Source organism: Thunnus thynnus, chromosome 14 (assembly GCF_963924715.1).
Source record: "Thunnus thynnus chromosome 14, fThuThy2.1, whole genome shotgun sequence".
Taxonomy (NCBI): Eukaryota; Metazoa; Chordata; class Actinopteri; order Scombriformes; family Scombridae; genus Thunnus; species Thunnus thynnus.
In genome coordinates, this window is record NC_089530.1 from 17,244,410 (window position 1) to 17,472,765 (window position 228,356).

The 228,356-nt window shown below is 39.4% G+C and overlaps 1 protein-coding gene and 1 pseudogene across 1 annotated transcript; one reads left to right on the top strand and one right to left on the bottom strand.

Moving 5' to 3' along the window:
- The first annotated feature begins 14,878 nt into the window (after window positions 1-14,878).
- On the top strand, window positions 14,879-192,552 carry LOC137197123 (protocadherin-15-like). Its single transcript, XM_067610286.1, has 33 exons — window positions 14,879-15,188; window positions 43,299-43,417; window positions 60,690-60,755; window positions 92,906-93,066; window positions 94,969-95,124; window positions 96,287-96,406; window positions 96,535-96,645; window positions 98,818-98,988; window positions 102,798-102,906; window positions 103,067-103,179; window positions 106,046-106,252; window positions 108,735-108,869; window positions 111,052-111,201; window positions 115,055-115,248; window positions 115,891-116,023; window positions 117,299-117,378; window positions 124,349-124,442; window positions 130,213-130,341; window positions 136,780-137,085; window positions 138,286-138,516; window positions 142,048-142,164; window positions 145,900-146,040; window positions 147,900-148,012; window positions 162,984-163,093; window positions 164,243-164,383; window positions 168,587-168,714; window positions 175,476-175,691; window positions 178,241-178,329; window positions 179,484-179,660; window positions 181,634-181,852; window positions 183,312-183,320; window positions 184,844-184,963; window positions 187,116-192,552. Exons 2-33 carry the CDS (start codon window positions 43,327-43,329, stop codon window positions 188,611-188,613), a joined length of 5,835 nt encoding a protein of 1,944 aa, XP_067466387.1. The 5' UTR covers window positions 14,879-15,188; window positions 43,299-43,326; the 3' UTR covers window positions 188,614-192,552.
- Window positions 80,457-83,638, bottom strand: LOC137197548 (piggyBac transposable element-derived protein 4-like; annotated as a pseudogene).
- Window positions 192,553-228,356: the final 35,804 nt, after the last annotated feature.

Consider the following 228,356-nt stretch of genomic DNA (forward strand, 5'->3'; position numbering starts at 1 on the left):
GATCTTGGAGACAATAAGCTCCAAAATAAATAAATAAAAATTCCTCCCCTTGTGTTTATTGAGAAATGGTGATGATATGCATGTCAGACATGTATGCATTCTAATATACTGATAAACACACTCAAGTAGGTGTTTACCAGTGCCATTCATCTTCATAACAACAAAATTGAAGGTGCATAACTCAGTTGTTTAAAACTGAATCCAATTCAAATCTTATGATGCACAATGCTGCAAAATGTAATCTGATCAAGCACCTTCAGGAACCTTCACACTCACTGTACACAACAGAGTGAAATTTCACACAGTGAAGTTCTTACAGTGTCCACTGTATTGAGTCTCTAAAACAAAATGCCTGCAAAACTGAGCTTCAGAGTGATCTATAGTATATTGTTAGAATATTATAGGATAAACATAAAAGATTGCCTTGGTCCATAAAATCAGACAAATCAACCAGACCGATTATGTCTATTTTCCAGCTAAGCTAATAATTATGATAAAGGTGACAGAAATATATGTAGCTCATTCAGAGTCCACCATAATTCAAGATCTCATCCAGTATAAGACTTTGCATTAGACAAACTGAGATTTTTGTAGGGTAGTTACCATATGCATCACTGCACAGAAGTGTGGGAGATCGAAAGAAGATTATTTGGGAAAGGTATTATGAATTACACTCATTCACAAAATAGTGATTAGATAATTTTTGCATTTGTTCTCTCACCCATTGTGTGCTTCTGTATTTGTTTCTATCAAAGATGTAATGAAGTGACAAACATGATGTACATCGGAAGGCTTACGGTTTATCTCTTTTTGCTTTATAGGTGTGTGTGAATTTGACTAAAGAGAGAGATGTGGTGTGATCACAGGAACTTCAATCAGGTATTTCTCTCTTGTATTTGAATCTTTTGGTAATCTGTAAAGGATTCTATCTGTGTGTTCTTCTGCGTACATGCATGTGTGCATGAGTGTCCTCTGTGTGTTCTACTCAGCCAGTCAATTACGCTGTGATTTTGCTCTGGTGGACCAGAGTGGGACATCACCACAGATATACTGAGTCAGACAGGATGGACCGTAGAGGTTTTTAAAGCACTGCTTTGCTATGTTTTATTGATGATTAGATGATTCACCCTGACATCTGCTGATGCTCTCTGTCTGAAGCAAATCTCTTGCCATCATAAAACTGCTTGTCGAGAGTCCACCTGGTAAATATTTAAAGGGTCCCCACATCAGGGTTGACCATTCCTTCGATAGTCAGCGGCCCAGATTGTGTTGCCTTCAGAGTAAGAATTTTACTGTTATTCAGGGTTACTAAGGTATTACTTTAAAGCTAAATCAATTTATTTCTTCTACAAAACAAACTCACAGCAACAAACATTTGAGCTGTTTTGACTCAACCATACAGCCTGACACACCAAAAATGAGCTGAAAGTGGCTAAGAGCCGCATAGAGCTGCAATCTGTAGAGTTAATTTCCTGTGGGATTCACAATTCTAGTAACTGTTTCACATTACAGGGAATCATTAAGTGCGTCTCCATCCATCTGTTTTTATGCACAGTTTCAATTTGGGGAAAAAAACCCTTTAAAAAAGTGTGTATTGAAAGGTGTATTGATAAAAACAAAATGTGAAAAAGTGCAATGGAAACAGACTTAGCGAATTAATCATGACATAAATGAAGCATATGACTTAAACATCACTCAAGTTTCCACTCCATTGAAAAGACAAAAGATGAATACATCAGATCTGTGTTAACCGATAAGGAGACTGTAAAGTTCCTCAAATTAACACATGAAACAAACATAAAGGCCATATTTCCATCATGTTTTCCACATGGTTTGCCACATCCATGATTTGCCATTGTTTGAGGTGTTGTAGTGGCGCTCTTCCTCTGCAATGGTTTAATGGCACCAGATGGGAAAATGAGTACTAACAACTGTTTATCTTAATGTGTCTAACTCCTAATATTCACATAGTAGTGGGTACATTAATTAGCATTTTCTTTTGCAGATTTCCTGGAAATTTGGTTAAAATTTGCACTACATTTGGATGGAAACTTGAAATTGGAAATATTACTTGTTAATGGAGCTGTACCAATGTACTCAGGTGTGACTGAAAAAGGAATGGCGTTTAAGAGATGAGTCAAAGCTTATGAAATATTTGGCCTTGACATTAAAGACTCTTAACATTTTGCTGTGCAGTGGTTTCTAAGACACTTTAAGCTCCACACTTACAATATTCCTCATGTTCATTATTGTCTCAACAGAATCTCTGTTCACCATGATGATTATGTCTTTTTTTGTTGCTCAAAGGGCGAATCCGGCAGCACATCTTGATAGTCAATATCTGTATCCCGGTGAGGGAGGCATTTAGAAGACAAAGCAGTCAATTCAGCAGGAACTGCTGCCTGTGCAGAAGTCATGAGGAAACATTGTTTTTTGCTAATAGATTAATTAAAAAGAAATTTTGGACTGTTGAAACACTTACTGTTAAACATTCATTAAAAAAACACATTAATGCAACTGACATACAACTCAGTGTTACCCATGCTAGACAGAAACAGAAACGACACACCACAAATCGACTGACTTGACTGTCTTCTGCTTAGTAAGAGCAGCTCAGTAAAGCACAGCTTTGTGCCTATACTGGAGGGTGCCACACTCAATCTGAGATTGATGTAATTATTGCCAGAATTATTATAAGAATGGCTTTTCACGCCAGGTTCTAGATGATCTTTGTCTGGTGTAAAATCCTTGTCCCACCATAATTAATGGAGGTTTTAATTTTTTTCTCCTGGTAAGAAAGAAATCATAGAAGCCAGATGTGAGTACTTAGATTTTTTTCTAATGCAAATGAGCAGTTACATGTTGATAGGTTGAATTTCTGTGTGTGTGTGTGTGTGTCTCACTTTCTGTTCTGTTTTTAACTGTCTCTTTCACTCTCTCACGGATTTCTGCTGTGTCTTTGTTGTGTAAATAGGAAAAGTCTTTTGGTCCACCACTTCTGAAAATAACAGGCCCAGTAACACACACACACACACACACACACACACACACACACAGATAGACTATGCACACAGATTTGCAGTGCACATACTGAGTGACAGGTTCAGAGTTTGTATTTGAACTGAAGAACAAGGAGGAGAGAGAGAGAGAGAGGTGGGATAAATAAAGAGGCAGCAGTGCAGGAAGTAGGGCATGTACCACAGAACAGGGATATACGCTGAGCTAGGGGTTGGAGCATAAAGGTAACGTTATACTCATAGATTGCATGTGCGGTCAAGCACAGTTGCAGATGGTGCCAAGGTGGGGATTGTGATCAGAGTTTGGACATGCAGGGCGACCTTAAGTGAAATCACAGTTGAGGTCACACCAGTGGCTTCAGCTCAGTGGTCTTAATCGAAGGACCACTGTATGCCTGTACATACAAACGAGTTTGTGGAGGTACTATTTGTTCAGGGCATAAAGCCTAACCAGAATCATTGGCCTCATCCCACTCATCTCATGATTAATGACTTTAGTCTTTAAAAACATTGGAATAGAGGAGAGAATCCAGTCCAGTGCTTTTCTAAAGCTTTACTGTAGCACTAACACCTGAGTATTTTTAATCTGCTACAGTTCAACCACTTCTCAAAAAGCCATCTCTTGGGTTAGGGTTAGGGTTAGGGTTAGGGTCCATCCATCTCTTTTAAATAACTTCCACCCAATATCTGAACTTCCCCTCCTGGCTAAGGTCTTGGAAAAAATAGTTGCTGGGCAGCTCATCGATCATATGAATGGCAACGCAATCTGATAAATTTCAGTCAGGTTTTATGGCAGGTCATAGCACTGAGACTGCACCTCTTAGAGTTCTTAATGGTATTCTTTTGGCAGCTGACAATGGCCAAACATCTTTATTGCTTTTAGATCTTATTGCAGCTTTTGATACAGTTGACCATGTCATTTTAATTGAATATCTTAAGCATTGGGTTGGCATTTCAAGTACAGTTTTAGATTGGTTTTTATTCCTATCTTTCTAATAATAAATGTGTGTGGCCATTGGTTACTTTAAATCCTTCACCTTCCATCTCTCCTACAGAGTGCCTCGAGGCTCAGTCCTTTTCCCTTTATTATTCTCCATTTACTGTATTTGTTACCTCTAGGTCAAATATTTCATAAGTATAACATCTGTTTCCATTTTTATGCAGACGATTCCCAAATCTATTTCTTGTCTGACTCCAACAACACAATACAACTGGTCAAAATACAGTCCTGTTTTACAGATGTTAAAAACTGGTTCTCTCAAAACTTTCTTCAGTTAAGCTCAGATAAATCAGAAGCCATTGTCATGGGTCCAGACCCCTCCAGCAACCACTTCTCACTTACATTCTCTGTCCTGTTGCATCAAAATTCAGTGCAGATATCTGGATGTTATCTTTGATAACAAACTTTGACCAACAGGTGAAGTCAGTCATTCAATGTTGTTTTCTGCAACTTTGTAATATCTTGAAAAATTGGATCATTTTTATCCACTAAGAATCTGGAAACTGTCATCCACGCTTTCACAACATCCCACTTAAACTACTGTAACTCGCTGTATTACTGTCTCACTCAATACAACCTGTCAAAACTTCAACTAGCTCAAAATGCTGCATCAAGACTACTCACAAAATCCAATAGAAGAGTACACATAACGCCTATTTTAGCATGTCTACACTGGTTACTTGTATGTTTTAGAATTGTTTTTAAAATTTTAATGATGACCTTTAAGGTACATTTTGGGTTGGCCCCTGATTATATCACTGACTTACTAACCCTATATGAGCCTGAATGCAGCTTGAGATCCTCTGGCAGATGTCTGTTAGTAATTCCTAGGTCAAGGCTAAAAACCAGAGGAGACCAAGCCTTTGGAGTCAGCGCCCCACGACTCTGGAACGACCTGCCGGAGGAGATAAGGCAGGCTAGCTCTGTTTCTTCTTTTAAATCTCTCTTAAAAACGCACTTTTTCAGAATTGCCTCGGTTATTCTTCCGTTTTTACATTACTTGTTTTTACTGTGTTTCAGTAATTGATACCTCACTTGTCATTATTACTGTATCAATTCTACTTTTATTTATTATTTATCTGGTAATTTCTCTTGTTTTTATGTCTTTGTAAAGCACTTTGTAATTTGCTTTCGAAAAGTGCTGTATAAATAAAGTTATTATTATTAGTAGTAGTTGTAGTGGTAGTAGTAGCAGTAGTAGTAGTATTAATATAATCTCCTCCTCAATCAACCCCAAATGCATCTCCCTGACAAAAGAGTAATCAGTGTGCAGTTTCCTCGGCCTCACAACACTTGATGGGATGATGGGATTGATAAAAACTGCGGCATGTTTATGACTGTTGTGTCACTCATCTTCAATTTAATGTGGATGTTTCCAGTAGACAGAATGTAAAGAGTTCACCTGGAAGTCAGTTTTAACAGATTCAGGAAACATACAACACAAGGGATGTGTGGGTGCAGAGCACACAGCAGGATTAAATCATGTGGAATAATGTCTTTGTGTTTCCTGTTTGCAGTGAAGGTCGTTTCTGTGTATTCAGAAAATGTCTGTGTTTAGGATATTTCAATTCAGTTTTATTCTGTATTTCTTGTACATGTGAAGCAGCACTGTAGCATCGGTTTAAATCATTCTGAAGTTATGGTGGCATGTGGAAAGGAAGTGAGAATCTTTGAATGTGGGAATAGTCCATCAACACTTCACACAGATTATCGTACGAAACTAAGCAGGTTGTTATACTTGTGTTTCCACTGCGTCTAACACGCAAGAGATGTTCAAGTTCCAGGGTTATGCTGTTTCTTCTAACATTTGCATCTGACCAGTGAACTCGGGGGCGCAAGGCAACAGAATGAGTGTGTCATCATTTGTCAACCTACCACATCTTACATTGTGAATTGTGAACACCCATAAGAACAAAAGATGACAGATATAGGTGAATGAATGAATGAATGTGCAGTCAGGTTTTTGTTTTCAGTTTGTCACAAGTTAACCAAACATGTTTCATACCCATGCACTAAAGAATTCAATATATTTGCATTCACAGGTGTTTTAAATAAATATATTTTCAAGTATCAAGAAATCTTGTCCGCTCTCTGCATGTCTACTCATAAATAAGTCAGTCTGTCTGTGGTGAAAGGGCATATTCAGGAGACACAGTATCTGACAAGTAATAAAATGGAGTCCTTGCTGCTAAGCCCAAAGCTATGATTAGGGCCAAATTCTAATGCACTTTCATTTGCTGTTCGTCTGTCAGCTGTCTGTCTCTCATCCTGTTCTGCCTCCAGTGTATTCTGGATGTAGCGCCTATGGAGTTCTCGAAAATGGGCCCACTCCACCACCTTCAATTCCAATCTGTCACGTCACCTCTGTTTGATCGCCTGTGTGAAAAGCATTTATAAATGTCTGAAATTGTGTATTATTCATCAGACATGTGCGTGCACGCACACACACGCCTACACTCAGGAAACAGGAAAGAAAGTGTGCATGGAAATGAACTTGCAGCTGCCACTTGGTGTGTTTGCAGGTGGAAATCGCAGAATTATTTTATATTAGCTATTATGCTGGTGGAAATGAAAGGTCTAGATAGAGAACAGTAGAAGCTAAGCACATTTGGCTAAATTTAAATTAATCTGGAGTTTCTTTTTGATTTTTTAGGGGCTATTTGACTGCACAGTCTTTTTGTCTTATATAAACACAGTCAATATTTAGTGCTGCAGATGCTGGGCACACATGTCAAGGGCATTTTTCAGTGAGGGGAAGTTTTATAGTGTTTATTCTCTCCCCCATTCTCTGTATAGCAGTTACTTCTTTATCTTAGCTCCATCTCAGTCTTATCTCCCAATAGCATCTCCGTCCTTTATCTCCTGCATCTTATCTGTAGTGCCAGACACAAGGACTGGCAATCCAAAAGAGAGAGATAAAGGGAGAGCAGGACTAACAGAATTAGGGAGAGGAGGAGAGATGGTGGATAAAGAGAGTGAGAGAAAGAAAGATTCAAAGTTGTAGGTGTATGTATGTTGGTGCCATTAAGCTCACACAAAATGATTTTTGTCTGTTTGTGTGCATCAGTCTCCCTCTACTCTGCAGAACAGCAATAATGTAATTTCAATAATTATTTTTTTTTTTTTAATTTCACAATGAAGAAGTCATTTTACAATCATGAATTCAGGCAAGACAAAAAGAAAAAATCCATTGAACGCCCTTGTTTTGCAAAGGGTTCAGGCCAGGCCTTTATCTTCTTTATTCTTTTGGGAAAAATACAATGCATCTTCGCTGTCTTGTTTTGGGTATTGATTTGCACTGAGTGACAAAAGATACAATCCTGACTCAGCGCGCAAGCTCTGACACCAATCAGTGCCCTTACAAAGCACTCACTTTGGCACTTAATTGATCCTAGATTGCACCAACTGTCAAGTTTTGATGGATAATAACGAGTTGATTCGATTCCATCCAGTTGAAAGTTTTAAGTCTCTGCTAGCTTGTTGGAGAAGTCAACTGCTCTTCTAGGTGCTAATAGACTCTCTAGAGGTCTAGTTGCCCCTGGACGTAAAAGTAATAACCTGTGGTAGCTGTCAAAAGAGCTCTCTCCCCAAGGTTGCCAAGATATACTCTGAAGAGGAGAACAAAAGGCAGGAAGGGGTTAAAAAACAGTAAGAGGGAACATTTTCATTACAGCCCTCAGTGTTGGTTTCTATAGCCTCTGGGATTCCTCGTAACAGATCTGGTGCTAGTGCTCTGGTCCCCATGTGTTCCAATTATCAAACCCCTTTAGTTTCTATGCCCATGTGAGCAGCCCAAAAACATCATGTCTTACCAGTATTGGCTGTCACACTGCTGTAGGACGACTGAGAGAAAGAATTAAAACACATTTTAAAGAAATGACAATGCAATTGTTTTCATTTCAGATGCAACCAGTGTTCTTATTACTATTACATACTATTACATTATGACATTACTTAACGCAGATACAATTGATATTTTTTAGATTATCAATGGATCACATCTACTACTTGTTAGTGGAAGGAGTCACTCATAGTGACAAACTCACAGAGAATTATCTCCCAGCTGCAGTTACCCTCAGCTATTCGGAGTGTTTCAGTGTCTTGCAGCTCATTGGTTTGGTTTTCTGTTTTGGTTCACTCTGACAGAGATATACCCACTGTATGCTACCTGTCCATCAGTTTGGTGGAGACCAAAACAGAGCCAAAAATAGTGAATATTGGACTTAAATTTGCCAGATGGACACAAACATGACTCCAAATGAATGCTAATGTTGCTCTGTGTCTGCTGGATGTGTAAATAGGTAAATGTTTGCTAACAAGTTGAGTGATTAGACTTAAAAGATGATAATATGTAGCCAAATAAGCTGTTATTTCAGGTTTAAAATCTTAAGACATACAAACATACATGGTATGGATGGCTGAACTTCCTGCTTGAACTGAGTAGTTTTGCTCATGTTTCTTGCTTTGATTGTGAAGATGGACCTGATGTACCTGTGCATGACTATCCATACAGTAGCATCACTCAAGGATTTACCGCACTAAGCCTTTTCACACCGAGAATGATTTCTCATGCAGAAAAACTCAGACAGCAATAAAATATAAATTGACTCCAGGTCTGCACTATAAATACTTGCACAGTGACTCAAATCAGTAAGCAGTTACATATTTTGCATAATTATGCACTTTCGACTCAATTGAATAGGACATTGTCAGATTAGCTCTTGGATTCTCACATGCTGCTTAGAATATTTTCTTCCTCAGTGAGGAGCAGGGAAACACCACAACATGGCGTTTTGAACAAACTAGTCACAGTTATTTTTAAATCCAACCCCTGTGCAGGCTTAAGCCCATGGATATTCTGTGCTAAACTGGTGAGTCAGCTGCGTTGCACTGGCCTTTAAACCCCCCTTTTTATTTTGATTAGAATAACAGTTTAAGTAGATTAAATGTAAACTCTGGGAACTCTGTGCTGTTTAAAATTTTCAGATTATTGACACTGGTTTACTTCAGGTAGCAGTATCAGTTCTCTCTTCAACTCATTTTCAAAAATCTGACTGTTTATTAGAATTGGCAGGTTACAATAGGACAGAATTGTCTGTATTGATGCTTTTGTGCTCCTGTTATCCCTGAAAGTAATATGTTTATTTGTAAGGCTCACCTGCTCTCCATGTCTCTTTATTTCTTACTCTATATCTTGTTCATTTGTTTTCTTTGACCTCTCTTGCTCACTTTTTTCCTCTGGCCTCTCTCTCTCTCTCTCTCTCTTAAACACACACACAAACCCTGTCTCATTGGCTTTCTGTGACCTCCCTCCCTCTCGCTCTCTCCCTCTTGCTTGCTAGCTGTCTCAGTTGCTCTGACCTCTCAATATCACACAAGCTGTCAGTGCCAAACTATGAATGTCCCTTGACACTTATTCAACTCAGACTCCCTTCGGCATTTCCATTTGCGCAGAGCCAATTTCAATTTTCATAGTGGGTCGGGTGGGGGCTAGTGTAAGGCCAGCAGTCAGAATAAGCCAAAGTTGAAGACAGAGAAACAAGGGCCCTAAGCAGAGTTATGCGTGTGTTCCTCCATTTGTTTCCTTGAAAGGGTGACTTACTCAACTGTGGAGGCTATCTTAATGCACCATCTGAACCTAACTACCTGCCATCCTTTAAGCAGTAATAGTATATCCTTTATTTAACCAGTTAAAAGTCTCATTGAGTTTAAAATCTGTTTTTCAAGAGTGACCTGGCCAAGAGAGAGGCATAAACATTGTTACAACAATAAACACAGACAATATAAACAGACAAATACATCTGTCATACACTACAAATGAGTGAACAAAATATCCGGTTGATATGCAATACAAGGTGAAGGACAAAAATCCAGTTATGACGCATAGACAGGTTCAATTTTCAAAAATGATTTCAGTGAAAATGTAGGAGCAATCACATTGACCAAGAGGACTATTTTAAGAGTGACTTAAATTCCCCCATAGTAATCAACTCTGACAAATTCCAGGTCCTTCTGTATGTATAAATGTATAAATGGTGTGGCAAGAATAAATACCAACCTGTCAAGAGCATTCCATGGATATTTTTCTTACTTCACTTAAAGAAACTATCCTACTTCATAAAAATAAACATTTAAAAAGAGATAATTAACTTGCTAATGAAGACTCATGGCAGACAGCTCACCAGTAGGAGTGCATGTGGTGCTCTTGTGCTACTGGACACAGCAGGCTGTCTTTCAGCACCATGGACAGTACCAAATACTTTCACTCTGTGTGGGAGGCTGCTTGCTGCCCACATTAGTGTAACCATGGATAGCTAACGACCCCACACACAAACTCACCATTCAAGTATCACCGAAGTAATTTTTGTGAAAATATTGGTTGGAGCTCTGATATTGCTTTGTTCTCTATTGCATGCAAAGTTCTAAACTCATAGCTACAAAGTAATGTAGAAAACTGGCTTTATTTTCTATCCACTAAATTATGTGGGTGCTTTCTCAGTGAATGCAGGCGTGTTGCTCTTTTGTGGACTGCATTATAAAGTCCAGTTCACATGTCTCCAGAAATTTACTGGGGAACGGATGAGAGAGAATGTGTCATGGCACTGTGCTGTGCTGTGCTGAAAAAGAAAGGCCTCCCGATCATACTCTGGATTTTCTTCAGACATGGTGTTACACATCAGCACGTCTGGAGGCTGTCCTCTCATCTTTCAACTTGTGGTACTTGGCACAGGACTTCATGTGCAAAGAGAGAGACAGAGAGAGAAGATTTTGGCATTTTCCTGATTTTTGTGTTATTATTCTGGCAACCTCAACTTCTAAAAACAGGATAAGTGATACATTAATTGCTGTTCAATTGCAGGGCTAAGATTGTGCCTCTCAGCCGTTTTGCAGCTTTAGATCTGTTTGTCTGTGTATGTAGGCGGATGCGCACTTCTGTGTGCGTGACACACTCCCATGGTATTGCCTACAGGGAGCTCGCAGGCAGAGGATTTTGAGACTGAACAGCTGAGTGCATACACACAGTCCAGGGAAATGACGCTTCAACAAGAAGAATTGTTCAATTTATCCCAAGTGAAAAACAATATTCAAGATGAAGCATGCGTTTGTGTAGTGTCCGTATCTTCTTGCTCTTCATTTTTTTCTTTCTCACAAGGCTTGTGGCATCACTGGCACTGGTTTGATGAGTTTGTTGACAATACGCTTTAAGATTTCACCTTAAAGAAGGGAAGCAATATCAAAGAGATTTCAGAAGGAAGGCATCCAAGGAATTGTGTTCATTTTCTGCTCATCCAAGTATGACCACGATCTCCTAGAAATGGGCCTCTGAATGATTTATTGTGCCATTGATTCAAAGAGCTCAGAAAGAACCACAAACTACTAGTTGATTCATTCTCAAATGAGAGGGAAGCATCAGCTCACTTGCACTTCTTTCCCAGTTCTTTGTTGACTGGGTGGTTGTTGGAGTCACATTGGTGGAATAAATTGACATTGTTAAATAATGTTGCAGATAGTGTTTAAGCAATTACCCAAACAGTGTCTATCCAAGTCTGAAAACATCCAGTCTCTCTTTGAAAACTAGTCATTTTGAAACATTTTAATAACCCTAAACCAATTTAATGGGTTGGTGAAATTCAATAGTTAAATAATGCACCTTCCACCTAGAAAAGAGTGAATAAACACTTGCTGCAGCCCCCAAATGTGAGAAAAGAATGCATTCATTGAGAATAATTAAGCCATTTCTATCTTTCACTGCAGGAAGTTTACATCTGCTTGGCAAAATCTGTTTCCTGAGGTTTAAAGAAGTGACTGAAAGTGCTGTATTAATGCAACATCACTAATAGGAATTATTTTCCCTGAAGATGACTTGCCTGCTTAGTGATTGAACCCTCACCTGAATACAAATAAGCAGTGTGCATCTTTTATGGGACCCTCAGGCTTCCCTGGTTGTAGAGGGGGGAAAAAAGGCACAAACATTGATACATCTCTGAGCATTCTCAGAAGAATACATGGCACCTCAAAGTTAACTTAAATACTCCTGGTTAAAAGTATTTTGAATCTGCATAATTAGTTTTAAAAAGAGAAAGCTTTGGAAGTTTTAGTTAAATTATGTATTACTCAAGCCACAGAAACCAATTCTTTCTAATAAAAAAAGATTGTTTTCGTATATATAAACATTATTAGGATGGGTACATGTACAGTTATGTGAACAATGATATGAATAATCGAATAATGAAGAGTGAAAGATCTGTTGATTGCTAGTTATGAAATATTATGAGACAAGTGCCTGCAGTTATTGTTATGCTTTCTTCTCATTCATTCCTTTCTCATTTTTACTGATTAACAGATGCTAGTACAGACACATACATTCACACATAACCCTTTAATACACACAAACCCACATACACACAAACCTGGATATGTATTTTGCCGGTTTGGTGATTTCTCACTAAGAGGACTTCATTGCCGCGCTGAGACGAGACTTTTTCCCCAAGAGTAGCATATCCCTTAATCACCCTCCTATGTGGAGTGTCTTCACTCCTGCCTGAACCCTGGCCCCTCGTTTTCTCTGCAGCAACAGAGACAGGATGAGAGGGGAGAATTAGCACTGTGGCAGGGGCTGATTATTAGAGAGCTTTTGCTCAAAGCCTTTCTCGTACCAAAAACAAGCTAGGCCAAGTGGAGGTAGTGATGACTTAACCCGGATTAGCTCCTCATTCTCATCCAGGTCCCATGCATGCCAGTTAGAGGGCTATTTTTATACAAATTTTAGTTTGGTATTTCCACAAGTGATGGATAGCCTAATATGCACTTCTCCTGTCTTGTGTCCTACTAATGGGTCTAATGTATCATTTAAAAATGTGATCCAAGTCTTTGAAGTTGCAAATCACAACAATGATGAAATAAACAAAATGTGACTACATTCTTTTGAGAAGATAGTCAATACCTCCGCCAGTCTCAAACACAAATTGACATGATGTTGAAGAGAATCTGAGCACATTCATTCAATAAAGATTGTTAGACATGGTTTAAAGCTCCAAATGCTAGTAAGCAGACCTCTGTTTATAGATTCTTCCTGTTCCCAAAGGTCAAGAATGGAAATCTATTCCACTCTGAATTATACATGTCAGTAGAATTATTTAGAGAATGGGTTCAACAACCTTTTTGATCTATGGTGCCCTAACAGCCCTATCAGAGGTGCTCAAGTACCCCTTCTGGGACACTTGTCACGTTCCAAATGACTTAATTTGAACTGATTTTAAACTATTATATAAAGTCAGATATTCTTATGATACTTTTTTCATACAGGAAGTGATCTTGGAATTGTGAATGTTCAGTTTTGGTCTCTCTTCTTTTTCCTTTTTGCAGCTAACAGCTTAATTCAATGGATGGCAGTGACAGTCTGACAGTTGGTTGATCAGTTCACCACTTTGATCCAGACTGGAATAATTCAACAACTATTGGATGGATTATTGAATTAATTATTATTGAATATATATATAATATATTATTGAATTTGGTGTATGAAAAATATGATACAATTCATTCAGCTCATGATAATATAATGAAAACCGGGTGCTGGATCCTTATAATAGTCAATAATGAAAAAGAATGGCTAGGACAGCACTCCAAATTTTCTTTTTTTTTTTTTGCCACACAGACGTTTTGGGCAAGACGCCTTTCTTCTTCCTTTGAAATTTGGTATACACATTTATGTCCCCCTCAGAGTGTTTTTTTAATGACTTTGGTGATCCCTGACTCCCCTAGTGCCATCATCAGGTCCCAATACTTTCATTTATGACCAAATACCTGCAAAACTAATGACATTCCCATCAGCCTCAGCTTTACTTTGTCTTTAGTGCTAATAAGGTAATGTTAGCATGCTAACACGGGTTAGTGTAAGGGGGTAAGGGCTAACCCTAAACTAAGAAGGAGAACATGGTAAACATTATACCCTCTAAACATCAGCATGTTAGAGTCGTTAGTGGGAGCACATTAGCTTTAAGCACCACAACCAATTTTTATCTTGTCTGTTCAGCTCTGTTCAGAACATATATGCTGATTTGGATGAAGCATGGATTCAAGAATGTAAATTTATTTCAATGAATTGGATGGATGTGATATTTCCTTTATGCATGTAAGTTGAGGTTAATGTGTGTGTGTATAAATAGATACTGGCAAGTTGTTCATACCTCACCAAATTACCTCAGCTGTTTGAGAAAGGTAATTTTATAATGTCACAAGAACTGACTGAAATTTTACTGCTGTTGACATTTCTAGTGTGAACAAGACCCCCAGCTGTGTCTCTTGTGTCGAAGTTGTTTTTATTGAATATTCCCTGCAACCTTTACTGTGGACTTATTCAGCACGGCAGCTAATTAGAGTATATTGATGGGAGGCTTTTTGTTGTTGGTTAAGCCAGAGGGAAGAAAAGGCCAGTGATTGTTGCAAAGTGACAGGTGAATCATAGCTAACTGCCTCTGGTGGTATTATTTCTCAGCTCCACACCAATCGGTGTTGACAGACCACACTAATGGATTTAACTCTGAAATAATTGACAGTAAATAGCTTTTGTTGACCTTCAGTCAGAAACTACTGGTTCACTGTGGTGAGAGAGTGACATTGCAGTCCACACACTGTAATAAGTTATGGATTAGTTTGACTTTCATGAGTGGGTTTGGTGACTTTTTTCCCCCTTCTTGTTTATCTCACAGGAAAGATACCCTGTTGAATATAATCTATATCCGCCTCAGGTGGTACATAGTCAGGTGCATATCTAGCAGATATGTGGTGGTGGGGGAGGGGCCACGGAGCTTTAGCCAGGCTCACCTTTACTGACCGGTGTAATAAGATTACCTGCTTTACACGTCATGACCACAGAGAGATAGAGAGAGATAGAGAGAGAGAGGAGAGAGAGAGAGAGAGAGAGAGAGAGAGAGAGAGAGAGAGAGAGAGGGGGCTACTCCATGCATTTTGCTCCTCACATTAGACTAACAGTACAGCCCTCCGGTGAAGTGTTGCTGTCTCTTGCTGTGTCGGACTAAAGCCACTGGGGTAGCCGAGAGCTGATGCGCCCATGTGAGGAGGCTGTAGCTGCCCCGCCAGCCGGTATTTGTGGCTCCCGTGCACGTCCGAAAGGGATTTTTGTTGAGTACTTCTGGAGCCAAAACATGGTAAGACGTTTTCTTTTGCGTTTGGGACGGCTGTAGTTATGTTCCAGGGGCGTTAATTGCCACATGGTCGTTTCGATACGCACGCGTAGCAGCTCAATTAATGTTCTCATTGCGTAAATTGTCTTTCTGGCCACCGCATAGGAGCTCTTTTTAGGACGCTTGCATTGCCAATATTTTCACCCTATCATGTAGATTCCCTGCCGTGAAATGAGTAATCCATTGGCAAGGCGTAGTCGTCCACCTCAACTCTAGCCTGATCTGCACCGCTAATCTCTAGAGGGTGAAGTTTTCAAACACTGAGTGCATCAGCGTTCGCTTTGGATTATCCATGGGTGATATCCCATTAATGACTGTGGTTGACTGTAAATGCAGTTGTCGGCTTGGCAGACCACTCAGAGACAGCCGCTGACTGTGGCTGTTTATTTAATATTTCAATGAGCAGTTCGTTTGTATGCGAGTACCGGGTATGGTCTTTTTCTAAATGAGGAAACTTGGATGAGAGTGTCATTTCTCGGGTCAATTCACAGGCTGAGTGTTAACAGCTGCATTTCGTATTAGTTGACTTTCCTATCTTGCCTCATATGCATATCAATAAGAACTTTATCGAGGACAGGATTGGCATGCGATAACTTCCCATTGTGAGTGTGAGCTGTATCGCGCAGCAGGAGGTAATGTATGCCTCTCCAAAACTTCACTCACTCAGTCTATTCACAGGCTCATAGTAGTGTGCACTAAAAGAAATGTGACATGGTTTATTTGGTCCTGGAGTCTACTTTTTTTTTGTTTTTTTAGATTTTAGAGAGCTTTTTTAAAAAAGGATAAAATGATTGCTGGATTTGTCCACTTTTAAAGTGGATGTTTACTGATAGAAGTAGGTTATAATGGATGTTTCAACAAAAGTCTGTGTGTATTTGTTTGGTTGAAAATTAAAGAGTCTACACTGTCATACATTTTTTTCCAACATGCCACAAACATCAGTTGAACCCTTGTAAAGCAATCACATACAAAGCAATCTAACTTTACATTACTGTGACTGTAATAGTTCAGTTTCTCATGTTCCCATTGACAAAACAGAAAAATCATATTCATATTTATCATATTTATCAGCTCAAAGATTGTTAAGACTGTTGCAGTTCAGCCATCCTGAATATAAATGATAAATTATGGCCTCTTGTTTGTCAAAATATAGCTAAATTCATGTTGCATGTGATCTTATTAGTGCTTTTTCAACAGACATTTGACATGTAAAAGCAGCAAAGCACAGGTGTAATTAATAACACTGACAGCTGCTGTCCATTTATGAGTGCCGGTTTCAGAGTGTGACACTTAAATCAAGTGGACCTCATTAATGTTATTAGCTACACTTGTGGTTTTCCTGCTATGACAAATCAAAATGTTTGCTGTGGCTATGCAGTATTTCTAGTGCTTTTTTGCTACTTTAAGGTAAAAGGTACAGTATAAAACCTCCAGAAAAAAGACGTTGAGAAGTTAAGATGTTTCTGTACTTTAATGCTTTCTAAATGGCCACATTGTACCATTGTACCATTGTAGAAAAAAAAAGTAAAAGCTTGTTTGAAAGCCACAGATTTATTTGAGACAAACGTGGCAAAGGTTGGAGAAGCGTGGTGCAGCATACAGTTTGTGCTTCTAGAGTTTAAGTGTTGTGCGCTAGAGTGAAAAAAAATCATGATTTTACAGGCGAAAGTGTCCATAGGGATTCAAATTTTATACCAAGATGGAACAAAAATATGAAAAATAAAGGTTGTGACGAATGACTGTGTCTGTTTTGTAGGGCTGGGAGGATATGCTTATCTGCTGATTCGACATGATACCACGATATCACGATACTCGGCTGCCGATTCGATCAATTCAAAGCTGATTCTCGATTGAATGACTAGAAAAGGAGGCATTATTTTCAGTCTCTTGCTCCAGTATTACTGTGTGCCAAACCATTCACTGGTGTCCTTACTCCACTGAAATACAATATGAAACATAACTGGCACATAAGTTAAATGGTCGGCAGCCTTTCTATTTTAAAAAGTTAACTGCATTAATTAATGAATGAATTAATTTGAAAGCATCTTACAGTCTCTTGCCTGTATGAGAATAACAAACTGAGGGGGAGGAGGAGTGCTCAGCTGTGTTGTTATTAACGTTATGTCTTCAGCAGTGGAGAGCAGCCTCTCTTCTGCACCTTTGGCTCTGGGGAAAGCCATCGTTGTACAAGACGCTGAGTGGGCGCAGGGTTTTTGAGGTGAAACAGACTGAGCACCGATTTAATTTCTTCACGTCAGAGTTGGTTTAAGTTATTTAATGCTGCAGTGTTTGTTGGTCAGCTGTTCTCGTTTGTAACTGCTGGAGTTCACGGCTCCGCTTCACTAACTTTAGTCTCTGGGTGATGGTGTAAAAAGTTCACAATATATTTCATGTTTGTCTCGCAAAGGTAATTATTTAGTCATTAAATCAAAAAATGCCTTCCACCACTGCCTTTTTTGAAGATGAACTACAAGATAACTCTAGTGTGTGTGCGCTGTAGACTGTCCAAGTGCTGCACTGCTCTCACGGTTGAGTTCTGCTTTTTTCGTTCCATCAGCATCACATCACAAAGGCGACAGCCAGTAATACAAAGGCGGCCTGCTTGTTGAGTTAGATAGGTCAAGAAAACCTGTACATTTGTAGTATGTTCCACAGGTAATTTAGAGGCTTCATGGGCATCCTAATTAACAGGCATTGCAACTCCAAAAGTGCGTAATTAGACATCTGCCCCTGTATGTTAGGCAATCAACACTTCAAATGGCCTCTGTACCATATGTTCACGCAGTTTGCGTGTGTGCCATTGTTTTTCTGTACATCCTGGCATTTAGTGTGTAACTGTAGAAAGTTTTTCTGTCCCTTTTTTTTAAATAATGATGTCTGACTCACAACATGTGAGAAGAAAGCTCTGTTCAGAAATAAAGCCTGAGATGGGCACACATAGAAACACTTGTATGAAATGTTACAGTATTGTCTATAGGCAGTGCCTATTGGGAATCACATTATACATTCTAGGTAGCTCAGAGCCCTGGATATGAGGGAAAATGTTGTTCACATGTACACTGGATAGAGGGATCCAGGGCCCTGCTTACTGTCCTGGATATTCAACAAACCAGAGAACACAGTGTACCTGTAATTTAAAAGAAATTATAATAAATTATGTATAACTGTATGTGGTATATTGTGAAAATGTCTGAAAGGTTATGTGATGTAATATGTATTGCATGATATATTGAATATTGAATTTACTGGATTTTTGCATCAATGTGATGACGTAGCTTGATTTGTCAGGTAATAAGAGACATTGTTATCTCATATTTTACGTATAAACAGCTTATCAGTCGAATTTCCAGAAAATATAACATATATAATTGTACAGGCCTGGCAGGCCACCAGGCCAATGAGAATAAAAATAATTCATTTGGAAATCAATAATCATTTGCATTTGGGAGCCTCTATGCAGTGCTGTTCCAAAATGTGAGTCAACATCTGTGTCATTGTCTGGGAAATTCTTGGTAGCATAGCTCCTTTAAGGAACAGGGCAGTGCGTAATGTGTCTGAGCAGCTAGTATGTGGTTGATTAAGAATGAGAGAGAGAGCGGGCTGCAGAAAAATGACGGTGAATGTGAGTGGAGCAGAGAAAAAGGTTAGCAGTAAGTTGTCAATTTGGCAGTACTACAGGCTACAGTGTGCCACTAATAAATGCTGCAGCTTCTCAAAACAAAGACAAGTCTCATATGGTGTTTCCCCAACTGTTGGAAAAGTGGAAGTTTAGGAATATGATATTCCTAAGTATGTTTTAATTAGTGTACACCTGAAAACAAGAATTGTTGTTTTTGTTACCTTAGATTAATCGATTATCAAAATAGTTTGTCATAATATCTAATATAACTTTTCCTATCACCGTTGTAGACACGATCAACTGTATAGGAATATGGATTTAGTATCTGTGACATCTGAAGGTTTGTGAAGGGAGGTTTTAAAACTTGGAAATGGGTTTTCAGTTTCAGTTTGGTTCAAAATGGCCACCAAGATCATATGCATTAGAAGGTGTGAGGTTATCATTAAGATCCTAACTTGGGGGATATCTTTGGGGTGTTTTTTACTGGCCATAAGAGGAACTGCTTATTAAGGCACTGCTGCACTGCAGCTTTGGTAGTTTTTTTCTTGATTGATATGAGGTTTTTACTGCTGGTATGAGCTTCAAGACTGGTTAAAAGTATTAACCATTTTTATAGTCATGATGCAGGGCAGGAGGCTCAAGGCTTCTTCTCTTTAAGTATTAATAGGGTGAACTAAAAGGGTTATAAAGTACTCTGGTAACTGAAGTGAACCAGAGGGGATAAATTAGACAGTGGTGAACTGTAGTAGAAGTAATGAAGAGGGATGCCTGCAAGGTGTGGCGGATACAGGTGGAGGATCATTCAACTGGGCGGTCAGCCTTAACTAGATGTAGCAGGCTGCTTGTTAGAGAACTAGATGGATTTCTGTGTTATCTCACCATAGCATTATCTTTCAATATTGAAATACAACACTCAGCAGTCACGGTTACTCACCTCAAGGCACCTCATGCTTGGATTGCTTCGGGTGAGCAGTTTGCATTCATTTAGTCTTCACCTCTTCACATGTGCTCACACCAGGCAGAATGTGGATGTTTGAGTGTGCGTTTGTGTGTGATAAAACTGTAATTAACAAGGGCTGCAACACTCCCTTGACTGACTAATGATCTCATCATGTCTGTTGCATCAGCGTTTCACACAAAATTCATTTCAGGGCTGTAACAAATAAGTCTGCACTAATTTTGCAGCCCTTGAGCAATGAAAGCAGAAAATAATCTTGGGAGTTTAAAAATTGGTCTAATTTTAGGCGCATGCTAAAATGTGTGACATAAACCACTGCCAGTTAAGGGGTAAGGCAGGTGAGATTGTATGTTTTCCCATAAAAAGACCAAAATGATGACTAATGATGTCAGTCTCTTAATATGTTCCAACTTTCCTACCCTCTCTGTGACTCTCAGCCCTAAGCCCATTTGTTCATACTGAGTATGTAAATCTTTAAAAACACATCATGAATGTGTACATGAATGTACAAGAATGTCATTTTTAAAAATGCTGAGTAATTTCCTGTAACAGCTTGGCAATGTAGTTTTTAGCAAACACTGCTCAAACAGGAGTAAACAGTGCATTTGTTGAAGACCATTTCCGGCCTTGGATTTGGTGCACTGCTGAGTATTTGTGGCAGTATGGTCATGTATGTAGGATAGACTGTAATGAAGGACCATGTCACCCAGTGCAACAGTGGGCTTCACTGAAGTTTTTTTTAACAACAGTGGAAGCAGAGGAAGTTGCTTTTCCTCTATTTTTGAGAGGCAAGAGTGAGATCAAAATACAAAAAGATTGGGGATTGGCTCCTGCTGTCCTCTTTAGGGTGGGATCTCTTATATCAATTTAATGTACTTCATTTTTGTCATGCTAATCATTTTTGGCCAAAACACATAAAATGATGCTCCAGCAGAGGATGATCTCCCTAACCAGTCAACCAGAATACAATATTGACATCATGTTGGTCTAGTGACAATTAACAAATTTCATACTCAATTCTCTACGTGTATGCGGTAAAGCGATAGATTCATACAGTAGCATATTTGAAAAGAAATTATAATGTGCAAATTGCAATCTACTTTTAAACACATCACTAAAAAAAAATTTCATGTAGGCAACAAAGTCCAATTTTTTTTTCAGAATTACGTCTCCTTTTTTTTTAATTGAGCAGTAGATAGCTACTTCCGTTAGCCAATGCAACAGCTAGCTTGTTCTAGAAGCCCTGAAGGACTGTTAAGCTAACGGCGAGATAAACCTGGCCTGAAGGGCGCAGCAGCGGCAGAACGCCCCTGGGGAGTGGATGGAGAGCTCTGCTGTTGTGTGAATTTATCTCCTTAACAAGACTGCAGCGAAGACATCACATAATGTGCTGTAGGTAGTTTGCCTGAACATTGAAGCTGTTGAAGAGTTACAGTGAGCTGTCTGGACTCACATGGAAAGAGCCTGATTCATTTTGAGTTTATCCAGTTTTTAATTGAGTGGTTGTTCAGTCACCAGTTGATGATGTGTGGTTTGTGAATGAGTGTGCAGGTGGTCTGGCTGCTTGCTAATGAGAATTTCTTCATTCTGGTTTGTTTTTAAGCTGAGTTGTATATTGAGTAATAAGCTTTAAGTAACTAGAATTAAGACTTTTTAAATACTAAAAGTAAGCAGCATAACAACAGTGTTAACACTGTTTTGTGGCCTGTTTTCTGTATGTTGTGCATATAGATAAGAGTGTGTAAGTCATGTATTTGATACACGCATCAATACTTTTTGATGTGAACCTACACTTTTAGATCTGTGAATGTTTTTAGTGTTCAGTCTTTCTAGTATTCAGCACTGATCTGTGACTGTATCAGATTATAAGCTTTGTGGTACTTTATATATTTCTGTATACTACGAAAATACATAAGAAACACGTGTAAATCATGTGATATGTTGTCTGTTTTTGATGAAAGCATAAATCTGTTGTCACAATAGAACAATACTATAAATTTTAAGTTGACTTTGTTGGTAAAATGACACACCTGAACGTCTCCAAGACTAAAATGAGTGCTTCTTTGTTTAGAAACAACATCTATAAATGTCTTTTAAAGGAGCAGCCTTTTCACCACTCAGGGTTGTTTTTTTTGTTTTTGAAAGCACATTGTTTTATATGCCATTCAGTGTATGTAGAGGTTGCCAATCGGAAACAAAAGAGTTATATTATCAGCGGAAAAATAACGGTGAATGTGAGCACAGCAGAGGAAAAGGTTAGCAGTAAGTTTTCTCTCTGGCAGTAAATGTACAGTACAAACTACAGTGTGTCAGTTAATAAAGGCTGCAGCTTGTCAAGACCATGAAAAGTCACGTCTGTTGTTTCCCCAACTGCTGGAAAAGTGAAGGGATTAGCTCTTAAGTTAGCAATAATGGGTTAGTCTAACCTGATGACACTAAACAGATTAATAGAAAACGGAGAAATGTGTAGCTGCCTGCTAATTGCATTTGCTACATCATTATTTATTTGACAAGTGCGTTTAGCTTGTGCATAAACTCTTTTTTGACATTTCCAAAATCCACCTCAAGCAAGCGTAAAAACTTTTTTGGTGAAATTGAGGAAGTTTTTTTGAATTTTGGCGTTTCCATTAAGCTTTTCTAATGCAATACTTCAAAATGCACATAAAATAGGTTAATGGAAACATGGTTAATGAGGTAAATGAAGAAATTAGGTGAATAGTTACAGGTTAGGATTGTAGAGCAGTATGTGTTTTGGAATTGTAAATTTTTGCCTTCAGGCTCCAGGAGTGAAGAAACAAGATGAGGCATAAAAATGGGATTTCATCATGGGATAAAGAATATTTTCCCCACAGTGCACTGCTACCATACATACTTATCATTCAGCAAATATGACTTTATTCATATGCACAATGGACACCTCAGGGTAACCATTTCAATATTATTCGATAAGAGACTTGTGGGTAGCGATGCCTGAAATGATTTGGGCCCAAGTGCATAGTGAGAGGAAGAGGAAACAGGGGCAATTGTGAAATACTTTTTATTACTTTTCACCTTTCTCCTGGTGTTTCAATTTCCAATGACGTTCTTTTGCAGATTGAGAGGAGAAGCTGTGGGGTTGCAAGTCTGTTATGATTTACCACTGTCTGCCTCCCTGTTTCCATGTGAGGAAGGGCAGGTACTGCACAGCAAGAGCACCATTATCAGATCAGCAGCTCAGTGTCAGATATGAGATAGTAAACTCTCTGTTTCATCTCTGCCACCTGTAGTGGAATGAAATGAGCGAATGGGAACCATTAGTACTGAACCAGTACAACAGTCTGCAGTGAACATGGAAATGAGGAAGACACAAGTGTGGTACTGTACAGGAGATTGACAGATGAACCAGGCGGATGGTGTCTATGTAGTGTGATGACATCTTTTTCTTGAGTTGTGGATCTTTTCTGTCTCACCCTTCAGTTATCTCTGCCCTCGTATCATTCTTTCTCATCTTTTACCCTGCTGCAGCTGCACTCATTTCTGTCAATTATGCATTTATCACAAGATTTGCATGTCAATCCACTATCTTTTTACATGAGAAAACTAATCGAGAATTTAAATATAAACTGCAATGTGATCTTTCTGTGCACAGTGCATCAGTATCAGTGTCAGTGTGCTGGATATAAAGTATGGATTCTCTTATAAAAAAAAAAAAGAGAAAACAAACGGTAATCAGCATAAGATGTGTTTGGAAAATAAGTCACAGTTAATAGGCTTACAGGAGATAGAGGTATTATACAGAAGCCAGGCAGTAAAACCAATGAAGCATGCAATTTCATATTTTTCTTTAATTAACTGTAGATCACATATCACAAATTGTAACTAGCTACTCAACATCTGTTTAGATGTTTTTTTCTCCCTTGAAAGGCATTTAGTGACAATGCAAATGAGATGCTGTGAGCTATTGTTGTTGTCGTCGGCCTTTGACCAATTATTAGTTTTCTTTGTAATGAGAAGTTTTTTGAAAAAGAAAAGTTTGATTTGTGTTTCTCTCCATTCTACACCGAAGCAATAAAAAACTCTATTTGAAAGTTCAATTTAGAACATTTGCATTATTTATTTGTTTATTGTGACTGGGTGTATTCCAGCTGTGAGTGTGTTGACTAGAGGGTGGCTGGCATTACATCTGTGGTGCCTGTCACCACTGCAGAAATTTCCTTGAGCAGTGCTTTAAAACCTTTGGTATTCTGCAGTGTAGACAACAGTGTTTGCTGAACTTTCTGAAAGTTATACTTAGTCATATTTCTCAATATTAAAGTTACACAGACATGTGTAATTGACACCAAATCATAATTATTTTAGGTTATTTGTTTCTTAAGACAAAGACATGCTATATATGAAAAATGTAAATTAGCAGCAAACTTCTTTTCCAGTCACCGTTCACCTTGCTGTGGTGAAGTATTGGATGATGGCAAGTCAAAGATACAATCCCTGACTTTGATATTAGATGGGACAGGCACACACGCACCCATGCATAAAGTACATGTGTCAACCTTTTATTGGTGTTAATTGTTACATACAGAGCGGTTTAACAGAGGAGTATCAGATCAGAGTCTCCACAGATGACATACGACAACACGAATGAGGAAAAAAAGCAACTGAGCCAAGGCCTTTTTGAATTTCAGACTCAGCTCCAAGCAAAAATTACACAGCCTTGTCAGAGTCAAGATGTTAGTTGTTAACCGCCCCCACAGATGCTTGCCCTGGCTTTAACCCCACTAAGCCCCTGCCGAAACATAACTAAATACCGAAACATGATCACATTATCATTACTTACATTTTACCAAAACATATCCATCCCCTCCCTAATACCCAACACCACATACCCTTTACACTACCCCTACCCAATACACCTTCACTTGATGGTAATGATTTCTGCATAAAAACTGCTCTTCCTATTTTGGAAATGAAATCTATTTGTCTATTTTTATCTGTCCAGTATCTTTTTAAACATTGATGCACTAAACAACAAAAAAACAAACCATTTTTCTGACCTTTTGATAGCTTGTAGGGCTTTTCCACTAGCCCATCATTTGTATCAGTTAACGTTGTTTACACACACACACACACACACACACACACACACACCATCAACAACATAGTCCTTACCATAAGCCAAAATAAGTACAAATCATCTCAATCATCAAATCCTGTAATCCCATCAAACATTTAACTCAATACAATAAATCCCTCATACTTGGTCCAACCCATGACATCACTGGTGATATCAGCGAGGGCTTAAAAGCAAGAAGTGGTTGGGTGACTCAACCTTTTATCTCCTGGAAAGCATGGTAGGTATGGTAAATAACACTACAAGCTATTATATAATGCAAGAAATCAGTTAAATCAATAAATAATAATTGCACTTAAGCAATACTTGTCTGTCTTCATTAAACCACAAATGCAGATGTACATGTAAAGAAAAAACAATGCTAAACACAAACAAATCTGTGATAATATGCGAAGGCAATAGATGTTATACTAGCTAAAAACAAATGACAAGTATGGAAAAAATACATCCAAGTGTAATGGGGGCAAATGGTTTGGTCTCACCCACTTTGTCACACTGGGTTGGTCCACTTTAGCCGTACTGTGCCAAGCCAGCCCGTGATGAAATGCTTTTCCACTATAGTCAGGAGATAGCCACCACTTTCACATAATTCAAGAACTTTCAGAAATCTGCCTAATTTTACTGCTTTCTGATCGCTTTCAGCCATATTGGAGACGTTACTGCTAATGAAAACCCAACATTTCGTGCTGCTGCGTCATATTAAAAGTTTTCCACTGACAAACTAACATTGTGAGGAAGTTATGGGAAATGTGTTTATCACAGAAATAGTGGAGCTTCATTAAGGTTGCTATTCTTCAATAAACACTACACAACAAGCTGTGGAGATATTTGAAGCTATTTGGTCTGTGGATCAGTTATAAATACTGCGTATAGACAACAGGCTTTCACTGCATTTTATGCAAACCAGCACACCTCCAACATGTCATCAAGGCAAACAACTTGCAACGTGCCAGCACGGCTTAACTACCCCAAAAACCACGGGAAAAGCCCTTTTACTTACTAGACTGTATAGTGGTTGGGTTATGTTATTCAAATCCCTTGGATTCTGATGTAGTCCTTTCTATCTGGATATTCAGTGTATCTTAAAGTTATGAGACTAGGTTCAGCGGTACACTTTAAGCTTCCAGGTAGTGCCTTACTGTGCTCTCATTGCACTTTTAAAGAATTACTATTCACCTGAATGTAACTCACAGGGTATACAGATACATAAAAGACCAATCTCAATACAAATAAGTGCACTCTGTCATTTATGCCAGCCATTACTGAACCTTTGAAGCATTTGAAGCAGTCAAAGGAAGTTACAGACATGAATGGATTGCATTGTGTGGTGGCTGACATGCCACTTAAGCAGGCTTATAAAAGGGGAGAGGTAGGCTTTACTTTACATATCTTGGAAGAGCCCATGTGAATCATCTTTACAAATGCAGGCAATAATAAGAGTAAGTGAGATGTCAAATCTTAGAGGCTACCTGACAAATCCATACGGCATAATGAAGATGCCAGATATAGATTTTCGAAATGGATTGAGCAGCTGTCTTGACCTTGAAAGACCAGATAGAACAATGAAATATTTTCATCAGGTTATTGAGATTTTTATTGCTGGCGACTCACCAGTTATTGTGTCGGGCAGCATGGTGGCTTAGTGGTTAGCACTGTCGCCTCACAGCAAGAAGGTCCTGAGTTTGAATCCCGGCTGATGCACGGCCTTTGAGTGGATTTTGCATGTTCTGGTGGTGGTCCCCCAACACCAAAAAGTTGTATATTAGGTTAATTTTCCTGTCAGTGCCCCTGACCAACGCACTGGCTTAGAGCTGGAGTAGGTCCCCGATCGCCACACTGCTCCTCAGGGATGGGTTAAAAGCAGAGATCAAATTTCACTACGTTGTTTGTTGATTGTATGTGACAATAAAAACCTCATTTACATTTATTGTAGCAACTCGTCTGACCTCTTTCCCTGTCATTTTATGCATTTACAAGGTTTTTGCAACACTCACACAACAGAATGACCACATGCTTCATTTTGGATTTTATTTTTCTGTGGAGGGATTAGCCTTTCCATTATGTGTTGAAGCTTTGAGACAAACCCTGTGACGATCACAACCTTGCTGAGATTAGCAGGGGTAAAAGTCACCCACTGAGGTGAAAGATTTTCAAAAAGTCAAAATGCTCTTTTGTCTGGTGTCAGCTGCATGTGTTTAAGACCATGTGGCTAAGTGGTTCCCATTGTGTCGAACAGTGTGCCTTGTGACATGGATACTACATTGTTGATGCTAAGCAGGAAGCGCGACAGAGTGGTCATGGCACCCGCATGGACTGAGCTCAGCAAGGGTTTAGAGATTTAGAATGTGGTCATGAGATGACTAAGGCTCAGGGATTAGAACCTCTGAGATCTGTGCCTCACTCACAGTGAATTAGAGAAAATGAGAGATTTAGTGGACCACTGGGTCTTGTTGACATTAGATGCAGCTGAATATGTTATCTGCTTACTGCACTGCGTATACGTTTACTTTTCAGTTTCCTATTAAAGCTTATTCAATAGTAAATGAGAGCAGAAATCACTGTCATTTGGAATTATACTTTTTAACTTTGTAATATATGTCAGTTTTTAATTTGTATATTTTATAGACACTTTAAATGTACAATACAGAAATAACAATATGTTCTTGACTTCACCAGAAGATGGAAGTGCACCCCACTGCTCTTCATCCATATCATGCTGACTTTTCAGTCCTTTCCTGCCCGCTTCCCAGCTGCTCCTTCATGTCCTGCAGCCATGACTTTATCCTGACACTAGATAATACAGTGGCACAAAAGCCAACAGCCCATTACTGCTTATCATATGTTATCCTGCTTTACTTTATAATATGTAATAGCCTGTATCAAAATGTGAGATTGTTGCCCATTTCTGATGTAGCTTTAACATAACCCCACATCATTAAACAAAGTAGTGCAGAATCAGTCATCTCTTCTTCTGTGATCACAGTAGAACATTTCCCAATTGGCTACACCTGCTTGTTTTGGCTGTTTTTGCAAGGCTGGTGTATCCTGCCATAGTGGGCATTCAGACAGAAAACAGCCCTGTTCTAAAAAAAATAAATAAATTCAAGGAGCCACATTGATGGGGGAGTGTTGCTCTAGGTGCCAGTAAGATGATAAAATACGATCCAGCAAGTCCGGTCTGAGTAACCAATTAGTGTGTTTGGAGGCTTATCAGATGCCAAAACACTGCACAGAGGTTTATTATACTACAAGACAGTGTTTTATAACTCTGGAAAGTTGTCACAGCAGCAATCACTTTTTCTCTCTCAACAGTCAGGAGTTAAATACTGTCAGAAATACTGTCTTCATATTAAAAAGTAATCTACCAGGAATATGCAACATATATGACTGGCAAAAAGCAGATGTTGCCTTGCAATGTGGCAAATGTTGGGTTTTTGCTGGACAACCCTTCGCTTTATTGTCGGAGCCGTCTGTGTCCGCACCCCCCTGAATCAGCAGACTTGTTCCATTCAAATGAATGAAGGAGATGCATTTTTTGTCATGCAGTGCTGTTCTCTTCCTACGTGTATGAGTCAAGCCATGAGTCATGCGTTTCCAATGCAGCCACACACCTTGCTGACCTGCGCAATTGTGGTCCTGTTTGTCAGCCATTATGGGCAAACTTGGGAAAGTTCTCTCCTTCAAATCTGAGTTGTGTCTTGCGCTAAAGTAGTTCAACAAATGTGAATACAGAGTCTCTCTGTATTTTTCTCTGCTTCACATGAAAAGCTTTCCACTGGAAAGCAGCAGGAGGCTTTCATTGTGAAGCAGTTATAAGAAGTGCAATGTATTGTGCACCAAGTTAACAGAGCTTTGTTAGGGGTGCTGTTATTCAATAAATAATGCCTACCCAACAAGGTATGGACATATTCAACCAATCAATTTAAAATATTGCAGGGAGGAATAGTTGATGCCACAGCTCGATGGTTAGATGATTTGTCTGAACCACAATCTTCTGATGTATTCTTGGATACTATTCATCATCATCACATCTTTACTTATTTATGAAGTAAGTCATCATTGCTATTAATCTAGGATATCGCCTTATCATGTGTGCAGATATACAGCAGTTATGGCAAACACTAGAGTCCTCATTTTTACTGTAATTCTGCTACTTAGAACAAGTATATTTTTGTCTGTTAAAGTACATTGCATAAACAGGTGCAGGGGGTTTATCATGTTCAACCCATCCCAGCCCATCACAATAATCATGAGAGCACTTGAGGCCCACATTAAATCTTTCATTTGCTGCTAGTAGCACTGCAAAAGCACATAATGGTGTTTATACATTTTCCCATTAGGGTCAGTCTTTCCAGCAGAAATACCCAGGCTAAATATCCAAACCTCTTGGTCTATGTGTTGGTGCACCAGTCAGCTCAGCACTCTTCCTTATAGGGAATATGAAAAAATAAACCTTGTGACACAGGTGGGATTAAAAAAAAAAGTTACATAATTAGGGAACTGCATAATAGCTTTTCATTTCTGTGTCAAGTGCACATTGAGATCATTGCTCACACTGAGGGCTACTCTGTCCCACAGCCACATGCATACAATGAGCACACTCTTGGGAATCACTCATTTGATAATAGTGGTTACATTGTCCTACAGCAGGCAACACAGCAAACAAATTAAATTAAATTTTAGAGCAATGCAATGGGTTTTACTTCAACCCATCCCCAATACAAATGCTGTCCATATGGATAATTTGAATACTGATTATCTTGGGTGTTTACAGAAGATAGAAGTTATTTACATGTCATCACTAAAAAGTATATTGAAAAAACTTATTTCGATTTAAAGATATGCACAGTTTTAAGGATTTACAAGGATGTACAACAGGGGCAGTTTTAGTACAATGTGACAATAGATTAAACAATACCAAAGAAAGATGAATAAATGTGGTATGATAATAATAATTTCAGCCATAGTTTTGCAGCCCTGTATGATATGCTATTATGTTGATATATCACCTAACTCTAGTGCAGCTTCAGGTTGTGTTTCTCTCTGTGCTCAAGAAACAATAATTTAAAACTTAAATTGTCAGTAAACTGCATTTTTAGAACATCTTGCTTTCCTAAATTGTCATACTGAAATGAACGATCAGGGCAGAGAGTGATCACTCAAAAGCCTAAACCAATCTGATATCTGTTAGGGAGAAAATTTAATGAGGTAGTCAGAGTTGAATTTGCCAAAAGCCATTATTGATTGAAGTCTTTCTTTAGGCCTACTGTTGTAGCACAAGATGAATTATTAAAGATGCACTGTTACCTAGGAAGTAAAACAGAGGTTTAGATAGGAAAATGTATAAAACATTTCATTATTATCATTATTTTTTGGCATTTATTGTTAAATAGGTGTGTATCATGGCATGGGAAATGGGAAAACTAATGAGGTGAGAAAGTCATTTTTATTTCACGGTGACTTTTAAAGCAAATTAAAAAGCTGTTTCCTAAACACAGTGAGTGAGTGTTCCATCCAGGGGGAACTGCATCTGGATCTTTTTTATGTCTGTTATCCCTTTAGTCTCCTGTTCTTTGGTTCAAACATCACTGACCAGCTGGATTAGTAAACATAAGCATGATGTGTGCAGTCTACTGATGTCACGTCCAGGATAAACAATTAGCTCTCACAGCAAACATACAAGGTTGCCTGGTGCAGCTGAAATTGTGGGGGAGTGTGAAGGGAAGCAGTGTGGCCCAGCAGTGCATACCGTGAGCTACAGTGTCCTCTCAAGTCTTCTTGTCTCTGTGATCATGGTGAATACCCTACAGTAATCAGTTAATGAATTTTTATGGTTTCTATGAACTGGTGTAGGTGTGTTGTATAGATAAACACAGAGTGGGAGAGAGATAAGGCTTTAGCACCAGCTGCCTGTCTCGATGTTTAGCCTGATCTCTTTCTGTTTGGTATTCGAAAGCGATCTCTAGCTGGGTGTGAGCCATGTGAAGGCCAGCCCGTTAGCCGGGGCTAATCACTCCCGTCATTAGAGCACCAGGGGCTCCCTTGGTACAACTGATTACATCTCGCAGTAGGTAATGAATAGCTCTGCACAGGTCTAGCACACCTAACCAAGACATTGACTCAACATTTGGCTCATTTATTTATCATTTTGTTTGCTTTTGGTGGATTCTGTGAACATGCATGCACGTGTATGTCTTTGTGCAACCTTGCTTAAAGGGGTGCCAGGTTCGGTTACACTCACTAGTTTTGAGTTGCACTCTAGGGTTGAGCAATTAGTGTTACGTTACTGTGACAGGTTTATTCTGTGCTTGATTCTGAGGCTGTTGCCAAGTTAAGATCAACTTTCAGCCCCAGGTAAGACATTACGTACCTGTGATGTGCCCTATTGTGACTTTTCGGTCTATAATGACTGGTGGACTGTGTGGCTTTATTCTATGAGGCCATATCACCCCATTTCAGATTTGTTAACTCACCACTTTGTGTTTAGATGCTATGAATTTAAGTCCTAATCATACATAGGTTTAAAGGTTAAAGCTGCACTGTGTAATTTTGTTTGTTACTATATGAGATTTTCTCTATATATTAACAACTATAATGAAAAGATGGTTGTAATGTTTAGAATCATTGGTATTAAACATGACATGTAAGACACATAACTAATCGTATGTAAAGAAACTGAAAACAACCTCGGATACCACACTCAAGAAGACAAGACAGAGAAAAATTTGTCCAATATATCATAGTGCAGAATGTTAGAGAGGAGAGATTTGTTTAAATTTGATGAATTTGTGATTTTAAAGGTGACAGAAAAACTTGAAAAACTGCCCAGAATTTATATGATGTCACATTAGAAAACTGCACAAAAAACACATGGTTAACAACCTTGCTGTGATCTTGTAGGATTAAGCAACCTTTTTTCTTGCATTCTCATGGTGATTTTTACATATATACCAACAAAATGAAAATGGAGATATTTGTGTTTAGCAACTAACATTGCAATCATCAGTCTGCATGCGTTGGTGTCTGTGTATACCCGCCAGAACCTCTGTGAGAAATTGACTTTTAGCTAATTTCTAACCACATTTTACAATACACACTTTAACTTTTGGTTGCTTTTAACTATGTCTTTTGACCAGATACAGGATTTTAGTCATCGCACATGGATTTTTTATCAAATTTGAAGAACAACATTTCTCGTCTAGTGGTTGAACTCAGAAGCTCAGATAAGCTTGTCCTTGAGTTCTCGGCTGTCACTATTGCTCAGGCTAAACAACTTGCTGTCCCAAGCTCCTCTGGCTGTGATGTCCAGGACAGGACCAGAACAACCTGCTACCTGCCTACCAGATAACAACACTACTCCATGGTCCTGCTCCGTCACCACCAGAGCTCCAGAGGCTGCCCCTGGCCAGCCTGTGGATCCCTGGATCGTCCTGGGAGCTAATCCCAAAGTCCTGGCCAGCTTTGGGCCTGCCCATTCCAGGGGCAATTATGCCCCTGGAATGGGGTGTTTCAGCAAGCTGATTAGCTTGAATACCTAGCTGTCCTCTGCTTGTGATGCTCTCGGTGTAGATTTATCTATAATTTTAACGTCTTCTGGGAAAGGGGGGAAGATTTGGCCCATATGATCTCCACCCAAACAAAGCTATTTGCCAATTTAGCATATGGAATCCTCCGTTCAGGTGCTCCATGCCAGAAACCAACCATTCCACCCCACAACTTTTGTGTCCGGAAATGACCGATCTGTCAAAGACTGATGTTCTTCGGGGCCTGGTCCGTATCTGTTTGGTTCCACATCTAACACCGGTAACTTTTCTATCGCACTCAGACCAGACATTTTCAACATCTCTTTGATAATCACTTATAGATTCCTTATGAGATTTGCAGTCAAACAATCTGGTGCATGTCCCAGGAACCTCATTACTGTTAATGCACAACCTCAAAATCACCTGAAGCAGGTTAACAAAAACAATCTTCATTACATAAACTGTACCATTGTCCCACGAACAGCCACTGCTTCTCCATCAATTACGGCTCCCAGCTCAATTGCACTTAAAATGGCTTTTTTTGATGTGAGATCTCTGACCAGTAAAACTTTAATTTCAAATGATTTTATTTTATCTGCCAACTTAGATGTTATGTTTTTAACTGGGAGTTCCCACTGTGGAATCAATTGACATAAGTGTATCTGACTATAAATACATAGTTTTTACCTGTGAAATAGATAGTATTAACATTGTCCGACCCCAATCTACATGCTCTCGCATTTTTAATGTGTAAAGTGTCTCAAGGTTCTTCACCCTTTTTAATTATACATAGCCCACTCCTGTCTGAGCACTATCATACTAACAGATTGACGAACTGCTTCAACTCTGTGTGTCCATATTGAATAATATTGCCCCTCTTAAAGTCAGGTCAAAGCCTATACAAAGAAAGTAGCTTTGGATGTGTCATAGGATTCATAGCTGTAATAGTAAGTCGGAGCGTAGGAGAGCAGAGCGGAGATGAAATAAATAGGTCTCCAAGGACATTATAAGGCTATGATGAAGTTATTACTCCACTACAATAATATGGTAAAAGATACAAGAGCACAATACTTCTCTGAACTTACCTCTACCCATCAGCATAACCCCAGATTTTAATTCAAGACTGTTAATCAGTAGGTAAATCCGATTATTATATTATATAATTTTAATCTTACTTCATTGATAAAGTAGAGTCCATCAGAACTTGTTACCCCAAATGGCACATACTGTAATGTCCACCCACCATAGAACAATTTTAATCAAACATTTTAGAAAAATATGTGTCCAAGCAACAGCAGAAAACAGTAACATTTTTGAAAAATTTCAGTCTGGTTTCCACAAGCATCATAGCACCAAGACCGCCCTTTTCAGGGTGACTAAAGTCCTTTTAATGGCTGCCAATGACGAGATGTGCTCAGTCCTTGTTCTTCTGGACCTTAGTGCTTCCTTTGACACTGACGATCAAATCATTCTGTTAGAGAGGCTGAGGTACTGGGTAGGAATATCTGGTACAGCTTTAAAATGGTTCTTTTCATACCTGTCAAACAGGAGGTTCTGTGTTTCCATTAATAACCGCATGTCATCTTTTGCTCCTGTTAAGGATGGTGTCCCTCAGGGGTCAATTTTGGAACCAATTTTATTTTCTCTGTACATGCTTCCCTTGGGACATATTATCCATGGATCCATGGTGTTTCTTTTCATGTTTTAGAGCCAGTGATCCTGGCTTGCTGAGTTCACTACATGACTGTCTATGTGATGTCAAAAACTGAATGTCATAAAATTTTCTGAAACTTAAGTCAAGCAAACTAGAGATTGTCGTAATTTGCACAAAGCAAAACAAATCCAGCCATCTTCTGGTTCCCTGTTGGAACACTGAGCCTGTTGCAAAGAAACTTAGCATTTGGTTTGATAGTAACCTAAGCTTTGAGCAGCACACAACAAAAACGTGTGCAACTTGTTTTTATCGCCTTAGAAGTATTTTGGAAATATTTCTATTTTATCTTTCAAAGACACAGAGACCATTTTACACGCCTTCATCTCCTCATGCCTCGACTATTGTAATAACCTCTTCACCTGCCTCAACCAAAAATCTATTAATCAGCTCCAGACTGTACAGAGCTCAGCCGCCAGACTTTTAACAAGATCCAAAAAGTGAGCACATCACGCCTTTTTTAGTCTCCTTGCACTGGCTCCCTGTATGTTTTAGAAATAATTTCAAGATCTTGCTGTTGACTTTTAAGGCTCTTTATGGCCTGTCTCCATGCTACATATCTGACCTCTTAGTCGCATACAAGCCGGTACATAGTCTGAGATCCTCAGGCAGAGGTCTTTTATCTGTTCCTGAGACATTGCTTAAAACTAGAGGTGACAGAACATTCACAGTCAGAGCCCTGAAGCTATGGGACGAGCTGCCTGAGGAAATCAGGTCAGCTGAATCAGTGACCTCTTTTAATCCCTTCTTAAAAATACTTTTGTTGGAGAGCTTTTATTTGTTTTATTTGCATATTTTACTTTTATGATCTGCTTGTTTTGAAGTTGTTGCCTTGTATGCAAAACTTCAAAACAAGCACTTTGTAAAGTGAGTTTAGAAAAGTGTTCTATAGTTAAAGATTATTATTATTATTATTATTATTATTATTATTATTATTATTATTATTATTATTATTATTATTATTATTATTATCATCATCATTATTATCATTATTATTATTATTATTTTCTACTGCTTTAGTCCTGCCTACTGCACAAAGCTTGTCAAAGTACTATTTTATATAATGACTCAAACCCACATGCTGATCAGAATAGTCACAACATATATGCTACAAAACACAACATGTAAGCAAATTATTCAGAAAGAGAAACATCAAGGAAATTTGTCTTTCCAGGATGTCTGGAATTATTCTCTCTTTGGCTCTCCATCACCTCAGTCAGTCTAAACAGGTGAGAGTCTACACAAGCAGTGCAACAGTGTGACTGTGGATACATGAACTGTGTGTATGTAATTTTTCAAACATATAAATTAAGGCATTTGTTAATGGGAGAGATAGGTTAGAAGTGAAACAGGGGAAGACAATGGATGAAGGTAGTGAAAGCTGAGAGTCTCATGGGAATGCCAGGAGGGTTGACAAGCATGTTGATAGACATATTTTTACTTAAGATGTTACTTAGCATTTATCGTCAATTAGCCATATTAGTATTGCCCAGCTGATGCATGTGTTCTGCAAAAGTCAGGACTACTGCAGAGCTAGCACATATACATTCACATTTTCACATACACTACCTAATCAAATGTTCTTAATATCATGAAATAATCTGCAAAGCACCCATTTTCGTACCTGCCTCTGTCCCTATTCATTTTACATTCTCTAGCTTTGTTCCAAGCTGTAATTATGGTGTCTGCTGATGTATTCAAAGTAGTTTTTAAATTGATTGATATTGGCTTAATAAGACACAAGCCATCTCCATTCTATTGTTTATTGTAACTTATTGTGTACCTGTAAAAGGGCAAAGCATGTTGCCTCTTTAATTTCGAGTATGACAGGATATTCTGCTGCCATTATTATTCTAACTGGGATGTAACAACATTGTAAACCCGGTGATTAAATAAATAGTCCTTGTTACGCAGTTTGTTTGAGCACTCTAGCATTATTGTGTAAAATAGCACTGATATCTAATTTATGAGACCACATACCACTGGCGTCTCTAAGGTTTTATGACTTAGATATTTGCATAATTTATAGCATATTGTTTTTCATTTGATCACTTGATCAATCAGATGACATGTCTTGGTACAGTAAATGGAGATGGGGAGGAGCCACTCAAGATGTAATCTGGTGCTTTTGTTAGACTGATGAGTCTGCAATTTTCATTACCTGCACTAAGGGGAGGAGGATGGTATGAGATTGATGAGGACGTCAAATCTCTTGAGAAATGTTCTCTCCAGTAAGCATATGAGGCACTTTGTTGCTAAATGGTTGTGCAACTCATTTGGGGATGCCAACAAAGTCTGTGTCACCAACTGCTTTACAACAAATGGGATAAACTTAGTGTACCATAACCAAGGGCATAGGTTTGGTTATAACTTTGGTAGGGACAATTTTTTAATTGGACGGCCAAAATAATTGTGTATGTGTACTTGCTATCACTCTTTCCTCTTTCATACACACATGTGCGCACACACATACACACAGAAAGAGCCTGACTCTGCAGAATGTTTACTTTACTGAATAAGCATTTGCTGACTTACCTGAAACCAGACTTGTATCATGAATTTTTTTTCTCTGATTTTTACATTTTATTTTATTGATAGACTACTTAACTAATCTGAGACCAAAATTAATATCTAAAACTAACATCATGGTAATGTGCTGCTCTGTAACTAGTTGCTGTAAGGTTTCAAACCTCACCTGAGATACTATCCTCATTTCAGTTTGTGGATTTGGGCGACACAACTCAAGAGTGTCATGACTGAGCTGCAGTGATGCTCAAACCTATCTTCAAATCATCTCAAAAACTTCTATTTGTATTATTTTATGGCTAGATCTTTCACTATGACATCAGAGATCACCTGAGAGGTTGCAGATTTAATGTGTGCTTCAGATTCTTCACCTCACTACTACCCCACTACTGCTGCCGCTGCCTGGCTGTTGCTAGTCAACAATGCGTAGTTGAGGGTTGCCAGATCATCAGGTCGAGTATCCCCCATATCCTGCTCTTTCACTGTTTATCATGTTTAGCATAGTTTTGCAGCAAACACACAAACCTGGCAACTATGCAAAGATCTTACCCTTAACATTACATGGAGGTAGAGCAGCTAGATTGTTTGAGATCATTAAAAATATTGGAAGGGACAATCCAGCAACACCTTGATATTTACACCTGTGACCATATCTATGAATCTCAGTTTCATACATCACACAAGAGAAAAAAGTCAAAGCATAGTTCAATGTTCAAAGAAGTGGAATAAGTGTTCTCATTTCTTAAAATCAGCAGCAAAAGCCCAGTAGACCTAAACTTTGCCAGCTGATAAATGTTTCATGTTTTGCAATGTGTGATTCAAATAACGGCTCTTATCATATTTGCTGTTGTTGAACATTATTTTAAATACTTGTAGTTGCTGGTAAGGATGATACCATCTGTCCAACCCTCTCAGCATAGATTATGCTGTATGTATATGACTTTAATAGCAGCAAATGTTTCATTATTTTCAGTATTTAGTAAAACTGGGTGATAATTTAAGTTTATTAACTTTTAGCCAAATTATATTGTGATTATATGATCTTAACATGCTCTTGTTCTACAAATTCCCAACGTCCAAAGTAATGATTTAGAGCAAACTGTGATTTAAAAACTACCAAAATTGGTTTGAACAGAGTTTTCTGTTCTTTCTCAGTTCTTTGGTCTTAAAAAAAATCTTTATTATTATGGTGTTAATGATTTCAAGCATATAGCCCAGCCTGAGTATTTAGACTGTAGTTTTAGAAGTCAAGAAAGAGATAGGCTAACTCTTGTGGATACATCAGTCAGATCATATCAGTGAATCTTGGCTTTTTTCTTTCTATTCCATTTTATTCTGCTTCAGCAGTTACCTGTGCTGTTACATATTTAACAGACATTGGTGTCAGACTGGCTGTTATGACCTGGCTCAAGTGGCCACAACAAAAGGGAGACGCACCAACGCAGAGGTTTTAACAAAAGATAATTTATTAAATCAAATTGAACGAATTAAAGACTTAACTAAATATTTAACAAGGCATGGGATGTGGATGTCAGTAGAGTCAGTGTAAGGTGTGGATGAATAAAAGATGTATGTACATGTTGTAAGGGGCAGAAAAAGAAACTAAGGCTACATAATCCAAATCAATACGGGTGTCTATAGCGAGGAGCAGAGAGAGAGCTGTTAGTTGCAGCCAGAACTTTAGAACCTGGGACCAGCAGGCCCCAGGTGTTCCCAGTTGCGCTGATGACCCACCTGTGAACAAAACAGACCACAGCAAACAGCGGGGTCATCACACTGACCCACTCAGAAATCCTCTGTCAGTTATCAAAGAGAAGCAGCATCTACACCTCCACTTAACAGCTGGAAAACAACAGCGAGGTGTCATTACTTCACTGCTTGAGTGGTCACTATCACAGATCCACACTCTCTGTCTGGCAATTTCAGCTCTTTTGTAGAACTGCACAGACATATTGTGACATAAAACAGGCAAAACAATTCACAGAGACAAAGCAGCACTCCACAGTTTCATTCAGTCCACACACAAAAGGAGCATTTTTCTGCTGATTATGAGGATGTTCTGTCTTTGCGGATGGACCTTTTTAGTCCATTAGTATTTACTGCCTCAGAAAATGTCTGTATCCTGTGTGCAAGTTATTGTTTTATTTTTCAGCACAAATCAATTGGAGGACATATGGATTCAAAAACCCCAAAAGCTTTATAAACTGAAACGAACTCTTTAAAATTAGAAACCATCCTAACAAAAACAAAGTTTTAAAGGCACAAACATCATTATTTCTTACTTTCTTCATTAATCATGCTGAGTCAAAGGCAGCATTTTCACCTGAGAGACTAATAGCACTGCTGTTAGCAGGGAAACAGGTATAGGAATGAAACCCTTCTAGTCACGTTGCTTTGTTCTTCAGATGGCATCCTCCGGTGCAATGATGCAAATGGTGGAGCACTTCAACAACACCTAAACTGTAATGAAGTTCCTTTTTATTAGTCTACTGAGTCTTGTGAATTGGATGAGTAGTATTCTCACCTTTTCCCTCTCTGCTCTAAACTCTAAATTATGATAATGAGCAAAAATGCAAAAACTTAACAATTAAACTTTACAGTTTGAACTTTTGTGCTGTTTTGTAGCTTGTTACAATCTGCTACAAATTATCAATTGATTTGTCACTTTTCACCCAACTCATGACCAAACCTCCAGTGATAATATCTGTGTCTGTTTGGTGTACTGATGCAACTGTGCCATTACTTTAATTAATTGACTGGATCTGCACATTTAAGTGGTTATCTCTACTAGGGCGGTATCTATTTTTTCACTGGGGTATATAGTATGTAATGGTATTTGTGTTAAAAAATAAAAACAAAGAAAACCCCCCAAAAAGTAAAAGCTGAGCTGCTGGTGTTAGAAGTCATTGTAGCATGTCTAGTGGTGATGCACAAGTCAGGATTTTTTACCTGCACCCACCCAACCCGTTATGAGACCCACAAAAATATGTGTCAATCAACCACCTGAACTCGACCCAACCCGCAAACCGCCAACTGCACACAAAATATGCTATGAATATGAGTGCTTACGTGGAAGTAGAAGGCAAAAATTCAGAGATAAAACAATTACCACTGTCTCTTACCGTTCATCCGGTATCACAGTGGAGCAATCCTGGTATACCGCAGTACGGTGATACCGCCCAAGCTCTCTACTCATTTCCATCAGCTAGGAAATAAATTATTAGGAACATTCCTGCTGTTGGTGCATGTCCAGCCTTAAAGGGTTAATAAAAATATATGATATCTGTTGTTGAGACATCTCTGACAATCTGTCAACAATAAAGCACATGAACAGGAAGAGGTGGAACGAGAACTCAATGCCGGATTGGAGGCGATCGAAGGAACACAGACAGAGGAAGAAAGAGGGATTCAAGCTGTTTTTCTTTTCTTTTTTCTACCAGGGAGTGCAAAGCCTTTGCACTTAGGGGATAAAGAACTGCATCTTCACTCTCTGTGTAATCCATAACTATGATTGCTTCATTCACCTCTCCCCACCTGGATTTAAACACTGGTCTGCTCTTGCTTATTCTCCCGCTGCATTGTAAGTTTGATCACTTTTCCCTTGCTGCCAAAGAGATCTCATGGCAGTTTAAATAAGTAACGGAAGCTACTTTAACTGAACCACTTAACTCGGAGGGAGTTGTAGTTGGATTGTGGTAACACAATATGTATTAACATAGAGCAGAGTGGAAATGAACTATCGCCTTTTGAGTTTTATCAAAGCATTGTATTGTTCATGATGTGACTCATGGGCCACTATGAGAAGACTGCTTTAGAAACAGATTGTCTGTGCCATTTTTCTTTCAGTACTCGGTCAGTAATCTCCGCAGTTCCTCTTGTCATTAAGTTTGAAGGAACATCGTTGTTAGCCTATGTAAATGAGATACAGCATTCCCATGTCAACCAGGAGGAGATTTGGAAGAAGCTGTGGAAAGAAATGACTTCTCTCTTCAGGGCGGCTGGTTGTGCAGGTCTGAGTTTTCTCATGTGAAAGGGATCAAAGCAATCTCACTCAGCCCTCTTAAGAAAGATAGATGTATGAATGTGGGAAATCAAATCTGCTTCAAAAGGGAACACCACTGGGAGCCGGAGAGATGAGAAGGCAGTGAGAGAATAGGAAACCAGTGTGAAATCACTCTTGTTGTTGTACTGTAAGAGAAGAGAACACAGCTGTCTCCTGCTGTCCACAGAGTGTTCATGCAAGATGTCTGTTTGTTTGGGTGTGCCGATTTCAGTGTTTGTAAAATTTGTTTGATTGTCTGCAAAAGAAAGTGATTAAGTAAATACATATGGCACAATGTGTCTGGAGGGGAAAATGGGTGAAAAAGAGAGGGAAATCACCCTCGCAAAAGAAGTGTTGATAGTGTGAGTTAGATTTTGATTTTTGTCAAACATGCTTTGATATGATAGTGTTGATGCTTGTGAGTCCCCTCCCGTCCCCCCAGCATATGCTATGAAAGCTAATTTCACAGCTTATCGCCTGCTCTGAGAATAAGCCTTGTGAGGAAGGTGTGACATCAAATAGCTTAGACAGATAGAAGCTAAAACCTCCTCTATTCCTCGTACTGACACCTTACCTTCCACTGGTTCTGAGTGGAGGCTGTACCGTGGATTTGTGGAGTGCAAGGCTCAACATACAATCTGTATGTGCCGCTTTGCTTGTAATTTTCACTAGAGCCTGAATAGGTGCTCTTACAATAAACCCTGCCTGTCAGTTTGGTTCAGTCACAATCATAAAGTATGGAGTGGATACACTGTTCCACTCTCAGGTGCTGCCAGATTGGGATTTTGATGATGTCTGTTTGTGAGATGTTGTGCCATTAAATTCCACCTGAAATCTCTCTCTACTTGTGTGTATAAAATATTTACCCCCTGGAGACTTGATAAGCATTTTAAAAAAAAATTGGTAGTTTGCATTTATATTGAGAACGAAAACTGGGGTCAGCTTGAATTGATTACAGTTAAAGTGGACTCCATTAGCCATAAGTAGTCAAGGCTGGAAAAAAGTATCAAAGAATCTTCATAGAAATTTGTCAAACATCACTTGCAGCATAATCCATTATTCTGAGTATGTTCGAGCATGTTTGTATTAAAGGTATACTATGCAGGATTTTCCTAAAAAACAATGTATAGACTCATACATAAATAATCCCTCTCAATCATGACTTGTGACCCGCTAGAAGTGTGTAGCGGTGTATGTATCTGCAGAGACCCTGCCCTCTGTCTGTATTCTCTTACTTTCTTATTATTTTGCTGTGTTCGGGACACTTCTGGGCATCAGCCTTTGGACAGTGGGTGTGTAGCCCCCAGCCATTAACTGCACATAGGATGTGAGGTTGGGTTTCGTAGTGTAGTGACCAAGTTACATCGCTGTCTTCATCTCTCCTCTGCTCCGCTCTGCTCTCTGTCTCTGTGTCATGGATGTATAAAGAGCTGCAGGTCTGTGTGTCTGCTTGACTGAGGGTGGGGCTGAGCTACACATACGCAGAGCAGAGAGGCCACAGCAGACAGGATGAAACTCTGCATTCACACAATATTTGGCAATGCGGCACCTTCCTGCAGAGCTGTGTGGAGCTGTGGGCGTGTTTATTTGTGCTTTAGAATGTAACCACCGTAAAACAATCAGAGAATAATGTTTTATTTATCTGATTCATGACTTTGCTCTCGCCAGCGCCGCTGGCTCTCTTCATTCAGTCTCTAGCTTGCCCGACCACCGCTGCTATCTCTCTCTCTCTCGCTAATTGAGCTGGGGAGAAGGGGCAAACTTTGAATGCTGTGTTTACAAACACCAACTGACAAATTCTGCATAGTACCTTTTAACCATATTGCAACCAAAATTAGGTTCTGTACACTGCTTTCTTCTCAGTTTTCATGCATGACCCAGTAAACCTCTCTAGCAGATGTATGTGTTAGCTGATTTATTATTTAGCTAGCTATCTTGAGTCACAACACAAGTCTGCCGTGTGGATACATGTCTGTAGTGGGTACCAAGACATATAGATTGGGCAAAGGGTGCTCAGTGTTCACCTGAGTGCACCACTTAAGATTGATCATACTCTCATTGATGGCAATTCCAATTCTTGCATTGTCTGTTAGGGGAGGGGAAATGAGTTCTACTTGCTATGAACCCTTCAAGGAAAAGTTGGGATAGGTGTCACCTAAAATAAAGTTGAAGGCAAATTAGAACAGTGAGAGCCTTTACACATTGCTAGCTGGGATTTTTTGATATACTGCATAGCCCAATGTAAATTGAATAATAACCATAACCCTATCAAATCTGCATGTATTGTAAATCAAAATATTGCTGCAGTATTCAGTGAACATTGGAGTAACCCAGAAGTAACTGCATAAACTCAGATTATCCATTGGATTATGTTATTTACTGTAAACAAAAATCGGATTGTGAGATTAATGTGTTTTTCAAAAATGATGACCTAATGGTAATGCTGTAGGTAGATGTGCATTTATATGTGTTTTTTTATTTATTTAAAGTGTGTGTGTGTTTGTTGGTTACAGCTGTGCATACGTGAGGGCCAGCTGAGACATGACTGAAAAATCCACTCTGTTTTTTGTTTTTTTTTCTTTGTCCAGGTGGGCAGGCAATAAGGCTTGACAGAAGATGCGACGGGGTTGGTGGCTCGTCAGATGGCTGGGGACAGGAATGGCAATCCTCTCTTTGCTAACTCACAGCTGGGGCCAGGACACAGAAGGTATGAGCAGCCAACACTGAGGCGATGACCCTCAGGCCTCACCTTCTTCAGTTAACTTTAGCTGCACTGCCAAGAGAAACCTTGTAATGCCATGAAGACTGTGTGGTGCAAATGCTGTCTGTGACATGTTATATACTCCTACCAATCAATTAGCTGTATTAATCTGTTATTTAAAATAACGCAATGTTGTGTTTATGGATAATAAGGATGATATATTCTGTTTAGAACTTTCATGAGAGTTCAAGAAAAGTTTGATTGAATTTAGTTGGGGCGGTACTGTTGAGACGTTGTGATCTCTCAAATGCTACAGTGCAAATAACTTTGTTTTCCCAGTATTCTCTCTATCATCTTTTTTCAAATTTAAATTATATTGTTCAAAAGACATTACTTAAAAGAGAGGGCATAAATCCAGCTTTCTTCCTACACAGTTCACTGATCGTGCTAAGAGGATTCTCCTTGTAGTTTTATGTTTAGGTTCCCACATTACAGAGGGAATCTTGGTATTTATAGTCTCAGCTCACTGACTTTGTAGCAGATGCCAGTTAAAAGTTAATTTCAGCTGTGTAAGATTGGCATGTCTTTAAAGATAGAGGGCTGAGGGGAAGCTGCACATGCACAGAGACATGCTTCAATTCCCCGCTGTGTGACAATATTTGAACGTGATTCAGGTCAATTTTAAGATGCCTTACTCCCTATATCCCATCCCTGTTGCCTTCTTTCTTTTCATCCCTTTCCTGCTTCCCTGCCCCCTTTAACAAGCTCACTAATGTAAAAGCATTTTCAGATAAGAGCATAATCTCTGTAATTTAAATTAAGATTTTATTTTGAGAGCATTGCTTTATAGGTTTGTATGATATCATTTAGATAGAGAAATTTCTTGCTTTATGACTGATAGAGACTTTGAAGGTGAATGAGCACCTTGTGGTTTGCTTTTTGGATGAAGTCACTCTGAGTCTCTGACCTCATTAATTGATAAGTGTTGGTGTGTGGTGTGTGGAAACCACTGACCCCATAAATAACAGCCATGGAACTCAGAACAGCTGTATGGTTTATGTATTTGTGGATAATTTCTTTTACATCTTCTGCAACAAGCCATCAAACTCTTTTTTTTCATTTTAAGTGTCTATTTATCAGAGCTTCACATGGTGTTAGTTGACATACAGGATAAATTATCCATATTAATTTAGGTTCAGTTACCTAGAGCTAAAATTAATCTGCTCCAAGAAACTTGTGTTTGCTTGAGCTAAACTGCACTAATATGTCATACTCTCCTCTCAAGACCCAAATGCACTGAAAGCAATAATTGATGTGCCTCATTTGACACGCGTCAATTGATGCTCCTATGGTGCACTGCAGGCATCAGATTTGAAATGCCAACACCACAGAACCAACACTGATTTGTCTTGTTTTTTGTATTTACTGCTGCATTAGTCTTTATTGAATGAAAAGGACAAATACAGAGGAGGAAAATGAAACTATCTAAACATCTGTTGAGTGGTTGGTTATTTATTTGTGCTGTAGAATGTAACCGCTGTGAAATAATCAGAATATAACGTATTATTTCCCTCATTCACTGCCTTGTCCTACCGCTCACTCCTCACTCGACCACCGCCACACTGTCTGTCTCTCCCTTTCGCTGGCTGGTGCTCAGCTCACTTGCACTATCTCTCTTTTTCAGCTGCAGAAAAAACTCATTTGACACTCCAAAATCGAAACAAGGTTAGAGTATGGGCGTTAAGGCAGTTTGACATGCCTCTTTACGCTTTTGATGCTTTTGTTTGGCTATTTAAAGCAATAGGTGTACTTCAAAACGCTCACGTCAGACACTTAACCTTTCTTCAGTTTGCTTAATGTTGTCTTCGCTATCACAATATTCACTGGCATCAGAAACTTGTTGGATAAAACATAAGCAGCCAATCGCTGTTTTTGCGCTCACCAATACTATTTCTGGAGCCACTTTCGTGCCAACGTTTAGTTACATTTTTGAGGAGATGCACGTTAGCTACAGTGTAACCTACAGCTAAATCTCAGAGTATAAATTAAGCTTCACATGAGACAGTGTAATGCTTTCTCAATAACGTCACATTTACTTTCTGCCTCATGGAATATCACCGATCTACAGCATGAAATGTCTACTTTACTCATATGACTCTGATGCTGCATTTTTCTTCAAATCTGACATTGTCCTGTGACTGTGTCATCATGTGTGTGTGTGTCATCATTCTGCTTATTATGGATCTGGCTGCAACCTGTAATTTGACTTGTTGGGAGGCAGAGATAAATTACCAATGGGGGTAGGTAGGAATTAGTGATAGTTGCCCTGCCTGCAAATGAGCACTGATTGGATCAGAGTCTGCTGGAAAATGATCCACGGTGTCATAGTTGTAATAAGGGGGCAGAGGGCGAGACAGAATATATCAAGAGTGAGGGGACATATGAGTGCTGTCGTTGCTTCCATTTGCCACCCAGTGTCACCCAGGGGTGATCTTAAGGCCCTTTTACACAGACCGTTCAAGGCGGGAATACTGCGCCTTTAATCTGCCTCGCTGTTCTGTATAAAAGGTATGGACACGGAGTGGAGGGGCAGAGTCCCTCCTCCAATACGGAGGTAGTCACAGAGCTGGATCGACTGTGTGTGTAGAAGGGACAGCCAGCAGGGTGGGATAGGGAACTGAAGCTGTTGTGTTAGCCAAAACAGGTGGTGTGGTGTAAAGCTGCAGGGTTGAGCAGAGGTGTTTGGGGGTGTGGGCGTGTTTATGCTTTAGAATGTAACCGCTGTGAAACAATCAGAAAATAACTTTTTATTGATCTGATTCACCAGCTTCTTCACTACCAGCGCTCCCTCTCTTCATTCACCTTCCAGCTCACTCTATCACAGCTGATCTCTCTCTCTCTTTTTCTCTTTTCTTTTTTAAAATGAGTCGGAAGTCGACAGAAAAGTCTAACTTTACTTTTAACGTTATCAAGTAAAGAGAAATGTCCTCCCCTCATCCTAGTAAGATCTTTGTCCTCCCTCATGGCAGAGTTTACAGCTCTGATCAGTTTGATCTCCGTCACACCTCTGAATCCAGAACACCGGCATGCAATGTAAAAACACACACAGAGGCGGCTTTATGGCGGCTTTGTGTGGTTCAGTGTAAAAAAGGCAGCTCAAAGGCGGATCCTCTTTACAGCTATAATGCAGTTTCTCTGTATAAAAGAGGCTTTAGTTTTAGTAGGGATTTTTACCTCCCTCAGCACTACTCCCTCATCTTCTTGCTCACAGCTCTGGCCATGATGGTGGTTAAGCAATCATACACCAGACTGAACTGAAACTGTCTCCCCTGCCAATGCCTGATCTTTCCTCTATTGAATGTCTTTCTCTAAAATGTAAACCTTCATACTCCATGATGGTGCTTCACATCTACTGCCCCTCCCCCCCAGACCAAACTCATCTTTCCTGCCCAAGATACACAACCTCCTCACCTCACTGTGCTTCATGTCAACCAACATTGTTATTGTTGGTGATATGAGCATACATGTTTACAACCCTTCCAGTAATTTTGCAGTGGAGTTCCTGAGTCTGATTCAGTGTCTTGGCCTGAAGCAATATGTTGATGTCCCTACGCACAAATTTGACCTGGTTATCACCGACTCCGCCCCCATCAATAACCCACAGGTCTATGATCTGGGTGTGTCCGACCGAGGTGGTCTCAATGGATTTGACCTTCCTATCACCCTCTACTAAACTGAAGCATCAAATGCTTTTTCGGAACTGGAAAAGCATTGACCCAGCCATCATGACTATGGATCCCCAGTACATCACCTGCCCAGCTTCTGCATCTGTGATGAACTAGTTGCACTCTACAATACATCTCTGAGCAGTGTCTTTGATCTTCATGGCCCTGTCAAGATGCATAAGGTCAATTTTTCATGCTCTGCCCCCTGGTTCACTCATGACCTGCTGAAAAGAAAAACAACTGGACGTGTCCTGGAATAATGCTTCAGATACTCTGGACTGGTGATCCAGGGTCCCCTTCTCTCCTGATTCTCCTTGAACTGAGTGCTGCATTTGACACTGTGGATCACACTATCCTCTAAGAGCACCTCCACATCACCATTAGACAGTCAGACTTAACTGGTTTCAGTCCTACCAGAAAGGTAGGACTGAGTATGTCTCACTAGGAGGATGCAGGTCTAGATCACTCCCTGTCACCTGTGGTGTTCCATAAGGATCAGTTCTTGGCCCCATCCTGTTTACTCTCTACACGCTCCCCATTGGACGTGTCATCAGCAGACATGGGATGTCTTGCTATGCTGATGATACCCAGCTGTACATCAAAACTGCCTCAAGCCCTTCTGCTACCATGTCATGTCTAAGCGCTGTCTTAAGGAGATCGAGGCCTAGATGAGCACAAATTTCCTCCAGTTAAAAAGGAGCAAAACTGAAGATTTCCTTATTGGCATTCCACACTAGATTCTGTTATTCCCCATACCTTATCTCACTTTGACAGCCAGGACATCCCCCTTTCTTCCTCAGTCACTAATCTGGGTGTTAGGTTTGACCCTCAGCTGACTTTTGATAGCCATATAAGACATCTGTGCAAAACCTCTTTCTACCATCGCAAAAACATCTCTAAACTCCGCCCCTCTCTAACCCTGTCAGATGCAGAGAAACTTGTCCATGCCTTTATCTCATCAAGACTTGACTACTGCAGTGTGCTCTTCACAGGGATCCCTGGCAGGAGCATCCAGACGCTCCAGTGCATTCAGAACAGGGCTGCCAGGTTCCTGAAAGTGCAAAAACACAAACATATAACACCAAGTCTGTTTCATTGCACTGGCTCCCTGTCTCCTTCAGGATTGACTACAAAGTTCTGCTACTCACATACAATTCCATCAACGGACATGCACCTCCCTACCTACAGGCACTGATCATACCACAAACCTCCACCTGCACCCTCAGATCTGCCAGCAGCTTGCACCTCTGGGCCCTCAGTACTGAGCTCTGCACCATGGGGGATTGACCCTTCTGCTCTGCTGCTCTGCTGCACCAGGCTTGTTGAACAGCCTTCCTAACCATCTGGGGGCAGCACAGACCCTAGACTCTTTTTAAAAAAGGCCTAAAAACCTTTCTATTCACGAAGGCTTTTTCATCTTAACTCTTATTACTATTTTCTTTATGCTGTATGTTTAATGTTATTAATACTGTAGTACTTTGAGTTTTACTATGAATGAAAAGTGCAGTACAAATTAAATGTAATATTATTATCATTATTTATTATAAATTTCCCTGCTCTGCCCACTTCAAGGAGCCCTTGGCTTTTGGCTCTGTCAACGTGTTTTTTGTCCATCAAATGAAAATACCAACCAAAAATTTTTAGATGGCATTGAGCGTTGGAGTTATGCATGCAGCGCATTTCCAGTGGATGTCACAGTGTCTTTCAAGTCTTTATTTAATAATCAGGGAGAGACTATGAATCAAAGACTTCGAACTAATGTGCAGTAAGTGTGTGAGAAACCGTGTGAGAAAGAAGAGCTGCCTTTGACAAACATTAAGATTTCTACAAAAAATCAATTAATCGATTTAACTGAAAAAGTGCCAAATGGTTCATGCGGAGGGATCTCTTAAAATGTAATGTTTATTAAAGATGAAAGTGTGTTTGTGAATACTGTGTGTCAGTTTCCAGAAATGACTGATTAATAGTTAATTTCCCGTGAAAAAGAACATAAAAAAACTTCAACCAAAAATATCAAGACAATAATTACTGATTAGTTTCCACTGATAGGGGCAGCCATTAAGAAAAATCATGGACCTTTCTTTATGTTTCGCTATTATATTTCTCCTTCTCCTGCATTTCCTCTGTGACCCTTGTCCCTTAATTCCTTTCTTTTCATGTTATCCTCTTTACTTCATATCATCTGACTCCCCTGTACTGTAGGCTCAGATGGTCTCTCTCAACAGAGATTCATTTTGGATTACACATGTGCATGTAAACCCTGCAGTGTACCTCATGTATGTCCATCGATCCTTGCGTCAGTGGGGACTAGCAAGCCCAGCAGTTTTACAAGTGGTAATGAAAGGTCAGACTTCAATCCATAGCACAGTGGACAGATGCACACTGTCCATACCTCCGAATCCCTCTGTCACGAAATCCAGATGTCTGACAAATGCATGTGCGCACACCCCCACACAAACACATTCAGTAGTATTTATATATATGTGTGTGTGTGTGTGTGTGTGTGTGTGTGTGTGTGTGTTGTGAGGTGTGGATTAGTTAATATGCCTGTGGACACTTCTGCCATGTGGCATCAGCTTGCCTTCCTCTTTCACACTATTTCCATCTCTGCTCTTCTCTCTCTTTCTCTCTGTCGCTCTCTTCCCATCTGCACATCCATTCTGACCCACAATTGTTTGTCTATTTTTGGGATTGTCTGATTAGGGGCCAGATGTGCAGACTGTGTCTGGCTGCAGCAGAAGCCTGTGGAGTGGGGGAGCAGTGGAGTGACAGGGGGAAGGGGTTTTAATCTGCCCACCAGTAGGCTGTAATCAGGCTGTAGGCAGCACAAGAAGGGAGGGGGGCGCTCTTGGTAAGACTAGGACCAACAAGCCCATCCTGGAGCTCAGTACATGAGTGTGTATGTGCTGAATTGTTCACTGAGAGTGTGATTGCAACCTTTGCCCTCCTGCCGGTGTGGTTAACCTCACAGAGAGACAACGATAGGCAGCAATGAGGGGTAAATCTGAAGAAGAGTAGGAGGGGGAGCTTCTGCAAGGGATTACACATCAGTAAAGTAATCTCCTTCTCTCTCTTCCATTATCAGCCATTAATGATTTACATGATGCTGCAGGAATTCATTTCCACCTCTATCTCACTGACATTCCTCATCACTGTTACAATCACTATTGCTGTTCTTTTTTTCCCTCCCTTTCTCTTTCTCCACTGCCTGTCTCCCATTAGCTTTACATTTTGTTCCGACACATCCTCAACTTGTGACCCTTAAAAATGAGCACATACACACAATTATAGCGAAGCCCCGCAGAGAAACCCACACTTCTAATGATTTGTAAGGAGAGGAGGAGAGACAGAGGAGGAGGAGAAGAGGAGGGAGACAGAAAAAGATAGAGAGAGATAGAGACGGAAGCAGTGATTGCATTCCTTGTGCCAAACATAGACATGCTGTAAGAAGAAGCATGCATCACTGTCTGTCTCCACATCGATTTAGATGCTCTTTCCTCTCAAGTAAGGGAATGGTGAATGGTTTGATGTCTACATGTAAAAGGGGGTGTGAGCTGTAAGAATGTTGGTTGTTCACAAAACAGAATGACTCACAGAATTCCAGGTATTTTTGTTTTGAGTTTGAGTTCATGAGTTTGAATTCTTGGATTGTTAACCACTGTGATCAGCTGTGATCCTTATCGTTTTGTAATTGCATCAGTTCTGTTGAGCATGAGCTCAAACCTGCAACAATCCTTTTACCGTAAAGAAAACAAATTATTCTTAGATTCAGATACTTGGCTTCCATTGCTTTGCACATTTGGAAATTTGCATTTCTGTTCAAGTGTGTAAGGAACAGAGGTCTTGGCAAGACTGAGCTTAATCGTACATAAACCCATAAACTTGAATAAATCCACTGTTATTCTCAGAAACCAATATTGTTTGTGACAATCTTAGCCTGTGTGAAATTACTCTACTTAACATGATTTGAAATTGTCAGTCATCATTTCTGCTCGGTGGTTTGATAAGACAAATAGATTGAGCCCTCACCTAGTTAACATTCAATCATAATGTTTCCAGGTGTAAATTATTAGTCCACCAAATGGAATACTAATATTACAATGAATAAAACAATGAAAAACATATTAAAAAAGTAAACTGAGAGAATTTTAAAATGGGTAGAAAAAACACCTTATCAAGTACACAAGGCAGTATGCATTGAAAAACTCAGCATTAACTCTAAAAAGATATGATTACATCATATTTGTTTCTGAGACTATACTATACATTTGGATGACATTTTATGTGAATTTAATGTGTTTTCTATATTTTCTGCGCAACAAAGGAACATGATCAATGCCTATGACTTATGGTTAAGGCCGATGGATCGCCATTATGACATTCTTGAAAATGTTAAGCAACTACAGTAAATAATCAGTTCTACCTTGCAACATGTTTGAGCTGCAACAGCACTCGCTGAACACATCTGCTGTAGGGACATTGTAACCAGTAAATCACAAAAGATGCAACTAATAAACGGCATGAAACATATGAGGATAACTGTAATGACTTGATGGAGTAGAATATACAGTATGTGTACTGTAACTGCAAACAGATCAATGCCAAGAGTACTGGCATTCAAAGCAACTAATTCAGCTGTAAAAACAACTGCATTTTTGACCACTGAGTGCTTTTTGGTGGAGTTCATGGTTGTTAATAAGGAACTGTATTGAACTGTAGTGATTGACTAATTGAACTGCAAGGCAGGGCTATGTGTGGAAGCATGACATTGAAACATACCTGTATGCTCAGTGCTCAAGTAGCACAAAGTAGAGATAAAAATGTAGAACTTTTTTTTGTCATGTGTGTACATAATTGACGCTTGGTTATATTTGGGTTCTCTTATTACGCTCCAGAGCTTTGGATAATCAGTGTTAAAGGAGAGCACAGCAAATAATTTGAAACAAAACAATAACAGAATTTAGAGCTTTCATGCTTCCTCCCTGAAAGCTCTGCCTCACTTTCCCAATCAAGTCCAGTGATAGAGCAGTCTATTTTTCTTTTGAAATGTCTTTACACGTTTCCACCTATAAAAGAATAGAAACTGATTGCTGCAAAGCTGTGACGAGGTTGGTTGTCACAGCAACAGTCAATCTCATCTGACCTGTTGACCCAACACTGTGGTTACTGAAGGCTTTCTGTGGCTAAATCTACCACTCAGAACTGAGGTCAAGGCTGGTATTCATCATGTTTTGAATTGCATACCTGCCATCATTTAGGTTTCAAGATACAGGAGTTTTTTTTGGTGGCGGGGGCAGTGGGATGAAGTAAAAGATAACGTTTTACTCGAGCTGACGAAAACTTTGCTCATTACTGTAAGTGCAACGAAACCGTCCTGGGTAAAAAGCCAGTGATTACTTTGTCAATCCACCAGTTCAACAAGCATAAACATGTAGAAAAGTGGTATTCAAGTGCTTTGACCACAGTGTCCCATCCACTACCGATATGTTTAACACAACCACAGCACGCTAGTTAAGCTAATAACACAAAAACTGTTTGTATGTAGTCTAACTGTTTATTTGAGTTTGCCATGTATCTTAAAATTTGACAAATTCTTGTAAACTTGCTGGCTGAGACACCCCAGCCTCTCCTCCCATTTTCAGGACTTCAGCGAGCACAGTGACAAGTTACTTACATCAGGCAGGGGTGTTTGCGCATGCTTACCTCTGCCTTTAGGTTGGGTTGCCAGGTACAACAACACATATCCCAAACAGAAACTGAGAAACAACAGTTTGATTTTTTATCACTATGAAATCAGGAGATTAACAGGAGAAATTACCAATCAGGAGGACAGTGGGAAAAAGAGTTCAAAATAGGGAGACTCTTGCGAAAATCGGGAGTGTTGGCGGGTACTGTTAAATATTGCAATACATGCAATGTGGTACTTTTAGCGTGGTTGAAGACATTCTTCGACCAGCAAGCAATATAGATCTGCTCTTGTGGTTACTTGAGAGTGCCAGTAAAGTCCATTCAAAACAGAATTGCCTTTCATTTCCATCAAAATGACTGCAGTTGGAGTGTGTTATTTTGAATTTTTTCAGTAACTCATTCCTGGCTGTGATAACTATAATCTTTGGTTACTGATAAAACATGTAGTGTATGCTACACTACAGCTGCTTTTCATATGTGCAGGCAGCCAGGAGAGTCTTTTCTTTGTAAAAATCATTTATGTAATGAAATTATTGTTACGATATCTATATTTGGTAACAGTGTCATTAAAGCCATGCCTATTGTGACATATTACTTAAATGAAGGGAAACATCAGGTAGCTGTCTCACCTCTGTACCCATAGTTAAAGGGGTGGACAGAAGAAAAGCAATGCCTGTAACGCAATCTTATGCAATGAAGGTGCAATGAATTTTATCTTTCCTAACCTTATAATGTTTGTTTTTGTTGGGAGTGCGTCTTGGATGGCATCACTTTGTAGGGTAGTTATTTTGTCCTCCCAGTATCATTGAATTTACATATTCAAATACATGTCTATTAAGGAAAAACTTGAGAGTAAAAACAACAAAAAAAACCCCCTCCAATCTACAATATGAACTATATAAAAATCACTCATCTAAACATCTAAAGGCTTTGAGACTTAAAGAAATGACTAATGGAGCCTACTCAGAACAAGAAGGGACCTTTTACTGTATGATGTGAACTGTAATACACAGTTTTGACAGCCAACCCCTGTGGACAACTGGCCCAACCCCCCTCACTATAACACAAACTGCTCATCTGCTCTGACCTGCTGTCTGCCCATGAGCAGCCATTACCTGGCAGTGTCTGTCACTGGACAGCTTCCCTTTGTCTGTCTCACTGTCCTTTGCCAGGCCCTGCTGGACCTATCTCAGAATGCCCCTCTGCCCCACTGGACATTGATCCATTCAAAATAAACCATATCAATCCAACTGGGAAATTAAGAGTGTCCCCGTTTGCTCCGTTTCTACTCATCTCTGTCCTGGGCTGCCTGCCACCCCAGGGATTAGTCATAACACTAACCTCCAACCTCAAAGTTTTTTAAGTAGACACTTGTCAGACCAGAGATCAGCAGAGTATGCTCCCTCAGGTGGTTCAACGGTGCTGCGGCTGAAGGAAGAGAAAATACCTCATCTGGATTCCCTGTCCTAGCCAGACCAACTTTCCATGCACTCTGTTAAACATTTCCTTATCATCACCTAAGGCCTGATATTTATATGAAAGGGCAGACGCATTTATGATTGTATATGGATGTACAGTACGAGACGTTTTATGATAAGAGGAACCTTGTGTTGAGTTGGCAGTTTGCCATCCATCTAAAGGATGAGAAATGAGTTCCTACTTTCCTCTTCGTTGCCTCTGCCCTTTCTGAATCTTCCTCTCTTTTTTCACTCCCTCTCTGTCTTTGACAATTTTTAATGACCGGCTGCACACATCTAGGGAGGTCAAGCATGTTTTGCTACAGTTTGTAAATATGAAATAATTTGCATTTCTTAGTTATATAAATAAATAAGATACCCCTGATCCTTTTGTAGGTTTGTTGTAAAGTTGTGCAAGATTGATTGAGACAGTGCAGCCTCCTGGACCACATTGCTTGTTAGGTTAGTTGTCCTTTAAAATCAGTTTTTTTAAGATCTCTACTCCAAGGGAGCAGCAGTTTGATTTATTGGTTGCTAAAAAGGTGCTTTTGCAGATGAAGCCACAGGAAAGAGCAGGCTATTGAATCGAGTGGCAGGTAAAAATGCCTTTTGAAACTAAATGTCAGTGAGCAGAATTCATCTCACCACCGCCTTGTTGCTCCAGTAATGTAGCGGTCGATGAGCTGCCTTGTAAAAACTTGAATTGTTTAGGAGGTTGTCTGCATCTCAGATGGTCTCATTTGAAAAGTGTGATGAAAGATCTATGTATAGAAGAAATAACACATACAGTGGTGGTGCATTTCAAAGCTTTAATTTTCTCCAATATTTGAAGCACACAGACACTCTTTGCATTCGCCTAAACACCCTGCAGTTGACTATAAATGTAAACCTCAAACACCGGGAAGAAACATGATACCACTGCATATGCCAAAATTAACTTGGAAATGATTAAAGGTATTAAAATGTTTACAAGTCATAAGCGGTCAGACAAAATTAAACAAGCATTTCATGGGGTTATTTGCATTGTCAGATAAAACATTCTCAGTTCTCTATCCTTTGTAATATGTTATGGTTTTTGCAGGGCAACAAAATTGTTTTCTTCAATCTCAAGTATTCTTCAAATTGATTGAGACTTGCTCGCATCCATTTTTTTCCGCCTGACTCCCGTGTGACACAAGCGGTAATCATTTTGTAATTGAAGTATTACAGCTTCAAGTCAACATTGTTAGGTTGATTAGTGAGAAGATCTCTTTAGGTTAGAGCAAATTACCCTGAGGTCAAAATTTGATTGTCTGTGGTTTAGGCCTCTGAAATATACAGTGCCCTGATTACCTATTAGTACCTATTAGTATTAGATTGAATGCTGCTTGTTGCATCCCATCACCACCCAATGCTCATTTCATTTGGAACAGAGAGATCAGGTCGTTAAAAGCAATGCGTCCTGAGATTTAGGGAACAAAAGCTCGTTGAGCATCTGTTGGACTGGGATAGACGCCACTACAGTCAAAAAAGCTACTGAAATACACAAAGGGGAAAAATTTTAATAATGAGGCTGCCTTCTTGATTAGCCTTTTTATGAACATCAGTGTGCAATCTAGCCAGCTATATTGATTGGACTTAAGTGTTTGGGCTCTATAATGTACTTCTGTCTCCTTAACCTTCCTCATTTTGACTTGTGGATGCACTGAAAACCTGATGTTATCTTATATTTGTAGATGCCTAAATATTCCAAATGCATCAGATCATAGGATTATACCCAGTGCTCGCCAATAATAAGCCAGTTTTCTAGTCAGTGGGAGTTTCGATCTCCAAGAACTGCAAGATCCAATCCAGTTTGTTTTCCTGTTGGCACCACTTATTTCCTTCTTGACAAGCTGAATCTCACAAATATCCTCAGACCTACCAACTCTCAACCAGTGACAGAATCCAACCAAATGATGACAAACAAATGATTGGAAATTTGCCGGATAGAATTTTTTACCAGTTGACCTTACATCTTATGGTTTGATCTAATGTTGCCCCCCAGTTGGCATTATCTCCAGCAACATTGTCTTTTATTTGTTCTTGATCAGGCTAAATAGTACCTATTGAGTGGCTGTTGACCACTATGCATTTTTTCATGACCTATTGACCACAAGCTGATATATTGACCCTAAACTCTTACAACTGAAGACAGAGATGAAGTCGTATAAATTAATAGTAGTATTTCCCTCATCCATTGGCACATCATGTTCCATGATTTGCTTTCTCTTTTCAAATGATTTGTATCAAGGCCTCACTAAAATAATCCTTAGGTGTATGTGCTGCTTTAATATCTACACAATACCTGAAACAATTGCCAGCCCTTTTACATTGTATGGATTTACCCAAGAAATAAAGTTGATAATAGGCACATACTTTCTATTCTTAAATCTAATTACTATTAAAAAAACAATCAGCTATGTGATTAATTGTGTCTTTCATCTAGCTCCCATTCTTATACTCTGTGGTGTTTTTGAATGGTTTCCATTTGAAATAAACATAAAAATTTGAAATCACCTGTGCACACTGAGAAGGGCACAACTCACTGAGTATTTGTACTTTGTTCTTCATCCAGTTTTTATTACTCAATATGCCAGAGATGTGTACTCCACAGCATATAGCTACTGTGAACATACTCCTTATTTTTGTAGCATTTTATGAAAAGCTTGACTCTCCTCTACAAACAACATCTTTCTGCTGTACCACATATCTCTGGCTGTGCTACCATTCTCTCTTTTGAAACAATTTAACCTTTTTTTTTACTTCCTAAATCAAGAATGTAGCCTTTTAGGATCGACCTTGATGGAGATTGTCATTAGAAAATATCACCCACTGCTAAAAGGTGTAAAAATGTAGCAACAGATTGAGATCATTTCAGTTTTGTTGTGAACACAACTGTGAGCAAGCGTTGCTTGAAGTGAGTTTGTGTATGTGCTTGTATTCACATGCATGTGTATGCGTGTGCCTTACTTCCCCAGTGTGACATATGTTTGTGCTCTGATCGCAATACAGGACCTCTAGCATTGCAAATGGAGGCAATATTCTTTATCTCTGCTTGGTTCTGCCTTTTGTCTTCAAAGCAGACTCTTTACATCTTTCTCTCCTCCTGCCACAACGACCACTTAAAGCTACACACACACGTGTACCCGCACAAACACACATATTCGTGCCTGAACACACATATGCAAAACTAACAAAACAGACCGTCTGTGATCCTTTAAAAAGCCTCTAAAAATGAGTGTAAGTAACTTTTATTCCACACACTCTCACACACACACATGTGCACACTCTCTCTACTTCACACAGAGTATATTCTCTCGGAGCAGATTTGCATACTTATTTTGATGCTGCTTGTTGTTTATGTCTCAGATTGCGAGGTGTGACCCACTTGCTCTGTTCATTTTGTCGCTATTACAGGAAACCCTCATCCTGCTTCAGCAGATGGGTACTGGTTTTCTAATTATAATAAAATCATGGAACCCTGAAAAGGAACAGGGAGTACACCTTAGGAATTAGCAGTGTTGATAATAATTCCTCAATGATTTAAAGTAGTGTATGCTTCTCATCATCTTTAACGGAGAATGGATTTCCACACGGCCAGTCATATATAGAACAAAGATGAGATTCCTTACATGGATGTAAATCTTTATTCCGGATAAAATCTAGAAAACAATGTGGCCAGGGTTGTGACACTAACCTTAATTAGAAGGAATTTAAAAAATGAATGTAATTAATGATTTGCAATGAAATATTACATGTTTTAGCCCCAGGCTTTCATTGCCATTTAATTGCTAATGTGTGTATCTGCACTTTGGAAAAGCCATGATTAAAAATGCAGCAACATCACATCCTAAGGTTTTTATCTCTGGTTATTATGCATTTTAAACCATTACATTAGTGAAGGCCCATGCATATTTAAACTATACACTGTTTTGCACCTGGCAACAGGTGCACAGTTGCACAACTGAAGTCATGCAACAGAAGGTGGGTGTGAAACCCTAGAATGCCGACTGTTGATGTGGTGTCAATGACCATGTGTCTTTTTTTCTGTTCCTCTCTGATTACATGTAATGTAAGAGGAAACCGCCTGACAGCAAGCTGCTTGAGATTCAATATCTTACAAGATGGAGCCAGAGCGATTTAAAGGAGAGGGATAGGATGCTGAAGAACTTGCACACGGCTTCCAGTGCTCTTTCATACTGATTTTTTCCTCTTCCAGAACACACACTACTACTTAATGTACCAAGAGGGAGTGTTTTAGTTTTTAAATTGATTCATATTTGTGACGCACCCCCACCCCCACCTCTCTTGTGGAGTAACATCAGCTGTCAGCAAGAAGAGATGTCGTGGCCATAAAAACAGTGTGTGGTTTACTAACATTTCAGCATTTCTCCAGTGGATACTTCCAATGTATTTCCTCCCTGAAACTACCTCTCTTTTCCCTTATGTTCTAATATCTGTTCTTCTTTATAATGATCTTTTTTCTTCTTTCCTAACACCAGAGCTGTACCTCAACCAACTGTTTCATGCTTTTCTTTTCTTTCATGCTTCTGCTCTGCTTTCCTCTGGCTCCACTAACCTCTGACCTCTTCAGACTGGCAGTATGAGGGTAAGAGGGCAAACATCCACTGTCTGTGTTCCTTTTGTTTCATTACATGCCTGTATTCTCTTTCCCTCTACCTGTATCTCGCTCTCTACTCTTCTCTCTCTTCCCCCATTGAAAGACATTTAATGCTGAACTTTCCTCACATCAGCTGCAGAACGCGTTTCCTTGCAGCACCCATTCCTCTACACTAGACGCCTCCCTTCCCCCTGTCTCCCCTTCTCCACCTCTCCTGCTGCCCCATCTGGTGCTGTCTGTCAAGCTGCCATTACCTGTGTCCCATGTGCTCTTACCATCTAGCTGCTGTGGCCTCCATCTGTGAAGCTGCTCTCGTCAGTGCTCTGCTTATGATGTTGCCACATGCTTTGACCACCCTGTTTGTCTGGTGTCAGTATCGTACAGTCCATTCATGTTGATGTTTGTGCAGTAGCAGTCATTGATGCCACCTGCTATAAAAAGATGTGTCAACGTGACAGCTTATGGCATGACAGAAACACACTAAAACAACATTTTGCGGTTTATTTCATCAGACCAATGAAATATTTACAATTCCAGGTTTTTGCAGTGTTCTGGCGTTGCTGTCGGCTGTATTCAGACAATACTGTATATCAAAAGAAGACAGTTGTATCAGCAGAGGCAAATGTACTCAAAAGTATCAAAAGTAAAAGTGCTCATTCTGCTTAAAAATGGCCCCTGTGACTGATGTATTATTATATATTTCATTAATGAGGTAGGAATGAAGAAAAATGAAAAACTTTGAAACATTTTGGAATATTTTTTCTCTGATCTTTGCTTTTTTGAAATATTGGATTGTTTTACCTCTTTGGGCCTCAAACAGTCATTGAAATGAAACCATATGAGAAGTTTAATGGGAAATATCCCTTTGGTGAAACTGCTAAAAACTCATAGACATCTGAAACGTGCTTAGGGGCCCCAGGTAGACAATGCTTTTTTTTGTGATCATAAGGCAAAAAGATTGAGAACTACTGTTTTAATCTTAAACAGTGCATTGTATTTTATAAAAATCTGATAAGCTTTTTATAAGATGTAAAATATAAAAGTCAAACTATTTTTGTCAAATAAATGTAGTGTTGCAAGTTTCTCCCTCTGAAATGTAGTGAAGTATAAAGTATTCTATATTCTATATCACTCATATAATAACTCGCAATAACTGTATCTAGATACAATAGTTGAGTAAATGTACTGAGTTACTTTCCACCACTGCTGTATATCAACACATTTTAGCTTTAATACTAAATCAATTTGTAATTTTTGTATCTGACTTAAAGATCCCCTCCAAACATGTTTTAAGATGTATATAAAACACTCTACTTTGATAATATTTTGTGTCTGATATGGTTTTTCCACAAAAAAAGTTCAATTATCTTGTTGAAATCCTTAAAATGATATCTTCTCCTTCTACCTCATTAAAAATTCCAGAATCTGTGGGTATGCAAATTATTTTTAGTTTCACTGCTGGACACAAGATGTCTCCTACTTCACTGAAAAGTCCATTCTCAGTGTTTGTGCACTAGAGGCTTTCCACATCACACCTGTTGTGTCAAACTCTGCACATACATCACTCTGCACAGTGAAGCTCACACTTTAAACTGAATTAACATCAAGAAAAACACATTTTTGGATGTAGAGGGACCCTAAGTCATTTTCATAAGCTGCCATGAAGCACAATATACTTTTTGTATTGCAAAATAAATCATTTAAATTTAGCAATCAGGAATTTAGCTTCTTTTATATCAATTACGTTTTTCTCTTTGTACATACAGAGTGTAAGCTGTCCCGGCCAGGCCCCCCCGCAACTATAGTGACCATTGACGAGGAGAGCCCCAACGGTATGTACAAACACAGTAGCCCACCTACACTTCTCACATATTCCTACTCCACTTCATTCTGTATTCCAGTATGGTAAATGCACTCAAGTGGCATGTATTACACTGTTAAGATTGTTTCTGTACTACAGTGAGTGTTGCTTTGGTAATGCAATACATATTAATACTTACCCTATTGGGACTGTTCAGTGTTGTAGTGTAGTTGCAGTAGCTACAGTTGCTCCGCTGATGGCTCTTGGGCCAGATTGATAGTAGGAGATGTTTTTGACACTGGGTTGTCATTTTGATTGTGTTTTAAATTAAATATAAATAAATTCCTGTTGTTCTGGTGTGTATATTTGTTCTGCTCTCCCAGGGTAAAGCAGAGGGGGGTGTGTATGTGTGTGTCTGAGTGAGTGAATACAGATGGTGTTTGGCATACAGAGGTGACATGGGGCTCCATTAATGAGTAGTCTGCTCCAAGTGCAGGTTGACTTTACTGTGGTGTACCTGTGCTACTGCAGCACAGAAATTACTGATGCTTGGAGCAGACACGCAACACTTGAGTGGGTCAAAATATACTGCTGCTCCGTTTCTCTTCCTCCTTCATGTTCTTCTGGCCTCTCCCATCACCTGCACCCACTTCTCAGCTCTCTCTAGATTTCTTCTCTTTTCCTCCCTCACCTTCATGGCTCTTTACTATGAATTGTGAGCGTTTGTCATCTGCATTTTGTTGGTGAGTATGTGTGTATGTGTGTGTTTGTGTGACAGGGAGTGCTGACTGCTGCTTTGGGAGGAGCTATATATTCATTGAGGGAGAGAGAAATGTATTTCCCTGAATGGAGCAGGTGTGTGTTTGTCTCATTCGGCTTTCCCTGCAGATATTAGTACTGCAGGTTAACAGAGTTTAATGAGCAAGCTCACACTGAAGATAAGATCCAGAGCTTGTTTATAACATCAGAATACAATTTCACAGATGCTCCACTTCCCTGCTATATAGTATCCGCTCCGGGGCACTGCTTTGTGGGTGGATGTGTGAGTGCCTCAGAAAGAGAGACTGTGTGTGCGCACATATGCATACACCTTATGTGCATATTTGTTTCCCAAGAGTATGATTGGGTGGCTCTGTGTCAAATGAGGCCACCATTCATCAATGCAATAGCCTCCAATTCAGGCTGTCATACTGTCTCACCAACTCCCTACTCTGTGTATATGTGTGTGTGTGTGTGTGTGGAGCTGTGAGTTGGGGGCTTTGATCGATTGCCGGGGGAATGTATGAGATGGAGGTGGCCAAGCCTGCATCCGAAAGCCTCCCTCACCACACATGTGCCGTTGCTCTGTGTGTGAGGGATTTGCACTAATCTTCCTCATAAAGCACTCATTTACCTGGGATATGGGTCTCTTCTGGCTCCACCGTCCTTTTATTTATCTCCGTGTGATGAAACGGCCCAGAGCCCGTCCTCCCGGTAATGGAATGTAAAACAGGCAACCCACCGTTATTGACCAAAGCAATTATCCCTCTAAATGTTTTTCGTCTCTTCTCTTCTGTCACACAGAAACCATACAAATGGCATATAATAAGATTCCATCTTTTCTGAGCAGTCGCCTTTATATTCATTCATGTCTTTGAATGGGAAACCAAACAACATAATCACCCGTCTGTCTGGCTTTTTTTGGTCAGGGTCAAAAAGGTAGGCATACAAATAAATATATAATCTTGTTTCCATTGCCTCCTCTGAGGAACAAATTTAACATCAGTCAGAAGAGCCAAGAAAGTGTAAGGTTCCCCGTGGGCATTTCTCAGAAACGTGATAACATTTGCAGCTGCCAAGGCACTATATTTTATCAACTGTTGTTCATTCATTGATTGTCTGGGGTGGAATCATATTTGAATCGGTGAAAACAATAGACTTTGTCACAGACATTCAGAAATAAGCCCGTTCTCTTCGAACTTTTTTTCATTTAAGCTTGCTGTGTTTTATTCTAGGAGGTTTTCACTTTAGAGAAATGGATAGTCACAAGAGGATAGCAACCCACTTGCTCAAATGAAGCGTAACATGTTTAATTTATCCAAGCTGCTGCTCCTGCAGACCCAGTGACAGGTGCCAGACACAACACATAAAGTCTCACTTGCAGAGTAGATCTCTATTGGGAAGACAAAGCTTGTTTTCTATAGGTTCCTTTGCTTATTCAGCCCATGAGCTAAATTCAAAGCCAGTTAAAGCATTAGATTGAGGATATTTTTACCTCATTGGATAGGGGTAGCTGGATATGAGCAGAGAGGAAAAAAAGAGAGAGATTTTTTCTCATTGACAGAAAGCTTTCTACAACTGCAGTGGGAAATCAGTGTGTCCATAAATGAAGATGCTCCTAGCTTTTATCTTGTCTCTGCAAATTCATGATTTGTATCAACTGTTGCCTGAAGCTAAGCTTGTGAGGATGCTCTCAACCCTCCGTATATATTGAGGAACAGCTTATAGGAAACCAGAAACAAGTGTTGCTGAAGGGCTTTATTAAAAAGAAGTCAATTTAGCATTCTTTTATGTAGTGTATCTGCCAAGGTAGATTCACTCTAAATGCTGATAAATCATTGCATCCTGAGGAAGGCTGACAGCCATTTGAACAAGGCAATCAAAGTAAAATCCTCCATCGGCTGATGATGCAAGTAATTGTATCAATCACTGAAATGCATGCTTGACCTTAACCATGACCCCCTGGATACACTGAAAGTTCAAAACAAGTGGTTTCATCGCTAATCGAACCGATTCATCAGTAGTAGAAGAATGTAATGCTGCGATCTGTGGAGGGGTTTGTTTGGTTGTTGCACCTTTTTCTTTAGCACAGTAACTCTTAGAGCAGGAGTTAGCAATTAGGTGCAGCCATCGGCCAAATTTTTCAGTTCAGTGGAGACAAAGGCTCCACAGAGGAGCCTGGATGTTTTTGCTTAATTTTTTTTTCATTCATTCATGTGTTTAATAGTGTTTTGAATTTTTCTTGTCAGTGAAACATGAGTCAATTGCAAGTACTGGCCTATGCAGTGGTCCAGATTCAACATATAATTCTACTTACATGCTCTTTGATTGATTCATTATAATCCTGTCATTAAGGCTACAGTCATCTTCAATCGCAAACCATGCAAAAGGAAGGCTGATGATAACTTCAACTAACTTCATGTTGGCACATCAAGCATTTAATGTTATAACCTATTAAAAAGTGTGGTGCAGATGAATGAGACATAGTGTCATTGTGCACTTCTGTCTTGACATTAATAGGTATTGACTATTTGTGTATTATTGACTATTATAGTTCAAGTCCAGTTTCATTACAACTTGCATGGATTTTGTATTTTTATTGTGACATCTACAGTGAATTCATAAAACAATCAATGCAGCTCTTTATCTGAATAGGATAGTGATGAAAATTGAGACTGTATCTGAGCAGTATTGTCAGTAGGCACTCCAACACAGAACACTCCTTACCTGTCCATCACGTTATGCTCTTTTGTTGCTATAAGTACTCGGACCAATTATTCATGTGATGGAAAATACACTTTTTTGGAAGAAATAGAGACCTTGTCTCACCTCTGTCTCTTCAGGCTTGTCTCTAAACTTGCATCTAAGTCAACCACTCAGATAGATAGACAGAAAATGAAGTGACACCTGCACCAGAGTCTGTGTGAAGATGAACAAAATGAGCCACTTGACACTTCTGTAGTGTTTCAGCTATTTTTTTCTGGTTTATTATCAATTCTTTGTGTTAAGTTGTAAAACTTGTGTGAAGGCTGAAGTGACTGTGAGAGACCAATGACAGAAAGATGAGGCAAACTCCCAAGATGCTATGAGTGTAATGCAGAGCACTTTCATTTTCCTTTTAAGGTTCATGTATATGTATGTGTGGTTTAAGCTCTGCAAAGAGAGAACAAAGTTATTAACATCAAATCTCAACAGCAATTGTGTGCAATAAAGGTATATCAAATATTAAATAACGAAAACCACTTACAGGACGCACACAACATGACTGAGGTCAAAAAGAAAGAACAAAAGGAGGAAGGCGGTGTACATAGCCTCTCATCAAGGTGAAGTGGTTGTACCTAAGTGGGGTGGGGGGTTCCTTTCTTGGCAGGAGTGCTTGTGTTATCCTCCCTGACTCAGGTGCTATTGTGTGATTCCTGGATGGGGACTTCTTTAACACCTTGCTTTCACAGTGTTATTGGTATCTTGTGTTTAGACTGCTTCTCTTTTTAGACCCAAGACAACTGACCACGGGACAGCCTTCTCACAGCAATAAACCACAGATTTGACAGAGCTGAAATGATGGCAAACAGAGAACATTTAGTCCTGATGCTAAATACATGCAGTCTTTTTAAAGGTCTTTCATCTCATCTAGGATGACTACCTCTCATAGAATGTTGCAGGCTTTCCTTCTGAGCAACATACTAGGTCTTGTTTCAAAAGGTTTGCCTGTAGACACAGGACCAAGCCTCGAGGCAGCTCTAGAAAGTGTTAAATACAGTCTTAAACAATTAATGAGATGAGCCAGCCTACGTGAGTGTTTTTCTCAGCCACCACGGGCTCATTAGCTTCTCTCCTCAGAGTTAATTCAATCCCCCACACTGTTTCTCTCCATCAAGCTTGTCATTAGTTCGACCATACTCTCTGTTGCCTCGTTCCTTTACATTAACACATTGTGTAGTCTGTTTCAAGCCTTTCCCTTTCTTTCTGTCTCTTTATTTTTTTCATTCATTTGCTACCAAACTCAGCATCTAGCCTGTTTTAGGATCTTGTTGTAGCCTGTTTCACCTACATAAATAACACAACATGATATAAATATAAAATATACAATCTAAAAATATGGAAAGAGATCCACGAGAGACTGTCTTTGAATTTGCTTGTTTTTGGATTTCAAAGAAATTCAACTTGTAAGGCAATGCACAGGCTTAAAATTAAATCTATACTTCAAATTTAAGGTCAGTTTCTCTAGTTAAAACTGAACTTCCTCAGACGTACCTGAGAAATCTGTAAATTTTTATTCCATTAGGTGCACCCAGAAGGCAGTAACATTTTCTTCAAAGTTAGCCCAACAGTGGGCTAATACTCAAGTTAGGCACCCACAAGCATGTAGTGCTATGCCTCGCTATGATGAATCTTCAAACAACTGTAGTCCTGAATTCAACTGGTTTCAAGCAATAGTAGTCATCAGCAGGGGGGCAAATTTATGTATAGGTCTTTCAGTGTAGCCCTGTACAAATAGCAAAGGCATAATTTATAACTCTTTTACCATGTGGGATGAAAAGTCTTGATCCCTGGCTGAAGAGAAAAAACAAGGCATTGTGCTTCATTATTTACCACAAGCGAACAGGGTTAACTAACTGTTGGCTGCCTAACTGTCTTTTACTTGATGCCTCGGAGATATACTTTGCAATTGCCATGTGAAGATGTGCATCTTAGGCAAATGAACCTGAATTAAGAAAATTCTGTCAACATCCAATCAGCTGAATATGAAAATGACAAATTCTATTCATATACAATCAATCATCTCACAGCAAAACATTTAGGTTTTGATTATTAATATCTCACTCTAAAATCATTAATACACAACAAAACAAACAAATATAGTTACTGATGTCACTCATAGTAGCGTGTCAAGTCAATTTTCTGCACTCTTACAAATATTTAAGTCTCACTTTTAACTGCATGTATAGTGCATTTAGTTGGGCAGAAAGTGCAAAGAGCCTAATACTGATTCACTGGATAAATGTGATTTTGCTGATATTACTAGTACATCTTGTATGGGATAGTTCAGAAGCATGAGAAATTCTGTTCACATCGGACTGTTTTGCAGTACATGATATCAGCATGTCTTGTGCCAATGTTCAGTGCTAGTGTGCTGCAGTGGTCTTTTCCCAATTATAACCAAATATTTTGTTGCCTAACTATACTGGTTAGCAGGAATAATTTGGAATAATTGTTAGGAAAAATAAATAACTAAATCATTGGTATAGGATGTTAAAAAAAGTCATACTTTTTAGCAGAATCATCTAACATCTTATCAAATGCATTTGGTTTAGTGAGCAGGTTGATTTTAACAGCTTGAATTTTTAAGCTTTCAAGCTTATCTTTAATTTTGCTGATCAGAACTTTGGACATTCCTGTTCTGCTTAATAATAGCAATTTAGCAGGAGAGGAAACATCTGAGCAGACTGGGCTAGAGTTACCCAAGTGACCAATTTGATTTTTGTGGAGCTGTGATTTTGTTACTCAAACAAAACGAGCACTGCTGTTTTGTGTGCGCACACGCATTGGAGCATTTGCAAAGCGCGTGGGTTTCTTTTTGATTGGAGAGCAGTTATGATGTGTGTATGTGTGCGAGTGAGTGATACGTGAGAGCGGACATGTTGCACTTGTTTGCTTTTTTATAATATTATGCAGATGTCTAATTAGGGATTAAACATGTTCTCTCTGTTCCCTATTCTGTGTTTCTCACACGCACGCACATACACACACACACACACACACACACACACGCACATACACACACACACACACACACACACACACACACACACACACACACACACACAGGTCTCTGTTAAATTCTATGATCACGTCCAGTGGTGATGATTGCTGGGTCATCAATATATAATTAGAGTGTAGCTGAAAGGCCAGGATTAGTGTGCAACACCTGCTCCTTGTGGATTAGAGAGCAAAACAGGAGGGCGTGACATTCAGTGAGGCTCAATTATAGACTAAAGTGCATTGTGACCACCCCAGCTCAACATCTATATTTTTGTATGGTTTATATGCATAACAAGCCATTATTTATGGTAAACGTCCTAGTTTCCAGATGCTGAATGTGTTTATCAGAAGTAAAGTGGCCTACGACAGTGTGTACCTCTCTGTTTGACCGTAATTGGACTACTAGTCGTGTTAAGGCTATTGTTTTTGCTACTCATTTTAGTGTTTGATGTGCAAATAAAGACAGCAATTACAGTATATTGTGGAGATAAACGGTCAGCACCATTACTTCCATTCCTATTGTAAATCACTGTGTGCTTATCCTCATTAAGCTATAGAAACAAGCCTTTCATGTGTTGTGTTGCACTGTATCATTATTTGCATGAACATAGTGGGTCTTCTGTGAGGTTTTAATTATCAATGTAAAATGCATGCTCAGATACAAATCGTGTCTGAGGCAAATTGCAAAATCTAACTTAATGTGTTTACCTCATGCTTGATCAGAGAAAACATGTTAAGTAAATGTTCTGCGCTAAATTTTTGGTTTTCTCTTTACAGATTTTTTTTTGGGGTGGGAGTGATAGAAAAAAAATGTCTTTAAAACAAGTGCTGGTGCTAGCGTGAGCATACAACCCGCATTATTCAGCTAGTTTTCCCCTGAATATGGTGGGATTGTCAACTTAGATTAATAGTGTCCTCATAGAATATGTGTTTTTTTATTCACATCTCTCCAAGGGAATCCCAGTGTTCTTTCACTGCGGCATCTCACCATATATACGTGAAGAGACTATAAAGCAGAATTATAGTTCCTAGTTTTTCCAAACTGTACTGTGGCCCAGAAGACTGAGGATATCACTGCAATGCTTATTTGCTTGTGAGTAACAACACAATCTGTTCCACAAATACACAAAACTGTGAAAAACCACTTACAGATTCTGTTATGAGTGAGGTTTTCAAACACATCGTTCATATTGCAGCTCACTTGACATTCGAGGAGTTTTTCTCCCATAAAGCTGCAGAGCCAACACTGTATTGATGGCTTCATCAGTAGATAAATCCCAGAGCTGCTCTGCTGAAACAATGCCAAGTTTGTGGACAGCATAGTGACGCTTCGGGCGATTTTTAATGATGCCGACATTTTCTGGCCCATAATTGTTATCACTGCAATTGAATTAAAGGTACCTTTCTGGAGTTCTTGACCCCATAGCGCTATGGAGCAGGTTGGTATGAGTGTGGTCCCTGTTGTGTTTGACTCATGCATGTACATCAGGACGCATATATATGCACACACACACAGTTCTGCCAGTGGTTTCACACTATTCTAATGATCTACAGGAGGCAGTAATGGGTGTCATGGGGTCATATTGCCTGATCAACAATCCATTGATCCACCTCAAACAGCATGTCAAACGACAACCGATCTAGTAGAGATTTGTCTCAATTCTAAGATTTGAGAGTTAAAATCAGGCTAAATCTGTACAGTGACTGCCTATGTTAAGGTTAATCAATACCTCGTTGAGTCTTTGGAGTTGCACTGCAGCTCATTGTCAACAGAGACAACCAAGGTTTTCGTTTCTGTGATGACCATCATTGTGAAATATTGATTTTATATTGTACATTATACCACAACTTGAGGACCTCTTGGTGTTTTTTTTGTGTTTCTAATACAGTATATTGACGACAGATAAAGATTGTAATTTTCATTGTCAAGAAACACATAAACTGCATAATGTACTGTTTGTGTGTGTGCTTACAAGTATTTTTTTTTAACCTTAGTGAAACCTGCTCATTAGGCTTATTTGTTTTCTTTAAGATACCAACATTCTGCATATACCTGCATCAGTTTTATAAGAAAAATGCCTGAACACTGTCTGTATTGTTGCATTTATTTGTCTTTTTCAGTCAGTATTTCAGCATTCCAAGTGCATTCCACATTTAAAAAGATACAGAGCATTCATCAATTAATTTCCAGCACTATGTAATGAGATCCTGGATTAGTTTAATCCTCACATTAGTCTGAACAGACATTAACATGATTGGTCATTCATATTTTATATTTACAGTAGATCTGATTTTTAAGCAATACAAATTTGCAGAATACAATAGCAGAATACAATATGTATGTATAGCTTTACAGTTTACCTCTGATTCACCCATTCATACACACTCACACAGCAGGAGCACCCCCCTTTACTGACTAGAAGCAGCTCTAATTATAGCAATGTCCGTCTGCTGGTCAGTCAACCACTTTGGTCCACACTGAAATACTGTATCTCAACTACCATTGGATAGATTGCCTTGAAAATGTATGCAGACATTTGAATTCCCAAGAGGATGAAGCCTATTGACTTTGGTGATCCCCTGACTTTTCATCCAGCGTAACCAGCATGTCAAGATATTTCACTAGATATGTAAAAACTTTAACATCTACTTAATGGATTGGCAGAAAATCCTGTACAGACATAAATGATTTCCAAATGATGAATCCATTGTATGCCTTTATTATTTAGGGCATTGTATGCCTTTATTGTAGGGACAGTGGAGAGGTGACAGGAATTGGCGGGGAGAGATTGATGGGGTGTGACATGCAACAAAGGTCTGCAGCTGGATTTGAGCCACAGATGTTGCAGTTATATGGCATGCACCTTAACCATTAGACTACCGGTGCACGCCACACCATGAGGTTAACATTTGTAGTTTTGAGTAAAATATCTAGCACTATCATGAGGTCAAAATTTCACTTTGTCCAATACTTTTGTCTATGACCAAACACCATCACACCACCAACACCATAAACTATGGCAAACTTGGTAAACATTACCAGTGAGCATTCTCACTGTTAGCGTGTTGGCCTGCTGAGTTGGCTGAAAGCACTGCTTGTGTGAAGTACAGGTTAAGTGCTGTAGACTCATAGTCTAGAGCATGTTTAACAGCGTCATACTAGGAAACAGAGTTGGCAGAAATCCTGAGTATGTGTGTTACAGAGATGAGAAAAATCGCCTCAATTGCCCTTGGTTCTGTATTGAGACAGTACAAATTAGAATAATAAGGTATGCTGCTGGGACATTAACGTGTTTATTGCTATTGACAACACATCTATATGCCAAGGCTGAGCCACTCCTTAACCACTATTCTTGATCTCCCTAGCTGTTAATAAGGCATAGTTACTTACAAATGAATCAGGCTGGGATATAATATCTGTCAAAGACAGCAGTGAGAGGGAGATGTAGGCAGGTGTAGACACAGTAATACCTTCTCTTTTTACAAATGACCATGTTTACATGCACACACACACACACACACACACACACACACACACAAAATAGTTTACTGGGTGAAATCAGGTTAAGGCCATGAAAACAGAAATCTAACTGTATTTTCCAGATTTCTCTCAATGCCTTACCCCAATCAAGGAAACCTTGTTTCTCAGTAACTAAATTAATTTAATTTATGTCAATTAATTTAGTTAGTTAATTTACGAACAAAGGCTGTGATGGGACTTTAAACTCTGAAGACAGTGAGTGAAAATGTATTAAGCAACTGCAAAATATTCAGTCATTAAAGTATCATGTTGACAAGAAAATCCCATTCTTGGTTTTGAATGTGGTTTAGACTGCATGCTCTTGTAAAATGTGTCACACATGGCTAGTTTTGTCTACTCTTAGAAAGTGACACATTTTTCAGATAGAATTTAAACATATGTGGAGTATAAATGATTGAATTTCAGAAGGCGCCTTTTTTTCCACAAGTACAGATATGCGTCATTTAATATGATCAACAAATGTTGCTTGGGTTAAATTTAGCTATCAGCATTAAAGATAAATGTCATTCCTATGTATTCGTGAATATTCATCACTTGCTCCTAAAGCTAGAAACAAGAAAGATTAATTTTCCCATCTCTGATGTTATACCAATGTACAGATACATAGAGAATTACTTAAAAATCATGGGTGAAGGAGTCAGTTCCAATACTCAGGGCATCTTTCAAACTAACTTTCTAAGAATTCACAAAGTCAGTCTCCCATTCATTATCAATGGAGCAGCTCTAGGCTGTAAATCAGGATGACATCACAGATGTAAAGCTCAGTTCTTAAAATTTTAGCTTCGGAGGGACGACATTTATGTGTGATTCAGATACTAACTGAGCCTGTTTCAGACACTTCAGTGTCATGCAGCAGCGGTTAATTTGGTTTTTACAATGATGGCCAAAGTTTCTAATTTTACATACAGAGATAAGCAGCCTCTGTATACTGGGGAAGAATTCATGATTCAAGCCTTGTCCAGTTTCACATTAGGATTACTGTAATGCATGCTTTGAACTTAAGTCAAATCCAAATCTCTAAAATACTGTATGTATCCTGCTTACCTTTACTCTTTAGTATTGCATGCCTGTCTGTCCTCGAAGAGGGATCCTTCCTCTGTTACTCTCCCTGAGGTTTCTTCCATGTTTTTCCTGTTAAAGGCTTTTTTGGGCGGGGGGGAGTTTTTCCTTATCCCAATTGAGGGTCTAAGGATAGACGGTGTTGTAAGCTGTACAGATTGTAGAGCCCCATGGGGTAAATTTGTGATATTGTGCTATATAAATACAATTACCTTTACTCTTAATGTACATCAGTACAGTCCCACATGGTTATAAACAGCCACGTCAAGCTCCTGATTTTGAACAACCAGACTGTTATTTCAAAGCCTTTGAGCAACCGCTTTCACTGAGCTGTTAAAGATGTGCCCTGCTATTCATGTGCTCAAAATGTGTTCATGTAATCGAAGATGGATCACCATGGTAGTGTAGACAGATGCAAAGCTATCTGGTATTTAAGCATTGATAGGACTTGAGTCATGGATCCACAATGTCCATTCTGTTTTCAACAGAGCGAGGTCTCGCATATCATTGAATTTGCCACAGTTCTTCTATGGATTTAGGCTGTCTCAATAGCTTCTGTCTCTTCATGTAATCCCACACTGGCTTGAAGATCGGAGCTCTGTGGGGGCTGTACCATTTGTTGCAGGACTCTTGGTTCTTATTGTCACTAAAGACAGTTCTTTATGACTCAAGCTATGTTTGGGGTCATTGTCATGCTGCAGAATGAATTTAGGACCAATCAGACGCCTCCGTGATGGTATTGGATATGAATCTAAGCATATAAAGTGCCTCAAACCTCTGCACAGTACTGTATGTGCTTACTCTCAGCTTAGAAATGTCAGTTCCACTGGTAGTACAATGCTTTTAATAGTGGTAACAACATGTTCATGAAGCATGTACTCTCCTCCATGCAATCCAGTACCTTGATTGAATGTAGCAAACGAACGGCACAATGATTGCTATTATGGTGACAAGGACACGGTTGTGGCCTCTGGTGTAGATGACATACAGTAGTAAATGGTATACAATGAATGTTATTGCACTGATATGCCTACATCTCCAACATAGGTTATAATATTTACCTTGGTTGTGACTAAATGTGTTGTAAAGTTAATGCATCTTGGAATTAGAGGCTACATAAGGATATTTCTATATACTCAACAGCAGCTTTCATTAATCCAGTGGACTACAAGGCAGAGGAATAACCTGTGAAAATAGGCTGCACTTTTCATGACTTTTCGTTATATTGATGCTATCTATTTTAATGCTGTCTTTGCACTAACAGTGCTGATGGCTTAATGTACTTTTCAGCAGCATCAATATACTCTGTATTGTTCATCTTTTCTTTCATCACACAATCTCCGGCAACTAAGCAGCCATGTTTCTTCCTTGGAAAGCCTAAGACATCACTTGATTTTTATGCGGATAACATATCACCTACAGTGACTGTTGCAGTGTTAACACAATGTTTTAATTTTATTACAGTGGGACATCTGTTGACAAAGTAAAAGTTCTATTTTGAAATTCATGAAAAAAATGAGGCAGAGAGTTCAAATTGAAGTTTGAAATGTAAATTAATCTTTGACATTTTCAAATGTGTGAATTTTTAAAATCTTTTATCTGTCTTCAACTCCAATAGTTAATGTAGCCATTATTAAAAGTAAAAAAGTAAAAGTAAATTATTAAAGTTATAAACCACACACTTGTACATACAGTTCATAGAGAGTAGAGCAAATAAAATCAATCTTATAGGCTTGTTTATTGCTGTACCTGACTTTGTGTCATCTTCATTTCTAACAGGTGGTGCTAATGAACTTGGACTCTGGTTTTATTGAAACAAGTATTTTCAATCAGCCTAAACAACAGGAACAAAATATCTTCATAGAGAACTGGAGATACAAATCTGTGTGGGAATAGGTAGCAGTAGCTGCAACTTGGCAACCAGCCCAAGAGGTTCCTTTCGAATATGTTAATCATTTGCAAACTAGCCTGGAGGCGTCAGGAGCTGCTTTGGAAACTGTGCACAAATAATACCTTAAATAAGATTGTGCAGCAATATGTGAGGATGAACATGGACAGTAAAGTTCCTTATGCTGGCTACAGTCAAAGAAATTACCGTGCTTTAGTGTGTGTGCGTGTGTGCGCATTAGTTATTTTGGATTGGACAGGTATCTGTCATCTAGGTTCCACTCTTTACTCTTTACTTCAGCTTATGTGAATTACCCATCACAAGGTTCCCAGTTTATAGAAAATGTTGCAGCTACAAAACTTAAGAAGACTAGAAAGTGTTTTTCATTTTTCTCACATTCAGTTAGTTGTGGCCTTCCTGCACCCACAGTGGATACAGGCTAGAGTTCTTCTCCAAACTTACACTGCCCTGAATGGTGTGGCTGCATCATTTCTATCTCATATCATTCAGGTGTATTCACTGAGCTGTACTCTGCACTGACTTGATGCAGGTCATCTGGTTATCCTCAGAATAAATTGAAGTTTTGTTGGTAGCATTGACCAACCGTGTTTCCTACCTTTTGGTACACAAAGTGCTGTCAGTATGTAAAAGATTAAAAACTCAGCCTAGAAATATATATGGAGTGATATACCAAACTTTTTCTCGTAGGAATACTGCAGTGTATGTTCTGTGTATACAGTACATGTCTGCTTGTGTGTGCACTCAGTGGGCTAGGAAGACTTAGAGTATTTTCTGTTTAATGTAATATAGACTATTTGTACCAGTGGAGGCTGGTCCATAGAGGCAGAGGAGGTTGATCCTCCTCTATTTTTTGAGAGGCAAAAGGGAGATCAAAATATAAAAAAGAATATTTGGTTGAAATAAACCATTACCAAATCTCAGTATTATTTATTAAGTATTTTTTCTCTCCTCTTTGGAAAAAATCCATTACTGAAATTCTGTTTAAAATGCTTCAACAGCGACACCTGCAGGGAGGAGAAAGGGCAGTGTGTGAAGTGGTGGTGGGGGGGCGCAATTGGTGGAGGTGGAGTGGGGGACAGAGGAGGACGGGTGCCTGCTGACCTCCGCAGGGCGGGATCTCTTACACTGGACTTAATGTATTTCTTTTTTTTTCATGCTAATCTGTGATTGGCCATGACACGTAAAATGACACTCCAAGGGAGGCCGTCCTCCCTCACCAATCAACAACCAGAATGCAATATTGACATTGAGTTGGTCCAATGATAGTTTCCAGATTTCATCTTCAATTCTCTCCACTGTAAGGCAGAGTAGCAGCAGTAGATAGTTCCTTCCGTTAGCCAATGCAACAGCTGGCTTGTTGTAGCAGCCTGAAGGACTCTTTATACATCCATGGAAGGACTGTTAAGGACTGTTGTTAAACTAATGGGAGAAATTATCTGGATTGTGCAGCGCAGCAGCAGCAGGACGCTGTTGGGGAGGCTGGAGAGAGAAGCAACCAGAGAAACAACCAGGAGAGTTAGCTTGTTTGTCATTGTTGCTAATGATATCAGACTGGTTAAGCAGCAGCCATAAAGTTCACAAACAAGATGACCAACAGTCACAAATGGATGTTATAACATGGATACTTCATCTCCATGATAGAAAGAAGAAGACGTCAGATAACGAGTGTCAGATACAGCTTCTCTCTCTCTGTCTCTTTGGTCGCTAATTTCATCTCTGATGGTTAAATGTCTCTGTGTGGCTTTTTTGTGTTTTTTATCTCCTTAACAAGAATGCAGCAGAGATCATATAATGTGTTGTGGGTAGTTTGCTTTTTGAAGTTACAGTGAGCTGTCTTTTTAATTGAGTGGTTGTTCAGTGACCTGTTGATGTTGTGTGGTTAGTGTGCAGGAGGTGTGGCTGCTTGCTTCTGACAGTTTCTTTAGTTCGTTTTTAAGCTGAGCTGAGTAATAAGCTTAAAGTAACTAGAATAACAAGTGTTAACTAGTGGTGTAACGGATTGTAGTTGATCCGTGATCTGTATGGATCGCCCCCCATGGTTCGGCAGGCATATGCGGATTAATTACAAAATTTAATGTCTCAGTTAAGACAAAGTAAACAAAAAGCTGTAAGTACAAGTCATGGGCAGACAGCATGTCGCTAACGTTAGCAGGGATTTTGAAGAGCAACGATCAAACCAGCATCTAACGGGTCCGATGTGACATTTGAGTTATGTTTACCTGCTGTTTAATGTGCTGCAGCTGAGCAGCTAATTAGCATCTAGCTGCTAACTGACGTTAGCGCTGAATGTTTGGTATCATCAAGTTTTGATGATGTGGACAGAGGCTGTTTCATTCACTGTTTAAAAGAGGAAGGTTTCATGTATCACATTGCAATAACTGAGCATTAAATATTTTATATATTTTATTTTATTTAAACATTGGACATCTTAAATGTTGTTTTCATTTAAGACCATGGGCAAAAGTTCCTTGCTGTTTCTTGCTGTAAGTGTGTTATAGAATAAATGGAAAACAAAGTTTTATTTGTCTCCCCCTTTTTTTCCCGCTGATCCTAATAATGATCTGACCCATGACTCAAATCAGTGATACGATCCGAACCGTGAGTTTTGTGTTCATGTTAACACCCCTAGTGTTAACATGTCAGCTTTGTAGACTATATTTTGTATGTGGTGCATATAGATAAGAGTGTGTGAGTCATGTATTTGATACATGCATTCATACTTTCTGATGTGAACCTACACTTTTAGATTTGTGAATGTTTTTAGTGTTCAATCTTTCTTGTATTCAGCACTGATCTGTATCACATTATAAGCTTTGTGCTACTTTATATATTTCTGTATACTAAGAAAATACATAGGAAACACGTTTAAATCATGTGATATGTTGTCTGTTTTTGATGAGAACATAAATTTGTTGTCACAATAGAACAATACTATAAATTTGAATTTCACTTTGTTGGTAAAATGACACATTTGAACCACTCCATGGCTAAAATGAGCACTTCTTTGTTTAGAGACATTATGTATGCTAAATGTCTTTAAAGAAGCAGCCTTTTCACCACTCAAGCAAATTGTTTTATTGGCATATAAAATTGCCCCCCACCCCTCCAATTTCATCAGGTGGGACAATGATATAGTTTGATGCGGTTTGTTGTAAGATTCCATGTTGGTTTTCCTCCTGTCCTCCCCAATTTTTTGAGTCACCAGCCGCCACTGATTTGTACGTCAGTCAGTCCACCACTTGGGTCAGACTGAAATATCTCAATAACTATTGGATGGATTGCCATGACATTTTGTACTGACATCCATGGTTGCAAGAGGATGATTCTTCATCTAGTGCCATTATCAAGTCAAGTATTTAATTTGTCCAATACTTTGGTTTATGACTAAATACCTGCAAAACGATTGATATTCCCATCAGCCTCAACTGTCTTTTGTGTTTAGTGCTAATTAGCAAATGCACCTTTTTTTGTAGTACAACCTTGTATATTTTTATTTTATTTTATCAGAGCACTATGCCCTTGCATACCTGCTGCACTGCCAACTTGCCTCATTCAAATGAATGAGGGGGTTCAGTTTTTTCATGCAGGGCTAAAGATGATGATGATCTGAAGGCAGCCTTAGTCTTGTTGTGAAGTTAGTGGCCATGCTTGTGTAGTAAGTGTGTGTATCCGTCTAATGTACTTTTTCTTTTGCATATTTTTCCATTGTACAGTAAGTATGTTGATTTTTTTAATTTTATTTATGTGGAATGTTTTAATACCTCTGATGGTCCTAAATGTATTAAAATGCATTTGAGCATAGAGTTTTGGCATTGAAGAGACTGTGTGGTTTAAGACTGACCACGGGAAGAGGACTGCAGCAACTTAGTTTGAAGTAGGTTTGACAACAACACAACACTGTTGTACCAAAGTGATTTTTATACAGCAATTTGAGTCAGGAAATTATGTTTGCATTTGGTCTATTTTGGGCAGTCCACTGTGACAAATTAGCTGCCTGCCAATGTGATGGAAAAAGATTGATAGTTTCACCCAGAAATTAACCCATGTGCATACGTATGACTAGCATGTGACCCATTATGAAAAGGAAAAATTAAAAATTAAAAAAGCACCTTTCTTTTCTATAGAAGAAGAGACTGCTACAACACCATTTCTCAAAATACTTCTTATAGGGTTTTTCCATTGGCACTTTTGGCCGTGCCAAGTCAAACCATGCTACACTGATTTGCATTTCCATTACTAGTTTAAACGCGCCGAGTTGTGTCAAGTCGCGCCTGAGATGGACCATCTCCAGTGTCGTGCCAGAGCATGCCTGACCCGCCTCCAAGGAGGTTGCATTGACGTCTCGCCAAACCACGACCACCCCCCTTCTCCTGCTTCTTCCCCTCTAACAAGCTGTGTTGTGCAGCAAGACTCTACTCATGTCTCTGCTGGAGACCAGAGAGAAAGACATTAAAAAGTCTGTGTGTTCAGCTCTCAATACTTTTGTAGCTTCTAACTGAGTCTCTGTGGTTTGAAGTCTAGTTTCTCTCCTGTGTTTCTGTTTGTACATTCAGATATCTGCTTTATTTTAGTGTTTCATTTCTGATCGCTTTTAGCCATGTTAGAGCCGTATTACGTTATTGCACATGAAAACACATTTCCTGCTGCTGCTTCTTCATATTAAAAGCTTTCCACTAACAAACTAACCCTGTTGTAATGGAGATGCAAATCCCTGCTGTGCCGGGCTGATGTGCCGAGTCAGACTGAGTCAAGCCAAACCAGCACATGTATATGGAAAAGGCCTATTAGTATAGCTGTTTACCAAATGAAACAGCTGCTGCTTTTTTTCTTTGTCTATTTGTCCAGTGTACTTTGGCTGAAATGCATAAACAGACAAATGTTTTTCATGTCAAACTAGAACAGTGCACTGAGAAGAGTGCAGATCTCCGCCAGGTGTGTCTGGAGCCATGTATAGTCTCAGTTTTCTTTAAGATGCATAGAATAGTGTAATGGTATTTGAACCGAGTATCCTCTGGGGTTCACTTAACTGTATGAACTTAGTAAGGTAACAATAAACAGGATGGTAATTCCAAACCTCTCAATTTAAACATTGTTGTAAACATTTTGTTGTAACACACCACACAAAATAAAACCCCTCCCTACCTCCCTCTCCCCTCCCAAACAAAGAAGAGTTGAATCTCACTTAATTGTCCCTCCCAGCTCTGTTACAGTCAAGATGCTGGCAAAGCTAACAAAAACAGAGATTTATTCATCTCATATTGTGCCGAACTGGATCATAACATATCGGGTATGGAATTAATCTCAGATGCTCCAGTTCAAGATGAGACCAAACTTTTCTATGGATGTCAGTTATTGAGCCACCACAAAGGCCAAAATGTGTCCTGCAACAGACTTGTTTTTAGCCTGGCTGATTGCTGGAAATGCCTTTTGCTGCAGTTGTTGATCACTTTTGGCCCCAAACAGCCGGTTAAGAGGACTGAGGAGTCACCAGTCAATGGCAGTATAAAACGCGTTATAAAACAGGCTTTTCAACAATTGTGAATCACTGCAACCACAAGAGGTCTTTGAGCATACAGTCATAAATGTGCACAATAAATATTGGGGTGATGGGTCCAATAGTGTGTGAGATTAGCTGCGGACAGATACACACATGGACACGCGCACCCACACACACAGAAACACGCGGCCAAACACATGATCTCCTCCATGCTACTCCTGGTGGAGATAATTATATCAAAAGTAATTAGAGGTTATTAAGCATTTGGAGAGCTAAGATGGCTGTAATAGAACAGATCTCTTGGTGGTGATGGTCTTTGATGGTGGTTGTAACACACATACTTTGGTTTTGGCATTGTCTGCTGCAGAGTGGGTCCCTTTACAGCTGGTGCACATGTTTCTACTGGATGTGTTTAGGAGAGTCTGAGCCATCAGTGAGATGGGGAGTCAGACACATGATAAGTGGACAGTGAAATTCAATAGCATTTCACAAAATATGTTGTGGTTTAGAGAAAGACAAAGTTTTAGAATAAGTAGTAGAGGTTTAACACTTCTGTGAGGGCTCTTCGAAACACATTTCCTCCCTCCTGTCTTATACTTTGGCTGCATTTTAACCTCCTGAGACCAGAGCTTTTGTTTAGAATGCATTTTTAATATCTCCTTGCTATTTGGGATTAGTAGGACCTGATAAGTTAAAAAAAACTCTAAGTGTTGTCTTTGAACAGGAGGTAGTTTTAGAAAAAAAATTCATATGGGGACAATGGGTTTATTTTACTGTATAACATGATAAAGTCACCATTGTGTAACAAAGTATAAAACAGTTTATTTCAGTGCTTGAACATTGTTGTGCAAAAACAAAATTGCAAACAATGCAACATTTGTTCAACGTTTTGTAATGTTTTTGAAAATTTTGTAACTGTGTGAAATGCTGCAAAACAGTTGCATTCAGTTTGCAAGCATAGGAACACATTACAAGTATAAAACTGCTCATTGTTACTATTGCTCATTGTCACTGTTCAAATATAAACTGTTCAATACCGTCCATTTCAATGCCTGAATATAGCTGTGCAAAAACAAAATTGCAAACAATGCAACATATCTAAAAGCCTTGAGATTGGTTCGTTTTGTAACTCTGTATGAATTTTCCTTGCTCCATACTCCAAATTAAGAATGTCCTTTTTGTCTGTAGGAATAGTCTGTCACACCTATTGGCCTGTGTCAAATGCTGCATAACAGTTATGTTCAGTTTGCAAGCATAGGAACACGTCACATGTCACACACCAAACACGAGATTTCCCAGAGCAGCCTTTTTCTCTGCAACGCATTGGGTTTTCAGGTTGACCATCTCTGGAAGATGTGCAGCAGAAGTTGTGCGGACTGAGACATGGGATTAATGGCGTGACCTGATGTTTTTTGCCTTGTTGCAAAAGGTGTGCTTCTTGTACATGTTCGACATCAGTGTCACACTTGGTCAAGTATGCCTGAGCCACTGTCATGTGAAACTCAAGGAACTGTATTACACCCTCTCTTCAGGCTACCGCATTCAGTGTTGTCTTGTCGATACAATAGCCAGCTGTTGGCTAAAGCAAGATCAGTGAAGTGCATCAGCATCCGAATTGTCCACCTCTTGGTTGAGATACACATTCGGTAGTAAATCATCGTCCGGTCTGCCAAGTCAACCCCACCCATCTTGGAGCTATACTTGCACACAATACTTGGACCATTGCTGGCAGTTGTCTTCTGGCTCTTCGGTATGAACAGCAGAAAGCATCAACATTGGTTTGTTGACATACCACTTCACTACACATACCTTACCATTTCCCCTGGTCACTGGTGCAAAGGCACCTCTTCTTTTCTTTTTCATGGTTTGGTCACTTGGTAGCTTCTGCAGTGCTTTGGTCAACTGGCTCCTTATTACTGTACAATTCACATACACCTGCTTCTCCAGCATTTGATCCAAAGCTTTCATGGTTGTGAAGACCCGATCACAGTATACTTTTGTACCAGGATGCAGAATTTTAGCCAGATGTTCGATGACCAAGGCTCTAAAAACTCTGCTCCCTGAACCTGTGAACTCAGTGCATTTGCACCGTTTATACACTTCAAAGTCCAGCACAATGTCATCCACAAGCCAGCACAAAGATTTTCATGCCAACTGGATCAGGTTGTAGTGGCACATACTGTCAAAATGGACAGGCTCCTGTAAATGGGATCATCTGCTCATCAATTGACACACATTCCAGTTCAGCCTGAAGCAAGCAGCCTTTGAGAATGCAATCCATAAAAGACCATATCTTCCAGAATATGTCAGATTTCCTCATGTCATCTGAAATGTCATCATCAGTGACTACTTTTAGTTTCCTCAGTTTGAAAAATCTGTCACACCTGATATTGTCATTAATGGCATTGGACCAGAACATCCTCATTTGTGGGTATTGAACACAAGACACCAAAAGTGATGCTCCAAAAAAATGATAAATCTCATCAGCTATGCTGAGAGAGCTACCACTGTAAGCTAGTGACATAGCATTTGTGTAATTAGCAATGTGTTTCATCAATGCCGTGTCAGTGTACTGCTCCACATAGTCAAGTGGCTGCCAATCTTGTCAATGTCAACACTTTTACCACACTCACATTTACGTCCTCTGGATCTCTTTACATGTTTAGATGGATGTGGACAGAGTTGTGGCTCACTGTCACTATAGTCACTGCTCTGCTGATCAGATTCTGGTGAATAAGGTGGAATATAATTTTCATCACTTACTTGTTCCACACCAGGATCATCAGCATCACAATCAGACAAATCCTCCACTTCAGAGTTGTCTCCTACTATTGAATTCAGCAATCTTTCTGCTCTTGACAGAGAAACATGCCCCGGAAATGTATCACATAAGAATAAAAACTAAACATCAATGTAGACTAATATGTACCACATGCAAGAACTATTTACACTCTTGTAAACAGTTGGTTTCCTCTCAAATCTTCCCAAGCTATGTTTCCTTACTTTTATACCTTCAATTTGCATGAAAGATAATAAAGCCATATCAAACTACAAACATTATTAAGCATAAATAAACAAGTTTCAACCATGAAATTTGATGAGGTTTTGCACCTTGTCCACTTTCGTGTCAGGATCGACTGTAGAATGACTTGGCTGAGATGCCCGCCATCTTGTTTTTACACTGACTAGGTTTACATGCACAAAATATTCCAGTTTTTGCCTTTGTTCCAAAAAAGACAATATTCCTACCAAGCTGTTTACATGACTAATGAAAATTAAGATTCCACTATTATTCCGGTTTACATGCAGAGGGTTTTCAAGGTTTCCCTTTGCTCCAGTGGGAACGGGAATCACAAGATCTCTACAGGCATTGAAAACATTAGTGAGCTGCTGCCTGATATTTATAAGTGATATTGATATGACTTATATTTTGCTGTTTAGTTACAGGCCAGTACCAAGGTTGTCCCATGATGTTTACTACACTGCTTAGTGTTTTTGGTGCATCACACTGAGTCGTCACTGTCAGTCAATGGCTGCATGTCAGGATAATAATCAATCCCCTCCATCCCCGTTGTGGAGAAGGCGCACTCTGTTTTTCCAGCCCACGCTGCAAGCTCTCCACTCTCCTCTCATTCCTCTTCTCTGTCTGCCTTCCTGCACCAGTATATGAAATTTTTCCTGCGCAGGGGTAAACAGGAGCCATGTGTCGCAAACTGCAGTTAAAAACCCCAATTGAGACGCATATTCCGAATGTGCTGTATACATGTCCAAAGAATGCTCCTGAATAATATCGGCATATCCCACATGTCTTAATCAGAAAATGCTACATTTGGAATAAGCCCTAATTTGTAATATCCAAACGGAATATGCTGTTTACATGATAAGCATCAAATTTGGAATATTATCATATTCGGAATAATAGTGGAATATTAGTGTGCATGTAAATGTTGTCGGTGATTAGTGTATTGTGCTTTTTCTACCACTAGATGGCACAAAAAACTGTCTAGGAATGAGGACAACAGGTGGAGTATAAGGTGCAGTGAAACTCAAAATGTAATATCCCCATGTGAGGACGTAGGGTGTCAGAGAGTGCTCTCACCATTTTTCATAATTGTTTCTTGACCACCACTCATATTTGCAAAACTAATGACATTCCCATCAGCCTCAGTTGCATTTTATTAGTTCTAATTAGCAAATGTTAGAATGGTAACTTCCTAAATTAAGACAGTAAATATGGTAAATATCATACCTGCTTAGCCTCAGTGTGTTGGCATTGGCTTGTTAGCATGCTAATGTTAGCATTTACGGCTGTGGCTCAGGAGGTAGAGCGGGTCGTCCACTAATCGGAAGATCGTCGGTTCGATTCTCGGCTCGTCCAGTCCACATGTCGATGTGTCCTTGGGCAAGACACTTAACCCCATCAGTGTGTGGATGTGTATGAATGATTAGATTTCCACTGATGGGCAGGTTGGGACCTTGCATGGTAGCCCCTGTACAATTCAGCCTATGAATGTGTGTGAATGGGTGAATGTGATTCGTAGTGTAAAAGCGCTTTGAGTGGTCGGAAGACTAGAAAGGCGCTATACAAGTACAGTCCATTTACCATTTAGCTTAACATGCCATTGTACCTAAGTTCAGTCTCACTGATCTGCTAACATTGCTATAGACTCTTTGTCTTGTTATAACATGGCTTACTGACAGTTGAATAAACCAGGTTATTTGTATTAGTCATCCTCTTCAGCACCACAGACAGCCGCTGTCACAAATCTTTTAACAGTGCATTCGCCACTAATTGTTGTTTGAGCAAATCCTTGTAAAAAATGTATGGTTGTTGATAGACATGGTCTTGGACTGACCCTCATCAGAAAAATGGGCCATGATCTCCTCAGTGATCTCATTCTAGAGTCTAGGTGTTTGGAACATCCAAAATGGGAGGATCGCAGAATCTCAGCCAGCAAGCTGGTACATGTGGAGGCCCCTCAGTGCTTTAAAAGTGATCAAAAATCACCTCTAAAATTGATAAGTAACCAGTGAAGTGATGACAGGATAGGGGTAATATACTCTTGTTTTAGTGCCAGAAAGAAACTTTTGACCATTTCAAGAGGGCAGGGAAATACAATAATCTATCCAGATGGGACATAATAAAGGCATCAATAACCAGGATTATCCAGGATTTTTTTGGAGAGGAATGCTTCATCATTTTAGTTTGCCCAAACTGAAGGAAGCAAGATTAGACAACTGCTTGTCAGCATATTCCAACTAACTTTATTGATCATGATTTCTTCTGTGCTGAGTGACAATCTGAGATAGATGTCTGCAAGCGTTAGAAATCAGGGAATTTGGTTATCTTGGCCAGTAATGAGGATCTCAAGACTTTTTGGCACCAAGCGGCAGCACTAATGGATGTCCTAGAGACAGCTGTGCACACAGCTAGAGAACATTTGTGCTTGGTCATAGCCCAAATAAATCTGTGTCATCCACATAAAGGTGGAAATAGATATTATGAGTGTGATTCAGTTGTTGAGGAGCCAGTGTGAAAATATATATAATAAAAATAAGGGGTCCTTGCAGAAATGTTCTGAAATGACCTATATAATCATTCAGGCTTTTCAAAAAGTTTTGCCAGAGAGTTGGGACTTCAACAGTAAAGCACTGTGTCAGTAATGCCCACCCAGTGCTCGCTATGTCTGCCAAGCAATAATCCAACTGTATCAAACACTGCACCAAGATGTAGAAAAACTGGAAAAGAAGTATTTCTCATATTGGCTGATAAAAGGTCATTCATTTATTGCCTTCAGGACTGTTTCAGTACTGTGACAAGCTTGAAAGACTAGACTGGAACTTTTCAAACATTGGGTTATCATTCATGAAGGTGAAAAGTTGGCCTGCAACATTTTTTTTTCTACCCAGCAGAAGGATTTTTGAGATTGGTCCAAAATTGTTAGTCACTGGGTACAAGTGCAAACTTCTTTTGGCAAAAGCCGAAACAATGCATTAAGAAAGGAAAAAAGTGAACCGTGAGTGAAGAGAATTTAATAATTTATGTCCTGTAGCTTTCAGAACGGTCTTAACATTATTGCAGCTATTTTCTGACAAAATTAATTCTAGCCCCCTATCATTCAAAAACATATCACCATTTTACATGTGTGCTCATTATCTGCTCACCAATTGCAGCTTTTGGTAGCAACAAATGTCTTGTTGCTGTTTAAATTGTCATGTCATGAGTTAACTGCATGTTTTTACTCTCCAATACTTATATTTTGGTTTGCTGGCTTGTGGCACCCTAAGACTATTATGAATTGAGATCATGGGTTAAGCTCAAAGAATTTTTCGAACGGGACTCCTCGCTAATACCAATAAACCTTAATGCCACTTTCACACTGAAGTTGGAACCCTATCAAAAATGGACATCCACACTCATCTGATGCCATCATCTACAGATGCCAACATTATTGATATTTGGGATAAAAGTAAGCCCTCTATCCTGTCTCTGTGGGGTTAGTCTACTGTGAAGCCCAGATCAGAGGCACCTCTGACCAGAGATGACTCTGACTGACTCACAGGTTGCTAAAAAGAGACTAATTTTATTTATGTAGAAATTAAGTACAAATACAGCACAGTGGAACTCTGGGTAAATCTTGTTTGTATAGGTTTGACAGACTCTGGCATCCTCTTGACTGATGAGGACAGCAACTTTTCTGTGTGACTGAGATTGAGAGAGGAAGAGCCCAGAACAGTGGGAGTATTCAGCTGTCACAGCAGAAAAGCTGAAGTTCAATTAACTTGAAGAAAAAAAAGGAGGCTCTCATGCCCTCCCTTGTAATATTATCAGCGATGTAATTTACGACTCGAGTTTCAAAAAGATGTAGCTCACCACTCAAGTTACTGAGGCAAATATATTTATGAAAAGCTGTGTTTTAGATTAATGACCCAGCAACAGGGGGGTCTTTTGACTTTTAAATTAAATTCTTAGAAGATCAATTTTTCAGATGGAGTTTAGCCCAAGTGAGACAGATAATTATAGGTCCTTGTGATCACAACACAGAAATGCATCAAACCCTGTCTGCTGCAAACAGGGAGCACAGTCATTAATGGTAGCATTAAAATGCACGAGTAATTATAATGCAAAGGCTTCCATCACACCTCCATCTGTGTGCCTTCTTGAGTATGTGAGAGTCTGAGTGACTCTGCAAAATGGATAAACCTGCTTTATAAAAGGATGAAGTACAAGATGTTATGTGCAGTGATTAAAAAAAACCTATTAAAATACCACTGCCCTCTTAGGTTTTACAGCTGGTAGATAAGAGAAGCATGTCGAGTACTTTTAGTTTCTTCAATATTTCAGCATTTATAGAGTATATGGTCAAGTTTACTGGATTGAAATGTAAGAATATTAGGCATTAATCAACACTTTGTATGATCAGGGCACCCCCTCTCATAAGGAAACTTTAATATTCATAGGAAACATTAAAGCTTGAATTTAATTCTCAATTTGATCAATTAATCAGTCTCATAACCGTTAGTTCTTTTCAAAGCAGTGACCTCTGTTTTTGCTGTGCTCAAAGAAATCAAAACAACTTCCTAGGATAAATGAAGACATTTATTAATAGCTAAACATCTTGAGGATACATGATAAAGCACAAGATAATAAAGAAAAAGAATAATAAAGCCTTTAAATGATAATAAAAATAAAATAATATAGAAATTGTTTAGAAATAGTAGCTCGAAGTGTGTGACTTGAAGATAATGTATTGCAACGGGGATTGCTAAGGGAAAGCCTACTCAACTTCTCTAAAGAAATAACCTTTTTAATTTTAACGTTATTCAACATAAACCCTTGATCACAAAGCCATGTTCTGCCTCACTGTTGACAAGTTTTGTTGTAGTTGGTGTCGTCTCAGCAGGTCCGACATTGGGTACGTCTCAAGTCTCTTATTTTATGGCTCCTCGCTCCTCGCCTGAACTGGAAGTTGTTCGTGATGCACCATTTTGATGAGCATCCCAAGTCTCTTATTTTGCTCGGAGGAGCGAGGAGCGAGGAAACATGAGAGCAGCCTTCATGGAAGTCTTTTACCAGCCGACACGTCCCCTTATTGGATATCAGTTATTGATTGGACGCTGCACCTGATCTGACTGATCTGATGCATCACTGCAGTTTCATACCGAAGTGGAGACAGATTATAGATTCAATTTAAATGTATCACTCCCAAGTTTTATGCTTTACTTGTTTTCTGATTCATCATATAGTTAAAATCAATTAGTTGTCGACCTGATCAACAAAAGAACCATTAACAACTTTCTTCATGTATTAGAAAGATTTTTCTTTTCATGATGTATTATTTCCTCCATTAAACTGTTTCTTGCTGACAGACAGACTCTTCCTGACTTTAATTTTATCCATAATAACAGTTAAACACATTTATATTTTATATCATTTATCGTCATTTCCATTCAGTCACGTGAGGCTGAAAATTCCGGAGCGTCGGATTTGATATGAGTTACATAATTTCCATTTTCCCTGAAACATTTAGCCAAATGCATATTTTCCGGTGTTCAGAAGAAATGATCATATTCTGGGTAATTGAATAATGAATTCACTATCAGGATTATCACAAAATACAGATACAAATAATCAATAAATAGTATAAACGCATTCTGCGAGTAGAAATGGTTCCTGTGCCTCTGAGCAGGATACAGTATAAATGCAGAATGCAGGTTTTTATTTAGGTGTTTGTTAAACAGGTAACAGGCTGCAGAAAGGAAACAGCTGCTCTAGCGGTGATAACTGTGAACCTTTATTAGTATTAGCGCAGTGCACATGTGTGCAGACACAAACTCCATCAGAAGTTTCTACAGCTGCTAAAGCCGACTGACAGCTGATCCAGCTGTGATCAGCTGTCGCCGTCATCAGAAACGGACGTCGCTTCACGTGACGCTTCACAGGAGAGGACGTCTCATTTCTCTTAAAACAAATTTTCTCGTTTCCTCTCTCCTCGCTTGGTTTCCTTGCATCTCTCCTTGCATTCACGGTGGGAGGGACTAATACGCAAGGAAAAGACGCAAGTGAGGGAAACGTGGATGCAATTTAAGAGACTTGGGATGCAGCCATTGTTTTGGGTTGAGCTGGAGTCAACTGTAATCAGGCTATACAGCTTGGGTAGTGTGGCCCAGCTTGAGTCGTGTTACAGATGAGTCTTCATGATACAGTGGTGTTGAACCACCAGTGAAGAGGAGTCAAGCCGTGTTTCAGGCTGCTGTGAAAGAGTCTCTATCGGCTTACCTCCCAGTTGGTGACTGCTGTCAGCAAGCAGGCTGAGATCCACTTTCAAGCGTTACTTTTTCAGAGCGACGTGCCAGTTTGAGTTGAGGATTCAGGCTTTCGCTGCCTTCTTGTAATCTTAGTTTAATGCTAAATAAAGTTCAATTAAATATGACTAATATTTCATAAGAAAAGAAAACGTTCAACCTGAGATTCTTCACACATTATATTTTACATTTCTATTACTTAAGTAACTTTAGTCATTCAAAACAATTACTTATCTAATTTAACTAATAAAATATGATTGTTTTAAGGTTAATAGATCAAAAGTTAAACATTGATGTGATTTTAAAATACCATTGCCATTACTGTTGTAACGTTAAAAAAAAATTCAATTTGGAGTTCTAGCCTTACCAATAGAGGGCAGTATTGTTACATGTTGTAAACTACAATAAAGTCAAAAATTAATATCTCGATAGATTACTACACAACTATCAACAACTATCAAAGTTATACCATTCTTTATGTATTTGTATGACAAACAACATTACATGAGTTACATAATGATTAGACTTTTAATTCACACAAATTCAGATACAGATGAGACTCAATGAATGTCCTTCAGGAATGTGAGTTAGAGTTTATGACTGTTCTGTGTAGATAAGGAGAGGGGTTCTCTGTCTATGTTAGTATATTGAGTTATCAGTCCTTTCTCCCCCAAATGTCATTTATGCAGTTAGTTCAGGCCAAAATTTAGTTATTGGTCAGAAATGATCTCTCAGGAGGTCTGTTCAGTGTCCATTTTGTCACAGTGTTTAACTTTGGTCAGTGTCAGACCCACCTTTGGCAAAGAGGTCGAAGGGTCCAGGGGTGAGGCACTAAGCCTCACTCATCTTCTCAAGAAGCGTTGTTTTTCCCATGTAATTAATGAAAAGGCCTCACTGTGTCCTACAAACTAAACTTACCTTTAGGAGAAAGCATTTGTTTGAAGGATCACCAGAGCACCTCAGGCATATTGTTAATTATAGGTGGAACGGGGGACATATTGAATGCAAAGGGGAGAAATTTAGGTGATATGTAAGAGACAGCCAGAATTCTAAAGCAGAAAACACTGAATAGTTTTTATGCTCGGCAGCTCAGATGATACTCATGTGCTTCAGTAATAACTCTCACAGGGTTCAAACTGTATGGGTACTGTAACTCCTAATGGCTCTTAGCTTCATATACTTCTCTGGCTTTCATAAATATGTTGTCATCCTGTGATTGACTAAGCACTTGAAGAAAGTAGCGTTTTCTTGTTCCTTTCAGCTGTAAGGTGTACTGACTGCCATTGAAATGAGCTTCTTCTGACTGTAAATTAATAACTTGTAACTTATCTGTAACGATGCATTGAGTGTCATTTTATTTATATACGTGATCAGCCAATTACTTATCCAATCACAAATTGAATTGGCACATTTTACTCACACTTTCTGCAAAGGAAAGCAATGAAAACAGTGAAACTAAGCAGATTATTTTTAATTTACGTCTGTGGCATAGATTGCCCTTCTAAACATGTTCGGATAAAACATATTACTGTGTGTTTGGTAACTGAAGCACTTCTTCTCTTTTTGCCATTAACAGTAATTGAAACATTTTTCATCTTGGCATGAAAGTATAGGTTCTGGGTTTTGTACAATGTATTCAACTGGATGTAAGACATGATAGTGATCTATTTTATTTATTTATTTATTTATTTTTAATCTGTCAGATGGATAATGTTTGCACTCTTGTGACTTCTACCTCACTGTTGTTTCCTTCAAAGGTGTTTGTATTTATAGAAGTCAGAAGACAGTTATTAGTTGTTGGGATGTGTTCCTCTTCGTCTCAGATGCCTCAATATGTATTTAGATACACAGTTCACAATTTGATACAAAAACAATGCAGATAAATTTGCAACAATATGATACACTGTGATTCAAAGCCCAGTAGATTCATCCATGATTAGGATTTGATATTTTTCAAACTTTTGATATTGTGGCTAAAATTAATCAATTATTTCCTTTTTTACTTCAAATACTGTATCAGAAACTCCTCACACTGCCACACCAACAACAGTAAGCACAGGCAGTCAGTTTGTCAATGTCATCCTTCTGAATCTAGTAGTTTCAGTAAAGCTGTATAGGCGCATGTCACTGTGGCCGTGGCTTCAGTAAAGACCATTTAGAGGTAGCGTTAGCTGCTAATGCTAGCGTTACTTGCCTTGTGTTGACTGCCCCTCTTTATAACTTTACTGCCAGTGCATATGTTGCCAAGATTCATGCACTTCATGCAACATACCGGGATTAGATTTTCATTGTAATATCTCAATGAACATTGTAGAGACAAAATGTTTCTACTCAGATTCACTACTTCTCACTACTCTTCTTTTGCTCGGTGTACTTTTATTTGAGTATGACTTGTGATTCCTTTTTGCACCATTGATCTCAATTAAAATACCTCATCACTGCACCTCCTGGATTTTTTTAATTTTTGTTAACCACCAGTTATTACATAGATCCACTAATCTGACCACTCAGGAGTCAAGCAATCCTTAAATTTAATAAGCATTGGGAGGGTTTTCCCAGAGGGCTGCTGTGGCAAAGTTTAATCAATCACTCTTTAAAAGCTGTTGAATATAAACCAGAAGGTGTTGGTATCCTCAAGGATAATTATCAAATTTGGAGATTTTTTCTTTTTTTCCAAGTAGTTTTACTCCTGAAAGTTTTACTAAAATATGCAAGATAAAAGTATTATTATGCAGAAAGAAAATCATTTCTTAAAAGTGCTACTGTTTGTTATAAAACCCTCATTCAAATAAGTTTTATGTTTTACAGCAGGGTTCTGCAACGTTTTTGATATGAAGTGCCATTTTTTAAGTTTTCCTGTTAATCAGTGTGCCATATAAGGTTAACACTAAGTTTAATTATCACACCACAATAAAATGTAAATCTCCAACAGATCTGTCATTTTATTCCATCCATATAGACAACATGCATAGCAACATTTTTAATTAACATTTTTCTCCCACAATAAGGACATAGTAATTATATATAACCATCATAAAAGAATGCTGCCATTATGAAAACATCCACATCTGAGTTGAAATCATTAACCCTAGAAACCTTCCACCAGTTTTGTTCATCAGCAATAAACATAACAAATAGTTGTTGTTTTTTGTTTTTTTTACCCCCCATCATTACAAATTATATACACAGTTCTCATTTCAGCATACTGCTGTCAGTGACATTCCCTCATTTACAAAGTGTAATCACAGCAAATGTCAAAAAGGGAGAATTAAGTGTAAAAAAGAGAAATATGAGCACTACTCAAGAATGCTGCCATCCTTGTGAAAACATCCACATCTAGATGCAGCGCGCTAATATTTTCTGCCATTTCTTCAATGCAATGTTCAACAGCTCTGGCTGACATGGGAGTGTTTTTTATTCTTGATTTTATTGTGTCTTTGCTTGGTAAGCCATCAAACAAAACCTCTGAGCTACAGAGGAAAGCCTCCTTAATATATTCACTGTCAGTGAATGGCTTTCCACGTTTAGCAATGCAATGAGCAATGCAATAGTTTTGCTTGATTTTTAGCAGTGGCAAAGAATTTGAGGGTGTTTGCTTGCTTCCCATACCTGGATGTGGCATACTTGATTGATTCAGCCTTGTCTGCCTCATTCCTGAAAGTTTTCTTGTCTTTGGTCTCAAAATTTAACACTTGACGTTCGGCAAACAACATTTTCAAGACATAAACTACATACAGCACAGTCCCTCTGAAACACAGAACCCCACTCTTCTGTCCAAGAGGGCTGGGAAGCCCAAACCTTTACTTTAGCTCTCTTAACTAGCAGGCCTGCTATCATCTACCAGGCCCGCTCTAACACTGCTGGAACGATTTTCTCAGAAAGTTGTCATCAATCAAACTACCGTAAATAACAGGCTGCCAACTGCCAGTGGCTGTGAAAGAGATAATGTGGCATGCAGATGAGAGGGCACTTCAAAACTTCCAAAAAAGTTCCTATCTAGCATATTTATTGCTAGTGTCCCGTGGATCAATCTGCCTGCCTGAGGTTGCCAACCCCTATTTTACAGGGACAATATTCAACATAACTTTGTATTAGCTCTTGCTATCTTAAGTCTGTCATCCCTCCTTTGTTTGTTTTTTTTTCATTTCAACTCATTGAAGTATGACCTTCATCATCCACCTTTGCCTTTCAGTATTCTTTTTTACAATAGGTAGCACAGGTCCTTGGAAAATTCTTATAATGTTTCAATTGTTTTCTGCCACCATTGTAAAAATAAAACAATGGCTGTGGACATCCTTCCACATTCTCTCTACAGTGTACTAAATGGAGACTACTCTGCCTACACAGGTACAATTTTGGTGGAAAACATGCAGATAAATGGCCGTGCCCAAGACCCAGGCAGAACCATCTCGCTGACGTTGCTGGACAACTATGAGTACTGGGTGATACTGGAACCAGCACGGCAGAGGCTCTACCTCAACAGCACTGGGCGCGTTCTAGACAGAGATGTAAGTACAAAACTCTGATAACACTCTGTAGTGAGGACTCGGGGAAACAAAAAATGCACTTTAATTTTCTATTCAGAAAAAAGTTTTTAAGCAACACAGGAAAGAATAGAGTGAACAGATGCCACTGGGCCTCTTTCTGTCTTGTAATCACTGTTCTCATGGCCATGATCAAGTGTTGTATCTGTTTATACATTAATCATAGCTGAGTCAATGTTTTTCTCATTTATTTTAACAGGGCCGTTGTAAATGTATTAATTAATCATCATTTTTATAATCTCCGAGGCCAATGGGAAGAGAAGAAGAAATAAAACTATTCAAATGTTTTAATTGGCTATTTAAAAGGTTATGGTTATGTTTATTTCTGTTTTGTTTTTTTACAGTAGCATTGACAGACTTTTCAGAGGAATTTAGAACATCAACAACAAGAAAATGAGCGAGGCAGCATATCACAAGTCACCGGTTTTCTTTTTGGCTTCAGAATATTTTTTGTTTATCACATCATTATGAAATAGTGTTGCTAATAAAATATGTGTTTTCTTTTGTGGTGATCTTTAAGTCATTTTGACTCATTTGCACTAAATATTTTGAAAGTTTAGCTAAATTAGTTGCAAAGCTGTGAAGTAAAATAATTGTAGTGTTTTGCAATGAATTTGAATTTCCCTCTTCTGTAATTTTATTTCAACCAAGGTATCCAGATAACGTTGTAAACCTGAATCATGCACTAATGAATACATAGTAGTGTATGTTAACATAGTTGTTAACTCCTGAAAAGTGGACCTAAAGTAATGTGTTCACTATGTTTGGAACATTAATACTGATAAATGCTAATAAAATGTAGAAAGTATAGATTACTTGTCAGGAGTGTATGATGGAAACTGGAGTTTATACAATACAGGCTGCTGATTTTTACTGAGCATCTGAATCCTATACAGAGCTCTGTGCATTATGGTGGAAAGATTTCCTGATGCTAATGTATTTATCTTGATAGTACATTCACCAATTAATACTTATTCATGTTGTATAAACATAGTGAAGTAAGAAAAGTAGCTTTTAATTTTTTAACATCTTTACAAACATAATCAGTGGTTGTGTCACTAACATTATATCTGCAGTATAAAAATAACAAACTTTAACTGGAGAAAGATTTTTTAAGTCCAAACCAGGGGAAAAAAAAAACATTGTCACACATCTGATAACTTAGATATAAAAATCTTAAGTTTAAAACTGTTTTTAAATGCATTAAAACATACTAAAGGTAGTAGAATGTTTAATTTAGAAGTAAATGCTAAATGGGGCGTTTAAATAAAGTGTTACCCAGTCGGATTGGGGAAGAAGCTCATTTCACTGTTCCTTCTGTGTCTCAGTTATTTGTGTTGCACTGTGACTTTGCTCCCTTTTGCAGTTCTTTGTCATCTTTCTTGCTTACAAACAGCGAACCGCCAAGAACGGTGATAAATCAAACTTGACATGTGAGATAGCCTAAATTAGCAATTAGCGAATTTGACTGATAATAGCAATCATGTCAAAATTATCAATACAACAAGGCAATTATCCCTGACTCCTACTAGACTACTAGGTTATTGTCTCCCATTACCCCATTGTTCCTTCATTTTAATAACACATTTGAATTCATGATGTTAGAGAAAAAGTACTATAGCAACAGAGTTTGTGGTATTGGTGTCAGTATAGCATAATAATTTACTCTTTCTGCTGAATATAGTAAGTAAATTAATAAATGCAGACATTTGTGTCTATGTCTGTATGGAATATGTTCAGTTCAATACCCCAGTCCATCAACTCTCAGACTATATGTTGGACAAAAAGGACTAAGAAGACAGACAACAACATTCATTGTACTATTTGTATGACATTGTATGATATTGTCTCTCTTTCCTCTCTTAGCCCCCAAACTACATCACCACCATTGTGGTTCAGGTCCAGTGCACCAATGAGCTGGTTGGCACTGTTATTTTGCACGAGGTACGGATTGTTGTGAGGGACAGGAATGACAACACCCCTAGCTTTCAGCAGCCACGCTACTATGTTGCAGTAAATGAGGTAAGAACCTCCCGCTGTTGGTTATTAAAGGTTTGTAGCCGAAAACATTGTGTAAGACTTTAATGTGATTATTGCATCTTCCAAATTATCCTGAGGTCATATGTTTTTCTTTTGTAGAAAAAATTGCCAATCGCAGTGAAAAGTGGTGCAGTCTATGTTTTGGTTTCAGTATATTCATCTCAATGTCCCCCAAGGTGTTAGCATAAAATCATAAATGTTAAAATTCCACACATTGTCGCTTCACATCTTTGCCCATTGTCTATCAAAGTGATCCTGAAAAGTCAAGCTGAATCACTGACTCTGTTATTGAAAAACTTGACTAAGTGACCACCTGCAACTATTAGTTACTAGTTTTCTAGTGAACTACAAATGATTGTTTCACTTTTAATACGTGGAATAATAGAAACTAAAATATTTTCATCCTTAACAACTAATCTATAAATATTTTATAAGATATAGCAGGCAGAATATGTGTTCTGTTCAAGTTCATACAATGTTTGTCACATATGTATTCATGTAAGCTGGCAGGTCAGGAGAGCATTCTGGAAATTTGCTGCAGCCTGCTGTGCATTCACTTTCATACATCTAACCAGCAAGAAACAGGACAACCTTTTCCCCCTTTCAAAAAAGAAAAACCTGCATCACCTGCAACGATTCAAGACGATTAATCAAATCCACTGACTTTCCAGTTATGTGTTTTGAGATTAGGAGATAATTCCCTGCTGAGATCTGTCTCTGGTGTTCACTCTTTGTGTACATTGCATGTCCAAAATTCCTGTCACAGTGTGTTACCATAGCCTTATGCAGCCGCCCCAGCAGTATAGTGATTCATTCTACATTGCTGTCAACTTCTCCCCTGAACAAGCTCTCCTGCCCACTGGCTGGTACTGTGGACTGAGGGCTCTGGGGAACCGCAGTGGTTCTCATACTTACTTTTTGTTATTCTGTCAGCGATGTGCATAAGCCTTCAGACTGCTGCTGACTGCAACATTTCCCTTCTTGATTTTTTTTTTTTTTTATTATTTTTTTATTTTAGCATACTAATGGGGTAGAGTGGCTACAGTAATAGCTATATGCATGAGCTCTCTACAGTACTGTAAGAGGATGTTGTACTCACAAGGGGCTTTTTTAGCTGTTGACTCACTCTCATATTTTTCTCTAGCTCACACCCGTTGGAACAACCATATTCACCGGTTTCTCAGGAAATAATGGCGCTACGGACATTGATGACGGGCCCAATGGACATATAGAATACAGCATTCTTTACAACCCCAATGATCCGGTATATGGACAAGTCACGCCATGATAAACACCCTCTACACCATTGTAAATTTCTTCAACAATCAACAACTTATTGCTCACATCCACCTTTCTTTCTGTCTTATCATATCAACTCTCTCTCTCTTCCAGGCATCTAATAGGACAGTGAGTGTTGCAAACACCCTTTCAGGACACATTATTCTGGCAGAGAGGCTAAACTATGAGGAGAGAACTCGCTACCTGGTTTTGGTACAAGCCAATGTAAGTGAGCAAGTCTGCACGGGCACAAGTTACTTTTGATTGCAAGTGTAAACACCATTATCACTATCAACAGTTTAGAAATAGGCCTTGATCGGTATGCTTTTCTCCATTTGTGTGAGATTGTGTATCTCAACATTGACCTTGAGGTTAAAGAACTCTTAATCCCATTAAACCGAGATGTTTTTTGTATTCAGTAGCCGTATTCACACATTTTCAATTGTAGCATGGAATGGGAACACTCCAAGACCCGTTTTCTTTCCTGACTTAAGAGTGTTCTCACCACATTTCAAATCTTTTACTTATTTTAGGGGGTGGACGTTTTTAACAAAAAGTCAATAGTTTGCTGTTTCGATGAGTTCAAGTCCTTACACTACATAATTTCTATCCAAAGTGCAGTTTTAAGGAAAGGTGTAGTGTATTTTTGAAAAATAATAATTTTCTCATCTAGCAAACCATCCTTTTCACTTTCAGTTTTGCCAGTCATCAGAGGGAGATGTCTGTTCCTTTTGATATGTTAACAAGAAGTAATTAGAGATTTCTCTATTAAAAGTGTAAGGACATCACAAAAACAAGCTGTTTAACTCACATTTAACTAATTCAGAATTGCTTACAGTCAGCATATTAGGCAGAGAAGACTGAACCCTTCAGGGTCTCAGTACAACTCACTTCTCTTCTTTCTATTTTTTATTTTAAAAGTGATTGAAGCTGTCTTGGAGACTTTCTGAGATAACTGTTTGTAGTCTGTACATACCAGAGCAGATTTGCATATCAGAGTTGATTTAACTATGGATTTTACTTGAGGGAAGGCATTTTACTTCACACTCTCATGGGGCAACATGACCGAGAAAATATTGTAAAACAAGTAATCCTAATGATGCCATTAAAGCGGCATGAATTATAATGAGGGCATTTCTCTGGTCCCTACCCCTGGCTATTAGGCAGAAAATGTCTGTTGACCAAGAGCCACTGCAAAGCCACTGGCCAAGAATTAAATCAGAGAAACAGCCAGGCTAAGAAATCCACATTCCCATGGACTGTTCTGAATGATTCAAAGGCATATTGTTTGACAGCAGAGTCTCAGTATGGAACCCATATTTTCAAAAAACAAGCAACAATTATCATTATATCATAATCACATCCCATTCACCGATTACATAATCATTAACCTTAATGATGACCTTAGTGATAATGAAAGATTACAGTCTACACTAGAGAATAGAAGAGGACAGATAATTATTTAGCAGTCAACCCATCTCCTATTCTCTACATTTCATGCATGAGAAAGTAGAGAAAGAAAGAATGCATGGTATTTACAGAATCTGCGCCGCTTGTCTCAAGACTTCAATTACACTGACGGTGTGTATCTTTGAGGTGTGGTGTTCACTTCCTCAGCGTACCATTCTGGGAAGCAACAGCACCCCAAGGGGAGATCTTTAAGGATAAAGCTGTAGGATACATTTTATTACCAAAAATGATTTCCTTAAAAAGAAGATGTTTTGTAGAACATAGAGGAGTAGCGCTGATCCGTCTGGTTTTGGATGCATTGTTTGCATCACAACAGGACCGTCTCATCCATTCAAATATATGCACAAGTGAGAGCAGTGTTACCTGACTACTGTCTGAAAAAGCTGCCAAGGTTATGGATTATGTAGCAAAACTTCATGTTTTTAACATAACATTTAGTTTTATGTCTAAGCTCTTCTACAACCTTACTTTAAATTGTGTATATTTTTTTCCTTACTGCATTAAGATAGCAAAATGTGACTGCATGTTTATTTAGCAGTGACTATAGTCTGTTGTGATGACAGAAAGTTTTAAATTTCCTTAGACGACCTGGTATTAACACACTGTATTAAAAGTTAAATTATAAGGTAACTTTTTTACAGCAGAAAACATATCTATAATGTTCTACTTTAAGGAGAAGGAAATGGGTTTCAGCATCCTTTCCTGCAGTCAAACAAGTGAAGTATAAACACAGAATTAATGCATGACTGTGAGCTTCCAGAGCGGCCACCACTTTAATATATACTGAAGAACAGCTGCAGAGATGTGTTATGGTTTTAACATGTTATATTGATTTTAGCTTGAGGAGTGTATAGCCTCAGTGCACAAAACAACAAATCGTCTGGTAGTTTGAAGGTTGAAATTGAAAGCATTTGTTTCATCTTCCAGGACCGCGCTCCATACCCTCCCAACAGACGAACAGCTACCACGACTCTGACTGTGGATGTTTTGGACGGAGACGACCTGGGCCCCATGTTTCTGCCTTGTGTTTTGGTGAACAACACCCGCGACTGCAACCCCCTCACCTACCGCGTTGCTATCCCTGAATTCACTGAACCGGTAAGAACCAGGCAGACAGGCAAGCACAAACACACTGCTGTTCCACAAGGTCATTTTAACAGAATTCCTCCTGTTAATAGTATGTGCATATTTGTATCACCTGGCTGTGCTTTTGTGTGTGATTGTGCGCTGTGCACATATAATCCTGATTTGTGATACATTTGTGCTACATGTATTCCTGTTAGAATAAATATTTAACTATGCCACACCTTTTAAACTGCCTACTGTTCGATTACACCTTGTTTTGCCTGCTTACCTGGAGGCAGAATAAGCTTTGCTGTTTTGTCTCAGCATGGTAATTCCAGGGGCATTTTCTGGTCTGTTGGACCAGTAATTAGAGCTGAAGGCTGAGTTGACCTGGGATGACGGTTAAACACCACTGGTGAGATGGATAGAAAGTAGTGCACCACTATAATTCATATATGTCTGTACACAGTTTATGTATTTCTCTAAAATATGTATATACTGTGTATTTCTATGCATGGACAGAACATTAGAATGAATTGAACTGAAGTGGACTGATTCAAATGGAAATTGAACTGAAGTGAAATGTGCTGAAATATTGAATTGGACAAGACTAGATAAGAGAATAAACAGACCACGTACAGTAGGTAAGGTACAAAAAGGTTAGAGCAAGCAGGGATGAAAATATAAAATGAAAAATGGGGAAAACTATCCATGAATCCAAATTGATATAAAGCTATATACACAAACAAAAAGTAAACAGTAAGTAGAGAACAAACTGTAGAAGAAATTGAAATGAGAAGCTCTATGCAGTATATTGTATAAGTGTGCTTAATTCATGTGCAGTAATGAGTTATATGTGCAAGACTGATTCCCAACATAGTACAGTTGCTTGACTTTGTTTGACAGTTCATTCTTAATAATCTTGGAAATAAACAGTTCTCAATCTCAATTAAATTTCCACTTGTTCGACCATATTATATGGTCCTCATCAGCAGAGTAGACTGGATCAGATTTAACTATGTTGAATAGGGGGTGGATGGGATTGGAGTAGTCTGGATTGAATTTGATTTATTGGACTGGACTGAATTACAGTCGGCACTGTGGTCTCCTCAGATAAGTTAGGTTGTGGCTTTGAATCTCAGCCCGACTCCATTCAGTGTGGAGTTTGCATTTTTTCCTCATCATCACATGGGTTTCCTCTGAGTGATCCAGTTCCCTTCCACAGTCCGAAGACAAAGTATAAGAGGTGTGAATTAGAAACTCTAAATTGCCCGCATTAGGTTGTCTGTGTATGAGCTCTTGACCAACTAAATGTCAGTTTTGTAAATTTTGTAGACCTGCCAGTACAAATATTTTCACATTTTACTACTTTTATGCAATATATATGGTTAATGTGAAATGCTTACTGTAACAGCAGAGCATTTAGCTTTTTCTAATAACTGGAATTGCTTTACAAAAAACTGCCAATTTTATTTTTTTGTTTTTTATTGTCGGTTGGAAGACCAATAATAGTTTCATTACAGCCACCAACTCGAGTGTGATGAAGTTACAGGATACATTTAGCTGAGAATACTGCTCTGAAGCAGTATTGGGAAAAGACTGTGTCAAGTTAAATGTACTGTGGTGAACATACGAGTTGCACTGAACTGAATTAAATTGAACAGAGAGATTTAACAGAGAGAGATTGAACAGAGAGAGGCAGAGAGATTAAATAATACGGATTCCGGCAATAACAACACAGTGGGAGCTATATAAATTGGTTGAGAAAATCAAATGTTATAGATTGAGGCCTAAGGTGGAAGAGGGAGTGACAAAAAATGTATATATACATTTGTGCATGTACAGTGCCGCATGTGTGTCTACAGCTATGGTCGAGGGGAGCAGCCATCGTGAGTCACAGTTATTTGTTCAGGCTTTTCATTCAGAGTTTGCCCATGTAATATATAATTTATGATAAAAGGTTTGCAGACTGCTATGCTGGACCTTGGAGCTCCGGCTAAACAAACCGAAGCTTTTGCTACACAAAGCTTTTACATCAGTGTGAGAAAAGGTTGGCCTTTGTCCTTTTCTTCCTGCCTTTTTACCGCTGAGCACCACATGGTTTCATCCTCTCAAAGCTTCATACGAGTAAAGTCTGATGTTACAGAGATGCTACATTTCATACTGACATGTCTGTTGTTGTTACTGACATAACTTTCAGTATAATTTATCCTCTATATATTTACCCTACACTCTGCTTCCTAACGTTGAGTTTTTCCAGAATATATCCAGTGCATCAAGTCTGTTTCATAACATATAACATATTCTCCTTTTTTTACTTTCCTTAAATAGTGCACAATTTAATTTCATAACATTTTTTAGGAATGGCCTACATTGGATTTGCAGTTTTCAGTCAGTTTTTTTGCTGGTCTTTGATTTTTCTCCATTCTGCAGTGTAACCATTATGCTAACATATCTGTCCACGGGGAGATTTGTCTTCTCATAATTGATGAGTGTATTGTAATTAATCACAATGGCTAGACAGGCATTATTAAGTTGATCTGTATTTATTTTTTGCCCTGGGGGGATATAATGTGGGCTCTGGAGTCCCTCAGATAATGACTGCTGGAGGAGGGTATTATAGCTAATCATCATTGTGCAGAGCTAGGGGGATTTGATTTAGCGCACCTCCAGACATTGTAAAAGCGAGAGGGCTGGTTAGGGAGGGGTGTAAGGATTACTCCAGAGCTGTGGGATATAAATATACCCCCTCAGGGAGGGATTCTTCCTGCCAGAGAGCTGTTAGCCATGTCCCCGTCTATGCTAAGGAAGTTCAGCACAGGCCTCTTTGCATACTCACACACATTGTATCAGCCATATGGAGGCATTTTGCATGAGAAGAGGTATTCTTAAATGTGATGTGCTAAACATATTCCCACTAAGCCATATGTTGGTGCAAAAGTGCAGGGGTAAAGCTGGATAATTAGTGCTGATGATGTCTGAGTATGCATGAGCAGGAAAAGTAGCCTACAGCACCACAAACAGATTATCCCAGATATGCAACTCTATTAGGCATATTTAGAAGCATGCTGATGAGAAAAAAGATCTAATAGCACTGGCTTTTTCGTTAAATACTCTAATAATTGGCTGGTGTGCTATGGATTTTGACTGCTAAGGCACTTGCCTAAATCAGCTGTGTTCCTTTTGATTTCCTAATAATGACTGTTAGCCTTTTTTTTAATAAACCACAATGAGAAAGACACTGTGGTCTTTACTTTCCTGAAACTTAGGACAAGTGTAGCTACTAGAGCAAACTAGGGAAAGCACACATGGTTGTAGCTTTCTTATCTCTGCAGTTTTGGTGACCACAGGCCCAAGCGCTATCCTACCTACTATATGGAGAAGAGATTGAGGCAGGATAACATTATTAGGAGGAATACAGAATCAGCAGGTGGAGATAGGGTGAGCTTCAAGAGTGCCCAACAGCTCCTCTCATCCTATTTAAAAGCAGAAAACACTTTCTTTAATGGGCCACGAGGAGAGGCCAGGGCAGCTTCTCTAAAGAGTGCTGTTTATGTGGAGGAGCAGAGTTGCAAGGAACTAAAATACAACATGTCAAAAAAGATTATACAGAAGCCAAGGTATTGTTATATAGCACACAAAATATTTTTTTCAGGGCAGCTAATGATGAGCAAAATTTCTGGTTCACAAGACACTGAAATTCCTCTCTCTGCATAATGATACACTCAGTTATTTTATCTGTGTAACTATAGGCTACAACTACACAGACAACAGGAAATAAATGAATTTGCATGCGAGTGTGTTGCGGTGTTGTTGACTAATTTTCCCCTTCCTTGTTGCAGAATAAACTGAACCCATTGAACGTGACCCCTCCAATCCGGGCAGTGGACATGGACAGAAACATACAGCCCCCATCAGACAGACCTGGTATTTTTTACTACATCCTGGTTGGTAGGTTCATCACGTATCTTCATTGATTTTATGTATTTAATCTTCTTTGGCTCTGTCGGTATGCCATGACTTGACTTCTGAATGTTCACTCTGGTGTTGTTCATGGTGCCATAAAGTGCACTGAATCCAAATCCGTGAATATTTTTATTCTTTATTGCAGGTCATCCAGTCACATATACAGAGTATTTCTCCCTGAACAGAACCACTGCAGAGCTGCGTGTTCTGCAACCGATCAGCAGGGACGTGTATCAAAGGTTCACACTCATCATCAAGGTAAACAATAAAATTCAATTTGACATATTAACTCCTTTTTATTGCATCACCAGAAAGAGCCCTGTTTTTGTTTTATTAAAGGGTACACGGCCTCTCCTATGCTGCTGGCAAGAGTTACAGTGTGAACTTTGATTGAACCTAAACCTGCTTCAAAAAACCACCATGTGCTGTAAGGTCACACAATGAGTAGGCTGAACAAAAAAGAAACTTACACTGCTGTGAAGAATTACAACAAACAAAAAATGATCTCCTGATGCTGTGAATCCACAGATGTACTTAGTCAATCTAGGCTGGGTTTTTTTGTTGTTTTTTTTAAAGTGCTAAAATTACAAATTTCCAAAGACATCTACTGAATGTGAACCCCGATTTAGATAATAAGGCTCCATTTATTATCTTATTCAGGGTTCAGCTCAAGGTAAAATATTGATTCCTTTGCTGCATTGGGAAAAAAAGTTGTTTTATTAAACATCTCACTTCTGTCCCGGTATTTCTAATATGCTTGTGTCACATCAAGTTTAACTCATATCTCAAGAAGTTTAGCAAGCACCCTTACTCGGCTCCACCTAGATAACCTCAGTCCTGAAGGCCATTAACCTTATCTTTAGCTGCTTTGGAGATTAGGGTGAAAAAGATGTTATGATTTATGGACTTTGAGGGAAGAAAGGCTGCTGTGCTTTCATGAATCCTAATATAAAGCAGAGTCAGGGATTGTCTTAGTGCTGCTGGTGCAGAGCAGCAGCACAGATGAACTTTCCATCCACCCATCACTAACCTCTAGAACACCTCTGAGTGCTGTGTGTAACCTGCTGTTTACCGGGATAGCTGGGAAGCAAAGAGATGACAGGAAGAGCTGATTTCTACAAGAGGAAGCAGGAGAGGAAAGATTGATCATACGAGAGGCATTTTGCATGTCTTTGGGGGGGATTGTGCATAGCTAGAGGAAGCGAGGCAGTTCAAAGGGGGAGCTGGAAAAGACTGAGATATATATAGAGAGATGTGTGTGGAGGACGGTAGGAACCTTATCTACCTGAGTCATAGAGAGGGGGAGGAACCATTTCTCTAGGACTCAGAGGAGCAGGGAAGTGAGAATTAGATTTTGGTATCTGGAGAGTTTTCAGATGTAGCTCAGCGTGTGGTTAACATAGCTAATTCTTGAGAGGATCCTCACACACTAATAGTGGAATGAGCTGCAGCATCTCAAGCACATTTTAGAAAACACATCTGTTGTGCTTTATAAGTCATCACTGATCCTGATGGAGCCTTATCTACCAAGATGACTGGGATGAAATGAAGACAAGTGACAAAGGTAGATGGAGACGTAGAGAAATAGGGTGGTCATATAGAAAAAAGAAAGCAAAGAGATTCAGTATGACACGATAAGGATGATGGAGTCAGGATGGGAGAATCAAGAGTGAATGATAAACAATGACTTGGAGTAGCAATGAATCTCCTGCAGGCCTGTGTGTTATAACAGTGGAGCGCAGGTCATTTAGCACTGCCTCCCAGAAATAGGGACACCGCTAAAGAGCAAAATCACCAGGGAACACTGTAATCCTACACCCCGTCTTTTCTCTCTCAGACAAGAATGTGTGTGTGTGTGAATGTCGAGACAAAGAGAGAACATCCTGGCACACACACTTTGTCTGTCAATGACAGCACTTTCCCCTCAGGTGTTTGTGTGAGCAGATTGGATCTTTGGGTCAGCGAAATGTGGGCGTTCTTTATTATCACTCTGATAAGGGAAGAAAAGAAGAAGTAGAAGATGTTCAGAAAAGATAGTCTGGCGTAACGTTGGCGTGGCAATAAAAACAGGTGTGCATCTCAGCTGGAGTGAAACTCAACTGGATGTGCAGCAGTGGTGTGGAATCTTACGGTATACACACAAGAAAATAAACAAGAAAAGATTAAAGAGTTTTTTGCTCCTGCACTTTAGTATTTAGTAGTAGAACTATATTCTTCTTGTACAATCGGCACTCTGCAACACAAGCCCGGTGAAATTGAGCTAATGTGAAGAATTAGTTCCAGGTAATGGCTTAAACTGATGTTGTCTCACTCCCCCTTTCCATCTGTGTTTTCGAAGCCTTAATGTTTCTGAAGCATCGCAGTGTGGGAGGCAATATGTGTGCTCAGGAAGGGAAACCTTGCAATGATAGCCTGACTGGACCGCTTACACTGTGTGGTAGTATCAGACGCAACTCAGGTTAAAGTACAGATTCTTTTAGGTTTATGTTTTGTAAAGAGATGAGACAACACACATTTTGATATGTGATAATGTATTGTGTTAAGCAGTCGTGTCACCCACCAGCTGCACTGGAAAATGAATAGGAAGGAGTGTTTACAATCAGCCATAGACAGACCAAATCAGAAGCAAGTGCCGGTACATTCATTTACACATTAACACAGTTTTTTGGTTAATTTTGGCACTGAATTGGCTCGTAATATTTCCATTGAAATTCCTTCTTTCATTGGTCACTCATTTGAAGGAGTAGCAAGCACCACTATTTACTGTCTCTCCCCCTACAAATGATGGTATTTGCGTTAAGTGCCCTGGTAATTACTGAGGCCTAATCCTAAGTGGACCTCTGATTAAATTTAGTCAGTGTAGCTTTTTTGTAATTGAAATGACATTCAGAGAAATTATGGCTCTTTGTCCCTGTGCCTGCATAAGAGTAGGGTCCGCATACAGTAACTCTCCATGTTACTCTCACCATCCGGACTCATTATAAGTACTGCACCTTTTAATGAATTTCAAGCAGAGTCTTTTTCTGGTTTATTTCGAAAATTACAACTTTTTAAAGGATTGTTGATATCTGATGTGCTGACTGTAGACTTTCTCTCTTTTTTTTTTGTTTTTGTTTTTCCATAGGCTGAACAGGACAACGGTCATCCCCTTCCCGCTTATGCTGACCTAATTATAGAAATCCTGGATGAAAACAACCAGGCACCATATTTCCAGTTTGCTACCTATCAGGGCTATGTGAGTGAGTCCTCCCCCGTGGGTACGACTATCTCAGCCAGTGCCAACCTCACTGCCCCCCTGGGAATCATCGCTCTGGATAATGACATTGAGGAGGTAGAGAGAGACCTTTAACAGCCTATGCTCACTGTTGCCTACACTTTGCACACGTCCACCCATATATGTATCTGTGCATACAAACACAAAGCACTTGTAGTGCTTTGATTAACATTGATTAAAGGGCCGCATTTATTCGTGTGTTAGTGTTGTGTACTCACAGAAAATAACACATTCATTGAGTCATCTTCCTGCTGTATTTTTTTTCCTTGTTGTAGCTGGCTCCTGGTCATACACCTGTAGGTAAAGGGGATGCTTTGTGTGTGTCACTGCATCTAAGAGTGTAACATAGGGATGTCCCGTGTTTTGCAACTAATCTTTGATGTGAGGCCTTAAATATAGTGTGTGTGTGTGTGTGTGTTTTTTTTGTTTGTTTGTTTGTTTTTTTAAGATAATTTTTTTGGCATTTTTGCCTTTATTGGATAGTGAGGTGGCAGACAGGAAACAAGGGGAGAGAGATGGGTATGACGTGCAACAAAGGTCCCTGGCTGAAATTGAACCAGGGACATGTCGGTTATGTGGCATGCACTACCAGGTCGCTCCAGAGGCCTTAAATATTGAGTTTAATCCAATATTTATGTTTCCCAGCATAATACAGCTGCACTGTGCACACTTAATGTCCTAAAGTAGGGCTACATTTATATCAGGAAAACCAATTCAATTTAGGGATTTGACTGCTCGTGATAGTTCTGCATTAAATCTGCATCAAAGTTTCTTACAATATTTTCTATAGTGCCCTGGAGTGTTTTTGTATATCTCTGAGGAGAGAAGTGCCAATGTGAAACTGTTGTTGCACATGGTCTGGATAGGATTTAAACAACTTCTCTTCATCTTCAGTTTGAACAAAATACTGAAGGTTAAATGTGGTTTTCAACCAAAAGCTAAACTTTGTGTCATCTTATCTGAAAATTGCAAGCAAATTGAATGTTTTTGAAAAAGAACTCCAAAAAAGTACCTCTGCTCACTCTGTGCTTGCTGTGGCACAGTGTCAATGTGGATATCATTAACTGAAAAAATATCTACTGTTCATTTTTCTGCAATGCTGCACTGTTCCAGTGTTCCAGTGTTTTTTACAAAAATGAAATGGAGCGGCTCTGACAGCTGTCGTACCTGAAGTGCAATAGGTCATAAAGCTGATGCCGATTACAAAATGCCTTGATCCGCAAACTGACTTGGGACATCCCCACTGTTAATGCATGAATCACTTTGCAAAAAGTCAAAACAAACTGAAAGCACTCTTCAGTGCTGGAGACATCCACAACATACAGTACTTTTTGACTCTGTTTTGGAGAAAAAACACAATAGGTGAGCTCTCCAGTAAGATCACAACAGTAGAAATTATGGTTTTTTTTACTTCAAATTTTCATAAACAATGAATTAAATACTAAGCAGGTCTCCAGTAATGACAAGTGTGTGCATAGAATAATCTCACGGATGCACTGACTATTATTTTCTAACAAGAGTGTGTGTGTTTGGAGTGTTTTGCTGTGCTGTGCTCTCCTTTATATGCAAATGGATGTTTCTGTTGCGGTGTCTGCATTTGCTTAAGTCTGAAGTCATGCAATTATTCTCTTTGAATACAAACTTCACTCTTTCTAAATATTTTTTAATGTTTTCAGTTGATTCTTGTGTGTGTAGTTGGATGAAAGGGGTGTTTTGACATATCTGACACAATTAACAAACTATGTGATTCTGCTGATGTGTGTTTGTGTGTATTTGCCCACTATAACAGCTTTAAATTCTACACCCTAGCCACTGATAGAGTTATATTTAAATGGGGGAAAACATACATAGCCCAAACAAATGTCCACCACTTTCAGTTCATCTTTCAAAATATTCCTTTACTTAGTCTTAGGAGAAGATTAACAAATCAAAGTGAAGTGGAAACAGATAACAAAATCAATAAGCCACCCAGTCCTGATGTTTACCAAACTCTCTTAAGAGGACTCATTGATGGATGTGAATCGAAGCAGACTGCAGACAGCAAAGAACCGGAATGGACTTCAGGTTTATTTGTTAACACGGTCTTGCCACAGCAATGATGTGAGACTCCCAAAGATTACACATCTCTGGTACATTTTGTAGTGCTTTCAAGCTCATTTAGCATCTGGAGACCTTCAACAAAAGCTGTAAAACCGATATTCTTTAACACTTGCTTAATTCGCTCAATATTTTTTCCCAACATAGGAGCAGAGGTGATAATGGGTGTATGTTGTAGTCATTTCCTCTCTTCCTCCTTTTTATTGATACAATCATGTTAAAAAGACATTGGTTTCTGGTTCCATCCTCCACTACTTCTCCAGTGTATTCTGAAGACAGATGAGAGACCTGCCAGCAGATTACTTTTTCAACTCTTTGGCAGATCAAAATGTACTGTTTGATAGGTTTTCTCAGCCCCACAGCTGCGGCCTTGGAAAATAATGATGAAACACTCATGTCGCCATGGTAACGTGTTTCTTTTTGTATATCTTTCTGTTGGAAGACGAAAGACCCCATGGTGAAGATTACCCTGGGTGACTACACCACGATCTTCGCCCTGACTCCTACTGGGATAATCCGCTACCTGAGGCTCCTCAAACCTGTGGACCGGGAGAAGCAGATGGCTTATACTTTCACGGTAGGCCTCAGACAGCTGTAGCTATCTGCAAGACATCGCTAGAGCCCTGTGACCTACATCTCCTATTCCGTGTATATTAATAGAAGTCACAGGTTAGCTCTATACTAAGACGTTCTTGCAGATGCAGAGCTGACCTGACACTTTTAGAGCAATATGACCTTTATCAGTGGACAAATAGCAGTGAAATGTCTGTTCACTTGAATTTACAAATTTCCATCCGAAGGCACATCAGTTCTTTTATAGTTTTGTATGTTCATTTGATACAAACGCAAGACTTTTATCTCCTGTTAATCTCAATATCATATAGTATTATATAATGCAACTTAAGAAAACACAGGCAGACTGACAAATGTATTTTAAAGAAAATGTCCGCTTTACCAAAACTTGTTCTACACCTGCCAGAGGTATGACAGCGCCTTGGGAAATACAGTAGCTCCTTCCATCCAGGGTAATTCGTCTGGATTAGAGAGGATCAGCAAACAAACAATGAGCCTCCAGTGAGCTCTGCTGGAATAGATCCCTGGAGATGATGATTCAGTTCACTTGTAGTTTGTAATGAAATACTGGGTTTGGTTGGGTTGGTAGAGCTGCTTTGGACATCAGCTGCAGCAGTTTATGAAGGTATGATGTGTTTGTTGAGTACATAATTTACCCTTTTTGTCCTGTGTGTGCACATGTTTGTTTGTTTGTTTGTTTATTTGCAACTTCCACTCATGTTGGTCATGTCCAGTATAGTTTTTTTTTTTTTTTTTTTTCTGCAGTTTGGGTCATGAAGGAGCTCAAATGCTGTTGCTGCTTTCACAACCTGCCATTATGTCTAAATCTTATATACAACTAGTTCACTACCTGAGCACATGAGTCCAATAAATGAGTCAGAGAATTTTCTTCAACTCTAAAATGAGCCAAATTGATCTGAAGGCCAAGCCACGGCACCTTGGACAAATAATCCTAATCGGCTGTGTTATCAGACATTGCAAGTGAGTGCAAGGCTGTCTGAGTTATTGCTAAAAGCTTGTTAACATAATGTTTACTTGATAACTGCATAGACGCTTTGAAGATTGTGCGTTTGCTTTTATGGAGATGAGGTTATTTAACAGATTGTTATTGAGAGAAATCATGTATTTGCATAAATGCTAGCATCAAATCAATTTTATAATTACTCTGGGTATCCTGGACTTGAATGAGAATGAACACACAGATGCAATTTAGATAAATAGCCTTCAAAGATGATTTTTTTTTTTTTTTTAAATTTTGTTTCAGTTCTTACTGTTTGTGTTTGTGTGAGAGCAAGAGCGAGAGGAAGAGAGGGATGAGGAGGCAGGCGTGACATTGTTTACATCCATGTTGTGTACAGGATGTGTATTTTTTGCAAAGACGTGTCAGTACTTGCATATGTGTATAAGCATGGATTGCATATACATACAGTTGTGATGACTCAGTAAATCCAAATCCGTTTTCCCCCTTGGGCTCCGAGATATTGTCTGGCATCTCTCTCCTGTGGCTGGCTGGAGAACAGAAACACTGTTTGATGGGAGAGAAAAGAGCTGCTGCCATATATGATATTATGTGTTTATGTCCAATACCTTCACTGCGAATGTTTAGTTGCTACTAAAGTCACCCTTCTGATGTACAGTATAACCAGCAATTCGTGTCATTTCCATTTCAGTACTGAGTGCAAATTTAGGGGGAAAAGCAATTTCTCCCACAGAAACATGTATTGCGTGTTGCTGCCACTGTTGTTGTTTAGATCTCCTTTCTCCTGCACTTGATTTGTAGTTCTGCTCAGTCCATTTTCTTTCTCCCTTGCCAAGTACTAGAGATCAGAGCTGCCAGGGACACATAAACATGTAGTTTGCTCAGTTTGCAAACAGTCCTTTAGGCAAGCTTCATACAGGCTCTCTCTTCTCCTCTCTTTAAAGGCTTCTTTAATGTTAAGGGAATGAAAAATGAACATACTGTATGCAAAGGCAGAGTGTAAGTGACTTTATTGTGGGCTTTCTGAAGTAGAAAGGTAGCAGACACAAGTTGATGTTTCACACATTCTCTAATCAAAGCAAAACAATTTTGAAAGCATAAGCTTAAATGAAACATCAGTTCTCTGTGATTTATTTCAACTAAAGGACTGTTTTCTTGTCTTCAGTTTCTAAAGCCACAATTGTATCTCTCTTTCTTGTGCTTACAGATGGTGGCATCAGATGGCGTCCAGCAGAGTAGCCCAGTAACTGTCAACATTTTGGTCATTGATGCCAATGACAATACGCCCACGTTCACAGAGGTCTCCTACAGCGTTGAAGTCTTCACAGACATGCAGCCAGGGGAGACAGTACTACAGGTAATCAATTCAACAATCGTTCTCTTGCCTTTCTCCCTCTCTTTTGGTGTCTTACTGTGGCACTCTGCTTTACGCCTCCGTCTTTGTCCCCATCACACAGAATCTCTCTCACACACAAGTTCTTTCATGCTCACAGCAAATAACCACAACAATTCAGCGCATTGTGTTGACAGGCAAACCCCTGGAACAGTTCCCTTCCTCTCATCTGCAGTCATGACAGACAAGTCAGAGAGAATGTTTCACTCCATCTTCAGTACACAGTTCTAGGAAATCTTTTACCCAGCAAATCAGCTGCTTTCTTTTGACTGAAGTGAATTCAATTTGATGGGCATTAAAGATGACCATTTATCAATCTTTACATTTGCATAAAACACATATACAGTAAACATGCTAATGCAAACAAAAAGCAAGCATCCATGCACAACTACAGGACATGTGTAAGGACATGCTCAGGCATATATGCATGCACACACAGTCTTCAAAATGTAAATCCATAAACCCATTATGCTATGTCCTATTAATGTCCAGAGTTCCATCATTTCATTGTCTCTCATTTGGTAGTCGGACCATGATCTTTCATCTTTCAGTTGATCTGTCCTCTCAGCACAGCCTCTCCGAAAAAAATGTCAGGCACTGAAAAGGTCAAGTTTAATCTGCCTTAAAAACCAGCCGTTTCGCCCTCCCTGAAATGAGGCCAGGGGTCACAAAGTGTCTGGTATCACCGCTTAACTGATTTTTATAAGCCGTTTATGAGAGCCGCAGGCCCCCAGAGGATGCTGCTGCTTATTTGATGCTACAGCTTTTACTCCAACATTAGGAGCATGAAAAAAGAGGTTTGGGGAGCTTGTCTGTAAAGATTCTCAGTCAGCCAGGTCATGGTTATCCAAGGAGGGTTGAATTGAGGCCAACTGGACTTAGTTGTAGCTACATGAAGACATTTCGCCTCTCATCCAAGGGGCTTCTTCAGTTCTAACTGACTGGCGGGGAGTCCCAGGTATTTAACCACTGTGGGGTTGTTATCAAGGTTGGTTTGTTAGTGCTCCCAGCTGTTGTTATGACAGTTGTTAGAGTTGTTAGTCACCTGAGGCTGAGTGTAAACGACAGTCGTTGGAGTTGTCACATGAGGCCAAATGCGAATGGTTGTAAAGTCTCTTGGGAAGGGGTGAAAGGATAGCATTGTAGGTGGGGGATGACCTTGATAATGACTCCACAGAGGATGAATACCTGGGACTCCCCACCAGTCAGTTAGAAATGAAGAAGTCCCTTGGATGAGAGGTGAAATGTCTTCCAGTAGCTACAACCAAGTCCAGTTGCCCTCGATTCAACCCTCCTTGTATGTCTGGGTAGCTTGGATTAAAGTTTCAGCGCCCTAAAGATATGAAGCCAACTACAGCATGAGGGCTCATAATTACAAGCAGCAGGATGCCCTAAATAATTGGTTTGAAGGGAACGGTTGCTGCTTAATACAGACAACAGAGCATGCAGAAAAACTTTATATATATACTCTGCTTACTTCCCAGACAATATTATTCGGCAGCTGTCTTTCCATGATTTTGTAATCCGTCTCATTTAAAAAATAGCATGTAATTAATTCCATCCAATCAAAATTTTATCAATCATTAATCTCACCAAACTGCAATCACTAGGAGTGAGGATATTACAGCCATTAGAAAAAGTCTGGCAGATTGTAACATCTGCAGCATGTATACTTTCAGCTAAATGCCAACTATTTGTTCCTATCTATACATGGAACACAGGTCATGTATCCATTAGATGATAATGGGTGACCAAAATGGATTCTAGGTTGGCAACTTCAGTCAATTGCAACCCCCTTTTGAGAAATATTTACTGATTGAATGAATGAATGAATGAATGAATGAATTTATTTGATGATTTAAAAAGCACATATAACACTGCACTGCAGTTATTACATACACCAAAAATCACTGAGGATGAAAACACAATAAAGCCCAAGGGCTTATTTCCACTGTGGTCCTCTAGTATAACATTTAACACACCACAAGATAAAAGCAAAACAACAACAAGCAGGGTAGCTATGTCAACACGCTCAGGTTTTCTTGGTCATAAAAAGTTAGAATTAAAATTGAATATGCTTCATGGTACTTTGTAACCATTTCTTTAAGGCCAGTTTAAATGAGTGAAACACTCAATTTCAGATTTGTGGGCAGATAATTCCAATGTACTGCTGCACTGTAGAGAAATGTGTTTTTGCCTATTAGACTATTGAATCAAAAAGATATGAAGTCTGTTGAGCTACCTCTTGTGAAGTAGCTAGAAATAATTAAGTACTTTTGTACCATATTTTTAACAACTTTGTAGGTGAGCAGCATCTTAATATAAATGGTTGTTTTTTTCCACCATCAACCAGTTAAGCTTTTTAAAATATGCAGAATGAAGATATGTACATGGATGGACTTTAAATATAACACTTATCAATTTATTTTGAGCCTTTTGTAGTTTTTTTTGATGTGTTGTGATAATCCGGTGTACCAGGAGACGGTAGCGTAATCAAAATCACTTTGAACTAGAGCTCTAGCTAGTGTGTGAAGAATTGAGCTGTCCAGAAAGTTGGTTTTATGGTTAAAAACTGAATTATTTGATTTATCTTGGTGAAGGTTTTTAAAGAAATATTTTGGCCTGATAAAAACCTGTCTGAAATGCAGCCAAGATTAATTACATTGTCTTTGTCATTTATATGGAACTCTTTAACTTCGACCTTAAAACCTGGTGACCTTGCTCATTTTATTTTAGAACCAAAAATAATGGCTTCAGTTTTTCCAAAGTGCAGGGATAATCTATTATCTGATAGCCATCTACTTACATTTTGAAGTTCCTCACTGAGTGTTCTCAACCACTGTTTTATCTTTATATGCTACCAATGAAACAGAATCGTTAGCATATAAAAAAAAGATTGCATGAGGCGGTTGCTCTTAAGTCATTTATATATAATACAAAGAATAGAGGACCCAGGATACTACTCTGTGGCACCCCACATCCCATGATTCTTGACTCCCTAAATGGTCCCATTAATGTTAATCATTTGAATACAACTTGATAGGTATGACTGGATCCAATTCAGGGTCAGCCCTCTGAAACCCATGACTCTTAATTCCATTAACAAAATGCTTTTATCTACTGTATCAAATGCTTTCTGCATTTTTTTCGAATAATCTGTTAGGTTCCTCTTCCTCCATAATTCTTTCAAATATCTTTGAAAGAGCACTTAGAATGGATACTGGTCTGTAGTTGCTTGGGGCACATTTGCTTCCTTTTTTATGTGGTGGTATTACTCTTGCCATTTTTAGCTCATCTGGAACTTTACTTGACTAAATAGACATATTATATGAGCAATAAGAGGAGTGATCACTTCTGCAGCATCTCTAAGAAATGCTGCAGGAGGATTGAAAAGGATTCAATTCACTTGGCATTCCAAAAACAACAGCATCAGAAACCTTGAAGAAAACTTAGAGTTAGGCTCGATTCCCTTTTGTGTAAAAAAAATCTATTATGTGTTTTTCACCATATAAACCTGAAAGCTGTGGAAGTTTATCAACCATTTTTTTAGAAATTGTAGTAAAAGGTGAATTCAAGTGTTCAGCCACTTCCTTATTGTCTGATATGCTATTTCCATCTATATCCAGATTCCCCTTGTAAATGCTGCCATTTACAACACAGTAATCCAGTAGAGACCTAATTTATTAATATATCTAAGTAACAATCCAGCTTACTACAATGCCAAATGGCTCATACCAGCTTACACATAGCTAAACAATTACAATATAAAAATATGAAGGTATTATTTCTATAATGTGTCTCTTTCTCTCCCTCCCAGTTAAATGCAGCCGATGCTGATGAGGGACTGAATGGTCTGGTGACCTATGAGATACTGGCTGGTACCCAGGGACATTTCATTATCAGTAATCGCACAGGACGCATCACTGTGGCACCTGGTGTCACTTTAACTGTGGGGCGATCTTATGCACTAACTGTCAAGGCCTCTGACAATGCACCAGAGACTCAGAGAAGGTACAGCAACCTCACACCCACACTATCTGTCCTTTTATTTGTGATTTCTTTGCACATGAAAAGGTTTCTGCATTGGTAGAATGAAGAGTTTATTATTTAATTATGATTAATGTGATGTGGATTTCATTACTTTTTTATGCTTATGGTTCTTCACAAGTTAGCTTCTGAATGACATAGAAAGTCCTCTCTGGGTTGAATTGTGGAAAAATAACATTTGTGACAAGCTGTTTTGAGTCAAACAACAGATGGTCTTGTTCAATCAATCTAACACTGTAGAGACTAGATGTTTCATACGTTGTGTCCTCTTTCTTTTATGATAAAAAGCAAAGAATGGTTTTCATGCGCTGCAAAATCAAATAATTTCAGATCTCAGTTCTAAGCACAAGGAATTATAGTCGGTGGCCTCTGTGATAGGTGGCCTCTTTGATTTCAGACAAAGATCCGACTTAAAACAAATTCAAAACCTGTTGATTTTTTTCTTTTCACTCCTTCATAACTCCGCACAAGAGAATGTGGATATATACTGTATATTATGAACCTTTTTCACCATGCTGTAGACAAGGCACTTCAGTATGGCTCAACAGATTGTCAAGGAGAAAGTGATGTAGTCAGTGGGCTGATGCATGCCTTTCCTTCTGCCAGGAGCTCCATCACTACAGTCTACATTGAGGTTTTGCCACCCAACAATCAGAGCCCCCCACGCTTCCCACTCTTCACCTACAGCCTGGAAGTCAGCGAGGCCATGAGGATAGGAGCTATTCTGCTCAATCTGCAGGTGAGTCACTAACCCACAAATACATACACACTCACGCAAGGCACATTAAAGTAAGAAAATGTGGAATTAAATGAGGTATTCATTATGATGCTATGGTTTTTATCCTGATGAAAAATTTAGCACATCATTAAGTTGTCCAAATTATTATTAAAGTTTGTATTATTTGCAGATGATACCAATATATTTTGCTCTGGGAAAAACATGAAACAGCTTTTGGAAGTAATCAAAAGAGAAATGAAAACTTTAAAGAAACGGTTTGACATTGATAAATGATCATTAAATTTAAATAAAACTAAATCCATTGTGTTTGGTAATCGTAACATCAGCTCTATTAAAATCATGATCAATGTTGTTAAAATTGAGAGAGTATATGAGAACAAATTCTTGGGAGTGATAATAGATCGTAAACTCTGTTGCAAACCACACATAAATCATGTTAAATTAAAAATGTGAAAATTCATTGCATTATTGTATAAAACTAAAGATATCCCCATACCTGTGTGGAAATATGGGGAAATGCATATAAAACCAACATAAAACCAATTTTCATACTACAGAAGAGAGCTACAAGAATTATACATCAAAGGGATTATTATGAACCAACCAGCACACTATTTATTAACTCTCATGCTTTAAAAGTCAGTAATCTGGTTGACTGTAAAACTGCACAAAAAATGTACAAAGTAGAAAATAACTTACATCTTGACTGTCTATAAAACATTAGAGAGGCAGTATGGACTTAGGGGAATATTTATGTTTAAAAAGCAAACAAGGGCTAGGACAAATATAAATAATAGATGTGTAACTGTTAAAGGGTTTAATTTATGGAATAACTGTGACAGAGAATTAAAAATGTTTAGTACACTTTGTACATTAAAAAAACAAATATAAAACTTAGTGGTGAATGAAATGTTTGAATTTGTATTTTGAGACTATTGTTTTGTATTGTTTGTTTTTTGTATGAGGTTTAAAGGGTAGGCATAATAATTCTTTATCATTTATCTATGTTTATCTGCATTTTGAAACACTGTTAAAATAAGGACCAAATAAAAAGTTTAATAAAATAATAAAAATTAGGTAAGTTTAGGTATAATGTAATTTCAGTTAACACAATTAACACATTTTTTCCTTTTTTCTCAAATTTCACTCTTCAGCATACAATATGCTCACTTTCACTCGTTGTTGCTCAATTGTTTTATCTCTTAGCTTTCAACTTTAATGGTACAAGGTGACCTTCAAGCCCTGTTTTTTTTTTTTTTTTTTTGCTCCCTCCAGGCCACAGACAGAGAAAACGACCCGATCACATACCGCATTGAGAGTGGGGATTCCCAGAAGGTCTTCAACCTCTCTGAAACGTAAGTCCAGATATTTCTCAAATACAGACGGGCCCCATAAGGTATTCCCACCACAACCTATTTCAGATGGCAGTATGGCTGCATAGATGGATGGATGAATGAAAAGATGGAAAGGCTATTAAATTATTAATCAGCAGCATTTTGCTCATAAGAGTTTGCATGTTGTCACCAAGTCTGCATTGGTTCCCTCTAGGTTCTGTGGTTTCCTGTACCTCTTGACTCTTAATGTGAATGTGTTTATCGTCTATACGTGGTGTCTCCCACCTCTCACCCAGTGCATGCTGAACAGGATGAAAGGGTATGGGAAACGGATGGATGCACATGAAATGCATCTTTGCTAGATCACAGAAACTAACCAGCCCCTGGCAAATTATTATATTTCTGCAAGGGCACTCTTCAAACGCAGACATCGGTTTGAAAGTTGTTGAGGTTTTTGGGCTACAACACAAAGCTCCTGTGTATAGTGGCTAGATTATCAAAAAGCTCCATCTATGGTATGATCTAAGTGACAAAAAAACAAAACTTGGCTGTAAAAGTCTTCGATATGTTTTGGTGACTCATGCTGATTTCCATAGTGCTACACATGGACAAACGGCAATAATATGTTGAAACACTGTATTTTTTCCTTCACTGTGATAATCAAGGAAGAGGCCCTTCAAAACAAAAAGGGTCTGGATATCAGCATTAGCTTTCCTCTGACAATACAGACTGCCAGAGCGAGTGATGATGATGGGAAGAAGGAAGGGGAGAAGAGGGGATGTGCAAATTGGATGGTAGAGAGTAGATGCCGACTTGTCAATTATTGGTTTGGACTGATTTATCAGTCAGTATTTGACTTTGTCTTATGAACATTGATACAGGCTATCGGCACCATCAAGAATTCCAGTGGATCAAGTTGGAAAAAAAACCCACACGATTTTACTTATTTACACTCACTGGCTGCCTTGGGCTCTTGTCAAGTTAATTTTATTTGTAAAGCCCAAAATCACAAATTTGCCTCAAAGGGCTTCGCATTTTTTGCAAAATAAGACATCCACAATTCTTAAACACATTTCAAATAACCCCCAAAAAACCCTTTAAATGTAAATAACAGAAGAGACCTCAGGAAAAGCAACAGGGGAAGGATTCCTCTTTGATGATGGACAGAGTTGTAAAAGATGTTGGATGTACAGAGTAGACAAACAATTATAGTAAAATAACACGATGGAGAAACAGAATGACAATATTACTATGGGTAAATAGAGTGCAAACATACTGTATATGACAAATATGAACAACTTCCAGCTGTTGTCAAAGACTGGCTATACTGGCTTAGACAAATACATGAAACCAAGATGCTTCAATCTCTATTTTTTATGCTTTAATTAACTGTTACTGTGTGGGTAAATGTATTGCATTTACCCACACTAATATATATTACCCAGTTGTATGATGAGGTGAAAAAGACATATACAGTTAATAGTCTGCTATAGCCTGCTATGTAAGCAGAAAGAAAACAATGAGAGAAGCTGGGTCAAGCTGGGGCAATTTAGTCAGAGCTATCAGAAACTGACAAGTAGAGCTGACATGTAACCCAGCAGAACTCTGCGGAAATTATCACACAGAATAAAACTTTACTTGGTGGCAGGAGTTCAGTTCCACCCAGACCTTCTCTCTTTTCTCTCTCCAGCTCTCTCCCCTTGTCAGCTTGCTGTCTAAGAAAAGACAGTGCATGAAACCCCAAATATTTCTTGGGAGAGAAAAGGAACACACACATCACCATGTCGCCTTACTCTACCACTCAAAATCAACATCAGCATTTGAAAAACCCACCTCACTCAACTAAAAGTAGGGAGCAAGAAAAAAGGCATCAAATATTAAAGCGGTCAGTGCTTTTTACCATCCCTTTTAAATAAGGAATAAATATGGAGGGCGAGACGTGGGGAGACTGAAAATGCAGGACCCTGCCAGACACGTTTCTCGCTAATTGATTAAAGCCTCTTTTGTCTGCATCCTCAGTCTCCCAGCTATGCAAAGACAAGCTGTGTTGCAGCACTGTATCCCTGCCTTTTGTTTATTCATAAACTGCTCCACTATGTTAAAATTGTTTGTTTTATGGAGGGAAACTTTACAGTATCATGGTAGTAACAGTATCAGAATACACAGGGTACTATCACAATAATGAGAGAATGTTATTGTTGTCACCACTGTGATCTCTTAAACCAAACATGACAGAAATCATGTTGAGATAAATACATGCATTCTCCTTCAGTACATTCACTGTGTGTCAGAGATATTACAATCACATCACGAGCTCTCAGCAACCTAGCAATATAATAACTTCAAGCAGGTGCTGATATGGCACATGATGAATCAAAGAATGATTAGCTGGTACGCTTGATGATTGTGCAATATGCAGAGCCCTTCTTCACAATCTCATTTTTCTACCCTTCAGAACACCGATGTGATTCTGTGAAGAGATTTTGCATTGCTGCATGTTCAGATTCAGACTACATATGGGGCTGGTTCAATCCAGCTATGATGAATAATGAGCTCTCTAGTCTATAACTCCCTCTAAATGGGGCAGGTTCCCCTAAGGGAGGTGGAAATGCTTCAGATTCACTCACCATTACGGTAGCGAGCAGGACACACCACTGAAGCAGTTCCTCTGGGTATGTCAAGCGCCAGCTGCTATACAGTTAGCATTCACTAATGACATGCTAACTTGCAGAGGCAGGATCACAGTTTAATACATCATAAGCAAGTTTCAAGTATTTTTAGTGAAGTCCCATGTAAGTAGGGACTGATGAGCTAAAACATGTCACATATTACAGTAAAGTTGAATATTATTGCCAGTGTTGGTTTGGAACAAAAATATATTTGGTCCAAAAAAAAAAAAAAAGTTCCAAGATATAAGCAAGTACAAATATATGGTATGATATGCTGAAGGTCATTTGACCTATCTTTAACTTGAGCCCTAACCATCTTATAGTATATTGGCTGGTAATAGCTTTTGACAGATATATTGGCTTCGGCTGATATTATGTCAGTACAGAAATGCCAAAGATTTGTTTGAGGCAAGAAACAGTCTCTCTCTGCATAGTTAAGTCCACCAGAGAGAGATGATTTAAATTGTGAAATATCCCACTCAGTACATATTGTATATTGATCCAAATTATTGAAAGACTAATTTAAGGGAACCATGAAACTTGAACTATGGCCAATATTTCTCAAATCTCAAATATAGATACATAAACTCTCAAATATCAATAACAGAACGGCTACAATTTGAACTTTATTTACAGTTTTTAATTGTGTATGGAGTTTAACATTGCAGCATGCCAAGTCTAAATCAGACTGCAGATCTTGCTGCTTTTCCTTTTTTTTATTGATGACAGCATCACTTTTCAAGCCAAAGGGTTTTTTTTTTTTTGTAGCATCTCAAAGTCACAAAAACCTAACCTAGTAGCTGTGCCAACTTTGATGCTTCAGTTTTTCCAGTGCGTCATTGTGGCCCCGTGTTTCAGTTGGCAGCCATTGTTTTGCCTGAAAGTGAAATTGAAACTGGAAATGACAAAGGGTTCAGAAGAAGGTACACTTTTTACTTCATGGAGAAACCAAACACCAAGCTGTTGGGCAGTGTCAGATATAAATAAATACACTCAAAACAAGTGTTTTATATGATACAGTTCAAGTAAAAATCCATGTAACAAAGATGTCAAGAAACAACAAAGTTCATCTTATCTTAAATGAGAGTTTTTCTATTTAAGTCTATTTAAGTTATTCTTTAAAGTCTGAAGTCTACACATCTGTAATTTAAGTCTGGTTGAAGTCAAAATGTAGTCAAACATTCGTGCCAGCTGCAAAAAAAACATCCTGTACATCAAGTCCAATTTACCAAATGGAGACATGATCTGAGCAAAATGAAAGATCAGCCGTCCGTGTTATCAGGATGGATAGTCTCCAACCCACACCATTGTTACACTAGACAGTGCTGTTAACAAGATGCTGTCTGCCTGAAAACATCTTTTCATTTGTGGTGGCTGGAGAGAGGAGGCAGGACACTATGAACCTCTCAGACCCCGTCGCTCAAGTGTAGTTCGGCACTACAGCCGTAGTAAGGAGTGAACTCCCCACCAAATGGCATTAATCACTCTAATCTTTGTCATCATCATCATCAAGATCATCATCATTATCACAGTAATTATGACAATTATCACAACATATCCTCATTATCATATTCACATCCAGTGCTTCCTGTACCTTCAGGTTCATTGAGCACAGAGAGGGCTTTTTTTCTAATCTCATGCTGAAGTATAAATAAGCATGAGGACAGCAGCCAGTGAAGGGTGAAATGCTGCATTTTTATAGTGTTTCTAGAAAGTTGTTTTTGCCCTCTTGAACCGCCAATCATCAGATGTAGTGGAAGCAAAGCAATGTGTTCACCATAACTTTAAGCAAGTGGTCTTAGGTCTAGCATGCAAAACTTGCTCTCTGTCCCACGCACCCACCTTTTGAGGCAGTGGTGATCAAGCTTTTGAGGCTGCTGTGATGCTCTGCCTGCACCTTTTAAGGTCTCCTGTTTCTGTTTATTCATTTAAAAAGCAGCCAAAAACACACCTGTTTATACAGGCGTTTGAGTAACCTGTAAGAAGTTGGCATTTTATGTTTCTATGTTTTTTACTGTGTATTTTTATTACACATTGTGTATTTCTTTATTTCTGTGTATTTCTTTGTGTCATCATGCGAAAGCGCTATACAAAATAAATTTTACTTACTTACTTAATTAAAGAAACAGACAATGTTAATAGAAATTTTAGTAATTTGCCTGTCAGATTTTAAGATGAGGCTCTATAGTTTGATGTTATGGGCCAGAGAGGTAGGAAGGAAGTAGCGGTCAGGTTCTGCTTGGGCTGTTTGTCCACGGGAGCTTTAAATTAGAAATGTGAAGGAGCAGGGGGGGACAGCAGGGAATTGCGACGGGCATTAATCTAGCAGTGCGTTCAGATGCATTCGTCTTTCCTTCTGTTTGCGGTCCTGGCAGAGCCTCTCCTGAGTGCGGCAGTGAAATTGTTTTGTGCATGCTGCGTTTGTGTGTGTGTGTTTGTGTGTGTCTGCGCTTGCACCCACGTGTCTTGTGTGCCTGTGTGTGCAAACAAAGATAATTCAGCGTTCTGCTTGGGAATGCATCCACACTTTGTGTTTGGAATGCCAGAGTGCTAAATTATACCTTGTGAATGAGCAGGAGGGCTGCTGTGTCTGCCGCAGTCATTGGAAAGAAAACATGAATCTTTCTTTCTTTCCTTTTTTTTTTTCTTTTTGCTTTTTTAAAAAGGCTTTATTAATTTTTAACAGTTTCACAATTTACAAAACAAAAACGCATACATAGGGCACAAATCACAAATACAAAGAATAAAGTGCAGAGGGTTCAGTGACTTCAGGTCAGTCTGGAACCTCCTCCTCAAATCAAAGATCCAGCGTGTGCCAAGGGAAGTTTTGATTTTTATCGAAAGTTCTCCTCCTTCTAAGGTCAGCAAGCTGTGTTTAATGACCATATCACTGTCAATCACAGTCTGTTTGACCATGGCACATCTGGTTTTCCACAGTTTGACACACACTATACTGATGATCAGTTGGAACAGTTCTTTTTATTTGGAAGGCCTTTTTTCTTCCAGCAGACAATACATGACAGAGTTATAGTGTAGGTTAAATACCAGTCCAAGACCTTGCAGACCAGACCAGACTGTAACAGTCCATCAAGAGGTGTTGCTGTGTTTCATCTTCATTATAATAAATCATGCAACATTCTCTTGCTGTTACATAACAACTCCACAAAACAACAGGAAGTCTGTTAACAGAAATAAGCCACCAAACATCTCTAATGCTCTCTGATAGATTTTTAATTTTTTTAATTTTTTATCGCCTCAGTTCCAGTGCTATCAGTTTTTATATTTAATTAACCCACTATATTTAATATCATTAATCTTTTTAAAGATCATTTGACTTGGTAGACCATTCCAATCTATCTGTAAATGGTGGTGTTGTGTAATAAAATCTCCATATATTAGTTTGTACTCAGGACCATGTCTGGCTCTCCCCTTTCTCCATATGGAGAGATCTCCAACCCGGAGAACATTTCTGGAGATGGCAGCAGAAGCATTTTTAACAAAAGCTATTTTTAATCCGATACCAAACCTTATCGCACCCAACCCTCCTATATCCCTTGCTTTTATATTATAGCTCTTGTTTGATAACTTCCCTGATTGTTCCTCAAATTAAATTAACACACTGTTTGTTTATTTTTGTTATGATTTTGTTGGCTGGATGTTAACCAGAAAGAGGAGTTTGGACAGGATGAAGGTTTTGACTATATTTATTCTTGATCTGTAATTACTATCTTTGTTTTCCAATTTCTGTACCTGATCTTTAATTTCACGCATTTTTCTTTCTCCCAGTTTCTTTCACCACAGTCTCTGTTACAGATGGTCAGACCAAGTATTTTAATTTCTTGTTTGATTTGATTGTTCATATTTTGTCTGTCGCTCTGTCCACCAATCCAACTCCTTCTGTTTTGGCATGCTTTAGTTTTGCTTTCTGTCTGTAGGCCATGTGCTTTGGGAGCCAGATGTGGGCTGCAAAAAAAAGGAAGACAGAGTTGGAGTATTTAAGAGCCCACCTGCTCTTGGCTCTAAACTCATCCTCTTCTATCAGCAACCATGTTTTATAAATCTGTCTGATTTGGAATAAACTCTGAAATGCAGCCTTCTCCATCACCTTCTGCAATGAAGTATTCAAAAGTATTGAACAAATCTCTGTAAATGAATGCTCTTTCTTCATATGACACAAACATGGACTGCAGGAACATTTCTAAACAAAGACCCACATTGAGTTCTTCTATTGTGAGGTGCTTGTGTTAATTCAAACGAGTTGCACTCTCTAGATGTTTATGTGTAATAGTAATACAAGTGTCCTCTCTGACCCCTCTCTACAGGATTGGCCTTCTACTTCTGGGGAAGCCTCTGGATAGAGAGACCACTGATCAGTACCGTCTGATTGTCACAGCCTCTGATGGCAACCCTGGAGGGGTGAGGCATAACCCTCTTTATTAAACTATTGGCCTGATTCCTCAGGGTCAACAATCCTCAAACATTTTGAACACATTAAGCTCAAATAAGATCTTTCATACAAGCTTATTAGCTCTGAAATTTGGCTCACTGAACCAAAGTGGTTCATTAGCATGGAAAATCTAATGCATTTGAACCCATAGAGTTTAATACCCTTTGACTTTATCACAGATTCATAAAATCTGTGGTTGTACTAGGAGTCAGCCCCACTTCTTCATGCCAAACCAATGCACCAGAATAAATAGGGCTGCTTGCTCATTAAAGCCCATATGCTGTACACAGAGATTATAGTTTTGTGACTTGGATAACCTATTGAGTTCTATAGTGGGTGTTCTTTTCAGTAGATTTTATCAATCAGTGAAGGAGACTGCTGTGAGTGCAATTTTAAAAGGGTTAGAGGTGGGGGTTTTTTTCCCACAGCACAAATGTGTTCATTGGGAGTCAGGTCAGGCCTGTTAGTCAGTTCCCCTCATTCACACCCTGACTCAACAGGTGTTCAGTTTTGCAATTACTAGGGCTATGGGGAATTACCAACCTACAATGCAGTAACACAGTGTTTTTACTGGCAAATGCTAACTTACTGTACAACTATTTTTTTAAGTTTTGAATTCATTTAGTTTAAGCATTGCTAAAATTATGTTTGCTAAGTGTTTCCTCCACTGTTTACACATGTTGTAAAAATCTGACAAGTGTTTTTTTTTCTTGTGTGTACGTAGAGCTAGTTTGAGCTAGCGAAACATTTTTACCTTACAGATATTGAACAGTTAGTTATCCAAAGGGTCATAGCATCTGATGGAACATAATTTAGATAATATGCTGAGTTTTGGTTTTGCTTGTTTGGCTTTTATCATTATTTACTGATGAGCTAAAACATGATTTGGTATTATTTGGGAATTGAATGCCCTAATTAGATAGTTATAGTAGAGAAATGTCAGAAAATGAGTGAGAAAGAATAGGCAACAAATATCCTCAGCTGGACTCGAACAGGGGATGTTAAGGTTCATGGTTGGCATTTTAACCTTAAGCTAATAGTTGTTAAGGCAGTATGGATGGGCAGCGTTCACTGAAATGGATCAGGAATAAGAGCAAGAGCAAATTTAGCACATGGATCTGGACGCAAACTAGTTGAAAGAGGCGCTAGTTTTGTATCTTGCTATTGAGTTTCCTTTTTTATCCACACACACACACATAGTAGTTTGGAGAGGACTGTTGCTGTTTCACATGGAACACTAATTTGTAAAAAAAAACTACTCCAGTGATTTAATATTGCGCTTCCATAAGGTTAGATGACTCCGTAGAGACAGATTAAAAAAGAATGGATAAAATGGAAACAGCATAGGCCGAGATGACCTGACTTTTAGTTCCTAATATGGGTCAAGCTCCAAAAATACTGCATCCTACAGTTCTCCTAATGCAACTGATTGCATGTATTAATTAGACCCACCCTGTCCAGCAAATGCACAGATCTTTCAAACTCTACCACAGGCTTTGTAACACAGGCTTTCTGTTTTTAATTTGTAGTTTCCAGGTTGAGAGAACTCTGATGAAATTACTTTACATCATCACAGTTATTTGCTCAGACTTTAAAAACCTCCTCCAGAGCTACAGGAGAACAACAGTTTTCATAGGCTGAATAGTACTAACCATGACCCCTCAAAAGGCACAGTCATCACAAGCATTTGTGACATTTGAGCGTTTATACTCCCTGAGCTGTCTTTGTAACTTAGCTAAGAGAAAAAGACACTATGACTGAATGTGAACGCTGGCTGCTCCGTCTCCCACTGAGAGCTGATAATCATATAAACTGTCTTAATTTAATTAGACATCACCTCAGTTGGCTCAGCTTTTGCAGCTGTCTCTGTTCCAGGCAGGGGTGAAATGTCGTTTCCTTTTTAAGACGCTGTCTGTGATAGGTAATGAACATTAGCTGATGAGCTGTCAAAGAAGTGATGTTGATCGCCCCCCCTCTCACCTGCGTGCGCATAAACACTCAGATCTATCGCTCCGTGTCATCCGTTGGCAGACTACGTGTGATGGTCAAGTGGAGCTGTATAAGAAGCATATGTGCCACTGCTGTGTCCCAGTATTGCCCCAGAACTGTAGGAGGGTGAAGGGAGGGGTGGAGCAGGCGAGGTGGACAGTGACAGGGTCAGAGAATAAAGAGCAAATAAATAAAGAGAGCGTAAGATGGGGAGTCACCTCACAGAATGAGGTAACCACAAGCTGGTGCTCTTTGTCCTAACATTGATGGACAGATTGTACAAAGTGACACCCTTTACCTGTATAGCGTGTGTGTGTGTGTGAGAGAGAGAGAGAGAGAGAGAGACAGAGAGAGAGATAGAGAAACATCTTGGCCACAAAGTAAATTACTGCCTGACTCGACTGGGCTAAATGTCACAGTTAGGAAGAAATACTGTCACAACAGGAGGGGAGTTGAATGAGGGAGCGGGTGTAAAGGGTGCAGGAGTGGAGGTAAGGAACTCATTCAGTGCAGCATAGTACTGCAAGGAAGGCAGGAAAAAAAAAGATGAAAATAAGCACAGGAGGAGGGGACAGATAGGAGAAAGCGACAGAGAAAAGGAGGGAGACACCAGGGATTTGGATGTGTAATTAGCACAGAAATTCGGTAACCATGGTAACCTGACACAAGGAGCTAAGCAAGCCATCCCCCCACTCCCCCCCAGTACAACTTCTCTTTGAGTACAGTCGAATCTGCATCCCCACACACAAACTTTTTTCAGAAATTCATACTTGTCGAATTTTAACTCTTACATCCTCTAAGCACATGAAACAAATTGTGCTCATCTGTTTGACCGATTCAAAATTCATATTTTCAACAGTGCTAGCTGTAATCATAACTGCCAGGCAGGCTCAGATGCTAAAAACTCACCCTTGGAAGCTGGATAAAGCTGTTCTTCTTGCCCTCAGAGGAGGGAGTACATGACTCCTAACAGCCTGATCATATCAGTCTCTGCCACATGTCTGCCGGTCAGGGTTGTCACTTGAAAGGCAAAGCACCATCAGCCACCTCTGAATCTTTCAGACAGTAAGGACAGAAGACGAGACATCACAGAGCTCCATCTATTTTATGTTAAATAAATAATAGCAGCTCATTAATCACACTTGTGGCCGTAAAGGTAGGATTTTTGGCTTTGATAAGAACTCCTATACCAGGATGGAGATGCTAATTAGCTTCTGGTCTTCTGTGAAATGAAAAATAAGTGGATCCCATCACCACACTGATGGTTAGCTACGTTCCCTTGCATCCTAGTTTTAGTAGTGAAAGGGTAAAAGAGACATCAAGCGTGATGGTTTTCAGCATGGGTTGACTTGTGAGTTCGTACATGAAAGTACTGATTATGTATGTCTCAGAAGCCAGAACAAAGAAAACAACAATGGTGAAGGGCTTCCCAACGGACAGCAAGATGAAGGTGATAGTAACTAAGTCATTTCCTTCGTGACATGTGCTGCTGAATGTCTCATCTGGCAGGGCAACTTCAAACTGCTGTCTTCTGGGAAATAGTAAATAGTTTTTTTTCTTCCAAGGGCCAACTCCTCCCACAACCCGCCCATCCTTTCTCCCCCAAAGGAGGCTATTTACTCTATTATTGACATACAGCTTCCTCCCAGCGCACTGAGAGATTGTGCATATTCAGCCATATTTCTATGTTGATTTATAGGAGTTCTATAGGTGGGTGTACTGTGTCATTGTTTGAAGGTTTGAGAGTAGGGAAAAAGTGTCACTCACTCTGCCTCCAGATGCTTTTCTCTTTTTATTTAGATGATGTTTCAGCCCTCAGGCCTTCTTCAAGATCAACAATAATAGTAGGACATAGGCACTGGTATATTATGTAGGCCACACCCTAGTAACAAAGTGTCAGTGTTGAGATAAGTTTGTTGATTAACTGAATTCTGCATCCTTGGCATGTTCAACCTCTGCTCTAAAAGTAAAAGTGTAAAATCAGGGAAAGGAAGATGCTGGATCTGATTTCATGTTTCATGTCCAGATACTGAGGCTTACAACCTTGAACAGTTTGCTTTTAATAACTACCATCAATGCATCTGCCCATACAAAGAATGCAGAAGGACAATGCACTCTGAATTAAGTTTTCTCTTAAAAACAAGAAATGGCAGAATACTGTATTTCTGTGAGTGTCAGTAGTTTTGAGTTTCCTTTTTTATGTGTTAATAAGACTAGAGCCATGCTAACAGTTCTGTGAGGCTATTTTTAGTGTAAGTATTGTACAACTTAAATTTTTGACCCATAATTATGGATGAAAAGTCAGGGGACATGAATGTACCAAAATTCATGAGAATCCATCCACTATTTATTGAGATATTTTAAAAGGTAGGGGGTCACCAAAGTCTGTAGAATCCTCTGAGGACTATGGATGTATGTACAAAATTTTCTGGAAATCCATAGTTGATGAGATATTTCAGTCTGGAACAAAGTGGTGGACTTCCAGTTGTACAAGTCTTCTTTCTTTAGTCTGTATCTGATCTCATTCCCTTGAAGTGAAATACTGACAAAAGCTTTATCATCCACAAATTTAATCAGTGTCCCTTTATAATTTTGTTGACAAAATCCCTGGCAGAAAGTGACAACACTAATGTCCTTGCTATATCCTTCTTATGACAACATTGTTTATCCAGTGTTTGCAGTGTTGTATACTGTTAAAGACAGTGAATTTATTTAATTTAATTTCGTTATTGTTTTAGTCTGTGGGCCCCAGAAAAGCTGTCATGATTGTGACAGCTGATGGGGATCTGAGTAAAATAAGCATGAACCAGTGCCAGCTTGCATAATTGACTGTAAATCTGCCTCTACAGCATTAGATATCACCTCTTTTTCTCTCTATGACAACTGAAAAGCATTATCTTGATGAGCAACTTGACATTTCAAATGATGCTTTTACACATTAGAGGTAGAGCTATTGTTCTGAATGATACAGCTTTTTATGTAACGGGATGACTTTTGACATCTTTCATAAACTAGGAATTATTTATGAGTCTAGTGGTATACTTTGCAGAGTTTCCTGCTGTATTTCACCTGGAATAAAATAGAGCCTTACCACTTTTGCTAATCAATTCCCGGGGTAAAACCTTGCTTTGCTCAATTGGCAATGCCTCCTGACTTCCTTGCTTAAGTCAATAACATATTTGCATTCAATTTACCTGGATGGTTGATTAAATTTGCACTGCATACCACCGCTAGAACCTTTGTCATCTTTTTTGAAATGTACAGATTTTGGCTTTAAATGCCAGTTTTTCCTGTGAAGGATGTTTCTGAAGGCAGTAATCCCCTTTTTTACATTGGGACCTTTTTTGTTCCCACTCATAAAAACATAACTGCTATTCTGCACTATTTGTCTCCTGCACCTTAGTTATCCCTTTTTGTCCTTAAGTTCTTTTTGTTTATCTTAGTTTTATCAGGGTCAAAAGTACTTGGTAATTGTTTCTTATTAGTGAGTTTTTACTAGTTAATCTTGTTTGATGCTGATGCTTTTAATTACAGTTTGAGATATTGAGGATCTAATTTTTCCAGAGTCTTCACATAGATTATGTATTTTAATGTTGGTTCCACATTTTAGTTAAATGATATCCAGATTTATGATTATATTTTTGTGGCTTAAATTGGGTTTAATGTCTTTTTTGTATTTAAATAAAAAACTCAATACAAATGAGCAGTGAATAACTTTGGTCTTAATTGTGTTCCTTTTTTTTCCATTAGACATCCACTGCCACTGTGAACATAGTGGTGACTGATGTCAACGATAATGACCCTGAGTTTAACCTCACCATACCCACTAATTTTACTGTCCAAGAAGAAAAGACCAATCTGTTTGTGGGACAAGTCATGGTAAGTGACTTTTTTATTTTCTTTTTTTCAGTCATCTAAATCATCTGTTGTTCTCCCGACTGTTGTATATCCACATGTTGCTGTTCCTTATAAATTGTGCCGACCAATGAGTACCTCACTTCCAGTTGTTGTTGTCCATTAAAAAATTACTTGGAGTTTTCAGACATGGATGATCTCGTTGGACAGATTTGTCACCCAAAGCTGCTTCCCTGTTGACTGGCTTGGTTCAGCTCTACTGAGCAGCCAGAGTTTTCTAATTACTGTTGTAGATTAATTGGCCTGATGTTTGTCAGTGGATTAATCATGAAACAATGAAAGGAGACATCCTCTATGAATATGCACATACATGCCCACTAAGCGGCAGATGAGGCAATAAAATCCAGTTGTCTTTGTTTTTATTGCCTCTATTTCTCTACAGATTCACTCTCCTATTTTAAATATAATAGCGTCCCCAAATCCCCTAATTTCCTCCTGACTCACTATTTTGAAACATAGTTTTGAAAGTCAGATACAATACAGAACAGAGTTAAGTTTCAAAACAGTGAACCAGGAGAAGTTTTGAGGGATTTGCAGGGAGTTTGGAGCACTAGTTCAATATCAGAGACTACATCTTCAAATTATAAAAAAGGTTTGGTTTGAGGTTGGAAGTTTTCTCATCCACTGCCCTTAGCAAATAATTAATAATTAACAAATTTATTTTTATAATGTAATGATGGGTTACCACATTGAATGAACCTGTGAAGTAAATTAGGTAATTACTGAGTAAATTGTGCTGCGTGACATTTTGATGTACTCTATCTTGGACAACATTCAGTATAACTACACATTCAGTGTGTAATTCACAACACTGTTTGTATCTCCATGTAGGCGTTGATATCTCCAAAATATATTTATCTTTATTCATTGCAGATACAAATGTCTGTAGCTTTAAACTTACTTCATACACTTTAGCAAAGTGAAACACTTTAAATGTTTTTGTGATCATTGTAGAAAATCATAGAGCATATTTTGATCAGAGCATCCATTTCTGTGTGATGTCCATTCTTTGTCACGTACTTGTAATTGCTTATGCAAACAAAAAATTCCAGCTGACACCAAGGGTAAAAAGGCAGTCTTATATCAGTCTCATTTGTCAGCTCTCGGGATGTATATCTATATCTTTAACATTAGCCATCCCATTACATTTTTCATGGGGTAATAAAATGGGGTACCAGTAAATGTTGCAAGTTTATGTAGTGTGAAATAAGACAAAAGGACATATGAAGGAAGCTTGGTGTTTGCGTGGGGTAAAGCTACCTTCAGTCACTCACTCCTGAGTGTTTCTTCAGAAATGCAGCCAGGAGCTAGATTGGCGCTTAGCCCACCGCACCGTCTCTCGCCCCTCTGTCCTGCTTCGGAAGGTTCTCTCAACTGGCGCATGGCCAACTAGAGCTGAGACTGCGCCTTTCAGACTGAAAAGAAAAGTACATTAAAGTACTTTGCTCAACACAATCCTGCTCTCCATGCACATAGAGAGGCAACAGCTTAGCCTGTTGTAGCTGATCAAGAAAGGATGGAGGCTTTTTTTCAATGTAACGCTGTTGTATAAAAAATCTCATGAAATGAGCACAATCTCTTAAACTTGGGTTACATATTGTAGCTACAAATGAGCTACCTTAATTGTCCCTCAATATGAGTTAGATTACATGACAAAACCATTATTTATACATTACATTTTCACCTTTTTGTCACATTAGAAATGTTGCTGATGGTGGATTGCAGACAACCTTCTTTTAGACTGCTACCTTTAAGACAAATCTGGAAAAAGGGTGAGATCACAGATGTGCAGATGACACCCATATTTTATTGCTTTTTCACCAAATGAATATACTCTTATAGACTTACTGTGTCTGCTTATTGCAAATAAACAACTGGGTGTGATTTCAGTTGAATGAAGACAAGAAAGAGATGCTGTAATTCTATATATCAATAAGGTGGAAAGTTCTTATTGCTTTCTTTCTTTGGGCTACAGTATAAAAACTTAACAGAATAAATCAATCAGCCTTTCATCTAAAAAGAACAGCAAGAATGTGAGGTTTTATGTCCTCATGCATGCCTCCATCTCATACTGGATGCACTATTATCGATGCTGCTGATAGAGTTATAAAGGAACAAGGAGAACTGAGCACATTGTTCCTGCTCTTAAATCTTGACATTGGCTTCCAGGTAGCCATAGATTTTAAAGTGCTGCTGTTAGTTTATAAATCACTTAATGGCTTAGGACATAAATGCAACCCAGTAGGTCCCTTAGATCTTTAGGAAGCAGTCATCTTGTAGTGCCTAGAGTCAGAATAAAATGTGGTACAACTACTTCTATGCTGCACACAGATGGAAACCTCCTGATGGTCTTAGATTCTAGCCTTTTTCAAATCTAAATTAAAAAAAATATTTTCCACTGCTGTTATAAAATTCATTTATTAGTACATTGAAATTATTCTATAACTGTACGTTCTTTTTCACTGGAAGTATTTTCATTTAATTTATTCAGTTTTAATTTGGTTTCCTTTTCATTGCCATTTTAAATCTTGCTTAATTGATTGTTATGCCTTTTATGCACTTTAAAAGGTACAATAGAAAAGGGTAGGTTAATTAAATATGAAGTACTTAAGCCAACTTTCAATTTCTTGACATGAAGTGGAGGCTGAGCACTGTTACCACAGTTAAAGGCAAGTTTATAGACTCTTACAAATCTAACCAAACAAGCCACGATACCATTATTTTTTTTCATTGTCCACCTGCACCCTGTTTCAAGTATCTCTGTAACGGTTTCTTTCTGGTTTGTCTCCTTTGCTTAATCCTCACATGGTGGACACACATTTGATCATTTGTCAAGTAAAGAGAACATTTTTGCATTTTAAGAGATGATGCTCATTGCGCAGTGTTTTGGGAGACCATGCCCTTCAGCATGAGGCTCCAAAATAATCTAACATAGATAACACAGTTTGATCTGTTTGTAATTGTTGTTGCAGGCAAAGTGCAAGAGAGATAGACACTCATACATGAAAGCTCTGGTCTCTGACTTTAATACATTGCCCTATTTCAGGAATAAAGATATATGGCACTTGGATTGTATGAGTGTTTATAATGTACGTATATGAAAATATGACACATTTTCTTAACTCTCACTTTTCTGTAACTAATAACAGGGTGTCATGTAGGGTGAAAATGAAAGGAGATGAAAGAGATGCTGCTGCCTCATATATCTGTCGATTTTATGAGCTAAACAACACACCTGACATTCTGAACCCCACATGCCAAAAATGGCCCTTTTTCCACGGGCCTGAATATTGTCTTGTGGTTTGGAGATTTTTTAGGAGATTTGTGTGCAAGTGCATGTCTGGTACAAGTAGGGTTTGAATTTGAGTGTGTTCTGCTAATGGATTCCGGTTCTTATCGATTCCCAGTTTTAATTCTGCCATGGTAAAAAATAAATAAATAAATAGTTTCAAGTCTTTCTAACTGAATATTCATAAAGTAAATATATACAATAAAAACATATGATCCACAATCAGAACATACTGTCCATTTTCTTGTGGATGCAAAATACAGACTGCTTGAATACACCTACTATTTGTGTCTACTTTTTTAGTTATTTCACATTTAAATATGATGTGTTGAGGTTAAATCAGTTCATCTTTTTTCTGTATTGCCTTGAATTTCCCTGCAGGGAGGGAGTGTTAAAGCAGCCAACCACAAAGCTTCAGGCAATTGTCAACAGTGAAGATGATTCCAGTGCAAATGCATAATAATATTATATGGGTTAATGCTAGACCTAAAACATTTTGTATTATCATTACAGTAATTGGAACAGGTTCCCACCTGTTCTTATTTTACACACACACGTACACACATAGATTAAAGACAATTTACGTATTATGTTATCACAATCGACAGCATGGCTTGTGCTAATAGAGTCATTTGTTCTGTGACTGACAAATCCCTCACCATGCAAGCCTGTTCTGTTTGCTCAGGGATCCATAATCTGAGCATCAATATGACCAGAGGACAAATCGATAAGCATTTGTGTCAGCTGCATCATGAAGGCTTCATGTAGACTTGTTGGTAAATGGAGAGGCTGTTGAACATAATATATCAGAACATAATGCTGTGCTGTGTTTCACTTGGTTAACATGTTTACAGTTATACCTTTTGTTTGGTTTTGAGAAGAAAGCATAAATACTTAATTTCCGGTGTAGTGAGGCATCATTCTGACTACAGTATAAGTGGGCAATTTAGACTAAATCTGACGTTTTAACATTGAAGCAAGACGCATACAAGATGAATATGCTCTTTTTGTAAATACAAAAAAAAGGAAAAGAACACTGGCCCCCAGCCAGCAGCATACAAAGGAGTCAAATCTCGCAGTGTGTGCAGGTACATATTAGAGGTTTATAAGCCTGCACCCACCTGATCAAGCTGCTTTTTGTGCTGCAACCACCCGCACCTGCCGGATGTTCCACTGCTCCTACCATTGATGTAAACCAAACCAGCCCACAAGCTCACCATCACAAGTCTGTGCCAGTTACCACCAGGATAAAGGATTCCTGATTGGAAAACTAAAGCTAGAGCTAAAGATTTCCATAACCACTGTTTCAGTGAGGCCAAGATGTCAGCTATGATTTAGACACCATCATCAAATAGCCCTATAATTGCCAAATAATTTGGTGCTGTTGTTTTGGTGAGCTAGGCTATGCCTTCTGCACCCAAGCATTCCAGTTTGACCGCCTATGTTTGTCATGTCTGCCAACATCTGCTGCAGGTCACAGGGCAGGCTAAATTGGAAGCTGCAGTAATACGCTAATTTGTTGTTTGATTTTATTGGTTGTGAATTAAATGGATTACACCTCTTACAAGGCGACGAGCAATGACAATTTTTGTTATGTAATCACTGCAGGAAAGTAGTGATCCGTGTGCACATATTGACATGATGTGCTTTCCTCTGCTTTGCAAAGTCTTAAAGCTGAGGTCCAATTGTTAGCGTTGGCTTTGAATATTTGTTAGGCACTCCATGTAAAGCAAATTAGGGGCAGCTTTTAGCAACCATATGTGTGTGTATCCTCCTCCCTCTTCTACTGTTCCTCATAGGGTTTTTTTCCCCATCTCTGAGCTGCCTTGTCCTTAGTTGCACTGAGGTTGAGAAATGATTGCCAAACAGATTAAGTGTGGCTTGATCTCCCTTTTTTATTCACCCTTCTCTTCTCTCTGTCTCTCTCTCTCAAATACAACAAAGAATTACCAGACTGTGGAAGTATGAACATAAACACAGTCAAATACTATATGCACATGCATAATAATGACCTGTCATATCCACAGGGGGATTCAAATTTATAAAGCAACTAACTTATTTTTTGCCCTGCAGGATCACCACAGCATCACAGTACAGCACTGTGTGCATCTCTTAAGCTCTTCATTTCTCTGACCTTTTTTATTTTGCTCTCTCTATTTAAAGAATGACATGCATGATATTCAAGGCTGTTTTAGCATTCAAGAATTTCCTTTTGATGAAATGCAGAGTTTGCATAAAAAAGGTTAGTGGCTTTTGAACCCACAAATGATTACTCATGAGTCTGTGACAAAGACTCTAATCTCAGTATAGGAACAGGAAATGAGACTCAAATGTATGAGAGTTGTTTTAGCTTGGCTGCGGTGCTGTAGCTTACATGGGATTGTGCTTAAAGCCTCTGTAAATATGTAAGGTGTTAAAATAAAGCCAAGCTCTAATGGATCATCAAACTCAAAACAGCTGCCGTCTGCCTAAAGGGAAATTCCTCTGCATTCAGTTTTAAAATCTGTTATTCATATGCCGTGTATTGGTGAATATTTATCTCTTTCTAGTATTACTGATATATGTAAATGAATTATCAGTGTTTCCCACAGATTGTCAGTTTACATCAGCAGCATCAGAGGGGAAAGGTTTATTGACGACTTTTTATTGAGGTTTCATTTAGCAAGCCCACTAACTCACTTTTTTTTTTTTTTTTTTGGTCCCCCAGCATATGAAGTCACTCAGTCCACTGTAAGATAATGGCCATTGCATTATTAGCTGACTATTATGCCTCCATGTGATTATCAAGGCTATATTTCATGCTGTCTCTCGTGTTGGCACAGACACATCACTTTTCAAACAAGTACAGATATGACGGTGCATTGAATTATGGCCATTGTAGTTAACTAAATTGAAATTGTTTTAAAACAACCACAGCAAAAACCACAAGTGTCAGACATCAGATCAGCCAAATAGAAGTCAAACAACAGACGAGCAATGTATTTACAGGGTGTCTTGCACAGATATTAATATTACATGGGAAATGTTTCTTCTGATATTCCTACACTGAGTACACAAAGATAATCACACATATTCTCATAACAGAGCCTTCTGATCATTTTCTGTCTCCCCAGGCCACAGATCCAGATGCAGGAGCTAATGGCCAGGTGCAATACCGGATAGTGAATCATCCTGATTTGTTTACAATCAGTGCTAATGGAAGCATCTACACAAAAGTGCCACTTGATCGGGAGCTTAGGAGCCAATACGACTTGGTGGTAGAGGCCTCAGATGGGGCAGTGGACCCACGACGGACCACCTTGACCCTCTCAGTCCAGGTGAAGGATATCGATGACAACAGCCCAGTCTTCTCCCAGCAAACTTATGTGGTGAACGTACCCGAGAACAGCCCTGTTGGAACTGTGGTCTTGAAGCTAAGTGTAAGTGAGTGGATGTGTGTGTTTGTTTCTAGTTGTCTCTTTCTTTCCATCCCTATATATCTCCTGTCTCCTTTCATATCATGCAGTAAGGCTGTTTGAAACAACTGTTGTATTAAGACAGCTCTAGCATCTTTTAACTTCAAGTGCAGGCAATTTAGCGTTTAAAATGTCAAATACTTCCAGATGGAAACATTTACACAGACAGAAACATACACAGCCTTTATATACACAGCGGAGAGAATTTTTTTTTTCTTCCATCTTGACAGCTCTCTGGGCATTTTTAGAATACGACATAAAGCTGGATTTTTCAAGTTATAACCAGGCTTTGGTAGAGGATAATTTTTCCATCTCTCTTGACAAACATTAATGTAATGCTCCGCAAATGTTGTTAAACCTTTCAACTTGGCGGAATCTGTCTTTGGGTAGATTTGACACTGTCAAATATCGGTGCACATGTTTGCACAGAAGTGAAACCTAGTGGATGCAGAGCACAGAGTAGAGGGGCGAGTAATTGCTGGCATAGCGTGAGTGACATCTCCCACACAGGGATAAAGCAAGAGGGGAGAGTGAGAAGAAGGGGGTGAGAGTGAGGGGTGTGAATGACACTGGCACTGTGATACCATTAATCTCCTAGACAACGACACCTCAACTCTAAACAGAAGGGGGTGGCTGGCAAAACACCTAAAGAGCAAAACTGAGCTAATGAGTGAGCTGAATGTATTATATCTTTTTTTGTATATCAATGAATAATGCTTTGTGTGTGTGTTTCTGTGTATGGAGGGTACATCAACAAAACAACATGCATACCAGCATCTATATACTGTATCTTATACAGTATATAGTATCTGTATCACAGCATTAGCCTTTCCAAATTATATCTACTTCAAGGACTGTGATTTCATGCAATGAGGACCAACTTAAGCTTTCCTTTGCAGTTTAATTTAATCAGAACATATTAATGATTGATGTAAGTAACCCCTGTAGCATAAAATTAAAACAGAATCATGAATATTCATTGTGCACATCCACAGTGCCTATATGTCTATATGTAAGATTCCGCTTTTGAAAATATATGGGGCTCTCGCTCTCACTCCCTTTCCATCACCCCTTTTTTTCCACACATATTTTCTGTTATTTTTAATGTACATTACTGTAATTGTTTGTTTGTTTTTCTACCCACCCTCTTCCTCCTCTTTATAGGCGGTGGACTCAGACCTCTTCTCCAATGTCACATATCAGATCAAGACTGAATCGGCCAGACAGCTGTTTTCTCTGAACCCTGTCACGGGAGAGTTAGCTGTGCTGCAGACCCTGGACTTTGAAGACCTGGCAGCTATGAGTATGGGGGCCTCTTACACTTTCCAGGTAGAAGCTGTCGACCAAGGAGGGGTCATGCCCCCAGGGCAAGCTACCGTCACAGTCCGCATCACGGTAAGAGCCTTTGGATAGTCAGCCCACCCCAGCCATCTATCCTCATTGTCCCTCAGGAGCTGCAGCACTGACAGTGAATATGTAGTGAGCCATTAGCAGAGTTATACATAAGTAGTAGCTCACATATACAGATAGGGGACGTATTATACAATATTGCACCTCCGCTGTTTGTGATGTAAAATTCAATATCATACCATTCAGCGCCAAAGCTGAATGTGTTTTTGTAAAACCATGGTTTGGCCTCCCAACCTGTGTCCTTGTAGCTTCACCATGACAAAGAGAATTGATGGAGAGGTGCCACTGCCATGCACCCAGTGCTATTCCAGATCTGAATGACTCATTAGCTTTGTGACAGCAATTATGTCAGGTTTTTCAGAAGCTTGTGTTCCCTTTCCAACCTTTCAAGAGATTAACAGCTGAATCCGTACGAGAGGATTAGACGCCTTGTGTTGTGATACCATTCATGTGTGTATGCATGAGTGTTTGTGTGTGTGTGTGTGTTAATGAATGTGTGTTGTCATTCTGAGGAAATCTGTGCGTGCATTTGCTTCAAAATGTGTGCATAGACATACTGTATTTCTGTTTATGAATTCAGTCCACCCCTAGTGAGTGTCTCAAAGTCTGCAGAACTTTATTACACTGAATGGGAGGGAGGGCCTAAGCTCATTCAAGCAGGCTCACCGCATGGTCCGCCAACCTGTAGAGTGAGTTTGTCCTCCGATAAGGGCAAGCTTTGTTGCACTGTTCGTGCTGTCACCCAGGAGCAGTGTTTGATAGGATAAGGCATTGCACAGCCACTGATATCAAACCAATGTCTGCTATTTGAAACGGCAGACATGAATTAGAATGAGCCTAATGGATTCACGCAGGCTTCTCAGGGACTAGAGATTGAGTCGATCCCACTGATTCCACTTTCTTCCTCATATAACATCTCCAGAGGGTTATTTGAAGTCGGTTGCGTTTGATTTCCCCCTTGTTTTGTTGTTGTCTCTTTCGTTGGATGCCTTGCAGTGATGGATTGAGTGTCCTGCATGTCTTGCTGTTCTGAATGAGTCTCCCAAACTTTTTTCCTTTCCATCCTTGCACTTCAGAAATGTAAAACAGACACACTGTGTTTGTTTGTATGTGGGTATGCGGGTGTGTGCATGGATGGAGATATGATATGTGTGTGCGTACATACAACAAGTGATATGATTCAAGCAAACTCAAGTGTATCTGTGCATGTATCTTGTTTGCAGCTTCCTTGTGAACACTTGCAGCACATGGATCCAGCTTTGTTGTTCAAAGCAAGAGCAGGATCATAGATTTTCTGCTAGGAAACAATAAACCTGTGTATAGATCAAAGTGAGACTGCCCCACACCACTGAGTTTACAGAACACATACCGTTGCCCATGGCTCAGTCAAATCAGTGGAAAGTAAAAAGAAAAGTCAGAAGAAAAGGAGATCAGGCTCCAGCAGTTATACTATAGAGCCAAGCTATTCCTGAGAGAGGTGTGAATGGCTGACTGAGTTCTCATTCTCACACAGAAAAGCAAAGATTGAAAAGTTAACAAGGTTTCGTCCCTTTGCAGGCCCACAATAAGATATGCTGTGTATCACTTACAAGGAGAAGGTTATTAAAAGCAGTGGCGATGTTAAGTTTGGACTGTATGCTAGGGAGCTGTAAATCACCAAATCCCAACAAAACTGTTTCATCACCTAAAGGGAGTTCCACGCAGCAAAAAAAAGATTAGATAAGAAGGCAGCGTACACAACGTTTCACATCAGTCTTGGTGTTCTGTTGTTGTAAGGGCCAGCAATGGGATTTCTTTTTCATATACCATATTTTTGAACAGTACTGTGCTAGACCTCTAGTTCAATTTGATGTCTGAGAACTTGATGTCATGTGTTGTCATTGTTTTGTTCAAGAAATGATTAAAAACTTGTGTTGAAACATCAGTTTTTCCAAAGGTCCAGCTTGTAAAATCACACTGAAAACACTTCTGTTAAACATCAGACATTCAATTAGGTCAGAAAACCTCTTTCATGGTTGTCATCATCCAACCCAGACTCCATTATCTTGAGATTTCTTGAGAGATTAAAAGCATTTTGAACAGAAGTTGCTTGTAAATCCAAACTTTTAACACAGTGACGAGCAAATTATTAGCTTTTATTCCTTTCATCTTATTTTGGCAGTTACTCAAGTTGATTTACCATCATCAGGTATTGCAGATTGGAATGATTATGTTTATTGGTAAGGATAAACCAAACACAAAAAGCATTTAAATATGAGATATTTCTCAGATTACCAATATCTGATAAAAGCTTGAGAAAAAGACAATTAAAAAAGACAGAAAAACATTGTATTGGTGCGATTTACACACCATTTTCAGTTACTATGTTCTATTTTAAAACACTGTAATTACTTGAAGATTATTATTTTCATCTGTAAGCATGTGATAACAATATATGTATATGTTTATGTGTTACATTCAGCTTAGATGTACAGTTCTCACAGTGTGAGGGCAAAGCCAGGGGCATGGTGAATTACTGCAGAAGGAAAATTTTCCTGAATCCACAATAACTTGCTTGAAGTGTTGACTGAAATCAAACAAAGCAGCTGATGCAAAATCTTCACTGCTACAATATTACTCTTTCAGCATGCAGACAGCATCAGCACAGAGATTTCTATATGTGCCGGCTGTCATCCAGATGGCCAGACATTAAAAACATTTCCAGCGAACTACTTTCTTACTGTTTTTTGTTTGTTTTGTGTTTTTTTTCATAGAAAGTTGTTTGTCACCCTATTGACGCATCCAATTGAGCGGAGCCTATGATTTGAAAGCGAAAGCTAAACTGTCAGCCACTACTTGTGCCTACGTGCTTGTCAGTCACGTAGGAGTAGGCAGGACAGGTAATGAGGCCACAAATTTGGGGGGTTTAGCAACTTAAGTCCAAATGGCTTTCTGCTTCTTTCCGGGAAACAAAGTGGACACATGGCTTTTTGTTATTGTGAGCTGCTTTTCATGCTGATTGTATCACACTGATTTATTGACATGGAGTGTTGTTTTTGAACTCGCCCATCTACTCTGTATTGTTTTTAATGTCAGTCATGCCACTGAAAGGTATAATATGTAACTTTCCTGCATTATAATGTCTGTGTGTTGAAGCCTCCCAAATCAGTCCCAAAAGCCTGTGTGTTTTTATTTTACCTGACAGATCACGAGGAGGGAGGTGGCCAGGTTAAAAAAAAAAACAGTGTTCAAAGCAACAGCATCAGATCAACCAAGCCCTCAAAGATCTGGCTTTGAATGATGATGATGATGATGATGATGATGATGATGAAACCCCTATCTGTAAACAAAAGAATATGTTGGCCTTCATGTGTTCCCTATCTATTAGAGTAACTGAAAATGTTGTACTATGATGACCCAATAATCCTTAACAGTGGCATATGACTGCACCATAAGGGTGAAGGCTCACCACAGTTAGAAATAGCACCAATAGTTAACTGCTAAACCTACATTTATTTTATCTCTTCTTGTTTTTAGGACATGAATGACTTCTCTCCCATCTTTAGCCAAGATCTGTATAAAGGCATGGTGGCACCCAATGCAGAGAAAGGAACAGTCATCACAACTGTGTTTGCCGAGGACCAAGACCCACCAGTGAGTATAAACAAATACCTCTGTCACACTTCAAATTTCTGTTTAAAATATGCAGCATATACAACGTTGGTGCTTCAATTTCAAAGTACACGAAGCATGTCTTTAATAAAGGTAGCAGAGATGAAAGCATTGCTTGATTTTTACCTTCTCACTACATGTTGCTCTCAAAACATCAGCAGCTGCGGCATGTCACACGATGTATTTTAAAGAGGTTTTCACGACTTTGGCGCTCTCATTAGAGCTCTGCATCAGTGGTTCTAATTGTAAGGGTTCTTGTTTAGCATTGTATGGGTTATCTACCAGTTGCCTCAGACAGCGTCATGCTTCCTCAGACTCCTTTACCTCAATATATCTGAGCAGGTTCTCCTGGGACTCAAAACTCAAAACAACTCTATTAATCCCACTAGGGGCAATTAGGGACTGGAGATATGAAGATTTTTTTTTCTCTCTCTATTTTTCTCTTGGGTTTTTTTTTGTTTTTGTTTTTGTTTTTTTTTAATCTGCAAACCAAGGAACAAAATTACACCATGCAGTAGAGAAATGGTGACACCCAGCTGAGACTAGAAATTATATGACTATAAGAGGAGGCAACACAGGAGCACTGGACGGCAGGATTTTTTTGCCCTGTGAATATTTGCTTCCATGTCATGCACCCCAGCTGAACTTCTTTTATTGGCAGTGCCACCCACCTTAATATTTTATTGCACATGGTGAGTCAGCAGTCTTCTTGCTTAGTTTGTTTTTTCTTTATAGAGACTTCACCAAACCAGCCTTTTTCTCTTATAACATTTTGACAATTTTTTTTAATTTACTTTCAAATTTTCCCAGTGAAAAGGGGATTAGGAATCCCCCACTGAACTCCCTGTCTTGCTCTAATGGCTTCAGGTCTGAATGTGTTTTTCAGAAAAAGTCCTGGACTTGATACTTGTCATTAGTGGCTCTCCTGCTGGTGGGATCTCACTAGGGCTGGGTGAGCTTATGTACTCTCTGCAGCACTTAAACGCTGAGGGATATGGATGCCTGTCAGTATCAGCTGTGGGTGGTAGAACATCTCCACAGTGCCACAATGACGGCTGTACATCTCACTTTTCCTCTCAGAGGGAGACTCTCCCTCCTCCTGCTTTCTTCCCTCTCTACCTCACTGTCTATGCAGCTCTGATATCATTCTTCTTTAATGTGAACTTGTGTCTTTTTCCCTTATTACAGGATTTTACCCTGAACCATTCCTATTGAGAAATATTGTTCAGTAGAGAATATCCAGCAGTGCTGAAGCACAAATAATAGGTCCAAAATTGTCATTATGTGATCATGAGCACAGTTGCGTGGCAGGCAGTGTGTCTGAGACATGGGTGTGACTCAGCAAAGTGGTTTGACAGACAGAGGGATTAGATTTCTTAACAGGAGCAGACTAACCCAGTCTCATATTGACCTGGATTTGGAGCTCAAAGCACTTTATTGACGGGATGCCTGTCATGGACACCTCTGTTTGGTGGAACAGGGCTATTGCTTGCCTAACACACATACAAATGTGCACACACACACACACTTCCTCTATTACACAGGATCATAAACAAACCTGCACACATAAAGAAAGAGAGAGTGGAAGAGACACACTCGAGCTTGTAGTCTTGATGTGACAAATATGAGCTATGTATATTTCTGTCTGAAGGTCATAATAGTGTGTTCCCATTCTTTTATTTTTTGTATATCTTGGATGGAGGAATATCTACCTTGGGAGAAGTGATGTTAATGGGTTTTTTAAAGTTACTGTATTTTTGGCATTGCAAGTCAACCCCATAATGTCAATGTTAATATCACCCTGAATGAGCGAGGAGATCACCATGGAGACAAATGTTCCAGTAAGAAGCTTTACTCCACAGCACATTTGAAGAGTGTGTTATTTATGAGTGAAAGGTTATTTTTTCTCCTTCGTCTGTTTTTCATCACAGCAGAGAAATTTTACTCTTGGCATTTTTAGAGATTCTCACCTTTTACTTTTATTTTTAGTCACTTGCAAATCAAATCCATCATTAATCATGTCATCGAACCACCACATTACGTAGTATTCATGTGGTGGCTTTGCTGTCTTACACTGTCACCTCAAGCCTTGCTGTTGTGTTGTATGTTTCTGAAACACCAGGAAGTGCTTCCCAGTGCTTCTGAGCTTGTTTTTTTAGTTCATGACTTTGTTATTATTTACTGAAGAGAAGCAGATTCTTTTTTTAATACAAGCAAAACAAAAAATCTATTAGAAAATATTTTTTCTTCATACTTTTGCTTTGGTGGCACAAAGGAGGCCAAAGTGAGTACTGTACTGTATGTCTGTCTTTTTTTGTCTGTTTTTTTTTCTTTTTTGCTCATCTGAATTGTTTATGACACAGTGAGTTCACTCCAGCAGCAGACATAAAACATTCATAGTCTGTGAGTCGAAAGCCAGACAAGAAAATGTGTAGTACAGATGAAAATGTCTGCAGACAGAGGGGGTAAGATGTTACTGTATCTACTGTACATTCAGCACTCGACTCGTTTTTAAATATCATTTCTGTGCCACTGTGAGTTGTTGCAAGAAAATGTACTTTGCCACATCTTGAAACATCAAGATCATCTATCATTGTTTACTTCTGTGTGCTCCAGATATTCTAGGGCTTAATTAGACATTTTGGTTTCATAAAAAATCATAATAATGACACAAGTGGGAAGAACAAAAACTTTAGGCTGAATGCTGTTACTAACTTGGCTGTACTGGTATGTTTAGTCTTGAGAAAAGCACTTTTAACCATCTCTGTGAGGTTTTGCTTCAACCATCATTGTAGAGGTCTTGTTACTGAAGCTACTGTATTAGATTCCTCAGTTTGAGGTGTGTTTTATTAATAGTCCTGTGCTGACATCTTTTTCCATTACATGCTAGAAAACAGTTTGAAGAGCTTTTAGAGATGAGACCCTTTTTTGGAGAATCCCTTTAGTGAATTCACTCAGATAGTTTCGTAATCTCTTAGAGACACATTTGTGTGAGTAAGCCTCCCGAGGGACCCACTGCTACTACAGGATTTACCTCTCTCTCTAGCCCCAGGTTTTACCCTGTCCCCAGGGAGCAAAATCATTTGAGGCAAGGGTGCAGATCTTCAGAAAGCTTATTAAAAAGCAGAATGAATTTGAGGTCCAAAGGGATGAAATTGGAGTAAGATAAGCTATAGAGATGATTAGTAATCAGACGTGATTAATCTTAATCAAAGGGTCATATTAAAGTCCAGGCTCTTGCTAATGAATATAAGTGTTACTCTGGAGACTAGAGGGGTGGGTTTATTGGAAAAGCTTTTTTTATTCCAAATGAAAGGGAACAGGTCTGAATCAAAGCGAGTTTACATTAGGCGGTGTGATGAGGGACAGAATGATGAGGGCTTTGTCAAGTTAAGCGGATGAAGTGAGACATTTTAAAACATTTTTAAGGATAAACACTGAGAAGAGCAAACTTTTCTTATGTAAACCACTTCATCTCTGTCACATGGTGAAAATATGTGACGATAAATGATCAAATGTAACAATAATAGTTATATTCCCCCCCAAAAAAGAATATTGCTAAACCCTTATGGCTTGAATACATTTTATAGTTCCTCATTACTTTGACGTACCCTCTCTCACTTCACATTTACAATTGAAATTTTGAAACGTGGTGTCCAGATAAGCGGATTATTGTTGAATTAATGTGGGTCATGTTCTTCTTCCACCTTCCTCCAGGGTACCCCAGCCAGTTTTGTCCGCTACAGAGTAGACCTGGACAAGTCTCCGTACAGTGGGAGCATCTTTGATGTGGAAGCGGAAACTGGAAGGGTCATCACTAAAGTCAACCTTAATGAGGAGCCTAGTGTCACCTTTAAGGTGAGTGGTGGTCATGATGGGGACAATAGCAATAATGATGTTGCTGCTGCATGTAATGGTGAGCTGTGTTCAGACAGAAAGCAAAGGGAAATTCATCCTTGCGTCATTTGCTTGTATAGTCTGTGTTTATTCACCCACCCAGCCAGCTAGCCAGTAACGGATGCACAGTGCGTGTGTGGGAGTGTGTCTGTGTGTGTGTCTGCGTGACATCTCAGCCTCTGACTGATCTCAGAATTCAGCAGGACTCCGATTCATTCTGTTATCTCCCTTCAGTCTCTCTCCTTTTTCCTCTTGTCTCTTATGAAGCAGATTCATAAATCCTCGGGATACATTTTTCGTTCCAGTTTTTGCACAGACGTGTCTTTGCATTCCTAGCATTCTGTCTGAATACACAGAGTTTGTGTCCTCCAGGATGTTAATCTTATTCCGTTACTTAGTCAGAGACATTTATGTCTAGGAATTGACAATTTGTAGCAAATGATTATAACGTTAAATTTGGCAGGAAAAGGCTGTGCTCTTTGAGGGAGCTCTCAGGGAATCTAAACTAAATCCCCCTTAATTAACATGTATATGAACATGAAATCGTATTTAAATCAACAATACCAGAAACATAGCTCATGAGTGGGAAGGTTGGGGTGGTGGAGGGAGCTGTAGCAGCAAGCGGTGTCAGCAGAGTAACAGTGATAACTGTTTGTTATCATGGCCATGCTGTACATCTGTATGAATATGATTGATAGTTACTAGTCAGCTGATGTAGGAGTCAGAGTGATTGTGAGGCATGAATGAAACTGCTGATGTCAATCAACTAACGCAAACTCGATTTTAGTGTTCTGCCTGAGCTGACACTATTTATGAGGTAGGAATTATTAAGCTTGATTTAATTAAAGAAACTTGTTTAAGAAAAGTGTTGGGTCAGAGTCTGTATAAAAACAAATATATCAGTTTTAAAAACAGTGATTTGACATATGAATGATGATAATAACATTATGACAATAACATTGTCAAGTATAACTGATGACTGTTATGTTGTTAATATTAACCATAATCATCATTAAAATCTCAACCTATTTTACAAATTCAAGGACATGCAGTTCTTTTATGTTACGTAAATCCATCCATGTCTCATATTTAATGTTTACTGCTCTGCTGGGCTTGTTCTAGTATGATATCATTTGCAGGGTCAACATCCAGTTTGTGCATATTGACTCTTTATAATGGAAGAACATTTTTTAAGGCGTTATCGCTGTGTTTCTTGAATTGGCTCAGTGATCATGTTGCTTTTGTTGTGTCTGCGACCAATGTGATATTGAGTTTTCTTATAGATTAAACTCCTAGTATGTTACATAAAGTCATTTTACCAACTTAAGGTGACCTTGCTTTGGCATGTCTGTGATTGTGAACATCGGAGCAGGTGCTGTGGGACATTAGGTCCTAATGAGGATGTGTCTCATACACCTCTAGCCTCTATCTCTTTTTTTTCTCTTGTATTTTCCTTTTCTGTTTCTTTAAATATTTGTTTATCCTCTTTCTGCCTATCTCTCTCTCTCTGCTGCCATACCCCCCCCTTCACCCACCACCCCCCATGGTGCCCCCAGGGCCCATTCTCCACAGTCTATGAATGTAGATCAATACATTGAATACATACTTGCTCTCTGGGAGCTTTGCAGGCCGCTCACCAGATCCTATTTTGCTAGTATGTCTTTATTAGGATTCCGAACATGTCTTCAAAAAACTGCTTGGCAACCTTAAAAAAGGAATTATTTGTGTGGTTAGTAATAGTGTGGTTAAAAGTAATAATTTTGCCCTTGTGTTTGCATGTGTGTTTGTTGCTTACATGTATTCTGTCTTGCCCACTGCAGTTGTTTGTGATAGCCTATGATGATGGGGAGCCGGTGAAGTCTAACAGTACTTTGGTGGAGATCACTGTCCTTCAGCCTTCACGCATCCCGATCTTCACGCAGGAAGAGTACAAGTAAGTTTCCTTAACACACTGTTATGCAGCTGTCTCTGGCTGTAAATTCACACACCAAACAGCAACTTAGGCTGTAGTGCCAAACAGGGAGGGAGAGTGAAAAAGACTGCAGGAAGTGGACAAAGGTATCTTAAGAACACCTTGACACATGCTTACATTTGTGTTTACATCTTCCATTCAGCTTCTCTAATAGTTAAATTATTATTTAAGCACTCTGTAAATTTTTTATTCTACCTTGAACTGCAGTGAACGGCTGTGAAGTCAGTATTCCTCATGCATTTATCATTTTGTAATAATGATCCCTTTCCGTGCGTTATTATTGTCTCGTTGTCAACACTCAGTAAAGTGGCCCCAGTTCTGATACTGTGTCTCAGTCTTTGTCATGCTCTTTTTTCCATGCATGACTGATTAATGAGTTTTGAGTATAAATATGTATTAGAGCTTCAGGGTAGATGCTGCAGATCATCAGCGCTGTAAACCACATTTGTTTCTCTCTGAGGGCAAAGCACGGCTTCCCTCTGAGTTTATTAAGAGTCTCTTTTGGCAAGATTAAGTGTTTAGACTATTAAACTGGCAGAGAGAGATGCAGGACGAGGAAACATAATCTATATTTCTCCGAGATGATTGGCTGCCATACACAAGGTTTACGGCTGTACTGGGCCAGGGCTGGGTGGAGTTTGTCTGTACTGATGTTACTATGACTCAGGAGGATGCCAAGAAGTCATTTATAATTAAAGGTACACATGGATTATTAAAACTCCAGCTGAAGCTGCTTTGAAAAATCTCCCATTATGAGTAGTAGCATTAACAGTTGCAGTACATTATGTTGTACAGCAGGAGGTTACCTGTCTGAAGTATTAAGGAGATTCTTGCCAGACTGTAAAGCTTTAGGTCTGATGGCAAAGTTGCCTGGCACAGTGTAGTCTCTGGGAGCTTAAAGTAAAGCTTGTTTTAAGTGGATTGATTTACTAGCTTACATGTCAGTCAAAGTAGGGAGTCTTGGCAGACAATCTTCTGTAACAGAATTTGATATGCCTTTATGCATTAGACAGGGAATATAAGTCCTGCCTAACCTGTCAAAACATCAGTTGAGGTGTGTGTATTTTTGTTTATGCACAGGCATGTCTTTCTGCCTATGGATGGATGGATGGATGGAAAGATAGATTGATAGATAGATAGATAGTTTATTAGCCACACGACCAAGGCTGGTGGAATTTGTTTTCAGTACAGCATGTTATACTCTGCAGCACAAATACACAAATGGACAACAGCAGACAATCCACATATTGTCACGACACAACACGGATACAGGGATACAGTCAACATATCACAGAAACATAGTACACACTACCATATACAGTAAGTGCATGGTAATGCATGCAAGTAGTATGTGAGGAGGGGGCTAGAGGGAGTCCTAGCAGCTAAGGGGAAAAAGCTGTTTGTGAAGTGTTTAGTCTCTGTTCCTTTTGTGAACGTGTGCTTGGTTGAGTGTGAGTGTGTATTTGTGCATTGAATACATTCCTTTCTTGGTGGTTTGTAATCCAGCACTTTGTGTGTGTGCTCACGTTCTCCTGTTGCTCAGCTTTATTTAGTGATTGATACACATGCGTAGCAGCATAGCCGTAGAAATGCCATTGATTAATGCTTTGAATGTGCGTCTTGTCTGACACACACACGGAAGGTCAGGACCATAGGCTCAGACCTCTGTAGGGTGTCACACTGACAATGCTAACCATACACAGTGGCAGTCCTGCTGTAAATTATGAGCCGTGAAAGCATTAGCCAGGTGCTCGAGCCACTCCTGCTGGACAAGATTGTCTCCAGCAGAGAGGGTCCAATCTGCTCGCTCTACGATGAACTGTCTCCTCATTCTTCACCTCTCTATCTCTCCACATCGTCCTCTCCCTAAGGAACCTTCTGAACACAAATCACTCTCTAAATGTCCACAGAAGATCTTGTCGGTCTCTGTGAAGACAGTTAGTTATAGCAGCAATCAGGTAAGCTGTGCCTACAGCTCCAGAACACACAATTAAAACAACTCTGCGGGGCTTTGGGTGACTTAATGATTTCTACTCCTGCTTTATGGTTGGTCCCCTCCATCTGTCAGAGGGAAATGAGGGGCTCCCAGTCATTGTTGGCTAAAATAAATGGCTTATGATGTAGTTGCCACTGTAGCAGCATGCTCCCACTTGCCTTTCAAGGCTTTTGAGCAAAGCAACTTGTGCTGCTTCTGTAAAGTAGAAATGTAATGTATAGAATTTCATGACTTTCATTTCATTTCATGAAAAGGCCGCCTGTGGTGCTGAAGCTGTTTTCGATCTGAAAACCACAAGTAGGCTGTGTTATTGACTCTAACTGTCCTCATCAAGCCCCCCATGTAATACAGTAGGCAGCCAATTTTACCAAATACTTTCAGTATACCGAGTGTACGCTACCTGCCCAACATGAAACACTAGTGGTGAAGAAAGTCAAGCATCTAGCAAGCTAAAAGCAAAGATATTTTTCTCAGTAGTTCGAAGACCAAAACAGAAGTAAAAGGAGAGTGAATACTGGACTTACACTTGTCAGGTGGGCAGAAATTTCTCCAATGTGATGCTCATGTTTCTTTGTACAGTATATTATGGCTTATGGGGGATTCTGGAAATATCTTTTTTCTGCTTATAGTAGGGCTGTTCGATTTTGTATAAAATAAGAATTACAATATTCTGATTTGAAAAGTGTTATTTTTTCGCTCATGATAGATAGAAAAATGGTATTCTTTTTCATCTCAACAACATAAACACAATGAACGAAATCAAATGACTAGTACTCATGTATACTATTTTTTCTATCACTGTTTATACAGCAATCCAGTAACAACACCAGCCCAAACTACAGCCTCACAAATCCATAGAATTGTATCAACAACTACACTATTGTCCTGTCTGTTTGATTCAGTTCTGTCGATTGGAGTTATATCAGGTGATAAGTGATTGACTCTATAATCTCCTATCACCTATAGCTTATTGGAAGGGATTTTCTTGTCTTTTTCAGGGCATTAGCTTCATCTTGACAGCTGTGTCATCTGCTGCAATTTTGCAAAGTAGTTTAGACTGTCATCAAGATTTCACCCCGTCTCACAGTACAACAATATGTTTTCATTTCTCTCCCCTCCATTTTTTGCCCCCATCTGTGCAGGGTTTGTCATGTGATGTCATTTGTTGATGCTGCCAAGGGAAAAACTACAGTAGGAGGTGTGAATTAAAAAACAGCACAATTGGGGTCATATATGAATGAGATTGCATACAGATAATATAATTAATCATGCAGCCCTATCGACTAATAGTAAGAAATCATTCACTGCAGTTTAAACTAATTTTGTATTCTTGCAATGTCTTTTTCTAATGCCTGTTTTTATTTAATATCAAATATGTGAATAATTTATAGCTTATGCTATCGACAAAGATATTAAGTTTTGGTCAGATTTTTCGGGGAAAAAAACATTTTCTGAGCACCATCATTAAACTGCTGAATGACTCTTTTATATGGAAGTCACGGACACAGCCCTTTGGGGAAGGCTTCAGCACTGGGCATGTGGGAAGGGAATGAATATTTATTTTACCCTGTGTGTGACTAGAGATGAGGAGGGGTAAGCTGCTGTCTAAGATGGTCCCACTATGTGAATCCACCCTCGTAAATGGAGGCTACTTCTCTGGGCCAGTGTTGCAAACCTGTGGTCTGAGCAGTTTTCCGTGCCGCTTATCTCGCCCACAGCAATTGCCCTTCTAAATCTACTCTAAATCACATGAGACTTTTGCCTCACCACCTTGGAGTGTGTCATTTTGCTCCCCCCTTCCTCTTTCTTTCACCCCCCCACCCCAAGCCTCCCCATCCCTAGAGTTTTCCCTCTCCGCTTATATCTATTTCTGTCAGTTTCTTTCTCACTTTGTCTTCCCTTTGCTTCTCTCCTCATTGTACAGTATTCCTTCATTTTCTGCTCAGCGAAGGGATGAATTTCGGTCTGCGTGGGTGTATGTGATTCTGTGTGCCTGTGCTCATTCTTGCATTTTTGTGTTTTTCTGTGGAGAGTACTCTCTTGATTAGGATGAGTTTTGTGCTCACTGTAATTAAATGGTTGTTAGTTATGTGTTCTGTACATTAACCTCTTTTGACTCAAATGGTACTATATTTTGCATAGCATACATTGCTGCATATATTGTATCATAAGAAATAGGTGTTTTTGTGTTTGCGTATCCAAGTAAACTTGATAGACCTTTATAATAACTGCTACCCCTGCAACATATTTGAAAGTTGCCCTGTTTACTGATTGAAGGAGAATATCATTTGGGAGTAAAATGTCACGCCATTATTTATTCCCTTTACAGCAGTTCACTGTAGTTGCAGACAGCAGATGTTGTGCCATACCTGTCACATTAATATGCAGTCTGGCAATCCTGAGAAGAGCGCTAGTGCCCATTATTGAGCGATGCTCTTAGTTATACTGTTAGCATAGTAAACAGTGTCAACATTGAGTATTACAACAATCAACCATATGCTGTCACTACTTATGCTAGCCTTCCTGCTAATTACACAATTAGTGGCAGTATGCTGAAATTACTGTGTAAACATATTGTTTGCTGCCCCATGCATACATGCACATGCATATTAATATACGTGTTAGGTTTTCTTGGCTTCTGCATACACTCAACCACCTCTTGAAACTGTCTTTTGTATGAAATAGGGATACATCTTTCTTCAACCTTGAGACATAGTTTTTACCTATTACTCTGGTCCCTAATGTGAATGTCAGTGGTAATAGCTCAAACTGCGGAATATTGTACAGTGTGTCTCTTTTCGGCAGTTTCTTGACGTTAATGGACCATAGAGACAGCCTGTGTAAATTTCCTATGAATGTCTGACCACAGTGTGACCATTGATTTAATGTTCTCAATGGTCTGACTCACAAATGGCTGCACAATACCTGAAGTAGATAGATGTCCTGTAGCTTGAAATACCAGCCACACTGGACTTCGTGACCATTAGCCAGTAATCAGAAAGCAATAAATTATTCGGCGAATTAAGATGCTGCTGCTTTTAGAGGAATTAGAAGGGAGACGGTTCCTCAACCCGGTGCCCTCCATCTACTGTTCGTGACATCCGGAGGAAAATAGCATTTATCATTTTCGGAGAAAACAGATCCATCCATATCGTATTTCCAATTCAGAGAAGGCTGTAATTCTCACATAATTAGGCAGATGACATGCTTTCATAGCATACAGCTCTTTTATTGGCAGCTGTCTTGCAACTGTTGTTTTGCTAGACATGTCTACAAGTGATAGAGGTGCTCACAGCCTACTCATCTTTGCTCATTGCCAGGCATTTAAAGATTTAGCTGTAAAAAACCCAGTGTGCTCTCCCACACATCATCACGTCATCATACCTCATGGCAAACCTACATTTAAAAAAAGCAATCTCAACCCTCTCCAACCCTCCCTGTATCTTTCTATGAATCTATCTATCTATCCTGATATCCTTCCTCCTCTGAAATCAGAGCTATAAGGTGCAGAGCTCTGTCACACCTCTGAAGGGCATGATTGATTTTCAGCCGCGAGTTTGAATCTGCTGCCCTGAGCCTTGAACCTCTAAGCACCAGGAGCGGACTGACCTTTCACTTGTCTCTGTTAAGTAAGCAGACATCACTTGGCTGTCTAACACATGCCAAGTAACACTCATTGCACACATCCCAAATATCAGCTAAAGGTCGACACTGAAAGCTAGGGAAGAAAAGCGATGTGACCTATCATTAAGGACTCGCACTAACTTCACAGGTAACTAACCATAAACAGCATGTATGGATACAGGGTAAAGCAATGCATGGTGCTGAATAATTATGTTGTTTGTATTTGGATTTCTGAAATGTTTGGTGAGCTATGTCCAGCTACAAGGGTCAGCTGTCACATTATGCTAAATTACTGAGAGTGATGATGAAGTAGAGCATTATCGCATGAGGTGTTGCGTAAGCTTCAGTACAAATGAAAGTGCTCATCTTACATCTGACATGCCTACTCTCACCGTTGCTTCATTTTTGTGTCATGCAAGTCATTTTTTCCTCTATAATTCCCCTGTTTTGACAGAACAAGGGATGATAAGCACCACAGCAGAATAAAACATTAAAATAGGGTCTCTGCCAGTCCAACAAACAGCTTCTGTTACTGATATTTCCTGCAGCGTTCTGCTAGTTAGAGAGGCACTAATGTCTTTCTGTAGGGGAGGCCTCCAGGTGTTGGTGTTGCAGAATAGATGATTTAGTCAGTAGCAGTAATTTGACAGTAAAACATGCAGGATGGGAGCCTGCATCGCAAGCCTCAATTGTTGGCCCAGTTTGGACAACACACTCATCCACCAGTGTCCAAACATTCGTTGGCCAGGTCTCCTCTTGTGTGCTAAATGACCCAGTGGATGATATGTGAAGTGATGTCCTGTGGGCTGACATGGCTAAGCTGTCACAGAGCAGTACACACCGTCTGACTGCACAGTAAATGTTGTTCCTCCAGCTTTGCTAATGTTTTCCATCTTGCCCTCCAGAAGGTATTTTTGATTGAAGCTTCTTTCTCTCTCATGCAACTCAGAAAAATGGCTCACCGTGAATACAAAAGAAATTCTGAGGTCTGGTGTTGCAAGATAAGTGATCAGAGGAATAGCTCAGGGAAGAACATGATCAGACGAGGGGTTGTAAACATTTTTTTTCTTGTTTTATAGAAGACTATAGTTTAATGTGAATATTTGGTTAAGCGTTATTTTGTGTCAGAGGTGTTGGATTTCTGAATTATTTGTTAGCAACAGATTATTGTCTGCTAAATCTTCTTAGCAAGTGTGAGTCAGCAGCTCGTAAACGTTATGTGCTAATATCTCCTAGTGTTGAATTAGTTTTACAACTGAGAAAGCATTTGCTGGAGGAGGTGATGAATTGTTAATTTGTACACAAATGTAGGAATTTGAGGAAGCCTCGATTGATATGAATAAAATGTATAGTAACAGTTATGAATTGAAGGAGCAGGGATAATGTTGTTTGTAAGCTGGAGGCTTTCGTATTTAGCATAAGCTGTGCAATGCTGGGAAGCTGGAGAACAAATTTACACTTAACTCATAACAGAATAACAAAGTCCACTTTAAGATGAGCATTTGATGCAAAATGGTTTTGAAATTGTCCCCTATCCTTTACTAACTGGGTCGTTGCCTTATCTTGGTGTCTTGACAATTATGAAATATCTCTCAGTTGAAATTCCCCTCATATACCACATACTCAGTTTGTCATTAGTCACTTATAGAGTATATTACCTTATGCGCTTATTAAAAACTAAAAAGTGCAAAGTATTGCAAACATTTTTCTTGTCAAAATTGATTTGTGAAATAAATTGTGGATGGTAGCGTATGCATCACAGACTGACATTGTAGTTGATTTTTACTGTGGGATTAGCACACACTTATAACTGTATAGATATTTGTTGTTAGGCAGTTTTTTTTTTCCTTTTCAAAAGATGAATATCTTTGATGTTTCAAATAGTGAAGCCAAATTAATGTCACTGGACAGGACATGCCAACACATGTTAAAGCTTTACCTAGCAATATTTGAGATATTAACACCCAAAAAAATAGTCCCTGTAATATAAAACAGTTGGTAGTACTGCTGATCCCACTGAGAGTCAAAATTCCACGTAGCTTTGAGCAACTTTTAGCTCATTTTGTTGTTTTTGTTTGATAGTCTGTGCAGTAGGGTTGAATTCCTTCAGCTCCAAATAAAACCTTCCAAATAAAACCATAAGCAGGTGCCTTTACCAAACTTTAAAAATGGTTAATGGACAACTGCTGAACATTTATCAATACAAAGACAGATTTGGAGGGCAAAACCAGGGTTACTATGTTTTGTTGTCTACTGTTGCTTTATTTTTAGTTTTATTTTATCAATCAATCCACACTTAAGAGAAGGTCACTGCACAAAACACTAAGGTACAAGAAGACCAAACAGTACGTAGGAGGAGAAGAAATATCTTTTTAACTGACAATGATTACATAAAGCTTCTGAGATTTGGCTTTGTTGTGCTGCTATCAAGGATTTCATTCAGTGAAAATGAAGTAAAAATGTAATAAAATTCAGTATTTTCTATTGTTGAAAACAGGTGCCTTTAGATTTCCACCAAACACTTCAATACAGTTTTGTGAGGCGACATTTGAAAAACTCAAAAGCAGCGTGTCGTTCCAGAAATAATGTTGCTGTTACTCTGGATAATCCGCAGACCTCACTATGGGCAGATTTCATTGGAACTTTTTTGTGGTATAAAATAGACTCACGTACAATAGTTTACTGCTCTATCCTAGGGTACATGCTCAAAACATATGCATCATATAGAAAGCTCTCCATATACCACACCTGAATGCAGTGAGACTTTTTGTAGCAGACAATTTTTCATCTTCCGTCACAGTTTAGACTATAATATACTGTAGAAAGAGCATTTGAATTTCAGTAGCAGTTTTAATGGGTAGCACAGAGCTCTTGTGGAGAATGTGTGCCCCTGCATCCTGAATGATGTGTTAATGCAATTTAATCTGTACTTTCTGACAGGCAACATTAATGCAGTAACCTCCTTGCCACCATGTCATTGTGGTCCAGTTGGATGTTGTGTTCACAGTTGCTGGGTGTTTTCTTTTGCGACAATTGCAGTATTGTATATTCTGTGTAGAGAATCTGACTCTTTCCAAATGAAATAGCTTTGTAATACCCTGGCTGTCAGACCCCGCACTATTTCCCTTTTGAATATCTGGAGTGGTTTCAGGATCTTGTAATAGCTCTTTTTATCTCTGTTTCTCATTTACCTTTCTCCCCTGCACTTCTCAGTCCCTCGTTGGTCTTGCCAAACACAACCTGTAATCTTTAAAGTTCACCCCTCAGTCAATACATCACTACAGCTCAAACTCTAAAATAATATTACATTATAAGAGGGGTGGTGCACTCTCTATCTCAGCTTGAACTTTGATTTAAATGGACTACCATGTTTGAAAAGGGGAAAAAAAAACATTGGGCACAGAATGACATTTTGCTCTTAAGTATTTTTAAGGACTCAATTGCAGCAAAAATTGTGTAATTTGAATTATTTCAGTGACGAGATCAATTGAAAAGCAGTCACTTTAGGGAACAATTATTGTACATGTGATACAGTATTTACAGATCGTACTGTATTTACAATATATTACACTCTCCTCCAACATCTGACAATAGGATGTTGTCATTAAATACAATACTGAGGTTTTCAGCCAGTCATTCAGAGTTTTAAATACGCTAATGAAATTTGAAAACCTATTATGGAATTCAGGGTAAAAGGCTATTTCCCGTGTAAATCATGCTGTGTTAATGAGCTGACTTTGCCTTAGCTGTCAAAATCACTAAGAACTATGGTCTTATTAGAGAATATTAGCTTCGGATTCACAGCAGTATTTCTCCTTTTTTGTCTGCTTGTTCCAGAAGGAGCAGACATGCCTTCCCTTTGTGGAATTTAGTTTGAGTCAGAGGAGTCTCTGTTTGTCACTCTGTGTGACTTGCTTTCAGGCAGGAACAAACAAGTTAACACCAGGGTGACATAATAACTAACTAACAAATTCTCAAGCACATATCCCCCCCAACAATCATCGAATTAGACTGATTCATAATTGCTGAGCAAAATGTGCAGCGTAATACCACCATCGGCAGTCAGGCAGAAATGTGCTGCAACACATTTGCGTGTATGTATTTATGGTGTTTATGATGGTGTTTGTTAGTGAGTACATTACAGTTAAATGACTCATGTAAGCCTTTGTTTTTGTTCAAGACCTTTTATGCAGCATTGCATATCTACACATCCACCAGGAAAACACAGACTTTAGCAGAGACTCGCACTCAACGAGGTCACTCCTCGTGTCTCTCGGCATGTCCATCGTGCTTGTTCACTCTGTGATGCAATGGGTGAATAGAGAAGGAAGGCGAGGTAGAAAGAGAGTCGACACGGTAACAGTGGTCCCAATGGCGCACGACAAGGTTTAAATGCCTCTGCCTTGTCTAGTAAGCATCACTCCACCATTGGCTCTGGGGCAGAGTGCTCGCTGACACCTGTGTGCCGCCCACGCTTCTCAGTGGCATGTCATTCACCCTCTCTCATGTTGACACCAGGACTCTCTGCTGCTGCCTGTTCCCCTACTCTCTCTCTCTCTCTCTCTCTCTCTCTCTCTCTCTCTCTCTCTCTCTCTCTCTCTCTCTCTCTCTCTCTCTCTCTCTCTCTCTCTCTCTCTCTCTCTCTCTCTCTATGGATGGGATTTTTTTTTTCCTCATCTGAATATGAAAGGAATGAAAAGTAGCTTTGGCCGTGCTCAGTAGTACACGGTATTGCATTATGTATAATTGACTCTTTGAATTCGCCTACTGCTTGACTCTTGAATACACAACTTATTTGCCTTCTCTGGTATGTTTAAGTCTCAGTATATCAGCCAGCTCATAACTCCTTCCACTTAATTATGGCTTATATTATTAAAGTGCTTGTGTTCAAGTGGCAGTTTAGATCATCACTCCACTATCATGTTTCATGTGCCGAGAGTACATGTTTCTGTCTATTTATCCTTCAGCCCACCCTTCCATCTGTCTACCTATCTAGCAACAGTATCTACTGTATCTAACCATTCTGTCATCCTTTCTGTCTACATGTAGATACACCTTTATGCTAATCTGCGTACTTCATACACCTTCACACCTCCCTTGGCATTTCACAGCAGCTTACAACCTCCAGGCAAAGCCACTTTGTTGGGAAGTGATAACATGTCAGCTCTGCTTTTTTCCGGCAATCACACCATGCAGCCTGGTGCTAGCTCTGCAAAGCCCTTCAAACCCGATTCTTTCTCAAATAACAACCCGAGAGAAATCTATGAATGGGTCAGCACAGGTTATAAACCCCTTCTCCGGACCACAGTTTTAACAAAGCTGTGACCATCAAAGCTGAATGCTGATTTTGGTCAGTAGATGTGTACTCCAAGAAATCTTTGTCCAAAATCTCTGCACAAAGTCACTTCCTCTTTCTAGATTAATTTGGAGTTTCAGTACTTTATGTCACCATTTATGTGTCCAGCGGTGATTTTTTAACATGATTGTGTCACAACAGTGACAACACAGTAAGTCTCAAAAAGAAGTTTTTTTTTTTGATTGGAGGGTCTTTCAGCCTGTCAATCTCAGCTGGCATGGTTGCTCCTTTCCCTCATCTCAGCTTTAATCAGGCTTCACACTTTTACCCAATTCAGTTTTTCTGGCTGCAAAAGCTTCAAAGAACTGAGTGAGCAGAAAACGTAACTTCAAGCCTCACAAATTGTACGTACGTCCACATGTAGTCTACGGGTTTCACATGAGGCTGATACTACTTTGATATGAAAGGTACAGCAGGTAATAGTAAGAATAGGGTTGACATTACTATATAAACCCCAGTGATTTTTTGCCTTCTTATCTTTGAATCGTTGTTTGATCTCAAGCATGATTTCTGTGTTTGATACTTACCAAAAAAAGAAAGTTTTACCAGATTATTTGCATCATCATCCCATATTTTTTGTGTCAAAACAACGTTGCAGCAACTGCAACGTCAAAATGTCTCAACCCTTTTGAGCAGTGGCCTATAAACTTAAACTTAACCCCTTAGTCTGGTTCGAATAGTCAACACCAGTTGAATCTGCACACAATAACCTGTAACATGTACAGGCTTTGTGTGAGAGACGGGTATTCGTCTCAACCAAACCTGAATCGTTGTTTGATCTCAAGCATGATTTCTGTGTTTGATACTTACCAAAAAAAGAAAGTTTTACCAGATTATTTGCATCATCATCCCATATTTTTTGTGTCAAAACAACGTTGCAGCAACTGCAACGTCAAAATGTCTCAACCCTTTTGAGCAGTGGCCTATAAACTTAAACTTAACCCCTTAGTCTGGTTCGAATAGTCAACACCAGTTGAATCTGCACACAATAACCTGTAACATGTACAGGCTTTGTGTGAGAGACGGGTATTCGTCTCAACCAAAGCTACTCAGCAGCAGGAGGGTTGTTATTGTCTGTTGAAAACAGTCTCATCTCGCCAATGATATCCCCACTTCTGGGCTTTTAGTCTCCAGAATGGACGTTAGATTGCTGAAAAGTGTATTAAAAGTGAAAGCACATACATTTAGTGACAACCATTGTGTCACCCCTGGTGCCAATAAACGGCACATTTATGTGACCGATCTAGAGTCACACATTGGGCTGTGCTGCAGCCCTCCATGCTCACATTGTTCAGCGGCTTGCCTCTGTGTTCGTGTCAGCCTGTTACCCAGCCAAACAGGTAATTTACTCATGTGAAGGCCACATTAATAAATTGGCTCCCACCACAGTGGAGCATGGTGTTGCGTCCTGCCCCCGGATGCCACAGAGACAGCAATTATTCAGTGACAGCCCTACAGTACACCAAGAGGGAAATTGAACAGAAGTCATTTAGTATTATCCAAACAACACATTATTCACATGTCAATAACAGCACTGTATTTTTCATGAAAGGCTTTATGAGCACATGCAATTAAGTTATTTCATTGAAGCATACACTCAGCAATATTATCTCTCTAGATGGTATGCAATATCATCCTCTGTCCAAAGGAATGGCTCATATTTTCCAGAATTATTCACAACCCAAGATGTCCTTGGGGATTGTTTGTCTCTAGAGACAATAACTGTAGTCTCCGGGATGATGGACTGCTCTTTTTTACTGTCCTTCAAGAACATACGGATTGCACCTTTGTTTTCCTCTGGAACTCTGAGAGAGGTAAACACATATTCTATAGTAACTATTATACCTGCCAACTGTCCAAAAAGTTACCGAGTGTTTTGTACTCCAGTGAGCAGCAAAGACAGTGTCATTTATTGTTTCTTAACACCTGTGTATCTTTTTCAGCAAATACACTTCACCTTTTCTGTGAGAATAAACTTCTTACAGCTCTTCATCTTCACCATTTGAAATTGGTTCCTTGTGAAGTGCAATCCTATAAGGGGGTGTTGTGCTACAAAATAAAAATCAACCCTGAAGGGGAACTTAGTCTGACCATGTTTTCGTTCTTTGGATCATTTTATTATTCTTGTAGTAAGATTTGTCAGAGCTGAAGGGTCAGTGAAGACTAAAGAGATGAAAGCATTGAAAACAAGTTATAAACATAGACTGGAGGCGATTAAACACCTCCAGTCCATGTTGGACTGCCAAGAGAGCATCAACTCCCCAAAATACCCTGTAACACCGACAATGACTGTATAATAGAATCTGACTGTCACAGATTATGGTGTGAGTGTTACTCCCACAACACTGTCACAGATTTCTTTCTGGTGCTGTGAGTGTTAGTCAAACTTAGTGCATGCATGGTGGTTTTGTAGTTTTCATTCAAACGCATACACGCCTCATATACGGAGATGAGAAAACAGGCTAGAAAGCACAGTATCACAAGAGGGTGTCACAGTGAGATGACATTATCAGCTTAAATCAGCCCTCACCGCCACACTGCCACGACAGGGTTCCCTGCTATTTATGGCAGCTGTAATTTCTGTAGAGAGTGGTGACAATCATATCTGCTAGATATGATTACACACTTCTACGCCTGACAGTCAAGCATTGTCATTAGCTGTATGAAAGTCTCACTTATCAGGGGAAAAACACTCAAATCTGTTCACAGAACAATTCATGTTGCACTTACTATCAAATCTTTTGTTCGGATATTATTTATTTATCTGACCATAAAACTGGTGAATTTGTCTGGCAGTTAGATTTTAAGTGAGAGGTCTTTGCTCAAAGGACACCATATTAAAAGAGTCTGATGAATTAATCAGTCTACCCTCCCACTGTTCTATTCGTTCTATTTTCAAGGAGTTTTTCCTGGTCAGGGATTAGGTGGCAAAAGGACAAGCAAAGAAGCCGAAACTTGCTTTTCCCCTGCAGCTTCCTCCTTCCTACTGGTGAAAACCTCCACATTCTCAAGAAGCTGGAAGATTTAATGCTTCCGTAATGTGCAGGGTCTGTCAGTCGTTTCCGAAACTAGGGCCCAAACAACCTTGGTTAGCTCCCCTCGCTACAAAGGAGCAGCAGCTCGATACAGAGGTTTCTGTGAATCGCTGAGCTCCTCGCTTTATCACATAGAGTGAGACTAGCCGCCATGCAGAGAAACCTCATGTTGGCAGCTTGAATCTTCAATCTCATTCTTACGGTCACTACCCAAAGCTTGTGACCATAGTTGAGAGAGCTTTGCTTCATAGCTCAGCTCTCTCTTCACAGCCGCGCTCAGATAAAAAGCCAGTATTACTGCTGCTGATGCACCTAACAAGTAGTCTTGTGAGTGTCCTTATCCTCACTTCTACAGTAAGTTTTTGTTGGATATGTGAGGGAGATTTGGCATCGGTCCAGCAGTTTTGGATTATTTATATTTATAATTATTTTATTGAAATGATTTGAAAAATATGCATTCAGTAATGGTTTTTTGACAACACTATTTACCATTTGTCACTCAAAGAATTAATTCTTAAGAGGAAAAATAATATTGCAAATAAAGATAAAATAATAGATAAAGAAATAGATATATACAGAAGTGAAAGCTGTTAACCTCACTCCTGGGCAAAACTCATGCCTCTGGCAAAAAATGGTTGAATTATTTAGAAAACATTTACACAATCACAGTAGTTGATGCCTACTCTTCTTGTATTCTATACTAAATATTTTATCTTGCACTAATCTCGCATTCAGTTGAACCTCACTTAATAAGTTTGAATTTAATGATTCCAAAAATGTATTTTTTTTCTGAAAATGTAGCTGCCTTTATATCTATGTTTTTATATTGATGATATTTGAATATCTGCCACTGTACAGCTTAATTGATCCTTCAAGTCTTTATTCCATTTGTCTTGAGATCTGTCATCCATGTCTTTCCAGGTTTCCTCCAGTCAGTGAGCGGGCTGAACTTGGCACACCAGTGGGGACTATTCTAGCTGCTGCTGTCAATCAAACCATCTTCTACTCCATCGTGGGAGGAAATGAACTAGGTATGTGCTCGAGATCATATACGGTACCGTGCAGTGCATTAAGACTACAATTTAAGATTCTCTTTTGCAAATCCTCCAAGATAATGTTTTTACATCACAATACAATAGATATTTTCTTTCCCAACACAAGTTATGACACAGACTTTGTGTTTCAAGTACAAAGTCCCCCAAGTCACTGTTTTTTATTTATTTTTCTGCATAAAGCAAAGATATTTTGGTGCCAGTGTGTCAACTTTTACAAAGCCTTGTCTCTGACAACTGCAGAAGTCCACAAACCAAATTTCCATTATGGTAAAGAAATTACTGCAAGAAAATATGTGTTTTAGGTAAATTTGTGTTGTCATATTTTAAAATACTGCTGAAAAAGCTCCCAGATTATTTTTGAAAATTGTGCAATGCAAGTCACAGCCACAGATACTGTTTTTCCCATCTTTTTCTAGAAGTAGAAAAGACGGTTTTGACATACTTCCAACCATAGACTACTTTTCACACTTATTGGCAAAGTCTGGAGAGCATAATTACATCCAGGAAGAGAGATAGAGAACACCAGAAAGGTGTGAGGTCAGCTATCTTTAAGCCAAAAGTAGGAGATGTAAGTAGGAGAAGGAAGAGTATAGAAGGAGGCTGTCAGCAGCCCCTTACCCACATGCACCTCCAGTGTTCCTGCAATTAAAATTAGAATGAATGCAGTTTTTCTGTGATTTCCTTATTGTGCAACGACTGATCTTTTTCTCCAGTGCTGCCATTAACTATAGACTGTTATTCAAAATTTTTTGTAACATACATGTGAAGATTTACGACTGCTTCAATGACTGGATAATTGAACAGCATTTTTGCAGGTTCTGTGTGAGAAAGGTGCTAGAAAAGGCTCCATTGAGTGCTGCACTTATGAACAATTGGCCATGAAGAGTAAAAGGTCCTCAGAGGAAGTATAAATGCATTCAATTGATACACCTGCAGAGTGGCATTTAAACAGTATTCACCCAGAGATGTGTAGTGCTAACAGTGCAAACCATATACACTAACTCTGATCAGAGAGAGAATGTGGTTTTAAAAAAAGGGGGGCTGCTTGTTTACCTTGGTTTTATGTACTTTTGTAGATGCACCTGTGTAATTAACCATGCTTACATCCATTCTGTTTGGTTCCAGGTCATTTTCAGGTGAACAACAGAACAGGCGTCATCTCCACAGCTAAGCCTCTGGATTATGAAAACGTGACCAGCTATATCCTCAGGGTCCAGGCAGACTCTATGTTGGTTGTCATGTCCAACCTGCGTGTGCCTTCTAAAAGTAAGAAACTGCAGCCAGTGAATGGGTGAATGTGGAGACTGAGGGGAGGATTGTGTTGTAGGCAGACAGGGATGAAATTGTGTTTCATATGATTCCAGGTATTGCGCTGTATTTAATCATAATCTTCCACTGTGACAGATTATGATTAAACGCAGTTGTAGAAATTCTATCAAAGCCTATTTTTATTCATCATATTTATTTTCATGTTTGCCATAATCATGTAGAGCTATTTTTCATTGCGTGTTTTGTACGCATGTCTGGATTATTCCACGCTTCTGCCTTCTCAGAGCCTTATTTAAGAAAAATGTCAAAATTCACACACAAATTATAAATTCTTGCTAGAACCTCATAAGCATGCACAGACAACATCAAATGACAGTAAAAATACTGTCTACCACTTTTTGCTTAATAAATGCATTTGTGCTACCTATACTGATAGGCTGTTGATTTGGATCAAAACAAGGAAAACATTGTGTCACAGTGTGCATATAGCCTGTGATTGGTTCTTCTGTTCTCCATTCAACATCAAACTGATGAGTATAAATTTATTGATTGATTTCTTTTCGGGTTAATCACCTGCTCTCCTAAAACCGGCATTGTTGATCATTTGTTTGTCTGATATGCCATCTTCATAAATCCTGGCTAATTGTGAGATGTCATATACTTTGAGTAACCATGTTGCAGCACCAGCAATTATATTGCATTTATTTTTTGAATTACTCATTTCAAGTTGTGGTTAATATGTCAATACCCTCTGTTCCGCTAACAAGACGTTAGCACTGTGTAGAACTTTATGCTAGACTACTAAAACTATGAAAACTTGAATATGAACATGTAATATGTTCATTGACAGATTAGACTCTCATCTTTTCAGTCATGGTCATTATTAAAAAAAAAAAACCTTAAAAATTATTATGAAAATATGGTTTCCCCCTATGTTTAAAGCAGTTCAACAATATCATAATGCTAATTCATTGCAAGAGTCAATGTATTTTAATTTAGGCAGAACACCGCCCAAAACAAGGGAGGGGGCAAAGGGTTTATCATAGAGAATGTTTAATTCACATATCCCCTGTATGTTCCTACTCTTAAGTATGTCAGTAGAAAGTATAAACCTCTGTGTCAATATGCTGACACAGCGGTTTTATACAGTAAAGGTGCTGTCTAAACACATCACAGCCTCCTCCTGGCTGCGCTTTTCCGATATCCGCTCAACTTTTTTGTGTCTTTGTTGTCTGAACATGATGAGTCATACATATTGGGATAACAGCGCACACTTCCAGATCTCCCTGACGGCATTCATGGTGTTGCACACAAAAAGTGATGGAAGACCTTGAAGAGAGCGTGACAGAGAAGTTCAAACCTACTTCTCCAACTCTGCACATCTGCGGCAATCACTATATACAGTAAAAGGGCTGCATTTATATGGCGCCTTTCTAGTCTTCCGACCACCCAAAGCACTTTACACTACATTCACACACACATTCATACACTGATGGCACTGCCTTTGGGAGCAATTTGAGGTTCAGTATCTCACTCAAGGACACTTTGACATGCGGACTGGAGGAGCCCGAGAACGAACTGCCGATCTTCCGATTAGTAGATGACCCGCTGTACCTCCTGAGCCACAGCTGCCCCAATAAAAAAAATAAAGTGAGCATGATTGTTGGATTGTTTGTTGCGGAAAGTTACATAAATTGTCAGGCGCACCTGTTGTCAGAGAGGACATTGTTAGACATTCCATTTTGTTTTAAGAATACTGAGACCTTCAGCCTGCGCTCATTGATGGCCATGTTCAGCTGGATTATTTCTAGGCTCTTTTATGGCCAGTTTACCAAGAAAAGTCTGTGTAATGATGGATGCTGTGCTAACTATAAATGGGGTCCATACCTTGCTCTTGATCCATTTGAGCTACCAATGACTAATCAATGACCCACTCTACCTGCCTCTTACTCTCTCACATACTAATGACAGCAAGTACAAGTGCACAGACGCACACACATACACACTCACACACACACATCACTTATCTGAAAGATGTAAAGGAGAGGACTCTGCCTCTCACACACGAGGGAGAGAGCTTCCCTGGCATCTCTGGGCTGAGGTCTTTTGGCAGACTGTAGAGAAACCATTTCTTTTGTCACTTGTCTCACTTTTATTATTTAATGTAGATCAGGACTCCTTGACAGGGAACATCTTTCTTCTCATCGAGTCTTTATTGAGTTTAAATTATCAGATCTTTACTGGACTGGTTCGTCAGATAGGTTATCTTAGCCTTGTTAGGACCAGTACAGTATGTGTAGCTCACAGTTGGACATTAATATGTAAGGAGACACACATTTAATAGTTGCAGACTGCAACAAGAACTAATTAAACATGTTTTATAAATGATAATGCACTCTTCCGAAAACTCAAGCTTACTCTGTATTAGCAGCAATCCCTCCTTTTAATGGGCCCATTTCTTTCATGCATCTTTATGAGCTTGTGTGTGAGAGTGACACAGGGAGGAGGGAGAGAGAGGCCATATTTATGCCTATGTGTCCTGATACTCTAAGAATGGAAAATAGCCACTTTCTACAAAAGGGGGTAGTTTTTGAAGACAGTGGCTTTTGTGCCTGTAATTTGATGTGCTGAGTGTTTCCAAATTCCCCTGCTGCATCCTTTGCTCTAACGCCACATAGTTTTACATTTTTGTATACTGCCAGAAGAAAAATAGTCCTTGACACTGCATATTCTTTACCTAAACTGCAGCGTTGGAAGGATTTGCACTGTACATATTTATGCTGTATATTGCATAGGTGTAACTGTGACAAATTAGGAGGGTGAATGCTTAAACTCAGTGTGTGTGTTCTCCTTTTAATGGGACACAATGAATGATTCAAAAGCCTCACAAACAAGGCCAGTTAACTAGCAAATTTAGTATTAAAATGCTAAATGTTCTGCCTCCTTTACCCATGTCTTTCTCACTGTGTTTTTCTAACTCAAGGGAAATTCCTGTAGATTATTATTTCCAATAATGTGCAAAATGCTTATAAATGCATTTCAGAGCCTTTTAATGACTGTCTTGCACCAAGTTGTGGAGAAAACAAACTCCTCAGTGATAAATTATGTGAGGTAGGCCTCACTTAATGAAGTGGGAGTCAAGATTTTATCATCATTTTTATTATTTTACAGGGTCATATTTCACTCAGAATGTAAGATTTATCACTAATTGGTTGGTAAACAGAATGCAAACCGGCTCAGTTGTTTTCCTGATCTTCTTACTGAGGGTAGCGAGAGAAACCATCAACATGGCTCAGTCTGAGCTTTTCTCAGCTCAAAATATTTGCTGTTATCAAAACAAAATTAACCTCCTCATTATAGACTCTTAGTTGTCAGCTACACCAAAATAGCTTTTCACACTGGGTTGGGTTGAGACTAAACAAACATATTCCTCCTCCGTGCATGCAATTACAAATCCACTTCAAATAGTTATTGCAGTACAGCTGAAAAGTGCCACTAAATGAAAAGTGGTTTTCCAAAGCTCACTGAATCCACTTGTGGTCAAAATGAAAACAAGCAACCAACTTCACTCTTTTCAGTTGGTTTTCAAAAGCTAGGTGAGTCTGATTTCTCAATTTTAAAATAAATTTAAAAAAAATCATAATTGGTCAAAGCATATCGATTGAGTTCAAGAAAACCCTTTCTCAGATTACAGAAAAGCTCACAAATATTGTTATGCTAAAATTGGTGTTGGCTAGCCAAGAGTATATTATCATAAAAAACCTTTGTTGATATACTGTGATGTTTTCAGCAACGACTAACTTGCAGAACATTCTGGGAAATGGTTTCAAGCTCTCGTTTGAAGTTTAGGACCCGCTGATGACCATGAAGAAATTATGTTGATGTGGCAATTTTTGAGTCTAAATTATGCAACATTTGATCAATAGCAGTTCGGATGACCTCAGAGATGTGTTTATTCAACAGCTAGTGGCCATGATGATATAAACTTCTGTGTGTCCCATTTCTTATTTTGTGAGAGTGCAGCAACCCTGGGTTATCAGATGCTTGAAATTGAAGTACACTATAGTTGAATGCTGTGTGTTTTTGCTTCAGTCTTGGTTTTATACTGTTCTGTCTAGAAAATGTAACTTTGCATTTATGGCTAAAGTGAATGAGTTCCACAGTACTTGAATGCATTCTGGTGCCATTTGTTCTTTGCAGCTAACACAGCCAAGGTGTTCATTGAGGTGCGTGATGAGAACGACCACCCTCCCGTCTTCTCCAGGAAGCTCTACATAGGCGGAGTGACGGAGGACGCCAAGATCTTCAGCTCTGTACTCAAGATAGTGGTAAGAAAATATTAACTGTGGTTGTTTTTGTATCAGCATACACAGAAACAGGCTGAAACTAAAGTGCCTGATTCTGCTCCCACTTCTTCATCACTTACCCTGCAGCCACGGTGGGAGAATTCATCCGATCCGCTCTCTGCAGCACAGTTTCATCTCCCGCCCCCTATCGTTCTCTACATCTCTTCCTCAATTTCGCCCTCCCCACTGTCTGCCTTGTCCACGAGCAGGTGGGATCAGAGTGAGCTGAGCAGTGTAATCCCAGTATGTTCACAGAAGCATGGCTGGACATCCTGTCTGATTATCAGCCTTCACTGCAAAGGAGATTTCACTTTGTCATCCTGTGTACCATACTCTATTTTCTGTATGCGTGTGGGTGGGTGTTAGTGTATACTTAGCCTTGAGTTTGTGTACAAAATCCTCAACAACCAGCCTCTGCAATGCCTACCTGGAATGTCAGATCTATACTTACAGTCATGCATTTATGTGTGAATGGACACAATGTTATGAGAACAGATTTGTCAGGGATTCAAGATTTTTGTGTTTTGTTGGGTTTATGTTCTTAGTTTGTTTTTGTATTTTCCACAGGGTATCTCGTTTGTAAATGAAGGATATAAAGAAGTTTTAAAATTATTGTTGGATGTGAAAAAGTGCTATTATAGTTTTAAATGATTGTATGGCATTATAAATAGAGGGTCCCTACAACCATCCACTAATTTATATGTACTGTACACAATGATTAATTAGGTACAGTACATTTATTTAGAGTTTATTTATTTGGAGTTTAAAAGCATAGTAAATGAGTGTGACACAAAAATCAATTGAAGGCCTGACTGAATCGAACAGATTTTCAGATGCTGTTTAAAACAGTCCACATCGCTCCCAGACCTCATGTCAATGGGCAAGGCTGTTCCAGAGCATGTGAGTCACAACAGCCATTGAGTTACCCTTGGCCTTGACGTTTGACAAAGAGTCAGCCAATGAGCCATGGTCACATGGCATTCAAATCCTGCTTTTATAGTTAAAAGTTCACAAATGTAAGCAGAACCTTGATTGTGGAAAGCCTTACATGTGATCAGCAGAATCCTCATTTTGATTCTATATTTCACAAAGAGTCTGTGAAGTGAAGCTAGAACAGAGCAGATTTTGAACTCTCCGGCTGGTTTTATTGCACATGAGAACGTTGTTGCAGCTCTCTGATGCAACGGCAGTTTCTCCACTGATGATTTGCTCAGCCATGTGAACAGAGAGTTGCAATAGTCCAGCCAGGAATAGTCAACAGACCAAAATTTAGATTTTGACTTTTGACTTAGTGCCATATCTTTTGATATAATGCTATCAGTGTCACTAATCAGGACTTCTTTTTTGTTGCAATTAAGATGAAATTTTATGGTTATCTAATCCTTAATAGCAGTTAATCCATTTTATTGCACAGCTAATCTGTACCAAACCAGATTTGGTTTAGCTGAGAATCATCCATATGATGATAGGGACGCTGTCACTTGAACTCTGGTTCAGGCCAAACTGTACCAAGACTGCCACAAGAATCTGCATCATTTAATTGTATATTACAGGTTTGAATAAACAACTTTTCAAATATTTTGAGGTGAAAGGCAACTTCGTTTTAAGGGATGGAGTTTGAACTGTAGTGTGTTTAAATTAAACTGGTACACATCCAGAAAAACGACAGCAAGTTGCAGCATAATGGAAACTGGACAAAGGCCAAAGGTGTCCAGAGAATATTTAAGAACACGAAGCAGTTGTAATATCTTGAGGGCAAATTGAGGAGTACAAAGGTTCTGAAGGGAGGTTAGTGAGAACACCAGATGTAGAAATTGGCTAAAATCATCAAATGACATAGTAGAGGGAGCTTTCACTGATTTTATATCCCTGTCCTCATTAACAAAAAGGAAATTATGTTGATACAGTGTGAAAGCAGAAAGACAGAAATAACAGGGGCAGCCTGGGACTATACTTATTTTATTTATGGTCTAAAATAAAACCCCAGGGTTCCTCTTTCTTGGGGAAATGAGCTTGTCCTTGATCTTAATGTTATAACAAGAACATGCTGTTTTAGGACACAGAAACATTCCTTAAATTCTTGGCAAAGCTGTGTGAATCAGACTTTACTGCATTTAACAATTCTAAACATGGGGTTTGGCATTATTAGTAGGGCTAAAATTAATGATTGTTTTTATTATTGACTACACACAGTGATGACACCAAATGTCTTGTTTTGTCAGACGAACAGCCCCAAAGTCCAGAATATTAAATTTACTTAAATGTAAGGCTAGGAAAAGCAACAAATTCTCATACTTAAGAATATAGAACTTATCAAATGTTTGCTGTTTTTGTTTGAAAAAGTTACTTAAACAATTAATCAACTATCAAAATAGTTGCAGATTCATTTTCTTTCAATTAACTAATTGATAAATAATCTAATTGTTGCAGCTTTAATCATAAGAGATAACTATCAAACTAACAATATTCTCTAAACACCTGAAGAGAATGGCAAAACTTGTAGTTTAGGCATTATTTGAACATTCACACTCAACCTGATCATTGCATGTACATTCAACTTAGATAAAGAGATTAAACAACTGTCATAAATTCACTTTGCATTGCCATTGTTTGTGTGTTGTATTTATTTAATTTAAATCTTTGAGGTTTGATCTGGTATCACAGGAGGGCATTATGGGCACTGACACTGTAGAACATTGTAATACTTGGAACATTATTCTACAGTACAAGATTTTTGTGTGGGTGAATGGGTCATAACGTGCATGCAATGTGCGGGTCTAAGGGCATTTTCACACAGTTTGTTTGCTTTGGTCTGAATCAGTGGATGAGTTGCTTACTTTGTTGCATTTTCCCTTTGGTTTGGTTTCACACCACAAAATTTCAAGTGAACCAAAATATATCATCAAAAGCTATGTGGGAGCTGTTACTCTGTTCATTGGTCAGAAATCTTGTGGGGTTGGCAGGCGGAGATAGGAGAGTCTGTTTTTCTTCTAGTATAGCAATCCAAAATAGACCACTGGCAGAATTGGCATTTCTTAATAATTGCAGTCATCATTGGGCCATATATCGAGCTAAAATATATGAGCAGAATGGCACATTTGAACACACTTCAAGGCAATGTCTAGAGAACAATGTGTTGCTTCACGCTACGCAAAGAAGGTGTGCTGCCTTCAGTCGGCTGAAGAGAAGAAGGGAACACATATTGAGCACATACCACACACACACGTACATACAGCACAGCTGGCCACGGGAGCTGTGCAATGCTTCCTGTCATTGAGTTGGATCAAGGTCGGATCACGTTCATACCACAAACAATCATACCAGAGTTTGTTTGTAACCGGTCCGAGACCACCTCTTCAACAAGGTCTCGGTCTGGTTGGTTTGGTCCTCATCCGAGTGCAATTGCTGTGTTGACACCTGCCCAAACGAACCGCGCCAAGGGGGTAAATACTCCAGGGTTCGATTCTATTGAATTAAACAAGGCAGGTGTGAAAACACCCTAAGATAAAAAAAAAAGAAAGCTATATGGACACAAGCTGTGACATGTACTATTGTCATGTACTATTCCTATATTTTTTACATTCCTACACCTCACATTCAGCCCCGGTGGCTTCTTGAGAGCTGGAAGAAAGAGCTCAGTTTGAAATATAACCTTAATTATAGTACAATTATATTGTATTATTATTTTTACCAACCTGTAATGCAAATGCATCACCAAAATTCACACCTGCTCCCAAATTGATTGGCAGCTCCTTTGATGCAGAGACTAACACTTGATGAATCACAAATAAATTAATGTTAGTAATGTTTCCTGATGGTGTTCACATCAGTAATTTCAAAACAAATAATAAAAATAAAACAGGCTTTCATTATGATTGGTAAAATGCCAGGATATTTAAGCCAGTGTTCAGTGCTTAAAGCTTTGCTGGAAGGTCTTGTGAATACCCTTTAAATTATAGGCTGGAAATTCACTATTCTCTAATAATTATACAGTAATTAGCCTAAATTGGTATGCTTGAGGCATACAAAAGTCACTTCAGTATAACAAGATACATTTGGAGTGTGAGGGACAACAGGTAGCAAATACTTGTCACAAAAAGAACAGAAATTCAAGTATTGTGAGACTAGAATGGGTGGCATACGATATGAGCCTAGGACAGAATTTGGGTCCAGTGTGGACAAGTTGTAGAAATGTTGATACTGTCTCATTTTGATCCCACATTGTCACATGCAGCTGGTCAATAATGCCGTACTTGAGTTATGCCTTAGTTCCTTAGAGTTAGACTGGCTCCAGTGACACTCTATCTGACAGTTTCTCACACATTGAATAAGATTAGTTGTACAGTAAAACAATATCCATAAGAGATACCCATTTAGAAATATCTAGGAAACTGCCTCTAACAGACCTTTTTCACAGCAAACATTTGAACATTTCATACTGGCAACAGTAAATTGAATGCAGCCAATATTAATGTCTGTGGATTTTGTGTATGTGTGTGTGAAGTAATTCTGCATAAATTGAAACCTGAAACAAGGTTGGAAGTTATTGTAGCTTTCACATAAGGAATGCAGAGCAAAGCCATCTTTTTTGGAGTCACGACTGATGGAGATGTCTGAAAATAACAGCTGATAAACCGTGCTCCTTGCTCAAGAACCTATATGTAAAACCCATTTCGTGTAGGCTCAGACATAGCACTGAAAGGACATCATCAATTGAACACTATGCAGTGGTGTAACCCACCCAACCAACTCATAATCCCTATCCTGTCTTTCCCTTAACTTGGCACATAAACACCAAAGTGTAGAATTATGGGTCAAGTGCTATCTTTAATTTCCCAGAGGCCAAGGCTTCTTTGGAGTGTGGCGAGTGTGCAGCGTCTGTACTCGAGGTAGATGGTAATGAAGCTGAGCTCCCTTTTCTCTGGAGATAGTCATTAGAAATATCATCAACATTTGGCATATTCTGACGCTTTTGACCTTCTACTATTTCACTCTTGGTCCAAAATAGTGTAGTCAAATAATATAGTCACATATAGTCACAAGCAATAAGTGGCTGACAAGTGTATTTAACCAAATCAGCCTATCAACGCCACATAAGGTCACCTTACAGTATCTGCTGCTAAAGTCTACTTTCAGTGGTGTGGAAAATGTAAGTAGAAAATGTTTCATTAACAATGTAGAACTTGTCAGCCAAATGAGTGCCACTTATTGTCAGTTGCCTCCTCGAGTGCTTGGCCTCTGTGAAAAGCTTTCTAAACAAGAAGATGCCTTAAGCTTTTAAATCTCTTCTTCTTTTTGGTGTGCTGAAGTATTTTTATTGTAAACCGTCAGAATCCTTAAATTTTCTCCTGTTTTGTCACAAACCTCACTCAGTAACAGGTTTTTCCTCTAGTGTCTTTAAAACCTTTGCCTACATAAACGATGCTGGTACACATATTTGGTAAAATTGTCTTTACCCAATGAGGTTATCGCACTCTGTTGATTTATGCAGCCCTTTCATTGGGAGCTTGCCCCCCCCCCTTCTCGTCTGCCAATAGCTGGAGAAAAAAAGAGATTGCTCCTATTTATCAGTGTCACTTGCCACAGAAAAGCCCTCTGAGAATTGATGCCTGTGTGTGAGCTTAGTGGCCAGTCAGAATTTGTGCCTCAAAGGTTTTTCTCTGGTTTTGCCTACAATGGCATTAAGCAGTTTGACAGGCTTCATATAAAGTAGGGACCCTATACGTTATACATTGTTTTTGAAGATTAAATGTTTTTTTTAACCCTCCGATACTCTTGTTATGATTTAAGAAAAAATGTAAGGGCAGAATTTATATAACAATGGGAAATGTTTCCTCCCCTGTAGCCCATTACAATACTGTAGGTTATCCTGGGACAAGCTGCAGCAGCCGTGTGGAAACACTTTTTTATTTTTTTCAGGTAAAACAAACGACTCCAGGTAGAGATAACTCCTGAGCCTCCAGCTGCAGCTCCTTTCCCTCATGCAGCTACTTTATGTACAGCAGAACACCTGCATGAGGAGAAAAAAAAGCTATTAGCTCCACCAATAGGAGGACATCAGTTGAAAGCTGTGTTCTTTTTGTGTGAAATGGTCAGTGGTTCTCACTCCAGCCATCTGCAGCTTAACATAACATTATAATGGTTTTGACATAATTGGATAATATGCTGCAACAAATTATGGCTGTATCAAAAGACAATGCTGCCCCCAGGATAAAAAAAAATACAGTGCTAACCTCCTGTTCTTTAATCTGACAGCTCTGATGGTTTATTGTCACAAGAGCATTGAATTACTTTGATTATTGATAAAATGTCTGATAAATAACAGCAAGATTGATGCACCGCATAGGAGTTTGAGGCTAAAATCAACACTGAATCACACAAGGAAAAAACCCCCTCTGCAGTGTTCTCTTCAATTTTTCAAGCATATTGCACTTCTGGCCCAATTCACCAGCATCACACTGGGTATTTTCTATCAGCTGTCCAAGGCAAACATTTCCTGTGATATCACTGAATGGGACATGGCCAGATTAGCCACCATCATGGTCAAGAGCCCAAGCAATGTTACAAGGTTACAAAATAGCTCTCTCTCAGGATTCTCTCTTAGAATACAAAATCCATTTTTTTTCCATTAGACATTATGTTGTCTGTTTTCTCTTTTTCTTACTGCTTGTAGTATAGCGCATTGATGTCTTCCTGTCTAACATTGTACATATATGTGTGTCTTGCGTGTTTGTGTGTTATAGGCTACTGACAAGGACACTGGGAATTACAGTGCCATGGCGTACCGCCTCATTATCCCACCCACAGCAGAGGGCCAGGACAGCTTTGTCATCGAGACATACACAGGTATCATCAAGTCAGCCATCATGTTTCGAAACATGCGCAGGTCCTACTTCAAGTTTGAAGTTATCGCCACAGATGACTACGGAAAAGGTCTCAGCAGCAGTGCCGAAGTGGTGGTAAGTTCCTTTTATACACAGTTTGTAAATTCGCAGAGCAGCAACCAGACACTTATTTTGATTATTGATTAATCTGGTGATTATTTTCTCAATCGTTAATCATTTTGTCAGTATTTATATAAAGTTTTTTGTCCGATTAGCAGTCCAAAACGCAAATATGTTCATATTACAATCCTACAAGACAAAGAAAAGCAGAAAATCCTCACATTTGGGTGGCTGAAACCAGAGAATCTGTAAAAAAAAAAAAAAAATACTCAGCTGATTAATCAATCATGAATATAGTTGTTATCAGATATTTTTTGCTGATAGATTAATCAATTGTAATCAACACCCACTATATGTACTATACTGTATCTCAATATACCATGGTCTACATGGTAAACAGATGGTGGACGGGTGGACAGATACACAATACTTTACCTCTACTGTTCAGTTCACACATGGCGAACACTCTTGGTCCTTGACTCCCAAGTCAGCCGCACACCAGTGGCATATTGATTGCACGTTGTGTGTGTCTTCCACAGCATGTAATCTCTGCATTGAACTGTCCTTTGAAGTATGGAATTGGTGTGCAATGTCAGCTGTCTACAATTCATTGATACAAAAGAGCCTTTTTAAAGGGGCCTTTCCACTGATTTTAAATGTCAATGTCAATTTAGTCGTCACAGGGGAATACTAGTGTGGTCTGTGAAAACTGTTATATAAAAGTCAAAGCTTTGTCAAGTCTGAGAAACTTACTGAAGTGACTTCATTTGAGTGATCTCAGTGTAAGCTTATACTCAACAGATTTTTATATAATTTTGCCATCCTGCTTTTCCATGCTTTATTTCTGTAATTTTGCTATGTGGTCTATACTATACACACAACATCTAATGCACGTCTGTCCATCCTGGAAGAAGTAGCCGTCCTCTGTTGCTCTTCCCGAGGTTTCTTCCATTTTTTCACATTTAAGGGGGTTTTTGGGGGGTGGTTCCATATCTGAATCGAGGGTCAAAGGATAGAGAATGTTGTATTGCTGTACGCATTGTAAAGCCCCCTTAGTCAAACTTGACTTGAACAGAAAGCTTGTTTTTCAAACTGGAGGATTAGAATTTGAAAGATGTAGGCATTTACCCACTTGCTGTGTCCCAATTCTATACTACACACTAAGTGTATACTATAATATATACTTATATGTTTTTGCCATTGGTATACAAGACATCAACCTACTTTTACCATATTAAGAAGACATTTAGAAACTTTGAATTACACAACCAATTAAAATTCACAATGGAAACAAAATGTCCAAAATAATTCAGTTTTTTTTGTTTGCTTAGGTGTTCAAAAAGCTGTTTTTTCTTCATCCACAATTAGTTTAATTTCTTTCAGCTATCAGCAGCTCGTCCATTTCCTTTGTGCATTGCATTGTGGGAGAACAGTTTTTTAGTCTGCACACCGACTGTTTTTAGTATACTTAATTTTGTCTCTTTTTCAATGTGAGCACTAAAAACCTGCTTAGAGTCAGTGAATAGTATGAATGTGGGACACAGCTACTTTCAAGTTGCATTATGGGATTATCCCCTTTGTTTGTTTTAAAGACTAATGTTTTATAAAGTAATAATGTAGGCATAAATTACTTTTTTCACAAGTATTCTGTCAATATATCAACTGATTCCTGCTGTGAAAAACAGTCTCATATTGCATGTCTGCAAGAGTACATTAGGTTTATTCGTTTTGTTGAAATCTCCACTCTGTTTCACTTCATATCAATCTATTCATTATGAGCCTTTTTTGTTTTGTCTGTATGTTTGCTCAGTACTAAATGTCTTGGATCCAGTCTATTGAATTCTTCACAGTGGGTACAGCACATTCAATATGAGGCCACTGCCACTAGCTGATAATGCAATTAAACTTTTTCTTTCAGCCATGTATATTAGCTATGCATACACGTGTCCCTGATTTGCATCTGTCTTTGTCTTTGTGTGTATGTTTGTCTAAATGTGTGTCTTTGTCGCTCTTGTCTCTGTGTGCATTTCTTTTTTCCCCCAATAATTTCCCCACGCACCCGCTGTGATTGAGCTCAGCTTTGCCCCCAATTCAATGCTTATCTTCCCTGACTGTGGGCAGGCTTATTTTTCGTTTCAGTGAAACATGTCTGACTAAAAAGCCTCTAATGAGACAGAAGGAGGGTCTGGGACATTGCCTGGATATGAGAGAGTGGCGAGAGCTTAACCATGGTGCTTGTTTATTTTCAAGGGGAAACCTAATTTCACAGGAGCCGCATGGGAGATTTGGCTTCAGAGCACAAAGGCTGCTGCCTATGCACTTAACTGTGGCATCCGAATTAGGTTCTGTTAAGTTTGCCACATGGCACCAATACAAGCAGGCAATTAGAAGGTTTCATTTGGTCCACCCAAAGAGGTATTTGAATGAGTTGACCAAACTCACATTAGGACACACATGGACAACTGGCTTAATCACAGTCTATCTCTATTCTCTGCTGTCTTTTTTACCTTTTGGTCTTTTTGTTTCTTTCTTTCTCTCTGTCCTACTCTCTCTCGGGCTCACAGGTTTCCGTGGTCAACGCATTGGACATGCAAGTTGTTGTGTCGACTGTCCCGCCCACTTTAGTTGAAGAGAAAAAGGAGCAGCTCATTGGGTAAGGTGACATTTCATATGATTTGAAATATTAAAGTAATGCCAAATTACTGTTAAATGAGAATAAACCAATACCAGTGTGTCCAACATGTTAGGAGTACATTTTTGTGTTAATTCTATTAAATAAGCTACTGTGTAATTTGAAGGTGAAATAGACAGAAAATATTTATCTACCACCAAATTCACATCACCGCATCTCTTCGCCTGTCTGTGCAGCGTGTTTCCGGTACATTTGCTTGTCCTCTAATATTCCTTTTGTTAATTGATTTCCTTGGTAGAATTGACAATGGGAAATTAATTGCCTCTTTTTGCGCTGTGTTTTACCCACTATGATACGAATTGAACATGGTTTGACGTGGCATCTTAATTTGCATATAAAATTGTTTTTGAATGATGGGAGTGAGTGTATGACTCACCTGTGCCAAATAATGGCTGAAAATAAACACGCTAATAAAAATTGATGTTGTAAAACTTGTAAAACACTTTTGTTTTTCACTAATCATTTATCAATCAATTATAAGCAGGGTTTAGTCAGTGAGACAGTTGAGTCTGTCCTCAACAGTCTGCTGTCCTAGTCCAAATTAATTAATGATCGTGATTCATGAAACCATCTTTTTTGTACCTCTCAGGGGACAGTGTTTAGCCTAATTAGTCAATCTGAAATGCAAATGGGTGTTAATAGTTGTTTTTCAAGAGCTTGGTGTGTCTCTCCCATACAAGTGATATTGCTCCTTAGGCTGAAAAACACACACATTAGTCATGTTAAGCTCTTTGCGGTGATGTCATTCGAGAGGTCTGCAATTTTGCACAGTGCTGGTGATGATCCAGGGTCATTTTACCTGAGTGCTCAAACTGTTTATCCGCCTTGGCAAAGGCAGACGGCAAAGCTTTCCTTTATTGGCTGTAATTTGAGGTGTGGATTTCTCCCTGCCTGAAAAGGATTATCAGAGCCTTGCTTTGCCAAGAGCCCAGTGAGAGAAGCAAAATGCTGCCCAATAGGACAATCATTGCCAGAGTGGAGTACTTAAAATTGGTGGCTCTTATATTGCTTCAGCCCCAGTGGTGCCAGAAATGGTTCATTCGTTTCTGAACTAAGTTTAGATATTAACTGCCTTCATTGTAGAAGTCTGACTTGTGGTTTTGTGCTGGTTTCAGTATTCTGGAGAAATATGTCCAGGACCAGATTCCAGGTGCCAAGGTAATTGTAGAGTCCATCGGGCCACGGCGTCATGGCGATGGCTTTGAGCTAGAGGACTACAGTAAGTCGGACCTGATGGTATACGCCATTGACCCGCTCACGAACAGGGCCATTTCACGCCAGGAGCTCTTCAAGTGAGTGGGTGAATTTTATTACTAGAAGTACAGTCCGCCATTTGGTCTAAATTGATGTTCTAATGTCCCCACTGTGCTGCATGTTTTCCCTGCAGTCTCTCTTCCCCCCCTATCCATACAGTGAGTCAGCAAGTATCTCTGTCTCAGGCTCCCCTTGGCTTTCTCTTCTACTGTGTCTCCACTTTTTCACTACTTCAACTTTCTTCATAAGACTTTGATTATCCTGCAGGTGCACCAAATCTGTCATATGTCAGGGGAAAGGGGCATATATGGGGGAGAAAAAGGAGGAGATGAGGTTAGGGAGGGAATAAAGTGAGAGTGGAGCAGGGAGTATTTCAATCAGTCCATCAACCCGTCATACAAGTACCTCAAAGGTTATTCCAAGAGCCTGGAGATATGCCAGCAATATATTTCATTCCTTTTTTTTGAGGACATAGAGAGACAATTCCTATGTGCCCAGGGTCTGCCTAAGACAGCATGCTAAGACAGTTTGGGCGCTGAGAGGGCATGTTCACATGCTACTAAAGCAGCACAGAAGAGTGTTTACAAGACAATTTTTCATCCCATCAGAAGGAAAAATACCTTAGCTTTAGCTGGCACCTGAGGACAATCTTGCACTCACCTTTTTCGTGTTTCTTAGCCCTTCTGTCAGACCGATCAGACACCAATCTTAAAAAGCCAACTCCATCAGAGCGTGAGAGTTGCCAATCAATAGGAAACCTCCCCCTTCTGAGTTGTCCCCTTCACTCTACCAATTTGCTCTCCATTTTCTTGCTTACCTTATATTGAGTTACCTGACACCATCTTCTGTCTTTGTTTAACGGTATCCGTGGTTATTACCAGTTTATTACCAGACACTGTGACACTTTCAGTTCATTTGGAAATCCTCCACACAAATGACATTTAGAGGTGTTTTCTGTATGTTCTGAATTAATCTATAAACATAACCTCTGTGTCCTTAACCATCAGAGAAGCGCCATAAACTCTTTAAAGCGGGGGGATCAAGGCTTGGGTCATGGGGATGTCACTTGAATCATAAAAAACAGCTTCTTCTTTTTTTTTTTTTTTTTAAACAAAACTAGTGACCATAGCTCCTTATCTCAAGTGGCAGCTTTTGAGAGACCTAAGTTAATTTTAAAAGAGGCTTTCTACATCCCTGCTTTAATAAGAATCCCCTTCCTTAGATGCAGATGCTGTCAGGAAAATCATTTAGACTCGAGGAGAGAGGCTTTTTATTTATGCAGTGCATGTCTGACAATGTTGTGGGGTAATTGCATGTTATATATCTGCGACTTTGCCGTCACGGATAACAGAAGGCGAAAGAGAAGACAACATAGTGAGGGGATTCTTACATTATAGAGTGTCCTTATGCCACCTTGACTACAGCACTCTCTACCATTTGAGCTCTCTAGAGGATAGATTGCTAGAGAGGCCAGTTAATAACCTTCATATGCACTCATTTATTCACCTATGGAAAAACAAAAATGACAGTAATTGGATGTGGCAGTGGGCTCACTCATTTGCGCTGCAGAATGTTTGAGAACCACTCTGTAACAACTGGTTATTGTTCCAAAACAACACTGGAACAACAATGGGTGGATTGATTTAGTATAACATTGTATTTTACTACAATACTGATAAAAAATTGTGCCTCGGGTCTGTAATTGAAACACTGTAGAAATGTAAATCAATACATTTAAGAAAGGTCAAACCGACTATTTCTTTTCCTTAGTTCCTCTTTTGACAAATCATTTAGCACTTGTGAAAAATACATTTCTTCCAAAAGTATGCAGATCCCCAGCTGCTCTCACATCATTCATAATGTGCTGATCTAAATTACCAGATGCCACTAACCATGAAATAAGTGGCTCTCAGCAAATGAGATACTTCAGAAAAAAAAATTATATTCAGGAGTTTAGGAACTCAGCCACTGTGCTTTTTCCTCTGTATTCATTATGTGTTGCAAATCCCAGATTTCTCGATGGGAATGTGCTGGATATCAACAAGGAGTTCCAGCCGCACCTGGGCGAGGGCGGCCGCATCCTCAAGATCCGCTCACCAGACATCGTGGCCAGCGTGAAGAAAGCCGCCCAGGCTGTGGGCTACACAGAGGGAGCTCTCCTTGCCTTGGCCATCATCATCATCCTCTGCTGCATACCTGCCATCCTCATTGTCATGGTCACCTACAAACAGTGAGTACTCTCGCCTCAGTAATAATCACCGGCCTCTGTAATCGATTAATCATCCTTAACTGGTTGTCAGGGAATTAAGAGGGAAATACATTTTAATTAAGCAGGCCATTGTCATGGGAGATATTGAGTTACACTCCTTGTTTTTAGCTAAAGAATTTGCTCCTCATAGACAAATCAGATATTTTAGTGTTGGAATGTAAACCGTTGTTTACATCCTGTACCCTGTGGCCTGTTAGAGTAGAACCTGCAAAACCACAAACAGCACTGTTGAAAAATGTATTTGTCAAGTATTTAAGATAAAGCAAGAGCCCTTCTTGCTTGGTTGCTGCCTTTTGTGTGTGCGTGTCTCTCTCTCTCTCTTCCTCTCTATCTCTTTCTCTCTCTCTCTCTCATCAGGCATGCTGACTGCGCACTCTGCTGGGCTAATCTCCCTGCTCATGCTCTGTGAAAGCAGATTAATTAACACTCATTTGTGACAAATATCTACAGCCAATTGTGACCGTCACAGTGCGTCTTCACGCTCCTTAATCATCTCTGCCCAACACACACACAATAAACAGCGCTCTCTCTGTCTGTTTCGCTCTATCTCTGTCATTCACGCGCACACACTGCGGTTTACAAAAAATATGATGCCTTTTGTTTACTGCATCATTCAGATTGGTAAACCAATTGAACTCTTGGTTGGCAGGAGTCAAGTTCTATCCCCATTAATTGTTGGTATGCAGCAAGTGTTCCATAAATGGTGATGTTTGGGAAATGTTTATTCACGGCAGATGGGTGGAGTGGTTGCAAATGCACAGGCTGAACACACAGCAGAAAGCTGTTGATGGTGACATTAGACCTAACGCACAAACTGTCATAGCAGATGGTGCTTTGTTGGTGGTATTACATTACTTTAGTAAAATTAAATGATTTTGGAAATCATGTTCTTGTTTTTATGTGTGAACATAATTCATTCTCTCCTAAATTTGGGAAATGAATATAATATTTAAATCATGAATCTGTTTATTCATGCGGAATAATTGAATTTTGTTGTGAATAAGTGATGGCGATATGGAAGCACAGAAGATTCACTTAAGAAAAAAGTGGCTACTTTTGCATGTAGCCCTGCAGCCACTGCTGGAAGCTTGAGTGCTTCCTACTTTGCATAGAAATTGGAGAGAACATACAGAAAGTTTTCTCCCATTTTGTAGTTAAATTGGTAAACATAGTATGTTATGCAAAGATCTTCTGTTATCTGAATGGGTGTTTTACTCAATGTGTGTCTGTCTTTTAAAAGGACCCCAATGCACAGTAAAGTGTGCCAAAGGACCACTCAACATGAAACACCTCCTCACATTAATGTTGTGTGGGGTTACCGTTACCATCTTGCCAAATTATATAATTATACATCTTTTTTTGTCCCCCATCTCTCTCTCTTCCTGTCTCCTCTCCTCTCTGCATCAAAACTTATCACCAGGTTCAAAGAGTAAGTAATTATTCTTTTTCATGTTTTACAAGTGATCGCTCTTTCATTGCTTGAAGTATGTGTGCGAAGAACAGTTTCTCTCATCTTTATTATTTATTAGTTATTTGAAAATGAGTTGAATGTGTGGAGATGATGAACAAAATGCATGCTAGCTAATGCCACCCTTTTGAAATGTCTGTTGCATAATGACATAAAGAAATGCTTACTCATCTTGTAGGTTACAGAATCAACGTTGAATTATGCCAAACAGTTCTAGTTCATGTGGAAAATCTCACGAAATTCAAAGGAAAATCAACCCAAAGTCAACAACACTCATAGTTCTGTATTAATTATCTTCTCACTCAACTCTAACACTACACTTCTCACTCCGTTGCAAACCCTTGATCTTATCCCTATCAGTCCTAGCATCCTACGCATAAACTGTGTGTGCATAAATGTTAGACCTACTAGTTCAATAAAGTATAATCCTGAAGAAAGTTAATGTAAAAAGTGAAGTTTAAAAAAGCAAAAGTTAACACCTACAATCACCACCTTAGTTCTTTGGTATCACCCATAATTGCAGGTATCTTCGGTTTTGTCTTTAACAACCTCAAAAAAGGCTCAGAATTAAAGGACCTCATTGTTATAACTTCACTGCTTCCTTGCAATTTAAAACATTTTTGCACTGTGTTGTTCTCAATACATATGTTTAAAACTCCATTAAGCAATATTTTTGATATTAATATTTAATCAAATGCTTCCCTGAAGTGTGAAAGGATGACTAGTCCTGCCAATTCCACTGAGAATCAACTACTGCAGGTCCATCCCAGTAAACAGTCAGCTGTAAAGAGAGTTGGAACGTTTATTTAGCTAACAAGAGCCAGTGTGCAGACCAAACCATGACCAAGTGAATATTGAGCTCACATCAAGTAGACACATGTAGACTAAGACAACCACAATGGAATAACCATGTTGCTCTTTTTCTGGTGAATGTGCTCACAGACTCATTTGTGCTCATTTGTTTGATAGCATGTTAAAAAATATTGAAATGTTGAAATAGTTCATTGTTAAGTTGGTTAGTTCAAATTTAAAATATTTTATCAATGCTCATTGCTGGAAGTTTGTTTTTCCATCTTCTTTGCATGACGCCATTTACATAAAATAAGAATTAATGCTACCTGTATTTTGTCCCACTATTTCAAGTTGTACTTATACTCTCCCTGATATCTTTTTAGTCCTGACTGAACATAGCAGTATCTTAAGTTTTATCGCCAGTGACCGGCAGTTGCTCATTTCTGTGAAACCACATGGTTAGCTCATGGTAGAGACTTCATGCATAAATAGTGTGACTGGTTTTTACTCACTTTTTAACCAAACTATTCTAGAAAGGAGTTAATTGTTAACAACATGTGAAAGACACAGTGGTATTTTGGGTTGATTTTCCTTGTATATTTGTGTATGAGGTGTGTTTGTGTCATGGATTTTTGTATGTGGACTAGAGAAACACTTATCTGGGTGACTGTAACTGATGACGCTTTGCACAGGCGACAGGCAGAGTGTGCCAAAACTGCCAGGATTCAGATGGCTTTACCACCAGGAGGGAAAGCAGCTCCGGCCAGTGCTCCCGGTGCTAACCTGTATGAAGAGCTCGGGGACAGCAGCATGTGAGTCAACCCTGGCCCTTATTATTTTTCTCCCCTCCCATCCCATCCATCATACCCTTTCCCATGATGAGCAGGTACTGTATCATGCTCTGCAGTTTCTTTCCTTTGGATATCAAATCCAAACTCAAAAGAAATGCCTTGAGGTTGAATGCTAGTACTTCTGCCTTGATATTTTCCCTGCCTTCCCTACACCAACAGTTGTGTTGGATTCAAACTCAGAAATCTACCTGCTGTTTTAGACATATTAGTAACTGCATCAATGTATCTCTCTGCTCTCGGGCTTCCTAACAGTGGTCCACTTTAGATGTCTGCAAACCACACTGTACGCTGCAGCACAGCTGGTAATTAGACTTTAGCTTATGTATGTGTTTCTAATTTGACTGCGTATGCATTTTTGCAAGACCTTCTCTCAAGGTAAGAGTTTAAGTTCATAACAGATGCCATAGTTTACTGGAAATAGAAACAAGTACAGATTCTGACCTGTGCCTTATAATTGATTTTTCAATAAATTACTTTAAACCTTTATTTGATTAAAACCTACACTGAATGCATCATGAGCTTCCCTATACGTCCAGAGTGTTTTGCCACTGGCACAGTCAGATATAACCTTCCATTTTAAATGCTACCCTAAATGTGTAATGAAATGTTAATGTTTTTGGATTAAATGAGGTTGAAGTGAAACTGCAGCCCCTCTGGGTTTAGTAATTTTGATTTACAGCATTTTAAAGCAATACTGCTACTAACATCACAATTTCCATCAAAAAAAAGAAAGAAAGAAAATGGAAATTTAATGGTAAGCTGTAAAGAGCTTTTGCAGTGTTTACAACAGATGTTGACCAACACTCAACAACAAGCAGAAGCTTTTGATTCTGTAGTAGGAGAAAAGCTCTCGGGGGGATTGAGCATTGTTTGTTTGGGGGTTATTATCTAGCCTGCACTAGGAACAAGAGGAGGTGGTCCTATAAACAGCCATATTAAAACACATTGAAACTCTATGTGTGAAACGCAAAGTTTTTGTAAGCAGAAAGGTGTAGTGCGTGCGTGAGTGAGTGTCTGTGCTTTGTGTTTGTGCCAACAGTCCTGCATAATCTCAGATGCACACATCAAATAAAACAGTACGGTATTTGCCCTCAGAATGCAAAAACCTGGTGCACCCCTGAGCTTACACTTCATCTGTTTCTTCATTTTTAGTTAAAACCTCTGACATTTCTGCTTTAGTCTTCTTACCATCTGTCTGTATTTCTATCCTCTCCATCATTTCTATCCCTCTGTCTCTCTGGATTCAGACTGCAGTAAGTAATCCCAAAATATATGTTGTACAAAAATCAATGAATATGATCAGTATTATCTGTAAATATAGCACAGGAGCAGCACCCTTGTTCCCTCTCTTGCTTATAGCTTTTGCTGGGCATATGCACATAGACTTAACCTTTATTAAAACGGTCCGATTTTGATTTATCATTAATACCCTTGTGTGTGTGGATACATTTTTAATTGGCAAAACCTGTTGTGTTAATTGGCTTCGGTATAGTGGTAGCAGTCGGAAAGGTTTGTAGTTTAGCAGACGCAACATTTCAACCGCAGTGAAACCCTCCCACCCCCATGTGGTCAGAAAAAAGTGAAGCTCCCTTTGTTTAGAGGCACTGCACTTCAGTAGATATCACTGTAGTTGTCACCTCTCTCCCTTCCCATGAGACAATCTGTCTCCTTTTTGTGTTCAGTCACCCTTACCTTCACATCTCTTAGTGTTGTGACTCACTAATGCATCCCAGTATGGGTTGATGTTAGTTGTATTGTACTGTAGCTTTGGAGTACAGCTGAGGGTTTACTCTAAGCAAAAAATAATTTCACAATTTCAGTATTAATTTACATCACATTTTAATTCTTTAGCATATGGTACAAAGTTGAAAACTGACCCATATTCAGTATTGAGCTACTTAAATCAATCAACTGATTGTTTTGTTTAATCTACCTTTAAGAATCTGAGTAATAGTCATGACACTAAATGATACTCAGTGAAGATGCAGAAAGGAATCATAGTGCTTTTGCTTTTACCTCACCCTTTTTTCTCTGCTTCGCTTGCCCTTAAACCATCAATTTTCACCTGTTTCAAGTCTTTTTTTCTTCTTCACCTTCACCTTTACTGGGGCAGGGCTAAAAAGTCTGTCATTGAGGAGGCCGACCACCAGAGGATTTTTAGCACCTTTGCCTGTCGCACCATTGCAGCCCGCAGCAACGGAACACTGCGCATCGGCATACCCAAGTCAGGGAGCAACGTGACCTTCCTCTCTGACTGCAACCCGCTAACCACCCACAACCCTGTCTATGATGACAGTCCCCTCAGCAGTCCTGATGTCTTTATAGGGGGGAAGAACCCTTCTGAAAAGCGGTTCTCCTTTTCTTCTTTGCACTCAGAAGGGTCAGGGTGTGGCTGGTCAATGCCTGCCCACGTTGAAGGAAGTTTGCACGGTTACGAGGTGTCAAGGAGGCAAACTCTTATGGACCCGGCCGATTGGGAGCTGCAGATACTCCAAGCAGCCATGAGAGGCAGACAAAGGCCGGAGAGTTCTGGCACGCTCCACCTGAGTGGCAGCACAGAGACCAAGTTGTCAGTTCGTGAGCAGGCTAGGCAGTTTGAGCAGCAAGCCCTCCAGGAAAAAACCCTCAGGCAAAACAGAGGCTCCCAAGGCTCCCTCTCTCCCATCCTTGTCAGGGATAGAGACAGCACTGACATTGTGGAGCTGACCTCAGAAGCCCTGTTCTCCATCATGGATTACCCCTACAGCCCCAGTGTGGGCAGTGATTTGCCCCCCAGCATCATCATTACTCAGGGAGATGACTCATGGACCCTGCCCAGCCAGAAACCAACTCCACCTGTCCTCAGGAAGTTCAGCTCTAGCATCTCCAACTACATGACAGTACAGCCATGTCAGATCAACGTGGAGATTATACCAGACCCACCAGAAAACCCACCTCCCCCTCCTCCACAGCAGCCACACCCGCCTCCCCCACCCACATCTCCTCCATCTAGTCCACCCCCCCCTCCACCCACACCCTCCAACCTTTTTACTCCTCAGCCCCCTGTTCCTCCTATCAATAAACAGCTTGCTCCCCCACCTCCTCCACCTCTTCCTCCCCCTCCCTCACCAGCGAGCGATCAGTCGCGCCCAATTGTCCAGTTTGTCCCAACCTCTTTGCCGCCTGTGTCATCGCTTCGCCCTGTTTCAGAACGGAAACGTCCCCCTCCTCCTGTTCCATCACAAAGTGACGTTGGGAGGAAGGAGCTCAAGGGAATCCTGAAAAACATCCAGAATCTCGCTGACATAGAGAGGTCTGTTGCCAACCTGTACAGCCAAGTAGACAAAAACAGCAAGAACCCCAAGTTTAACAAGAAACCACAAGTGACTGAGGAATCAGAGGGTGCTAATAAAGTGCAAGGCTCTGATCTCCACGATGAGCAGAGCATGCCAAAGCCAACCAACTCCAGCTCTGCGGACCAAATCAACTCGACAAGTGTGAACTGTGATGAAAATGGAACAAGTCAACTGAACATGGCCGCAGAGGTTCAGCAGGCGAGACAATTGAACTCAAACAGCCCAAACTCTGCTGAGCCCAGTGAACACTTTTCTTCTCAGTCCACAATGTTCTGACTCTTTTTCTTTGTCTCCATATTCTCATTATTTCCATTTATACATTCCCATGTCTATTTGTCTGTTGTTTCTAAACACTGTTTTTATTTTTTTGCACAGTTTGTAGTACTGTATATAAGCTTTAGTCAAGTCAAAGAATTTTGACTGTGGGTTTTTCAGAAACGCAATGCTTTTTTTACTTGATATTCGGTGTGGAAATCATATTTTAGTGCCACCTGCCAAAAAATGTACTCAGCTCTGCCACAATGACTGTGCTTTAAGCTTATGGGCTTGCATTAGAACATAAAACAGGCTTGCATGCATCAGTTGTGCTCAGTTTAACTGCATGTTTTAATTACTTGAACTACAATTAGATCTATGATGGTGGTACCAGTATTTAATTTTAGTTCACAGATTAGTCAGTTCATTACGTTGTAAGTATGTTACCTCAGTTAATATTAACAAAACCCAAACCGCTTTAAATAAATTACACTAAACACCAAAATTTTGTAAATCCTACAACCCTGAGGTCTGTTTCCTTGATAGCTACATTTTGCTGATTTTCAAATGTGTTTTTTTACTTCTTAACAAAGATGTGAGCATGAAATTTTAGGATGCCGAGTCCAAATTAGGCAAAAGAAAAAATTATGATGTTCAGTGTTTTTTTTAAATGAGGGGAAATTACCATAACTGTTAAAAATTTCCCAAAGGTATGCAAATTCTGTGAAAGAAGCTTCAGAGTATTCATGAAGGATGATCACGTATTTCTTGATTATACATATTCAGGAAGTTGTAGCAGTTATTTGAGCTCACATAAAATTAAGCACTTTTAGTGTGTATTTAAAAGGCCCTACATGCAATGATGAATGAATGTGAGATGTAAACTTCACTGATGCATAATGCAAGAGAATTTACTAATTGTCATACTCAACCCCTGAGCAAATTAACAGTAGGACAGTTCACACATAAACAAATATCAAAATATGTATATGTATACTGAAGCAACCCTTGCATGAAATTAAAATTATTGGATATTGTTTTAAAACAAGCTACAGGAAATCTCTTTATTTAAATGTAATACAATTGAATGCAGGGCGAGGCGCCTCTAAGTGAAAACATATATCTTCTTATGTTGGTCGAAGCATCAGCTATAAAAATAAATGGACAGGGTTCCCGGCAGGCTCATGTTGAATGAAGAGAGCCAACCTCTGGGGGACCTGTCTATTCACATGTCAGCAGAGATCCTCGCAGCATGATAAAGTAGTCACAGTGATGTTTGGCTGCACACTGGAAAAGGCTAATTAGAGAACCAATCAATCTTTGACCAAGGCCGCTGCCTGTGGGACTGTCAACTACAGTTACCCTCTCCTTTTCTTTTCTGTCCCTCTGACCTTCTGCCTGTCCCATTTGTCTGTATTTCACTCTCCCTCTTCGTCTCCCCTTGTAGTTAGTTCTAATACTTTCCAATCCTTGGCCTCTTCTTGTTAATCTGTCCTCGTGGTTCTCGGGAGATTCTATTACCTTCTTTACATTCATTGCAATGCGGCCGCTGTCCCCTCTTGCTTCCTTTTTTTCCTGCGCTCAGGTTTTTTACTTCCACTCATCTCTGTCTTTCCCCCTCATACCCTTCATGTGTTTGTTTCAGCCTCCATGCCCTAAGGCAAATGGTCTTAGCATACCTCCCTTCCAGAGCAATGTAATGTTTGATTCATCACACATTCCCCTGATGGGCAGATCGAAGGCCTGCTAATTCTGTATTCCATGTTCACTACATGGGGTAATCTCTTTTGTAAAGAGGCTAGCAGATCACATACTGTTTCTTTCAACCCAAAGAGCACTAAGCCTTAATGGATGCTATTCTTTATATTTCAATCTTGGTTTTATCAAACTCTTTTTGTTTCCCGACTGATAATTCAATACAGTAGTATGAAAAACAGAACAAAAGGAAAAGGGTACACCAATTTTAATAATGAAAGTAGTTCTGAACTTTGTTTTTATTGCACTTTTCTAAGGAAAAGTTACAAAAGGCAGACATAAAAAATAAATGAAAAAGAGAATGACTATAATACAGGGAATGAAACAACATGGGGGGGATATTTACTTAACAAATTGCATTTGGCCTTATTTATGGACCATTTGAGGACCATAAAGGTTTTGTGTTGGTAAAATGGAGGAACCACTGGCATGGCACCACTGATAATTGCACTTTTGGTCTCATGTGTTCCTTTTAAGGCATTCTACCTGAGGCACATGCCTTTCTGTTTCCCGCTGTTGCTTCATAAGCAACACATGTCAAAACAGTCCGACATTAGATCTTATTTAGCAGCAAATCAGATGAATTGCTTATTGAATATCCCCCAAAAGGTTTTAAAAAGCAAATGAAAACAACAACTAGATAAAACAGTTACAATTATGGTTCAAAATCAAAGTAGACTTAACAGTAAAAGTAGGTTTTGAATAGAAAATTCAAAGATGACTCTGAATCCAGTATCTTAACAAGATCTAAATCACAAAATGGTCAACATCACATGCTAAAGAAAATGCAGACCACAAGCCATATGGTATTCAGAAAATTGTTTTTTAATTAATATCCATGCCCACACAAAATGCTCTTCAGAGAGATTCTTTGTTGCCTGGAAACATCCAGAAATCATTTGACATTTTGGGAAATTCTCTTATTCGCCTTCTTGCCAAGAGCTAGAAAGAAAAACATATTTCCCAAACTGTCAAACTATTCCCTTAACTGATTCTTCCTATAATGGGTTGGGTAATTTTGTTTTGCTGGTATTTGTGGCAGCAGAATAATAATGGTCCTAGAATACATGTTTCTTACATAATATGCAATGGAAACATGTAAAGCTAGCTGTTCATAAAGCCAAGATCACCTTACTGTCATTAATATGATAGGCAAGACTGTATTTAAGTATTGATGTACTTCTGAGCTCACCTCTCATTTCTCTACAACATCACCTTATCAGCCATCTTCCTCCAATTCCCCTCTTGTGCAAACTTCCTGTGGCTGCTATCCATTGGGCCATTATTCTTGATGTTGCATGAAGCAGCAGTAGCCAGCAGCCAAGCCAACAGGTCATCCATCAGCTCCCAGTCCCATCATCCACTCTGCCTGGGAGGTGTGGCCATATGCTCTGCCCTGTCCCTGGTCCCTGCCCATAATAATAGATTACAGCTCTCCAGAGGAAGCTCACATCATTGCTTGGCCATATATCTGAGTGTGAGAGTTGTCATTATTTATGGGTCCAGACAGGTTACAGTTGTACGTTTGTGAACCTGGAGGTTTCGGCAGGGCTGCTCCATTACTCGCCGTTTCTCATTGACTTGTACTGAACGCACTACAGATGCATCGTTGTCCTCAGGAGCAGATCTGAGTTGTTTTTTTATGTGTTTGATAGAGTAAAGACTTACTTCGGTTTAGCAAAGAAAAAAAAAATATAACAAAACAAATCATTGCTGTCTGTTGAAAGGAAGTGCCACATTATGATGTGATAATCAAAGACAATTTTATTAACTTTCTTTGAGTCATCGCTGAATCACAATGTCCTTTTCATATCTGCTAGGAGATGCTCTAGATATGCTTGTATAAACACTTACTTTTTTCAAACTCCAATCTTTCCAGCCTCTTTGATATTTGCGTTTATTGTACTGTTTTTTAGTTGTTTTTTTTTCATCTCCCTGTTTGGATGAGATAACGGGGGGAAAAAATAAACCCACGCCAACTTGATAACATTGTGTCCTTAGGCACCCTCTAAAACTGAGCAATATCCGCAACTCTGTAATTTAACACATGGAAAATGCACAGTAAGTAAAGCTGCAGTTTCCTCACTGGTCAGCAGAATGTAGACGTGCTAGTCCTATAGACTTTACATTTCATTTATCTAAAAGAACTTGAAATGTTGCTGTTAATCCATATTCATTATTTGTCTTATTTCCTCCTTTCCGCGGCCCACAGCAGACGAGGCTATGGCAGACAGGTAAGCATTCCTGTTGTGATGTGTTTTTATCTTATTGTTGTGCCGAGACATTTTTTTTCACTCTCAAGGCAGCTTGAGGCAGCTTATATCCTATTATTCTTATCTACAACTCACTTGATAGAAAACACTGAATGAGCTTAAGATGAGATCCCACAGATAGGACTTCTGACACTAACATTACAGTTTTGGTTTGATTCGAACGTCTCTTTTATTCTCCAATGTTCCTGTCAAATAGCAGATAAATTTGGATGGGTTTTTCCTCTCTGTTGGGGGGAAAAAAACATAATCAGGCACCAAACGAAATGATAATGTTTGAAATTAAACTCTGTCACCTTCAGATAATCTAAGAACTGTCAACATCCGGCATGCGCAGGATGTTTTATATTTTTTTGTTGCAATTTCTTACTTTTTTCCATCGCTTTTTTAACTCTTTGTCCACGTTTCCATCAGTGTTTCATCAGTCTTCTCTCCTTGCTCCTCCATGATGTATAACATTGTCTTAGCTGTAAACATAAGAGAGGCCTGCTTTTTCTCACTTTAAATCTGAAATGTGTGGAGTGAACTCTTCCTTATGTTTGTGTCTCTCCTGAACATCCTTTCCTTCCATTACCTTATCCTTCTTCTGCACTAATCTTTGGCAGCAACAGCAACTGCTGAGGCCATCTCTTCTGAGACCTGAGGTAGAAACACTCCTGCTTTTCTTAATTCACAGGGATTGTGGTCATTCTGCTGTATACTCACCCTGTATGCTGCTGCTGCTCTTCCTCTTCTGTCTTTCACCAAAGAGTGCTGAGTAATTTCTCTCTCTGCCTCTCTGAAATGCAGGAACTCTCCATGGAGTCAGGTATTGACCCAGGCCAGGACTACTACACTCAGGACTACTATAATTACGACCAAGGGTGAGCATGCAGCTCGCTGACTGTCTCATCTCTCATCAGTCTTTTTTTTTTCTCTCTTCATAACAAAAGACATCAGAACATAAGACAAGGTAGTCGGAGGGTGTCAGAACATACAGACATTAAGACAAGACAGTAAAACAGTGAACATTGAACTGGGAGGACTGGGAGGAACTGGGAGGCTGAGTTTGAGAAGTTGAGGTAGTGACATGTAGGACTGGGTGAAGCGTGTTTGTAAAGGGGAAGACTAATGAGTAATAACAAAAAGAAGAAGAAAAAGAAACAAGGTAGAGAGAATAATAAATAATAAGTAGTAATAATAATAATAATAATGGAAATGGAAGATGGGGGGGGGGGTTCTTGCTCAGTTTTACTCTAATCCATGGGACTGATCTCCATCGGTTAATTTAAAAGTTTAAAAATTACATAGTTATGACTTATTTATCATGCCGTCCAGTTCCAAGTGCTGTGGTCCTTGGGGGATGGAGAGTATTTCAAAGAAGTTCAGAATGCAATGATGAGCGTAACTTGTGCTGCCCCTTCAGGAATGCATACCATCCGAAGTGTTTACCCTCTCTTCGCCCATCAAATGAGATCAATTATGCTGCTTTGATTCAGGCACCTGAGAGTTTGAAAGTGTTTTCCCATAGTTTAATGGATAGAGGATGTTTTGGCTGTTGCCTGTTACATTGCCCATATGGTCTAAAGAGGAAAAACATGGAACTGAAAGCTGCAACAGCTGCTGAGAAATTGTTATTCATTAAATGCTCCCACTCCATGGCAGGTGACTTGCACCACTCTGGGGAATTACGCTGCAACAGAGCAGCTTTTGCACCTCGCAGGCTTTAATTGCTGCACGAAAATCTGACAAATGTTAAAAAATTGTCCATGTTCAACGTAAGTGTTGTAATTACCTGTGAAGTTAATCACAGACTTACCTTACATGTCATTTTTACAAACCATAATTACCTCAGCTGGTGCTCACTGCGTCTGAATCACACTGCCCTTCATTTGCAACAAGCTGTAATTACATTTTAATGGTATGTCACAAAGTTCATTGTAAAAGTAGCTATTGCTAATGAGTGTACCATCACTATGAGCAGATGCCTTTGATCTGTTTCTATTTGCATTGAGGGGCACACGTTAACAGCACTTAAGCTTTTAATCCAGCAATCATCGGGCCGTGTGGTCCTCAGAGCTGCACTCACATGTTCAGAAACTGTCAATGACACAAATTGCCATTGGCCTCTTTCCTTGAGGCTCCTCTCTAATTCAGCATTGTGAAGTAAGAAGAATAATACACATCCTCAACATCAGTAATATCAAAGCTAACTGAAGCTATATCCGCTCTAATGCGGATAATATAATGGTGGATAATTTTTTAAAATGTGATTTACTTTGCTCAGAATTTTTAATCCACTCAGTTTTCAGGTCACGTTCTGCACACTGGTCAAAACAGCAGAAAAATATTTAAATCTCTTCCTTGTGTTTCATTTTATGGACATTTGGCAAAAAATAAAACTGTATGTAATTGCCACTGTTTGGTTGGGAGTTTAATAGGTTTAATAGACAGTCTCATTTAAAAATTCCCCTGATTAGGCAGTGTAGCCAAAATAAATATACAGTATATATGCTTGGGAATGAAAACGGCACATTAGAGAAAACTTATGCAACCAGATTTTCATTTCAAGTACATAATGGGCTTTTAGGCATTACTTACTACTACCCAGGTTCCCATCTCAGCCTGTGTTTGCATTCTTGTAATTTAATAGACCCTATTTGTCAAACATTGGCAAATATATACTCCACTGTATTTATCTACTGTGGAAAATGTTCTGGAAAAGCTCTTTTGGCCCCTGCATGTTTCATTTTTTTAAAATCTTCATTAGATTTCAAGGAAGTGCAGCAAATCATCACAGTAATTACTGCCTATCTGATCAAAGATATTGCCTAATCTGCAAAAAAGAGGCTAAATGCAGTGATGAATGGGGTCAGCCTGATATAATACAATGTGATTCAAGAAAAGAAATTGAAACTATTAAAGTACAAAAAAATGTAAAAAGGAAAAAAAGAAAGGCCTTTATGATGGCTCCTGCAATGATGTTAATGCCTGGACTTATTGGGAAAGTTCATTCCTACCATACACACAAAGCTGCAGATGACAATAATTTTATCTATGAATAACATTAAGTCAGGAGCAAATACTAGAGAATATCATTCTTGTACGTATAGATGATTCATTTCATTGCCTCATGCTGACTCTTCAGCTCCATCATGTTAAACGACAACAGGTGCCTAATATGATACAGAGTACGAAGTTTGATTTATTTTTTTTAGTAATAAGATAATAAAATAAAAAGTTTGTGGCTTCTATCTCACAGCATATAGATGAATACATTTTTAACAACTAATTATCATTAACTCATGTTGCTGATGGTTTACTTTGAACTATATTTCCATGTTCAACTATAAGCATTTGGGGAAGATAGTCCAAAGTAACTCTAAACATTGTATAATATTTTATGTTTTGTGTGAATCTGTTTCTCAGGTATGACCTTCCTCAGTATGGCAGTCGGAGGAGGTTGATATCTCCCATGTATGATGAATACGGAGAGGTGATTATGGAGGATGATGGTTATTACTACAGTCCACATGGCCCTGAGGTATTCCCTGTCCTTAAATATGAATTTCATACTCTCACTGATCATGTCAAGAATGTCAAGTGTTGCCTTAGCAGGTTGTGTGTCCAATTTGTTATGTCAACAGCAGTATCAACTCTATATAACATTCAAACATTGTTGCTTTATCATCACAAAAGGTTGCTGAATTAAATATGATTGTCTTAGGGCCGAGGCAGAGGAAGGGGCCGTGGTGGTGTGCGGGGTAGAGGTCCACCCAAGAGGGTTGCATTTAGGGAAACGCCACCAGGGGATGAAATCGAACAAGCTGAGCCAGCAGAGGATGGCGAGCCTTCCAAGGCTGCCAAGAAGCTGAAATCTGTCATGAAACTCAGCAAACTCCTGGCGGCTAGCAAGGGAGGAGAACAGCCATCTGATGCTGGTCCTTCTGGCTCATCTCCATGGAAGAGAGCCAAGATGTTCAAGATGTTTGGCGCCGGGAAGGACAAGGATTATGCCAAACTTATGTCAGCCCGCCGTATCGACAGCCAGGAGAGTCTGACTGACGGACCAGCAGTTATGGGACCAATCGACAGAAAGTCTGATACCCGCAGCCGGCTCGGCAAAGTTTTGAAGAAAATCAACTTAGGTAACAAGTTGCAGGTCCGGAGGAAGTCACAAAGTAGTGTGAGTCATGGCTCGGCCACAGGCAGCGAGCGAGACGAGGAGGCCTCACAAGTAGCCAGTGAGGATGAAAAGAAATCTAAAGTGTCTATTAGTGTGACAGAAAGTGAACCAGAAGCAGGTGCGAGTGGAAGCAGTAAGGAGAAAGGCTCTGATGATGAATCCTCGGAGAAAAGCAGCGTTGACAGAGATTTTCTTAAAGTAGATTTAGACCGGGATGATGCAAACGAAAGCACTGTGGACTCAGAGGAAGAGCCTGATGAAGAGCCGGGGGATTCTGATGAGGAAAGCAAGTCCAAATCTGAAGGAGAAGAAACTGAGAAGGAATCTGTCAGTGAGAAAGAATCTGGTACTGAAAGAGAATCAGAATCAGACAAAGAGTCTGAGAAGTCTGAGAAGTCGTCAGGTACAGAGAAAGAGTCAGAAACGGAGAAAGAGTCAGAAACGGAGAAAGAGTCGGAAACTGAGAAAGAGTCGGAAACTGAGAAAGAGTCGGAAACTGAGAAAGAGTCGGAAACAGAGAAAGAATCCAAATCTGAGAAAGAAACTGAATCAGGAACCGGCACGGCAACAGAGAAGGAAACAAGCACAGAAAAGGGTTCAGGAACAGAGAGAGACTCCGATGAAGAATCTGAGGAGGAAGAGGCCTCAGGGAGCACTAGAGAAAGTGGGTCCTCTGCCCGCTCTTCCATGAGATCATCAGCTACTGAAGTCAGCAAGGGGAGCAGTGGAAGCGGAAGCGGCAGCGGCAAGGGCAGTGGCAGTGGAAGTGGAAGTGAAAATGGCAGCAGAAGTGGCAGTGGGAGTGGAACTGGCAGTGGCAGTGGAAGTGGGAGTGGAACTGGCAGTGGCAGTGGAAGTGGCAGTGGCAGTGACAGCGTTAGTGGGAGCAGGAGTGGTAGCAGAAGAAGTGAAAGTGCAAGTGAGAGTGTTAGTGGTACTGCTAGCAGCGCTGCCTCTTTATCTGGCTCAAGTGTTAGGTCTTCACAGAGAACCAGATCATCAGGGAGTGCAGTGACCTCCGAGAAATCCAGTGAAGAAGTCAGTGATGCTGAATCAGGGACAGGAACAGCCAGTGAAGCCGAGTCAGGGACAGGGACAGGAACAGGCAGCGAGGCCGGGTCAGGATCAGGAAGTGAAGGCTCTTTGTCTCGTGGGTCCAGCCAGAGGAAAACGTCTGGGTCAGAGTCTGGTGGAAGCAGTCAGATGACTGACCAGAGTTCCCTGGCTAGCGAAGAGAGTTCAGCTAGTTCTCGGTCCACTAGTGGCACCCAGCGTTCCAAAAAGTCCATCCTGACCCACGGGTCTGAGGACACAATCACAGAGGAAAGTGAAGAAGACGACGATGAGGAAGAGTCTGAGACTGCAGATGAAAGCAAAGAGTCAGCCAGCGACTTCAGTGATGAAGCGGCATCTAGGAGGTCCAGTGTGGCATCTGGAGGCCCTGGGCCATCTGTCCCCTACACTGGTCCCCCATACAGCTCTGAGATCAGAAGCATCGGTGACACCTCTGAAGAGACATACGGAGGACTGTCCCCTATCACTGAAGTAGATGAAGATGCCATCTCCTCTGACAAATCTTCAGCCAGTGGCTCTGCATCAGAAGCCAGCAGTGCGTCCAAGGACTCGGGAGAAACAGAAACGACATCAGATGCTGATTCAGAGGAGGAGGGAAAGTCAACTGCCCTCTAGAGAGATATATTGTCACTGTGAAGTAAGAGTGAATAAAATCAATTACCCTTGCATGGGAGTGAAAAGAGCATTGCTTGCCTCTGCAGTGTTTCAAACATCCACTTTTCCTCATTTCCCCCTAGCAAGGAAAAACTTTGGTGGTTTTCTGCTGCAAAAAACTTTTTCTGTCTTTTCTCAAATCTTTGACTTTAGTTTCTCTTTGAGTGTGTTTTTATACCTCCTCTTTTTCTGTATAATAATATGCTGAGTGAGATTGTGCATGTTGCCAGGAATTAGTGTTTTCCTGTCATTTTGATGTGATTACTTTCTGGGAATAAATCACTCTTTTTTTCCCAGAAGAAAACAGGATTTCTCACTAAGATTTTAAACACAGAACTTAAGATACTAAATCATAAAATGGGTATTAATCAAATTATTTGAAACTATTCTTTCAAATTGCATTTGATTATGAATACTTTTAAGCAGAACAACAATTCCTCTGAACAATACCTCTTAATAACAGCGTTTTATGATCAGACATCATTAATTAGCTATGAGAGTGACATGGTAATATGAATGAGATCTGAAGAATTTTTTTTTCCACTGTATCCTCAGTACACAAACACACAAGCACAAATCCTTGCTAAAATATCTGAGGTTCCTGTGCATGTTTTTCCTGGGGTAAGAATTCTCAGTAAATACCAGGATCTCAATACCCAGTATACAAACCAACTATCTGCATTGCCTTTTTAGGTGTGTTTGCGTTTTTGTGATTCTTTTTCAGTGAAATTTGCTCATATTCTCTGAAAAAAACTGCATATTGACATTGGCCCCTTGTCTCCCCCTCAGCCTGGGAGAAAGAAGCGGATTAAGCTGGTGGTAGACCGGGAAAATGAGACTAGCTCCACTGGAGAGGAGAGCACTACAGAGACCCAGAGGAATCGGCTCCCCAACAGCCACAGCAACATCAACGGGAACATCTACCTCGCCCAGAATGGCACTATTGTCCGAACCAGGCGGACGCCCCACCCAAACAACTTGAAGGTGGGCTCCCCATGCCGGCTGGGTAAGCATTTTAAAAAACTAGACAAGTTGGGGGTGACCCATGAAGAGCCCCCTCCCACAATTAGCATTGAAGGCACACAAAACAACACAGAAAATGGGACGGGTATATGTGTTCCTTCTAATGTGGATGTTAACCTTAACACTCGGTCCTCCTGCGGCTCCCTGGGATCCGGTATCACAGTTCTTAAAAGTTTTGGGTCCAAAACCAATATTGCCAAGGCCTTGATTGACAGGAACAGCAGTGGCCCGTGTGTCAATGAGGAGCAAGAGACTTCTGTTGACAACCACAAGGACAGTAGGGAGACACTGGAGTCCCACAGTGACCATACATTATCGGACGAGGAGGAGTTATGGATGGGACCCTGGAACAGCTTGCACATACCAATGACAAAACTCTGACTGGCCATGCAGAAAATTAATTTCCCTTTTGTTATTTTCTTATCTTTGTCATGCTGTTTTTGTTTAGAAAATTATCATAAAAAACGATGGTGTGCCTCAACTGAATAAACTCCAATCACTGTCAAGGACAGGTGATTTCACTTTTAGTCAAATTTTATTTTCTTGTGAATGATTTGATTTTTTTGAAACCATAATTTCTTTAGAGCTTACTTGTATTGAGCGTTAATCACCGACAGGGCTATTACAGATGGGAACACAGAGCTGCAAGGCAATGAGTGCCTCAAGAAATGTGAAATTATATGTAAACCACTATAATTTTGACTCTTTATTCAGCACAGAAAGATGGGCCTCTTTCATCAAGTGTTTCCATTTTGTTTTCTTTTCTTAGCTTCAGTTCTTTTTTTTTTATCTTGAAACAGATCACAAAGAGATTGTCATTCATTTCACTCTGATGTTAAAGATATTTACAGAGAAATTATGGTCAAAATATAAAGAAATTGTGATTATATAGTCTATGATAAAGTAAAAGAAACTTATTTTGATAATAGCATTTTACTTGAAAAAAAATATGATTGTCATTGATTATTTTATGTTGTGATCACTTGACAATGTTTTTGAAAATTTATGAAAAATATAGGAAATTATTTTTGTCTATTTTGTATCTAACAGAGATGGGAAATATAACATATGACATTAAAGACATAGTACCCACATGACTGTCAACACTGTATTTCAACAGTGAAATATGACATGTATGATCATAATGTTTTTATATGGACATTTCTATCTACAAGATGTATTTTCAACCCCTTTACGTGATGCAGATTCATTCTGTTCGTGATAACTTATCAACTGACACATCAGGAGCCCTTACGTGGGGAAAAGGACTACCAAAAACATGTACCAGATTCAACAATAAAGTTCTAACCTATTTTAATGTGTATTGTGAAGCATAATTGTATTTCTGCCACCTCATTCTCCCAACATCAAGGTGATTCAGCAACATTGAACACCTCGAAGTTTTGAAAATATTGAAGTGCTCTCTAGCACTGTGTGAAGAATGTGTCTGGTTATAAAGATACAATCCTTGAATTGCATAATGGCAACAAAAGTTAAATATAAGGTAGCGCATGGCAGTGTAACTCAGCAGTATGCTCATAAAAATACAACATCTGCAGAGAGAGGTCTGTCAAATGAGGCCTTTACTATGCAGTGGGCTTTCACTTCAAAGAAGAGCAATGACAGATCACCAAACATGGGGATATGGATAGCTACTGTATCTCTGAAAAGCAGTGGGAAGTATGTGGGGAAGTCTGAGAAACTGACAGTCTTCTTAAGCCCATTTTCTCACCTGTCAACACAAACTACGAAAAGAAAAAAAAAAAACAGTTGTTCTAAAGATGGCAGTGATTGTAACCAAAAAGGCAGAAGGCAATGGAAATCCCAAGCACATTCTCTAGATTTGTTTCTTGGTTTATCAGAGATTGACACATCTTACACACCCAGAATGACATTTACAAAAAGTGTCCTGCAGTCAATCAAACTGTGAGGATGCCAATCAAGTTCACAGAGTTCTTTGTAGGATGAAGTTCAGACAGGAGTAGGAGCTGAATGCCAGAGTGAAGTAGCTTAAAAAGCTTCTCAGAAAATAGGTCAGGAGGGAACCTTGTTCCCACCACAATAAACCTGGTGTCCTAAACGATCAAAACAAACCTCTGCACTGTGCTGATGGAAAAAGGGGGGAAAAAATGGCAGCAAGACCTGAAAAAAGTATGACAATCAGCCCATTTTTAATAGTCAGTTGTGTCTTTTCAACTGTTAAATGTGTGACACCTTGTATGGATAAATTTTTGCATCTGCCACAGTAAAGACGAGGGTCTGTCGATCAAGAACCACGAGCTCCATTCTGCATGCACACTCACAGGAGCACTGCTGACAGGAAAACAGCACTGCAAACCCTGTGCAGATGGAGTTCAGTATCATGCTGTTTTTTTTATTTATAAACATATGTTTGCATTTTTAACAAACCCTTATAATGTGAGTGTATTCCAAAAAAGTTAACAGAAAGACTAACAGAAGGAAAAATAATTAGCAGTAGATTTGCAATGCATCTTTGTCCTCATCTTCTCAAACACAAGGACGTACTTCACCAATCTCTTTTTGGAATACTCTCCTGATGAATTGGATTAAAGCTGGCCTAACTAATAATGGAAGTGTTTCTACAGAGCATTTCCGTCTGTCACAGGATTATGTTCCAAGCCGTTTTTTTACTTATCACCCTGATCATGTCACTTACTTGATTAAATTACAGCATTAAGACTGGACATATCCCTGCGGTAATGAATGTTAGGCTTGAGAGACCCCGGAATCCAATGTTTCATCAAATAGGATTTACGTGTCATTTGCATTTGATATTTATAAAACAAGACGATCTAAAAATGGTGAAATGTTTCACATCTTCAGAAAATATCAAAATGGATCTTTCATAACTGTTCACTGTTATGGTTATCTGTTGTTATAGAGGTGTTCTTGGCAAGAAACATGATTGAAAAAACAGTGGTAATTTGCAATGATCTAATTGGCTGCTATCTACAGAAAACCACATCATTAAGTCTTGAACAGGTACATTAAAATGAAATAAGATAGAATGAAATAATACATATGAACTAATATAATATTATAATTGGATAAATAATAAGGATAAAATGTGCAAAGTCACAAATTATTAAAGAAAAAATGTTTTTTAAGTACTTAAGTCCAATCTTTTAAACTACAGCCAGTTAGCACAAAACTGTACAAGCCACTAAGCAAGACAAGACGATTTCTGGTCCAAACTGGTCCATTAGCACTTGATGTTTAAAACATTTTCACAGGGAATGAGCTCCTGCTTTGGGAGAAAAAATCTATTTTGGGAGGATTTTGCCCACAGAGCTGTTTGCTTTAGTTACCAATCTTCCAAAGACATCCGTAGACAACACAACAGTGTTCTGATCAGATTTAAAATATTAATTTGATAGTTCAGGCTGTACAAATATCTTTTCCATCTTCCAGTCTGTGTTCATCTTCATGGGAGTGAAAGATATTGTTTGACATATTAAAAGTTAGGCAAGATGTTCTGTCTCTCTTCTACTGGCTGCTAATGCATCTTCAGTACTGTGAATTATCCAGAGAAGGGCTATTCATTATCTCAAGTTGCAGTTTGAATTGTTTGAATTTCATTATTGAAATATTTCAACAACTATTGGATTTGACATTTGGCGCAGACATTCATGTCCCCCTTAGGATCAATTGTAATGACTATGGTAATCCTTTGATTTTTATTGAGCACCATCATCAGGCCACATTTTTCCAATACTTTGGTTTATGACCAAATACTTGCAAAACTAATGACATTCCCATCAGCCTCAGCTGGACTTTGTATTTAGTGCTAATTAGCAAATGTTAGCATGTTAATACGCCAAACAAAGATAGTGAACATGTTAAACATCATACCTGCTAATTATCAGCATAGCATTGTCATTGTGATGATAGCATGCTGACGTTAGCAGTTAGCTCAGCACTGCTGAGTCTAAGCACAGCCACACAGAAGCTAGCATGGTTGTAGACCATAGATGTAACTAGAATGCAAATATCCAGGTGCACTTCTGGTTTTTCCAAACATGAAAATTTGGGGTTGTGACAGCTTGTACAAATGGTTGACATCTGCAGCAGCTGCAATGCACACTTCTAAATACATCGTAGGTCTGTCCACTCAGTTTTTGTGTCTGTAAATTGTACTGTGATCATGGATTCAAAGTCAATCAGACAGAAATTCTGTTTTATGAGCTAGTCACAGAAGTGGCACACAGTATGTATGTGCCCCTGTGTCACATAATCTTCACCTCAGGGTTCATTTAAATATATTTATACTCCCTCCTAAACAGGTTCGGCCACAGTTTGTGTTTATGTGAAGTCATTTTCTGCAACAGTAATTCTGTAATAGACCTTTGGATGTAAATCATGACACAGAAATACTGCTGTGCTTCACACAGTTTCATAAATCTCTAAAGGTTTTATGGAGGGTGATTATTCATACACCAAGGAGTCTGCAAAGTAAGTAGTGCTACGTGTGCACCAAACAAGGGTCATGCTCTGTCTCTATGCTAGCACATGACAGCTTGCTTATTCTAATTGGCCTTTTGAGGCCCTGTTTCTGGTCCTTAGTTTAATCAGTGCAACAAGCTCATGCATGCATTCAGATACACCTGATGCCTCTTCAACAAGTGAACAAATTCATTGGCTTGCTAAAGATGTAGTGTCGCTGCAGCAGATAGAGTAACATAGCTCTTGATATGTTAACATTCAGTTTGACAGGAAGAAGAAGTGGGAGCAACTTCACAGAAATGCATCAATATGAAATCACCTTGTAATAAAATATTCATAGTGAATAGAACATAAGCTCAATAGGAATTTGGGATTCAGATTTTTCTTTTTTCCAAATATACAAGTCTGTATGTAATGGCACTGTGGATTGATGATTCCCTAGCGGTATTATGAACACATATGCCATCTCTTGAAGTTGATGTCAGAAAGATGTTCTGGAGACCATGCCCAAAATAAGTGTCAAACAGTACTCTTATACCATTGCAAAGAGTATAACTCCTCTTATTATCACCAATGTTCAAAACCATAATCCAGATTTTAGGGATTGAGAAAAGCTTGGCATGCTGAGTTATTAATTATTTTCTGTGGTACACTGGCAAACTGCCCTGAAAAAAGGGCACATCAATTATTTTGAGGTTTGTTTTTGATTTGATTCAAAAGCCTCTGGAACATAGCAGATTTTCAGCCGTTCTTTGCATTGTCATGCACCAAGTAGACACAGTATTAAGGTTGCTATTTGATTTGTGCGTATATGTTTGTTGATCTTTACTCCTGAGTGCGTGTGAAAAAGCAAATCCGGGCAGCCACACTTTTATCACATGTAAATACTGCATGTCATAAATGTATAAAGAAGTGTTTGATAGCTGAAGCCATAACATAAGCATGCAGATTTGATTTCCTGTGTGCACAGGAGGAGTTGCTAATACAATAATACCATTTCCACCCTCTCAGGAATGTGTTTCCCAGGTACAGGTAAGCACTATTCTCATTTCAAGTCCACCGGCGAGCCTCCTGAGTTTCACCTATTAGCATAGCCTATATAGGATATCCTGGCCTTCAGCAGGCAATATGGTAATCTACCCATGACTCATTCTAAAGGAGATTATCACAAATCCCCAACGGAGGCAGGAGGAAACTCCTCATAATACCTATCAGTCACCATTGCTTATTGCATGCACAGACCTGGAGGGCACGTATCTTCGTTTCCTCTAACATCTGACTCCAAAATGAAATAATCGATTCACTACTTCAGTCTTACAATTAGAAATCACACACTGTTGAATATTTGAAAGGTATTGCAAGTATTAGTTGAGGAAGAAAATGTCATGTTACCCTACATTTTATAATCCTGAGCCCAAATGCAGAGGCAGTGGGTTGTGTGTTTTGTGTGTGCACACCTCAGTCACTGGTGAAATTACAGCTCATGCCAAGCATCCCGTGTGTCATTATTTTTGTTATTCAGTGAACTGTGGCTTTTTATTCATTCAACTAGATCCAGTCTCCCCTGCAGCCGTCATGGGGACAGATGGGAAGAGTTCAATGCTGGAGGGGAGACCGGGGTTGGTCGGTTATTACAGAAAAGCCACTTTAGAGGGTGCTGTGCCATACTGTTAATACCAAACATAGACCATCTGGTGTAGGGTCATTTCTTTGATAAACAGCAAACTGTGCGGTGAAGGTCCTTTTTTTCATAAACACGCTGAAGCTTTGTGGATTTTCTTTCAAGGTAAACAGGGTACATGCTGGTAGTTTTCCTGATTCTGAGATTTGATTGCACAAACACAGGACGTTGATTACTGTTTGTATTCCCTTTGGTCTATTCACTAGTATAAAATAATGAGCTACTTTTATAGATTTTAACAATTTTGTGTAGGATTAAATCATTGCAAACCTGAGTTTTTTCCATTCAAAATAAAGACTACTGTAATAACCAATTATGGGCTTTATGAAAATCAAAAAGCCCATTGTGTTGCCCACAATGTGTTGCAACGATTAAAAGGGAAGGAACCAGAAAAATCACACAAAATTATGATTTTTTTTCTCAGATTCACCTACAATCTTTGCCTTTTCCAAGTGAATCACTGAATAATGCTGCTTTTTGGTTATAGTGGTAACATCTGGTAGACATAGAATGGTTTAAAGGGGTCACAGGCCAAAATCATTGGAAACTGCTTCAACTGGAGCTTTCTTTATTGCTGATCTGCCCTCTTTTTCACTTATCCCTGCCTTTGTGAGAACACTTTTTTTCTTTTTCATTGCAGTGCATCCTTCACTGATGTTGAGAGCCAAGCTGTGTTACATGTATTTGGAAACACTTTACACACAGTTGGCATGACAGTTTTCCCACAGAAACAGATGTAGCTGGAGACCGTGTCAAGCAGCTCATCAATATTGCTAGCGGCTATGTGAGGCTGTACTTACAGGAATCGCAGTGCCAGTGTCAACAATCTAAAATGCTCACAATTTTAACATGGTGATGTCTTACAGGTATAATATTTACCAGGTTCACCATCTTAGTTTAGTGTGTTAGCATGCTAACATTTGCTAATTATCATTAAACACACAGTACAGCTGAGGCTGATGGGAATGTCATTAGTTTTGCAGGTATTTGGTCATAAACCAATATTGGACAAATTGAAATTTTTACATGATGATGGCTGTAGATGAAAACGAAGGGATCATCCAAGTCATTACAATTCATCCTGAAGGGGATGTGAATGTTTGTACTAAATTCCATGGCAGAAGTATTTTCTGTTTCCTTGGTATAGATTTTACATTTTAGTTTGTGGATTTTAAATTGTAGGTTAAAGTTGCCAAGTATAAGACTGGGACATCAGGGGATGAAGAGATGAAGAGCACAAAAAAAAGTATGTATTGTCCTTCATTGCTTCATCAGTGCCAGATTAAGTTACATAGTGTACTATATTGTTCTTGTGCCCTTCTCTGTAGTGCTTACGCAGCCAAGACTCATATTGAGTTTTGTTGTTGTTGCAAACCTTGACAGTTAATTAATCCTGCTGACAAGTGATGGTATTGTAGGAGTTTTGGCCTCCTAATCGATGCTAAATTCATCAAACTTTCCCCATTGGCCATAACTTGATTAACCACACTTAAGTCCAATTCATAAACATTCTGTGAATTCTCTTCGGGGCATCCTGAAGTCCTTAATTTTCCTGCTGTTCAATTTGGCTCTCACCTTTTCAGTTTTGCCCTGCAGCTCTGCCACCTGTTAAGATTACACTTAACCCAGCTTCTTCACATTTCAGCACATCATTGCTTACTAATTAGATTTCCTCTGGAGTGCGATGGAGTCGAAACTCTGATCTGAGAGATAGTAGGAGGGACCAACTGGGAATAACTTTAGAAATCCCTACATGATCCCAGTGAAAGCATCCACAAGTGTTAATCCCACAAAGACACTCTGAGAAATGATACATGGCCAGCAAGAACATCAGGAACTATACTTCTAAAGCAAAATTGCATTAAGTCACTGCTCACAAGTTATTCTCATGCAGGCTTTGCATCATATTATGTACTCTCTCAGCCTGCCAACCTTGGCAGCAACATTTCCAGGGATTCACTAGTATTTCCTTTGCATTTGCTCCTCTTGAGGATTGATGTTATATTTTTAAATGTCATAGTTATGAAATGTTAATTATCTCTCAGTCATTGGTTATTCCAGCCGTCAGTCATACAGAATATATTTGCACAACTTTATAAAATAGGGAGTCAGCACAGATGTAAAAAGGAATATTGTGATGACATAGAAATGTGGTGTTTTGCTTCCAGACACACTAGTCATCTTTACATCAACTAGTTCCTAGCTGTCATTTCAACAGCTTTTTACTCTGCAATGCATTTTAAGGAAGAACATGGTGTAGAGATTTACATAAATATTTGGAATTTGTTTGCCAATTTTGTATTAGAAGGAAACAAGAAAAAAAGAAAGCATGCAACACTAAACAAAACATGAGATGATGTTTGCCTAGAGTGCTCTGAGAGCATTTAATTAATTCGTGATGAATTTTTTTTGCCTCATGTGAACACAGATGCTGCACAAAGATGGCCACAAGATGGCGCCTGAAACTCACGGCTGTGATTTGACATCTGCCTGGGAGAAGAGAGGGCAAATGAAGTGATGAAAATTGCTTATAAAGAGGTGGTACTGACGGAGTGGAATTTAAAGATAATATATAGTATTTTACTCTCTTGGGACATTAGAGGCCCTGTAGCATGGCTGGTTATATCTTGTGTGGGTTTATTGCTCAACTGAGGACATGTTTTATAAATGATGATGCTGATAATTCTCTTTGACCTAATAGGAACATGAAAATACTTAAAACTAGCTGTTTGATTAAAGTCACATTTTAGTGACTTTCTGAGATCTAAACTGATGACTTCTGAGTCGTTTCTGCTGTCGTGTTGCTGATGTTTATCTGTTTTTAATGGCTTTTTTATTTTTGGTGGCAGCCAATTAGATATTATTGTAGGTATCATTATATTAATTGCCTTGTTATATTTTCTCTTCATATAAATGTGGAAATGATGATACTGTTTACATTTTGCAACTTGTTATTTCTCCTGTCCTCGTAATTGGTTTACATTTCTTTCAATCCAATTATTTTCTTCTTTCTGGCATATAGAGGACAACAGATCACTCCTATTTTAGGAGAGTGGTGCCTAGGCAGAGGGTAGATTCAAGTCCATCATCATCTCCTCATTTCCTGCAGCTATTTAAGACTGTGCCTCTCAGAAATAGGCGCCCGATGACCGCAGCCAGAGCTATCTGGGGACCTGCTTTCAAACTAATTTGAGGATATTAGGATGTCTCTGAATGTTTTGTTTTGACATTTCTATACCTTCGTTGACCGTCATGTGTGCAAAGCGTGTGCCATAAGATTTAATGCCATTTTAGAAGCCATCTCAGATGTTTTTAGGTCTCCATAACTATATATTGTACATTTTGAGTGCTTTATAATTTCTATGCTGCACATTGTTATTTTGGAAATGTACTCATAACCCAAAGTAAGGTTTAACTGACAGACAGGTCAGACACACAAACACACACACACACACATAGTGCAGCTCAGTGAGCCCATTCCTATGACATCCCGCCCAAAGGTTATATTCTATCCGAAATGTTGGGTGTGTAGTAAAATACATGCTCCACACTGTCTGGCTCTCCTAATGAAGGGGTTTATGACTGGTAGACCTGTGTTTGTACCATGTATCATGCACGGCTCTATCGCTGGATACAAGGTCAGATCATATCTCATCCTATATCTGCCAGCAGTGCAAGTCTGCAATGACAGCTCAGTCTATTAGAGACACATTGGCGACATTATTCCAGGACATGAAGCCACTATTTTAATAGGTCTTGAGGCATACAAATTGAATTTAATGCTTTTTTGGAGGCTTTTTTTTGCTCACATTGTTGTTGATTTTATAACAGCACATAATGGAGTTTTTCACAAAAAGCCTCACTTGTGTTATTCTGAGTCAGACGAAGCTGTACGTGGCCAGACTTGTCAGACTGCAAGCTTTCAGCATCCACAGTGTTAATGTATAATGTCAACGCAGTAGGGAGCCTTGTTAAAAAGCAATTAAGCCAAAATGATTTAAACATTGTGCGGTTTGGCCATTGGCGAGCCTCGAGGTACACACTGTGTTGTTGTCTTAAAATGAGAATTTCACTGTCTGCTCACACTGAAAACCGCTATTTGTGTGAGTGTAGCTCTAACCACACTTTCCCACACCCGCCAAACCATACCAAACCACAGACTTCAGATGAGTATGCGCGCCACACACTCACACACACACACACACAGAGACACATATACACACACACACACTCAGTATTCACATGAAGAGTAATTGAGGGGTTTGACTAGTTTTTGGTGCATTAAAACAGTAGCTGTTTTAAATGACAGGGGCTGAGACATACTTGCATTGATGTCTGTGAGGCTGGTAAAGATGGCTGATTACTCAAAGAGGACGTGGCATGCAGTAACTCTTATTATATTCCTCTTTATTTAGTGGAGTTTGACTGAATCACACCATTTAAGCTGTTCCTGACTGTAAGACATTCCTAATCCGTGGCTTTCTTACTCAGTATCTTCGTTTCTTGAGTGATTTCGTGGACAAGCCTTTCTGCAAACAGTGTTATACTTGGTCTTATTTTTGATGACAGTTGAGAATCTTCAACAAGCAACCCAGGACTATTAAGGTTGTTCGCCCTGTTTCCAAAGCAACAGCTCATCCCATATTCCATGTGATAATTTGCCATTTTGATGTGTCTCCCAGCAAGTCTACCAGAGTTACGTAAGCAGCTTCAGTTTTAGTTCCAGTGGCCGTTGTCTTAGACAAAGATTAGTGCTAGGCCATAGTCAGACACATTTTAGCTGTTGGCAGATTGTTAGCTTACACTCTGTGTGCAAATGTGCTCATCACAGCCAGTGCTTGGATGTGGTTTGGAACATCTGTGTGGTCCCTACTCCAGAAGAAGACAGACAGGGGAGAGACAGAGGGTGAGGAATAAGCGAGGGGAGGGGTGGTGGGACCCCAGGGCTGCTCAGAAAGAAGTCCTCAGTTTTTCCATCACTGCTGTCGCCACCACCATGGTGGTGGTGTTGCCTCTGAGCAGAGCCAGGGGACGGTGTGAGGCAGATGCAAAGTGTGTAGGTCTGTTTGTGTGTGGGAAATGAAGACAGTTGGAATATGAAAGAAAGATGGACAAGAGAAAGCAAGAACAAGACAAAGTGGCTGTGTGGGGAGCCGTCAGTCTAGTTGATGACTTATGAAGCTGAAGGTTAGGTCTGGCAATTCATGGAGCTGCTGGCGGGGGGCGGGGAGAGGGGCGTAGAAAGGAGCCTTGGTCCAAACCTGCGGTCGACTGCTCCACCACCAGCAGCAGCAGCACCACAACCCAGCTCCCTGCCTGTATGTGTGTGGTGTTTATTTACGAGCCTGTTTAACCACGGCGCGGTCCCTGTGGTGGACTGACACAAGATGACAGCAGCCTAAATGTCTTGCCCTTTAAATCCAGCCTAATGGTCGCTTAGTGCTGTGGAGACAGGCACTGGGATAGGCGCCTGGGGTCTTTTCATAGGGGCCCTCTGAGTAACACATCAGCTAACACATCTATGGGCCACCATCCAGAGCTTTATTACTACCTGCTTCAGCGGCTGTGGCGCCACTGATTTAGCCATGGCTGAGTGTGGAGGGACAATGCGAGCATGGGAATAGACACTATCCACCTATTACAGCTGCTCTAACAATGATTTTGGATGTGAATTTCTTTTTAATATCTGTGTCTGTGGCGTCTGGGACAGTTTGAATAGCCACTGGATGGCTGGGTGTATGCGGAGTCCAAAGAACAGCAATTTAATATGATGTTTGGGATGTCTGCGCTCCAGCTCCACAAGAGCTGAATTCTTAATTCCAAACCTACAATTTAATTTCTAGAGCAGAAAAATTGCAGTCTTTTTTTGTTGTTGTTTTTGTTAACATTTCATTGCTGTCCAGACTGGAACACAAAGAGTTAATCCCTTGTGTTTCTGCCTGAAGTAACTCTGTGGTAAGTTAATAGTAGATGTGAGTGTTATTGGGCAAATTATATGCAATATGAGAGCAAACATACACTCACATAAAAACGACCTGCGTAAACACACCATTCATAACTGCATACCATTCTGTGTGGGCTTGCCAGCCAATGCAATTAGATGCTTTCTGAGAGGAAGAAAAGATTATCATCCAAAACCTTGTGCCTTGCTCAATTTGTGTGAAAATAGAAATGTTTGTTGTGAGACTGATTCTACCTGTCAATAATCCTCAAAAGATCTTAGTTAAAGTCATTCTGATCACACCTCTGGGATCTATGACAGGAAACAGGCAAAGTTGAAAAAAGTTGGCCACAAATCCTTTGGGAATCCATCCCTGTAGAAGAGTCTTCTTCTGAATCACCTGTTGGCCTCGTTCGCTGCTGTTACCCCAACCTCAACTGTTTGCTCAATGCAGCACACACACACAGACACACACACAGTTGTGTTTCCATCACTTTAGAGGACATTACATTGACTTACATTCATTTCCTGGAGACTTATCCTAACCTTAACCATAATCACCACTTGCCTAACCCTTACCCTAACCTTAGCATAACCCTAAACTTAGCTTAACTTTAAACCAAGTCTTCATCCTAAAATTAATGATTTACATTAAGGGGACTTGCTTTTTGTCTCCATAAGAAAGGCGAGTCCCCATAACATGACTGTGTAAACAGATTTATGTCCCCACAACATGAGGAATACCTGGTCCACACACACACACACACACACACACACACACGCACACGCACACACACACACACACACACACAAGGCTTTGAGCTTCCATCTGTATGCTTCGGTCCTGTGCAAACACAGATCAGACCACATTCATTGGGCCGTGTCTCTGGCACTCATCAGGCTGTTTGTACTGCAATTTCCTCCCCGCTCTTATCCATGTTTTGTCCACTGTCATTCCAGCGGGATTATGGGATGCTTTCATCATGCAGGAACATCAACTGAGGCAGTAGAGGAAATGCAAAGGAGTCATGTTGTTTTGCTCCTCTCATCACACATAGTGTTATCATCACATGCCATAATGAATGCTGCAGTCTGGAGTTATCCTTAGAGCTAATTATTATTTTGTAGCTGCTCTCCTGTCCATCTAAACAAATACGTATTTAAAGCAAACCGGTATTCATTCCACTTCTTCCGATCACTGGCTGCATTTATTGTACATCTCACATGACTCTGTGGCCAACAGATGCCCAAATATAGGAGAAAAAATAAGAAAATATTATGTGAAATATATGTGAATAAGGCCCATTGTGCACAAACTTATCATAACAGTTTGGCCAACAATATATGTGTCACCTTTAAAACTCACAGTTCTAATGCTGCCTATCTATATCCTTGTTGATTTGCAGCACTGAAAGGTAATGTACTGAGACAAAAAGAAAAATAGTGCATCCAACTCCATTAATTTAATGACCCTCCCTGAAGTAGATAATTGTTCCAATTTGAAGCCAGTTGACTTTTATAGCGAGTCACCTCGCGGTCAGCTCATGCTAGAATTGATTTCCAAGATTTTACTGATCACCTTTGAGCCTCGAATGGGTCTGAAACCAAAATGTATTGCAGAGCTTTTGGGTCCTGGGGCAAATCTTTAATAGCCGCTACAAAGTCTGGATTAAAAACAAGACACAATCTCTTAGCTACCAGGGCTGCAAGTCTTTGCAATGAAGTGCTTGAAGAGCTCAAGGCTGGCTTAATGCGTGTCACTGTTAAACTCATGTCTTCTTAAAACCATTATTGTCTTGATCTATGAACCTTCATTCTACTTTTTGGTTTTCATGTCTCTCTCTGCACTGACATGTGGTGTATTCTCTAATTTAGTTTTTTTAAAAAGAGAAGTATATATAGATTGTTTTTGTTTTATGTGTATATTCACATTCTACTTGCTTGTGTGCCTCTTTGTGTAATCTTCCTCGTGAATTAGACCAGTGATGTCAATATCCTCATCTGCAAGTTCTTAGAATAAGTCATCAGAGTAGATTAAGGTTCCGTCTAGACACAATCTGTGGTTAATTTTGTGTTTTCTCTTCATATTAGTTCAGGCTTTGGTGAGGTTAAGATTATCCTAAGTCATTGCTTCGAGGATTCGGCCACTTGTGGCTCTAATCTGTGGGGGGACAGTTTAGTTGTTGTAGTCTTTGATGAGGTGCCCTCCGTCTCCAATACTGATGAGCTGTTAGTCGTCACCACTGCCCAGCCTAGTTGCTGTGGTCTAGGCCTGCCGCCTCCCTTCTATCCAAGAGCCTCATTCATCCCAAGACAAACAGACACAGTCATTACAATTAAGCAGCGCTATTAAAGGGACAGGCTACTGGCAGATTAAGAGAAGAAAAATGAAGTGGTTCTTTGTGTTATTGCAAGCAGTCAGCTCATAAAAGGTTGAGTTGGTGAAGTTTTGTTTGTTGTCCATGAGTATAAATATACTTATTAGCTTGCATTTGGGGATTTGTGCACAGAGTCACGCTCCTGGAAAAAAACAGCTTTGTGACTGAAGAAGTTTTTATTAAAGTTAAAATTGCTCAGTTTCTGCCACTTGGTATCTCAAGAGCAAATAAAAACAGGCCATAGGAGACACTGAGGGCTCAGACTTCAGTTCTTAAGGGGCCTTGAGACTTGAAGGATTAAGATTATGGGGGAGGTTCCTTCAAATGACTGATAGTACAAAGTGAGAGAGGGAGCAAGGCAGGGCAGGGCAGGAGTCTGTGTGGCGGACCAGCAGCAGCTTTACTCTTCAATCAGTGAGATGAAAATTGCCACTCCTGTCAAAGTAGAGGTGTTTACTGAAAGGAGGACAAGGGAGAAAAAGAAATAGAGAGAGATCGTTTGAGAGGGAGAGTTATGCAACCTATACCGTCCAGAGTTCCCAGGGAGCAGGGCTGTTAAATCTGGCCAATCAGGGCTGGAGTTTGCACTTCTCAAACTCTGTGGGCAGAAATAGCATAGAGAGGTGTTGAGAGGTAGGCTTGGATATGATCCTGCAGTGATGTATATTGACACAAAACCAAACTGCACATCTCTGACTGTGGCTGAAATGTGGCGAACAGAATGACAGTTTTCCAGGAATGAAAGCGAGTGTTGGACAGCTGTAAGACGTACTGTAGATCGCTGAGAGAAAGTAATTCCACAAGGTATCAGGGAAAGTGAGGCAGCAGAACATCATCTGAAACTCCACAAAACTGTTAAAGGCAAAAAGAGGCTGTCGACATGTAAAATGTCACTCATGACCTCAGCTCTTAATCATTTACCAGGGTTTGTGCATAAGTGATTCACATTAAGAGTAGCCTAAATCTAAGCCCTGTGTGGTTTGGTAGCACGGTGGTCTCAGTGGTGATTTATGATACAGTAGGGCCTTGTGGCAATGCTGCCCACAGTGTATTTTGTGTCTGTGTAGATTTTATTGATCGGTGATGTGATGGAGAGCTGCAGTTAGGCCTCTTTGTCAAGGACTGGATGTTACTGTTGGGGCACTTCAGCAGTGATGAGGATGAGGAAGTTTTATGACCTGTGGGACCTCAGTGATTTTTTGTTTATAATATATATTTTTAAATTCAAGTTTCTTTTAAATTTAAGTCTTCTTTCAAACTCTGCCATCACGTTAAAGATCACTGTGGCCTCCATAATTCAGAGCAATTTGCAATTTGATGTCACCAAGAAAGGCCGCTAGATTAAATGCTCATCCATTTAGCTTTTTAGGGAAAGTGGATCATATTTTTGTGGAGTGCATTCTGACATCTTCATAAATCAGCCTAATCATAGGGTTGTGGTACACCCCTGCCTTGTTTGTGTCTTTGTTAATGCCATGCACATGTGGCCAATGACATGCTTGCATAGATGAGTGAGCGCCACCGCGCTCTCTCAGCTGTAGAGGCGGTTAGACGTCTGCTTACATTCAAGAGCACATTGTGTGGAGGGACATACCAGACGTTGTTTAGATGTTTGGCTGTGGGCTTTGGCATACAGCAGAGCTTGATAGCTTAAAGCTAACCCCTTGAAATTTCTAAATTAAGGCCTAAATTTTAACTTAAACTTACCTGTGAACACCTGACATCATCTTTTTTGTTTTTCTTGACATGTTACCTGACTGAATTGATCCTAATGATCTATTATATCGATTTAGCCTTGTTGTTTATAGAGCTGAATATATGGGTATATCCCCGTAGATGCAATCTAGTTACACCTTTACTGTAGCAGTATATTTCACCAGGAAAACCTTACTTGCTTCAGGCAAAACGCAGCTGGGCACCACATGCCTCATATCCTCAATGCCCTCTGTGAACCATTCAGAGACAAGATACTGTTCCTGTCTTTGTTTCACTTCTTTGGCTTCCCTTCTATTTGTGTCTCTCCCTCTTATCCGAAGATTTATATCACTTACTGTATCTAAAGACTGCACCCATCATCAGACACTGCATTTAAGTTCAAGTTCTCTTTAAAGACATCCGTGCTGTCTAAAGTGGAGGCAGGCCTCGTTCAGATAGGAGCTGATGAATACTGGAATGCTTTTGGTCTTATCAAGTTGTCATCACGATCACCACAGCAGACTGGGCTCGGGACACACGAGCGAGACATGATGCCGTCTTGAACTCAAAGGGTTGCCTTACGCTGTGAGTCAAGCTTTAAATCACATTTCCTTCTGATGCTTTCACAGCTAAAAGTCACACACATGCAACTGATGTGGGGAAAAAGATGTCACTTTTCAAATTTAGATGTAGATTCCCACTGGAGCATTTTTGTTTTGAATTGTGGTGCTGTTATGGTTCATAATCAAATGTAAATTGACCTTTGAAAGCTTTAACTGTCATTTAATTGATGAAAATATGCTGCACTTACCATATTTTATCAAAGGGAGGCAGTATTACCCCTGTGACACCTTAACAAAATATTTTTGATTATCTTGTCAGGCTTCTTTGGGACCAGTTTGTTGTACAAAATGCTCCTGATCCATTAATGTGAATGTTCCAGTGTGCTTGTTACATTCCTTAATGTTTTCCAATAGTTTTTTTCTCTCAGTTATAAAGTTGAAGTATCCATTTACTTATTTTTTAATGATTCCCATACTGTATTTTATAAGGAATGTTCCTATAATCACTAATTCTAATTGACCCCATGAAGAGAAGAAAATATTTAATCCAGTGGGTGGATACATTTGAACATTGTGGTAACCATCAGCGCAGCCAATGAAATATGGCTAGCGTTTCTGTCTTACCCGGAGCACTGGTGACACAGGCGACAAAAGCAGACTGTACGACTGACTGTCTGTCGAAGTTTCCAGCAGTCGCTTCTAGTGTACGGTAAGCACAGATCTGGTTGTGATTACTATAACGGAGACAGTAAATCATGACACAGCATGAGACCAATTTGTGGTGAAAAAAAAAAGACCTGGCCCTTGCTTTAAGGAGTCGCAGTTAACTACAAAAGACACATTAACATGCGTGAAAAAAAAGTTTCAGTGGCACACACAAATCTTCAAAAGCTAAAGCTGGATAGTTACAGAAACTATAACTATATTTACTGTCATTGTTTCTACGCAAATAGCCACCACAGCTCACGTGGGTCTCCTCAAAAATGTAGCTACACGTTGGGGCTACGGCGGCAGCGTGGGGATCACGACAACTGTGACTGGTTGCGTGCTTGTGTTGTCTGCAACTAATTTCCGATGCTGGTGGCTGAGAGTGAAAACAACATGAAAAAGTTTTAAAAAGTTAGTAACACACATCAAACTATTGCAAACCATGATAGCCACAATCTTATCACAGTAAAGGGAAAGAACATGAATATGGCAACTGCACGGAGTAGTTTCATATTCAGTAATGAGACAAGGAAAACCCTCCCACCATCACTCATATCACAAAGAAAATAAAACCATGTAAACACAACTACTGCGGGGAACATATACATCCGCCTAGTGTTGCCGTGGTAATATCAGTGGACGAAACCTACGCTGTAGGTATCTGCGGTTGGACTCCTTCCATCAAGTATCAATCTAGCTCAACATGTCCGTCCAACTCTCTCAAAGGTGTTCAACTGGGTTAAGATGTGATGACTGCAAAGGCTGTAGTATGTGATTCACATAAATTTCATGCTCATCAATGCATCCAGTGATCCCTTGTGCCCTGTGTAAAAGCATCTGTATTTGTTATGTTTCTCTGCTCGTACATGTAGGTTTTTCCCTCAATTTTTGTCACGTGTATTACAAAAAAATCCCCGACTCATCACCTGACTCAGTCTCCTTAATCAAATTACTGCATTACAACTTGAAAATGAGAAAAAAATGGACAAATGCAGAATGAGTGTTTTGTGTGTGTGTGTTTGTTAGCTTACCTGCGTGGATGTTGCGCATTTAAACAAGAGTCCTTCTGTCTCAGAAACAGATCTAACAGCATTTAAGTCAGAATTTTCCACTCTGGTTGGAGGCCTAGTGAGTCAGCATCAATAAAATTTTTAGGGCCATCATGCCCTCTGTGAGCCAAAATCCAGCGCTACAAACAGCAGACAGATAAAGTGGGATTGCCTCACATATCATCTTTCTAGGACAGCCTGAATGGTTTATTAGGACACTTAATCCCTGTCTGTTTGTTTTGGAACCAAAAATTTATATTTTTTACCATAAAACCACAAAATGTTTGACATGCCCCAAAAGAGCATCCTTCCAGAAAGGCAACAGGGGTATGGCATAACTAATAGGCATTGTAAAGACTTAATTTTTCAAGTCTCCCATACAACACAAACAATGTTTAGAGAAGTGCCCCTTAATCTTTGGCTGCTGAGATGTTTTTGTCTCCGCTGCTCTGCTTTTCAGTTTTAACTCCTTTGAATCTACCTCTCTGGGTCAAATGATTCTCTGGCTTCACAGCAGTTCTGTGGTGGCTCCACTAATGGCGCTGTAATTTTGCATCTCTTTGAAGTTCTCCCCGACCGTTGTGTTACCTGAAGTCTGCGCTTCTCTGAGGTTTTGGGATGGGGCAGGCTCGCTACCCTCTGCAGCCTAATTAAATGTAATTGCTCCATTTTGTAGTGGTGCCCGTGTGGAGAGGGGAAGCCTTGTAATAAGGGAGATTGCGTGAAGGGTCCGAGGATCACAGACGCCAAAGAGGAGCCACGAGGAGACGATCGGAGACGCTTCCCCCTCTGTCGCCTCCTCTGTCCTGAGCAGACCTAGTCATTACCCCCTCCACTCTTCTCACTCTGGCTCTGTCTCTCCTTTCCTCTGTTGCTCTCTCTCTCTCTGCCTCTCTTGCTCCTTCATCCTCTCTGTCATCATCACTCTTTCTTCCATTCACAGCCATGCATGTGCACAGCAAGAATGCTTTGTAAAATATTCCACTCAGAGACATGCTTCATGTGCAATTAATTTGGTTTTCATCCTGATCTTAAACATTGTCATCTAAACATGAAACAGGGATTTATGTTGCAGCTGGAGGATGAATCCTGAGTGTGTACAGGAAGTGTCTGATGTGATCTCTATGGCATTCCCTCAGGTGGCGTCACTGTTGTGGGTGCAAAAGCTGGAATTCTTGGAATCCTTTAGGCACCCCTGGGACTCCGTAACTAAGTCAGACACCAAAATGGGCTGTTTAGCCCCCTGACACTGACTGGTGGAGCGACAGGAGACACATTCTTTCCGGGAAAGAGGACAGGAAAAAAAGGAAATTACAGAGCAGGAGAGAAGACACACAGAGAGAGGGAGCGCCAGCTTGACCGTGACCCTGTGGGATGACAGGCTGACAGAGGATGTGTGATGATGTGTGTGCTGTGGGTACAAAGGTGACTTAGATTGAGGGATAAGCATCATTCTCCCTCTCTGTTGTCTCTTTTTTTGGGGGGGAGGTGCCAGAAAACCTTCCAGTGGGGATGATAACATTCCTTCCTGCTGCCTTAGTTCCACATACTTTTCCTGCGTCAGGGTGTCCGGCGATTTGTCTCCCTCGTCTTCCTCCTAGTCCTCCTCCACCTCCTCCACCAACCGTCTTCTCCGCTCTGTGGTGCCAGTGCGTCTGCCACACGGCCCGTTAAGGCTAATGCGACACAGGCTCCAGATCACATTTCATTCTCACATGAGCCACCCGTCCCCCCCCCTCAACTTCATCTCCCCCCATTCTTCATCCTCCTGCCCCCCATTTCCTCTCTTCCAAGCTGACCGAGTCTGGCCCAGGAAGTACACATTTGATCAGAGCCTGCAGATCAATAAAAGAGCAGGATCCCAAAGCCATCATATGGTGCTTTATGATCCAAGAAAGTGTCCTCTAAATGATTTCTCTGCTTGTTAAAATTGTTTCATGTAGCTGGAGAGGGGTGGCAGTAGCCAAGCTTCTGCTCACATGGAGAGGGAGTGGGGGGGGTAGTGTGTGTGTGTGTGTGTGTGTGTGTGTGTGTGTGTGTGTGTGTGTGTGTGTGTGTGAGTGTGTGAGTGTGTGTGCGTGTGTGTGTGCTTTCCTGACAGTGAGAGTAGGGGTCTCTTGAGGAGTAATGATAAAAGTTGAGGAGGAAAACATCAAAAGTGCGGTGGGGAACGAGTGTGGTAAGATCGCACACAGCGCCGGGCCTGCTGTCTCTCTCATGACCTCCCTGTCATGTGGCTTCCATGAGAACCAAACATCCAGCCGCAGTTGTTTCCATACAAAACCAAGCTGCTTTGGTGATCCCAATGGTTTTTTTTTTTTTTTTTTTACTACCACAAAGCTAATCGTTTGGCTGTTTCTGCACGACTGCTACTTTCATCTTATCATGTGTGAAAGTCTCTGTATCACACACAGTGGCAGATTTTTTTCATTCTCAGTTCTTGCATAAACTCAACGTCACAACAGTCTGAGTCATTTCTTCAACTCCCACCAAATTCTCTGCATTATGAGGTTGATCCCTCTGTCACACTCTTCTCAAGCATATTCTGGTAAAAAAAAAAAAACTGAAGCTGAAAGCTGAAATATACCCAAATATATGCTTCTTCAAAACATCAATGTTGTGTACGTGTGCTACTGCCCCATAAATCTGCCAAACTGATCACGCTCCCATTCTAAACAGGGGGCATAACCAATTAACGAGGCCTACACAGTAATTAGCTGTCTGAGTGTTGAGTAACTCCTTACTTCCAGTTCCCATTAGTGGCTTATAGCTGCAGAGGTTCATAATTATACCATGAATTGTATGTGCTTGATTCATAATTATACCATCTATATAATTATAGATTCATGCTTCCTTTGCAGACTGTTTTTACACATTTTGTGAACTCTTGTGATCAGAGCTATTGGTGTGTGTAAATGTTATTGGGTTAGGGATTGCAGTATATCTTTTAGCAAATGTTTTTGTTGCTTCCAAACATTGGGTAAAAACTGTTTTGGCATTAAAAAGTGGAAATGCTTAAATCCCTCTCCTCTTAGGACGAAACTATCCATCCCTGTGATAAAGCCGACTGGTTCTCACTTATAATGAGGCCAGTTTCTGAATCTCCTGTTCATTGAGTTTAGAAATTTAGCAGTATATCATTTTTATTTCAGGGTATGATACAACTAGAGGGATGAAGTATTCTCAAAATGAAACTGCATATTTACTAACCACGTGCCTACGCTATGATTAGTGCCTTTTCACTCCACAGTCAAAGTATAGTAGGTGCCCTGGAATTAATGTAATTGTTTGAAGTGTAAAGTGTAAAATCAGCATCAGATGGCATTCATTTATGGGCTTATCAAATCCAGATGGAGCCATATTTTACTCAGCACGATTCCAATATCCATCTCTTTGAGTCTGCTTGCAATTAAACCATTCAGTGAACGTTCAACAGCCTGAGAAAAACCGGGTCTTTTGGAATCAGTGGGACACAAAGCAGGGGGAGCTGTTATCACTGGGAAAGACCACCCCTGATTTTGACTGTAAATGATATTATGTGTCCATCAAGCTCAAAGTCCCACATCAAAGCAAGGAGACAATACAACTGTGACTGGTTTTTTTGCCCTGTGTGAGAAACTGAGTGTTTTGAGTGCTGTAGAGTTAATCTCTTCTTTGGATACACAACAGTGATGGCATTCCATTAGAGGTACTCTGTATGAAACACAGCCAATCAGGTGAAAAATGTAGATGGAGCCAGAAAGCCAATAAAAATGCATCATGGGAAACTCCAGATGTTTGGTGAGATCAAGAAAAACAAGAAGAGTCCCTGTCAGAAATTGCCCTCGGGCAACATGGGGTTGTAATTTCAACCCCATTAAGATGCATTAGTGTTAATTTGTTTAAAGACAAGGAGCTGTTGTGTTGTGAGAAGAAGGCCTATTGTGTGGAGAGCGGGGTGTGGACATTACCAATCAGATTTATCTGTAAATGTTGGCAAATGTAAACGTCAATTCTTAATGAATGGAAAATATTTATGTGCGGTTGATTCAAAAAGAAAACTCAGAGTAAACCCACAGATATAATTAATTAAAAAATGTGTTTCTTGTGGCTAAAAGGAAAAAAGAATATGTCAACATTTTGATATGAAAGTGACAGAATGGGGACTGCTTGTGATACAAATCATGTTCTAACCACATAATGAGATGGTATAAACGTGTTTCTTTGAGATGATATCGCTAATCCTAAAGACAGCAAATCTGTTGTGTATCTTTCTCATGAAGTTCAAAAGGTAAACCTCCTGATCAGGTGACAGGTAGCTCAAGGGGTTGAAAGCAGCATTAAACTCTTTTATTTCCTTTCACTTTCAAATATTTGGTGTCCCAAAGGTGTAAATAATAAGATTAACCAGAAAAGGAGAAATGCATGGAAATTAGGCAGAGGAAATTTACAATGTTGTACTCTAATTTTCCTATTTTCTTAGAGTAAAAAGAAAGGATGAAAATAGGACCATTTGGACAGGGTAAGAGTCCCACAGAAGCAAAGGAGGACCACTGAGCACTGGATAAGCTTCAAGAGGTCAAAAGGGCAGCATTTAAATGAAAAAAAAGAAATACGTATCGGCCTCTCTCATTAGAGTGCAGTGCACCATGGGGACTTCCTGGGTTAATAACTGGGATGGGGTTTGCATTACTTTGTGTCTCAGCAGCAGGAGAGGAACACAACCCTTTAATACAGCAGCTTCAATTACACCACATCAGGAAAATGATGTCCCCTTAGATCCCATTAACAAAAATAATACTCAGAAACGGTGGTGCGTGTGTCTGGTGCCATGTATGTGCATGTGTGTTTTGGTCTTTAGGTGAGTTAAATTTGGTTCCTCAACTCTAAAACTCTCAACTCATAGCACAGCTCCAAAATTCAGAAATTTGTCAGAATTGTCCTTTAGACAGCACTGGAAAGACTGATGTGTTTAAAAGCTCTAACAGTGCACCAACATCTGTTAAATTGCTGCCATTGATAATCATCACAACTACCGGCAAATTGCTGCATCTTATCGTGGGCAATTAACAAAATACGGAACTTCTAAAACACCCTCCGGCTGTCTTTTCTCTTCCTGAAATTCTCTCGCTCCCCTTGCGTTCGAACGGCTGCTCAGACATATGTGGCCTCATGTCAGGGGATGCCTCTTGTAGTGAATGCCCATTGAAGGAAGCTATTTTGCCAAATGCCAAAGCCATTGAGTTGCTTCATATCCTGTCAGATAAGCGGCCACAAAGAGCTCTCTTTTTTTTTCCCGCTCCCAAACCGTTCCTAACATCTCAACATCCTCCTCTCCTCCTCCCGCTCCCCTCCTACTCCTCTTGTTAGTTGATAAAGAGCGTTGTAATGTCAGGAAGGACACACATTCCTCAAGATGTACTCAGATCTCTGAGGAGCAGGGGTTAGCTTCCTTGCAATGTGTGTGACAGATCAGAGAGAAGGGGGAAGAAAAAGAGGGAGATGAGAGGAACAGTGATACGCAACATTTGAGTGGAAAAGGTGACCGAGCTGAGAAATGCATGAGGGGAAAGAAACTTGAAACACGAGGCAAACATAAGAAATGTCATAGTTGAACTGGATCTCTGGATTGTGGCAACATTTATAGCATTAATAATAATTGTAAACTTTATAGCACCTGTCATATAACTGTAGCTCAAAGTGCTTTAAATCAAAAAGAAAAGAACATAAACTTAGCTTTACCATAAATGAGCCGCTAATTATTTGGTTTTTGTTTTTTTGTTGTTTTTTTTTCAAAAGAATCAGCTTTTCTCCTCTATGGAAAAACTGCAGCTGGCATCATGCTGACTGTAATGTCTCACAGCGCCTGCACAACATCCAAAGTGCACCAAGTAAAAAATGTAAGTTTATGTGATTGCACCGCGGGAGTCAACAGTAGCAAGTTTTATAAGTCCATCAGTTTGATTGTAAATTACACGCACAGCACAACAAAAAAGCCTCTGTGTCTCCAGCGAGCCAATGTTTCAAAACCTCCCTTGTGGCAACATTTGGCCGTCTCGCAAGTAGAACGCTCAATAAAAAGCAGGCTTGGTCCTCAGCCTCAAACCATTAGCAGTGAGCTGAGGCACTCGGCGTGGTACATAGGCGTTAATTGCCTAGTTGCCTGTAACTTTTTTTGGAATCCTTTTTCAACGCTGTTGTTTTTGTCAACAAGGTTGTTTGGAAAGGATTGTAAACACCTGTGTGCTGGGAAATATTATATGTGATCAGGACACTTGGAGGCTGAAGAGTCTGTCTTGAGCTGATAAGTGTAATGTTGTTGGTCTGTCTGTTAGTTCACAGATTGGTGATCTTTCTTATCTCACAGAAGTTTGTGGTTCTTGTTGTCCATTCAAAGATCTTTTATCACTTAATTCTCTTTCATCTTTACGCCATGCTTTGGTTTCTTACTCATCTTCTATTCTGAACCTGAAACTGATCTGGAAACTGTCTCCAGATGCTCCAGCTGTTGTCACTGATTCTGTTCTTCTAGGCAAGAAAACAGGAGGAAACAGCCAAATAACCATGTCAAATGGCAACAGTATTATGAAGTAGTGTTAGCGTGACCATTCTTGACAATAATATGTCTTCAATATTTAAGATTTTCACTCCCAGTGGATAAAAAAAATCACTGAGCTTTTTAAAATATTCTTTTCATTCCTGTACAAGTAAACATCAGTTCTTGCACATCAGATTTACAGTCCGTAACATTTTACAACTGCCTCGAGTTTATTTTCATTTTATTTGCACATTTTCAATTTGTCAACATGAACTATTTTAATGTCGTCGCTCCGCTGACTCTGCAGAAAAGGCTGCTATATGTAGAACTAGCAAAAACAGTGTTGCATATGAAGCCCTCCCAGTTTGGCTCCTATCAAAATGGCTGAGATGCTCGTGGCTTTGTGATTAAGCTGCTGCAAACCACACAGCCCAGGGAGAGTAAACCCAATATTTAAACCAAAACCCAGATACAGGCAGCCTGGGCAACAACAGTGGCATATTAGTAATTACCCCAAGACAAAATGTCCGTCATTTGTGTGTAAGCCACATTCAGGCAATTCGGCTTCTCAGCACATGGAATTAAGTCTGGGAGGCTTGAGGGGGTTTGGGGTAGTATTATGCAGCCATTTGACAGCCCTGAATTGTCTGGAGGAATTAAGATGACTTGTTGTAAAAATGTCTCATGTGATTTTCAGCCTCACTGTATCATTGTAACTTCTGTCACACGATGTTAATTTGTCCTCATGGTATTTTTAATTTCTCTCTCGATTCATTAGTACAGATCACCTGATAGTTGTGTTGGACTTCAAAGCAAGCAACAGTTGGATATCAACAGCACCATTACTTACCAAGTCCATGTGAATCCCTTTCTGACCAGTGGGACCTTTACTAGAGGGGGAAAATAACCCATCTGTCCGGCAAATGCTTCCATATGGATGCAAAGAGTGGGGCACATTCTTGTGGAAATGAAAGCAGGTCCTTTAATCTAAGAGACATAATCAATAAATGATAAGGCCTGTAGCTGCAGGGCAAAGCGGTAGTTTGAAGATAACTTAAGACAAGATTAGTGATGGGACAAAATGGGGTGGTAGGGGGTGATGTTGAATTAAAACATTATGCATGCAGGACTGGGGTTAGTTGCTTGGTAATCATGGGTTCCTATCAGCTCTTTAGATCACTTCCTGCAAACTTAGCTCAGTCGTATTCAAGTGATCATTGTTTTGTCTGGAAGGAATGCTAATTAGAGTTATAGAGAAGCCAACCCTTGCCGACATCACCAAAATACACTATGTGGTCAGTTGAAATGAGACAATAGATGCCTTCACAACAACCATTATGCAAAGGAGAGGTTGGAGTACCAATTCGGAATGCAATCTCCGTCTGGCAAATATTTACCAACAGCCGAACCCAGGGAAAAGAGCCTGAAAGACAGCTAGCATGGTTAATGACTGAGGGCTGAAATGTACATTTCAGTGACAGCTGGGGATAGACTGAGGCTTCTGAGCTTGATTCAAGCCCTTTGGGAATGTGCTGAGTTGGGCATTTGATATGCAAGATAATCAAAGTATTGTGGGCATTTTCAATCAACGTGTCAACCCAAATTTCAGTTGAGATTCAAAAATAACACCAAGGATGGATGGAGGTTTTAGGCTTGGCTTTGATTTCATGGTACTATAGGCTTAAAGACCAGAATTATGTTTGAGTGCCAGGAGAATTTGTTCATCGCTGGAGCTGTTTCTAATGATATGGAATGACCCAGACGGGTGCTACTGGTCTTAAAATCCCTAAAAATAGAGATGCTTATTTGCAATCCCACATCTGGGCCATGCACACAGAGAATGGCAAACTGTGACACCAGGCAAGGAGTCTAATTTTCCCTCTTTTATGGTTATTGCTAAGAACTTGCTATAACAAGCCTGGAAGGCTTTGAAATAATAAATATGGAAATATATTCTTTGACTTCTGTATTACTGGCGAACAACGACTGACACACTGAAGGTCGAGAGCTCTTGGTATTCATAATGATAAAATCTCAAGTCACTCGACTGTAAAGAAACTTTTGAATCTTTCCTTCAATCCAAACAATGCCTACCTATTAATTTCTCTAATGTAAAACCTTCAGGATGATTCCTGACACTGGTTTGTACCAGCAGAGGCATTTGTGAATGGATTCTTTTGGTGTCCACAGTTTATCAAATTAGGAAAAAGATGTCACGCATGATAAACTTAATTCTTTGTCTCTGACTGCGGCTGTCAGTGGGTGCTGTGTGTGTGTGTGATTTATACCTTTCTCTTAATGTCAGCTGTGAGAGTGACAGTAATATGATGTTTCCCACCCACAATGGAGGAACACACACACAGTCAGCAACCTCAACATGGCTGTTTGCTGCGGCTATAGGGTGTTCCCAATCATTTCCTTACCCACAACATAGACAATGAGCATGCTGCACTATTAAGGTTTAGTCCTGTGAGTGGAAGAATCAGGCAGTATGCAAGGAAATAAAGCAGTTAAGCTGTAATTTGTGGAAATCTGGCTGTTTAGAGTTAACATCGAGACTTTTCAACTTGTCCTTTTGGGCAGGTTTAATGGTAAACGTTTGCAGTGAGGAGGAGAAGAGCAGTACACACGTCTGTAGAGAAAAGTGAACTTGACCGCTTTGCTCATTTACATTCACTGGGTGTTGCCTTTTGTCAGCTCATTTAGGGCTCCTCAGATGTTAGTGTGAACAAATCAACATTTAGATAGCGTACTAATGTGCTGCTGAGAAAACCCTCTGAAGATAACTACCTTTGATATGACCCCCTGCGATTCACACTGTCCCCAGCTTAGCCCCACCAGCAGGGGCAAGACAATCCAATCCATTTGCCCCCCAGAGAGATCAAAGCCCCAGCCTCCTCCTTTTCATTCTATTACCAAAGACTCCACCTTTGCAAAGTCCCTACACAAATGAGATTGTGCATCAGCCATTTTCTTTTGTGGGGTTAAAGTGTTTTTGAAAGGAGGAAAAACAAGCAGGGACATTAAAGAGTTTGGGTGATGAAGGAGAAGAGATGGACTGGGAGGGTAGGAGGGGGGTGGGGGTGGATGGGGAGGGTGGCAGGGGGGCATGAAAGGAGATGGCAAGTGGCAAAAAAGGCCTGATTAAGGCCTGATGACCGTTAATGAGACAATGGTTGAACTGCTGAGGCCATTACTGTGCCATTGTCTGATAGGATGCTTCCCCGTTGAGTAAAGGTATGCCATTACACAACATTCAGGGCTTTTGATGCTCCTGCTTAAGCACAGAGATATTCGTTTCTCACAGGAGAGGATCCAACGAGACAGACTCATCTCCTGTTGAGGATGTTTCATTAAATGAACTGAGGGCTCAGACACACCTATTTCCTGCCCCTCATAAAAAGCAGTAGTCTGTCTGCTGTGAGCATACTGCATTAGGCATGGTCACCAGCAATGCCTACTGATGGCATGCACTGACATGCCAAATACTGGGGTTTGCCAGTCATTGGTTAAACTGTCTCTCCTCAGTACTATAAGATATTTTTCAATGTAAGTATAAGGTTTCTGCGGTCCACTCTATTCAATCAGCTGTTCTAATTGACTGTGACTTCATAAGCCTGCCATCTTTCAATGTTATATAACTGCGTATAACTTTATTTTTTACTGAATAGCGACTCAGTCCGTGTTAGTTTTCCACCAACTCTCTCACTGTGCAATATATTTTTTTAACTTCTTCGAAAACTTTGTGAATAATGAGTAAATTATATGTGTGAAGCAGCTTTGCGCAATGTGGTTGTGGCTGAGGCAGACTTTACATAGCAGCCAGG

Excerpts from the sequence above, each read along its gene's own strand:
- LOC137197123 (XM_067610286.1), top strand. The coding sequence starts at position 43,327 with ATGCGACGGGGTTGGTGGCTCGTCAGATGGCTGGGGACAGGAATGGCA. Across the intron at positions 124,443-130,212 it reads CTGATGGCAACCCTGGAGGG|ACATCCACTGCCACTGTGAA; the intron begins GTGAGGCATAAC and ends TTTTTCCATTAG. Across the intron at positions 137,086-138,285 it reads CTGTGGTCTTGAAGCTAAGT|GCGGTGGACTCAGACCTCTT; the intron begins GTAAGTGAGTGG and ends TCCTCTTTATAG.